Raw genomic sequence first — 288,358 nt, forward strand, 5'->3', positions numbered from 1 at the left:
TCACCCCTCCCCTTCTTGTTATATGCACTTGATAAACCACACTAAAATCCCTTCCATGCGAACAATTGTATCCTGTATCAAGGGTCTAACCCTTGGTTCGCACCTTGCAGGTTTCCTTTTTTAGCGGAATGCATGGAGAATCATGGAAATTTGGCTTGCAAAGACTCTCTTCGCAAGAGACGGGAGCATGTGGCATGCGCCCCTCCACCGGAGCGCTACGTGCCCACCATCAAGAAGTATGCCAAGAAGCGAGGCCCTAAGCGACATTGCCCAGGGCAAAGGCCGAAGAATCCTCGAGTCAAGAAAGTCGAGACTCGAAACCCGCAACAGGCCGCAGCACTAGTGGTACGCACTCCCAGCTCCCGCTCGAGCCCCAGATGCTCAAAGGCAAAAAGGGCAGCTCAGGAAAGAGAAGAATTTAATGAATTATTTAAAGATATTCTGGAGACGGTAGCGGGCCGGGATTGCACCATTCATGTCCCGGCCGACATGTTCCCTACTCACCCCCGTGGGAGCCCCACACCAGCAGAGCCCCAGTCACCCGGCCATCCAGAATCGCCCCGCCTCGTACAAATCGAGTAGCCCATAAGGCATAAAGGGTTTATCAAATGATAACTGGCCAGGACTTTTTGTTTTTAAATGGTTAAGTGTTCCCAACTTATTAAGTGTTGACATGTTCCTGTCTTGTATGAACTTATCATATCTGCATTTAATATATGCTACGCTTTTAGCAAAAAAAAAGAAAAGAAAAAAAGCTAATCAAGCGCAGGTGATAAATGTCTAGTCAACACCATAGAATTCAAAAAAGTGATGTCTCCTTGCATTGCACTGGTTTATTATAGTTGCGGCATACACAATGCATATGCTCTCATGAAGCGACAAGTGGATGCATGATAATACATGTCCTTGTGCGAAAATGTTCAATGCCCAATCACCGCAACACCCACAACCCCACAACGAGCCGCGGCAAAGCCACGCTGCTGAAAGCACCCTTGCCAATCGCCCACATTGCATGGCCCACAAAACATTCCTGGGCCACGCCCCTTTCTGGGTCAAGCGCTTAGTTGGCTCACGGCAGTCGTTACCTCAATTGTACCCACATCGCATGTGCCGCAAGGTGGGGTGCAATATCTCAAGTGTATCTCCCCCTTTCGCCAACTACTTCTCTAACAACAAGGCTAGGGCACCATCATCATTGTACTATTCATTTTCGGAGCCTTCGAAGCTTGACATTTTCCAACCCATTGAAAGGCTAATAGCCTCAACACATTGTAATGGTTGTACTCAGGCAAAAAAAAAAAAGGGAAAGAAAGAAAGAAAGAAAAAGAAAAAGAAACGAAAAAAAAGGAAAAGAAAAGGAAAAGAAATGAATGGAAAAATAAGAAGCACCCACGATCACAGCACATCACCTAGGGGTCCTCAAATTAGGTACGTCTGGTGGCCTTGGTCGACCGGCTTTGTCCCTAGTCCCCTAGCCCCTTACACTCACCCAGAATTGTTCAGGGCACATCAAGGGCAGGACATACTTGGGGAGCTTGTCTCGCCTAGGGTTAGACCTGTCACCTTGACTCACTTGCACAATTTTCTTTTGCACTCTGCCTTCGTACCATTGCAATTAATGGTGATAAGCACCGCACGATTGGCCATGAAAAGTACACCATACTCATCAAGCAAGTCCAATAGTTTCCAGCTAACTGAAAGTGCGGTGTCCTTGTATTCCATTATGCTACATTGTGCAGTCACAATGCAAAGGATGTCTCATATGCCTTCACGCGTACTCCTTCTCCACATGGACAACTTTGCTTCATCCACGAATTGTTATGAGAAACTAGCCCACGGTCTTCTAACTATGTACTATCTAAGTATGCACGAGCACTCACATAATATTTGCACCGAAGTATATCCACAGTTTGGGTCCTCAAGTGCAGGACAATACTCTAGGCTTACTTAGAGTTCGACCTGTCTCCCAAATTAATCAAAATATGTATTGTGCACGGTGAGAAGCCTAGCACTACCCCTTAAGGAGAGACCACATGTGAGGTTTTCCAATTGCAGGTATAAGGTGTTGTTTGCTCTTCATCAACACTCAACTTTGGATGCTTGTCCCTTACCATCCGACCAGCCTGCAAAGACTCGTCATGTGTAGAATCCCCAACAAACCAACACTTGTGCTGGCCATCAATGCAATCCCCAACACAGCATAGCCCTACCACCAACTCCAACAACCTTCCACCAGCCACCTTGGCCACCAACAGGCCCCCAGGACCTTCTGCCACACCACCACCAACACTCCACGAAGACCACATGCGTCCTTGTCACCCACGTCTTCGGTGCATGCTACAACCTGCTACCTACGACGGTGAGTGCCATGGGACTGGCACTCGTCTAGGAGGGGGGTAATGTTAACCCCAATACGAAGAAAGCAAAAGGAAGTGGAAAAGACATAGGGCAAAGGCGAAAAAAAGGTAGCCCGACTGAAGAAAGAAAAGGAGAAAAGGCCAAAAGCGCAAGGTCGACCTTAAAAGTCCGAGGCAAAGGCAAAAGGGGAAAGGCGCATTTTAAACTAAAAAGGCGCACCCTGAAATCTTGTAAAAGAGTGTTGGGCTCAGGCTACGGCCGGCCATGTAAAAAGAGGAAAAGGGGATGACTGCCCAAAAGGGATTTAGGGTTTTGTATATAAAGTTGAAAAGTGAATGAGAAGCTGATTCTTGTGTGTGGCCAAAAGTAGCTCTCCTCTTCTTCTTCTTCTTCTTGTTCTTGCTTGCTTGAGCTTGTGCTTGAGAGAGGGAGTGTGAGAGTGTGAGGGAGTGAGTGTGTGAGGGTGAGGGACCGAGGAGGAGAAGCTCTCCATCTTCTCCTCTCTTCTTCTCTTCTCTTCTCTTCTCTTCTCTTGCTCGCGGCAATGGAGCTTGGAGCGTGGAGCTTGAGGATGGAGCTTGCTTGAAGCTTGCACTTGGATCGTGGAGCTACCGGAGTGCGCGGGAGAGGAGGTAACTCGAACGGCATCAAGGTAAGCTCACTACACCCGTAGATATGGATGGCGCGTCGGCTATGTGAGAGGTAGCCATTAGTGCTCGGCTTGGAACTCTTGAATCAATAAGCGGTCCGTGGGTCTTGGCGGTTGAGTGAAAGCTCCCACAGCAGGGAACATGTCGGTCGGGATATGAATGGTGTAATCCTGGCCCGCTACCGTCTCCAGAATATCTTTAAATAGTTCATTAAATTCTTCTCTTTCCCGGGCTGCGCTTTCTGCCTTTGAGCGCCTGGGCCCGAGCGGGAGCTGGGAGTGCGTATCACTAGTGCTGCGGCTTGTTGCGGGTTTCGAGTCTCAACTTTCTTGACTCGAGGGTTCTTCGGCCTTCGCCCTGGGCAATGTCGCTTAGGGCCCCGCTTCTTGGTATACCTCTTGATGGTGGGTACATAGCGCTTCGGTGGAGGGGCGCGTGCCACATGCTCCCGCCTTCTGCGAAGAGCGTCTTTGCATGCTAGATTCCCATGATTTTCCATGCGTTCTGCTGCAAAAGGAAACCTGCAAGACGCAATCCAAGGGTTTAGGCCTTGATACAGGATACAATTGTTTGCACGGAAGGGATTTTAGTGTGGTTTATGAAGCGCATATGACAAGAAGGGGAGGGGTGAGGCATGCGGTGTTTGTTGTAGGGGAACGATCCCCATGCTGATGTTTGCGTTGCCTCCAGTCATTAGCGGATATTAGTTTATGCTAAGTCGTGTGGACTAGTTGTCGTGGAGTGGGACAGGGTACATCCTCGGGAGGATAGACCAACAAGGAAAGAAGGTGTATAGTAAGGGACTACACCCTGTCTACACCGTCAGAGTTGTTGGTCAAGGCCTCCTATGGCGGCAATATGGGTTGCATGCCCTTCACTTGGAGGTGGGGCTGGTCACACGACTTTTAAAAGTGTGATGTGAGGAGGACCTGAGGAGCTTAGCCTGTCAAACCCGACTCTTCTCCCTGCGCTTGACTATCATTGCTTGTGTGTGTTGATATTGTTTATACATGGTGACATAAAAATCAGTGTTTATTTATATACATATCTATGAATTTATGTCGCATCACGAGGATAAGAACCAAGTGTAGAACTCGGGGTTGTACCGGAGCATGGCACACGCATCTAGTATTCGTGGCAGCTGACTTAATACTGATAGATATTTTGCCACGTCAAGTAGCATGGAACCTTGACCGAGTCTACTGGCAATATGTAACTCCTCCTCGGTGAGAACCTTATCAATCAAAGGGCCCTGAAGCCTAGTCCAAGCTAAGTCCGTACCCCGAATGTCAGTGAGTACTCGAAGGGAAGTTGGTGCCACATAGGTTGGGTCCCTTTGGGATCGCCATTTGGCCAATCGCTCCTCGGAGACTGTCATGATCTGAGCCCCTAGTTCGGCCATTACAATGTGGCTTTCGCACCAACGCTGCTCAAATTGACTCTGGCCTGCTGACAGTCGCTTTAGTAGCTCTATGTCTACGAGATTCGGTCGGCAGAGCACTTCATTGAACGTGACGGTTAAGCGTAGTTCATCAGCCTCCTCGTCAGGGATGAGTCGCATCTGTTCATGCAGGAGCCTATCGTAGTGCCCGTTAAGATGTTCTTGTTCTTCCCATGATAGAGGAAAGGTCAAGTAATCTCCAAGCTGCTCCTTGGGGATCGTGCCCATGTCCGCTAGGACGTAGACATGCGCGACCACTTTGAGCTTAGCCTCCAACTCAGTTAAGCATTCTGCGACACTTCTATGTTCAACGAGGGCTTGCTCGGTTGCTATCTCATGCAAAGTTCTAAGAGTTTCCTTAGGCTTTAGCATGGCTGGGGGCTCAGGCCTAGATGAGCAAGATTGGTCCACGCTAGGTTTTCTTATGCTCTTGGGGTTCTCACGTTTCTCCTGAGGTTTTGCTGTTATTTCGTCATGGTTCTTCTCAGATGTGACTGGTATAGATTTGTCACCCTGTTGTGACAGCGTTGTATCCACTCTTGATTGATCAATGTGAGTTCTATTGTCAGTGGATAGAGTGTTGCAAGCAATTGTTGATAGCAACGGTTGCTTTGGTTTCTCAGAACACACGGATGTGTCTGGGGTTTCACCGCTATTAGAAGAGGCATTAGTGGGTTCATTGGTGGATGGACTCGATGCTTTATTCATCAACTCTCCAGCGCCCTTCGTCTCAATGTTCTTTGGGTCCACAACCACCTACATCTGTTGCTGTTTTCTCTGCTTTCTCCTCTTTTTCTTGGTCAATGAAGGTGCCTCTCTCAACAACTCAGGACCCTGGGCTATATTGACCGTTGATGTGCTTGGTCGGGCCTCAGCATTTCCCTTCTGTAGTGTGTCCTTATGGGACATAGCCGTGGTTTGCTGAATAGCCTTACCCGGTTGTGAGGGCACAACTGCCGCCCTTTTCAGAGAGTCTGGCTTTTCAACAAACTCCCCTGCGTTTAACTCCCCCGTCCTAGGATTTAGGGACTTTGAAAGTGCTGGAGTTGTTGAGGGATTTGGTTGCGACTCCTCCTCCACAGGTAAACTACTAAGGACACGTTCCATAAGGGGCATTGTCACGGCTAAGGGCTGTGACTACTGTGATCCCGGATTGGAAGTAGTAGCAACTAGTTCAGTGGGCTGGCTACCCTTGGTGGATTGTGGTGTCAAGTCCCTAGGGCGATCAGAAGTGGTTGTGTCTTTCGTTGGCCTTTGAGCACTCATTTATGTAGATCGAACGTGAGCTGATCTAGTCGCATTAGGTGGCTCAGGTGTATCCTTGGGTCGAGAGCTACAGATGGCATCATGTCCCACCTCTTTGACGATTGGAAGCTTAGATGGAGATAGAGATTGGAATTGAGCAGTCGCCCTTGACAACTGCTGTGGTGCTTCCTGTGTCTGTTTGGGAGAAGAGGTCGTAGGAGATCTAGGACTCTTGGGTGGACTTGGCACTCGCTGAATGATCTGCTCGAGGTTACTAGACGATTGTGCCATTTGCTTTGTTGAGCGATCAGCCTTGCCTTGAGCAATGTTGTGCCTATGATGCTTGTTTTCCCCTTGGGGAATCAAAGGCTCCTTGGGCGCTAATGATTTTTGTGCCTGCTCAATGGCTACGTATGACATCTGTCTATTTAGCATGCTAGGCTGGGGCTCTTTCCTTCGAACAGTCATGTCTGGTTTCTTGCCTTGAGACCTAGAGTTTCTCTTAGATTTCCTCTTGTGCCATGCTTTTGAGGCACTCTGGCCTTCAGCTGATAGAGGCGGTTTAGCAGGGGATTTTGGTACCCAAATCCATTGGTTACCTACGTAGTACCCTTGAGCACGTAGCAACGCTTTGGATATCCATCGCGGCGTTATGCTGTCTCTCCATCGATGCCTTTGTCTATAAGGCTTGGGCTTCTTTTGGGGTCTTTTATGATATTTGTAAGTCCAGGGCCCATCCTTGGCATTGTCTCTTGACCTTCTTGTTTCAGGCCTGGCCTCACTCACTGGTTCTCGTTGTTCGACCTGTGCTTGTATCAACTCTTCCAACAAGTCCTTGCCCTCGTTTGTAGGCTTGACTGTCATGTCATCACGTTCCTTGCCTTTCCCTTGAGGTTCGATGAGGTCACCCTTGCTAAAGGTGGTGACTATCCTCACACCCGGTAGTGTCAGGTGTATCCTTTGTGCTACATAGTCAGCCTCACACTTGGTCGCCCTTTTGAAGGGTCTTCCTAGGAGGGTTTCTTTCCTGCAGCTAGCACTTTTTGGAGGAACATGAAATAGGATAGGCAAGCTTTCCGTTTCAATTGTCGCAAGGATTTTGCACTTCCGCATGAGTGCTTGTGGGTGTCCCCTATAAGGGCTAAGAGTTGCACTAGTCGGTGTGAGCTCTAGTTGGCCTAGTAGGGTCCATGATTCATAGGTCAAGATGTTAAAATCTGCTCCTTCATCAATCAAAGCCTCGATAGTATGCTCTCTTTTCGCGGTGAGTTTGACCCTAAGATAAGCAGGTGGTACTATGTCTTCATATTCCGGGTCCTGGCTTATAAATTTAAGCCTTCTGAGACAGATGCCCCTGAGTTCTCGACTGCACGACCAGATGTGGATTCTCCACTGCTGTCTTGGATCGTCAGTGCAGTGCTATTCAAGGTACATCTGTCGTCAAGAGTATCATGTCTAGTCATCTTCGCATTTGTAGCTTGTTGAAGTTGCATTTTGCTTTGACTAGACATGGTTTGAACACAATGTACATGTGTTCTTGTGGTGTGGCCTCTTTGCCCTGGATGGCTAGATTGGCCCATTGAGGTTCTAGGGTCTCTGTTTCTCTCTGTCCGGGTATGGGCTTTTGTTTGCTCTTTTGCAAGTGAGAATCCATGCTCTTGTAGAGCCATTACCACACTAGGGCCCAATTTGGAGGACCTGTCATGGCGCGTGTTTTCTCTCCAACCTACTCGGGGGAGGTGCGGAGGGGGCGGAGCCCTCTCTGCGGGGGTCCGGGAGGGGTAGTCCCCTCCGGCCCGCAGGGCCATTACAGTCGACGCCATATGCAATTTGGAGGACTGTTTATAGCCAAATTTTGAACTACGTGCTCTAAGTTTCAGCCCAGTGATGGATCTGTGATATGCCTTTAGCTCTACATGGTCTTTGGGGTCGATTTCGGGGTTTAGATGCGTCATAATCTGTGTTCTGGGTATCTATCCGATTTTGACAGTTTTTGGTCCGATTCTAAGATGTCCGATTTTGAGGAGTCTGATTATCAGAATCGGACGTCCAATTTTGGGTGGGTCCGATCGGCCCAGTGGTCCGATTTTGGTCACGTCCGATTCTAGGACTCGGATCGAAAAAGTGGTCCGATTCTCAAAGTGGTCTAATCTAGAAATTGGATCGGACAGGGTGGTCCGATTCTAGTAGTCGGACAGTCCGATTCTGGACTGGTCCGATTTTGGCGAGTGGTCCGATTCTGGGTCTTGGATGGCCTGGTCCGATTGTGAGTGGTCCGATTATGGACTCGTCCGAGTATCCGAGTCGGACGGATTGGTCCGAGCGTCCGATTCTCAAAATCGGACGGGTTGGTCCGAGTGCCACATGGCACGTCCGATCGGGCTGGTCCGATTCTAGGAATCGGACCAGACTGGTCCGACTCACTCTCAGTCAGGCAGTCCGATTCTGGGACTCGAAGTTGGTCCGAGTGCGTCGATGGCGGGCGCGATTCCCGCGCGTTTGACCCCTCCTCACTGTCTAGTGCACACAATCACCACAGAATTTCTAGATCTGATCACGGCACTTATTGGAAAACACCAGACTCACCTGGAGCCGCACCAATCACCGATGCCTAGAAATCGGGGCAGCGCTTCCTCGTCCTGTGAACCAGAAGTTCTCTCTCTCTCTCTCACACACACACACAAGGCAAACCAAGGAACTGAGGTCTGTCCTGGCCTCCCAGGCCTCTTAAGGTCCTTTCCTAGCACTACAGAACCTCACAGCTAGTTCCATGTTCCTGTCTCACCCAGAACTTGAATTTGGTCCCCTGTTTTTCTGTTTTAGCCTGTTATACAGCAACAGAAAACCCTACTGTTTGCCTGTTTTTTTTCTTCTTTTTCTTTGTTTTTTCCTACCCTAAATGCATCCAAATCACAAAATAAATACCTATACTACTCCATTCCACAACATAAATCTCAGAAAGCAAAAAACCTACTTGCCAAGGAGATCAAATACCCTCTTCAACCCCCTCGCTTCCTACCTATCTACCTCAAGCATCGGTTCGGGGGAAACCCCTTACTTTGATGCTCAATTTGAAGTACGCAAGCGCTCAAGGCTTGAATCCGTTTGTCCTGGCAACAGAACCAAAATGTGGGAGCTTTCACTCAACCGCCAGGACCCACGGACTGCTTATTGTTTCAAGCATTCCAAGTTGAGCACTAATGGCTACCTCTCACATAGCCGATGCACCATCCATATCTACAGGTGTAGTGAGCTTACCTTGATACCGTTCGAGTTACCTCCTCTCCCGCGCACTCCGGTAGCTCCACGATCCAAGTGCAAGCTTCAAGCAAGCTCCATCCTCAAGCTCCACACTCCAAGCTCCATGTCCGCGAGCAAGAGAAGAGAAGAGAAGAGAAGAGAAGAGAAGAGAAGAGAAGAAGAGAGGAGAAGATGGAGAGCTTCTCCTCCTCGGTCCCTCACCCTCACACACTCACTCCCTCACACTCTCACACTCCCTCTCTCAAGCACAAGCTCAAGCAAGCAAGAACTAGAAGAAGAAGAAGAAGAGGAGAGCCACTTTTGGCCACACACAAGAATGAGCTTCTCATTCACTTTTTAACTTTATATACAAAATCCTAAATCCCTTTTGGGCGGTCATCCCCTTTTCCCCTTTTTATATGGCCGGCCATAGCCTAGGCCCTTTTTCCCATTGTCCTTCTATCTTCCTAGCTTCCTTTCTACCGCCCGTCTACATTTACAAATTGCACGGGTGAGAGCCCGGCGCTCTTTTACAAGATTTCAGGGTGCACCTTTTTATTTTAAAATGCGCCTTTCCCCTTTTGCCTTTGCCTTGGACTTTTAAGGTTGCCATTGTGCTTTTGGCCTTTTCTCATTTTCTTTCTTTAGTCGGGCTACCTTTTTTCTGCCTTTGCCCTGCGTCTTTTCCACTTCTTTTTGCTTTCTTCGTGTTGGGGTTAACACAAGTCGAGCACTAATGGCTACCTCTCACATAACCGACGCACCATCCATATCTAAGGGTGAAGTGAGCTTACCTCCGTGCCATTCGAGTTACCTCCTCTCTTGCGCACTTCGGTAGCTCCACGATCCAAGTGCAAACTTCAAGCAAGCTCCATCCTCAAGCTCCACGCTCCAAGCTCCATTGCCGCAAGCAAGACAAGAGAAGAGAAGAGAAGAGAAGAAGAGAGGAAAAGATGGAGAGCTTCTCCTCCTCGGTCCCTCACCCTCACACACTCACTCCCTCACACTCTCACACTCCCTCTCTCAAGCACAAGCTCAAGCAAGCAAGAAGAAGAAGAAGAAGAAGAAGAAGAGGAGAGCTACTTTTTGCCACACACAAGAATGAGCTTTTCATTCACTTTTCAACTTTATATACAAAACCCTAAATCCCTTTTGGGCGGTCATCCCCTTTTCCCTTTTTTTACATGGCCGGCCGTAGCCTAGGCCTTTTTTCCCATTGTCCTTCTATCTTCCTAGCTTCCTTTCCACCGCTCGTCTACATTTACAAATTGCACGGGTGAGAGCGCGACACTCCTTGAATTAAACCATGATGCGGTTGCGCTCTTTTACAAAAGTTTTGACTTGCGCTTTTCCTTGTGCGCCTTTCTCCCTTATTTAGGACTCTTCTCCTTGTGTGTCTTTGTCTTCTATTTCTCTTTGCCTTGGCCTTTGTCTTTGTCTTCTGCTTTAGCTTTTCCGGATTTTTCACCTTCGTTTGTTTGAGGGTTAACATTACCCCCTCCTAGATGAGTGCCAGTCCCATGGCACTCACCGTCATAGGTAGCAGGCTGTACCATGCACCGAAGACGTGGGTGACAAGGACGCCTGTGGTTTTCGTGGAGGAGTGTTGGTGATGGTGTGGTAGAAGGTCCTGGGGGCCTATTGGTGGCCAAGGTGGCTGGTGGAAGGTTGTTGGAGTTGGTGGTAGGGCTACTCTGTGTTGGGGATTGCATTGATGGCCAGCACAAGTGTTGGTTTGTTGGGGATTCTGCACATGACGATGCTTTGTGGGCTTGTCGGATGGTAAGGGATAAGCATTCAGAGTTGGGTGTTGATGAAGAGCGAGCGACACTTTCGTTGGAGTCTTCAACACCTGCAATTGAAAACCTCTCATGTGGTCTCTCCCTAAGGGTAGTGCTAGTCTTCTCTATTGTGCACAAGACATAGTGCAATTAGTTTGGGAGACAAGTTGAACTCTAAGCAAGCTGAGAGTATTGTCTTGCACTTGAGGACCCAAACTGGGTATATACTTCTGTGCATGTATTATGTGAGTGCTTGTGCATACTTAGATATTACTTAGTTAGAAGACTGTTGGCCTGGTTCCTTGTATAGCAATGGGTCAGTGAAGCAAGCGGCTAAGTTGATGGAAAATTTTGTTGATGAAGACAGGGAGTACACTTGAAGATTACTTGAGACATCATTATGGTCTTGTCAAGGCCATGTAGCATAATTGAGCTCCTTGATGTCTAGCTCTTGGTGGCTAGTGATTACTTGTAGTGCTTGAAAAGTATGGTGTACTTTTCCATTGTCTTTCATGCCTTGCTCACCACTATTGATTGTAATGGCATTGAGATGGAGTGCAAAAGAAATGGCAAGTGGTTCAGGGTGACAGGTCTAACCATAGGCGAGGCGAGCTCCCTAGGTATGTCCTGCCCTTGATGTGCCCTGAACAATTGTGGGGGATGTACAAAGGGCTAGGGAATTAGGGACGGAGCCAGCCGACCAAGGTCACTGGGCGTACCTAATTTGAGGACCCCTAGGTGTGGTACTGTGATTGTGTGCATTTTTCTTTTTCTTTCTTTCTTTCTTTTTTTTTAAATGGGTGAAAAAAGTGAATACAATCAATGCCATACATTGAGACTGTTAGCCTTTCATTTGGATTGAGAAATGTTGGGATTCAAAGACTGAAGAATTGATAGTACAGAGATGATTGTGTCACCAGCCTTGATGCCGCTAGAGGAACTATTGTTGAGATGAAGAGAAACACTTGAGATTTTGCAAACCTCTTTGTAACATGTGAGACATCGAACAATTGAGGTAGCACTTGGAGTGAGCTATGTATGGACAAGGACAGAGCATCTTGCGAATTGAATCCTGGATGATGAAGAGACGTTCGCCCTTGTTGAGAGCGTGGCTCCTACTCGAACATAGAGTTTGGCCAAGAAGGAGGAGCTAATCGATGATTATGCTTTGGCCATGCTCAGTTGCAATATGTGCTTTTTTTGTAGTGGTGTCCTTGGGTTCTCATCCAGTGGCGTTTCCATCATGGCTTTTGTTTCTTGGTATTCTTGTCACTTCCTCCATAATGGTTCTCTGTGGGGTTGGTGGTCTTGTGGTGACTTGGATATTAAACACTTCTAGACATTGACCTATGTCATTGTGCATCAACTTGTCACTTCGTGAGAGTACATGCTCGCTTGCGTTAAGTACGACCAATGCAATCATGTTAAGACATAATTTTTCAGAATGCTATGATGCCTATCCCATTACTTGTTAAGGTTGCATACATTAACGGTAGGTGAAGGAAGTGTGTACAAGTGGGGATCTTGCCCCTTTACTCATAAAAAAAAAACGTTATGGCATGGTGACTTGCCAAGCTACTTGTACAGCATAGGGGCTTAGTCGATAAGTACTAGGCGGGATGAGTCTGGTTGGCTAGGCGGTCGGGCCGATGCTAGTGTGGGGTTCCCATGAGGTTGGGCAGGAAACATGTCGGCCGGGACATGAATGGTGTAGTCCCGGGTCGCGACCGTTTCCAAAATATCTTTAAACAGTTCATTAAATTCTTCCTTGTCCGAAGCCGCCTTTTCTGCCCTTGAGCATTTGGTGCTCGAGCGTACATTGGGGGTTTGTGCCACTAGTATTGCCACATTGTGTGTGCCTCCTTGAGTGTCGGCTCCCCTGGCTCGCGGATTCTTTGGCCTTTGTCCGGGGCTATGTCGCTTAGGGCCGCGTTTCTTGGCGTACCTTTTAAGAGTGGGCACGTAGCGCACCGGCAGAGGGGCATGTGATGCATGTTCCCATCGGCTGTCTGCGGAGAGCATCCTTGCAAGCTAGCTGTCCTTGGTTCTCCATGTTTTCCTTGCGGGGGGCCTGTAAGATGCGAATCAAGGATTAGGATTTGTCACATGATAATACCATTCATATGTAAGGGATTATAATGCAGGTTATCAAGCGCATAGGACGAGAAGGGGAGGGGTGGCGCATGCAGTGCTTGTTGTAGAGGGATGGCCCCTGTGATGTATATTTGGCCTCCTGCCATTACCAGATCTTGGTTCACGCCGAGTTACGTTGGCTGGCGGTCATGGATTTAGGTAGGGCTCCTCCTCGGAAGGATAGACCGGAAAGGGAAGAAGGTGTATAGAAAGGGACTACACCCTGTCTACACCATCAGAGTTGTTGGTCAAGGCTTCATATGGCGGTAATGTGGGTTGCATGCCCTTCACTTGGAGGTGGGGATGGTCACACGGCTTTTAAATGTGTGGTGAGAGGAGGACTTGAGAAGCTTAGCTTGTCAGACCCAACTCTTCTCCCTGCGCTTAACTATCATTGCTTGTGTGTGTTGATATTGTTTATACACGGTGATACAAAAATCAGTGTTTATTTATATACATACTTATGAATCCATGTCACTTCACGAGGATAAGAACCAATTGTAGAACTCGGGGTTGTATTGAAGCATGGCACATGCATCCAGCACTCGTGGCAGCTTACTTAGTACCGATAGATATTTTGCGACATCGAGCAGCATGGACCCTTGTCCGAGTCTACTGGCAACATGTAACTCCTCCTCAGTGAGAACCTTATCAAACAGAGAGTTTTCTTGGCTAGGTTCAGCCAAGTCCGTACCTTGAATGACAGTCAGTAACACTCGAAGGGAAGTTGGTGCCACATAGGTTGGGTCTCTTTGAGATCGCCATTTGGCCAATCGCTCCTCAGAGACTGTCATGATCTGAGCCCCTACTTCGGCCATTACAACGCGGTTCTCACACCAACGCTATTCAAATTGACTTCGGCCCTTTGTTAATCGCTTTAATAGCTATATCTCTAAGAGATTCGGTTGGCAGAGCACATCATTGAACGTGACAGTTAAGTGCAGTTCGTCGGCTTCCTCGTCAGAGATGAGTCGCATGCGTTCATGTAGGAGCTTGTCGTAGTGCTCGTTAAGATGTTCTTGCTCTTCCTAAGATAGAGGAAAGGGCAAGTAATCTCCAAGCTGCTCCTTGGGGATTGTGCCCACATCCGCAAGGACGTAGACTTGTGTGAACACCTTGAGCTTAGCATCCAACTCAGCTAAGCATTCTGCGATACTTCTATGTTCAACGAGGGATTGCTTGGTTGCCATCTCATGCAAGGTTCTAGGAGTTTGTCTAGGCTTTAGCATAGCTGGGGATTCATGCCTAATTGAGCAAGATTGGTCAACACTAGGATTGCTCATGATCTTGGGGTTTCCATGTTTCTCTTGAGGCTTCGTTATTGTGTCATGGTTCTCCTTGGGTGTGATTGGTGTGAATTCATCATCCCGTTGTGACAGTGTTGTATCCACTCTTGATTGGTCGATGTGAGTTGTATTGTCGGTGGATTGAGTGTTGAAAGCAACTGTTGATGGCAACAACTGCTTTGATTTTTCAGAGCACACGAATGTGTCTGAGGTTTCACCGCTATTAGGAGAGACATCAATAGACTCGATGGTGGATGGACTTGATGCTTTATTCCACAGCTCTCCAGCGCTCTTGGTCTCAACGTACTTGGGGTCCACAACCACCTGCAACTGTTGTTGCTTTCGCTGTTTTCTCCTCTTTTTCTTGGTCAGCACAGGTGTATCTAATGGCTCAAGACCTTGGGCTAGGTCAACCACTGATGTGCTTGGTTGGGCCTCAACATTTCCCTTCTCTAGTGTGTCCTCATGGGACCTAGTCGTGGCGTGCGTAATAGCCTTGTCAGGTTGAGTGGTTTGATGCGCCACCTCCTTGACCACATCTTTGAGAGGTTTCTCCTCAAGCCTAGGCTTTAGGTGCTTAGGAAGGGTTGGAGTTGTTAATGAAGTTGGTTGTGACACCTCCTCCATAGGTAAACTACTAAGGACACATTCTGCAAGGGGTCTTGTCACGGCCAAGGGCTGTGACTGCTGTGATCCCTGATTTGAAGTAGTAGCAGCTAGTTCAATGGACTTGCTACTATTGGTGGATTGCGGTGTCAATTTCTTAGAGCAATTGGAAGTGGTCGTGTCTTTTGTTTCCCTTAGAGCATTCACTTGTGTAGATCGAGTATCCATTGATCTAGCCACGGTGGATTGCACATGCACATCCTTAGGTTGAGAGCTAAGGGTGATGTCGTGTCCTGCCTCTTGGACATTTGGAAGCTTTGATGTAGGTCGAGATTGGGATTGAGTAGCCGCACTTGACAAGTGTTGTGCTTCCTGTGTTCGTTTAGGGGAAGAGGGTGTAGGAGACTTGGGACTCCTAAGTGGCTTTGACATTGGCTTGGAGATTTGCTCATGGCTGTTAGATGATTTTGCTATTTGCTTTGTTGAGCATTTAACCTTGCCATGAGAAATGTTGTGCCTATGATGCCTGCTATCCTCTTGGGGAATCAAAGGTTCCTTGGGCACTACTGGCTTTTGTGTATCCTCAATGATTACATCTGATGTCTGCTTGTCAAGTACGCTAGGCTGAGGACCTACCCTCCAATTGGTCTCGTTGGGTTTCTTGATTTCGACCATAAGGGGCTCAGTCGCTCCACTGTTTTTGACTTGAGACTTGGTTCTTCGTTTAGATCTCCTCCTACGGTTCTTTGCTCTTGATATGATCTGGCCTTCAGTCGACAAAGGGGGTTTAACAGGGGGTTTTGGTACCCAAATCCATCGGTTACCTGCATAATACCCTTGAGCCAGTAGCAACGCTTTGGATATCCATCGCGGCGTTGTATTGACTCTTCGTCGATGCCTTCGTCTATAAGGCTTGGGCTTCTTTTGGGGTCTTCTACGATATTTGTAAGTCTAAAGCCCGTCCTTGGCATTGTCTCTTGACCTTCTTGTTTCAGGCATGGCCTCACTCACTGGTTCTTGGTGCTTGACCTGTGCTTGTATCAGTTTTTCCAACAAGTCCTTGCTCTCGTTAGTAGGCTTGACTATTACGTCAGCACCTTCCTTGCCTTTCCCTCAAGGTTTGATGAGGTCACCCTTGCTAAAGGTTGTGACTATCCTCACACCCGCGGTAGTGTCAGGTGTATCCTCTGTGCTACATAGTCGGCCTCACACTTGGTCACCCTTTTGAAGGGTCTTCCTAGGAGGGTTTCCTTCCCGTAACTAGCACTATTTGAAGAAACATGAAATAGGACATACAAGCTTTCAGTTTCAATTGTCGCAAGGATTTTGCACTTTTCTATGAGTGCTTGTGGGTGTCCCCCGTAAGGGCTAAGAGTTGCACTAGTTGATGTGAGCTCTGGTTGTCCTAGTAGGGTCCATGATTCATAGGTCAAGATGTTAAAATCTGCTCCTTCATCAATCAGAGCATCAATAGTATGCTCTCTTTTCGCGGTGAGTTTGACCCTAAGATAAGCACGTGGTACTATGTTTTCATCTTCTGGGTCCTGGCTTATAAATTTAAGCCTTCTGATAGATGCCCTTGATTCCCCACTTGCATGACCAGACGTGGATTCTCCACCAATGTCTTGGGTTGTCTGTGTAGTGTTGCTCAAGGTACATCTCTCATCAAGAGTGTCATGTCTAGTCATCTTGGCATTTGTAGCTTGCTGATGTTGCATTTCTCTCTGACTAGACATGGTATGAACACAATGTCTTTGTGTTCTCGTGGTGTGGCCTTTTTGCCCTTGATGGCTAGATTGGCCCATTGATGTTCTAGGGTCTCTGTTTCTCTCTGTTCGGGTATGGGCTTTTGGTTGCTCTTTTGCAAGTGAGAATCCATGCTCGTGTAGAGCCATTACTACACTAGGGTCCGATTTGGAGGACCTATCATGGCGCGCGTTTTCTCTCCAACCTACTTGGGGGAGGTGCGAAGGGGGCACCCCCTCTGCGGGGGTCCGAGGGGGGGGGGCAGTCCCCCCGGCCCGTAGGGCCGTTACGGTAAACACCATGCATAATTTGGAGAACCGTTTATAGCCAAATTTTGAACTACTTGCTCTAAGTTTGAGCCCAGTGATCGATCTATGATATGGTTTCGGCTCTATATGGTTTCTTGGTTAATTTCACTATCTTCAGGTCAAAATTTGAGAAAATCTAAATTCAGCCCAACTGGTCCGAATGCCCGATTCGGACCGTTCGAGGGCCGAGTAGGAAGGGCCGAATGTGACTGGTCCGAATGTCAAATTCGGTCAGTCCGAGCAAAGATGTCCGAGAGTCGAGTGGGTCGCTCGGACAGGCCAAATGAGTTTTTGGGCCGAGTCGACCGGGCCGAGGTGGGCCGAGGGCCGAATCAGGTGGGCCGAGTCAAGTGGTCTGAGTGGTAGTGGGCTGAGGGCCGATTTTGGGACTCGGCCTAGAATCGCCATCACTCGAACACGCCGAGTGCGGCGCGTTTTTTGACGGTGCGATGATAAATCGCCTGAATCACACGATTCAGATCACAGCCTGTCATACATATCCCCAGATCAAAGCTATGGATGGAGGGGAAGAGTTGTATATACCTGGAATAGCCAATAAACTCCAAAATGCAAATCGGCAAGCAAATCAAACCCTCTTTCCTTGTTTTGACAACAGAAACCCTAATGCTGATTTTCTTTGTTTTTCTTTGTTTTCTCCTACTCTAATGCATCCAAATCACAAAGTAAATACCTACACTACTCCATCTCACAATATAAACCTCAAACAAAACAACAAACCTACTTACCAAGGAGATCAAATACCATCTTCAACCCCCTCATTTCCTACCTATCTCAAGCATCGGTTCGGGGAAACCCTTACTTTGATCCTCGATTCGAAGCGCGCAAGCGCTCAAGGCTTGAATCCGTTGGTCCCGGCAACGGAACCAAAATATGGGAGCTTTCACTCAACTGCCAAGACCCACGGACCGCTTATTGTTTCAAGCGTTCCAAGCCGAGCACTAATGGCTACCTCTCACATAACCGACATGCCATCCATATCTAAGGGTGTAGTGAGATTACCTCCGTGCTGTTCGAGTTACCTCCTCTCCCGCGCACTTCGGTAGCTCTACGATCCAAGTGTAAGCTTCAAGCAAGCTCCATCCTCAAGCTCCACGCTCCAAGCTCCATTGCCGCGAGCAAGACAAGAGAAGAGAAGAGAAGAGAAGAAGAGAGGAGAAGATGGAGAGCTTCTCCTCCTCGGTCCCTCACCCTCACACACTCACTCCCTCACACTCTCACACTCCCTCTCTCAAGCACAAGGTCAAGCAAGCAAGAAGAAGAAGAAGAAGAGGAGAGCTACTTTTTGCCACACACAAGAATGAGCTTTTCATTCACTTTTCAACTTTATATACAAAACTCTAAATCCCTTTTGGGCGGTCATCCCCTTTTCCCTTTTTTTACATGGCCGGCCGTAGCCTAGGACCTTTTTCCCATTGTCATTCTATCTTCCTAGCTTCCTTTCCACCGCCCATCTACATTTACAAATTGCATAGGTGAGAGCCTGGCACTCCTTGAATTAAACCATGATGCGCTTGCGCTCTTTTACAAAAGTTTTGACTTGCACTTTTCCTTGTACGCCTTTAGGACTCTTCTCCTTGTGCGTCTTTGTCTTCCGTTTCTCTTTGCCTTGGCCTTTGTCTTTGTCTTCTGCTTTAGCTTTTCCGAATTTTCCACCTTCGTTTGTTTGAGGGTTAACAGTGAGTTTGACACTAAACTTGTGTGATGCATGACATTATCTATATAGATGAGTTTTCATCTAGGCAAGGTGGCCGATCTGGTAGCCAAGGAAGGGTGCAGGGCTTGGCATTGAAGGAGTACATTGGCTAGCTTGTGAGTGACATTATTGTATTTCATAAGACATGCTCTTCAGCTTTTGCTAAGAACTTCCTGAGCTTGAGCGTTGTAATGAAGGCTGGGCCCTTTAAGAACATCCTGACCAACTCTAGCTTGGAGAAAGTAGTGTTACTTTGACGTTTGAAGCTACTCTACTTATTCTCTAGTACTAGGTGTGGGCCACTTTTTTCCATGGTGGTGTGTAGAATGATTGCTAGTGTTCAAGACCCCAATGTGATTAGGCAGGAACTACTAGGGCAAAATGTATTGCTGCCTATGATCAATAATAGCTCTGACCATGGGGAGTGTAGCTCGAAGAAGCCTAGAAGAGAGTATATGTACATATTGCCAAATGATATCTCGTCACCAATGTAATGCAATTTGTAATCTTCTCTTGAAGTAATGAAAACCGATATTTGTTGGATTTACGTGCTATGTGGTTTGTCATACATGTCATTTATTATTGTTTTTCACTTGAATGTTACGTTTATTTGTCGGATTTATACGCAACACAATTCGTACCCTAAATTTAATAGATAGTGCTTTATCAAATTCGTGCGCAACATGTATTTGTTTGAATGCATGTAACAATAACTCAAAGACATCAATAAAACAAATAAAAATTGAATAAACAAAAATAAGACATACAAAAAAATTTGTATTCATATTCATAACATTTTACATGGGATCCATTACAACCAGGGTTTTACAAAATCTCTTTGGAAGCTACATTCCGTATATGTTTAAGTAGTATACCCCTATCATTGTTGATCTTTGCAATGACTATCCTTCCATCACCGGAAGAACCTCACTACTTGCAGATTCGTATTGATGACGATGATTCTCCTTGCATGCGTCGTTGCATAGACAGTCCCCAAACAAGTTGATGAGGTAAGCTTCGGTAACTTCTTGTAGTGCAAGGAGGGTCTAGGCAATCCAACTATTTGGTTGTTGCAAGCATGATCCATCTGGGAAGTGCCTCGTGGATGCTATTCTTAATCAGTATGCCATTCATAATCTCCCACACTAGCCTCTAAAATGGAGCCTTTGGTATCAAGAGGTGTGTGGTCTTCTGGTAATGGCGGATCTCGCGAAGAGCCAATGTGTCTAGTCTCCATCGACGCTTGCGATGTTGGCATGGTGGTGGAGTTGGGGAAGATGGCTTGTGCATGGGATTTCTAGGGGGGTGTCTTCAGGCTGCTTGCTTGGTGAGTGCCATGTCTTTTAGGAGAGAAAACTTAAAACTCAAAAGTGAAATGTGTAAAATGAGGTAAAACTTTAAACTTATAGCCAAACTTTTCAATAACCCTTAAACTTGAATTAATGTATCTAGGCTTTGGAAAAATATGACTAGTGATCTGATTGACATGAAATTTTACACGTGGTCTCCTCTAGGACACATCGACCACCAAAAAAAAAAAATTGACCCCATCAGAAGCCTCTGGGATATTTTTCCGGAGGCTTGTGTTTGGGGCCCTGAATAAAAGTTGACAATCACTCATTAGATCAATCAAGTAACTTTCAGCTGCTATTTGGAGAGCAAGCAAGGCTTGGCTTGACCATCACCCCACATTCCTTGTCTGGTTCCTTGAAAATAACTTGTGATGATGCCTTGACTGCAGATCGTGTAGTATTTCTTGCACCAACGTAGAGAATGGTACCTTAGGAATAATTAAGTTGGCACTTTTTTGGAATTTCCTTATATCACATGGTGTAGCTGGGCCTGGTCTCCATCTTCGCTTCTTATGTGTTGGAGGACGTGTATTACCACCTAGAGCAGTAGTGGGAGGTGGAGAAACTAGAGCATGTGGACCACCATTTCTAGACAATGGTGAACCATCATTATTGACCACACTAGGGCCACCATTGTTGGCCACACTAGCACCACCATTATTAGCTGTAGTAGGGCCACTATTATCGGCCCCACTAGGGGATCTTTATCACTCACAATATGCTCACTAGATTCAGAAGAGTGTTGAGCTCTTGCTCTTGCAGACGCCTTCTTGATAGGAAGCTTGGTACGTGCGACGGTTGTGATGGATAGAAAGGGTTGAGGGTAGAGTGAAAAGTACTAGGAAAAAAATGAAAGGAGAGACTTGACTTAAGTACAAAACTTTTAAACTTGTTGTTTTGTAACTGAACTTTAAATTTCATTTCATTTCTCCACCCCATCCCTGCCTCTCTCCGTTTCCTGCCACCCCCCTCATGCCCCTCTCTCTCTAGGCCAGTGAATGTTCCAATGTTTGGAATTTTCATATCTTTGTCTTAGAATTTTGAAATTGACTTTGAATTTGAAAAACATAGGGACAAACCTTCGAAATTTTAAACAAAAATTGTAAGATATCTCATGTTAAAGATAGGAGTATTGATGTGTCATATTTTTAGTACATGTGCTCTCTCATGGACTCTAAATGCATCAAAATTATTATCTTTATCTAGGTGTCTATTTCTTGCCATCTCTCTCTTGGGTTGCTAACCATTTTGTATAGCGTTGTCTAGCTATGCCGTTTTCATATCTTGCTTTTCTCACTTTGTATATTGCACTACTTATAAATTCTACTCGAGAGGTTTTGGACTATTTTTTTTTTTCGTATCGTATCTCTAATATCTTATATCACCATTGTAATAATTGCCTCATAGAATTGGAATCATTGATGCCATCTCCATGATTAGTTGCCTGTTAAATAGCATAGTGAGCTTGCCAGTGAGATCATTCCATGCCTTGAGTTGACCATACAACCAAACTTCCTTGATTTGCAAAGGACCATGTGCTTTAAGTATATGTTGCATAAAAAGAGAGACTAGAAACACAAACTAATTCGAAATGATGATATTTTTTTGTAGTAGATGACAATACTGACCATGTAGTGTTATGCTATTTGTAGTCCATGCCTCCACTATGGACTTATGAAATTTAGCAACTGTCTCTTTAAATGTATTGGCATCACCGTCCCTAAACCCCAACTTTTGTAAGAGAGCTACTAATCTATCTAGGTGTATCCACACTTCTACCTTCGCAATCCTTGTTCCATCCCCCATTGCTCCAATCTAGAACAGCAAGGTGCAACTTTTTTCATGCTTAATACTTCTCTAGTTACTTTATAAGTATATTGCCTTCCTCATCTCAAGGTGGAGATATAAACTTCCTAGCCTTGGGTCCGCCAAAGCATGGTTTACGAGGAATATTTCCACTCTTGCTTGATTTTTTCTTGTCCTTTTTTGTTTTTACTTGGCCCCTGTGTAATCCAACTTTAGAGAGGATTTGTTCTACCTTCTTGCATGTAGCATTAGCTATGCAATATGCAAAAGTGAGCCCTTGTTAGTGGTATTTCCAAAATATGGCATCAATTTGGATCCACCAGAACTAGCATTCCATTTCTCATGACTTTTTGATCACGTGTTGGAGCACCTTGTTGTTTTGCCTTGGCAAGCTATTCTTTCTTTCTATCTTTCCCTTTCTTCCTAGTTTGTATGTAGTATATGCACACAAATTTTGCATTCACTGCATTTGATAAACCAAACATACACTTCAATGTTTTTAAGTCACCTACAAGGTGCTATTCAACTTGATAGTCCCCAAACCCCTCGATGTGTAAAATTGCTCCATTATTTTACTGTTGAATAACTCTGGGTATATTAGTGAGGTTTAAAACAACTTTAAGTATTCCATGGTCCTCCTTTGGTACTTCAAATGTTGCAAGCCACCATATTTCATTCTCTGATTGCACACTGAAGTATAAAGGATGCTTTTCATCGATGTGATCCAATACTCGATTCATAAATGTTTTATTCATATGTTCAAGTTTTTGCCCCTTAATAATGTCACTCTCATCAAGTTTGAGGATAAACTTAAGCTTGTCTCTACATTCTTCCATAGATATATTGTAGAACTTGACCATAGCAATTTGAACCCTACATATATCCAATATAAAGTTATTGGATGCATTCAATACAAAGGCAACTTCGTTGGAACCATACTTCAATATGTGTGTGTGTCCTAGATGCGTCGACTCACCAATTAGTTTTAAAAATTTCTCATTTAGTTGTTTTTGAGTCTTCTTCACGTGCAATGGTTTTGGCAGAGGAATTACTCACTTAGTTTTGAAGACTTTCTTAAAACCTATATCCAATTGTTGATAGAGCATATTGTAAGACTCAGAACTCCTTCCCCCCTTGTCACATAATCCCTGAGCATTTGTAGCAGTAAACAAGTTGCTCACAACTCTAAGATGTTCACTTGTGACACCATCTACAATGTCCCTAAATTATGATTTTCCAATGCATTTTTGACCATATCCTTGCTTAGGACTTTGGAAATAGTATCATTCTCTGCATGAGGAAACATATTTCTCATTGTAGCAAATCCGTCTATGATATTGCCAACTTCCTTTAATTGGTAAATTGGTTTAACTAATCAGATACGTCGACGTGCTTCTTTGGTTTTTAAAGTGGGCCCAATTTCCAAAGTTTTTGTGAGCTTCCTCTTTATGTTTCGATTCTCCTTCTCCAAGTCCACAACTTTAGACTGTAACTCCATTTTTTTTTTTGTAATGCGTATAATATTAAGAAAGTAAAATAAGATGGCTTAAGGAAGCAAATCTGATTGACAATTTCAGCATGTCAGTGGCTTTCTTCGCTGACCAAGCTTTATTGGAAGCTAGTTGCACTCCTAACTTTAAGGTTTATCTGGGTTTGGATCAAGCCTGAGTTTGGCAGTGTTGGATGTCCTGAGGGATATGGCCTAGTGCCAAGTGGCATATAATTGATGATGTATGTAGTTACGTAACTCCATATTTTGCATGTATGTAGTATGCATAACATCTTCAATGATAGATATTGCCTGTTGTAGGCTCTGGTTCTTCCTATGCTTCTCAACCAATAATCTATCATTTTTCATCAAAGATTGCATATTCCCTTGTAATCTTGTCTATATATTTGTCAAGGCTTGATGAACCCTTACTAATCCTTGTGTGACAAGTCTACATGTGCATCCATACAATCCTTCATTGCCTTCACAAACAAACTTTACAAATGATGTAAGCTCTTAAAATTGCGGTGGCCTTTGAGCAACTGGATCAAGTGAATAAATGCACCCATCAACCCAAAGGTCCACATTTTTTCCCCTCTATTTCTTTCTTGTTGCATCTTATATCTTATTGCATTATCCCTTTCCACAATTCTTTTGAACATTAGTGCATATTCATCCTCTAATTGAAAGTGAATGTCTCTCTTTCTCTTGGTACGTCATGCACCTACATTCTGCAAAGAAAAATATATGCCAATTTTAACTTGGGATTAACATTCAAATCACATAATTACACCAATTTGATTCACTATATATGTGTTCTCTTTTGCCCAGTTGGATCTTTTTTGTTTCTCTTGATGTAAGTCATAATAGACCCTAATCAATCCCTAATTAGCTTGTAATCTTAGCTTTTAATCTACCTCTAATTAGCATTAAATCTCATCTTCTGCTCTATCCAAAATATTCTCTCTTTCTCTCTCTCTCTCTCTCTCTCTCTCTCTCTCTCTCTCTCTCTCTCTCTCTCAACAAGAATTGATCAAAGATATTTAAACACATTTTATATAGAAGCTTGGTTAGTAGAGAACAATAACATCATCTTATCTTCTACCCTTATTTACTCTCTATCACTCTATCACTTATTTTCTTAGTTCATCTCACACATTCCTCTCTCTTTCCCCCCCTTCTCCCTCTCTCCCTCCCCACCCCCCTCTCTCTCTCTCTTTGAATTAAACAATAAAAATGAAGAATAATAACATCACAGAGATTAAAAAAATAAAGATACCTCCATTATCACTTGATTGCTTGTAATATAGAGTGTAGAAAAGGAAGATATCTTATAGCATAGTACTGAAGAGGGAGATTGCTTGTATAGCAAGGTAGAGAGTGTTGTAGATAGAGATTATTTGATTTCAGCAAATGGTATCAAAACCACTCTTGAGATTGCTTGTAGCAAGGTAGAGAGTGTTGTAGATATTACTGAGTGCTGCTTTAGAAGAATTCGTATGCAAGAAACCATATTCTGGAGGGAAGGAGAAGAGTACACAAAATTTGGGACAAAACTAGAGCTTTGAGAGGGAATGAAAAAAGGCTCAGAAATAGGCATATACTTGTTCAAAAAGGATAAAAATTTATAAGAAACTCTTGAGTCAAAAAGGTGTCTCTAGGTAAAAAGCAATCTTAAAATATGATGTGTACGTTATTTTATATCATTTTTTAACTTCCTCCCTTTAAAGAAGCAAGAAGGAGAATGATTCTCATATATTTTAATGGAACAATGGATAAAGAGAAATACATCTATTTATTTGAGGTGATGGTAGTTAAAGGACACTCAAAATAGTGAAGATTGTGGTGCAATTATCCAAAAGAAACTTCAAGATATTCCTAAACAATTCTCAAGATTTAAGAAGAAGGGTCATAGTATCATCATGCTTGATGCAAAGAGAAAGGTTAAGTGTGGTGAATCAATTGAGAGCCTTGCAAAGATTAATAAAGTACACCTTGAGACAAAAGCAAAGGTGGGATGGGAGGTAGAAGCTAGCCATTGTTAAGAACTTTACAATTCTTCTTGACTTCCTTTGGCTTTGTTTCCCACATAATTCAAAGAGTTTTGGATCAACCAATTGCTTTATTGTTTAGGGTAGATTGCTATACGTTGTTTGTATTATTATGCTCGAATATGCTTGTGTTGAGCTCTAAGCTTTGGTTTTGAGCTATAATGGTTGCATATTCAGAGTGGCTACTTGCATTAAGTTCTACTAGTTACGCACTTGAAGGCTTATTGCAATTACATGCTCTTAGATATATTGCTTTATGTCATTGGGCACCTGAATGCTATGAGGCATATGTTTTGGGCTTTGCTTTACTCTTGGACATTCTAGTTGGCTTCTGTGGGAGCACTTTGGAATTTTCTTTGCAGAGCTTGACCTCGAGTCAGTGGTGGGAGACTCATACTTGCTTATGTATATATACTCAGGTGGTTATGGTCTATATTGATTATGTAGATATCAAGGATTGTGGGATGATTTAGCTTTGGTTTGTACACCATAATACTTCCTCTTGTTAGACATGTTTATCAACTTTTGGATGCATTCTTGGTTATGTACTTGAGCTTCACTATGATTTAGTTGCAGATTGGCAGATCTTTGTTGCATTTGGGAGATCTCGTATGCACAATTGGCTTATGTACATACTACACCTTTGTTTGGGATTGCATCACTATATCTGACATCTTTAGGTCTTTTACAACATTTGATACCCTGGTGGTTTATGCCCACCTTACACTTTTAGTTGCATTATATATCTTGGTTTCTATCATAATATTCTTGGCAGTGGGAGATTTATTTTTTGGTTCCCACATTTGTACATTCATTTACTGTAGTTTTGTGACCAGCCATGCCAAAAATTCAAATTTGAGCAATTCTTTGAGAGCAGACCCTTTTATTGTTTACTCTAATGCTTCCTATTTGTGGACAATAGTGTATTGGCTAGGTCTTCTCCTTGTTCTATGCTTTTTTGTTTGAGTTTTGAGATTGATTTGCAGATATTATAGTAGCTAGTATTCTCTTTGGTTAGCAAACATAATGGCAAGTGTTATAAATGCTTCTAATGGTGATGCCATCTTTAACATTGAGAAGTTAGATATCTAAAACTTCCACTATTGGGGGACTGAAATTTGGTAGGTATTGTGCAGAAGAAACAAGTTGTACTATTAAAAGCCAAGGTAAGAAATGAGAAAATTGGGATAGAGATGAGTGGGATGAGCTTGATGAGCTATGCAAGTCCACAATGATATTCTCTTTGTCTAAGCAGGTGTACCTCAATGTTATTTCAACTAATGATGATACTAATGACTTATGGAAAAAGATATGAGATGTGGTATTGGCTTTAACCCTTGGTATTGAGATTGGGTAGCTGGTATTGAGCTCATTGAGTGTGTATTTAGCATACAGTTGTAATAACAGGGCAGTCCCTTGCCATTGATTCCTCTGGATTAGTGGTGATATATAAATGATGCCCATTCATGCTTAATTGATGCCCGTACATTCGGGGAAGCTTATCCATTGATTGAAGATCATGTTGGAGCTGATTTGAGCACTATTCTTGCTCAGTTTAATAGTGATGTAGTTGTGGTTTATAACAGGGCTAAAGCTTATTTTATCAGTGAAAGCATATGCCTATTGCTCCTGGGTGCTTATCGACTACTTGGGTTGATATATTGATGCTTATGGATGATGTGACATGCTTTGTCATGGTTTCAGAATGCGTTTGGGCAGTGATTGAAGCCCATATTGATTGCCGTTGTCTGTCATTTGCTATAGCAGGCATTCACTTGAGACAATTTATGCATAATATCCTTTAATGATACTCAAGCTATCCACTTGGATGCTAGATGTCTAAGGTATGTATGATGAATATTTGGGCTTCATCTTGACTTGCATTGAGTTATTCTGGAGCTTTGGATAGTGACATTAGTTTGTTAGTCATTGCCTCAGATGCTATAGTGGATACTTTGCCGACCATCTTGACTTGGATGCTCCCAAATATATGCTACTTGGATGTATGGATGCCTTCTACATGATGTTTTGTTTTGAGCTTTGTTTGCTCATCTAGCATTCAACTTTTGTTCTAGTGGGAGCCACTACTTGACACTTTGATATTATATTGAGCATTTGGTTACATAGTTGAGCTTGAGGGCCTTTCAGTGAGATTGTGGGACTTGGTAACATGTACATGCTCTTGTCATGCTTTATATAAGCAATTGATGCTTAGTGGGATGATATGACATTCCTCTTGGGCCGACACCTATCTCTATTATGATATTGTCAGTGATGTATGCATCTTGGTTGGTTATGTATTGAGCTTCCATTACATTGCTCAGTCCGTTGTGCCTTTAGTTGGTCTCTTCTGTTACCTGTGAGATCCACTCTATATATGACGATTCTGCTTATGGGATGTATCTCAGTCTAACACACTGATTCTTTGATAGTTCTCGGTGCTAGTCGCATATTCACTCTCATTGCTAGCTATTCCCTGTTAGTTGCAGTTTGTTTTATATCAGTGATTGCCCATCTTTGGCATTCATTTCTTACTATTATACTTCATTTTCAACATGCTATAATTGTAGTTTACTGCATTGTTTTTGCGAGCCATCACCTCCATTTGATAGTTCTTTGCATTGAGTTTGTGGACATTTTATTCCTTGTTCAGTAGTAACCCTTGTTTTTAGCTTGATTTAGTAGTGGTTTTAGGGATGTTTTTGTAGTAATTGCAATAGCTTGCTTTGACAGTTTGTTCACTTGTTTACCTCATTATGGTTGGTGGCTCGAGTGATAGTGCTATCTTTAATATTGACAAGATGGATGTCACCAACTATAGCTATTGGAAGGCCCAAATCTGGAAAGTTTTCATGCAAAAAATGCAGGTTAGGCCTTTGAAACATAAGGGTGTCAAGCATGAACCTATTGATGCAGAGGATTGGGCTAAATAAGATGAGCTATGTAAATGTTGAGTATCTAGGAGTTAGAAGTACTTAGTTCAAACCCCAATGAGGAGGAAATGTTGGAGGAGTATTGCTATCCCAAATAGCATGCAAATAGATGCAAACTAGCATGGAGTTGTTGCTACCTTTGCTGCCTACAATAGGGCTTTTACTAGCTTGAGCTCATGGAGAAGAAAGCTCTAATACTATTCAAAGGGATAGAAGTGTGTACTAGATCATCAATAGAAATCCTTCGAGCTTCAAGTAATCAACAATTTTGGCTCTCTTAGTGGATGAGCCCTAAAGTGGAAGCACAGAGCAGAAGCAAGAGCAAGAGAGAGAGAGAGAGAGAGAGAGAGAGAGAGAGAGAGAGAGAGAGAGAGAGAGAGAGAGAGAGAGAGAGAGAGAGAGAGAGAGAGAGAGAGAGAGAAGATGTGGGAACTCCAACCATCACAATGTGTGACCAACCTTCCCTTTATTCAAATGTCATTGAAAGAATAAAGAATGAAATGACAGTGATGGGCACCCACCACCTACAATATACAAATGTGTGAGTATGCAGGTGATGTCAATGTAATTAATAAACAAGCTGCTAGACACATGCACCTTTACCCCAAAAACATCACATTATGGTTGCGAATAAGCTTTCAAGCCTATGGATCCCAAAGGTGATAACCCATCTCACCTACATTGCCACATCCAAGAAAAATGTATTTGACAAGATTCAAATCTAGCTTATTGTGTGTCTTTAGGAATATAGTAGAAAGCATCACATCCAAAGACTCATACGTGTGCATACGAGGGTATATATTTACACATACATGCATATATGCATATACTCATATACACGTAAACATATATGAGAGAAAAAATGGAGAGAGAGAGAGAGAGAGAGAGAGAGAGAGAGAGAGAGAGCGAGAGAGAGAGAGAGAGAGTGTGTGTGTGTGTGAAGGAGAGAGAATGGATATACACTTATAAAACACTCATATAAACATGCACTCATGAACTTATGCAGACACACACATCCACACATAAATATATATATGTACATATGAATGCAATTGCATACATATGTGTATATACACATGTACACATATGAGGTGAAGAAAGATGAGAGATGGGAGGAAAAAGAAAGGAGAGAAAGTAAAAATGATGAGAGAGAGAGAGAGAGAGAGAGAGAGAGAGAGAGAGAGAGAGAGAGAGAGAGAGAGAGAGAGAGAGAGAGAGAGAGAGAGAGAGAGAGAGGGTTAGAAGGATTAACACTCATAGGAATTTGAAATGTGTCCCAAGACTCAAGTAATGTGACAAGTGAGAACAAAGACTTGATATTATCCTCAAACTAAATACCCTACAAGATAATAAGCTAGCTGAAAATGGAGTGAAAGTCTTTCAAATGAGTGGATATGGATGCACCCTTCTTCGTGCAAAGATGCACATGCTTTTTCAATTAATACAACTATAAGGAAGAACTCTACTTGTCATCCTCTCTAAGTAAGTATTCTATAATGTTGTCTTTGATGAGTAGTCCTCATGGGACTTATGGAAAAAGATTTGCAATGTCTATGACTAACAAAGTCCCATTTCTCAGATGTATTGGCTAATGTAACTCATGAACCTTCCCATGAAGGAGGGCACTTCTATGTTTGCTCACTTAAATGAGTTTCATTTCATTATTAGTCATTTGTCTTTGTAGGGGATTGAATTCAAAGGTACTCCCCTTGTTCCTCTTATTTACATTGCCTAAATCATGGGATACATTTCATATTGCTATGCGTTCCAACATGCCTACTAATGGGGTATAGTTGCAGGATATAGAGAGTGCACTCTTGACTAATTGACTAACGAGGTTAACAAAAAGAACGTTGATGCTTTCCACACCTCTCATTCTTTGATAGTTAGAGACAATAATGGTAGGAGTGGTAATACCTATTGTGGGAGAGACTCTCAAGAGTCTCACTCTCAATCATGTGGAGAGTCCCGCAGTAAGTCTTGTGTTTGCCAGTCCTCGTTGACTTGCCATTATTGTGGAAAAGTAGAACATATTTGACAGCAGTGCCATAAAATGTGCTAAAACAAGTGCAAGGAAAGGGTCAAGGGTAAAGTACATGGCAAAAATGATAGTATTGTCCCTAGCAAGTCAAGCGTTAATATTAAAGACATTAATGTTGTGCAGACTAATTCTCATGATAATTTCATATTTGCAGCTTCTTCCATTGATACTTCACAGTTGATTGATGCTTTGCTAGGATATACTTAGTGTTAGATAATAGATTCAAGGGCTATCTTTCATATGACCCCTCACAGAGAGTGGTTTCACTCCTATCACAATATGATTGTATCAGTCCATTTGGGTAATGATCTGGCATTGGCAATAGTTGGTATTGGTGATGTGTCGTAGTAAGTTAGTTCAAGTTGCATGTTTACTCTTCATGATGTACGTCATGTTATCGACTCTCACGAAGAGCCTTATCTTTGTTGTGTTGACACTTTGGATGATGCAGGTATGTAGTTTCTTTTGGTGATTCCTCATGGAAGATTACATGTGGGAATCTTGTCATTACCCGTGGTGCTAAGTCCAATACTCTCTAGCCCTTGCTTGTATCTAGGTCAATTGGCCATATTTTGGTAGTGGATACAGTTTCACATGTATCTATGTGGCATTGTCACCTTGGTCATATATCCTTGAAAGGAATAAAAATGCTTATCTGTTTGCAGTATCTTCTGCCCCTTGACTATAAGTGCTTTGAGTCTTGTGATCATTGTTTATATGATATACATACGTAATACACAAAAAAAGTTTGGTATGACATGCATAGTGAACCATTGGCTCATGCTTATTTCAATGTATGTAGTCCCATGCCTTGCGAGTCATTAGGTGGCATGAAGTATTTCGTTACTTTCATTGATGACTATACGCATAAGGTTTGGGCATATCCTATTAAGCAGCAATTGGAAGTCTTGGCTACATTCAACATTGGCTTGCTTTAGTTGAGAACCAGTCTAGGTATAGACTAAAATACCTAAGGTCAGACAATGGGGATGAATATGTCTCTAAAGCTTTTGAGAAGTTTTATGATGAGAGGGGTATAGGGGTATTAAGCATCATTTGACCGCCCCATACACCCCACCCCAAAATGGTATGGTTGAGCGCATGAATATGACAATTCAAGAGCAAGTTTGTAGTATGCTCAGCCAAGTAGGCTTACCACATCATTTTTGGATTGAGGCAATTACTACTACTATACACTTGAAAAAACGATTCCCATACACCACTTTTAACTGTCAGGTTGTAGAGCAGGTGTGATCTAGAAAACCCCCCTCATATGCTCATTTGCGTGTCTTTGGTTGTGATCCTTTATGCCATGTACCCAAGGATAAGTGCAATAAGCTAGATCTTAAGTCTAGAAAATGCATTTTTCTTGGTTACCAAGATGTAGGTAAGATGGGCTATCACCTATGGGATCCACAGGCTCAGAAGGTTATTCGAAGCCATGATGTTGTTTTCCATCAGAAGAAAATGTATAAGCAACCTAAGCGTGTTGTTGAGGTACGCAAGGTGATAATTCAGGAGGAGCCTCATGCTATTGTATAGCTAGCTAGATAGCATGTCCCAGCAAACTGATGCCCTAATGGCCTAGGTCCCTAATGCTCCAAAGGATGTACATGCCCCACAGCCTGCACGATTTGATCCCTTTATGATTATGCGGTCTACTAGAGATATAGACAACATCTTGTACGGTTTGAGCCTCCTATGGATTATTTTATGGTGATAGATACTAGTGAGTCTCTTACTTATGATGAGGCCATGTGCAGAGATGATTGTCACTCTTGGGAGAGGGCCATGCAGTTAGAGTATGACTCACTGCATAAAAATCATATGTGGCATTTGGTTTCTTTGCCTAGTGTGGCAAGCATACTTTCCTATGCAAGTAAGTTGAAAAGTACCCCTAGACGCTCTAAGTCGGGATACAAGGCCAAATTGGTTGCTAAGGGCTTCAAGCAGGAACATGGTGTACACTTTGATGAAGCCTTTTCTCCTATTGTGAAGATGACTATCCTATGCTTGGTACCGGCTTTGGGTGCTCAGCTTGACTTGGGTCTTTATTAGATGGATGTCAAGACAGCTTTTCTTCATGGGTACTTGCATGATGAGATTTACATGGAGTAATCTAAGGGCTTTGCAGACCCTGGAAGGAAACACCTAGTGTGCAGACTGTGAAAGAGTTTTTATGGCCTTAAGCAGACACCTAGAGAATATCACAAGTTTGATGCTTTTATGCATTCCCATGGATATTCATGTAGTGATATGGATTCGTGTTTATACACAAAGAAGGCTCGTGATGGTAAGTCTTATGATTTTGATCCTCTATGTGGATGATATGTTGATTGCTAGGAGCGCTCATGATGAGTTGGATACCTTGAAAGGTTAGCTCAAGAAGAGCTTTGAGATAAAGGATATGGGACATGTCTCATATTCTTGGGATGTGCATTACGTGTGATTACTCTTAAGGGACTTCTCTACTTATCACAGAAGAAGTACATCCAGAAGGTCCTTGAGTGGTTTCATCTACAAGATGTTAAGCCTATTGGCTGTCCTTTACCTTCTCATATGAAGGTTAGTTAGGCTGATTGTTCACAATTTGATGAGTAGAAGGTTAATGCATCCGTAGTGAGTAATTTAATGTAGGCCATGATAGCCACTTGTCCGAACATAGCATTTGCAATGGGAGTTGTGGCATGCTATATGGCTAGCCTTAGTAGACAACATTGGGATGCCATCACAAGGGTATCATGAGGTACTTGAAGGGCATAGTAGCTATGTGCATTTGCTATGGTGGCCAAGATATAGAAGTCATGGGATACATTGACTCTGATTATCAAGGACATACAAACAATAGAAAGTCTATCTCTGGCTATATCTTTATCTTTGCTAGAGGTGCTTTTTGGATGCCCAAGGTGTAGAAATGCACAACTCTATCTACAACTATAAAGGTAGAGTATGTTGCAACCACTAAGGCTTGTAAGGAGGCTCTTTGGTTATGCCGTCTTGGTGGCAAACCTTAGCATTATTGATATGGTTCCTACACTGCATTCGAATTTTATGAGTGCTATTTAGTTGGTTAAGAATCTAGGCTTTCATGCAAAGATGAAGCACATTGAGGCGCAGTATCACTCTATACAAGAGATCATTGAGGACAAGTTCCTTGAGCTCATTAAGATCTCAACTAAGCAAAATCTTGTAGAGCTACCCACTAAAAGCTTCTCATTAGAGCGTTTTTCCTTCCTTAGGAAGTTAATGGACATTGGATGAGATGACATATTCTCATCCTATTGTACTTACATATATTTATACTTTCACATTTTTCTTGTTCTTTTACTAAGGACATATTTGCCTTTAAATGGGAGGCTATTGGGGGTAAAGGTATATGTGCCTAGCCATTCGTGTATTAGTTACACTGATAGTACTTGCATACTCGCACCCATGTACATTGTAAGTGAAGGATGTCCCTCATTGTCACTTCATTCTCTACTCTTTTAGTGATTTAAATAAAGAAAAGGCCAGTCACACATTCACTGTTAGAGTTTCCACATATTCTCTCTCTCTCTCTCTCCCCTTCCACTATAGCTCCTGCTTCCACTCCATGCTTTCACTTCAAGGCTCACTTTCTTCAATATGCATATGAGACCAGGGTAAGTGATTGAGCAAAGTAGTTTGATATTTCAAGAGGAGCCTCCTATTACACTACTCCCAACCCCAATTAGCATTCAACTACTAATGATGATGAAGTGGTTTTCACTCCCTAATGATATAAAAAGGCTATGTGCAAAGATGAGTTACTTATGAGAGGGGCATGTAATTTGTGTTTTCATTGTAGATTGTGTGACAGAGCACTTCAAACAAGATACTATACATGTAGATATACTATGTATGATGATTTACGAGAAAGATATCATTGTTGCTTTCATGAGGGATTTAAACCTCTTTGCCTTATCATAGAGTATGAGGATCAAAGATGTCTAAGGCTTTTTCTCTTAGAGTTCCAAGGGTGCTATATAACACTATTAACTAAAACAAAGAAATCCAAGTAAAGAGCAATGACCAATTCCTTCCGCAAATCAAATTCCATAGGTATAACTAGCTTAACAACCCCATAAAGTCATTCTATCGGATTGTATCTATGCCATACCATGAAGTCACAAACAAGGCCATTACACTTTGCCAAGCATGGAGACCATAATCACCAAGTTGACAAAAGGACCACACACTATAACAACTTTAGAGCCATCATTGTGAGGCATAGGTGACTCACCCTGTAATATATCAATGAAGTAGCCCTAAACCACATCATATCTAAGATCATGTATTGATCTTGAGATTTACAGAGGAGCTATTGTCGATCTATATCATGTACATGAGAGTTTCTAAACTTAGAGATCTTTAGATGTTTAGATGTTAGCCATACACAAGGATTCTCTCTTTCACTTCATGATGAGATGACATTGGACATACATGTACTTTGGTCTTGCCTCATATGCCACATTCGCCTTTTGCAACCTTTAATCTCTCTCTCTCTCTCTCTCTCTCTCTCTCTCTCTCTCTCTCATAAGTAAAAATATGTGGGAAGCCAAAACAAAATTGAAAACCATACTTTAAATACAAGGGTTTGGAACTACAAAGCCTTTATCAATTTAGAGACTCGCAAGTTATGTGGATGATAGGATTAAGAAATTCTCTCAAGGAATGACTATGTAGGTCTTGGTACTAAAATTTGTGAAGATATCATTGGCTACAATGACTACACCATTTAGATAATAAGCACATAATTGTCATCCCTATAGGATAAACAAAAGCTAATGAAACAAACACTACCCCATCCTCGATATATCAACCCACCTTTAAATTGTGCCATGATGTTCGTCCACTTTGTGGCGATGGGCAAGGTAGTGAGAAAATTTTCATGAATGATATCTCATAGTAATGGTGGATGGGGCACTGGCCTCCCTCTGATACTCTTGTATATCCATATCTTTTTAAACATTATAGTAGGGTGGCACTAGGAATCACAAAAACTAACATCAAAGAAACCAACAAACCATAATGAGATCAAACAAACACTTTAATATTATTAAAGTCTCTGGACATACATCATTCATTTAGTCTTTGGACATACATTAGTAGAAGTATTTAATGGAATTCACAAGTTACAATAAGTGATGTATGTACATTAATAGTAATATTTAATGACATTTGCATGTGGATTGCTCACCCGAATAAGTGAAATGCCAAATCTGTGTAGAATCGTGAAATCTTTGAAGACAATAGACTTCACACAAACAGAAGCATAAAATGTTAAAGGACTTCAATAGAAATGATACTTGTAGACTTTCTATCTGGTGCATTCATCTCAAAATTGGCAGCATACTTCAAGCTAGAAACTTGCACTATAAAATGGTATTCAGTACATTGACTAGTTGTCTGACGTAAGACTTGTGGTTGATAAATCATCACTTCGAGCTCTTAAGTAGGCCCTGAGTTTCAGAGACCTCATCAGTATCTATTTCTTCTTCCTCAAGTGTTGTAATGTTCCTTGTCCTTGTGTATGGATTGGCTGTCAGAACAAAATGCAAACTGATGAGAAATTCTATGAGCATTGGACTTCAGTTACTAATAACCCTATGCTACACCTAATTGCTCACATTGTGGTCTCGTAAGTGCCATAAGTGGACTGAGATTTAATTAGTCAGGATAATTCTTTGAAACTTCTACCCAAAAGAACAAAATCTCTGCCTCAGTTGAGCCCGTCCTAGCATGCATTGTCTCAAATTTAACTAGTATAATCACCTTTGGCCTGTCTGCCATTGGATTTCCTCTTTATACACATTGCTATAACTGAATTCTCTCAAAATATCACTTTCAAGGGTTCTTCACATTGGTTTGTAACCATACAAATACAAGGCAATCTTGACTTCTCCAAGAACACTTACACAGTGGTTAAAACTCTGAAGCAATATGACAGACTTATCATGCATTCAAAACAAAAGAAGATTGTTCACACTTACCTTTCCCTAATATCACCTGTATAGTGAAGCCTCAAAAGTCTTTTCCCAAAACATCAAAACATTGGTAAAACACATCCACATGAGAGAGATCTAAATCACCTGCTTGGCAGCTATCATCTAATGGTTGCTGCAGTGCGCAATGGAAGTAGTCGTAGGTCTCAACACACCTCTCTTCTTGTGGAAAAGTAATATATTAACCATCAAGGTACAAACTGAACACTGCACGTGGCTGCAGCCCTAAAGAGGGTAAGCACTCATGAAAAAGATCATATCGAGGTCTATCCAAGGACTCCAGTACCTTCTTTCATTTAGCGCCTCACATGATCTACCACAACAGCCCACCAGATCAGTTGTTCCCTCAACCCTGGTACTTATGATGTACCTAGCAGTCCACAAGATCTTTTGTACTTTGTTTCTATCTTAGGTTTTATTCTGAGGTTTTATCAGCAGAATATTCTTTTTAAAAAAAAGGTCTATCCAATCCTTTAGTGGTAATGCTGTCAGAAAGTGATCGATGCAGAGATATTCTAGAATTAAGTATAAAAATAAGGAACAGTACACTCAAAAGTAGCCAGGTTGTGGGAGTTTTCATATTGTCAAGAACATCCAAAAGTAAACTCAGAAGTAGCATAAGGCTTCAATCTAGATGGGAAAGTTCCAGAGGACTAGAAGACATTGCCTCATTCAAAAGAAGGAAAAGGGAGTCTGAGATTTTGGAAAGTCTCTAATGCCATTTAACAAGGGGATCATTATGATGCCAAAGGGAATTTGCACGTTCAGATATCCAAGACTCAGGTTGCAGAATAATATTTATTTTGCTCCAATCCTACAATATCCTCAAATTTCCAAAAAAAGAGGAAAAAAAGACACTGGCTGAAAAGGCTCAGACATATTCTGGAGTAAGAAAATCAATCACTCTAGAAATGCTTCTCATTTCCAAAAAATGAGGCTTTTCTCAGCTTGGAAACAACCAAAGGAGGATCAAAACTTTGCTCTGATGTAAACTCTCCATGTGAAGTGAAATATCTTCACCATGTGTCCTACCCATCCATTTAGTGTGAGAAACGGCTTCTTTCCAACTTACAACCAGTTTCATGAAAATGGGCACATAGGAATGGGACCTTAAAATTGCCTTAAAATCCAATCCTCAGATGGATTGATCTAGTTACAAAATGTATTTATGCAGGGATTCCTGCATTTTAAAAAAAACATTTTGGTCCAAGATTGCTTTCCATCAGCAAATTTTTGCAAGAAAGCCAAGTTGCATGTCAGTCCAACATATTGAATGTTAGAAACATTCACTCTACTATTGGAATAAGCTTTTTCAAAGCCAATAGTCTGAAAATTTTCTTATGTTTCTTGGTTTTCCATAAGAAGTCCATTCAAAATCAAAGGCAAGAAAAGGGGGCTGCTGGTGTATGGGGCAACTCTAGCCCGTGGGAGGTTGTTTGTAGAAGCTGCAGTGGTGCTGCTAAGGCAGAGTGTCTAAGACATCTAACCACTCTCTATTGTCCCTCAACCTGCCTCTGTTGCTCTATGTCGCTCTGCCCGTCTTTTTCCATCATGAGTCTGCTCTCTTTGTCATTGGCTCTGCCTAGCAATGCACTGTCCTTAATGCTGTGTCTTCTGTGAGGCTGAGGTCTACTGCCTCCCTCATCTTGAAAAGAAGTATGTCATTTGATGTGCACTACGGTAATTTTCTGCAAGACAGCCTTTCATCCTGCAAGCAAACCACTACCTAGGGAGGCCCAAGTATGATACCTGCTGAGCTAGCAATCCTCCATGAATGGATGGTATCCTAATGGTCCGAGGAAGGGCAATGAAGAAACGTTGCAGGAAGATTGACTTTGATCAACAGGTAGTTTGGCGAGGGAGCCCAGCTGATATAAGGCTCATGACTCTTAGCGTAGGGTGTGTGTGTTCGAATCCAGCCTTTGTAAATGGACAGTCCTCATCTAAAATCCTTTCTTGTTTGAAAAAATCATGGAGTGTATAGCAGGGAAGAACCACAAACTGCACTGTTACAAGATTTTCATAGAGTCAGCACCACATACAGACGCATGCACACACATACATGGCAGATATTAGTTGCAACCCAGGAATGAAGAGCAGCAAGTGAATTGGGTAAGGTTGAGGAAGATCACATTAAAGCTACAGCATTGGAAGAGCACACATAAAGAGGTACAGGTATTGAGCAGCGAGAGACAATGGAAAGGTTTAGCTGGACAAGGCAGGCTCCAGAATGGAGAGCATTGCAAGTGTGACCACCAAGGACTTTCTTCTGCAGATATACAGAACAGGCAGGGCAGGAAAAGGCAAACAGGAATGGAGCTTGACACCTTCTCTCACATACCACAGCCACATTCAAACGACAATTTTGGCTCTCATGAAGACCATTATGAATTCTAATAGTCTGACTTTATGTACTCACCTTTTGGACTTTCAGTAAAAGCATATAAATAAATATTTCTAAAATTCTTTCCTCATGCACTGACATATAAACTAATAAATTACATATAAGGGACACACTCACATGCACATAACATGTTCCCTATAGGACTATTACCTTGATTGCCAGTTTGGCCAGAGGAGTGGAGCATTCCACTCAATTCAGAACCTTTGGCAACAGGAGCAGCCTGAAGAAAAGGCTTTATATACTTTGTGTCCAATGATGCAAAAGAGGTACTGTATCAAAAATGATCTTCATTAGATTCTTTTCATTAAAGAGAGAAATTTCTACTAATAAATGCCCTTATGACAAAGTATCCCAACGCAAAATACAAAGTACAAAAATAATCTAATGATCTTCATTACAATTGAGCATGCTTTCATACTTTAGGGATAAATAAACAAAATGAGGGATGTGTTCAAGCTCACCCAGTTTTCAATTGTTGTAACTTCCTGCTAATTGTATCTTTTTGCTTGCCCAACACCATGAATCCAGCAGGTCCTTGGCTTTTACTGCTGCTCCGTGTGCTTGCAGCCTATATATTTATGAAAACACATAGTTCTCTCTCTTTTTCATAGCTCTCTCTCTCTCTCTCTCAAAACACACACACATTTTCATGAGAAATTAATTGCCGGAAGGCCAATTTAAACAGGGGTAGAACACCAAAGGGCAGTTCAGCCTACTAGTCTTAGAAACACTCGCAAAAAACATCAAACTGAGGTCAATTCAATCCCTTGGTAGCAAGACCATTAGAAAGAGATGAAAAGATCTCTTGACATGTTGTTTACAATCCATATGTAGGCTTTCGGCCATAATTAACTACTCAGAGGTGTACCACCCTGCACCTCAGTGCTTCGGTTTTGGGAATGCCACCCACATCCTATGCACTTGCACATATCTGCACCTGAGTCATAGTCTATCCTCCTGTTTAGTCATGTGGGGCATCCCCCTTCCACACATTGCACCACCCTCCCTGGTTACTCAAAGACCCCCCTCTTGTGCCAATTAGCCACCTCCCTCATGGCAAGGAACAGGGGAGTGGAAAGGAATCATCTGCTTAGACCCCATCGCACCCTCCCCTAATACTCCTAACTACAGACCACAATCCTGTACAGACAATCCATCTCCTTCATTGAAGGAAAAGGGAGTAGTAAAAACCCATCTAAATCAAGACCTCTCTGGCCTCACTTTTCTAAAACAAAATAGGTATTGTTTTTTGCTAAGAACCCACCCACACAGACAAAAATTGTTGCTCGAAGGCCAAGGGTCTTAGACCCACACTCAAAATCAAACAATCTTCCACAGGAACACAAAAGGGTACTTTCTGAACACCAATCAGCATGGAGAACTGATAAAGAACTTACGTTTATATCTGGAACAAAAACATGAGATCCACACAGGAGTAGGGTGAGGAAGAGCTATAGGCATCATTTCAGGCTAATCAATTGGAGAGCCAAGACTCCACTAAGGTTAGAAACCTTTCATACCCCGGTGATTGGAGATGACTATTTCAAGGTAATGTGTTTCATGTTGGAAAGAGGGAGAGATTTTACCCCAGTAATCAGAATATGCCAGAACGTCTAGAAAGGATCCCATAGCTAAGGGTATTCTACCCACACCAAAAGTTACCCCATTCAAAAACCAACCTTAAGTTCATTGGTCTGTAGTAGTGCCACTCCATCGAGGTTGAGAGGGGATCTTTGCCATGAAATTGGCAAGATTTCCCACACCTTAGTATCTGTCCTCATTAGTGATTGGTGTGGTGGATGTACTTTTTATTTGCCTTCCACAACACACTTATCCACTTATTTTTCAACTACTTTGCTGCACCTACACTCACTTAGATCCATTTTTAAATTTAGCATGGTACCAAAAGCATCTCAGTGTGAAATGCTAGTCCTAGTTTCTTTTCAAGTACTTATATGCTGGGTTTCGTATTTCAGCTTAGGATTAACTTTGAAGGTTTCTCCCTGTCCTGACTAGGCTGAAGGCATGGTCGTTCAGTCCTGGACTTGCTAAGTATTGCCTCCACATCCCTGATCAGCATGGAGACGGAGGTAGTGTCTTCTCTTCCTAGATTGGGTCTCGGGCATCATTCACTACTCATGGCAGCCATCTTTCTTCATTACTCTTTTTAAGCTAAGGTATTTTTATCAGTTGACATCAATCACCACTCCACTAACTTTTCATTTTCATGTTAGGCGGACCACTACCTTGGAAGTTGTGCCTTCACATTCTTGATTAGCATACAAGCCATCTACCAAGATTGAGTTTCAGGCATGCCTCTTGACACTTGGTCAGCATTGGAGCCATCCCACTAGCTCAAGTACAAGCACATGCTAACTACCCAGGTGGCTAATAATTCTCCCTCTTAGCTCTACCTTTTGGGGAGTTTCAAGTCTTCCTTCTTCATCTGCTAGGTTCCTTTTCATGGGGCACTGCTATCTTGGTGATGCTTGATTGAAGTTGGAACCATCTCCTGCAGTTGAGTTTCAGGCTTCTCTAGGACGCTTGATCAACACAAGAGCCATCTCCTAAGATTAAGTTCAGGACTATTCCAGGTGCCCAGATAGTTGATTCTCCTTCCAACTCTTCCAACTGAAGGGTGTTAGGTCTACCCTCTACATCATTGGGATACATTAGGCTTCATCATTTCCTTAGGTTCTCTGCACCTCCTCTACCTTTGGTATCAATATCCATGGTTTGTGAGGGGGCTGCTTTTCCCACATGGTACATACAGGTTTTGGCTTTATATTTTCACCTTCTACATCGACATCCCTTTCCTGTTGTACCTTCCATCGCATTTCATTATTGATTACATCATTCATTCTTGCAAAAGGGAGCTTGGGCAAGTAAACAATTTCCCCATGAGGGCATTATCAAAGTGGTACCTTACTGCATGAGCATGCCCCTATTGTATTACTCCTATGTATTAGCATTGTGTGTATATGTTAGGACCCTTTGGATGGGATGAAAACTAATGAAGCACGCATCCTTCCAAGATGAAAGGACATCCTTGATTGTGGTTGTGTATTATCGAGTCTTACTTTTGTATGGATTGATGAGTCAATTATAAATAAACAAAATCCAAAAAACAAAAGCTAAGTCCCATTCACTTGGGAAACTTAAAAGGAGTTATCTATCACCTCTGGATCCTAGTGCTCCTTGGGCAGCCGATCATGGCACCCTTGGCTTGATGCTTTGGTCTCTTTGGGGCAGGACCTTTTGGGTCAAGGTTGAGCCATCTCTTCACTCTCCTTATTCTCCCCTTTTGGGCCTAATAGGGGGTGTTGAACTATCAAAATTTTCCCTCCTTAATTATCATAATTTTTTGGAATTTTTTGGCTCATTAAAACAGCCCAAAAAGGCATTTCGGTAATTCTGTACAATGCCTCTAGTCAGTTGTATGACACACTAGACATTCTTTTGGCTCCAATATGTTCGATAAAGGGACTTGGTATGCATATCACTCTTTATCCCTTGTATTCCATCAACTGCCATCATCGTCACCTTCATCAACTACCTCTTCTGCCTTCATCAGAGGCTGCCACCTTGCCTTCTTAAGCATTCTCCAGTCATCACCAGCTGCCTGGAAGTGCTACCACCTGCTGCCAGCTGGTCATCATCCTAAGCAACTGCCATCAGCCTGTTTGAAGCATCCCCCAGTCATCACCAGCCCAGGACCTGCACACTGCTGCATTTGGCTCCCCACCAGCAATAACCTGTCCAGACTGCTACGTGGCATCAGATTGCTGGATTTTGTACAAGTCTGCTCCAGTTTTCCAGTTTTCTCCAGCTCTACATCAGATTCTGCTTCATCAACATCCTTCATGATCATTTTGCAGCAGTCAGGATCCATTCTCATAGGACAATATTCTCTGGCACTCTCCCTCAGTCCGGTCCCATGACAGACAATGACTATTGGACAATCTCCACTCCTTGAGCTGCATTTGTACTATACTTTCTCTGTTCATTCATTCATTCATTTATTTATATTCAGTCCTGTTCGTACACTAGAGTGTTTTCTCCATGCAAACCCTACCATATCTTCACAAAAGCAATTTTCCTTCATATACTTGCTATCATATTATATATGCATGCCTAACATTCACTGCCACTACTGCGATTTTATTTTCAAATGTACTTAATACACCTGTCCGCATAATTATTATTGACCTTCTCATGCATTCAAGATGTTTTCATCTTTGTTGTGCAAACAGAGGATCATTATGAAACAAAAAGCTCCGCATTGATGAACCTTACATTGTCTATAGCTTCCTCCAAAGATTCATCATCGACCTGATAGAGGAAACCAAGTAAGAATAAATTCCTGCATAAACTTATGAATATCTGTTAAGAAGCACAACCAAAACAAAAGAGTGCTAGAAAGCTTACATCTTCATCATCATGTGTTGGACCATGACACTCAATCTTTAAGAATTTCAGCACATATGATGTAAGGCCTCCAATAAACAAAACCTTCAGTGAAAGTAAAATAATTCAGCATATACATAAGCCTTGTTGTGTGGTGCCCCAATATTGTTTTCAAATGCAGCTTGAGGTGTTACTTTCAATGGAAAAATTTGTGTGTGATAGATAGTGTCACCGTGAAAAAGATCGTAAGAAGGGTTGCAGTCAATAAAATGTGGCCATGTCCAGAAGGCAGGTCTGTAACTGACTGCCTTGCCAGTGCAAAAGCCATAGCACCTCGGAGGCCTACAGTCAGGTTGAAAACATAAAGCTTTGAGTACTAACATACTTAAGGCTTTTTGCATATTTGAATCACTCTCATGCACAGACCACTAAACCAAAGGGCATGCTGTTGATTTTTGACAATGTGTTTTGATGGTTCTCGAAATCGGTTAACAAGAGCAGCAGATGGATAGACATTCCAAATCCTACACATATGCAACTGGAGGTCAGTTTCTGGCTGTGACAGACCGGTAAGTTCCAGAAAAGCTCTTCAGCTTGCACTACCTTGCAATCAATATGCTGACCTTTGGTTTCCAAAAGAATCAGACACGAATGTCAAGGGCATACTTTTTACTAGTTAAGTCTGGTCAAATATCTCTTGTCATTTCAAATGCACATGATCATTTGAATTAAAGTTCACTTTATCCAGCTGATAAATGTTGATCTCTCCATTTACATATTACTGAATTATCAGATGATAAGACTTGTGTTGAGGATACGATAGTGAAAAACGTAAAACCGATGTTGTTCCAGCTCTGCTGCTCCAGAAAGGTCCCTAAACCAATGTAAATGAATCTACAACACATATAATTATGAAGTTTTATGACAGCTTGAGTGAGAAGTTATTAAAAGGATATATTTACAGCTAATCATGGTAAAAGTAAAAAATGTCCACAATGTAGCCTAGAGCACTTTTGACATGCACACAATTCCACCAACTAATTTTATCAGTTTCTCATGTTCAACCAAACTTTGGGTCCTGTTTCAAGATTGCATTGAAAATTAGAAAGCATTCCTGCATTCTGTTGGCCAAATAATATTAAGGCCTAAATAATCTGACACTTTTGGCCTTTTAAGCTCCAAAACAGCCCAAAAATAATGTTTCAAAAGAAAGAGACAAATGTTTAGCAGGCCAAATGGCTCAAAAGATGCTATAAAAGGACAAGTCGTGGGCTGCAACTCTTCACCCCACATTATCAACACTATCATCATCCCTAGTGAGTCAACACCATCTCTCACCCTTGCTACGTTTTGCCATCCAGGCAGCACACATCCTACTTTACTCTTTGCCATCATCACCTTTGTCACCAGAGAGCTAATGTTGACTATCTATTTCAGTCAGGGACATTGCTAATTTGGGTCGTCTGCTGGTCTAGTCTGTCCACACCTGCATTTTTCTGTCCACTCTCCTGCTGCCCTCATTGCCACCATCTCCATCACCAAAAAGCTGATGTTGAACCTGCTGTTTAGGGCAGGGACATTGCTAGTTGGGTCAAGCCACCTGCCTTTTGTTGTCTAATCCCCATAGCTGCCCTTCCTGATGTGCTTCTTGTTGCTGCCCTTGGAGCCAACATTTTGAAACTTGGAGGACTGTTGCAATCATTTTAAGCCATCTCTAACTCCATCAGCTCACCACCAGCCCCAATCCTCGAGACACAACCTCCTCTCATTGGGCATTATTCAAATTGTGTTGTGGTGAGTGCCATATACTCTATGCCTTCTTTGTTTGCCCTAGCATTACCTTTCATGGTATTAGAGCAGGGTGCTCTTGTTTAACACCTAACTGGTGATTCAGGAAGCTCAGTATTCGAGAGCAACAAACCACATTCACAGATGTCTCATACTACATCACCAAAACAATCCCCCTCAAAGACTCCCCCCATTGATCTTGTTTCCTCATCCTTATTCACTCTGAGTGAGTGGTAACCTCAAGCACCCTCTAGGAACAACGGTGAAGATGACCATTTGAAGGGACTCTGCCTTATATCCCAAACGAATACATGCAAGCCATGAGATGAAGATATAAGAGGCACTCAAAAGAAGCAAGCCATACTTCCATAATCTACCCTTCCATCTTCAGCACAAACTATAGTATGGTTGGTGCTATGAGTTGGAGGACACACTCACATGGGCATGTTGAGCTCCTATGTCTTCATATCCATCATAGTGGGTGTCAAGTATGCACAATCCATATTTTGTTAGTCCACATTTGTTACTCCCAAAGTTACCAGAAAGACTTAGACTATACATGTTTGTGAATCTATGAAGAGGAGGCTCTAGGGATAGAAGAATAAGTAACTCCTCAAATCTTCACATTTCTTCTAATAATGTTGCTTATGGTGTATCATCTTACATTGAAAAACGCCCCATCCCACCTTCTCCTATCCTTCTATCTTCCACTACTCTACTCCAATCCACCATCCTTATTTCACTCATCATCTGACATATGTAATCGAGGGATCCTAGCCCTTTAGGCACACAACCCATAAGTACGGTCCCTATCTTTCAGTTCAGGCCTTGCCTGTTACAATGGTGGAAACTACACTCCCAAACAATGCATCCCAAAGACTCAAATGCAAGAGTATCGATCTCATGCATATCTATAACCAACCTTTCGTATACCAATTGTTACCAACATGTATTGGCTCAATGATTCAAATTAATATGATGCTCATTTATCTTGAAAGGTGATTTGTATTTTATTCGAGTATCTTAAAACTTTGCCTAATGTTTATCTTTTCATACAAGGGTGGCCAATGGCCAAAATGCCTTATAATTATATTTGGGTCATTTATTGACAAGATTCCCAAGAGGAATCAAAAAGCTTAGTCGTGCAGACAGATTGTGTTCTTTCCCATGCTTAAATTGGTATTAGAGCAGGGACTTCTTCGTTAGAAGAAATTTTCTGGATGACAAGATTTTTGGGCTCAATGTTCTCACCATGTTAAGAGGCGAAGAGGATAATTTTGGCCAACAACTAGAAGGCTCCTGACACTTTGTATCTGTATGCTTCTCTAATTATGAGAAGAAACAAAGATACAAGGAGCTAGAAGCGAATCCAAAAATTCAAGTTCTGATAGAGAGAAGGGCTAAAACACAGGCTGAAGCGAAGGTCCTTGAATATTTCCTTACCTAGGAGACCCTTGTGATAGATGGTATTACGATAGTTTTCAGGTACAAAAGGTACAATACGATAAAATACGGTACTAAATGGTACCTTATGATTGTATAAGGTACGGTACGATATTAGTACAAAAAAAAAATTTAAGATGATTTTTTAAATAACAAAAACCATAAATCATTAAATGATGATTATAGAATACATGTTTAAAGTGGAAATAGCCATTTCATTACAGAATAAGATGAATACATGAGGGTGACCATCGTGGTCACATGGGCTGTGCAAAACATGCAATACAACTACAGTTTAGTATATCTGATACAAAAACGAGAGAGACCTATGAATCTATGATGAGGCATCACTATCATCATCATCATAACCATCTATGTGCTCATCAAGAGAGTTTGAAGATGATTCTCGGCATTAGATGATGAGACACACTCATACTCATCCTCACTGATGAGATTACCATCATCATCAAATGATGGTTCCCTAGGTGGCGGCTGTGTAGGCAAGGGGAGAAAGTCATCATGAGGCACAGGATGTGAGCTACTAGAGCCCCGCCTTACATATGTTTGCAAGCCACTCCTTGAACCACCTCTCCATGATGGCAGGCGTCGAATGACCATGCCCCTGCTACCACCTACTCGAACTCCTCACCCACCACCATGTTGATTGCAACTAGCACGAGTATCTGATGCTATAAGTTCTCTATAGAGAGTTGCAAAAATCATCTCCTTGTCCACCTCTTGATGTATACTCAAAAGAGTGTCGCCCAACAACTTGAATGTATCAACATTCACCTACACAATGCAGTGATGCACGTAAGATTGTAATTATATATATATATATACATACATACATACATACATACATACATACATACATACATATATATATATATATATATATATATATATATATATATATATATATATCATATATATAAAGTCTAAATTGTAAAGTATAAACTTCAAAGTTAAAAACATAAAATTTAAATTTTATGGTTAAAGTATTTAAACTTTACTTGCTTCAGACTACCCATGCTCATCATAGCCCTTATCATGTGTAAGTTAGTGCGGTAATAGACTAGCTGCTCTAATTGTCACGTGCTAAGCCGATTGTGAATCTTTGTGTAAATGAGAGAATAGGCACTCCAATTTCTCTCACATGCACTCGAAGAGCAATCCTGGGCAAGGACCCTCATGGCTAAAGGTTGAAGGGTCTCCAATGCATATCCAAAGTTTTGCCACCAAAATAAAGGCTTCACAAGTGACTCTCCTTCAATAAGTGGAAGAAGCAAAAGCCACATGCCCTCTTTGATTTGCATAGCATCCTAGCTCCTCTAGCACTGCATTGTGGTCATGCACAGGGACCAGACAAGTCAAATAAGCAAGCTGGTCTAAACAGAACTCTCTATCATCCATGATCGCCAGCAACTTGTAGGTCAGATGTACCAATGTGGCAAAACCATGGATGGACTTATGCATCCATGCCCATCTCCTCTCTGCTATCTCTAAAGCATGTGCACGATGTGTCTCTGTACAAGCACGTGCCTCCACCAATGCAGCTCTAAAGAAGTGAATGAGAAGGCCCATAGTGGACCCCTAGCAATCACTCATCCGTAACACCCTATAAAATGCAGTCACAACAATAACAATGGCATAGACTTTTCGCCAAAACTACTCATTAAGGCACAAGTGCTGCATGGCTTTAGCGTCCTCTATCTCATGCTCATCCCACTCATTTCATAGAGTGGACACCACTGTCTGGCACACCTCATAAAGGCACTCCAGCAATAACCACATGTAAGCAAAGCGAGTTGAAAAAGGCTTCTTCAACTCCAGTGTACTATGCTCATGATACATCGCAAGCACCTTTACCTTTACCGTGAAGAAGGTGACAATTGATGTAGCTTTGCAGACCACCCTCTTCACCCACTTGAGCTTCCCAATATCCTCCATGAGCAAGTCCAAACAATGACTTGCACATGGAGTCCACACAATTGTGGGAAACTCGGCCTCAAGCAAATGGCCCATGCGCCTAGTATTCGATGCATTGTTGGTAACAACTTGCACCACATTCGAGGGGCCCATCTACAATCACAAATTACAAATTACAAGTATACTATATTAACAATACTTGGAGGTTAGAGAGAGAAAGAGATAGCTGAGTCTTTCAAGTTTCAACTTTTAAGATTCAAGAATGAAGAGAGATGGGCATTGGGGGCCTTGGGGCCTGGGAGGAAAGAGAGAATCAAGATAGATATTAGAGAGAAATTAGAATAGGAAGATAGATAGTTATGCATAAATTAATTATCATAATAAAAGAAAGTGAAACAAATTCAAAAGGCAATGTATACCTCAATGATAGCTTGTCGAATGTGGCGGTAGATGAATGTGGCCGTCGTTTTCCTCCCCCTCTTGCCAATATCTACGGCTTGCAAAAAGTAAGTGCTGAGTAGACATGAGACGAGTATGTTGATGATGCCCTGTTTCTTACGATCACTCCATCTGTCTGTGAGAATAAAGCAACCATAGTTTATCCATGTGGCCCAAATAGGATCAAGGGCTCTTTCAATCCTCTCCTTCTCTTCATCAATCTTTTTCGTCCTCATATCATTATACGTGACGCTGGTCCATTCTTCATATGGACCCACATTGGCAATGGCTTTTACCACCTTTCATTGCTCTTACTTTAGGACATTGAATGCAAGATTGCACTCAATCACCGTGCGTGCAATTTCAATGTCCACAAGTCATTGTCTTTCTCTAAGAAAGGCAACTGATCCACACGCATGACCAGGAGCTTGAGAGAGAGAGGATTGTCTCTCCGGCATTATATGAGCCTCTACTCTTTGTCTTTTACCGGAGTCGGATGCAGATGTGGAGTCCCCTGCCACCAATGGTAGAGGCCTCTCCCACATCGGTTGAAGATACGGCCACATCCGATGCTTCTTCGTTAGTAGGCGTAGGAGTTAGTGTTGATAAGCCACTTCCTCCTCCTCTTGTGGATCGCCTTCTCATCTTGGCGAGAATCTCCTCTGCAATGTTTTGAGGGATCTCCTTGCATGGAGCAACTTCCCTCCCCCCCCTCCCCCCATCTTGGAAAGATGTTGGAGAAGCCAAGTTGCACTGTATAGTGCTTCCCGCAATACTTTCAAGTCCAATGGTGGGAGTTGACATTCTTTGTGTCCCTCTCTACATGGATCAAGTGCAAATTGAAGGCCTTGTGCTTCTCATGAGTCATGGTGCCGATGACGAATAAAGAGGCCAGACAGAGAGAGAGAGAGAGAGAGAGAGAGAGAGAGAGAGAGATGCTTGAGTCTTGAAAGTTGAAAGGGAGAGATACTCGAGAGGCCTGAGGGTTGGGGTAAAGTTAAAAGAACAAGAGTGAGAGAGAGGGGATGGGAGATGAAAATGACAAATGCTTTGATAGGGTGCGAGATAAAGGGGATGGAAGATGAGATTTGAGAATGATAAATGCTTTGATAAGGTGCAGGAAAGAGGGGATGGGAGATGGCAATGACAAATCACAAGTCCATTGAGGAAGATGAGAATGGTAAATGCTTGCTGAATTGGTGTGGAAGCATGGAGGAGAGAAGCACCTTTTGTAGATGAGAGAAGGGTCATAGTTCAAACAGTCAAAGAGAGGGCTGCCAAGTTGATGGAACCCAAAGAGGGCTGGGGAGGGGGGGGGGGGAGAGGAGTGCATGGCTGGAAAAGGGGGTGGGATGAGGTATCTGAGGCTTCCCACCCCCCCCAAAAAGTGCCATGGAAGCACATAGAACGCATGAGAGTAAGGCAGGGCCGCAGGAAATGCGTGATTCCAGATGTAGGACTTGCAGGCGAGGTGGCCAGAAAGGGCCCAAAATAACATACGAATCCGTACGGATACGTACCATACGGTATGAACAGTAGCGTACATTGTATGGAGACAACTATGGATATTACGGATGCGTATGGCTACCTTAGCATGAAAGGTATCAATGTTATTGATGCAACAAAAGTCTATGAAAGGTAACACATCACTTATCTTCAAAGTCTCATCATACACAAGCTGCCTCCACTTGTCCTAAAAATGCCTACATGGAGAAGGGCAAGGAAAAAGTCAAAGAACTGGCTATTTCCATGGTAGCTGAATCTCCAAATATACTTTTAGAAAAGGAAAACAATGCTAAGGAAACTTCAAGATTGGAGAGAAGACCATCAAGTTTGATGTTTCCTATGGTAAGAGAGATTCTCTAAGATTAGGATGGTTAAAATGCATTTGAAGGATACTGCTTTAAATTGGTGGCTCAAAGTTGTTCAAGAGGGGAACGAATCTAAGTCTTGGAAAGAGTTTAAGAAGATGTTCAATAAGAAGTTTTTGCCTTCATCCTTTGAAAATGATGTGCAACAAGAATGTGATGAGTTGAAGCAAAGCCATGGACACAATATAGAAACATATATCAATAGGTTTAGAATTATTTCTCTTAAATTTACATCTCTTGATGAAGTTCCTTCCAATATGGAGGCGAGAAACTTTATTTGTGAGTTATATCCAACAATACAATGATTTGTCAAGATGACAAATCTGATACTTTAAAAGTAGCCCAAGATGTGGCCCTAGAAGGACTATATATGCCATGGATACTTGGTAGGTCATCCAAAGAAGAATCACAAAAGAAGAATACCAAATCAACAAGAGCCAAAGCATAATGATGGAGGTACACCACCTTTACTATCCAAAAAGACCATATAAGCAATTAGTAGAATGCATAAGAGAAGGACGATGTTTCTCTTGTGGAGAAAAAAGACATGTGGCTGGTCAATGCCCTAACAAGGCAAAGAAGAAAAACCAACTCCAAAAGACACCTCAAGCAAATATTGTATCTTAGGAATCATTACAACAAAATGAAACTCCAAAAAAAAGAAAGCTTTTTATGGCTTGGGAAAAGATTGCTAATCAACCTGTTCTCATTCATTTTAACACAAGGGCTACATATCGTTATATCCATCCTCAATTTATTGAAGCTCTACATCCATCAAAGGAGAGGTTTGAAACACCACAAATGTCAAGTGCTACTTTTCAAGCAATGGAATCTCAAGTTACTCCAGTCTTTGGGAAGCTACACATTGAGATAGGAGACTATGTAGATCATGAGAGTTTTTCCATGAAAAATCTTGGCCATTGTGATGTTGTACTATGAATACGTTTGCATATATGAGTAGATATAGCCATTGATTGGAATAAAATAAATATATATTTTCTTTAGGGTGAAAATATATTTGTTAATGTGGGAGTTGAAGGAAACTCTATTTTCATCTTATCCCATGTACAAATTTGTAAAGCAAAGAAAAAGTTTGTTTCTTTATACTTGATTTTTATCAAAGATTCTAACAAGGAGTCTAGAGCTGAAAAGTCCATCCCATATGAATGAGCAAATGAATTTCTTAAAGGAGTATGAAGATTGTTTTGCAAACACTTTACCTAACAAGCTACCACTAGAGAGGCCAGAAGATCATCACATTGACCTCATTCTTGGGAGCTCACCTCCAAATAGACCACCCTATTGCATGAGTCCAATGCAACAAAAGAAGATTATGAAGCAAGAGAATGTGCTCTTGGAGAAGGATCTAATAAGGCCTAGTTCCTCACCTTTTTGCTCTCCAATTCTCTTGGTGTAGAAGAAAGAAAGATATTGGCACATGTATGTGGACTTTACGGCCCTCAACAAAATTACAATTTGGAACAGGTTTCCCATTCCAAGAATTGATCATATCTTAGATAGGTTGGATGAATCCAAAATATTTAATCGGATTGACTTGACCAACATCTACCATCAAATAAGGATTGCTCCTTAAGAGATTCATGAAACAACAATCAACCAAGAGTGTTGTTGGGAGATTTTAATGTGTGTATTCATCATTCACAATCTACATTCAAGCATCAATGATGGATGCACCTGAGAGTCCTACATGGCATAATTTTGAAATGGTTCTTTTGAAATAGAACATTTGGTCTTGGCTCTTCCCATTGGATTCCGATTTTACTTTTCAATCAACACAATATTCTGCACATAGTCTTGCTTGGACCGCATTATGTTATGCACGATGATGCTTTCCTGCCAGAGATCCTAGATATCCAAGTGATGCAACAATATGTTTTATCGGACCATTTCCCTTTGCAGTTCAACATGCTTGCCTACCCTATTGCCCTTGTTGTGTACTTTTTGTGATGGCTTCCATTGTGTTTAAATTCATCTTATTTAAAGCACCCAATCTTTCGTGGTTATATGGAGCAACTTGCTAATAGGTTTTTGCTTGATTTTCCCTTTGGGGACAATGACTCTTGAGCAATTGCTCCATCACGTACAGAGGGTTGCCAAGCATTATTGCATTCATCATGCTTCTCTTTGCATGCAACGTCGGCATGCTACTGAAGCAATGATGGCATTGGTCCGCTCCTTGCTAATTGATTCTCCAAATGATCCATTCCTACTACTATTGGCTATAAGACTGACAAATCTCATTCAGCAAGTCCAGTTGAGATCATACCAACAAGCCAAGTTGCAAAGCTTGACTAAGAATTTACAAGATGCCTCTCGTGCTTAAGAGAATATGGTGCGTCTCCACCATGATCATAGCTCCATGGTTATAGATCCACTGTCCATTGTGGATATGTATAGAGAATATTTCTAAGACCTTGGTCTTACTTAATAGACCACTTAGGCCCACTCGGCTTTCCATGCCCATGTTAGGGATAGGTCATAGATGTATTAATGCATCTGCCCAAGGATGGAAGTCCAAGATGGGATAGCTTAACTAATGAGTTTTTGGAGGCCTATGTTGCTAGTCTTGCAAAAGATAGCCATGTGCCAACAGATTTGGAAGACTGAAATTATGCTTGCCTCATGGAAGGTGGGAGTCATTAAGCCAATTCCGAAAGTGCCGTTGCCCTTGATGCTGAAATATTAACAGCCAATTTCTTTGATGGGATCTATGTATAAAATTTTCTCTAAAGTCATGGCTAATCATCTCCACAAGCATCTTCCTAGCCTTGTGCACCCTTATCAATATGGAAATATCAAGGGGTGGAATATCTTCCACAATCTATTGAATGTTCAGCTGGCAAGTTGACTATACAAAGCACTCTAAGCACGAAGTTGTGTTAGTTCAATTGGATCTCAAAAATGTGTTTGATTATTTGGATTGGCCTTTTGTGGCAAAGCTCATGCATGGTATGGCTTTTGGTCCTTGCATGTCCAGTTAGCACCAATGCGCCTTCAGGGTCATGTTGGACGGTAGGGTACCCGAGCCATTGACTTTTGCATGCTCACTCAAATAGGGTTGCCCTTTGAGGCCCTTGTTCTTTGCCTTGGCGACCCATCCGGCCCTGTACATGCTCTCCCATTTGGTGAATAGGGAACAACTAGCTTGTCTCTCTCTTTCCTTATGCGAACATTTTGTGGGCCGATCATTAGCAAATGACCTGTTTATGATTAACCTCCACAAGGCGTTGGATGTATGGAAGCTTTTTGGGAAGGCCTCTAGTCTTCCTATCAATGTAGACACATCCTCCCTGATTAGTTGTATTGAACCATATTTGCAGTCTTTACAATGGCAAGGTATGGTGATTTATTGTGGGAATGCTACATGGCATCTAGGTTACCTCCTGGGCGTTGATGTTCAGCCTAAACAATTGTTGCAATGCATTTGTCTTAAATTGAAGGCGAAACTTCCTTACTGGAAATCGCAAGCTTGGCCTTTCCATGTCCACCTTAAAAGTGGCACAATCCATCATCCTTCCCACGCTCACTTATTTTTTGTTGCTCATGCCTTGGACTACCTCGAGAGGGCTCTTACCAGACACATTCACTGTATACTATGGAAAAATGATATTTTGCATGCAGGTATCTTGTGGATCTCTTGGAGCCATGCTTGTACTCCTAAAAGTATGGGTGGTGGGGCTATTTTGGATATGCACACTCACATGCTTGCTCTTCGATGGTCTATCTTTCGTGCTAGGTGCACTAAACAACATCCCTGGGTCGTTGTTGCCCACTTCTTTATGGAAGAGCGAGGTGTGGTTCATGGTAATATGACCATTCATGGCTCTTGGTGGCACATTCGTAATGCTGATGCTCCCTTTTCCTTATCCTATTCCTTCCTGGCCGCTCACCTTGTTTACTTGTGAAAGTTAGTTCTACCTAGTGACACCCTATAGAGGATCATTTGATCGCTAACTCTTTTCAAAAGGAACTCTGGTAGCATCCAAGCTGATTTTGTGGGATGGAAAGCAAGAGGCTCATCCTAAATTTAATTGAATGGTACGACTAAGCTTCTCTTCAATCTTTGATGCCACTTTGGTGAGTCGCCGGGGTTGATGTCTTTCCGCACTGCCAATAGGCTTTTTCGCATCCCTTGAGCTTATAGGGACTTGTGAGACCACTTTTTGACGACGCTACAGCCCAAAGAGCCCTTCCTAGTCCTCAATTCGAATCATCTCTAGTTGGCAGGATTGGAAACTTACAAGTTGACTCCATTTGGAAAAGGCTTTGGATAATCCAAGTGTACCACCTTGTGATTAATGGTAACCATTGGTGGTCGCTAAGGCTAATATTATGTGGGCCCTGCATAAAGAAAGGATTGGTGGAAAATGACTACCACAGAGGGTTGTTTCAATAAGATACTGCACAAAAGTCTAGTGTTCCTTAGGTGTGTCATTGCATTGGGGGTTGCCTCTCGCTGTGGTACTTGCAAAACATCGCATTTCCAATGGCACATGTTTTTTCTACCTCACTAGTGTGAACTCTTCTCACCATCGTTTTCTTTTGTGCCCTTCTAGTCCTCCTTGTCTGCTATTTGGAGGGCTATGGTCGGCACATCACTGTATCCCTTCAATTGGGTATTATCAAACAAAAGTGTAAAGTCAAGTTGAATCAAGGAAGAGCTAGCCTAGACAAAACAAGGGCAACAAAAGTGGGGATAAGAGTTGCATGATTATGACTAGACCAAACAACATAAGATACCTTAAGGACTCATGAAACAATCTAATTATGATACACCAAACCAAACACAAAGTATTGACAACTATTGAAAACGTCAAAGACCCTAGAACAACAAACTAAACTACACACAGGGGAACTAAGAATCCATTCAAATCTTGAACATCACAATGAAGTGTCTAAAAGATACATTGACAAAAAGAAAGAGTAAAAACTTTGAACAAGCTCTTAAAGAAGCTTTTACTCTACTTGCATGAGTAGAAGGAAGCCCTTACCTTGGACTCAACCTTGTAGGATAATGCTAGTGATCTATACTGGCTAACTAAGAGCCAAGAAATCCAGTCTATGCTTATGCAGCGAGCTTGAGATACCACCCCTATGAGAAGTAGTCCTCTTAGTCCCAAACTCACATCACATCATCCATCGTTTCAGCCATCCACAAGCATCACGTCAGCATTAAAGACTGTACTTCTGCGTTTGGGATCCATCTGAGGTATGGCATACTTTGGAGCTGTTTCCAGTGTCTCCAACTTCTTCATCAGCTCACCATCAGCCCTGGTCCTCAAGACACGGAGGCTAGTGGCCCCTTTGTATCTTCTTTTCACTTGAATAAGCCCTTCTCTCACTGAGAATTCATAAGATTGTGTTATTGTGTGTGCCATACACTCTACCCCTCTGTTTGCCCCAGCATTTCCTTACACAGTCCACAATAGCCTTCTAACATGCTCATTCCTTAAGCTTCTGTGAAGCAAGGCTGTAGATCACTGAAGGAGACAAGACATCTCTGATTTTTAACCAAGTTTTTGAGGATCACAGAGCACTCATCAGATAATTGTCTGTGTTGTACACTCTATGCCTTCTCTGTTTGGCCTAGCGTTTCCTTACACAGTCCACTACTGTAGCCTTCTAACATGCTCATTCCTAAATCTTTTGCAAAGCATCACTGCAAATCACTCCAGAAGGCAGGAGACCCCTTTGTTTTAGACAAGTTTCTGAGGTGAATTTCAGGATAAATATCAGGCCCAAAAAGGTGACCGTTTTCATCTACCAAATGGCTTAGAGGACTAGTTCTAGGCACTTTGCACATGCCATCTCTCCAAATTGTTTGACATCTCATGGTTTTATATACTAATATGTACTCTATATGGGACTGCAATCTTGTTCAGGGGATTTGGTAAGAGGTCCAACAATTGTAGTTCTAAGGGTAGATGGGAAGGTGGTTGGGAATAATCTCCCATTTGTGTGTTACACTTACATCTGGAAACACATCTTTTAATCTCTAACAAAGTCTTGTATCTTGCACCATTATTCTCTTGTGTAATCTATCAAGAACTACTCTTCTGAGGCTCTCTCTCCTCTTGCATCACACTCTTCTAGTGTTTCACTCTCTCTCTTCGTTTTTTATCCTTCTTTCCCAAGCATCTTGCTGTGTACAAGGTAGCTACATACCAGAACAGTCAGCCGAGAAGCACTCTATATATATGTCTTTATTGTATCCATTGAGGCATTTGTAGCTCATTCCACAATTTAACTAATAGAATGATCTTTTTTTCTGAGAAAGTTTGAAGACATGCTCAATGATGATAGTCAACAAGAAGGACAAGCTTAATTACCCTACAGAGAGACTCCAAAGAGGTCACTTGGCAAGTGCAAGAGCCACATGAAGAGGAGAGGATGGCAAACGGCCACAAGATACAAACAAAAAGCTATCAAATAGGTTAATAAACAAATAAAGAGGAAGAGAGGAGGAAGAAAGCTGAGGGAAAGCTGAAGAAAAGAGCAGCAGCAGGAAAGCAGTGGCACTGGTTTTTGAGGCACAACATAATTATTTGGCAATTCTGGACTCCAAAATGTGTTTACAAAAGCAAGAGTAAATTGAAATTTTACACATGCCAATCAAGAAGCTTACACAAATGTCTCTGAAAGTTTTGAGAGCATCTGAAAAAAACTGGTTGTAATCTGCTGAGCTTCTGAGGAAAGATTCGGCGCAGTGTAATATTTCATTGTCTGCAAAAGGTCTTGATCTTCACACTCAAATGATAAGATTTGATCTTTACAGTCAAATGATAAGATGAAGTGTTGGCTTCTGTTTACTCAGTAAAATGCTATACATGTTTGATAGAAGCTTACAATTCCAGCAAAGAGTATGGACACAATGCCTGATAGCTCCAGTGCATCAGCTACATTGTATGCAAGGTAGGGAAATAACACCACAAGACATGACTCTAAGATGGCCAACCTGTTCATAAAAAGTAAAAACATGTTTCACACATCTAGCTGAGAGATCCTCTACAACCAAGTCAAGCCAAATCAAGCAAATTTTTTGACAGAAATTCCTGAGGTACAAGCATAGGTGGATCACATTGGTGAGAGAAGAATAATATATTAGGGAAATGTTTATACAAGCAAAGCCTTTCTTTGTGTTTGAGAGCATCCCTTTTGTCACATATGTGTGCTGGCAAGATGCAGGAGTGAGAAGAAAAGAACACTGCAATAAAGCCTGACGCGTAAAACAAGATGGATAGTTTTGAAAGCATAATGTGTGAATGCATGAGTGCATACCCAGTGCAAAAATATGAATTACACCGCCAATGAGAGGACTAAAAGACATTACTAAGAAAATTGTGAAGAATGTAAGATGACGGCACCAAGAAGCATGTTGTTTCCGATGGATAGAGGTATGGGTGGTGGATAGAACTATGGGTGTCCAACCACCTTAACTCAATGATGGGGCTTGCAAGCAAGAGATGACCATACTATTGATACCCCCTCTCAGATCCTTGCATGTTCTTAGATGCTTCTTGGTGCAAACAAAGAATACTACATCCCTGGCAATAGCCAGGTACAGTGACTCTTGCATCTAAACACTGCCAGCCTCCCTGGGGTAGCTATGCTTTATTGCATAGTTGCAAGTGATGCAAACCAAGCTGCGGACAAGGAGGAATTGCCATCACTTGTGACTACATAGTCACATGGAATGGGATCTGGGACAGAAAGAAGCTACCATCTAAACAATCCTCAACTGACCATCGACTATGCTTTCTTGTCTCCTCAGTACATGACCTGTTGAGTTGCAGCATAGAGCCCTATACTGTGCAATATTACAAAACACAGAAGCCATAGGTTGCTACTGTTGCCGTTTTTTTGCCCTTTTTTGCTTCATGAGATGGCACGTGACTCAGCCAAACTCTAAGCAGAAACTTGTGTAATGATGGAGTCATATCGATATTGCCAGCCCAATCCGAATCTATCCAACTTGTCAAGGTGACCACCCTGATTTATGTCTTCCTGATACATAGACCACAAATAGCTTGCAGCCAAGGTAATGGCTGTCCCAATGGAAGTAATCCTCACAATGGGAGCAAAAACTCTCCTCATAGTCGAGGACTGGATTTTGAGCACATCCATTAAATAATAGCCTTGCTTAACACTTCAACAAGATCCCATCATCCCTTCAGACCACTAAATCACAAATACATACACAAAAGGTCCTAAAATATATACAGTTACACATAGCGATAGAGATCTCGAGGCTAGCCATCCCCAGGGGCATTGTCTAATATAAGGACTGGAAAAAGAAGCTAATCTAACTGTCTATAATCCCAAACCATCTTCAAAATCCCAAGATGAAGGGGACTTGGTATCTCCATAGTAAGAAATATCCCTTTCTCCCTCCTCATACTCTCACAGTTACGTAAATAATCTCTCCTCTAAGGTTGTGTAAATAATCTCTATCCAAAAATAAATAAAGGTCCATTTTGCAACCAGGGCAGGCCACTAATACTATATGCAAGTATGTACTCCCACACAACAGGCCCGGTGTGCAGCCTGAGTACTCTCTCAGGTCAACATCCTATCGAGGTAAGAATAGGTTCTCTCTCTACCAGTGATATCTCAAAAGAAGGGTGTGTCCTCAGACTGACTACATTATAACCTGTCCTCAATGCCTGCAATATCTAAGGAAAATATACTCCAACAAAGATGAGATCTCCCTCCAAATGTATGTCCACTATGAAATACGGTATGATTGTTGAAGAGTGAGACTGCCTCATAATCTCTTCAACAATTTTAGACAAGTGGCAATGACCTGCAACTTCCAAAATCGTATGAGTAATCCTACCCTCAAAGCTTCTCCCCAGATATCCAGCTCTCATTGAATAAAAGATTCATATATTCACTTGCAAGTCACCATGGACCTTCCAAGTCTAGTCTCACCTCCTCTAGCCTCCAGAGCACATGCCTTTTTCAAGAGAAGGCCTCTATTAATAAGCTTGGTTAGGGCTACTATGCCTTGGCAATCCGGACAACGACCTGATTTGGGCTGTATGATAGCATCCCATGCACTTTAGCCCTAGCCAGCAGGCTTTAACCCCCACTCACCAAACAAAGTTGCCAATAGGGATCTTGGCTTATCCAACACAAGGTCTGGCAAAAGCCTACCAAGAAGTGATCTACCACATAGTTGCTAGTCATACCTGGTTTACCACTGTCACCACTCTTCTTGCTAGAGATGATCTAGTTGTGCACCAAGAGAGAAGCTTTTGCCTAACATTGGATACGAGGAGGGCCAATTATTGCTCTGAAGCAATGTCAATCTCTACATGACAGCCTGAATATCTTGATGAAGTTCCACAAGGAATCTTGATGAAGCGATCAAGATAAATGTATTCTCCAAGTTACTACATTCTTGGTCAAGTCTGGTTTTAGTAGGATACATAATGCCTAGCATCAGTGAAGGGATAAAAAGTCTAACTGCACTGGCCAGGATCTTATAAGGACTTCCTAAAAAGTTGATTGGCCTCCAAGATGTCATCTCCACTACCCTTGGGAATGAGATGACAGCCTTTCTAGCATAGCGCTCAATTCCATGTTCTTAAAATGCTAGCAGTAGGTCCTCTCGATGATCACCTGTAGGCCTGAAAGGAGATCTTGTCTAAACCATCCTCATTGAGGAAATTCACTCTCACCAAACCTACAATCGGCCTCTTAACTCTCCTACTCGAGAAAGAGTGCCAGCGGTGCTTCTACCTCTTGCTACTTAAAAAACTCTCTTAAACTCTGGCACACTACCCCACTGCATCATCAACTATTGAGGGTCCAGCATACAAACATGCTTCTACCCCTGCTACAACTGAAGTCCAAGTGAGATTCATAAAGCATTCTAATATGACACAAAAAGTTTGAACTCGTATCTTTTACACAAGTCCTGAAATGCAATGGAAACTGATCTGAAATTGTACTAGCTCAACTGTCACTCTTCATCTGCATAACGGAACACTTGTTTTACTCTCCTAGAAATATCGATCCCCATTGGTACTAGCTCAAAAAAACAAGCTCCTCCAAGGGTGCGCAAAGCGCTAGAATCCTCTAAGAAAACCATATCAGGGGTAAACTTCATTAGGTCATCATTGGTAAACTTCATTAGGTCAAAATGATGTTCACACATGTTTGCATCCTAGAACTCTTGCTCATCTCTCTCCCATGAGACATTTTTGGTACTCGCTTAACTAAACAACTAAAACAAGCTCCTCCCAAGGAGGCAGGGATGATGGTTTCCACACCAGCTGCAGCTTATGAGCTCAACAATCTTCATTTTACATCTATTTAGAGACTCATTGATAGCTTTCAAAATATCAGCCACAGCAATTGCACGTTGCTACTACCCAAGTATGACTGAATGTCTAGCTTCTAAAGGGATTTCATGTCACATAGATGACTCAACACTGTTCTAAGTTTAGTAACTTTGAACACTTGTTCCCCTTACTAGATCAGCTAACTATCAGCTCTGGCTACCCAAGAAGGACAGTAAGCATTAGGAGCTTCAAGCTAGTGTAGATAACTCCTACAACTTTCTTTTCAAAGAAGAAAAGAATGAGGACAAGAAAGAGGAGGATGAAAACAAGCAGGCAACCAAGAGCAGGATGACAACAATGAAGATAATAGGGATAATCGTGACAAAGAAACAGGAGGAGGAGAAGGAAGAAGAAAGGCCAAAAAAAGGAGAAAGAAAAGGCATAGGAGAGGAGAAGATGAAGAGAAAAGGGTGAAGGAAAAGGGAAGGAGAAGGAGAAGAAAAAGAAGGAAATCCAAGAGAACAGAAGCAAGCACAAGGAGGATGATGATAAGGACAAGGGAAAAGGAGGAGAAGCAAAGGTGGAGGACAAGAAGGAATGTAGGTGGTGAGAAAACAAGAAAGTAAAGAAAATTATGAATATTGAGAACATCAGGGAGAAGAAAGGCCATCTTTTGACCAGCCCTATACTACAAGGATCGTTCAAAGTTAGTGTGCCTACAACAATCAGCTAGACCATTCTCTACAGAGGAATGCCTTAGTGGCATAAAGTCCCTTGCCCGCTCCAAACTTTGTACGAGGTGGCTGCCATTAGGTTTTTCTTGTCTCATTCCAATAAAGAATTTTGTAGTCCACTAAGCACATTCCACTAATTTAATAGAGGGATCTCTCATCTTAAGAACAAACCTAACAATGTTGTGAAGGTTTGGAGGAATCCCATGAGAACTTTCATACATCTTTACAAGATATACGACAAGAGTTGTATTAAGAAGAACTCCAACTGTCACAATGTGTGACCTGCCTTCCCTTATTGTATTGTCACGTAAAGAATCAAAAATAAAGTGATAGTAACTGGCGGATGCCACTTGCAGTGTACAGGCATGTGGGTAGTAAGTACAAGTAAATGTGGGCAGCTAGGCACAAATCTTTAACCCCAAACGTCGTCTTGCTTAAAGACGAATGTGTCTGAGAATGGAGAAAACAAGAAAAAAGTGGCAAAGTACAAAGTGCACATAGAAGTGAAATAAAATGAGGAATAGACGTCATCTCATTCTATGTCCATCATCTTCTTAAGAAAGGCATAACATTCCACACGAAGACATTTAATTAGCAAATCTGCAAGATTCTTGTTAGTCAAGATCCTAATAAGCTCTATTTGAAAGACTGAATTACATACCAACTGAATGGCACTCATAGAGTTCGAATGCAGTGTAGGAGTCATAGTCATGCCAAGGTCTACCACCAGACAGCCTAACCATAGGGCTTCCTTGCAAGCCTCAGTGGAGCTGCAATGTACTTAGACTCCGTAGTAGACAAGGCCGTGCATTTCTACACCTTGGACATCCAAGAAACATCTCCAACAAAAGTAAAGATATAGCCAAAGGTGGACTTCTTACTATCTGCATGTCTTGCATAAACAGAGTTTGTTAGCCCACGACTCTAGTATCCTGGCCACCATAGCAAATGCACATATCTACAATGCCCTTACAGTATCTAATAATACCCTTTCTAGTGTCCCAGTGTCGCCTGCTAAGTGTTGCCATATAATGAGCCACAACTCTCACTACAAATGCTATGTCAAGTCTAGTGGCTATCATGGCATACATCAACTACCCAATGTGGATATGTATGGGATCTTGACAATCTCGGCCCTCTCATCATCTGACTAGGGATGATCTACCTAAGTGACCTTCCCATGAGAAGGTAATAGGCAGCCAATAGGCTTATCACCTTGCATATGGAACCGCTCAAGGATTTTATGAATGTAGTCCTACAAGCAGAGGAGCACCCAAATAAAATGTGACTAGAATATTGTAGAGGAAGGTGGATAAGAAAGGATAATAGGGAAATAAAAGTGGATGAATAAGATGATTCTCACAATGAGCATAAATGAAGTAAATACCAAGAGATTAAGCATATTGTAAATCAGTAAACACTATTGGGGACCCAACAGAATAATATCTGAGGACATCAAGAAACAAGATGACTAGCTTCTCCAATTGCTTTAAAATCAAGGTGTTCATCTATACAACATTCAGAGCCAGAAATCGTTTTCTAGAAACTATCTTTGAATACTCCAATAATGTTTTATGGTGGCTGACAAAGAGATTACAACAAACCCTTTCTCTTGAAAGCCACCATATTTGAATAGAAGAGCACTAAGCATTCCTGCCAAAACACCTGTTCAGAGATGGAAGGAGCACATCAATTCATTCTTTTTGGAAGTACGGAAACTTTAAGAAGCTAAACTAAAACCTTGCTTGTGATGCCTTCAGTAACAGAAGTGCAAGGCCTCGTTTTTCAACTTCAGAAATTAATGGTTTTCAAATATAAAAAACTCCAGCAAGGAAACTCTCTTCTTTTGGTAACTCCTACATTAATAAAATGAAAAGGCAGACTCTGCACCACTTTAATGTATTGCAAAGAACCTCAAAGCAATGGCATACCAGTTGAAAATGAGCCCACAAAAATGACTATAAAGAAAGACATGGCTTCAAGAATTCCTTGGTCATTTATAGGGCCTGTGATGAATGAAAGAACAGTCCTGGAAAGAAAACAGAACAGAGCACTAAGTTAATGCTAATTTAACATTACATGAGCTCTCTGTTATAGTCAAACATTTAGAATCCACGACTAGCAGATAAGCTTCAGCATACATTCATAAAATGGAAGGAGAAGGACAGGGATATCTTCTTACTAGAGGAGCATAGATGTGTTCTTTATTTAAGCTACTATAGAATGCTTTTAAGAAAAAGTCGCAACAACAATGTAATCCTCAAACCTAATAGCTCTTTCAGTTATATGCTGAATGTTTCAGCCACAGTAAAATTCCAGGTTGGGGACATCTCAATGAACATTTTACATGGTTGTCATATCAGAGAATAATTTGAAGCCATCAGCCCTAACAATACAAGAATTGGCAAAAGCAAAATAACAGAAGTAGCAAAGTCATTGACAACATCATACAAAGGGATACAATTTGAGCAACTCCCCCCAAAAGTTCCCTCTACAGTCAACTGGTTTTATTGATTAGAATAAGAATTGTAGAGATTTCCCAAGTGTTCTCCAGCTCTCCCATCATTCCTCCTCCTCTTTAAATCATGTGCAAAAGAAGAAAAGTCTTGGCATGATATTATAGAGAGCATCAGCCTTCAGAATGTCTGAGGTTTGGGGAATCCAACAACAAAAATGGTGCCTTCTATTGCTACAACAGCGGTTGATGATTCTGATCTCAGGTCCCATCTTGCAGTGCTTGATGTAGATGGTCTTCATTTGAGACCTTGTATATAGACTGAGAAGTTATCCCCTTGTCATAAGAAGAAAATATCTCAGAAATGCACAAGCAAGGTGCTACTCACTCTCTCTCTCTTACGCAATTTTGGTGAGTATAGCCATGGTGCTACTTTTTACCTGTGGTTAAGTGCTGTGCTATTTAGGCAGATGCACATATTCCGTTTGGAAATAAATAAAATAGGATTGCAATTTCATTCTAATATAGAAGTCCAATCACTAGTAATTACCAATTGGCAATGCTCTTTCACACAGTGCTATGTATACAGCTCATACGCATGCCATGTTCACTTCTCTAGACATACCATGTGCCACTTGCCTATAGAGTCTATATTGGGACAATGTGGGATGGACATGAATCCTCACAATTCCCTAGAGGAACTCCCAAGAATCTTGCCTGATACCCCAGATGCATCTGCAATATACGCATTCTTGTACAGTCAGGCCTCTCTAGGTAGGCAACCTTGGAACACAGCCCCTTACAATAGTTGGAATGATGATGAGTGCCGTCAAACTAGAGCTAGATTAGAGAGTAATATCTTCCTTGGCACATGTACACAACCAGTCAAAGATATTATGGAGCTTCAAATGGAGGAGAAAACACAGCTATCTTGCTAAGTTCCAAAATAATATTTACCAGCTGTTTTTAGGGCAAGAGAATAAGAGGGCTTAAAGAACATTTCAAGGAAAGGGAACACCCACCTCAATCTCAACACTTGAAAGTGTGGTATGATTATGCAAAAGCTTTATATCATGTGCCAGGACAGCCAAATGTACAAGATCCAGTTAACTCATACCAATTTCTTTACACAAAAAATGGTCAAGGACTTCATTGAAAAATTGCAAACAGGGAGAACACAAGACCATGATGGCCTAATGGTTGAACACTTCTCACATTCCCAAGATACACATGTTTAATAGAGCTATAGACAAGGGGTTCCCAGCCAGTTTGGCAGATCATTTTTTTCGCAATTAAAATGTGGCTAATTATATTACTCAAAAGGCTGATTACAATGGAGTGCTCATGCTCAACAGACTAGTTGGAGCTGATGCAAAGTCACAAATACATCATGTATACAAGCCTCTCAAGGCGATTTGGGGGGGATGGGAGCAAGAAGCCATGGAGGGGGGATGTATCGCCATCTAGGGCTGCCTGCCTGCATCATGAAGAACAAGACCTGGCCACCCCAAGTGCACAGAAAGTGACGACGGAGCTTTTGACGAGCTCGAGACTCACCCTACACCTGGTCCCACAGGCCGTGGAGGGAGTGGATGATGGAAGTCCAAAGCTCAGCCAAAGTTGCATGTACTGAAAGGCACTCCTTGCCAAAAATGTGGTGGCCCTGCCTGACTGCTTGCTAGCAAAAAGCTCCCCACGAGGTACATCCAAGGCTAGGTGCCAGACGGCAGAAAATGTGGCAAGCTCCTCTCCACACAAGTTGTGCCACCTCGCAAGCCCAAAGGCAATGCTTTGGAGTTCCCAAAAGCTGATGTGGGCAGCACTTACACCCTCCATCCTGCTACATCTGGGCTAGCCAACTCCCAACCGCCAACCCTGCATCTGCCAAAAGCCATAGGAAATACAATACCCTTCTCGACCTCCAACTATCCCATAGTCGGCGCTAGAGAGTCCGACGGAAGGCATCCGTGATGCTCTGCTCCGCCCAGTATCTGCTACGTGAAGGCGCCCAGTCCATGTCCTCTTGCATCAGTACATGTCTGCCAATCCTGGCTGTGTACTCCAAGAACCTTAGTGGCTTCTTGGCGACCACAATGGCTGGCCATAGCTACTCTCCACGGTCCAACTTCAGCTCATCAAGTGGCTTGCTCTCCCATGTCCAGAGGTGCCACTCCTAGAACTCCTCCCAAAACACGTAAGGGTCCAAATGCCAAGTCTTCCCCTGGAGACCAACCACACGAATCCTCCTCCAAGGAAGGCCAACGATCTCCTCATCCTGCTGCCCTCTGACAAGGACTAAACGCCCCCCATCCTGCACAGTGAAGAAAATCCCATAGGGGGCGCCGCCCACTCTACCTGACACCTATACCAGGATACCTATTGCTGGTGAGAATCTAGCAGCCCACACCTTGCCAGGCTCCATTGGCTCTCGAATCAGGGGGTCAAGCCACTCTTGAGGGATCGCTGCGTCAATCTCCCTTCTCATCTTAGCTCATCTACTAACAACCTGATACCTACTGCAGTACCTCCTGATCCACCATCCTATATACCTCCCGCCACGTCCTGATAGTACAAATAGGGCCAACCCCATCCAGCCCACTGGATGTAGGGGTGCTCGCCAATCTATATCCCATCCCGATCTTTGACCTGGGGGTTCCACACCACCGCTCTATCTCCTCCTGGCATCTTGGGGGGCTCTAAATTAGGGCCTTGCGGAGGCCCTGCCATACACGAAGTAGGCTGCGGAGGAAAGAGGATCTGGACAGCATGATTTGCGCCGTTGTGCAGATCCATCTCAAAGATGGCTTCCCATAACCACAAGCCTCATTCTGCACTCCTAAAGACCCTCTTGCAAAAGGACCTTCCAAGTCTACCCTCCTGGTGTGAGCCCGTGGACTACTAGCTTGCCCGAAAGGGCCAAGCTTTGGAACTCTGGGTCTATGATCCCAAGCCCTCCCTTGGACCGATGTCGGGGATGATGGTCACCCATGCCACCTTGGCTCGAGAATCCCTGGAACCGTATGAGACCGCCCAGAGAAAATTCCACACTAGGAGACGAAGTTGAACTACACAAGACGAGGAGAAGCACCAACACGAGGCAATGTACCAAGCCGTTGCTAGGAGGACCCGGTTGACCACCTGGGCTCGGTCCGCTATGGAGAGGCGGGCAATACTCCAATAGGTTAGCTTCCGCTTGATAGAGTCAAGAATTGGAAGAAACCGTTGGGCAGGAGTGATATTGAGTTCCACCTAGAACCCTAGATATCGGACGGTTTGCCCTCTGCACACCCATCTGAATCCCAAGTGGACACCCCACTTCGTGCTAGAGTCCGGGTCCGTAAGAAAACCGACCGACTTTCGTCAGTTGATTTTCGCTCTAGCTGCAGTACAAAACACCTCTAGGGCTAGTCTCACTCTCTCTAGCATCAACTCATCATCCTCTATATAAAGGGTGGTATCATTTGCATACTCTAAATCTAATAGCTCGGTCTTCTCCCTCACCAGAGGTCGAAGGCCACGTAGCCTACTCACACATAACCAGAGAAAGTAGGACATCGCCTTTGCAAAGAGTAGGAACATATACGGGGCAAGAGGACAGCCTTGCTAGTCTGATCTCTCCAGCCGAAACTCCTCCCTCTTGCACCAATGAGAACCCTGCTGGTAGCCGATCTGTAAAGCGCAGAAACCCCGCGGATCCATGCATGTCCAACCTCACCATGATGCCCTCTAAGAAGTCCCAATCAACCCTGTCATAGGCTTTCTCGAAGTCCAGGAGAAGTAAAGCCAATCCCTAACCATTGTGCTGGGCCCATTCACTTGTCTCGAAGAAGGTGAAGACATTGTCTAGGATGCTCCTATCCTAGAGGAAACTTGTCTGTGTGTCATGAATGATGTCTAGAAGTACGAGTCGGAGTCGCCTACCGATCATCTTGGCCAGTGCCTTATAGGCCACTGACAACAAGGTGATCGGTCTCCACTGGGATAGCTCCAACAAGTCTCCCCCTTTGGGGAGAAGGCTGATCAGACCTGCTAATAGACTCCCTAGCATCCGTCCTGAGCTGAAGATCTCCTGAAAAGCCAGCAATAGGGGGTCCTTCACCACCTCCTAGTAGGTAGTCAAGAAGACCTTAAAAAGGCCATCCTCTCTCGGGCATTTCTGCCTGTCTTATGCATGGAAAGCCTCCTCTAGTTCCTTCTTTGTAAAGGGGTCTAGGAGGGAGCGTCCCATCTTCTCTGTGACGAGGGATGAAATGTGGTCCTAGATCTGCTGTCTATAGCACTGTTCACTGACAGAGACTACCTCCTGCTGAAAAAGGTGTCTGTAGTAGTCAGTGGCAACCTCCATCACCTCATCCGGGCTAGAGCGAATCCTCCCATACTAATCACGGAGGTTGCGAATCTGATCTCCTAAGGTGCAAGGCTGATGCACTTGGAAAAACTCCTTGCACATCATGCCACCCTTCCGTGCCCAAAAGACTGCTGAGGTACGGAACGAAAACTCTAAGCGCCTGTCCTTGAGACAGGCGAGGGCTGCCCATGTGCGCACCTCCTGTGCATGGAGAGTGGGATCCCCTAGTGCCCCCTTGAGTAGTCTCCGCGTGGTTGCTAGGTCTCGCCGGAGTGCTCTCTCCTCCTCCCAACTCAGCTGCCTAGCCTGTAGGGCTACCTCCTGGCAGATCCTACTTGACTTGGCTAGGACCTCTGCAACCTCCTTTGCGATCCGGTCCCTCCTGTCCCACTCCCTAGTCCAGAGCTACTCAATCTGCCTCCTCACCTCCTCCCTCCTGCAAATTGAGTCAAAGATCCGGCAAGATCGCATGTCCAGTGCTGCAGCTGGAGCATCAAGTGTAAGGAGGGCCGAGCAATGATCAGACAAAGTGGTGCCAACCAACTACCCTACCTGGCTATTGCAAGAGCACCCCCACTCTCCTAAATAGAACCTGTCCAACCGCTCCAGAAGAGCTCCACCTAGCCACCTGTATCCCCAAGAGAAGTCCAATGACCTCTCCCTCTTGTGGAAAGCTAGGCCCCACCAAGCATCATGTGCTTCTACTACGAGGAGAAAGACCTCCCATGCCTCTTGCTCCTCCCTTGCCATACCCTGGTAATCTCTGCCTCTGTCCTGCTAGTCCTCTAAGGCCTCCAGGTTGTTGAAGTCTCCTCCAACAATCTAGAAGTCCACCTCTGGGAGTCCTACTGCGATCTCCACCCAGAACCTGCTGCGTGCCCTAACCTTAGTAGGGGCATAAACGTTGAGGACTCCAAGGCACAAGTCCCCAATATCCAATCTGATCCATAGGACTCTCCTTGCCACAATCGTCCCGTGGTCACGTACATAGGCAGTGAGGCTCGGGTCAATAGAGGTGCATACACCTCCACTCCTCCCGTGGGCACCGATGGAATACTTCCAGTAGGTATGCGAACTTCCTAGGAGTACCTTCCTTACCCGATGGGCCTCAGCGGGGGTGAGCTTGTGCTCTTGTAGAAATAAGATGTCAATCCGTCCGGCAAGGGCAGGCTGCAACTCCTGCCGAACAATCAACTTCCTGGAACCATGTGCCCCACTGTAGTGGAGGCTCTTCACATTCCAAGATGCTAGATGTAGACTCATAGGGAGCCTTTGTTCGATGAGGAAGCTATTGATGAAGAAGAAGAGCTATGGGGCATGTGAATGTGCTTTGTTGTAGGTCTGGAAGGTGACCTCCATTCCCCATTGGTGGCCCTCGGGTGGACCATGGGGGTAATAGATGCTCCAGGCGATATCACCAGGGCATCTATCAACCATGCTGAGAGGTATGACTTTATACACTGGTAGAAACGGGTAGCTTGTGCCAGGGGCCACTCAATCATCATTGATACTCCCCACTGTGGAGGGGCTCGAAAAATAATGCTCAGATGTGGGACCTTAGCTCCAGCCCACCAGTTAATGTCCGCCATGCAACCTGCCTACTGCTAGGAAAAGAGTGCTAGTCCTCCTCCCATCCACTGGGAGATGTGGTCTGCCACTTGGCCCTTCACCTCCTTCTCTATCTGTGTCATCGTCCAGTCTCCTGAATGAGAAGTTTGAAGAAAGAAAGTATAGTTTGGTCCATCCAGTGGTGCTAGTAAATGGACCTTGCCGCTCCGTGACATGCAAACCATGAAGATCCCCACCTCCAAAGGTAGTGGAAACTCTCCACGCTCCGCAACTCTCAAGTAGAACCACGGACCATTACAAAAGAACTCCTATGGTAGCAACTGCGCCTGTCTCGAGAAAGTGTGATGGACAACAGGGACAAATGAGCTGGTCGCTGTGTGGGGAGGGGGGGGGGGCTAGGCTGTTGGTGAGGGGAGGATATGGGCGTATGAGGCTTGTCTCCTCCTGTGGAAAAGGGGAGGGGGGGAATGGGCGGGGAGAGAGTCACCAGTACTGGGTGAGGATCATGGGGATTGATCGGCGGGGGACATGGTGGGGAGGAGGAAGATGGAGGGATAGTAGGGTGATCGAAGGTATGAGGTGGGTGTGGGAGGGGGGTAGTGGCCCTGGCTGGGGGAGACTGTGGGCTAGGGTCGGCCGGGGGGGGATCCATGGGGAGGGGGGATGGGATATGGGGGCCGTGGGATCTTAGGTGAGGTAGCCTGTGATGCCTTCGTGGGTGGTGGATGTGGAGATCTGTCATCTTGCTAGGTGGGACGAGCTGGGGGGCCTCAACTAAAATTGATGATACTCTACCACTAGTCTAGAGAATAGTAATGTGACCGGATGTCTAAGAAACCTGTTGTGGAGCATGAATCCCTCCATTGTGAAGCCACTGTACCACGGAACCATATAGATGACTCCCTTCGTAAAGGCATGAGGTGAGTCAAACCATGAAGATTCCTTGACCCATGAGAACTGCCTCCACGATCTGCGTTGTGTGCCAATGCGCAGCATGGGGTGACAATCCCAAAGCTGGGCCCTAGATGGGGAGTACCCTATGACTTGACCAAAGATCATTGTTTCTTTCAGCTCCAGCTCTGTGGCACGGACCGCTAAGAGCTATTCTTTAGAGAGGACGATGCGCAAGGTGTTTGACTGCGAGACACTAGTAGAATGCACCGGCGTCCGACCAGAGGTTTCCATTGCGCATCCCTGCCGAGAACCTACCAATCACGCTGCTGTGCTACCAGAGGGGAGGAGTGTTGCTGCAGATGGAGGGAGAAATTGGGGGGGGGGGGGATGCTGTTTTCTGGTGATGGGAGAGGTGCTAGACTCCATGGATGGCCGGCTTTCGACGGGAACACACAGGTGGGGGGACCTGTCGGATGGGGCTGCAGGGCGAAGGAGGCGGAGGCAGTGCCAGGGGGGAGGGGGGGAAAGCTGGATCCGATGGTGGGGCAGTAGCGCGACAGGCAAGAACCTTCGATAGAAGCACTTGCTATTGCATTATCCTAGTTTGGCAGATAGTAAATATAGTACATATCCTTTAGAGTGGAGATCCTATGTCTTCTAACAATAAATGACTAATCATGATTAGACACTATTCGGGAAAAATCACGGCTTTGTCTTGGAACATGAATTGAGCTGTTGGACGAAGAACCTTAGTTAGAGAGCTCTTGGGCACGCTTGCTTTAGGAGAGGTTTCACCACATTAGACCATATACTCACCCTGAAAGCTCTCGTAGAGGAAAGGGCATACGGCAAGAGGAAATACTGTTGTATGGCAGACTTTTACAAGCAATTTGGCAATGTACCACTGGATTGATAGATGATATACAATAGTGTTGTTTTGTGGACTTTTGCAAAGTCTTTGATACAATACCACTATTCACATTATGAGAAGACCACAAAACATCGGTGTGCTAGAGGATATACCATGGAGTATATATCCATTAGTACAAGTCACTAATAGGGAGAGTCTGGGCACCAAAAGGTCTCTCAAGTAGAATAAAAAACACTTTTGAAGCAACACCATTTGGAGCAAAGCAAGGATGCCCCTTGTAACCTATGCTTTTTGGAAACTACATTGAGGAAGTGGCAAGTTATTCTAGTGGCTCTCAATGTGTCAAGGTTTGTGCCGAGCACTACGGTCTCTCCTCGTTGCTATAGCCTATAGCCTCCCTACAGCAAAGGTAGGAAAACACTACAGCAAGGTTAGATGATGCAGGTGAGGTGACCTCAGATTATGAGCAAAGTGTACAAATAGTATCACACTATAAGAGTGCCCGACTGTGCTAGTGCCCAATGCCAAAGTGGTCTCTCTCGTTGTCAAGTAGCCATCAGTGGCCCAATCAGCGCAATAAGGCAGCATGCCTCATAGGTAGTTAGTGCCCAGTCAGCAAGGCCTCATCAGGCCCAATACGACAAGACAAAGTTCATCCCCAAAATGGAGAAGGTCCAGATAGAGCAAATGATTACCAATGCCATCAACAAAGTCAAGGAGTATGACAACGGACTAAGCATAGTGAACAGGCAGTTGAATGATAAGAGATTAAAAATTTGGAATTGAAGATAGAAGCCCAAGATAGGGAGACTCAATCACTTAGGCAGCAACTTGCTGAAATTCAGCTCAGCCCCAAGCTAGAGGAACGAGAAATTCAACCTAGCATGACCGAGGAGCTCAATCACATCAAAGAGAAAGTACAACAGCTCCAAATAAAGGAGGAGGAGATGATGAAGGAGGTTGTTTCTTGGGTAGAGATGCTCAAGAAAACCCAACAACAGGTAGAGGAGGCGGAGCAATGGATTCAAATTGCAAAGAAGGGGAAGCACCTAGCACACACACCTACGACAACCATAATCAATGACACATTGGAGGAGGAACAAAAAAGGAAAGTGAGAGCACTCCATGTTCGGATGATGGGGCTGAAGATGCATGAAAAAGTGGATGAGGAGACCAAGGAGCTTTACACGTTAATGAATATTAAGAAAGACAAGCGGGCAAGAAAAGCACAAAAGGGGAGAGCTCAAAAGAGTGTGCACTCATTCTCCGCTTCCCCACTATGGAGACTAGGAGAGACTTCCTAGCTCAACGTTGTACATTGAAGGGAACCGGTGTGCTCTTGGGTCACGACCTCACACCAACCTAACTAGCCCACATGAGGGAGTACATGGAGAAAACTAAGCCAGGGAGGAGGGCAAGCATGCCTTCTATAGAAGAGGGAGAGTGGTAGTCATGGAAAGGCACCACAAGTGAAGGTGTGAGACCTATGGGACCAGCCTTGCAATGGCAATTTGGAACTGTAACGGAGCCCTCCGACTTGATGTAGGAGATTTTGAGGAGACATTCAAAGGGAGAGATAAAGTGTTCTACTCAGAGACACATCAAGGACCACATACTACACTTCCATGGGTGACAGCCTGGGAGTCAACTTGCAAGAAGGAGACATGCATAGACCATAGTAATCACGGGTCGAGAGGAGTGTGTTGAAATATCAGAGTGAGAGCATGAGTGTGCACAAGAGGGAGAGAGAGAGCTCAAATACAAGAAGAAGATCTTACTTAGTGAGTTGTCCACAAGTACAACTAGTACACTCTCCTCTACGTTGAGAGTGACCTTTAAGCTGTTTATATAGCCTCTGGATGGCTAGGGTTAGGGTTTTCCCCTACACTCCAGTTCATTCACACCTAGCTACCCTTATCCACCCTTGCATACATAGGATTCACATGCCTATCTCTCCACACCCCCCCTCAATGCCAGAGTGGCATTGGACTACAAAACATGTTAATGCTCCCCCTCAAACAAAATGGGATGCCTTTATAAATAAGGCTACAAGAGTGCTTGTAAGTAGTATTTGTTGCCAGTGATAATATATGATATTTCAATAACCTGAAAAAATCATAAAACACCTTAAAAAACACAAATGTTTTTGATAATAGTGCCGAAAAAAAATCAACGAAGTGTATGTACAAGGTACCTAAATAACTCGGTCACATTCGCATTGCTCCACCCGTATTTTGCTTGCACACTTAAGAGTGCAAGCAGTGTCTTCAAGCGAGATACTCGGTACCCATCATATAATGGTATGGATGCTTCCTCTCTAATGTACCTCTTGTTTTTATTTTTTGCCCTCGCATAAGATGTAGCATTGTTTCTAAAGGCAGAGGGATTTTGCTCTTATAGTTTTTAGAAAAGTTGATCATCATATGTTTTGGAGACAAAGTTGGCCTCCAATTCTTTTGGTACTTCAAGGGTGGTAGAACATTTACTTGTAATATGCCTTGTCTTCTTACATTTGGTGCACTTCATTTTGTTAGGATATTTTTTCCAACAGTTACTGACAAGATATCTCTTCTTTTTGCAAAAGGAGCATTTGGTGGAGACAATAGGAACCAACAGTTACTCACAGGTTGTTGAAGTAGATCCTTGACTTCTTTTCTCCTCATCTAAACAAAACTCGATGGTGCTTTCCAAAGTTGGATTAGGGATATTGGTAAGAGTAGTTACAAGGGTTGTAAATACCTTCTTTACAACCTTCAAGAGAATTGACATAGCATCTTCATCATGAATTGGAGCTTGAACTAAGGCTAGTTGTGCCATGAACCCCTTAATATGAGAAATGAACTTGCCTAGGTCTTCTCCTTGTAAAAATTTGATCTTTAGCAAAATTTTAGAGATTTTGTCTGTAGCATCATAAAGCTTTTCAAGCTCATCCCATTTCTCCTTGGCAGTGGAGAGTTGGTCAATATGATGAATTAGGGACTCATCTAGATGAAGCATGATGATGGCTTGGGTTCTTTCATAATCTTCTACATCAAATGGGTTTGATGGATCAATAATCTTGGTCCCTTTGATGAAGGGCCAGTAGCCCCATTCCATCATTTTATACTTTACTAGTACTTGCCATGGATTTGAGGTCCGATATCGGCATAAGCCATGGCCATGATAGGAAGGTCTTACCAATTGCCCTAGGCAATGGCAGTGTCTAGTCCTTTACACAATCGCCAATAAGTATAAACCAACTAAAGGAAATGATCTATGTGTTCATAGATGCCACAACTGTGTAGACTTAAAACTGCAAGGATGAGAAAGGTTGAAAGTCATACACGTGGAGTACTTCAACATAAGATTTTGGGGGTCCTTTACTTTGGACAACCCTTGGTTTAGGTTTGATTGTTTTCTTGGGCTTTAATGAAGTGAACTTTGATCGAACTTTTGGTGAGTATTTGGTTGAATAAGGTCAATTGAGAACTTTAACACTTGGAGAAGAGTCCGAGGAGATTTCAGTTACATCCATATTTCTGTTTCATCATAAAACAGTAGCAACTAATGACAACTAAATGCTTTTTAGTGCTAAGAAGCACTCATCTCAAAGTTAAGACCACTTGAGATATTAAGTATCCCTAGTGATGCCCACCAAATGAAAAACCATCATGAAATGAAGACTACACGTCATTAATCAACTCTGGAGACAATGACTCAGTGATTAAAATCACTGTTGATGACAGTAAAATATGAAAAAAGCAAGAAAGTCAAGCTTTCAAGCTTGTGGCTATGGCTGCCACTCTGACCCACAATTAGGGTTTTGATTGTAGCAACTAGTAGGAAGGGAATTAACCCAAACCCTTTTAGGGGAGTTGGCCCACTAGGGGGGCTTATAAAGCCCTTTAGTAGCTGCCCACATTGCGCCCTCGTCAGCACACATAGCAGCCCAACATTCGTTGCTTGCAAATCTGCATTTGTTTTAGGGGAATTAACCCAAATACTTTTAGGGGAGATGGCCCACTAGGGGGGCTAACAAAGCCCCATGGTAGCTGCCCACATTGTGGCCTCGTCAGCAAATGCAGCAGCCCGACATTCGTCACCTGTAGATCTCTACCTGTTTCAGGAAAACATGCAATGTTGCCCTCCTCGTTAACCAATGCCAGTGTTTGATGCGCTATGCTGAAGTGCCCTGAGCTGGGATGAAGTCTTCAAAAGAAATCAAGAGCCAATATTGCCTCCTTTGCACACACCAGTTCCTCCAAGGTCAAGGGGTTAAGCTGGCTATGGTGGAGAAGAGGTAAAGTGAGAAAGATGAGATCTTTTTGTGCACTTAGGTCAAGAAGTAGCTGCAGGAAGCTTGTTGGATCAAAGATGGCTCTGATACCATGTTGAAATATCAAAGTGAGAGCATGAGTGTGCACAAGAGGGAGTAAGAGAGAGAGAGCTCAAGTACTAGAAAAAGATCTTGCTTAGTGAGTTGTTCACAAGTACAACTAGTACACTCTCCTCTACGTTGAGAGTGACCTTTAGGCTGTTTATATAGCCTCTGGATGGCTAGGGTTAGGGTTTTCCCCTGCCCTCCAATTCATTCACACCCACCAACTACCCTTATCCATCCTTGCATACATAGGATTCACATGCTTATCTCTCAACAGAGTGGCAGTGTTATTCAAGGAGGAGCTACCATAGATGATCCAGCTAGTCCACAAAGATGAGCAGCCCAGATATACGTGGGTGAGAGTGCGTGGTGAGGAACGCACTTTGTATGTTGCCATATACTATTTCCCCCCTACGACATCCCAATACACCCCATCCAAAGGGGCAATCACCATATGTGGCTTTGGATGAGGATATTTGGGAGTTCTCAATGGAGAGAGATGTTATCTTGCTAGGAGACTTTAATGCCAAGATAGCCTACCATCAGGTGTCGTTCTTTGATGCATTTGAGGAGATGCTACAGGAGCAGGATGTGTCATTGCTACAGCTAGAGATGACATCTCAAGATATGGGGGAAGTCACCAAATATGGGAGATACCTTGTGGAGATGGGCACAACAAATAGGTTGGCCATTCTGAATGGCATGGCTAGATACCCCCTATCTAGTGCGTTCATATGTTATCCTCACCCACATGGTGCTAGCATAGTAGACTATAAACTTGCTCCACCGATGCTAATACCTCACATCCATGACCTCTCAGTATCACCACGCCTTCTTGAAGTTGCAATGGATCATACCTACCTATCATTCACCATTGACCTCTAATTCACTGACAAGCAGACCCATCATATAGCTCACTGACACCCGAGATACCTCTCTTCCAAAGAGACAGAAGATATCTATGGGGCAGAGATCCTTAGATTGTTACATAATGCAGACCTTGACATTCCATTACAAGGGTTGACTTAGTAGTTTAGTGAGGCCCTATACATTATTGTAGGTGTAGCCTTCCCACACTCATGACCCACACAGAGAGCCTCCACCGAGGTACCTCGGAATAGCTAGTATGATGATGAGTGCCGTGAGACCAAAGCACGGCTACAGAGAGAGATAGCACAGGGGTCCACTACCTACAGACAAGCACAGATACTCTTTACATGTCTCACACGGCGGAAGAAGAGAACATTCTTCGCCCAATTGGACTGAGACCTATATCAACTATTCTTGAGCCAAGATTCTAGAGAGGCTTCGAGGCTTTTCGGAGAGCAGTGCCCGACCACACCTATTACATCCACCGCTACATGGGAGGAGTATGCAAATAGTCTTTATATTGTGGAGGGTCAGCCACCACTTCCTGACCCACCTGAGCCTTGTCCAAAGACTACTACTTTCTTTACAGAAAGTAGGGTCCGAGAGGCCATTGATAGACTTAGCAAAAGAAAGACACAACATCATAATGGATTAGTAGCCGAGCACCTGATCCATGCTAGAGATTTGGTGGCAAGATTCCTAGCTTACATATTTAACATAGCCATGTAAAAAGGCCTTCTAGAGATCTTGGAGGGTGTGAGGGAGAGAGTGTGTGAGGGTGAGGGATCCTGGAGGAGAAGCCCTCCTCCTTCTCCTCTCTTCTTTTCTCTTCTTCTCTTCTCTTCTCTCATCTCGCGCGTGGCTATGGAGGATGGAGCTTGGATGAAGAGGCTTGAGGATGCTTGAGCTTGTATCGTGAATCGTGGAGCTATCAGAGTGCTTAATAGAGGAAGCAACTCAATTGGGCATCAAGGTAAGCTCACTGCACTCATAGAGACGGATAGCGTGTTAGCTATGTGAGAGGTAGCCATTAGTGCTCGCTTAAAACGCTTGAACAATAAGCGGTCCATGGGTCTTGGCGGTTGAGCTCGCCTCTACATTTTGGTTCCATTGCTGGGACCAACGGATTCAAGCTTAAGCACTTGCGTGCTTCAAATCAAGAAACAAAGTAAGGGTTTCATCCCTGAACCGGAGCTTGAGATAGATAGGAGATTTTGGGTTTTAATCCGTGCCACAATTAAGTATTTTTGGTTTTTGATGATTGGTTGAGTAAGAGAAATCAATCAGTACCTTGCTTTTGATTTTTTTTCGCATTTAAAGCAAGATAGGAAGGAGAAATCAGAGTGGGAAGCTTAAAGTTCACTGCTGTAAAACAATCCTACACAGGGCAATAACAGGGAAAAATGGGAAAAAGAGAGGGCTCAGATGTCTCGGAGTCGCAGGTGGAGTGATTGGGAAGGCTGAGGTGCTGGCCAGCAAGGGTTTAAGGTCCAGGGTCACCAAGACAAACCTCATTTGCAATCCTAGCTTTGTGTGTGTGTGTGTGTGTGTGTGTGTGTGTGAGAGAGAGAGAGAAGGAGCTTGCAAGACACAAGACTGCGTCGAATCGATTGGAGTGTGTCGAAGCTTTTGGTGAGATTCAGGTATAGAATGCCCTCGGCCTACAATCCTCCTTGAATCCTGAAAGTCCTAGTCGCTGTTAGCAACATTTAAGTGAAGATTTTTGGCAAAAACGTGATCAACACGTACATCGGCCAGCGGAATCGAATGCTTTCCACAGTGTCCGATTCCCAGAATCGGACCCAATGACCAGTCCAATTCCCAGAATCGGACTCGGACAAGCCGTTTCGTCTAATCGGATGTACCCATCCGATTTCAAAAATCGGACTAGCTCTAAATCGGACCAACTCTAAAATCGGGGACACAACCCCTTCGATCGGACGCTTGATCCGTCCGATCGTGACAATCGAACACACCACTTCCGTCCGATTCCAAGAATCGGACAAGGAGGAATCGGATACACTACCCCGTCCAATCAAACGTTTACCTGTCCAATCGTTGGAATCGAATTACACAATTGCACCTAGTGACCTGTCCGATTGAACATACATTCAATCAAACCAAGCATCCCCGTCCGATTCTGAGAATCGGACGTGCCCCGGTTGGACCAACTTGAGCTATTCAATCGGACATACCTTGTCCGATTGTGACAATCGGACCCGACCCTATCCGATTTTCAAAATCAAGCACAGCCTGAGGAAGAAAAAAATCAGAAACTTGACAAACCCCGGCTAACAAGAAGCGTGACCCACTCTAGAAGAACCCACTAACTGCCTCAATGGTAGTTACTAACCTAGAAATCATGGCCGAACAGTCCGGAATCATGTCTGGTGTTGCGAGTTGATTGCAAGACCTCAACTCGACCCTGAACGAGCCAAACGGGATAACACAACAAATAAACCCGAGAAACCAGCGAGAACAGCTAGGAACTGAACACACGACCCTATCAAGCCAACCCGTAGACAAGAGAGCCAGAGCTGCACACACTTTGTTTTCTCACTCACTCTGGTTTCCATCACTCGAAGCACACTTGAAAAGAGCTAAAAGCCTGATTTTGCACAGTGCACGGAAAGGAACACACACATGCACACACTCACAGAGTGAGGGTAAGTTGAGAACTAGTTGCACTTAACAAGGAACTCACTCAAACATAAAACTTTGAAGAAACCCACCAGTAAGAGAAGATCCAAAGGCAAAGAAGGGTAATCGAATCCCCAAAGGTAGACCCAAGCGAAGAACACAGCCAAAAAGCCCGACGCAACAAGGACAAACACTATCATGGAAGTGGATCTACCCGGCCTTATCAACTTAATCGACAACTTGGTAGAGCAAGAAGCTTTGGACATGGAAAAAGGCAGCTCAGTCCGTAGAAGCAACGAAGAGCTAGACCTAGGCGATTTTCTTGAGGCCATCCAACAGTTAGTGCACAAATATGATGTTCAAACCCGGCTAGAGCACTAGGGTAGACCTATAGAGAATGTCATAGCAAACCTCGAGGAAGAGAGGAAGTTGCCTCGCAGGGCTCTGCAAGGCCTAGATACGTACAACCAGGATCAACAAACTAGGAGCTTGCACCAAATTTTGGAAATGTGAGAGATCCAAAGAGTGCTAGCCCTAGCAAGCAGAAATCGATCGGATAGCGAGAGTACTAGAGGGAGACCTCACACTGAGTGAGCTTCTGACGAAGCGACTGCTAGATAACACGGCAGCAGAGCAAAGTGCTGCAGCATTAGCAACATCACTGCTAGCAGAGTTAGGGATTAACCAAGGCTCTAAGAGCTAATCGAAAATCCCTGTGGTAGCGAAGCAGTTGAACAAATACTAAGCAAGCGACAATCCGTATGACTTTGTGGAACAGTTCGAGCAAATCTGCGAGGACAACAGCCTTACCAACCCTGCTCAACGCTCACAAGCTTTTGGACTGTGCTTAGGTGACAAGGGCCGGACTTGGTACACGAGTTTGGATGCTGCAAAGAGTGCCGATTTCAATAGCTTGAAAAATCTCTTCATCAAGAAATTTTCTAAACCTGGGTACTCTGACAACCTGCTAGTGCAACTCATGAACGTCAAATAGGGAGAGAGAGGATATTCGAGATTACGTGACCCAAGTGAGGAGCCTCTTCAAGAGAATCCCAATGGGCGAGAGACCAACCAACAAAGCGGTATCTACGGTATTCATTAGATGAATACAAAGTAAAGAGCTCTACAAAGCCTTGGCCGGCAACTCGAGCTTTTGCAACGAGATGCACTAGCAAGGGTCTTTGAGGAAGCTATTAGAATGGACGACCAGCTCAAGGAAAGAAGCTCCAAGTGCTCGAATCGAGAAGAGTCCAGTACCAGGAGTTCCGAGAGGGCCTCAACGCTGAGTAAGAGAGCAGGCCCAAGCGCGTAGGACAAAGGAAAGGGCACTGACTCGGAACAAGAGCTAGCAAAGATTAGGATGAACATAACCAAACTACATGAGATGATGAGACGACCAATGTGCCTACATGTCCAATCCGTGCATTGTGACGGGAACCACTTGCCAGCCGAGTGCCAGGACGCTAGGTCATGACCTTGCGCTAATTGTGGTAGGTTCAGCCATGACACCATGCGTTGTAGACTACCTCAGAGACTCCCATAACCGCAGCCTTATGGTCAACCCTACCTTGAGAACAGGCCACCGAACTTCCTTGGAAGGGAAGCCCCACTGGCTCTCCCGGCACCTAATGATACTAAGCCACCCATCCCTAGGATGGAAACAAATCTTACAGGTATCCCTAGACCACCTGGACCCTATATGACCCACCCACCGAGTCCACTATGTGGATGAGTCTAGCAACAACGAGCCTTACGTAAATCCATACATGTCGTATGATGAGGAAGGCAACGCAATCCTTATGGACTACCAACCAGTACCTGTGATGGCATTAGGTAGGGGGAGACACAGAGACCTAGAGACACAGATCAAAGAGCCAATCGTGTGTTGGACTTGCGGTCACCCCGAGCACATTTATTCGCGCTACCCCGAGAGGGAGCAAACAAATAGAGATAAGGTTGACTTGAGATGCGCTGAGTGTGGAATCACTCACCTCTTTGTCGATTTCCCTAGGCGGAGGCCATCCTCTAGTTCGACAAACGAGCCATCGGTTCCATTGGGGTTGTTCAGTGTCGAGGGAGGCTACACCTGTCCCATTGCACGTCATGACCTATGCGCAGATGAAGCCTGTGACCACCCCTGTAACTCTAAGCCTAGGCGACCTGCTTAGGCAATATCCAACGCTATGGCTAGAGCTGAAACAGTGGGTAGAGCTGAAACAGTGGGTTGAAGACCCAAATGAGCCAATTACCCACAGACTTGCCTAAGCACGATGCAAAAACTCAAATATTGAGTCTGACGCTACACTCCATGCTTAAATCCTTGCATGTCAATGCTTTTTGGGAAGGCACGGAAATGCATGAAGTCCTGCCAGTCCTAGCTCTAGGGAATGTCACAAGAAAGGGAATTGTAGACACAGGGGCAGGAGTGAGTGTGCTAAGCCGAGCAATACTCCAAACTTGGGGTAGCCCACTATTCGAGACTGCTGGGTTCAACGTCACACTGGCCAACGGAATGAAGGTGAAACCGTGTGGAGTGTTGAAAAATTGGCCAGTGAAGATTGTAGAAATCCAATTATCGGTTGACTTTATAGTCATGAAGCGAGAGTACTACAACATCCTCCTAGACCCGACCTTGGATGCGCAATGAGAGAATTGTAGAATACTGGGGCAACGGTCTTATCTTCTTAGGCAATCGAACAGAGGCTGTAAGAGTAGAGATTGACACTTGGAAGACTGCAAGTCGACCTAGATGCAATCTCCACCATGCTGAAGGGTGACGGACAGACTAGGGGATCCTATGGGGCCCTTACCAAGTATATCCTGTGCCCTGAGGACGAGAGAGACTGGATGCATGTTCTTGCTACCATCGACCTACCATTCTCAGACACTAAGGAGTACAAACAAGCCATCAAGGCAACTGGCAAGCTCAAGGACACACCTTCAATGCCAGTTTGCATGATGACTGGGAGCCTACGTGGAAGACTTAACCCTATTGCAATCCAAGTCTCAAATAATAGACGAGAGCTCTTAGAGATTCTAGGATATTTGACCGACAAGTTGGCTAGCAATCCAACAATGAATCTTAAGCCACTCCAAGACCTCTTGGACGAGCCCAAATGGCGATGATGCAAAGTGTACGATTTAAACTTGAGATACAATTGGGCCTTAATCCTCGACCAGCAAAACGAGATATGTCAGAACCTGGAGAATGATGAGCAATCGGGCAAAGACAGCTCCAACGACGAATATGAGGATTGATGTTTCTCCTGTGATGAGAGCGATAGGAAAATCGATACCTTGGAATACAATATGGAGGATGTATGATCGAACATATACGAATAGACCCCAGATCACGCTAGCAGAGTGCCCTCAGAGCAGCGAAAAGAGTCCAACACAACGATTGTGTTCGAACTTGGTTGGAGCACACAGGTGCAATCGACTACAAGCAGGCAGGCCTAACCCAACCAAGTGACGCACCACTGCTGCAAACGAACTCACATTCTGAGCTACAACCGCCAAGAAAAAGCCCCTCTTCTAGCAAAGACAGCGAGTTCGATTCTGAATCGGAAGTCAGCTCAGATAGTGATCCTCAAATGCCTCGTCGACCTCCCAAGACTAGACGCACCAAGGGAACCTACTCGTCCACCTAAGACGCCGACGATTAAGGGAGAAAAAACGGAAGCTACCTAAAGAAATACAAACTAAAAAACAACGAAAACCGCAAGACCTACCAAAACGATTCACGAAGTTCAGAAAGAAAGATAGGGAGCTGATTTTAATATCTTAACCCATGACCATTGGACCCAAATTGAAAAACTGCAATTGCAGCCCACTAAGGCTAATCCCACACCTTATGACGGCCAACCCTATACATTTTTTGGAAAGTGCGAGGTTGTAGTTTCTAACGAGTCTGAAAGTGTCCTAATAACCTTCTATGTGTTTCCCAACACTAAGAATACAGGCACGGAATCCTTGTTAGGACAAACTTTCAAGAAGCAAGCTCGCTACAATGTCAACTGTGAGTAGCAGCATATCCACCTAGCCGTAAGCAACGTTCGTGTTGTTACAACTTTCAACAAGGGCGGCGCAACTCTTTCCAAGTTCGCAAAGCCACCAGCAGAGAAACCCATCGTCAAGTCTAAGGAGGGGGGTCGTGACTCGTCACCACCTATTAAGCCTTGATGCCACCAAACCACTAGAACCAATGCTAAAGCCCATCAACCCCAGTTCAAATGGGTACCTAAACAAAGAGCGCTACACAGCAATAGAAACACAGGGCCTCTCAAGGCTAACGATCCGCACTCGAAACCTAGGAAGTCTAGACGAAACTATAAACATCGACGTACGGTCAAGCTGCAATGGGTCCCCAAGGCCTTAGTGCAAGCACAAGGCTACTATGCGGGCAACACCTGGATTTGGTTGCCTAAAGCCAAAACAACCAAAGACCCTACTCAAACGCCACCCTCAAGATGGACCACACAAAACATCATGCCAGAGACACTCAAACCACAAGAAAATCATGTTGTAAGTCCATGGAACCTCCAAAGCCTAGCTCAGCAAGGACTGAACCAATCTATCACCCAAAACACCAGCCTGCTCCCAACAAACCGCCCAAATCTAGCCCTAGTAGTCCCCCTCAAATCTCTGATGCATCTACTAGCACGACACCCGCAACTACAACCAAACCTATCGAGCTTGAGGCCCAGCTACAACCTAAGGAGCAAACGAGGCTACAACCAATAGCTACTGAACTCTCTAGTTCTGTCAAACCTCAACCACTTACTGAGCTTAGACCCTCTTATGAGCGGTGATCAATCCTAACCTTGGCCACCGATTTAGCTGAAAATACTAGGGATGACTTGGTTGCTTGCTTCCAACGCTTGCACGCCACTTTCATGACATTTGCTAAAAGCTACGATCAACTACACTTAGGCCTCTTAGAAGAACCTATAGCGACGAAAGTACGAACACTCCTCTGCTCTTGGGAGGAGTCGGAATTCGTATTCATTAAAGCTTTTGAAGCAACTAAAGAGCTAATTACAACTAAGATATCCATGGAACAAGAAATCAAACAGCGTCTCATTACGTCGTATAGCAAGAACACCATCATGGCCACAAACCAAGAAATCGAGAAGTTGCAACAGCTTGCTGACAACAACTCCTCCTTGTGGAAATGGTACGTTCTACGATTGCAATGTGAGCTAGAGGGATGCCAAATAATGACCAACTCTGAACAACGACGCGCAATCAAGGCATCTGAATATGACCCAACCTATGTTGCTCCAACTTCCTATAGGGTGTTGAGTACCCTCCGTAATCGACCCCTCGAAGAACACATTAAGGGACATCCTTATTTAGATCGCATCCTCACTAAGGAGGAGTTGCATGTTGCTAGCCGAGTGGACTCCGGTGACTTCTTCCTTGATGTCCTCACTTACATTATGCATGTAGGCATCCGTCCTTTCGATATGGATAGCTATGTTAAGTTAGAATATAATCTGAATTTCTACGACTAGCTCACGCGAAAGTAAAACACTACTATTGTGCTCTAAAGGCCCTTCATCCTCTAACCCTTTAATCCTGGGAAGGATTCTTCTTATTTCAGAAGGGAAAGGGGTAAGGTGAATCAAACCAAACACATAAGAAAAACAATAAAGGAAAAGCACACATTGCAAGGGTAGAATGCAACAACTTGTGATTGAGAAAAATGTCAATAAAATTTAAAATCAATAGACTACTGGGAGGAAAAAGTCTGCACTCAAGCATTTTAGTTCAACAAGTATGTACTTGTTTCCTGCTGCTTATAATTATTCTGAAAAACACTAATGGTGAATATGGCTTCATGACAAGCACGCATCATGGCAGGCCAAGAAAAAGCTGGCAAATTGCCTTTTTCAGAGGAAGAACAAGCAAAATATGGACTTTCAGTGAAAACACGAGCCTTCAACCAGCCAGCATATCTTCAACTTAGAAGATGTGGTCATTGAAGAGCGGGCTGTGAGGCAGATCATCAAGCAATGCAATCTATAGAAATACGTGAAAGCAATAAGCCAGGGGGTGGACTACTTCCATTGTGCAAAGTTCCTGAGGACTTTCCACAGGAATGGTGGCACCGTAACTGTACATGAGGGAAAGGGGACTCATCAGGTGCCAATTGAACTCACCCCAGAACTGGTGGAAAGGGCATTGGGCTTGGTAAACAAAGTAGAGAGGAAGCCAAAAAGAGATAAATATGCATTGCTAGAAATGGACAAGGTAAAGGTCCACACCGACGACGACATCAGCTTGGCGGATATTCCTAACCTCGAAATCCAACTCCAAGCCAAGATCGTGCACGCATTGTTTTCTAGCCAAAGATACAACAACATCATGAGCCACATCAACATCCCCCTGCTAGAGAGCATCACAGCAAGGTCGCTGGATGAGGTGAATCTCAACGGTTTTGTCAGGAAGATTGTTGAAACCTCAGCAAAGGCTTTGGCAACGAGAGAACAGGTTGCGAGAGGAGAATCTCCTGCCACCAAGGCTGAAAGGAAAGCTTCGTCTTCAAAGGTTGCAACCATCGGATTCAATGGGATCCTCACCGCGATCATCAGGGAAGCCTTGGAACAAGGGCAAGAAGAAGCAGGAGAAGGGGTAGATGAAACACTAAGCAAGTCGCCGCCTCACCAGGAACAGGAGGCGCAGTCCAATGAAAGGACATTGAGTGAGAAAGAAGACAGGGAATAACAAGAGCAACCTAGCCGAGGAAAGACTAAGAAGACGAAGACGAAAATTGCACAAGAATAGCAAGAAGAGGAGAGGAGAAAACAAGAAAAGACAGACTTGCAAAAGTTCGCAAAGAGTCCAAAAAGGCCGAGATAGAAAGACGAAGAAAGCGGGAAGAGAAGGAGGATGAGTTGAGAAAAAAAGAGGAGAAAGACATGACCCTTGCCACGTGGAGGCCCATTGAGTAGCAGTCCAGGCACGACGAGCGAGAACCCGCAAGCCCAATCAAAAACGAAGGGCCGAGCTTAAGGGCCTACGTGCTAGAATCCGTGCCACACTTGCAGTACAAGAAGGCAAGGCCAAGGCCCCACTCACCCCCATTCCCGCTCTCTGAACACCCGCTACCACCACCGCCATCTCCACTCCTAGTTCTACGACCCAGGTGGACAACAGCAACCTAATGGCTCGGGTCCAATACTTGGTGAATAAAGAAATGGGTGAAGGAGCAGGAGAAAAAATCCTGCTGATAGGAACCAAAAGGCCGGCTACAACAGATGCCAAGTTGAGGCAAGACCCAAAGAGGCAGAAGGTGGCAAGCTCCATAACCTCTGTTCCCGCAATAGAGAGGCCGCCTGAAGATTACGACGAGTATGTTAAGGAGGTCCTCTCTCAATTAGAGAAAGCCAAGGAGGAGAAGAGAATCATGACGATAGAGCTAGAAGCCAAAAAAAAGGCCATGGTTGCATCCCAATTGGACAAAACACGGCAAATAGCCATGGCCCAAAGATAAGTTCATGAGCTAAAGGAGCAACTACAAGCTAAGGAAAAGATAGAGGCGGAACGGCAAGGCGAGTGAATGCAAAAACCGAAGCCATACACCTACAACGACACAATGGAGAAATTGTGGCACGATACGAATATCTACAAACTGAAATGGAGAAAATCACTAAAGCCACGAAAGAGCTCAGGGAGGAGAGAGCTCGCAGGTACGAAAGAGAAGTGGAGAAACTAACCCAAGAGGCTACCTGAGCGCACAGAAGGAGCAACAAAAGCTAAGGGCAGAAATAGAAGACCAAGAACGAAGGAGGCTGACACTGCTAGCCTAGAGGTAGGGGGAAAGCCTCGAAGATATGAAGAAGAGGGCAGAAGAATGGGCCGATCAGAATGAAAAAAGGAACAAAGCCTTAGCACGTTGTCTCGCTCAAGTCGAAAAGGAAAAGATACTTGTTGAAAGCAGAGTGGAAGCCGCCCAAGTGAGCTTCCACACCCAATGACGCGCCTTCCTGGATACCCTATTGGACGTCACTCAGGCAGAGGAGGAAGAGTCCATAGAGGCAATGAAAAAGAAACTGGAATGGCTCATAGGGAACCGAAGGAAGGATTGCAAATGCCACCACAACCTAGTGGAGTTGGCCCAAGCCTGGAAGAGCAACACCATTATCTCCTATTGGCACCTCGGTCATGGAAGCCGCCACCGCCTCTTGCTTATGATTGGATCAAGAAAAGGAAGCCCTACCCGAGATAGAGAGGTAGCCGTCATGGGAACACTGGGTGTCAGGATGTCCTACCCAATCAGAATCAGTCTATCATTGCAAACATAAACCAAAACCATAAGTGAGGCCATAAGAATAAGTATGTCGTAAATAACGCAACACACGAAAACATGCAATCCAATGTGACATTCTGTTGTGAAATACTGACTTAGTAAGCTTTTTTTTTTTCAAGTAAAATGTGGCTGATTATATTACTAAAAAAAAACTGATTACAACAGAATGCTCATGCTCAACAAACTAGCTGGAGCTGATGCAAAGTCACCAATACATCGTGTATACAAGCCTTTGAAGGCGGTCTAGGGGGGATGGGGACAAGAAGCCGTTTGGGGGGGGGGGGGAGGAGAGGGAAAGGGGGGTGTGGGAAGGGGGGGTATATCGCCAACTGGGGCTGCTTGCCTGCATCACGAAGAACAGACCCTGGCCGCCCCAAGTACGCATGAAGTGACCACGGAGCTCCTGACTCGCCCTGCACCTAATCCCATCGGCCACGAAGGAAGTGGATGATGGAGGTCCAGAGCTCTGCTAAGGTCGCATGTGCTGAAAGTCTCTCTCCGCCGAAAGCCTCCTAACACCGTGCCTTCCATATATGCCATCCAGTAAGACTCCCTATGATCTCCCATACCTCCGACCGGTCTGCTGTGGACTCCAGTACCTGGCGGATGGGTAGAGCCTCCAGACAGACCACTGCACACGACCCTGCCTTGATCATAAATACCGTGTCCTACATCCTGGTCTCATACAAAAGGTGACGGCCCTAGCTAACTGCCTGCCAACAGAAAGCTCCCCATGAGATACACCAAAGGTTGGGTGCTATACGGCGATGGATGCGGCATGCTCCTCTCCACATGAGCTGCGTCTCCTCACATAACCAAAGGTAGTGCTCTGGAGTTTCCAAAGGCTGCTGTGTGCAGCGCTTACAACCTCCCTCCTTCTGCATCTGGGCCAACCAAGTTCCCACCACCAAGCCTCCATGTGTCACCAGCCATAAAAAGTACGACACCCTCCCTGGCCTCCAACTATTCCATAAGCGGCACCAGAAGGTCCGTCGGAAGGGCTCCGTGATGTTGTGCTCCGCCCAGTGCTTGCTGCGTGACGGTCCCCCAGTCCATATCCTCCTGCATCAGTACATGTCTGCGAATCTTGGCAGTGTACTCTAGGAACCTAGGTGGCTTCTTGGTGACTACAGAGGCCGGCCATAGCCACTCTCTTGGATCCCACTCCAACTCATCAAGTGGTCTGCCCTCCCAAATCCAAAGGCACCACTCCCTGAGCTCCTTCCAGAAAACATAGGGGTCCAGTCACCATGTCTTCCCCTAAAGGCCCACCACCTAAATCCTCCTTCACAAAAGGGTGGCGATCCCCTCATCTTGCTGCCCTCTGTCAAGGGCCAGACATCCCCCTTCCTGAAAGGCGAAGAAAGTCCCTTGCGGGGTGCCATCCACTCTACCTGCCACCTGAAGAGAGATGCCTGCTGGTGAAAACCTAGCTACCCATACCTCCCCGAGCTCTATCGGCTCTCGTATCGGGGGAGCAAACCACTCCGAAGGTATTGCTGCGTCTATCTCTTTTCTCCTCAACTCCACTCCTCTCTGGCAGCCTGATACTCGCTACAATACCTCCTCGTCCACCATCCTGTATTCCTCCCGTCATGTCCTGATGGTACGAGCCGGGCCGGCCTCCCACCCAGCCCACTGGATGTGGGGGTGCTCACCTATCTGTGCCCCTTCCCAATCTTTGACCTGGGAGTTCCAAATCACCGGCTGACGATCTATTTCCTCCTAGCAACCTGGGGGCTCTGGATTAGGGCCTTACGAAGGCCCTGCCACACACAGAGTAAGCTGCGAAGGAAAGGTGATCGGGGGGGGATTTGGGCTGACGCGAAGATCCATATCAAGGATGGCCTCCACTCACCGCCAAGTCTCGATCTACAATCTTGAAGGCCCTTCTGAATTAGACCTTCCAGGTCTGCCTGCCTGGTGTGAAACCACAGACAACTAGCTTGCCCAAGAGGAATATACTCTGATACTCTGGATCTATGATCCCAAGCCCTCCCTCTAACCTATATCGTATGATGGTCGCCCACACCACCTTGGCCCTGGAATCCCTGGAACCATTAGACCCTGACCAAAGGAAATTCCGCACTAGGCGACGAAGTTGCACTACGCATGATGAGTAGAAGCACCAACACGAGGCGATGTACCAGGCCGTTGCTAGGAGGACTTGGTTAACCACCAGGGCTCATCCGGCTTGTGAGAGGCGAACCGTACTCCAGTAGGTCAGTTTCCTCCAAATAGAATCAAGGACAGGAAGAAACTGTTGGGCAGGAGTGATGTCAAGTCATCTAAATCCCAAGTGGACGCCCCACTCCATGCTGGAGTCCGAGTGATCTGTGAGAAAACCAACCAACTTTCGCCATTTGATTTTCACTCTCGTTGCAAAGCAAAACAAGTCAAGAGCCAGTCTCACTCTCTCCAACATCAACTCATCGTCCTCTATGTAGAGGGCTATATCATCTGCATACTCTGAGTCTAACAACTCAGTCTCCTCTCTCACTGGAAGTCGAAGGCCGCGTAGTCCGCTCACACATGACCTGAGGAAGTGAGACATCACCTCTGCGAAGAGTAGGAACGGGTATGGGGTCAAGGGGCAGCCCTATCGAGCTGATCTCTCCAGCCGAAACTCCCCCCCTCGCCTTCCGCCTATGAGAACCCTCCTAGTGGCCGATCTGTATGTGTTGGAGACCCCACGAATCCAAGCCTGGGGGAATCCCAACCTCACCATGGTTCCCTCTAGGAAATCCCAGTCCACCCTGTCATAAGCTTTCTCGAAATCCAAAAGTAGTACTGCTAGTCTTTGCCCACTATGCTGAGCCCACTCTGTCGCCTCAAAGAAGGTAAATACATTGTCTAGGATGTTCCTATCCTGGACAAAGCCTGCCTGTGTGTCATGGATGATATCTGGAAGCACAAGGCATAGTCGCCTACCAATCATCTTTGCCAGTGCCTTATAGGCCACTGACAATAAGGTGATCAGTCTCCACTAGGAGAGCTCCAAACGGTCTCCCTCTTTGGGGAGAAGACTGATAAGGCCTGCCGAGAGACTCCCTAGAATCTATCCTGAAGTGAAAATCTCCTAGAAAGCCCTCATTAGGGAGTCCTTCACCACTTCCCAATAGGTAGTGAAGAAAGCCTTAGAGAGGCCATCCTCCCCCGGGCATTTCTGCCCATCCTGTGTATGTAAAGCCTCCTCTAGTTCCTTCTCTGTGAAGGCGGCTAGGAGGGAGCAGCGTCCCATCTCCTCTATGACGAGGGACGGGATGTGATCACATATCTGCAGTCTACATCTCTGTCCTCTAGCTAAAGCTGTCTCCTGCTGGAAGAGGCGTGTGTAATAGTCGGTGGCAATCTCCATCACCTCATCTGGACTAGAATGGGTCCTCCCATACTGATCCCGAAGAGTGCATATCTGCTCTCCTGCGGCGCAGGGCTGGTGCACCTGGAAGAACTCCCTACACATCGTGTCGCCCTTCCGCGCCCAGAAGGCTGCTGAGGTGCGGAAAGAGAACTCCGAGCGTTTGTCCTCTAGGCCAGCAATGGCTGCTCGCGCGCGCACCTCCTGTGTGTGGAGGGTGGGATCCCCTGGTGTCTCCTGTAATAATCTCTGCGTGGCTGCAAGGTCCCGCCGGAGTGCTCTCTCCTCCTCCCAACACTGCTGCATGGCCTGTATGGCTGCCTCTTGGCAGATTCTGCTCGACTCAGCCAAGACCTCTGCAACCTCTCTGCTATCCGGTCCCTCCTGTCCCACTCTCTGGTCCAAATCTGCTCTATTGTCTCCTCACCTCCTCCCTCCTATAGATCGAGTCAGGGATCCAACAAGATCGTGTGTCTAGGGCGGATGCTGGGGGGTCAAGTGTCAAGAGAACCGGGCAATGATCGGACAACGTGGTGCCTGCCAACTCCTCAATCTGGCCTCCACGAGAGCCTCCCCATTCTCCCACATAAAACCTGTCCAACCGCTCCAGCAAGACTCCACCTAGCCACCTATATCCCCAAGAGAAATCCAACGACCTCTCCCTCTTGTGGAAGACAGGGTCTTTCCAGGCATCACGTGCTCCGACTGCAAGCAAAAAGACCTCCCATGCCTCCTACTCCTCCCCAGCCATGCCCTGGTAGCTTCTGCCTCTGCCCTGCTAGTCCTCCAAGGCCTCCAGGTTGTTGAAATCTCCTCCAACAATCCAAGAGTCTACCTCTAGGAGTCCATCTGCGATCTCCACCCAGAACCTGTTGCGTGCCCTAACCTTCGTAGGGGCATAGTCATTGAGGACTCCAATACACGAGCCCCCAATATCCAATCTGATCCATAGAACCCTTCTTGCCACTATCGGTCTCATACACAGGCGGTGAGACTCGGGCCAAGAGAGGTGCATACACCTCCACTCCTGCCGTGGGCACCTATGGCGTGCTCCTAGTAAGTGTGCGAGCTGCCCGGAAGTACCTTCCCAACCCGTTGGGCCTAGGTGGGGTTGAGCTTCTGCTCCTGCAAAACCAAGATGTTGATCCGTCTGGCAAGGGTAGACTGCAATTCCTGCAAAACAATCAACTTCCTGGAACCACGTGCCCCACTATAGTGGAGACTATTCATATTCCAGGATGCAAGGTGTAAGCTCATGGGGAAACCTGTGATTGACCGAACAGGCATCTGTTTGGTGTGGATGCTGCTGATGAGGAGGAGAAACTATGAGGCATACAAGTGTGCTTTGCCGCCGGTTTGGATGGTGAAATCCAGTCCCCCATGATGGCCCTCTGCCGAACCATAGGGGTGATAGATGCTCCAGGTGGTACTATCAATGCATCTATCAACCATGCTGAGAATCGCGCCTCTATACACTGGTAGAAACGGGCCGCCTGTGCCAGGGGCCACTCGATCACGTCCCTCGAAGCTCTCCACTGTGGAGGGGCTCGAAAGATAATGCTCACGTATGGGACGTCAGCACCAGCCCACCTGTTAATGTCCATCATGCAACCTGGCCACTGTTGTGCAAACAGTGCTAATAATTCATCTCCCATCCACTGGGAGATGTGATCCACCACCTGACTCTTCAACTCCTCCTCAATCTGTGTAGTCGTCCACTCCCTTGAGTAAGAGGACTGAAGAAAAAAGGCGTAGTTTGGTCCATCCGGTGGTGCTAGTAGATGGACCTTGCCCCTCCTTTACTTATGAACCACGAAGATCCCCACCTCTAGAGGTAGTGGAAACTCTCTGTGCTCCGCAACTCGCAAGTAGGACCATGGGCCACTACAGAAGAACTCCTGTGGCAACAACTGTGCCTGTCTCGAGAAGGTGTGGCGGGTGCCAGGGGCGAATGCGCTGGTGGCTGTGTGGGAGAGGGAAGACTGCCGGTGCGTAGAGGTAGGTGTGTGTGGCTCATCATCTCTTGTGGGAGGAGGGGGGGTGGGTTTGGGGGGGCTCACCTGACCCAGGTGCGGATCAGAGGGGGTACTCAGTAAGAGAGAGGGCGGGGGGGGGGGGAAGAGGATCGAGGGATGGTGGGATGGATGGAGATGCATCACAGGTGTTGGGGCGGGGCGGCCGAGCGCGGGGGGGGGGGGATCGAGGGATGGTGGGATGGATGGAGATGCATCACAGGTGTTGGGGCGGGGCGGCCGAGCGCGGGGGGGGGGGGGGGGGGGGGGAGGAGGGCGAAACTCCAGCGAGGAAGTCTATGGCGCAGGTGGAGAATGTGGAGGGGTGCAGTCCTGTCGGATGGGACGGACAGGGGGGGCTATGGAGTGCTTTGCCGGGGGGGGGGGGGGGGGGTCGCTCGCTCGCCTGCACCCTGCTAACGAGACTGGGTCTGAGCAGCTGGCTGCACACCCCCTTGCTATCTCCCCCTCTATCATCTCTGGACCCGTGTGAAGCCGTCAGCGTCCACATGCGGACATGTGGGCTGAGTCACCTTGGCTTCGAAATGCATACAACCTGCTGCCTGATGCCTAAAGTCGTGCCAACGCAAGCACTGCCCTGGTTGCCCAATCACAATGACATGCTGCCTAAAGGAGTGCCCACCTGCCTCAATCTCTAAGAACTGTGGGATATTCTTAACCTCTTTCACTGCCACCCGTACCTTTGGGGGGACGGGGGGGAGGGGGCGGAAGGGGGGGAGAGGGATGGTGGAATGGATGGAGATGCATCGCAGGTGTTGGGGCGGGGCGGCCGGGCGCGGGGGGGGAGGAGGGCGGAACTCGAGCGAGGAAGTCTATGGCGCAAGTGGAGAATGTGGAGGGGTGCAGTCCTGTCGGATGGGACGGACAGGGGGGGCTATGGAGTGCTTTGCCGAGGGGGGGTCGCTCGCTCGCCTACACCCTGCTAACGAGACTGGGTCTGAGGAGCTGGCTGCACACCCCCTTGCTATCTCCCCCTCTGTCATCTCTGGACCCGTGTGAAGCCGTCAGCGTCCACATGCGGACATGTGGGCTGAGTCACCTTGGCTTCGAAACGCATACAATCTGCTACCTGATGCCTAAAGTCGTGCCAACGCAAGCACTGTCCTGGTTGCCCAATCACAATGACATGCTGCCTAAAGGAGTGCCCACCTGCCTCAATCTCTAGGAACTGTGGGATATTCTTAACCTCTTTCACTGCCAACCGTACCTTTGGGACTCCTGCTGCTGTCATAGCATCCGTGAAAGACGCGGGAAGGACTGTGTCGAAAAGCGGTCCAAAATCTTTCATCAACTGGTGATACTCAACCGCCAGGCCGGGGAAAAGAAGGGTGATCGGGTGCCGAAGAAACCTGTTGTGGAGTGCAAATGCCTCCACAGTAAAGCCACTGTACCAAGGGACCATCTATATGACCTCCTTCGTGGACGCATATGGTGAACTGGCGAGTAACTCACAAGCTGTGTTTGCCGAGCTGAGCCGGACTATGAAGATCCCTTAACACAATAGGACCACCTCCACGATTTGCGCTATGCCGATGCGCAACATGGAGTGAAGCCAGTTCCGAAGCTGGGCCCTGGCTGGGAAATGTCCTACTACCTGACCATAAATCGTTGTTTCCATTAGCTCCAGCTCCTTAGCTCGGACGGCTAAGAGCTGCTCCTCAAAGAGGACTACGCGCAAGGTGTTTGACTGGGAAGCAGTCGCTAAGTGTGCTGGCATCTAACCATAGGTTTCTATTGCGCATCTCTGCTAGAAACCTACCTATCACGTTGCTATACTACCGGAGGGGGGAGTTGCTGCACAGGAAGGTAGCAATTGGAGAAGGGGAAGGGGGGGATATGTGTTTTCCAAGTAAGGGCGGCAGGTGGCGTAACCAAGCACGTGGGGCGGAGGCATCGAGCAAGGGCGAGGCGGCGCTGTGCAGGGCATCGAGCAAGGGCAGGGCGGTGCTGTGCAAGGCATCGAGCAAGGGCGGAGTGGCGCTGTGGGGCATCGAGTAGAGGCGGCAATGAGTAGGGAAGAGCTGTCGATCAGAGGCAGAGGCAGACGGGGGAGTAACGGGACAGAGGCAGGGGAGTTGGCGCGATAGCAAGGGGTTGAAGCGCAGCAAATGTGACAGGGGAAAGCTTACACAATTTTTTGCTAAGCAAGCAAGCTAAGTCCGCCCGAGTATGAATTAACCAAAGAAGTTTCCCTACACAGACCTATAGTTTCCTATTTTATCATCAGGCCTATGTGTGTATGCACGACACCCGAAGACTCTGAAGTGGGATATGACAGGCCGAAAGCCAAAGAATGCCTCATACGACGTCTTCTGAGAAACAACTGCAATGGGGCACCGTTTGAAGATGTCCGCAATAGTGTTAGGAGTCTCAACCCAAAGGTCCCTAGGGAACTCTCCTACAAACAGCATAGAACATGTCATTTTCACGACTGTTGGGTTCCTGCACTCTACAACTCCATTCTGAGAGGGGGAGTTGGTAGAGGTAAGTTGGCCACAGATACCATGCTACTGTAGAAACTCGAAAAACTCACGGGAGATAAACTCACCGTCTCTATCACTGTAAACGCCCCGAACAACGTAGTATGCTTAACAATTATGATATTCGCTTGTTTTCGAGATTTAATATAAAAGAGAATGAACACTTAAAGCTAAAAATGAAAATTACTCACAAAATTACAGCCATGAAAATGTAAAAGTAATGGAGACAAGATTGAGACAAGATTGAGGGCTGAAGATGGGCAAACCCCCCCCCCCAAAGGAATGTATTTCTGCTCAACCCAAGTCCCTTAGAGAAGAGCTCAGTTACAATCAACCTGAGAGTGAGGAGAAGTAATTCTCACTCTCACAAGATCATGCAAAGATGTACAAACACACATGCATTATCTATTATGCAATGATAAGAACTGATTTCTTTACAGTATGAGAGAAGAAAGAGGGGAAATCAGCCTTCCTCCATCGTTGATCAGCAGTACATGGATAGGGCTTGCTTCTTGTTGCTAAAATGGAAGAAAGAGCTCGAGAAGGAGGTGCTGTAATGAATTTACCCTGTAAAACAGCAGTGATAGAAGAGGGAATATGGAGGAATTTGATAATGGAGAAGTGGGGGATGATGATGGGGATGGATGGGGCCAGTTTCTGGCTATCTGTGGGTGCTGTACATGAGTTTACAGCAAAGAAAAATGATGCTGAATGAAGAAAAACGAGCTCTTATTTATAAGAGAGGGAAGAGCTAGTACAAAAGGGGAAAGTGGAGTAGCACAAGACAAGTGTCTAGCCACATGTCATGAGATGTAACAAGTGGTGGGACTCTTGGAAACTTGTGTGACAAGTGTCTTGACACTTGTCTTTTCTCTATGGCCTTCTTTTTTAGGCTGAATACTGTCAAGAATAGAAACAAGCAAATTTAGTAAGCACAGTCAAAGTACAGAATTTACTATTTTTAGAATGACATCCCTATTTTTTAGGACTAACATTTTTAGGCTAATTCGAGACTCCTATAATTTAGGGACCTCCTAAAATTTAAAGACCCTCCCAATATGGGTGTCACATGAAAGCTTTTTTCGTGTACATCGCAAAAACGGTATCATAATCTTCATGTGACTTTCCTATGCAAAGAAGTGTGCATTTCAAGCTTTCAGCCCACACATGCACATTGTACAAGCATTTCATGATCATGCCATCTTGTTGATTGTAACTGTCTGTTCTGGCGGATCTAGCCCACACTTCAAGGCATCAATCCTTTCTGTGTGCAAGTCTAACCTTGGTATGCGTGAGTTCTGGTCACAGACGCCCAAACGGCCATATAGGTGGAAGTGTGAACTATCTTTTCTCTAACCCACCGGTCCACCATAACCTGTGACCACTCATCACTGGCCAGCTCCAATGCACTTTTCTTTATATCTAATTAGTGCAAAGGAAACAAATTTAATAAATCATTATATAGACAAATTAATGAAAAAGGATACAAATTTTGTTTTTATAGAGTTGTGACAATCACTCCTCATGCGACCAACACAACCACCTCTCTGGTTCTGAACCAACAACACCTAAGCAAAGAAATATTTAGCATCGAACTTATGCTTAAGGAAGTACACCCACATGTATCTTGAATGATCATCAATTATAAAAAAGAAATACAACGTACCGTTCAAGGTAGTAGTGGATATTGGCTCATAAAGATCAACGTGAATCAATCTAAGAGACGCCTCAACTCTGTGTGTAGAATACTGAGGGAACAGGATATGATATTCCTTCCCGAGCTCACATGCTTTATAGACATCTCGAGCTAGCTTGAGGCGAGGAAGACCCTCAACCATCTCACGGCAAGACAACTCATAAAGAGAGTCATAGCCAACATGCCCTAGGTGAAAATGCCAAAGACACTTATTGTTGGTAAGCTCCCAACATCTGGCTAATGCCTGGAAGCTATGAAACACAAACCGCTCCGTTGTTAGCTCGAAAAGAAAATGGTCATGTGGTATAGGCCATTACGCTATGCCTCACCATGAGCAATCACTATACCAGTCTGAGAGTCAAGGACCTCAACTGTGGTTCTTGTAAAGAAAACTGCTCACCCCAATCGGCAAAGCTGCAGAACGCATAACAAGCTCACCCCACGATGAGAGACATACTATACATTGTCCAACATAGCCAAATCCGGACCCTCATCAATGGCAAAACTACTGCAACCTTGAGCCCGGATCTTGAACGAGGAGTTGTTTCCTATGCACACCTGTCTGGGTGCAAGGGTGGATACGAAAGATCTCCTCTGTAGGAGTCATGTGATGGGTAGCTCCACTCTCCACAATCCAAACACGTGCTGATGTGCTCGGTTGTGATGAGTGGGCCTTTGCGGTAACCTTGTCAGGAGACAACTCACAAATGTGGACAAGACTTATATCAGATGTCTCTATGGAGATGATGTGGGGCCTCGATAGACAAGTTAGACAAGCCCTCTAGAGTCAAGAACGTTGTCAACTCAAACGACTAACTCGTAGTAGTGTGAGTTTGACCTTTCAATTACCCCTTACCATCACCCTGCCTCCCTTGATAGGGATTGCCCGACTAAGGAGCGGTGGAAAGAGTGTAATTTGAAAGTACAAAGTACAACCCTTAAACCTTAGGGTTGTAAGCAGTGTTCACACCCGAACACGATAAGTGCTAGTAAGTGTGTGAAATAAGCACATATAAAATAAGACTAAGTCTGGGGAAAAAAACCTCTCATACCGAGAGTAAAAAATACCCCAGTGTCTTACTGATCACTGACACTCCTATGTGAGCATAGGCGTAAGTGAGGCATAAGTGAGAAACCCCAACAAATATTGGTTTAGACCAAAATGTGGGTCCTTCTAGGCCTATAGAGGTTGACGACCAATAAGAGCAAGACGAACTTGATGATCAATTTTAAAGATGAACTAAGGATAACAGCTGAAATGTTTGTGCAATTGGCAAATGATCCTCAATTCATGCAATTTTTTAACTCCTTAAAGCAAGGCAGAAAAGGCAAAAAGAGAAAATCGTCTTCAAGAGCTTCGAGATAGCAAGATGTACCGAAGTAAGAGCCTATACAATAGCATCATGTTCCAAAATGTGGATACTAAGCATAAGCACATGATGCTACTCAAGCAATTGATGCATATCTTGAAAGTGCCAACCCAATGTTTTTTTGGGCAGCAAGGCATGTATACAATGATGGGGCAGTCAAGGTACTTCGGTGGTCACACTAGTCTCCATACTATGGTGGGTTAGGAGCCGCATATGGGGACGTATGACACAACTTCTTATAAACAATTTCAAATAAAACTCTTTTCCCATTGCTAAAGTTAAATTGCAATTTCAGAGGTTCCAAGGGAAAATAAGGTTCCATTATTTCTCTGATTGATAAAGTATCAATCAATCTTATTATAAGGGATCTACAAGGTAATCAAATGGGAAAAAAATACATTATTCAAATAGCTCACAAGTTCATCTTATTTTTTGCCAAAAAAGGATTCCCTACTATAATCTAAGCATGACACTTTGATACATCCTTTATGAAGTAGCTTGGATTCTGAGAGTAGATATCCAAGAATCTATATTTTTTAGGGAATTCAAAAAATCCATCCTTTTTGTAGTTGCGGCGGCTAGAGTGACCTACGACTTTTATTTTGTCCGCTGGAAGGATCTTTGTAACTTTCTCATACATATACAGGTTTAATTTGATCTTATTGCCCCTAGTATACACAGTTGAGTTTACACTAGCTTCACAAAATAGATAGATCTTGATAACTTTAAGATCTTCCATCCGTTTTACCCTTTTCAGATTATTTTGAAGATAAGCTAGACGGCTTGCATCAATATAGCAGTATCCTCCGCCAATCATCCACCGTCTTTCACGATATAGAGGCGAGGGATTGTACAATTCTAGTATCCGCATCATCTGATTCCTCCAGGCAAGACTGGATGAATGCATAGTTGATATAAACATTACTCGAAATATCAAGAATCATTTCCAAGATTCGTTATTCTACCATAATTCAAAAACATACATTAAAGAGAAAAATATATATCCTAGGCTATATTTACCATCCAAGAAATTTTTTTTTTAAGCTTACGTCATATTCTATTCTAATGAGTGCTCTGATACCAACTCTGAGGTATCCCCGCCAATCTCAATCCAAGGCATACCTTTTACTAGTCCATTAGTAAGTTTTTCAAAATGACACCGCCCAACGCTCCCTTGGAATATCACTAGATTTACCACTCAGGCTCTACTGAGTCTACATCACAACGGGGAGTTCTGACCGAACCCACTAGGATCGACCTATACGTCAACCAATGCATGGTGTACAAGGCCCAATGTATCCATGTATGGCTAGTAATATGTATAGCCCCATATATAGTAATGTTGACATGATGTTGAGACACAAAGTGGCAAGTTTGGCAAAGCATTTATACAACCCACTGTGTCTAGGACTCATGCTATTGATGCTGGCCATGCAAATGCTCCAATCGTGTTATTTATGAGGAAAAATGTAACTAGTAATGTTTGCATGAGAAAAAATAAAGCTAGCGATGCATACAATATATAGAAAAATGTATCTTGGTATGGCTAATAGTATGCTAATTCCCATGCACAATTACATTGCAATAATCCAAAGTGTGCAACAAAAATATTTCCTAATGCATCCGGTGCTCCTAGCATGTAAGGTACACATGAGGGGATAGTTAATTAGATGCAATATTACATATTAGTTAAGTTGGAATTGCAGCAATGTGAAACTATAACACATTGTGATACTTAAGAGGAAAGAAGACATAGAATCTAGTGGAGATTTTGAGGCAAGTAAAGTTAGAGGTAAAGTTTCCATGGGCTTCTTGGTGAAGTTTCAACATATTTCACCTATGAAAGGATGCAATGGATAGAGGAGGGTGATCTACTAGATTTTGAGGCAAGTAAAGTTAGAGGTAAAGTTTCCATGGGCTTCTTGGTGAAGTTTCAACATATTTCACCTATGAAAGGATGCAATGGATAGAGGAGGGTGATCTACATATTCAACCCCAAACTTGAGATTAGCTAGTTGGCCTTTTGAATCTCCTTGAAATTCCTCAATTTCAACTACTTGATTTCAAGTCCTAGGCTCTCAACTCTCATCACGCGTCTAGAGGTGGCTGTAAAACCCTAATTTTTGCTGTAAATTAGGGTTTACAACAGAGATTTTTCAATATCTCCACCTCTAATGACTCAAATTACTGGATTTTGTTGAGATAACTTAAGAGATGGCTAAGGGATAAGAGAGAAAGTTGTAGAGGGAGAAATTTTAGAGCTTCATCACGAGAAAGGCTGAAAAACTACTACTGTCTTGCTCAAACAACCATTGGAGCTACCACCTACAACATAGGACTACCAAAAAGACTATTGCTCCCTCCTTTATGTTGTCATCTGCACCAGAAGGACCTTGAGCTGCTATCACAGCTACAAGACGGCTCCAAACAACTATCATCTTCTGTAGGAATGGTCCTTGGTGGCTACAAATCACATCAACAACATCTCCTTGCTCTCTAACAACCTTGCCCTCTCTCACAATGGCTAGAATAGACTTCCACCAGCCCCCAAAAACGTTTTTTCCACTTGCATAAGCAAGTTTTGCCAAGTGGAAGCCTTCTAATCCCACTTTTCAACATTATCTAGCTTATTAAACTGAAAATTAATTTAATAATTATTCTAGTGTCCAAAAAATTAATTCCACTAGCTACTAATTAAATCACCTAGGCCAATTTGTCTTTCAAGTATCCCTAAGAAGTTATTGACCCCTAGACTAGCATTAATTAAGGAATCAATGCCTAGTCTCTAATGTCACCACTGACATTGGCCAATAAATTGCTCTAGACCCAAATCTAACAAAAGGTACCACATCTGAGGTCCCTGGTCATACACTGTGAAATAATTAACTTGCATCTCACATATGCAAGTGACATTAGCATATTTGATTAACTTTTTATCAAATGCTAAGCAAAGCAATAAAATTTCACATCCTCGTGACAAGGTCCACAGTATTGCTTGATATTCAATGGGGAGATTGCACCTCCTTTCCCCTAGTGATTGATAACTCAATTATGTAGTGGATCTCAGATGTTCTTGGTTTGCATCCAAGGTACTATATACTAACAATATTTCTGCCATTGGGATTACTATTTAGTGTACTTGTCAATGTGAGTTGGTATGAATATGGTATCGTTTTCACCTGGGCTCTGAAAAGTTCCTGCTGTGGGAACACAGGACTGACCTAGGCACAGATAGCTGAACAAAAAATGCTTGTGCAGCCTCTAAGATGGTTGGATCAATGCCTAGATATCGTAGAATGGTAGCTCATTGTTCCTAATAATGGGCCCTTTCTGCAGTGAGTTCAGATTCAAATCTCCTCATCTTGTACCTTAGTTTAGGTTCATTGGCTGCTAAAAAATATCTCAAGTATCTGAGATGCAAGAGTACTGATCAGAAGTTCTACTAATTGTCAATTTTGCTCATAGAGGGACAGGGCTCACACCTACACCCTTTGTAGTTCCTGAGCCAGACATGAATAAGGCTGCCATCTCTGATGCCAAACATGATTGTCACGTGTCACTTTGATGGAGATCAAGAATCAACCTGTCAATAGCCTCAGCAAAAGGGTTGAGTGTTATCGATGTCCTTGACTAAAGGAAAATGGTGGAGTAGTGTAAGGGTTGAAGTGTGGTGTACTAGCTGTGGCTGGAGTGGAGCTAGATGGGGCATAGATGGAGAGGGGGGTTGCCAAAGAAGAGGAAGAGAAAATGAGGCAACCCCTCCTCTTCAACTAGCTATTTAGGATAGAGAGAGGCCACACAATTGGAGAGAACGAAAGCTTATCTCAGGCTTCTCCAGTGGGAAAGTGGTTGCCTTTCTTGAGCCACTAGCTCAGTCACAAGCATATAGGCCACAGCATTAGAGAGAAGGAAAGCTTATATCAGGCTTCTCCAGTAGGAAAATGGTTGCCCTTCTTGAGTCCAGCTCAGTCACAAAGATATAGGCCTCGTGACATTAAAGGATCCAAATATATGGTAGAGCACATTAGGGAGATTTATCCCATGATGGTTAGGCCTCTAACTAAGGTTGCTTTCACATGCATAGTCTTTTGTCGTGTGTTAGTTAATAGTTGTCTATATGCTAGCTAATAGTCAATTGTATGCTAGTTAAATGTCACCTGTGCTAATAATCACTTATATGCTAATTAGCAATCTCACTACAATCACATGTACACTATTTATTACTGGCCAAAGTCAATCATATGCTAGTTAGTAGACACTACAGTCATCTGTGTGTTAGTTAACAATCACTTGAATGCTAATTTACATGCATAATCTTATCATTAGTAATAGCTTATGTAACAAGATTTTTTTTTTTTAATCTTTTATATGTTTCACAACAGGATTTAAAATGAAGTCCCTTTACATGTTCCACAGTGTGGTAGCATAAACTATTTAGATAATAAAAGCAAAGATCTTGAAGAAAGTAAGAAAGTATAATCTCAATGACCCTCATACAATATAATAAGCTTGCAATTATCTTATTTAGATGGATGTAGACAACACAAATATTCTACATAAAGTTCCAAGAAGGTCACAAAAAGGAACTTAGAATTTAAAAACAGCTCTATTCACAAGAAATGTTATCATGTAGGAGTTCAGTTGAGAGAGGTCTTAACCGGAGACAAGCTTCAGGTTGAAATGGACAACCTCCTCAAGGGAATTTATTAAGACCATAGGGTGGAGCTCAATTACCATCATCCTAAGTGCGAGAAAATATACTTTTATAACCACAACCATGTAAAACTTTGCTCTAATGCACATATCAAATATCATAGATCAAGTCCACATTATAATGTGTATCAACAAGACTCTGTATAAAAGTCTGCATCCAGTTTCGTCAAGCTGCCATTGCCAGTTTGTAGCAGCTACCATGAAGAGGTAGGAGTTGGCAAGGAAGAAAGAGAGTGTGATGTTTTAGTAGATGTTGTGACCAAGAATAAAAAAATAACAGCTAAAAATGAGGAGAGACTTGATTGCTGAAGAAAGAATAAGCTACGTGCATGAAAGGTCAAGTATTGTCTGTGCAGATGTGGATTTTTTGGGCTGTTACAGAGCAGGTTGTTTGGGCTAGCAGCCATGAGCAGAAAGAGGGCTACAGGAAGAAGAGTTCTGGGCTACAGCAGCCACCAGTTATGCATTGCTACTGATTATGAAGGCCCTATGAAATTCACCTTCCAACATTGCTGTTTTATGTCACATCTTGTCAAGTTTTAACTCTAAGAAGACCACAATTCCAACACAATAATGACTCAAAAACCATTCATCCCTAATCCTCAGATTTAGTGCAGTAGTACATACTTGTACATCACTATAGCCACCTGCAAGAATAAGGCAGAAATGAGTACAAAGTTAGACGTCCCATTTTGGTAGAAGGTGCAAGCATGCTTTCTTATGCAAAGGAACTTTGACAGCTTACAGCATCATTAAGCACCGATTCTCCAAAGACATAAGCATATAAGTTTGCATCTGTACCTAGTTCCTGCCAAATAGAAAAAATATGTCTTTTACTTCTTCTCCATTTTTACTACAGATTCTAGAACTTTAGCAGTACATCTTACTGAAACTTGAAAGAAAGTTTCCACATGCAAAAAACATAGCTTTCATGGGGCAAAATTTCAAAATCAAGCCACTAATCCTCAACATGTGGGAAGTGTATCTGGCTACGAAAAAGAGACAAGGGCAAGATGTCAGTCCAGATGCTACACCACAATCCACCTACCACCTTCCAAACAAAGAGACAATACAGATTACATATACAACCTACCTCTCACTGCATGAAACATTCTCACCAACCCCTTGGCCTCACCACATAATCCAATGTTGAACACATTATAGACAGCAGGGAAATTCCCATTTCCAAATAAGGGCTCCCACTATAGAGAGAGAAAGCTTGAACCACAACAATTACCCCTCACTGACCAATTCATTGCGTATGGACTGGAAACATTGTGTATCATACATTGACCAAATGCTTGCCATACTGTAGATAAGAAATCAAGACCTTAGCACTGTAGTGGCACAAAGTATGATGTCAAAATGCCACTCTGATGTGATGTATTGATGTATCATTTTGTGTGCGGAGCCCATCATGATGATTCGTATGTATCTCCATGTGAATATAAGAGTGCCATTAATGTTGGTGAGACAAAGTGATATAGTGCAACATGTGCCGCACCCGACCACCTACTAGTTAAATCATTTTCTTCCAGAATGCTAGTACCTCTTTATCAAAAAGCAAAGACAATACCTATCTAGCATTTTTTGTCCCAATCATTACCATCTATATTTCACGTGCCATCACGGAACATCGTTTAGATCCATAGATTAGTTCTGTTTTCATTGCAGTCAAGAAACCTTTTCTACATTCAACATCTTGAAAACGGTTTTAAAAGGAAAAATGCTCAACATCATGAACATGAAACTTCAGAAAACATCACTTTGCTGTGTGGAAGATATATTAACACCAATTCCTTACATGAAAGATAGACAAAACTGTCACGGGATCAGTTGCAGATATGAGAGCCCCAAAAGCAAGGCAAACAAGAAAAGGCATAGAATGTGTCCAATTGAAGATTCCAAACAGATAGCTGGGCAGACAAAAAAAGAGGTTAGTATTTGTTCTATTGCATCTATGCAATTTGTAAGTATAATACATTTAGAATGGTCCTATTGAAGATCTCACATTAATATACCAACTCCAAAGGTTGAGATGAGAGTTCCTCCAAAAGCAAAGACACAGATGGCACCAAAATTACTAAAGAAAGGCTTCTGTTGCATAAACAGGCACCAGAATAAAGTGTAAATAGATTTCAAAATAGGGCTGTAACTGTACAGGGAAATTAGAGTTGTATGTCTTGAGTGTATTCATGAAAAGAATCATTTGGAAAAAATCAACTTATGATTCAAGCATGAAAGTTCTAAAGACCGTACTGATCTCAAGCTCCATCCAGATTCAGTATCAAAGAAGAAGTCAAGGATAAGTTTCAGAAATCCAACTTAAGTTGCAAATAAATACTCCATTCGTGAGTTTTCTCCAATCACCAAAATATTCCTTTGTTTACTTTCAATGCATGATTATTGTGAAGTTATAGCTCAATCTGTTTAGGATATAAGATAATGGGTGGTAGCAAGAAGTAAAAGAAGAAGCGATTGTTGAAGTTTATCCAAGTTCTGCAGGCACAACATTCCAATGTCCATATCAAACAACAGAGACAGTGCTGATGAAATTCGCTTTTAAAAAAGGTGGTAAGAATTCATCTTGATAGACACCAGAAAGGGTCTGCATACTTGAAGCCTCTTTCTTCACCAGAAATTCGGACCATCAATCCAACTAGGACACCTACACAAGTTGACTCCAACCACCAAACTTAATTAGAACTGCAACAAGAGGTTGCAAGTACAGCAATTCAACAGGTACTCAAAAGGGAGATCATTGAAAAGGTTTCTTAGTTTTATTACACTCAAACTAACCACTTGATAAAGAATTTGATGAAAGAATTTGACAAGCCCAAAGCTTCTCTAAAGGCTGTGAAAGGGGTTGGATATATACTTTCCAAGCATCATGAGTAGATTCTTGGTCATGGATTCTTTGTTTGCACGAGGGAACACTACTACTATAAAATGCTGGAAGTAGTAATGAAACTGAATCCTATCTGCACACAGCTTTGTCCGAAGGCAAACATGGTTCCAGCTCAAAAACTGTTATATCTATCCACAACAGTTAGCAAACAATGGTAACATGTGATGTCAGACCCTGTATTACACAGTGAGAAATACTTCCTCTAAGATGATTGATATCCTCACAGAGAACTCAAAAGAAATAGTCCTGAGAGTTGGTGTCCCTCTCAGATTATCCCATAGTCATCATACAGCAACCACTTGAGAGAATACCAAGGGATTGCAAAGAAAACACAGAGTGTACAAACATGACTAATAACTGAACTCAACAAAATGCAAATGGAGAATGCTGAGATGAACTCAATGAACAAACTGAGTGTGCCAGGTGTCCAACAGATGCTCCAGGAGCAGACGGCTACAGCAACTCTCTCCTAGGAGTCGGCTGAGAGAAGTTGGAGAAGCGTGAAGTACTCCCACAGATCATCCATATAGCAAACAACCGAAGATTGATGCCAAATAAAGAGGAAAGAATGGCGACGCAGAAAATACAGCTCCAAACTGTCAAAACACACGAGGCTAAAGACTCGCCAGCAGATCTGGATGCAAATACTGATGATGACAGACCTCCCGCTGCTGGAAACGCAGGTATGGGACATCCAGAACAAGTGCAGCAGGTAGCAGTCTGGTTGCAGCCTGAAAACACAGCTGAATGTCAGTGATCCCCTAGATCCATCCTGCACACATGACATACACAAGCATACAAGCATAAGGAACAAACATAAGGACTGACACTGAGCTCAGACCCAGCCAAAGAGCCAATGTCAGCCTCTCTCCCAAGCCTAGGAGGTTGTAGATTTGCTGACCTAGCTTCCGACCTCAAGGAATGATGTCCCATAGCACCAGCCCACACCCCAGATGGGTGTACGGGCAAGAGCTCCAAAGAGTCCATAGTCTGAGTGTGGTGATCACACAAGTCATGGCACCACGGAAACCCTGGTTCCTTTCTCAACCCTTTACACAAGACTCCTTAATCATCCAAGCCTTTAGGGCATTCACACTGCAAGAATGCTTAACCACCCTAGCCTTAGGGTGCTTTTGCACCGAAGACCAGATATGAAGAAATCACAAGGAAACCCTAAGACCCCTCGGGAGAGGACATGAAGAACAGGTGGGGTTTGTGGTGGAGACAATAGAATGTCTGACAAGACAACATTGAATGAACTCGCAGATCAGAGAATGAATGTGACAAATAATGTATGATGAATGTGAAGAAATCATGAGAAAACCCTAGGACCCCTATAAAGAAGAGGTGGGGTTTGCAGTGGAGACGACAGATTATGTGACAAGACAAACATTGAATGAACTCAGAGATCAGAGAACGAATGAAATGATGATACAATGGGGGCTTCAAACCTGTGTCTCTAGGTCCAGGACTAACACATGAACCATGGTGTAAGACTCAGTCCTAATGCACAAATCAATAGAAGACAACAGAACCCAAGAATAGCGGAAGAGATCCCCAAATCTTAATTACAGATTTAAATAGGGATTTGTACAAGTAAAGGCTTTAAGATCCCAAGTATGATCTAGCACTTCGAATCCACGAAGTTACGTAACTCTCCGATCTCGGACATGTCTTCACTCCCTATCAATCTACCTTGAACAATCTTCACCTCAATCAAACCAAGAGCACTCCAACTTGCCTCACTCTCATGTGCACGCCAGCACGAGTAGACTCTGCTCTCTGCTGCTCCTCATAGCTTGGCACGAACAAAAGAATAAGAAGAAGACGCATGTATGTTGATCACACCAAATTGATCACCGCGATCATGATCATAGGTCACCATCAGCCCGTTCTTTGTCTGCCTTGAGAGATTGTGCAGCCAACTCATCATTCCGCTTGACACCTTGTTCATCAATTTTTTTCTTCCACTAATTGACTTAATTAAGTGCCCTGTCAGCAACATTGTAATGCTATGCATTTGGGAAACATCGATTTCAGCACACGACCTTTAGGACACAATCTACCGCCCACAATGTGCTGCACACCATGACCTGTCTCACTTTTGGCTTTCAAACACACACACACACACACACACATCTCACCTCTTACACAATCCTTCTCTTGCATGTTCCCTTGCCCAATTCATCTGCCTCCACTTGCTTGGCTATGAGCACATGTATTTAGGCAGTGCTTAGGTGCATTATGCACGAAGTTTGGAGCTGATGAAGTGGCTCAAGAGTAGAGTCTTGGCTGATCAGGCAGCAGCACCTGTAGAAGGAGGCTTTGTGGAGGGAACGGAAATGCAATCCTCTAGGCAAGGGGTATGTCGAAGAAGACACCAGATAAGGACAGCAGTGAAGGGAGCGAAACACATTTCTCCATAGCCATGGTGATGACAAAGATGACTTCCAATGGTTATAGCAGCAATAACAAAAATATATGCTGATGGAAGGACCTGTAGGAGCAAAAATGCAATTGTCTACTAACAGATGGGGGATCCAAAAAGTAGGCAGCTACCATAGCTAATTTGTCTCTGACTAGAGCAATGTAAAATGTAATTCCAGCACTGTAGAGAAGATGGCAACTGCCTAGAATGATGAAAATCCTGCCAATGTTGCCAGGCAACAGCTGCAACACCATGTGTAAATGGTCACCAACATGTAGGAGCCCATAACCAGCAAGATGCAGATGTATTCTTCCCAAGAACTTTGTGGTTAGGAGTTGGGAGCCTGGCTAGAGCAAATGTGGTTTGAGATGCCATCACAGTCCAGATATCAAAATCATAGATCCAGATGCCCAAAGCAAAGCTTGATTGGCTAACCTCTTCATCAAGGATCTCCTTCTAGGCAAGGATCCTTGTAAAAAACTTTTGATAGTGAGGCATAATTCTATCAAACTCACACATGGTGGACCATGGCAGCCCAGCATTCATTGGATCTTTCAGGAGATCAAAACCAAAAGACTTAGCGAGGAGTTTTGAGGTCAGATCTGCAGTTGCTATCATTACAACCTGGATATCTGTTTCATCTGTCCTCCACCAGCTACCACTGACTACTGCTAAAGAGAAGAGGAGGCAACCTCCTCTCTTCAGAATCAGGTGATACTCTTAGACAGGGAACTTACTTATCCTACAGGATGTTATCTATACAGGTTGCTGCTAAGATCTGTTTGCATTTCAGGAGCTACCACAGGAGATTTAGAGGTAAAGACAGCAAGGTCTCAATGGCACCAGAGTTATGATTGAGGCTGTGATAAAGGGAGTACCTCCTCACTGGAAAACAATACTTGTTGGGTTTGACTAACACATACGCTCACAGAGGAGTGTCGGTGATCCGTAGTAGGAGACAAGAGCACTTTTTGCTCTCCTTATGAGAGGTATTTTCCCCCAGTTGCATTATCTTCTATTTTATGTGCTCATGTTAAACAGTTCGGTCAAGTATTGTGTTTTACACCTTTCAGGTGTGAACACACATTAACAACCCTAAGGTTTAAGGGTTGTACTTTGTACTTTCATTACACTCTTTCAATAATTGTATTGGGAGTCATGTTGTGTCTTCACTCTTTCACTCTTTACTATCAACTGTGTACTCCCAACTGAGAGCTCCAATCTTCACCCCCTCTCATATTTGGTATCAGAGCTGTGGGTCAGTTCCAGCTTCACTCATCACCACCAGGCCGGCACACCCCCCCAGTCAGCTGCTCGCCATTCAGACCTGCAGCACCACCTTCCATTGCTACTCCTGCCCCACCAGTGCCACCACCAATCCAGCGCCACCTTCCAGCAATCGCCAACACCACCTCAGCCTGCAGCAGCTCTGCCACCTGGTCCGCCAATTGTCAACGCCAACCCTCTGCCACCTGGTCTGCCAGTCGTCAACGCCAACCCTCTGCCACACCACCTGTAGCAGCCGCCCTGGTCCAGTCTTGCTCCACCTACCGGCACACCACCTGCAGCGCCTGCTCTGCCAGTGCCTGTCAGCTTTGCCAGCCGCCAGCTGCAGCTCCCCCGCCTGCGCCTCCTCTAGCTTCTCCAGCTGTCTCACAGCTCCTCCAAGCCTAAGCCAGCCAATATTAGAGGTAAAGAAAGCATTTATTCAGTTTTTATTTTAAAAATATGAATTACAACAAAGGGCTTTTGCCCGAGTAGTCCACTTCTGCTCCTTGACGTGTCTTGGACACACTTGCTGCAAAATTTTCTTGGGAAGCGGGCCAGAAAATTTGGGCCTTCTGGGTATTGAGCAGACATTGGCACATGTACTACAAGTTCAGTCTGAAATAGACTGAACTTGTGCATTTTGGACAGCAAAATTTTGGGGCTTTTGCATTGGTTGTGTTCTTGAGCACTATTTATGCATTGGACAGAGTAGACATTGGACAATTTTGATCAAGTGTGACACAAATTTGATATGCGTGGTGCATGCTATAATTTCTGGAAATTTCTAGATTTCCAGGTTGTTCCAACTTTGGCTCTTGCTTTTGTGTTCTTTGAAACAGTGACATTTACCATGGCCAACGAGGGACAGAATGATGTATTCACATATGTATCCGAGGAGGATAGATTGGACAGCAATAATTATTTTCTATGGTCTTTTATGATGATGAATGTGCTGATTGCAAAAAATCTTTGGGACTATATTAGTGGTAAGTTAGTCCGTCCTGGAGTTGTGCTCTTGCAATACCTCCCAAAAAAGGACGTGGTCAAAGGCCCACTTAAGCTCACCCAATTCCCCAAAGATCAGCAGCGCAAAAGGCTTAGGACACATGGGATGCTCAAGTATTGTTACTAATTGCATTGGCAATTCAAAGATCTATAATCCCACATATATTGTCTGCAACTTCTTCACAAGAAGCATGGATCACACTCGAGCAAATGTTTGCTTGAAAAAATGAGACACATCTCTTTCTTGAAAAAAGAGTTTGAGAATGTGAAGATGGATGAAAATGATGCCATGCAAGATCATCTTAACAAAATTCAGGACTCATGTGAGCAGTTAATGAATGTAGATGAGTATTATTCCAATCCACAATTGAACATATACTCTAGCAATTGGCTGTCTCATTTATTTATGCAACAAGGCCAAATATTTAGTTTGCACTTTCAGCCCTGAGCAAATATATGCAAAGCCCGTGCATGTAACATTGGCAAGCTGTGAAGCATGTTTTTGGTTACTTGCAGGGTACTAGGACTCTTGGACTGCTCTATGCCAAGGGGGGACCACTGCAATTATAGGCTTATAGTGATTCAAATTGGACCAGTGATTTTGATTCACGTCACTCTATGAATGGAAACTATTTCTTTCTATGAATGGAAACTATTTCTTTCTTGGCTCATCTTGCATCTCTTCGCTTAGCAAGAAACAATCCACTGTTGCCACATCATCTTGTAAAGCTGAATACAAGGCACTACCACAATTGAATGTGTATGGCTGAGACATTTGTTGGCTGATCTTGATGTGTCCATCACGGATGACAATTAGAGTGCCATTGTAGTATCACAGAACTTAGTATTTCATGCACACACAAAACATATAGAGATCCACTATCACTTTGTCAGAGAGAGGCTACATGTAGGAGATATCAACCTTATCTACTATCCTACCGCCAACAATGTGGCAAATATTTTCACCAAAGCTCTTCCTCGTGACAAATTTGAAGCATTTCGCAATGCTTTAAATTTTATCTCCTTTGGTGGATGATCCTTGTATGTTGATCACTTTTCACTCCAAGGGGGTTTGTTGGGTTTGACTCGCGCCTACGCTCACAGAGTGTCGATGATCTGCACTAGGACACTGGGGCACTTTTTACTCTCCTTATGAGAGGTTTTTTCCCCCAGTTACATTGTCTTCTATTTTATGTGCTCATGTTACACAATTCAGTCACTTATCGTGTTTTACACCTTTCAGGTGTGAATGCACATTAACAACCCTAAGGTTTAAGGGTTGCACTTTATACTTTCATTACACTATTTTGGTAACTGTATTGGAAGTCTTGTTGTGTCTTCACTTGAAACCAGCCTTCCTTCTACAGATGGGTGGTAAATCCTTGATTACAACGTATTTACAGTAGCAAACAACAAATGCAATTCTGAAAATACAAATTTACCTACTAAACTTGGACAATGCATACCTGATTGGCCCCAAAATTGACGCCCTCCGGTATTTCTTTAGTTTTATTGAAGAAGAAGTTGATTTACAATGGGATTCTCCCGATCCCCTTCACAATCCAAACTCCCCTTGCTGTCCAAAGTGACCAGCAAGTCTTCAATCTATTTTGCCTCTTGATTCGAGCACTTAGTTGGCCTTCACCACTTCATAGACGATGGAAATGCCCCAAATTCAATGGCTGGCTAGTCCTTCACTTGAATTTACCTGAAATTCATCTTCAGCCTTGAAAAATCCAAGTCTTGGAGCTTCCAATTTTCGGCATGCTTCCCAAGGCTGTTGCTAAACCCTAATTTTTGCTGTAAATTAGGGTTTACAACAAAGAAATTTGCAATTTCTCAGCCTCCAAGGGTCCAAATGCTGAGATCTTCGAAGCAAAGCTATAAAATGGCTGGGAGATGAGAGAGAAAGCTGTAGAGAGAAAATTCAGAGTTTTGTCTAGAAGAATGACTGAAAATCAATCAAATGTAGCTGCTGCCCTGCCACAATAGCATTAAATGCTGTCGCCTACAGCTGAGACATCCAAATCAGCTGTCACCTTATACCTGGATGCAAGAGCCCAGCTGTGGAGGGTCCAAATCTGCAATCACCTCCTCAAAACTCACTCGTGGCTAGCTGCAATGGCTGAAAATAGGCTGGCCATGGCTACTCACAGCTCTCCCACATTTGCTACAGCAAGAATGATCTCGTTTTTCCTCTTCTTCAGCCTTTTACCAGCCTGTATGGGCAAGTTTGCCAAGTGCGACCCTTCCCAAATGGTTTTTCCAACATTATCCATCATTAAATATTAATTTTCAGTCTTTAGTTACTAAAAATTAATCTGATAATTATTTTGGTGCCCAGAAAAATAATCTCACTTGCCAATAATTAAATTGGTTAGGCATCTTCCACTCCGGAGTCTCTTTGTGCCATCTTTGACTATTAGATTGGCGTTAGGTACCATTAAACGCCACATCTCTAGTATCACCAATTAACACTTATAGCCAAATGAATGACCTAGGCCAACAATTGACACCAGATACCACCAAGTACCTATGCAACATAACTTATAGCAACTTATTGCATTTGACATCCCATTATTTTCTCAAGTCTCGGGCAAGTATATTTACGCTAACCCCAATTGTACCTCATATGTGCAACATTTACTTAATCATGTACATGTCCTCATGACATCACTCTCTTACTCTCTACTGTCAACTGTGTACTCTCAGTTGAGAGCTTCGATCTTCACCCCCTCTCACAATACTGATACTTCTTAGACCTCAATTGGTTTACTCTCCAAGTGGACATCCTCCTTATTGTCAGTGTGGCTAGCAAAAAATTTATATTTACTTTCATGATTAAAGAGGGTACCACTTTTTCTTGTAGTCTGCCACTACTTTGACCCTTTGTCTAAAGCATCCTATGACTAGGCTTAGCATAGGAAGTCCATTCATTGTGGAATCTAAGGGAGTGGAGTTGGAAAGATCCATTCCTTGATAGGCCATGCATTGTGGCCTTCTTTGTCACTACAAAGCTAAGAAGGAGGATTCAGATGAGTAAGATCAACGCACAACTAATAGTCACCTATCATTGGCATAGATAGAACATCTCAAGTCATTTCCTATTGAATTTTGGAGAAGGCTAGATGACACTTCCAAGTGTAGAAAGATATCATTTTTCCTATGGCTGTTAGCTCATAGGAGCTTAGCCAAGGATACTTAGCTTGGATATGGACCGAACCCCATGGCATGTGCGAGATGTGGTGACCCAAGGGAGACACAAAGACACTATCTATGGGACTATCCCACAACCCAGGAGGTATGGAGGAGAGCCCTCACAACACTTGGGTCACTTACAAAGGCCTAACATATGGATACAAGGATGTTTAGGCAATTCTTTCTTTTATCTTCATTGGATAGCTTCTAAGTAAGATCATGTTGCGTGTGAAGGCCCTTCGTTACGCTTCTCGTGTATATATTTACTTATACATGTGAACGCACCCTTACGGATATAAGTATACCATACCCTAAATATAAATACATTCTTTTATTATTTGTGTACCACACTCATACACATCCTACTCACGCTTTTGCTCTCTCTACACTCTCTACTGTTGCACACATAGCATTCCTATGCACACCCCCTTCAAACTAGTATCAGAGCTTTGATCAAAGCATGCGTGCTTCCCAAAGTCCATGCAACTCAGATCTAGCTAATTTGGCACAAGAAAATCAAGTTATCGCTTTTTGTGTCACGTGTGGGCTACACTATCAATCAACACGCCAGAAACCCTAAATCTGGTATAGGCGCAGGTCGTTTTTGCTCAAACAAACGATCAAACCCTAAAATTAAACAAACACTCTAAAACCCTAAAATCAAACTGACGACAACTGGAAGTACCTTCTGGAACAGTGCGACAACTGTCGAGCCCTCCTATGGTGACATGGCAATCCTACTGTCAATTCCGAATTGACATTCATTAAATCTAAGCAATCTCTAGACACTACAACAGTCAGTCCTTTTGGGATTTTCTCTAATTTTGCATAGTGAATGCTTGTGCAGTGACATTTAACCCAAAACTTGTAGACATTGTACATATTGGCTTTGAAACATTTTGGGCTTTTTATATATCAGTGAAATTTTTCTCAATTGAGTCGAATTTGTTAGCTTGCCTTATTTAGCATGTCAGTCTGTCATCTCCTAGTTGTGAGCTCCTATCAAAGTCTGGCAGGAGACAGAGGAGCTCTATCTGCTTATTTAGGATATGTGTTTGGCTGCATTTCCTTCTCGGGTGGCCAATAGCCTTTTTAGAGCATTTTTGTGCAGGTCGGTCTATTTTCGGGGCCCAGTCGGCCAGTTTTGTTGGCCGCCCCAGCAGGTCGACCAGTTTTGGGGAGATAGGGCTATATATCGTTGTCCTCCCGTTCATTCTTCTTTTCACTCTCTTTTGCACGTTATAGCACACCTTACTCTCATTCCTCTCGCACATTGGTGCTGCCACTCATTTCAGCCTAATCTGCTACTCTCACTAACGCTCTGGGCTGTGTGCAGAGACTGATCAATCCACATCTTTGTAACATTTCAATCAGTGCAGTATTTCTTCCTTCATTATCTACTCTCTCTCTCTCTCTCTCTCTCTCTCTCTCTCTCTCTCTCTCTCTCTTCCATTGCACACTCTCACAAAATTCACTAACATTGGTGCACGTCGAGACCTGAGAAATTTGGGGCTTTGCAAAATTTGTTAAATTTCTGCAGCATTTGCCCTTGTGTGGCACTTGGGAACTTGTATCAATAAAATTGGGACACATTTGTCAAAGAAATTTGGGGACTATTCACATAGGTGATGTACTTTGTGCTAATTCATGCTTTGGCAATGAAATAACAGCAGATTCATTGTTGAGTACCTCGACACTCTAATATATACCTTCAGCTTTCACATAAAGTTAAGAAATCAAATAAAGGGATTCATTAGCAAAGTCAACCATGCAAGCCAAATTTGATCAGCTAATTGCTACATGAGCATATTGGGTGAGAAATTGCCTCCTACTCTAGCCTAATGGCCATACTAGGGCAAAGCAATCGAATCAACATATTGCGTCTACTTGTGAAATTGGAGAGGGATCTAGGGCAAGGGATTTGAATCAATAAGGGTATTCTCATTCAAGGAATAGCATGAGAGGAAGGCCACAATTCACTCCAAAAATTTCTACTGCATTGTTGAACGCTCATTGTGCAATGAAACAGTGGTATATACAACACTTGGGTTGTTGCATATGGGCATCACGGCGATGTATAATTGAAGTCAGAGTTGTCTTTTATGCATACTTATCACATTTTGAGCATGTATATGCTGTAATCAGCCTATTTGGACTGAAATTGCAGCAAATTATCTACTTCTTCAGCACCTTTGGAAGCACATTTTGTGTATTTGCTGTTATATCCAGCAACCTTGCTATTGCCTGATAGTATTCAGCACTTTATTGCAGAAATTTATTGCTGAAAAAGGCTAGCAATGCATCCACTTCTAACATACAGAATATTTTCGAGATTCGAAAATTTGATGGCAATGGCTTTGATCTTTGGAAATATCATATGCACGGTATCCTATTTCTAAAGGATTGTGATAATGCTTTCGAATAAGAAAAGCCTATTGCTTTGTCAAATGAGGAATGGGCTAAGATGAATAAGAAGGTTATTGCTTACATCAAAATGGCAATCAAGCTCAAAGCTTCATATGAGAATACAACTCCTATCAATCAAGTCCATCTCATGCAGAAGTTGGTTATCTTTGGAGCTAGATGAGTCCAAGCCCGCCTCAAAGCATTTGAATGCATTTGTTGGGATTTTGAGTCACTTATTGGATGCAAGCTTGCTGCCTTTTAATCTCTTGCAATCGTTTTGGGCGGAGGCACTTAAAACCGTAGTGCATATTTCCAACTAATCTCCACATCATGCACCTGATTGTGACATCCCTGAAGAGGCTTGGTCTCGCAAACTCTACATATGATTCCCTATACCTAGTGGTGAACCCTCTTATGTGCGGTATCACGAGGGTGTAGTCCTGGGATGTGCCTATGTTGTATTGTTTCTTTGATTCAATAATACAAGAGTATACCTTGCTCTCACATATCGCGTTACCTCTCTGTACCGTGTTAAGTGAGTGAGCGAGTGCAGGTGCATCACACTAGATAACTACATTGTCCTCTCTGAATCAGGTGGCAACACCTATGGAAAATCTACACTACGAAGGGAGAGAAACGCAATCCTCCGAGCAGTGGGCTATCGAAGTAATCACTGGAAGGTGAAGGACAATTGTCGAGGGAGCAGACCACAATTCTCTAATAACATTAGAGATATGGAAGATGATCACCAGCTATCGAAGGAGTGAACCACATTCATCTGATGCCGACGAGTGACCTAGGCAGCAAACCGCAAATCCCAAAGTATCAAAGCTGCCAAACGCAGGGAGAGCAGCCCAGATGCTGCTGCCACATGGATAATGATGGCATCGAATGATGGAGGATGAGCTGGGTTGCAAAAACACAGGTTCCAACAACCTCTATGATAGATAAGTAACACCATGTGATGAAGGAGAAGCCTGGTTGCAAAAACGCAGGTCCTAACAGCCCCTATGATAAATGAGTGACACCGGGTGATGGAGGAGGAGCCAAGCTACAAAAACACAAGTCCCAACAGCCCCTGTGATGAACAAGTGATGAAATCAATGACACTCAATAATGTAGACTATCCCCAGAGGCTAGGATGCTGACATCAAGCTAGAGATAATGATGCTAAGCAAGGAGAAGATCTCCACACTAAAATGCACAGGTGAAGTTAGAGCTTGATGAAAAAGGGTGTCGATGCCAAGCAGATGATAGTGACACCAAGTGGAAGATGCTCCAAAAGCAAAGCTTAATGCTGGAACAGGGTGCCTAAAGCAGAAGAGGAAGGGTGAAGGCAGCCACCAACCGTGAACCGCAATGTCCTAAAGGGGTGTGAGGTCAGTGGAAGGGGTGGTGAGAGAAGGGAAGGGTAACTAATGACAAAGGAAGAGGGATGAAGAATGACTAAAGAGGTCTATAAAATCAAGTGTGTAATGGCAAACCCAAATACAAAGTCAAGATTGTGCCTAAGGTTTATACACAAAAAGAGGGGATTGACTTTCAGAAAGTGTTTTCACTTGTTGTCAATCTGTGTTTTGTTTGCCATTGTAGCATCTATGGATCTATAGCTTGATCAAATGGATGTTAGAACTGCATTCCTCCATGGTGATTTAGAAGAAGAGTTGTACATGAAGTAGCCAAAAGGCTTTGTTATGTCAGGAAAGGAGCATTTGGTATGCAAGCTTAAGAGAAGCTTATATGGTCTAAAGCAAGCTCCTAGACAATGGTATAAAAAACTTGATGCCTTCATGCTCTCACATAGGTTCAAGAGAAGCAATGTAGATCATTGCTTACATATAAAGAAGGCTGGTGATGGAAGCCTTATTGTTCTTGTGCTTTATGTGGATCATATGCTTATTGCTAGTAAGCATAAGAGCCAAGTTAATGCATTAAAAAGACAGCTGAATTCAGCCTTCTCCATGAAGAATTTTAGTGCAGTTGAACGCATTTTGGGCATGCGTGTAGCGAGAGATAGAGAGCAACAGCTCTTATTTCTCTCACTACAGCACTCCAGCACTGATGTATGGAGCAGCTATATGGGGGCCAGGCCTTGCCGATTATGTATGGACATTGATGGAGAGACCTCAGGTGATCATGATATCTAGATTGATTCGCAGCAAGGCCTCAGTCCCACATGACATTGTGCGAGCAGAGCCCCCTTGCAGATCAGAGGTGGAGAGTGAGGAGCATTTTGTTCTCAGATGCCCGGCATACTCAGAGTTGAGATCTAGATACACATTGAGCAGCTCACTTCAGGGATGTATGACTGATATGGATCAGAGATCATTTGGCCGTTTTCTAGGAGAGGCATGGCACATGAGAGAGCAGAGCACACAGCAGGTCCCAGTCAGAGAGGGGCCCACCCAGACGACTATTACACAATTCTTTCAGACAGACAGAGTGAGAGCTACTGTACCAGCCTCTAGCCAGACCTCCGGGCTCACACTACAGCAGGCTGAGGACCAGCGTACCCGACGCCCGACGAGGATCCGTGGGTTTCGGACCCCACAACCACACCGACAGGAGATCCGGAGGATTTTTTATCTACATCGACAACAGACTGAGATCCGACGACACTCGACACATTGGATCTCAGATCTCCAGTTTACTCTTTCTCCACCGCTGATGTACCACATCCTACATCCAGGAGGGATCACCTGCTATTAGCGACTTCGACGACTGCTACTACATCCCAGGATAGTATATCTCCCTGCATCTGTTACATATACACATCGCACCACTTTATCACAGCCGACAGTTGTTCCCCTATCACAGCCGACATTTGTTCCCCCTTTGTAGCCATTATTTGGAGTACCAGAGCTACATACGCACATACACATACACGACACTTATCACACTCACAGCACCGTATTTTCAGTTTCCAGTTTTTAGCTTTTCATTCAGCACTTTTATTTTGGATAGCTGGACCTCATCAGTTGTATCACAGTTTGTCTCATAGGTCAGTTTTGGTCTTTAGAAGACGTTAATATAACTTTCTTTCTTTCTTTCTTTCTTTCTCACAAGAAAAGTACAGGTTTTCTATGGCTGATGCTAAGCCTCTTGGTGTACCGTTACCACCATACACTAAGCTTAGCAAAGCAAATTGCCCAAAAGATAATAAGGCAATCAGTACTATGAAGGGTGTTCCTTATGCTTCAACTTGTGGGTCACTCGTGTATGCTATGGTTCCCACTAGACCTGATATTGCTCATGCAATAGGAGTTGGGAGCAAGTTTATGTTAAACCTTGGCAAAGTGCATTGGGAGGTAGTGAAATGCATCTTTCGATACCTTAAGGGCACATAAAGAAGATGTATATGCTATGGAAAGGATACACTACATTTGCAAGGATATTGTGATGCAAACATGGCAAGTAACTTGGATACTCGCAAGTCTACTAGCGGGTACATTTTCGCCTTGAAATGGTGGGGCAGTTTCCTCATGCTCTAGATTGCAAAAGATAGCTGTATTCTCTACCACTAAGGCTTAATATATTTCAACCACTGACACTTCGAAAGAAGTTATTTGGCTTGGCCATTTGGTGAAGGATTTAGGGCTGCCCACCAAAACACCTATATTTAGATGTAATAGCTAGAGTTCTATATGCCTAGCTAAGAATGCCAGTTGGTTAGAGGTTCACCCCGAACCTTTAAGTGGGAGGTTGTTGGGTGTAAAGGACCTTTGTTAACCTTCCCGTGTATATATTTACTTATAGTGTACCATACCCTTAGTATAAATACATTCTTTTATTGTTTATGTGTACCACACTGGTTATGTGTACCACACTGGTACACACCCTCCTCACATTTTTGCTCTCTTTGCACTCTCTAATGTTGCACATACAACACTCCTACACACACCACCTTGTTCAGATCCTCACTCCGAATTACTCACAAGCACAATGGACCCCAAGGACATTGTCCTAGATGAAAGTTGATTGCTAGTATCATTGTGAGCTTCATTTGGGCATGAGGTACAACCATGCTATAGACCTTCATCATGTATCAATAGCAAAGACTCTTTCAAGTATTTGGACAAAGATCATGTGAGAGTATGATACAGAAAGAGAAAAGTGTACGCAGAGAGAAAAAGGAGACAAAGAGAACGCAGGAGAGAGAAGTAACAATGTGATTGTAATGGCTGAAGATACAAGGCTATAACAGTCAACCCCAACACACAGCTCTATGCGTTAGTGTAGGCACCAAACGATAGCCAAGGAATGAGAGAATGAGAAGGATTGGCTGATCACGAAGAATAAGTGATGGATAATGAAAGTGGAAGGGCATGCCACCTATATATAGGCGAAAAAAAGGAAAAACCCTAAATGTGGCACAAAGAGAAATGCACTAATATGACCTCCTTAAGTGTCTAAAACACATAAAATAACAAACAAATACAATGTCAGAGCTCCTAATTTCTTTGTTTGACTCATAGGTAAAAGATGACCACACAAGACACACATGACTGCTAGCACCCCCTCTCAGATCCTGGATGTGGTAGAAGTGCAAAGGAGATATGGAGGTTTGAGGGTGGCAAGAAGAGTGCCAAGGCCAATGAAGTCTGTTGATGAAAAAATCCAGCCAAGGAGCGAGACCACCTCTCCATATAAATAGCCAACCAAATGGAAGGCCACCAAAGGGCAATGGAAATGGAGATGCCTCAAATGGATCACTCCACAAAACTTCAGTTGCGGTTGGGTGAGCGAAGCCTCTAACCCAATAATGAGACGATAGTGAGGACTATCAAAGACGCCATAAGCTACATAGAAACAACTTTGCTAATGTGCCCTCCATCTAAAGTGTCTAAAACACATACAATGATAAACAAATACAATGTCAAAGCTCCTAATGTGCTTGTTTGACTCAAACTAAGACTCACATGCAGGACATGACCACACAAGACACACGACTACTAACAAATCATCCACTCTCTCTGCAAGAGACGGGAGAGGATGGAGGGTGGCTTTGAGAGGATGAGGAGAGAGGCCTTCTTGCGAACCTGACACTGACACCTTTTTATATCACCCCTCAAACGATCTCAAATGGTCTAGCATTATGGCCAGCTGTACCAAACAATAATGCTGTCAATGATATCTCGTCTGTGACAATTTATTTCTAATCTTATATTGGGCAAGTTGAATGATGACACCAAAAAATTTTGTGAAAGTGCCTAACAAGAGCTGTCTAATAGCTGACACCCAAATATTTTATTGTGAAAGCACCTAAAATAAACTCCCACAAGATTGACCATGGCTGATCATCAAAAATTCAGCCAATGTGTTCAGACTCGCAAACATCCTCTGTGAACAAATTATTGCACCCTAATGAGTTGACATGCTTATTATTGGGATGTGATTTTTGGCAAAGCTCATTGTCTATGAAATGAAAGTATTGATGTCTTTTTTGCTCCACATTAAAAGTGGGAAATGGAATTAAGCATATGCCACAATGAGGAATTATACCATCCCAAGTTGTACATATGTAGACCAAGAGCCTCAAGGGTTTTCAATGTTTCAAATCGCCCCAATTTCTGAGATACCCAATTAGTTATTTGTTTAAATACACTTTTTAGCCTCAAGATATCCAATGTGTTATAATATTAAACTATAGAATATAACCTTATGAAAAAGAGATTTTATCATATCTATTTCAGAATAGAGATCCTATCTTATCCTTATTCTCAGTCCATTCAGCAACTGTTACACAATATGCAGATCGGTTAAACAAGGATGTCTTTTCAACACTTTGTTATATGCCAAATCTGTTAGACAAGAATGTCTGCTCAAGGCTTTTTCATAAGTTGTTATCGCTCAACAAATGTTATTGTATACAGATAAGCTTACCTCTTAAGGATATTGGATGGGCTGCAATTGCTAAATGTATCACATTTTTTGGCTCAAGCATTTGTGCCTCAAAATGATGCAAAAGAAAACAAAGCACATACGGATATGCTATCTTTGGCAGCATGTTTAACATATCAAAAGTCAAAATTGCTTTCTTTAACTCTATGCGATTCAAATAGACTAGGTTGGTTGGGACACATCAAGAGATTTCAGTATCATCACTCCACACAATAAGGCAGCTCTTCCAAAACTACATAGAAGGTAATATCAAACAATATGCAAACTTATATCAACATAAAAAACAAGTAAAATCCCTCCCAATTATAAAGACAATCTTTGGCATATGCTTGCAAAGCCTAATAACATACCATCTACCATGGCCATCATCTAGACTTTGTCAGACAAATAATTCTGTTAATCCACTGGAAATTGGACAAGTAAAAGAAAGATGTCGACTTATATAAATTGCATACCAAGTAGCAATGCTGCACCAGCTTCATGCAGAACCATAATCTTCTTCCGTCTCAACAGATGGCCCACAATGAAAGTGAACACCAACATCACAATTTGTACACTGATGGATACACTTGCAACATTTGCTGCTTCTACCTCCATGACCTCTCTTCGCTTTTCCAAAAAGCTCATGCCAATTGATGATCCACAACTGATTTAACTAAAACCCTGTACTCCCAATATACATGAGGACCACCGTTCAGAACACAAGCATTTCATCAAGAGATTTTTTGCAGCTAATCCTCTTTTAGAAATTTGTGAATGCAGATATTAGAAAGTGCTGTAGTTGAAAGCTACAATTATTTCTAGACCTTACTATTTGTTTGTTCTTAGATCCCTATTAAGAGACTTATAAGGCCCATATCGGTGAACCATTCAGTTAAAAATTAGTAAACTTGTACTGCTCACTGAAAGGTTAAATGAGAAATTTTGTGCGCATAGCACACCAATGTCAAAACTCTTTATTTTCTGAAGGGATAATATTGAACTATCCAATTACTGTGCTCCTTTCCTCTCTTTTGTTTGCTACCCTCATCAATCTTCATGGCCTACTAATTGGTTCAAGTTGGTACTCGAATTTGCAGAGTCTTATCAATTTAACTAGTAAGACTGGGTGTGCGCCTGAGCATTGCCCTTTTCTTAATAATGAGAGTATATATGTTAAAGAAAGGTATCTATATCATCCAAAAAAAAGATGAGCCATAACTGAGAGACTCAGTCAGCATTCTTAAGAAACTTACGGTAGACTCAAAACATATTTTGCCTAATTCTTGTAAGTACAATCAAGACCTCTTTGCATATCTACTTATTACCCTTAGATGCATAGCTGTTCTATTGGTTTCTATGTTGCTATTGATTTTCCCTATTGCTAGAGGGGCAAATGTGACTTAGGATGAAATCCTTTCTCTTTAAAAAAACTAGATTCAATGTCAGATATGGCGATATTCCTTCCACCCCTAAAGTCAGTCTTCATTTGGAAGTTGTTGAGCTAAGAAATGCATTCCGTGCTGATTAGCCACTTAAACAGCCCAAAACAAGCTTAATTTAATGAAAACCTAAAACAAGGAGCGGTTCGAGAGAGTTCAGTGAAACTCTAGAGGGTCCATCCTCATCTATAAATAGGCAGGCTGCCCCCATTCAGTCTCAACTCTTCCATGCAGGTTTCTCACCCTTGAGTGCAGATTTCAGCCATTAGTCCACGCACACGTGGCTGTCCAGCCTTCGCGACTGCTGCCATCACCTCATTTTACTGCCATATTTTAGTGTGGCATTCTATTGCTACATTTTGTTGCTTCACCCACATCATCAAGCATCATCCACTGCAATCACCTCAGTCTCCTCACACTCTGGTGATTAGCATTTGGTGTTTCTCTCTTTCTCTCACTCCAACTGGTGGTCACAACACTTAGGATCCATCTGCGGTGGACCCCACTCTCCGACACGCTACTTTGCCCTTGGGCACACTATATACTCTTGCATTCATTTACAGCATTCATTCACTTCAAAGTTATGTTCTCTCCATCCCTTCTTCTATTTGTGTTTGAGTTTTGAATTTTGCATTTAGGGTTTGAGTTTTGAGTTTTGCGTTTAGGATTTGGGTTTTGCTTTTTGTGTTTGTCTCGTTGTGCTTCTATTTGTCTCATTTAGAGTTTGAGTTTTGCTTTCCGTATCTGTGTTTGCCTCATTGTGCTTTTGGGGTCGTACACTCTGTGTTTCCGTGCAAACCCTAGCAATCAATACGGACCTGAAGACATCCCTTCTTTCAGTTTTGCTACTCCTTCCGGACCAATTGGTGAGGCTGGCCATCTTTCTAATCATGGAGGCAATACGACATTTGGGACGACCGGTGATCCATCTTCATCATCTTGGCCAAGCCCTGTGTCAAGTTTGTACAACCCTTTTGAGTCATTCGAATCAAAACCCTCTTCTATTTTGCCTTTTGGTGTGCAGGATCCGAATGGTTATATGTATGTAAATCTTCATAGAGGGGGCTCAAGAAGCAGACATTCATCATCAAGTATACCTACATCTTTTGTCTCATTTAAGCAAGTCAATTACTCTTCTTCTCTCCTTCCCATCCCACCCTATTCTCTTGAAGCCATATCACACTCATTTCAAAACCTCGGCTTACATTCCACACCCGCCTCTACCACACTGGGAGTTGGATCTTCTATCTTCGCTCCTAGCATATTCTCATTCTCTATTCCATATTCACATCACGGTGCCTCATTAGGGGGCATTCGACCTCTTATCACTATCACCTACCCTTTTCCACAAGCCATTCCATACTATGGAACTTCGTTACAGGGACTGCCACCCTCTACCTTTCCTCATGTAGACCCATCTTTTCCACTTTGGATGGCTGTGATGGGCATTCCCCTCACTACTATTAGCAGATTAGTCAGTTCATGGTTGAGTCTATACATGTGGTATAGTAGGCTGGGCACAGAGATATTTTAGGCATTTTATTTGTCAACATTTATTGTGTTTTGGCATTATTTACAGCCAGTTGACCAGCATTTAATGCTGGCCGACCAGTCATATTTTTGGCATTTATTTGGCCTATATATTCTCAGGCTCCTTCCTCCACGTTCATTCATCACTTGACAGTTCTTGGAGAGAGGAAGCATGCACCAATGCCTCCATAGCCGGAGACTCACATTGCTTCTGTACTATCTCATGTCTTGGTATATAGATTCCATTTCTCGAGCATACATCTAAGTTCTTATCTATGTTGTGTTCTTTCTTTCCCTTTCTCTTTTGTCTTGTATTTTAGCAGTTTATAACACCTTATGTTTACGCTCCATTCTTGCACCACTTCTAATAACTACCCCCAACTACACACACATAATGACCTATCAGATGCAAGGATTTCCATCCTCTACTTATGGTCCATCGTCACACTTTCCATGGGTTACTCCTACACAGCGATTTCCATCCTCTACTCCACATGTTCCTATCCCTTCACCATGGGGTCCTTATGCGACGACAATGCCCGTGCCTAGTAATTCCATGTACACATTTGGATCCACCATGCGCACTTCTTGAATGCCTGGTGGGCACTATGGGACCCATTTCCACGTGCATTCCTTTCCCCCACAATACCCACCCTATCCACCTTATTCGAGCACTACCACTCCTGTTGCCTCAGCAAAGAATGCCTTCACAGATAAAACTCGTTTCAACGGGTCGAATTTCACTACTTGATCGAACTATATGCAGCAAGTGCTTGAGTTTCAAGGTCTTTGGGGCCTTGTTGTTGGTCTTGAGCCTATGTCTAGCCCTCACTTAGGCCACCTTGATTACATCTGTCTATGGAGAGCTCGCAATGCCACAGCCAATGTCGAGTTGATGCAACGTTTGCTTTCTGAGTTTCACTCTCAGTTACAGTACTTACCTCTTGCATCAGAATGTTGGAGTCATCTAATTGACCACTATCTGGCTTGAGATCGTCCTCGGTGTATGGTATTTCTTTCTCCAATCTCATAAGCTTTCAAAATATGTTGTCCATCTCTAATCTGAAAATCACCTCTTTTAGAGACACCTATTAATACTTTACCTTTTCCAATCTTAAAACATTTGAGTGGGTTTAAGTATTTCAATTCTGACGAATCTGGGCCAATCCTTGCATCTATGTGAGATTGTAACAAATCTTTTGTATATCAATTATTGCCAAGACATATTGACTCAATAAATTCTTGTAAAGGGGGAGGAGCTGGTTCCCCTCTCAACGTGGTGTCGACTCTCTCTCTCTCTCTCTCTCTCTCTCTCTCTCTCTCTCTCTCTCTCTCTCTCACAATTTTCATGGTGATAATTGATTCAGTTGGTTAAGTTCAAAGTATTATCATTCTCATGTTCTTCCCCGCACTTACATTGGTATGAGAGCAAGGACTTCTTTCCAAGAACTTTTCTAGGTAACAAGATCTTTGGACCCAACTTTCTCACCATGTCAATAGGTGAAGAGAAGAATTTTGTGAACCAGAAGGCTCCCGACACTCTGTATGTATATGCTTCTCTGATTATGAGAAGATACAAAGATACAAGGAGCTGAAAACCGATCTAGAAATTCAAGCTTTTATGGAGAAAGGGCTAAAGCACAAGCTAAAGCGAAGGTCTTTGAAGATTTCCTTAGTGAGAAGGCTCTTGAGATAGAGGGTATTACAATTGCAAAGGCATATCTTAGAATAAAAGGTATCAATGTTATTGATGCAACTAAGTCTACGAAAGGTAACATATCACCTATCATTTGAGGTTCCACCCAAGCAGTGACTTCAAAGTCTCATCATACACAAGCTGCCTCCTCTTGTCCCAAGAATCCCTTCATGGAGAAGGGCATGGAGAAAGTCAAAGAACCAGCTATTTCCATGGTAGCTAAATCTCCAAAGGTGCTTTTAGCAAAGGAAAACAATGCTAAAAGAGACTTCAAGCTTAAAGAGAAGAGCATCAAGTTTGACGTTTTCTATGATAAGAGAGACTCTTACAAAGCTGTGTCTTTTTCTAGACAATTTAATGTTGCTTTTGGTGGTGAAGATTATACAAATAAATCAAAAAATAGGATGGTTAAAATGTATATGAAGGATGCCGCTTTGAATTGGTGGCTCAAAGTTGTTCAAGAGGAAAAGAAACCCAACTCTTGGAAAGAGTTTAAGGAGATGTGCAACAATAAGTTTTTGTCTTTATTCTTTGAAGCTGATATGCAACAAGAATGGGATGAGCTGAAGCAAAGCCATGGAAACAATGTTGAAACATATATTAACAAGTTTTCAATTGTTTCTCTTAAATTTACATCTCTTAATGAAGTTACTTCCAATATGGAGATGAGAAAGTTTATCCATAGATTACATTTGACAGTATGACGATCTGTCAAGATGATAAAGCCTGATATTTTGGAAGCAGCCCAAGATACTGCCTTAGAAACTGAATAATTGCATATACCATGGATACTTCGTAAAACCTCCCAAAAAAAAAAAAAAAAGACACATGGTATGTCAATGCTCAATAAGGCAAAGAAGGAAAACCAGCCCCAAAAGACACCTCAAGCAAATGTTGTACCTAAGGAATCCTTGCAACAAGATGAAACTCCATCAGAGAAAAGGAAGCTTTTTATGGCTTGGGGTAAGATTGCTAATCAACCTATTCTCATTTATTTTGATACAAGGGCTACATACCATTACATCCATTCTCGGATTGTTAAAGCTCTACATCTACCAAAGGAGAGGTTTGGAACACCAAAAATATCAGGTGCTGCTTTTCAAGGAATGGAGTCTAAAGTTACTCCCCTTATTGGGAAACTACGAATTGAGATAGGAGATTATGTAAATCATGAGAGTTTTGTCATGGGAGATCTTGGTCATTGTGATCTTGTATTAGAAATACCTTGGCATAGAAACACATAAAGTTGGTATTTGCAGAATTCTTGAAACACTATTTTCAAGTGTGGCTTACGCTCTAATGCATCTTTTGAATGAACCAATATATCATCAAAGAAAGTACCTATAAACTTCTGATGTGCACTAAAGATTCTTTCCAACATTCTATTAAAGGTTGTAGGAGCATTGGTGAGACCAAATGGTAACTCATACAAACCAAAAGTTGTCATGATATGAATATCTTGAGGAGCAATCCTTATCTGATGGTAGCCACTCTTCAAGTCAATCCGACTGAATAATTTGGATCCATCCGATCTATCCAAGATATCATCAATTCTTAAATAGGAAGCCTATTCAAATTGTAATTTTGTTGAGGGCCATGTAATCCACACACATATGCCAAGATCAATCTTTTTTTTGCACTAAGAGGACTAGAGAGCAAAAAGATAAGAGAAACTAGGTGTTATTAGACCCTTCTCCAAGAGCTCCTCATTCACTTGCTTCATAATCTCCTCTTATTGTATGGCAAAAAGAGAGAATTTTTACTATAAGAGATTCACTACTTGGGTCATATTATATCCAAAGATGAGATTGCGATAGATCCAAAAAAAATCAAGGTTATTGTAGAATGGCAAAATTGTCTATTGTTCATGAAGTTCGAAGTTTCTTGGGATTATGCTCTTATTATAGGAGATTCATTAAATGATTTGTAGTGGTTATTGGACCATTGCATGATTTAACCAAGAAATCAGTGGCATTCCAATGGACCAGTTCATGAAGTTCAAAGTTTCTTAGGATTATGCTTTTATTTTAGGAGATTCATTAAATGGTTTGCAGTGGTTCTTAAACCATTGCATGATTTAACCAAGAAAGCAGTGGCATTCCAATGGACCAAACTAGAGAATAAAGCTTTTGAAGCTCTGAAGCTCTATATCAGCAAAGGACCTGTTTTTATTATACCTAATTTGTCAAAATCTTTCTTTATGGAATGTGATGCTTCACAAAACTGCATTGGTGTAGTCTTAAACCAAAAAAGGGTGTGTAGTTGCTTATGCAAGCAGAAGGTTGCAAAATGCATAAAGAAATGCTACTACGAATAAAAAGGAGTTAATAGCCATCATTCAAGCTTTAAAAGATTGGAGATACTATTAGATTGAGAATTTCTCATCAAGACCAAACCATGAAAATTTGAGACATTTTCTCAACCAACCAAAGATTTCTAAAAAGCATATTCGATGGGCCGATTATTTAGCTCAATTTAACTTTCAAATACTGCATATTACTGGAAAGCAAAACAAAGTAGTTGTCCCCTATCAAGAAAACCTCAAATTCATGCAGCGTACATGATTCATCATACAGATTTCACTAGTATGAGGGATCTGTATGCTTCTAATGAAGATTTTAAAATCAGCTGGGAGAGTTTACAACTTGATAAAAGGATAAACTCTTATATTATTATCAAATGAATTTCTTATGATGAAAAATAAGTTATGTGTTACTAAAGATTTCAAGCCTAAAGTAATGGAAGAATGTTATCCGGCACCTTACATAGCTCGTCGTGGTATTTTGGCCACAGCCAAGGCACTTGAATTTTGATTGGCCAAGTCTTCAACGAGACATTGAGCAATTTATCAAAGAATGTTTTGTGTGCCAAAAGATCAACCAAAAGCCTACAAGACTTTTGCCATCATTACCAATTCCGAGCCAACCTTAGGAAAGCATTACTATGGATTTTATTTTTTGCTTATCAAAATCAGCAAACGACAATGATGGTATATAAAATATTATTGACGGGTTTACATTTCATTCCAATCAAGAAGACTATAAAGTCTTAATATATGGCTAGAATATTTATTCAACAAATCTTTAAGTATCATGGATTACCACAATCAATTATAGGTGATAGAGATCCACAAGCCACTAGTCTCCTTTAACGAGCTCTTTTTAAAAATTTGGGTGCAAAGCTTAGCTTTTCTTCTTCTTATTATCCTCAAACAGATGGTCAAAGTGACAAAGTCAATCTCACAATATTGGATATATTAAAGTGCTATTGCCATGAAGCCGACCAACAATGGCAAAAGTAATTGTCTTTGGTAAAATATACCTATAACAACGCAATTCATACTTCTACAAGTAAAGCACTATTTGAGTTTATATATGGAAAAACACTCTTATTACCCATTCTCAAAACTAAGAAAAAGATATTTCATGCCAGAGTTCATGTGTGATATGGAAAAAGCTTTCGCCCAAGTTAGACAAGCTATTCAAATATCTCAAGAAAAACACAAGAAAGCAAAAGATAAGCATCAAAGGCAATTGATTTTACAAAAAGAAGATTGGATGTGGTTGAAATTTCACAAAGCTCGTCTAAGAAGCTCTAACAAGTTTCCATTCCAAGTCACTAAGCTCGCAGCAAGAAATTATGGGTCATTTCAAGTCACTAAAAAGATTAATGATGTTTGTTACAGGTTACAACTTCTAGAGCATTGGAGAATTCACAATGCTTTTTATATCCATCTTTTGAAGCCTTGTAAAGGGCCTCCACCATTGAAACCTGTAATAGAGAATCCACCTGAAGTAGATGAACGGAAGAGAAAGAAGATACTTCAACTAGAGCAAATAATTTTTCATATGATTAAGAAACGAGAAAGAAACATTCCTAGAAAATTCCTTTTAAAATTTAAAAATTACTCTCATTTAGATTCTAAATGGATGTCAAAAGACTATCCAAAAATACTTGCAGCTTATGAAGAAGCTCTAGTATCAGAAATACTTCAAGAAATGTCTTGAGAACAAGACGAGAAAGGGATGTAACAAACATTTTGTATAACAATTGTTAGCAAGACATATTGACTCAATAAATTCCTGAAAAGCGGGAGGAATCGGTTCCCCGTCTCAATGCACTGTCAACTCCTCTCTCTCTCTCTTTTTTCTAATTTTCATGGTGATAATTAATTGAGTTGATTAAGTTCAAAGTATTGTCATTAATACGTTCTTCCCTACGCTTACAAAGATAACCTCACCCAAATATCTTGCTATTTCTGAAAAGTTTCACTTAAGATTACACTCCTCTAGGGATAGCCAATGAAGCTTATTGGGCTCTCATATGTCTAGTCATCTTCTTACCCCTTTGTCATGCATGACTTCAACTTGCTTGGGATTGTCTCTAATGGATATGAAATTATCCTTGTAGGCTAGGGTCCTCCCTTCCCTCAGTCTCACCACACCATTTGATTTCTTTGAATATCTACTTCCAACATCTAATCATTCTCTACAATGCCTGAGAGCCTCCCATTTTGAGCTTAGGTCTTTCGAGAAGAGCATATCACTCCAGATTAGCTCTTTCTATCTTCCACCCGGCATCTTGTCACTAACAATTCAAGGCTTCAATAAAATTGCCCATGCTAGTGACAGCAACCCTCCCACGGCAGAAAATAAACATGAAACCAAGGTAGAAGCATGCAAAATCTATGCACATGGCTGAGCCATTAATCTCAAAACTGAAAAAAAACCATAAATCTTCCACTTAATAATGAACAAATTCGTTTTCTTCATCATCTTCATCCATAGCTTCAACCATTATACAAGAACAAAAGGGAAAAGAGAAATTTCTGCGCAAAAGACAGAGGAGAGAGGAGAGAGAACAAATTTTTGTACCACCAAAAAGGAAATATGCCATTGGACAAAAGAGGAAAGGGAAAGAGGCACATAACCACTCGTGCACTCCACCCCACCTCTTCCCCAAAAAGCACACCCCTTCGTATTTTTATTATTTCTTTGAAACTTTGATGCATTTGATATTATAAGACCTTTGGCCTTTAATTTTGAGTATTCCTACCCTTTACAAATGCATGCACGTAACACTTTTGTGTATACCATTTATTTATGATGGATGTGGATGTGGATATGGCCCTCTCATATAGGTGTGTATTTTAGTGATTTTGTAACAATGTATTTGTTATCTTTTTTACAAAAGATGAAATTATGATATATGCATGGACATTTTTGTGTCTTGTTTTTATGCTTCTTTGGGTGTCATCATTTCTCCCACACTGAAATGTGAAGCGTCCTCGCGAACCTTGTCAAAGAAGAACCACTGTCTAACACAAAACACTTCCAAAATTGTTAGTAAAACAACTTTAATCATAAGGCCTAGCCATAGTAGGGTATGGGACTCCAAATCCACGACCACCAGAGTAAGGAACTCCTGCCTCCACTATACTCCCACACTGAAAAACTTGTATAGTCTCCAAAAGATAGGGTTTGATTTTCACCAAGGGATCACAAGAACAACTTTCTCCATCCCAATAGGGAAAAGAAATAATGATTTCCTTCATCATGTTGCTCCAAAGGGCACCTTATCAAAATAAAGCTCTCACTTGTGTACAAAAAAATAGAGGAGCATAGGAATATGCTCTTGTGAATAGGTCTTGTTGTAACAGATATGAATCTATGGCTAGGGAAGAGAGGAAATTATGGAAACGTACCTTAAATTTTTATGCAGGATATGTTGCTATGGTAATTGTTTTAAGCCTTATTTCAAAAGTCAATGTGGATGCATTATGTGTCCACAAAGATTAAGAATGAGGGGAAAAGCAAGAGGGGGAATAGACAATCATTAATGTGGGTAAGGAGGTGGATAGAAAACTTTGCTGAGTAGGTGAGGCCAATGAGGGAATCATGTAGCAAAGAGGTTGGACTCTAGAGCCTAGAAAAAACCATTTTTATTGTATGTTCTTAATGTTTTTGTGTTTTTTAGATGTTAATATCATAATTAAAAAAATGTTTTCTTAAATTTGTTCAAAGGAAAACTTATCTGTTGTTTGTAATATCAGTTGCCACATGAGATAAAGTAAGGGGAATAAAAAATGGAGGGAAATTGGTAGAGGAGGATAAGAGTAGGGGGAGGAAAGTAGGTGAATGAAAGGGGCAAATGAGGGATGGGCAAACCCATCTTTTACTTCGGTAGTTTTCCACTTGGACATTGAAGTGAAAGGGTGTAGGTGGGCCTTGTTAGCGTTCAAATTCTGGTCTGGTCAGTCGGACTGCCACGTGGCAGTCCGACCTGGTACTGCACCAGTTTCTGGCTATTTATAGCCGGTCTTCTGCAGTCTCTCCTATCACTGTTCGCAGGTTTCTGGCTGGAGACTCGTGCAGATTTCATCTCTGTCTGCAGATTTCAGGTTGGAGATCGTGCAGACTGCAACGGACTTCAAGGTGAACAGCAGGTTGCACCGTCGAGGTGGAGACACGCAGTCCCACGCACTGCGCCCGTGTACATATCTGCATATCTTTGTATACAGCACACTTTATACAGCAGATCTTCATCTTCCACTGTCTCTTTCTCTCTCTTCTCTCTGCGTTCTCTCTCTCTCAGTCTTGGTCCCACGCTTCCGCATCACTGCACTCTGACATGGTATCAGAGCAATGTAGAAGGGCTGGCTGAGTGAAGAACCAACCTGAATAAGAGTTTCCATCGCGACACAAGGCTCCGTTTCCAGCGTTTGAGGGCGAGCGGGAGGGCTGTGCCTCGGAACAAGGCTGAAGCGAGCGTGGGCGCGCGGGAAAGGAGTCCAATTGGTGGATTTGCTGCTGTTTTGCAGATTTCATCTCTGTCTGCAGATTTCAGGTTGGAGATCGTGCAGACTGCAACGGACTTCGAGGTGAACAGCAGGTTGCACCGTCGAGGTGGAGACACGCAGTCCCGCGCACTGCGCCCGTGTACATATCTGCATATCTTTGTATACAGCACACTTTATACAACAGATCTTCATCTTCCACTGTCTCTTTCTCTCTCTTCTCTCTGCGTTCTCTCTCTCTCAGTCTTGGTCCCACGCTTCCGCATCACTGCACTCTGACATGGTATCAGAGCAATGTAGAAGGGCTGGCTGAGTGAAGAACCAACCTGAAGAAGAGTTTCCATCGCGACACAAGGCTCCGTTTCCAGCGTTTGAGGGCGAGCGGGAGGGCTGCGCCTCGGAACAAGGCTGAAGCGAGCGTGGGCGCGCGGGAAAGGAGTCCAATTGGTGGATTTGCTGCTGTTTGCTGCTGTTTGAAGAGAAGGAAGGCTGAGTTTTCAGTCTTCAAGTGCAGGTTTTGCTTTTTCATCGCCTCCAGCAGGTGAAGAAGGTTCGAGACGCGGAAAAGGAGCACTAGCAGGCTGCGTTTTCACAGTAAGAGGGGGCTGCTTTTGCGTTTGTGAAGGCATTACAGGTGAAGATGTCTACAGAGATTGACTTGGAGTTCCAGACGATCATGGACCGGAAGGTGCCTGTCTTACCGGCTCTTCCCGCAGATCAAAAGCTCGATGGCGACAATTACCGCATCTGGCACGTGATGATGTCGGCCATCCTTGAGTCCTCTGCGACAAACTGAATGCCCGGATTCGTTCTTTTCTTTTTCTGTCTTGTACTACAGCTGTGATATCCCACATCGAGCACTTGACGGTGGCTCAGGAGATATGGCTGGAGCTTAATTAGATGTATAACCGGATGACCCTGTCCGTGAACAAGTCTTCTTCGTTGCGGGAGCACATCAACAAGCTTAGATAGCTTCAGATGTAGGTTCCAAATGCGGGGAAGCCGATTTCCTCCGAAGACATGGCAATCACACTTTTGTCCCAGTTGCCGCTACGATTCGGTGCTTTCTACTCTGCCCTTATTGCTTTGGGCATGAGTCTACTCTTCGGTGGGAAGAGCCGGTTCCTATGGTCTTGGACCAAGAGGAACAACTGAAGGGACAGCATGCTTCCAAGTCGGAAGCCTTGACAAGTCAAGCCTCTCAGAAGAAGGGAAAGGACCAAAAGAAGAAGGAGGAGGACAACAAGTCAAAGAATGACAAGGACAAAGAATCCACATGCCATATTTGTGGAGAGACTGGCCATTGGAAGAAGGATTGCCCTGACAAAGACAAGAAGGACACCAACAAGAAGGACACCAAGGATTCTGGAACGGTAGTTGCACCCTCATCAGCTGCGTTTCTTCATCTAGCTGTCATTGAGGACTCTACACCGAATGCTTCTGATGCTGCGATGACAGCTCCCCAGGCTCGAGAGTGGATCATTGACAGTGGTGCTTCCCGGCATATGACTCCTTCATCAGTTGGTGTTGCCCAATTGCGACCTTCGCGTGGGCAGATTCTCATTGGAGATAGCTCTTCGGTGTCTATTGCAGGACGGGGTGAGATGCAGCTTATTCCAGATGGATGTGGTGGTACCCATACCTCAGAGGTCTTGCATATGCCAGGTTTAGGATATCATCTACTTTTGGTTCATAAGATTTGTTCCATTGGACTTTTGGTGGAGTTTGACAGTGATTCGGTACAAGTCCTTGATCATGCGTCAAGGAAGGTTCTCTCATCAGGATATGAGGAGGACTGCATCTACAAATTGACGTCTTCTACTGCTCTCCCTACTCTTCTTCTTACCTCTTAGACACAGTCAGAGCTATGGCATGCTCGGTTTGGTCACCTCAACTATGATTATCTTCGAAGGGCGTCACGTGGACAGCTCGTTCGAGGGTTGCCAAACATAGTGGTGAGCCAACAGCCATGTGTCTCCTGCATTCGTGGGAAACAGCATAGGGATGCGATTCCCAACAAAGCTTCGCGGCGGTCTACTTCACCGATGGAGCTTGTATCTACGGATCTTTGTGGCCCTATGAGGAACGAGTCCTTGAGAGGAAGCTCGTACTTCATGTTGATCGTAGATGACTACAGCAAGATGACTTGGGCCTATTTCTTGGCATTGAAGTCAGAGGCCTTCTTCCACTTCAAGGATTGGCTTCTCTTTGAGGAGAACCGATCAGGCCGGCGATTGAAGACCTTGCGATCCGACAAGGGTGGTGAATTTGTTTCTAATGAGTTTGCTCGTTTTTGTGCAGATAAAGGTATTCACCAAGAGTTTGCTGATACTAACACTCCTCAAGAAAATGGCATTCTTGAACGGAAGAACCGAAGTGTGATCGAGATGGCGCACACCGTGATGGAGCACTGATAGACACCTCAGTTTCTGTGGGCCGAGGCTGTGGCTACTGCAGTCCACATCCTTAACCGATCCCCCACTTCGGCCGTTCATGGGATGACACCTTTTGAGCCATACTTTGGGACTAAGCCCGATGTTTCTTATTTTAGGGTTTTTGGGTGTGATGCCTATGTTCACATTTCCAAGGCTCATCGTGATAAATTTGAAGCAACTTCTCGAAGACAGGTGTTTGTTGGCTACAGCTCTCAGTCCCAAGGCTATCGTTTGTATGATCCCGTCAAGCGGGATGTGTACACCAGTCGAGATGTGCGGTTCGTGGAGGTTTCGGCCATAGCAGTGGGTGACGAGCATCCCGTTCTTGGAGATCCAGGGGAGAGTTGGGCTCCCGAGACAATTCTTTTGGAGCCCGCGCCTTTTGATTCCGATTTTGTTTCTGATACAGAGTCTACTGTTCTACCGGTCACCCCCGAGGAGTTACCACCGGTGGATATCCCAGAGTCTTCAGCTGATGGAGAGAGACGAGGAGAGGTCCGACCTCCTCCTCGTTGGGCCCGTGACACACTCCATGATTCAGGGATCGAGGGGGTCCCTAAGGAGTGAGGACCGCATGATGGTCCGCGGCGGTCACAGAGGCACCAGGCACATTCTACGGAGCTTGTTTGCTCTAACTATTGTTTGATGACCCGCGTTATGCAGGATCGAGAGCCCACCTCCATGAAGGAAGCTTTACAGTCCGCACCATGGAAGAAAGCTATGGAAGCCGAGTTGGAGGCTATTGAGAGGAATGGCACTTGGTATCTCGTGCCTCGCCCCCCGAATAAGAAGGTGATTGGCGTCAAATGGGTCTTCAAGACCAAGTACCTTAGCGATGATTCTTTGGACAAGCACAAGGCTCGCCTTGTTGCTAAAGGTTTTGCACAGCGCCCAGGGATTGATTGTCATGACACTTTTGCCCCACTGCTCGTATGGCAACTATTCGAGCTGTTCTTGCCTTGGCTGGTCATAGGAGATGGCCTGTCTACCAGTTGGATGTGAAGTCGGCCTTCCTCAATGGTGATTTGAAGAAGGAGATCTATGTCGAGCAGCCTCCTGGCTTTGGATCTTCATATGGGAAAGTCTACAAGTTGAAGAAGGCCTTGTATGGCCTCAAGCAGGCTCCGTGTGCATGGAACGAGAAGATTGATTCGTTCCTTCAGTCACAGTTGGGATATCGGCGTTCCAAGGCCGATCCGCAACTTTATATACACACTTCCGAGGCTGGTTGTGTGCTTTTTGTGTTGTATGTTGATGATTTGATTGTCACAAGTGATCATGCACAGAAGGTCAAAGAGACGAAGGCAGCTTTACATCAGACGTTTGAGATGACGAATTTGGGTCTACTCCATTTCTTCTTGGGCCATGAGATTTATCAGTCTCAGAGGGGGATTTTCATCTCTCAGCAAAGATATGTACAGGAGCTCTTGGTTTCTTTTGCAATGGAGGATTGTCGGACCATTTCTACTCCTATGGATCCGAACTGGAAGGCCACTTCACATTCAGCTTCTCCCATGGCGGATGCTTCCCGCTACCATCAGTTGATTGGATCATTGATGTGGCTTCTCAACACTCGTGTTGATCTTTGTTTTGCTGTTGGGCTCTTGGCATGGTTCATGAGTGAACCTCAGATGGTACATTGGCATGCTGCCCAACGGATACTTCGGTATTTGAGGGGGACATCTAATTTAGGGATTCATTATCCAGCAGGCACAGGTGGTTCAGATCTTGTACTTGCAGGTTGGAGCGACTCGGATTGGGCTGGTGATGTGGACTACAGGCGCTCTATAACAGGTTACTGTTTTACCTTGGGTGCTGGTGTTATCTCATGGAGTAGCAAGAAGCAGCCCACAGTAGCCCTTTCGTCTACTAAGGCGGAATATCGGGCCGCGTCTTCCACCACATGTGAAGCTGTGTGGCTTCGGAGATTGTTGGAGGAGCTTGGTTGCCCCCAGACTCGTCCTACTTTGCTGCAATGCGACAATGAGAGTTGCATTGCCTTGGCACGAAATCCTGTTTTCCATGCCCGGACGAAGCACATAGAGATCCAGTACCACTTCATCAGAGAGAAGCTTCTGGATGAGACCATTGCGGTGGAGTACTGGAAGACGGAGGACAATCTTGCAGATTTGTTTACGAAGGCTCTTCCCCGGGCTCTACTTCGGAGACATGCCAAATCCCTCAAGCATCTGCCCCGCCCAAGCTCTGAGAGGGGGTGTTAGCGATCAAATTTTGGTCTGGTCAGTCGGACTGCCACATGGCAATCCGACCTGGTACTGCACCAGTCGGCTGCATTTAATGCAGTCGACCTGCCTATTTTTGGCGCCCAGTTTCTAGCTATATATAGCCGGTCTTCTGTAGTCTCTCCTATCACTGTTCGCAGGTTTCTGGCTGGAGACTCATGCAGATGTCATCTCTGTCTCTGCAGATTTCAGGTTGGAGATCGTACAGACTGCAGCGGACTTTGAGGTGAACAGCAGGTTGCACCGTCCACGTGGAGACACGCAGTCCCGCGCACTGCGCCTGTGTACATATCTACATATCTTTGTATACAGCACACTTTATACAACAGATCTTCATCTTCCACTATCTCTTTCTCTCTCTTCTCTCTGCGTTCTCTCTCTCTCAGTCTTGGTCCCACACTTCCGCATCGCTACACTCTGACAGGCCTTAGGGTCTTGAAAGAAAGGGGTATAGAGGTAGATAGAGGGAGGAGAGAGAAATGCCCTGTTGCATGGTGCCTCGATCTTGTGGTCCAAAGGGGTTCTTTGGATCATCTTCTCCTCTTGCAAGTATATGTTCACCTGCTCGCTTACTCTTTCTTCCCTTTTTAGGGGCCCTTCCCTTCGCTTACTACACCTTGTACCCTCGCTCTCTCATCCTCTTTGTGCTATCCCTTGAAAGTAATAGAGGAGGGTATGACTTCAATCGGCCTTTCTTCTACTACTCCCAACCAAACTGTCAAGAAGGGAGACCTCTATGTAACAACATTGTTGTGGATGCATAGCATAATACACTTCTCTTCATCTTTTTTCTTTTCGCCTTATTCTCTTGTTCACAATTAGACTCGTCAATATGTCTTTCCTAATTGGCATTGATTCGTCCACTGCTTCTATCATTCGATGATTATCTTCTTCTTCTATTTTTATTCCTACGCAGAGGATAGGCCATGCGTGACCCACTCTTGATGTCATCATCATGAGGTTGTTACTACTCTTATATCTTCTCTTGATCTTCTTCTTTGTTCTCTTATTTCTTCTTCCCTGTGCTTCTGCTTCTTCTTCTTCTTCTACTGCTGCTGTTGGTAATTTGATGGAAAGCACTGATGTAGGCAATGATGGTGAATGCAAGGACGGGTATATATTCCTATATGACCTCTCTCGTGTCTTCAATCACGGCATTGTGTCCAACTGCTCCGCTCTGAATCCATGGGTAAACGCGTGCCCTTGTGTGGCCAACGGTGGCTTAGGGGAGTCTTTGGGGGGAAGTGTCCCCCTTGGAGCAAGCTTGTTCCTAGTACATCTCGGACCAATTCATGTCAGAGATGGTGTTCTGCAACCTAATGCTACAGCACCCTTGCCTCACGGACAAGGTAGAGCACACGACTCTCACTTTTGTTCTTCCGATCCTGGCCTTTATCCTACCACGTTGCTGTGCATCCTGTGAGGGAATGGCGTCCTGGTAGGCTTGGAAGATGGTGCTAGAGGCCGCATCACTTTGTCTTTGTTTCTCTCTCAGTCTCTCTCGAGGAGAAACACCACGCCAATGACACGATTGCAATGACTGACGGAAGAGTCTCATCAGAGAGTCTGAGAGAGAGAGAGAGAGAGAGAGAGAGAGGGAGAGGGAGAGGTAGAGGTAGAGGGAGAGAGCAGCAGCCTACTGCCCAGATTCTTGGCTTTTCATTTGCAAGGCACGAACATAAGGACGCAGACGCCGACAATGGCGATGGTGGTGCCAATCCAATCCCAAAGTCGGGCCGGTCGCTGTTGAGGGCTCGGCCCCAAAAGAGGGAGAGTAGGATGAAGAAGCTGCCGTAGGTGACGTAGGTGTGCCCGAAGTTCTGCTTCTGGAAGGTGGGGATGATGCCATAGGCGACCAACACCAGTGCCCCCAGCACGAAGAACACCAAGATGTCGTTCTTCCTCCGCCATTTCCGGATCATCCAACCCCCCGTGATCTCGTAGACGCCCGTGGCCACGAACAGGAACAGCGACAACGGGGCATCCGAAGATGTGTACTCCATCTCTGTCTGTCTCTCCCTCCCACATGTAGATGCCATGGTGTTTGGCCTTTTATTCCTCTTCTACTTCCTATCTTCTTGATATGAAAGGCCTTCTTGCCGATGAAGAATTCGATGACCTCGATGAAGCCTTAAAAGTGGCGCTCACCTTCCAGGAGGACATGCAAGTGAATGGGCAGCTTCAGGTTATAGGCGTACTCGCTGACGAGTTTTCATTCCTGGAAAGGCTTGATCTACATCAGAGCGTGAATGGCGAGATGATGGGGGTCAACGCCTGGGGGGCTCTGCATGTCCATGGAAGTAGGAGCAGGGATATCTGCCAGGGTGGCTGCTGCTACTATGGGAGGAAGCTCGCCTGCAGGCAGATGATGTCTTGCTAGCTCCACCTCCATTGGTTGGAGCAGACAAGCTTCCCTTCTCTCCATCTCTCTTACTCTCAGACCTTCATAGTTCTTATTGGACATAGGCCCCTACAAGGAATCCTATATCCACCATATGCCCTCGTGCTGCTGCTGCTTCAATGGTCCCTTCCATTCTCATCATCGTGCTGCCATTTAAACGGCTACCCGATTATGACCTATAGCCCATCATTGCCTTCCTTGTCCCTTGGCTCTCTCTCTGCCTTGGCATGCTAGTTTTTAGAAATCTCTCTCTCTCTTTCTGACTAAGAAGTTGGGGCCAATTGGTGAAAGATGACCCAGGGATTCTTGGGGCAGCGATGGAAGGTCATCCTTTCTCTCTGCCCTAATTCTTCTTCTTCTTGTTCTTTTTACGGTTGCTTCTGGTTGTGCCCAGCATTGCTCCATTTTCAAGATACTAAGCTCTTCTTCTCCGGTGATTGCACCTATGTCGATTGGGGCCCCCCTCTTCACCATCGCCCAAGGTCTCCAATTTGTTTGCTTCAAATTGCGTGGAACTGGTCATCGATTCATATCTTGGATTGTGTTGACTTACTGTTCAACTTCTTCGTCTGTTACACCACATATATTTGCAAATCATCTTTTCTTCTTCTACGATTTCACATGATGGAAAGGAAACTACATCTGCCATAAACAGTGTGCCTTTAAGAAACGTATCTTTGCTGATGATGGATGAAGGTATCAAAACAGGATTAAAGGCACTAATCTATTTCCTGATCTCTCTCGTGCTGCCTTCTCGAAAATTGAATTGGAACCACTACTAGCGTTTATTGCCAAAACTTTACGAATCTTTTGCACCACCAGTGCTCCACCATTACATGTCTTGGGATTAGCTTTTTCCCCGGCTGCGCACCAAAATGAGAGCAACCCTCCCACGGCAGAAAATGAATAGGAAACCAAGGTAGAAGCATACAAAATCTATGCACATGGCTGAGCCATTAATCTCAAAACTGAAAAGAAACCATAAATCTTCCACTTAATAATGAACAAATTCGTTATCCTCATCATCTTCATCCATAGCTTCAACCATTATACAAGAACAAAAGGGAAAAGAGAAATTTCTGCGCAAAAGACAGAGGAGAGAGGAGAGAGAATAAATTTTTGCACCACCAAAAAGGGAATATGTCATTGGACAAGAGAGGGAAGGGAAAGAGGCACATAACCACTCGTGCACTCCACCCCACCTCTTCCCCAAAAAGCACACCCCTTCGTATTTTTATTATTTCTTTGAAACTTTGATACATTTGATATTATAAGACCTTTGGCCTTTAATTTTGAGTATTCCTACCCTTTACAAATGCATGCACGTAACACTTTTGTGTATACCATTTATTTATGATGGATGTGGATGTGGATGTGGCCCCCTCATATAGGTGTGTATTTTAGTGATTTTGTAAAAATGTACTTGTTATCTTTTTTACAAAAGATGAAATTATGATATATGCATGGACATTTTTGTGCCTTGTTTTTATGCTTCTTTGGGTGTCATCAGCTAGTTGCGGGCCTTCAATCCTCTTCACCACTTGAAATAAAAGCCTAGCAGCTTTATCCTCCAGTGAATTGATGCACAAACCACCTTCATCCCTCTTGACTATCATAACATCCCAAGAGATTTTAGTGTCATTCATCGTTGATCCCACTTGACCAGAGAGAATTGCTAAAGGATTTTCTTAAGCTCATTCCAACAAGGCACTAAGAATGTCAAAATAGCTACCACAAAAACAATTGTTGCCAGGAAAAAGAAAAAAAGAAAATTTCTTAAAGCCTTCCACCAAAGGAGAAGCTCTGTAATGTCCACTTGTGCATCATGGCCTTCACTTTCAAAGCAAACCACTGAAACCTTTGGATTTGAGTCAAACCTCTTTGCCCCTTGTATGATTGATGTCAAAATCATAGTCTTGTAAGGCAACTACCCACCTACACTTCTTAAGGTTAAGTTTTGACTGAGTAAGAAAATGTTTTCGGACCATGTGATCACTTTGAACTCTAAATCAACTACCATACAAATGATGGTGCCTTTTTTTATCTCATGTAAAATAGCCAGCATCTCTTGGTCATAGATATTCATAGCCATCTCTTTATTTGTAAGCTTATTGATTTCAAAGGCAATAACTCGAAGTGGAGCAGCAATGGAAGGGTAAACGTATCCTGTAATAAATTGTTGAAACACAAGACAAAAGAGAAAGGAACACTGAAGAACACAATACAGATGAGAACTCAGATGTATACTCGAGAAATGGAATCCATATATCCAACACGAGATAGTCGCATACAACAGTGAGTCACTGGTTGTGTGGACACTGACACTGGCTCCTCTCCCCAACAAAAGATCCACAAGTAATGATGACTAACTAACTGATTGAGGAGGAAGAGCCTGAATAAATAAGACAAAAATTATGTCCTCAATATGATCAGGTTGCCCAGCATTTAATGCTGGTTGGCCAACAATAACACCCAATATGACCATAAAATGACACATAAAAATCCCTAAATATCCTAAATAATGTGCCCAACCTCTATATGCACAGACTCACACACGAGCTAACATATCTGCTAACACCCTCTCTCAAATCATGGGTGATCTTATACAATACAAGGGGACAATGAGAATGAATCATAAACCATACAACATAGAACCACCTAGTAGAACCATGGATACCCAAGCAATGGGTGATCAAGCCACCACCAAGGTGTCTCGAAGAGAACCTGATGTCCATGTCGATCATAGCAACTCTTGAAAATAGAGAAGGTCATAGCATATCTGGTGTCTGTCCCAATGTCTCTTAGTAGTATACATGACCATCCTGTCAAAAATGTTCTCTGGAACATGCATGACCATGGATTCTCTGCCTTTGGCCACAGACCACCAAAGTGTCCCCTCATGTGGGCTCATGACTAGAAACCAAACCCACTCTCTGTCAAGGAAACAACCCATCATGAACCTCAATGTCAATCTCAACTCCAAGATTTGAACCTGCCAAACTTTGATCGATGAATCAAGAATGTCCCTCTCTCGATTCTGTGCATCTATATAGAAATATAGATGAGGCACGGTTGTCCCATCCACCACCCTCTCACACTTCCTCTCTAGCACTAGAAAGTTGTGAGGGATGACCTCATCACCACCACTAGAAAGTAGCTAAGGAAAGGGACACCAACCCCTTTCCACGATCCGAAGAAGAGGATCCCTTCCGCACCTTGGACTGCACCTTGGTCGAAGGATTTGAGTCGGAATTTGAGGCAAATGATGACTCTCGGAGGAGTCCGCATCCCGCTTCATCTTCGCTTCCTCCTCCTTTCTAAAAGCCGCTAATTCTTTGCAATCCTTTCGCAAATGACCTTTCTTCCCACAGTGCTAACACTGGGTCTTCGACTTCTTCTTCTTCTTTGAACCCCTATCTGAAGCTACAAAACCCTCATGAGAACCTCCATGTAACTTATCATCAATGGATGTGCACGAGGAAGCTATCTATAAAAAAGAATGTAGAATAGAAGTAGAGAAAAAAAGTTATTTGGAGATGAAATATAGCCAAACCACATGCACAAACTGCAGAAAATGAGAGTTCATATGCAATATTCACCAAAATCTGACCAAAATAAGAAGAAATCGGCTGCAAAAAGGCCAAAGCCTGAAACAGCAAAAACAACCTGATAATGCAATCACCCAGCCAAGAGGAGATGCAGAAACACCAAAACGCTGGCTGGAACTAACATGCAGGCAATAGAGGGGCTGCCGCAGGCTGTACAAATGCTAGCATCAGTAAAAACGCAGGTAAAACAGGTCGCTTGGTTGGAGCAGCAGTCGCCTTGATTAGCAATGGTCAAAACAGTCCTGAAATCAGCAAAGAAAATATACTAGAAGCATAGAACCTAAAATCTGATGCCATGTCAAAAGTGGAGTAGCAATGGAAGCGTAAACATATGCTGTAATAAACTGCTGAAACACAAGACAAAAGAGAAAGGAACACTAAAGAACACAATACAGATGAGAACTCAGATGTGTGCTCGGGAAATGGAATCCATATAACCAACACGAGACAGTTGCATACAACAATGAGTCACTGGCTGAGTGGGCACCAATACTAGCTCCTCTCCCTGGCAGAAGATCCACAAGTGATAATGAGTGATTGATTGACTAACTAAGGAGGAAGAGCCTGAATAAATAGGACAAAAATATGTCCTCGATACATAGTTACCTGGAACAGGAAACAAGGAATGGGAAAGGGAACGGGAACCCCTCGAACTGGGGAAACGTCCAAGGTCACGGAACCGGAATGGGGGGAACGGCACATGTCTTAAGTGCCCCAAATATGTCCTACATGACCCAAATTGCCCCAAAGAATGTCCCTCTAATTGCCCCAATACCCCTCAATGCTTGAAATTGACCCAAATGTCCCAAAATTGACTCGATTACCCCCATAGCTCCAAATTGCCTTGAATTGCCCCAATTATTCCAATTTCCCTTGAAATTAGACAATATAAATGGATGAATACCTTGGAATTGCGGATAGGCTAAAATTTGATTGTGATTTGCAAGAGTTGATAATGCATCAAATTTGAACTTTGCATGGACTCCTAATTAGCTTGTGGGTTCAACCCGAGAGAGAGAGAGAGAGAGAGAGAGAGAGAGAGAGAGAGAGAGATTAGTGTGTGCACATTAGGCAATGGAGATGGGTGAATATGTGGTAGAAGGAGTGTGACCCACGCAAAAAGAAAAAACCGGAAAAAACGTCAATTTTCGGTCAACAGGCCTGGAATGGCTGTTTCAAACAAGGAATGGCAGGGGGAACGGCCTTGGGAACGGCAAGGAACATTCCCTGGCCGTTTCACCTCCTTGAAGGGTTTGGAACGAGTTAGGCCGTTCCTACACGCTGGAACGACTGTTCCCTGTTTCTATGCCTTGATATGATCAGGTCGGGCAGCATTTAATGCTAGTCGGCCAGCAATAAATGCCCAATATGACCATAAAATGACACAAATAAAAATGCCTAAATATCCTAAATAATGTGCCCAACCTCTAAATACATAGACTCACATATGAGCTGACATATCTGCTAAACAAACCAAGCCCAAGGGACATACAAGATATCTAAATCCTTTGACTTTCTTTAGCAATTTGAAGCCATAGCCAAAAACCCAATCTGGGGGATGTCTAGACTAGTATATAGCATCTCTATTTCACTGCCGATGATTAGCGACCCGGATATGTCGGAGAAGTCTTGGAAGACTTTGAGCAACCAATCAACCTACTATTCCATTGTGATCACATTGGAATTATCATCGGCAAATTTATAATGGAGCACAAAGTAGTCATCTCCTAGAAATTTTAGTAGCTTAAGAGTACCTTTCTAGACCATCCACTCCAACTTTCTCAAGAGAAGATCAATCACCACAACAAATAAAAGGGGTGCCAAGGGGCGACCTTGTGGATTGACCTCACAAATCAAAGGGTTTAGAACGAGCACCATTGACACTCACATGTGCAAAGGCCTTGGAGAATTAGGCTATTATCACTTTGCTAAAACCTTTGTCAAAGCCGATAGCCTCCAACACATGCACAATGATTTCCCAACTAATGCCTTTATAGGCCATGTCAAATTCCATACTGCCAAGGATTGTCTTTTGCCCACTGGGGAGAGCCTAGTCAATAGTCATTACTAAATTCATTATAGAGTCTTAGATCCTTCTCTAAAAGAAAAAGCCATATTGCTTGGAATATATAAGCCTTGAGAGCAAGCATTTAATCCTTAAGGCTACATCCTAGGCCATAATATTACAGGACAGATCTAGTATCATTAAAGGCCTCCATTGGTCCATCTTCAGCCTTTTAACCCCTTTCAGGATCAACCTAATCAAGCCCCTATTGATCTCATGCAGAAGTTCCCTTGCTTTGGAGTACTAATTCCTAAATGCACTATAATCCCACCCACATTCTTTGCACAAACACTTATAAAACTCAACTAGCATACCATCTCTCCCTGACGATTTGTTGTTTTTCATCTTCTTGAGAATATATTCCACCTCATCTGTAGTCAAGGGAATTTCATGCCTCTGCTTCAGCCCTAGCTAGCTTGACTACAAAGGCTTCAAAGAAGCCCTTGCCCTTATCTTCATAGCCCCGTGGGTTAACAAAGTCTTGACCCTGCCAAGTGGCCCCTAAAAACTTTGAGAATGTCTACATTGTTGATAAGCTTGGTGCTGTCACAAGGAGATGAAATTTTGTTTGCTCTATTTAACATTTGGATTAATTTTTAATCAAATGTTTAAGCATATGTTGCACATGTCAAGTGCAACTGAGATTATTTCATATTTACAAGCCAAGGACCCAAGGAAATCAGTGGATATCAAAGGCAAAAGTTGTCTTAAGTAAAGTTGCACAGATACTAGGTGGTATCTAGTGCCAGAAATTGGCATGAAACATTTAATTAGCCATAAATGTCAATTGGTGACACTAGGGATCTGGCATTTAGTGGTACTTAGTACCAATCCGAGGGCTGAAGAAAACTCAAGAACACTTGGAGATAATTGGCCAAGCCAATTTAATTGTTGGCCGATCAAACTAATTTTTTTATTAAAATACTTCTCAAAATTTCAAAACTGAAAATTAATTTAATAATGGAGATAATGCTGAAAAAATGGGTTTGGAAGGTTGTCATTTGGCAAAACTTGCCCACGCAAGTCCAAAAGACGTTTTTGAGGCAAGTTGAGCGAGAGAAAAGGATCATTTCAGCCTTGTGCAAGTTGAGAGAGACAGAAAGAAGGCTATCATAGCTACCACACAATTAATAGGCCATTTCCAACCACGAAGAGACCCTCTAGAGCTGGTGACATGCCCTAAAGAGGCTACAGCAATAGGTGATACCAGTTTGGATGTTGTTTCAGTCAAACAGACATTATGTTCAGTGTGTTTCATCAATGGAGGCAGCTTTCATGGCTGTCTAGTCAAGGTAGCAGTTGATTTCTTCGATTTTCGCACGATGGAAGTCTGAATTTTCTCTCTATTCAACATTCACTTATTCTCTAGCCATTTTCTAGCCTTGCTTTGAAGATCTCAACATTCTAATCCTTGGAGGTTGAGAAATTGTATTTTTTCTCTACGGTAAAGCCTAATTTAGGGTAAAAATTAGGGCTTGACAACAACCTCAAAACACATGCCAAGAAATTGAATTTTCAGGTCTGAGAATTAATTCTCAGCAAGATTCAAGTGAGGGACCAGCATACATTCAAATTTGGGGCAAATCTCATTTCCCAAGGAGCCAATGAAGGCCAATTGCCCGAGCAAATCAAGGGGCAAGTCGATTTGAAAACTTTGATGGTCATTATTGACAACAAGGGGCTTTTGGATTGTAAAGGGGATTGAAAGAATCCTATTGTATTCAAATTCATTGCAATTAAAGATAAAGGAATACCAAAAGAGGCACATTTTTGGGGTGAACAGGGTGTCCAATGTCCAAGATTGATTGTTCGATGTTTGTGTTTCAGCATTTCATTAATTATTGCTTGCTATAATTAGGTTATAATCAGGTTGTTACCATCCGTCCACGGAAGGAAGGCTCGTTGCAGGTGCCATGAGGGTTTTCGATACAATTAATAAATTCCCACTTCCCTTTCTTCTTAAGGGCATCAAAGTAGAAGGTGGATGGTACGTCACCCTTAGCTTCCCATCTAGCGTTCAATCCATATCAAAAGATCGGTAAGAGTGATCCACACAACACTCATATTGTAGGACTATATCCAATTTGAAGGAGGGTGACCAAGGCATCGCAAGAAGCAGATTATGTTTGTAGCCCACTGCACCCCCTAAGCCCCAAATCCATTTCTATAGGGGGGCTAGGCGATGAAATGAAAAAAAACCTCGATCAATGAGTCCAAACTAGTACACAAAACCTTTTCCTTGTCAGGTATCGATAAACCCATGGGTAAATTCATCCTCAAATGGTGGGCAAGTTGCAACCCATTAAATAAAAGAAAGTGCCTACAGACGCATACTAAACATAGTGTTGTCTAATACTTTAAAAGGATAGAGCCACAAGTGCCTTGTGGGATTTCTTACCAGCAACTGCAGCTCCTACACACTTCTTGTCATTGATAGGACCTTGTTCCTTCTTGACACAACACTCCCATCTCCGCCAGGGCCACCAGAACAAGCAGCAGCAGCAGCATACTCCATTTCCATGGCTCATCCATTAGCCATTACTAGCTTCTTGCCAGCTTGAGTATGCTCACCATCTTCAATCCCAGGTCGTTTACCCACCCCAGCCCATGCATGCATGCTACAAGGGGAAGGATGAGGCCACATGTCAAAAATCCTTAATGGCCTTAATAACAAGACAGCTAGCCTTTAAGTCCACTTCCTCCACCTTAACATCACACGACATGCTTCTCAACTCACCATGTGCAGCTCCTCCCTATACGTTTTATTGTTCCAATTCTTCCCTTCCTAAATTGCCAACTTGCACACATCCAGAAAGTCGGCATTGCCCTTGGTTTCCCATAAGACCTCCTGACACTACTTTGACTCCCAAAAGCAAGGCCTATTTTTTTCTCTCTATTCACAAAGCAACGGCTAATCTCTCTATCTAGGGGTAATTTCTCACTCACAATTCACCATGCCACTGTACCATTATAAGCATATGTGCTAGCGCGGGCAATGCTAAGAAAGATAGTATTGTAGAAACTTCTCAAAAAATGATCATCTCCAAGTATCCATATTTTCATGTTCATGCAAGGATCCTAAAAAGCAACTTCCATGCAAAGACAGAACTCTAGAAGCTTCTTCGAAATTGACCATCTCATAAAGAGAATTTTGTTACTTCAAACATGTCTTTCATGTACACATTTTTAAGACAAGAAAGGGTTGAGGAACTCATAAAACTGCTCTATGCTGTGCATTTTCCCAAGAAATCCAGGCATTAAAATTTGCCTTTTTTTTGCCTCCATTCAATCAGACCCCAGGTCCAATACTTTGCCCCTCATCTCCCTACACTACTATGGTTTTTGCACCATGGGTGCTAGTATTAATTACAGCATGTATTCCCATACTCAGTGTGTTAATTAGCATCTTTTTCCCAGAATTTTGAAGTTAGGATGGATTTAATCAGTCTGGGGGGCTCCATAAAAGAGCAGACAGAAGGACAATGAACTCTTAGCACCTGTCCTTGGCTACTTAGTTGATTGGAGAGTGACCAGCACCTCCATATGAAAGAGCAGATAAAAGGAAGATGAGCCCTCCTGCTGCAGAATTTACTAGAGAGTGAAGAGCAACAGCATACACACAACATAAGTTGATTGAGACATCAAAAGGCAGCATTGCAGAGCAGCCCAAGGCAAACCTTCAGTAGAAGTGCACACCAAGAGAATGGTCAATCCCCATTTGAACAGTTACACTCAGGCAGCAGTTACCGAAAAGGAGCTACTAAGAGCTTAGTTGCTCCTCTTTGCCAAGTAGCCTAAAGAGGGTGGCCCTTCCACAACCTTCTATGAGAGATTTGGGAGACCTTGTGTTGAGCTAAAATTGCATTAGCCTGACTTAAACAGCCCCAAAACATGCTTAATTAATGAAGAAACCTTCTTGTTTTAAAAGAAACACAATCCTAGAGAGCTACTGTGTCCCACATGCCAAACCCTAAGTTGGGTGCCCCAAACATTCTATAAATTGGTATGCAGCCCACCACTCTCCCTCAATCTCGTTTTTGCAAGTATCAAGAGCTATATCTTTGTTGCCCACATCCCATTCGTGGAGGACATCTCAGTCAGAGCTTCCTTTGCTGTTTGCTACAATCTAGCACATGATTCTAGCCTCCATCACCCACGTCCAATTGTCGCCTGCTGATCTATCACAGCCAAATTTGTGTTTGCTGCCAGGTGACCATCTCCAACTGCTAACGTCATCATTCAGGCTACGTTTACTATCACCAAGGCCTTCTAGACCTATTGTCATCATCCAGGTCGCCTTGACCAAATTGACATGTGAACTTATCACTCCTCCTCGAGGTCATCCTCACTATCGCCTACACTCTACACCATGTCGCTTGCATCAGACTATTTGCATTTGCTTCCTACAACTCGCTAGGTTTTCTCTCTCCTTTGCTATTCGCGTTTGCTGCATATTCTCTCTCCTACTACCTATCTGCATCAGATCTATTCTTTTCTAGCTGTGTTTGCTAGTGTCCAACACACGGAGGCTACGTTGCTACATTTCAGGATCCATTCGGAGTACAACACACTCTCAAACTCAAAACCTTTGCCTTGATCTTAGATATATGAGAGTCCAAGGTTCAAGATTCACTACAAAGTGTGTTTCTTGCATGAGCATTGTATATTCAATAGTCATTCACTTCACTATTCATTGTATTCACTGTCTATGAGTTACCCTAACCCTAACCATGTTCTATATTTATCAATCTATGCATTATCATGCGAGTGGTTTTGTGTTTGCTATATTTAGAGCATTTCTTCACATGATATCAAAGCTAGGTACTCTCTAAGAAACCTTGGTCTTTGATCGGAAAGCTTATCCATAAAAGCAGAAACAATAGAAGGGTCTAATGACTTCGAATGCCTTCACACCACAGCTCCAGTCTCCACAACCAAACATAGACAAAAACAATCAAGAGTGGGCCTCCTAGCTTGCTACTGCCCAATCTAACATGGGTGAAGAACCATTGGACTACCACATGAAGTCCACATACCATATCAAATTTCTGCCGCTGAGTATAGATTCAACAGGAGGTTGAAGGTAAGCTTGAGTTATCTCCTTCAAATTCGGTATACAAAACTAATGATCTTGCACGACCTTCGGAATCTCCACTACGAACTAGCCATCTACAAGTGGATCCCAGCTCGGACTACACTCCACTTCCACATTACTTTTCTCCAATGACAAATGCAAGCCCTATTTTTTAGATTCTATACTAACTGATTCTGTATTTTTTATTGGATCCATCCAAAAGGAACTCTTTAAAATAACGTTTAGTTTCTGAGTAATGAGGAAGACAAGTATTTCTTTATGAACTCAAAACTAGGTAGAAAGTTGAAAGAAAAACTTCTAAGTATACTTCCCCTTCCTTTTCCTTCAAACGATTTTATTTCTCATGATCAATTTGGAGTAGGTGTATCTTCATCTAATACATTTAATAGGACAAAAGGAACCAATCATGTTTCCCACAACATCAATCACTAACAATTGGGCTTCCACCCATCCCTTGTTTAGCTTTTGTTGCACCTTCGTTTCCACTTCCATTAACTGCACCACATTTACCACCACTCACCACATCGAGGGGTTCTGCACATTTAGGCACATCCTTTAGGACCTTTACATATCCATTTCCAAGTAGTGTACCTGTGACGGAGACTTGACCTCTCACACACACACTTTCGGGTTATCCCTTTGGGAGTACATTCCAAACATACTGCAGTGTGCATCATTTGGTACCATAGTTTGCCTCTATGGCATTACCTAATGGACTATCTAGCCATTTTATTGTATCCCAGCTGACATTTAGACAGGGCTATCATGTCCAAATGCCTCCAACTCCATCTTCGGTATCATATGGATCTATGTCTGTTTCAGTATCTCCATATCAATCGGCACTCATTGGACATCAACAACATATTTCTGCCTATCCACCATTACCCCCTCCTCCTTCTTGTCCTCCACCACCATCTTATCCTCCACATTACCCCACCACATGGTTCTAGCTCCTCATCCACCAAGCATGCTTTTAATGGTAAGACTCGTTTCAACGAGTCAAACTACACCCCTTGGTCAAATTTGATGAGGTATGTCTTAAGACTCAAAAAACCTATGGGATTTAGTACAAGGGTTAGAACCCCAACCTGATCTTGCCCTTGTTCCATATACGAGATTATCTACTCATGGAAGGCTCGCTCTGCTATTATCGAGCTTATGCAAGGCTTATTGCCTGAGTTTCACTCTTAGCTTCAGCATTTCAACAGCATCCAAGCGTTGGGCACACTTGACTGACCACTATGCAACTTGGGATAGGACCTATCGCATCAATATGGATCATGAGTTTTAAAATTTTAAAATCACCAACAAGGATGACTTGAAAGTCACGTTGGCTGAGTATCGGCATCTCCTCGCTAAGTTCTCAACCATTGGGGCTCCTAAGTCCTCTAACAATCAAGTTACCCTCATAAGAGTGAGAATGGAAAAGAAACACCAACACAAAGAGAAGTAAATAGAGAGACAGAGAGAGACAAAGCAAAACATGAGGGAAGAATATTGCATTGGCTGAAGAAAAATGTTGATTGAATGATAATGGACTGATCGATTCCTACACACAGCCCACAGCATCACTTAAGGGCACCAAAATCAGGTTGATGATGACAACAGCATCAAAGACAAAGGAAGATGACGGAGTCGAAGTGTGTACCTACCAAGAAAAGAAGGAAGATGATGACATGAATGACTGCTAAGTGGGGAATGGCTATAAATAGTCACAAAACCCCTAAATTGACCTATTGAAATCTGGAAATGTCATAAATGCTGGTCGTGCCATAATAAATGCCTAGAAAATGCCAGATGGCCAACAAAAAATCAGACTAGCAAGGACAATGTCCGACGCATTGGAAATGCAAAAACCACTCATGGAGGACGCACTAGACCTCAACAAACAAAAGGAATGCACTCAGATGGCCACTCTAGAATGAGTAGTCTCCCCCATCAAAACACATGACAGACTTATCAAAGTTCCAAAAGTCCTCATTTGACTTAGACTGAGGCTCACAAGTAGGAGATGACAAGACATGGCAAACATGACTACTGACAACCTTGTTTCTTAACAAGCTACCAATAAAATATTTTCATTTTATACAATAGGTGATTTCATTGCCTCAAATGCCCACATTTTATAACTTAGAGTATCAATTGTTCTATTTACACACAGTTGTTCAATCAATTTCATAACACGTCCTTGATAGAGGAGGCTCTTGTTGCATCTTATTAGAAGGGACAACAAGGCAAGGGCAAACAAATTTCAAATCAAAATCAAAATTAAAACAAGGCTCGTGAATCCCAAGGAACCACACAATCTACTCTCAAACCTGGATGGCAGAATATACCTAAGAAGAATAGATATTGTCAACATTGTCAAAAGGCTAACCATTATGATAACAAGTGTCATTCTAAGTCTTGCAAGAGGCACACAACCAAAATCCAAGAATCAAACCCCAACACCCTAGTCAGGTAACCCCCAGAGAGGAAGCACGGCGATGGCAACCCCCAACAAGGGCAATGGCGAGGCCAAACTCACACTCACAGCTGGCAAACAACTCAACTCTAGAGGATTTGTCTAACTAGTCTGCACATGCCCACATCATCTCCCTAGAGACATCCGATGGAAGTCTCGTTCACATGTGCGAATTGCCTCTTGACGAGGTGATTGCAAAGGTCCATTCGTCGCAACCGAGCACATCAACATCTATTTCACTTACAGACAGTGGAGCTACCCATCGCTGACTTCTATAGAAGAAATTTTCATTTCCTGAGCCCCTGCAACTGACACAATCCATGTAGAAAATAACTCCTAATTTACATTGAATTCAATCTCTCTATCTTGATTTAGGTTAGAAAGCCATGCAATAGGCAACTATTTTTGCCAAGTGTCCATCTCCAACTCCTAGTGTTATCATTCAGGCTGCATTTACTGTCACCACGGCCTTCTAGAGCTGTCGCCATCATCCAAGTGTCGCCGCCTTAACTAGACTGCCTGCGTTTGATCTTCTCTCTCCTATGCAGGATCATCCTCACTATCGCCTACACTCTACACCCTATCACCCACATTAAATTATTTCCATTTGCCTCCCACAACTTGCGCTAGGTTTTCTCTCTCTTTTCCTATTTGCATTTGCTATATATTCTCTCTCCAACTACATGTTTGCATTAGATCAAGTCTTTTGTAGTTGCGTGAAAGGCGACTGAGAAGATGAAGAAGAATTCTAGAGGAATACAGTCCGACACTCAGAGGGCACGAGATCCGTTTCTCCTCCCAGCCTTGCCTAGTTAATTGCTAGCAACTCCCATCGTGATCCGATTGCCAGCCGTCAATTCTTGGTGAGTCCTACTATTCTTGGACTCTCTTTAATTCTAGACTCCCCTAAACCCCGTTCGGGCGCCCAAGGCCCCGGACGGTCATGCCTCGTCCTGTTTTCCGTAATTTACCTTATAAATATAACATTTCCTTCCCCTTAAGAATCGGTTTCGTCCTCGAAAACGATACTTGGAAGGTCTAACTGTAAATTGGGAAACCTTTTCTTTAAGGTACTTACTCGCTCCCATGTTGAGCTTTCTTCTGAACAATCTTTCCACTTAACCAAACATTCTTGATAAATAGTATTCCTTGTTCGTCTATTACGAACATTTAATATTCTTTCTGGTTCATGTGGATTAGATTGGTCATTTAATAGCTCCTCAATATTATCATTTAAAATTAAATTATCCAAATCACCCAGCTTCTTCCTTAACTTACTTACATGAAAAACTGGATGTATTTTACTACCAGCAAGTAGTTGGAGCTTGTAAGCCAATTCTCCCACCTTTTTAAGTATTGTGAAAGGACCACAATACCTAGGTGAAAGCTTTGGACATTGTCCTGTTTTCATGGTTTTAGTTTGTTCAGGCACCTTAAGATAGACCAATTCTCCTTCTTTAAAGGAGATGTCTCTTCGGTGAGGATTTGCATATGCTCTAGCTCGATTTTGAGCTTTTTTAATATTTTCTTGAGCAAATTTTAACATACTATTCATATCCTCCAAAAAATCCTTAGCTGCCTGAACCTTTTCCTGCATGGAGCTCTGGGCTGAAACCCATACATTAACATAAATGGACTATATCCAGTGGAAGAGTGCTTGGCACTATTATATGCAAACTCTGCTATCGGTAGATACTCTTCCCAATTAGTTTGCCTTTTACTTACATATGCCCTAAGCATATCTTCAAGGATTTGGTTAACCCTTTTAGTTTGCCCATCAGTTTGAGGGTGATCCACCGTACTCATGCTAAGTTTAGTATCCAACTTCCTAAATACCGCACGCCAAAATTGACTATCAAATTTTCTATCCCGATCAGAAACTATATTTGCCGGAAGGCCATACAATCGGTATATGTTCTCTACGAACAATCTAGCCAATTCTGGTGTTTTAACATCAGTTGAAGTTGGAATGAACCTAGCCATTTTGGATAGCCTATCCACAATCACCCACACAGAGTCGTGCCCCCTCTGTGTTCTGGGTAAAGAAACAATAAAATCCATGGAGATACTCTCCCACTTTCCCGAAGGAATCTCTAGTGGATGGAGAAGTCCTCCCATTTTCAATCTTCCAGCTTTATTAACCTGGCATTTATTACATTTGACCACATAGTCAAGGACGTCCTTATTCATTCCAGGCCAATAGAACTGCCTTTTAATAAGACTATAAGTCTTATTAACTCCTAGATGTCCCATGCTAGGGGTATCATGATACTCAAAGAGTATCTGGCGCCTTATTTCTGTATCTTTCGAGACACATACCCTACCCTTGTAGAGTAAATAACCATTATCAATGGTAAAATTCTTCCACTTGAATCCAGTTTGAGCAACCCCTAATGCTCCATTTCCTTGTTGAACATCCTCAGATATTCCTTCCTCAGTAGAAGCACTTTCATTTGGATCCCCATTTTTTATTGCTTCCCATATGTTGGAATATGCCGGATCAACCTGGCATTTCCCTTTTAAAGATTCAAGCAAGTTGGAAGTGAACTGAGTAAAACTCAATTCATTTATGATGGGCATTCTGCTGAGTGCATCAGCTACTATATTATACTTTCCTTTTCTATATCTTATCTCATAGTCAAACTCTTGGAGGAGTTCGGCCCATCTAGCTTTACGCCCGTGTAAATCCAGTTGATCATTAAGCCACTTAATGCTTTCATGATCCGATAAAATCAAAAGTTTGGCACCGTACAGATAGTGCCTCCATTTCTTCATTGCATGTACTATTGCATACAGCTCCCTCTCATAAACAGAATAATTATGTTTTGCACGGTCTAATTTCTTGCTTTCAAAAGCAACTGGTCGACCTTCTTGTAATAAGACCACGCCTATCGCCTTATCACTGGCATCGGCTTCAACCACAAATGGTTTATTGGGATCCACTATTAATAATACTGGAGCTGTATGTTCCCCAATTAAAGCTCTTTCCTTTCCCTTTAAGTTGGTCTATCATTGGAACAGCTATTTTGGCATAATCTCGAATGAATCTACAATAAAATCCACATAAACCTAGGATCTGCAGCTCTTCCAGGTTCCTTGGAGATGGCCATTCAATAATTGCCCTAACTTTTTCTGGATCCATTTTGATTCCCTCTTTCGAGATAATATGCCCCAAATATTTGACCTCTTGTGCAAAGAATTCACATTTAGTTTTCTTCGCATAAAGGGAATGTGTTCTTAACAATTGGAATACGAATTGTAAGTGTTCCAAATGTTCTTTTGATTTACTAAATATCAAGATATCATCCAAGAAGACTACTATAAAATGTCCTAGATAGGACCGTAAGACACTATTCATCAGCTTCATAAAGGTAGCTGGTGCATTAGTGAGGCCAAAAGACATCACCAAAAAATCATAATGCTCGTATCTAGTACGAAATGCTGTCTTAGGAACATCCTGTGCCTTAATTCTTACTTGGTGATAGCCTGATCTTAAATCTATCTTTGTGAAGAATTTTGCCCCTTGTAATTGATCAAAAAGATCTTCCATTCTGGGCATAGGAAATTTATTCTTCACCGTTATTTTATTAAGTGCTCTATAATCAACACAAAGTCGCATAGAACCATCTTTTTTCTTTACTAATAAAATTGGCGAAGCCCAAGGTGAATTACTGGGTTGAATAAACCCTTTATCAAGGTATTCCTTAATTTGTCTTTCAACTTCTTGGTGCTGCGTTTCACTTAACTTGTAAGGTGGTTTAGAAATAGGTTGAGTATCCTTATTTGTGTCAATTGGGTGATTTATATCACCCCTATCTGGTGGAAGGCCACTTGGTAAATCAGAAAGAAACACATCTTTAAAGTCATCTAACAAACTACTTAATTCATTATTTACATTCAACTCACAAACATAAGAAAATTGTTGTTTAATATTACAGAAAGTAAAAGTATTTTGTACAGGAAGAGACCATAACATATATACCTCACAAGCTTCCTTCTTTATCAGCTTCTGAACCTCAGTGGAACACAACAAAGGATTATCAGATACTTCATGTTCACCTTGAATGACAAAAGCCTTACCATCCCTTTCAAATTCCAGTGTATTATGATGATAACTACGTTTTAAGGATGGTTCCAATCCCCATAGCCACTCCCTCCCAAGAGCAATATCGGCTCTTTCCATGTTCATAATTTGGAAATCAAGTTTATCTTTATATCCTTGAATCTCAATTTCCAAATTGGATAGCATTGTATCCCATATTTTATTATCTTGACCTTGCATCATACGAACAACATATTGATGCCCACTCTTTTGTTGGGGAAGTTGCAATTTTTTGACAAGTGCATAATTTATAAAATTATGTGTAGCAGAGTCATCAATCATGACTCTAACCCTCTTTCCAGCTATCAATCCATACACTCTAACTAAATCATGTGGCCCAAAGATAGGCTGCCACATAGAAGTTGACATACAACACTTGTGTTGTACATCCATGTGCAAGACCTCTAAAGATTTATACCTTTCATGCCCCTTTAATTCTAAGGTCTGCACTACATGGATTTGTTTTTCTTTTCCCTTGCCCTTGTCCTTATCCTTTCCTTTGTCTTCCCCCTTTTTCCTTTGAGGGCAATTCCAAGCAGCATGGTTAGAGGATAGGCAATTGAAACACAGCTTTTCTTTTTTGGCCTTATCAAAGTCGTCTAGACTTAACTTTGGCCTTACATATTGTTTCTTTTCAAAAGGTTGTTTTTTACCCTTTAAAAATTGCATTTTCCTTTTAAATTTGCCCACAAATTTTGAGGTTTTCAATTCCTTAGACTTGGGCTCCGTATCAGTGAGACTAGTAAGTGTACCTGGACGCATACTATCTTCATTGATTAATGCAAATTTAATTGCCTCTTCCAGCGTCTTAGGTGAACTCCTTTTTACTTCCTTTTTACAGGCTTTATCTAGTCCCCTAATGAATCCTCGTCTTTTGAAATTCATCTATTCCTTCCAATTTGAGGATTATCTCACGATATTCTTCCAAATATGTCAGTAGGGGTCTTCCCTTTTGTCTGACATAATTCCAATCTTCCCAATTTCTTTCCATTTCATTTTCAGGAAGAAATTCTTTCAAAAAGACGGATTCAAATTGAGCCCAAGTTTCAGGTATTTTATTTGCCTCCAATAAGTTTGCCACCATTTATACGCTTTGGGCCCCAAAGTTGAACTAGCCTCCACTGCTTGGAGATGTGGTGGAATATTTTTAAGTTTGTGTAAATCTTCCCATTTTTGGAGAAAATTAAAGATTGTATCTTTATTTCTATCTTTTTCCTCCCCGTGAAACTGAGGGGGTTTCATATCTTTTAGAACTGGATTATCCCTCAACTTGTGGTGGGGTTCCTTAGGATCTCGCATAGTCACATCTAAATCTTTCGATGAAGATGGGATATCCGAGGTTTCTATCTTATTTTTACCCCTTTCTAACAATAAAGTTAATTGAGATTTTATTTCAGTGAGTGTTTGAGTTAAAATTTCTATTTGAACCCCCTGAGCTTGCACACGAGCAGTAAGATCATCAAATTGTTCTCGTGTAGCAAAGAATTCTTCCCACTGTTCTTCTTGCATCTCCGTTTCATGGGGATCTACCATAGGGTGGTCCCCAGAACTAGAACTTTCCATTACTCCCTCTTTCTTTTTTTCTACCATTAATACACTGGAATTGGAAAGCAAAGATAAAAAATTTGTATACAAGGTAAAGTACTTCCCTGGTTATAATGGCAGGGCAACTGTTACTGGTTTTGTTAATAAGCCCGAAGAGTAAGGAACAATTTTTGTCTTCCCGGACTAAACCAGTAAACCAGTCACGCTGGAAATGAAGTTCTTTGGTAGAAACGGAACAATCACGTGAACCACCGATATATCTTCTATGTATAAAGCGGGTCTGACTAACTTCAATCAATCGGTAGCGATTTAACTCTTGGCTTCAGTCGGGTGGAGACGATCCTGCTGCAAAACTGCTCCTCGAAGACAACCGTGTGACGTGTAGGACCTGAAGTACCATCTGACGCTTTTCGTCACGGCTTACAGCAGTCGCCTCACGCTTCGCTTCACGCCTTTCGTCTCCCTGTTGCGTGTCACAATGAAAGGCGATTGAGAAGATGAAGAAGAATTCTAGAGGAACGCAGTCCAACACTCAGAGGGCACGAGATCCGTTTCTCCTCCCAGCCTTGCCTAGTTAATTGCTGGCAACTCCCATCGTGATCCGATTGCCAGCCGTCAATTCTTGGTGAGTCCTACTATTCTTGGACTCTCTTTAATTCTAGGCTCCCCTAAAACCCATTCGGGCGCCCAAGGCCCCGGACGGTCATGCCTCGTGCCTGTTTCCCGTAATTTACCTTATAAATATAACATTGCGTTTGCTAATGTTCGACACACAAAGGCTGCTGTGCTGCATTTCGAGATCCGTTCAAAGTATGACACTCTCTCTAGCTCATAACCTCTACCTTGATCCTAGGGATACTAGAGTTCAAGGTTCAATATTCACCACATAGTGTGTTTGTTGTATGAGCATTGTATATTCAATAGTCATTCACTTCATTATTTTTTATGTCCGCTCCCTCTGAGTTATCCTAATCCTAACTATGTTCTGTGTTTATCAATTTGTGCTTTGTCATACAATTGATTTTGTGTTTTCTATATTGAGAACATTTCTTCACGAGGCATTCTCTACACTCTTACATACTTTTACAACATGTATTCACTTCAAAGATTCTTCTCTCTATGTTTATCTCTATGTTTGAGTTTTTAATTTTGCATTTGCGTTTTGCATTTTGCATTTAGAACTAGAGTGTTTCTTGTCACTGTCTGAGTCTGTGTGTTTCAGTCTTGGACGTACATGTGTGTTTCCTCAATGAAAACCCTAGCATATCTTCACATGGTATCAGAGCCAGTGCTCTTCTAAAGAGTATCCTACGGTGATTGTTCTTTGTGCAAGACTCACACACTACTCGATTCTAATTATCTCAAGCACTTTCTTCTAGGAATCCTATGACGTCCTATCAAAATTCTCCATCATTGGAGGCTCTAAGAAGGCATTATCGTCTCAAGAAGGAGGTAGATACACCTTGGTCCTTCACCTTTATCATCTTCTTCTTCATGTTTTGGTCATCTTACAAATGAAGTATTTGAGGAGTACTTGCGCATCATGCACACTCGGGTTTACACCCCTCAAACGAGTGCTAATACTCCGTCCGAATCAATTGGTGAGACTGGCTCTCTCTCTGATCTTAAAGGAACCACAACATTTGACATATCTGGCAATCAATCTCCTTCATCAGAGCCAGGCCTTATGTCAAATTCGTACAACCCTTTTGAGTCGTATGAGCCAAAACCCTCTTCTATTTCTCCTTTTGGTGTGCAGGATTTGGATGGTTTTCAGTACGTTAACTTTAATAGAATAGGCTCCCGAAGCAGACACCCTTCATCAAGTATACCTTTACCATCTGTTTCATTTGAGCAAGTAAACCACACTTCTCAACTCCCTCCCATCCCACCACTATCTTCTCCACATTCTAATCTACTCACATCTTCATTCCAAAACATACGATTACACTCCACTTGCACTCACAGCACACTAGGGTTTGGATCTTCCATCTCAACACCTAGCACTTTCTCATTCCCCATCCCACCATCTATCTACCCTCCATTCACTCCACCTCTTGGTGCATCATTAGGAAAAATGCCATCCTTTAACACTATACCTTCCACATATCCCCACTTCATCACATCCTTACCTTCTAGGAAGGCTGTGATGGGCATTCCCCTCATCACCCCCAGACGCTCACAACCCCTCCCACACAACCTTTCAAATGCAAGGATTTTCACCCTCTGCTTATGGATTGTCATCACATATCCCTTCAGTCACTCCTACGCATAGATTTCCATCCTTTGCTCCACATGTCCCTATCCCTCCACCATGGGCTCCTCATGCAGTTATCATGCACATACCTAGCACACCCATGCCCACGTTTGGAACCATTGTACACACTTCTCGTATGCATGGTGGGCACTATGGGATTACTTTCCCGCTATAGTCCATTCCCCCACCCTATCCACCCTACCCCCATTACACATCTTCTCTATCTCCTAGCACCTACCACTCCTGTTGCAACGGCCAAGAATGCCTTCATGGGTAAGACTCGTTTTAATAGGTTCAATTTCACCACTTGGCCGAACTTCATGCAACAAGTGCTTGAATCTCACGGTCTTTGGGACCTCGTCATTGATACCGAACCAAATCCTCGATTAGTTCAACCTACCACATCCATCAATGAAGATCCCACAATGCTACGGCCAATGTTAGGTAATGCAGGAATTGCTTCCTGTGTTCCACTCCCTATTATAGCATTTTTCCCTCACATTTGAGCATTGGAGTCATCTCATTGACCACTATGTAGTACGAGATCGCATTCCACGTATCAATCTCAATTTTGAGCTTCAAGGGTTTTCCATTAAGAAAGGGGACGATTTGAAAGTCAAGTTGGCCGAATATCGACAATTATTCCAAGACTGATGATGATTAGGTCACGTTCTTCTTTAACAAGTTGCCCAACAAATACTTCCACTTTATCTAGCACATTATCTCACTATCTAGATTGCCAACCTTCTACAAGTTTTTGAGTGTTAGTTCTTGACTTACATGAGGCTGCACGAACAAGTCTACAAGAGAGCCTCCACATAGTCTTACTCAAAGGGGCAAGGGTTGGTTGCCTCTTCTTCGAGGGGAAGAAACCAACAATGCCAAGAACTCACAAGATGCGAAGGCAAACCAAAACAAGGGTGACACCCCTTCCTCCAACAGAACCAAAGAAACACAACCCCTTTGATAGCAAATTCCTAATAAGAAACATAGATTTTGCATACACTACCAAAGGTCAGGCCATGTGGACTAGGAGTGTCATACCAAGGCCCAAGGTCTTCCACCTAGAAAACCACAAGAAGCTATTGTGATTGCCTCCACTCTGCCTGGCCAACCTAGTGGGGCTATGCTTCCCATTAATGCACCATCTACTCCATCTATCCCAATGGCTATTGGACATGTGACCCGCAAACAGCCTCAACAGCCTATCTCCTTCACTACTCCTAAAGGATTGGCTGATTGGTCTGCTAGTGGCCCACCTATTGCACTTTACGCATCCATTCTTGGGGCATCCACTAAACCTTCTAGGACTACTTTCCTACCTCGTTCTACGCAATGGTAGCCATACACTTAGCCATTCCCTTTTTTAGACTTCCGCTGCATACTTACATACTACTTATATTGCACTTAGCTTTACTTTCCTTTACTTTTAGTTTTGTTTTTTGGAGCATTTTAGTACTCAGCTCTATGCTTGCAGATTTTAATCTCTTTTGCAAGGTTTTCAATTTCAATGTAGGGCTAACATGGAAGTTTGCATCAATCCTTCCTAAGTTGGGGACAGGAGCTGTGTATCATTTCTTTCATGGTTTCATCTACTTGGAGTTTTACTCTTCTACCAACATGGAGACTTCCCCTCTCGAGTCAGATCCTATAGCGTCAGCCGTCTCTCTTGATGCTATCATGGCAGTGTCTTCTATCCTTGTTCTTCCAAAAGGGATGCTTTATCATCTTCATCCACATGGTTCTCAAGCACCATACAAAGACCGATATCCTCACGCTTCTCTTCCTTATTCAACATTGCCCTTATCTTTGACATCAACCTTCCCTCCCTCCCTCTTGTACCTTCCCCTATGCATTGCATAATTTTATCATCTTTACACTAGGGCACTTGGAAAAGTAAGCAATTTTCACACGAGGACATTGTTCAAGTGGCACTTGCTGCATGAGCATTCTTTAACATGTAGCATACTATGCATCCCATTGTGCACAACACCACTGGACAAATCCTAAGTTGTCTCCACCAATAGATTACGCCACCATCCTTTTTCACATGACACTTCATCACCTTTCCCTCATCACATCCACATCCTCAAGTGGATAGGTAAGCTTATACTATTTTGTGATGTGTTGGGTGTACCATCCCTACCCTTGTCTTCTAGATCATCATTACTTAATCAATCACCACCACTCAAATTAACTTTCCACCCACCCAAAAAAAAAAGGTTTAATATGCTTCCATCCACCTTAATAAGCCTTGGTAGGCCATTGGTCAGCCGACAAGCACCCTTTGTCCAATGCCCTGTCATCTCTAGGGTGACTACTTGGACTCCCTTAGTAAGATAACCATCACCTCTATAGCCTTGGTAAGCCACCGGGCAACCAACGTACACCCTTTGCCCAATGCCCTTGATACTTTGAGGTGGGACAGATTGAGGTAAACATGGCAAGCATTTCCTTTTAGGCTCGGTTTTGGACATGAGAGGGGGTGTTGAGCTAAAATACACTTTATAGCTGATTAGCATCTTTAAGTACCCCCAAAACATGCTTGATTAATAAAAATGCAAAATTGATATGCAGTTCGAGAGAGTTTTAGTGGTTCCTCAAAATTCTAATTTATACAATACCCTTCAACATCTATAAATAGACACGCTGCCCACCATTCAGCCTAATCCTTTGTGCAAGTCTCTCACTCTACCATACAGATTTGAGCCATAAACCACCTACCATCTATTGTCCAATCATCACCAACTACAGCCCATCACTATATTTTCAACCATCGCCTTGCTATTTGAAGGTCTTCATCTACTTTATCATCATAGCATCTAATCAACCTGCGTTTTTAGAATCTCAAACCAGGCGACAGGCTCTACTGCCATCTCTCCCACCAGGCGACTGCTGCAATACTTGTGCTTTTGCTATCCAACAGGCCGCCTACATCAGCACACACCTCTCTTATTTTTGCTTGATAGTTCTTTGCCTCCGGTGACCAATTTTCAACCTTCCATGGTGGTACACTACTGCATTTACCAAATTGCAATCTCTGAAGCTACTGTGCTTTGGTAACTAGCCTGTTTCCCTTTATTATTCAGCAATCTCTCATCTCGGATTGGTGGTTACAACACTTGGGATCCATCTTCTCCTCTCTGTGTTTGAGTTTTGATTGTCACTCTCTAAGTCTTTGTGTTTCCGCCTTGGTCGTACATGCTATGTTTCCTCACATTCAAGATAATATATTGTTTGTTGTACAGATACGGGAGGAAGAAAGAGAGCGAGAGAGAGACAATAGAGATGAATCTTTAATGTTTTACATATCGTATTGGGAACATGCATTACGTTGTTGTGAGAATGAGAGAGTGTGGTGTGATGGTTTATATAATGCAATAAGTAGTAAGCTCAATGTTTAGGGTATAGTTCATGAGGAAGGTATTGAGAGAGAGAGAGAGAGAGAGAGAGAGAGAGAGAGAGAGAGAGAGAACACAAAGGGAGGAAAGAGGGGGTAAAACAACATTGCTTTACAAGCGGCCTAATGGCTTGTATTTCTGCTGGTCCTAAGCACACAAGCATATTATATACGTTTATACACACACACACACACACACACATAATATATTAATAATATATTACGTATATATATTAATAGTATATTATCCATATAAAGCGGAAGGCGAGGGGAGTAAACACCATTGCTTTATATGCACTCCGATGACCCATGCTTGCATAGGTCTTAGCATGGAGCACTAGTATACTTAATAGAGATATCATTATGCATGTAATAGCTTTGAGTTCTATGTACTAAATTTTTGTATACTTAATAGAGATATTATTGTGCATATAATAGCTTTGAGTTCTATGTACTAAATTTTTGTATACTTAATAGAGATATTATTGTGCATATAATAGCTTTGAGGTCTATGTGCTAAATTTTTTAGTTATATAATTTCTGTACGTAAAAAGTTGCATATGTGTGGTGTGTAGATATTATTTATCGTAAGTGTTCATTCTTATGTCATGACTCTGAGTTTTTCACGAGCTCACAATACCAAATTATAAGAATATGCTCCAAGAGATCATACTTATTTTCAACTTGCAAAGCTAGCAGAGTAAATCATAATGAGACGCCAATCACTCTCGTCGAGGATTCCAAAAGATAGAGGAAACATTAGAAAGCGATGATGAGAGCAAATGTCTTGATTTCTCAACTATGGTAATGGAATCCATTCATCAATGTCGATACCCCTACAATTTTTACTTAGTATATTTTTCTTGAAGGTTGGATAAGGCTCTAAATGCACAGCCTATCTTCAAGATATTTCTATCTATAATACAAACAAGTAGATTGGCAAGAATATGCAACAGTTCGAGTTAACATGTATGCATTGTAATTCTATTTTGAAAAAATCTTTTGACAAATTCACCACATGATGTCAACAAAGTAACAACATATGTTGCTTGATTCTAGCCATGTTATCAGCTTAAAAAGTTAATGTCATGATGTTTTTTTTACATGCATCGTCAAAAAAAATAGATCAAAGTAAAAGTGGCACTATGAGTCTTTAAACAAGATATGAGCAAAAGATCTGGCAGCCAAACTTGGGCAAACCGAAGAACCAAGCAGCTGCTTATTAGTTTTTCCACATTTGTTTAACAGACATAGCTCTAGTCGATCTTTATCTTTAGCACACAAAACAATAGACGAGCACCTTTGAAAGTTTTGAGTGCTTATGAGCTTTGCTAATTTTCCAAAATAAGTGATCACATTAACTTTGAATAGGAAGTATGTATCATTCAATCTTCCTGATGATAATTAGGATTTGTACATCAGAATAGAGTTTTACTTATAGCTAGAAATTTCTTCTATCTTTCGGCTTATCCATGGATCTTGGATAGCTAAGTGATTTTATCAAATGGAGTTGCAGCGCGTACATCCACATTTTGGTATTTAGTGGAACTGTCTATATATCCTTCTTTGTAGTAGTTATGACGAGGGTAACTCCCTAGAATAGCAATCCTATTGACTGAGATGGACTTCATTAGTTCTTCATATACATAATGATTTTGGCTGAACTCTGGCATGCTTCTTGGATAGTGGCTCAAGAGACTATGGATAGGGAGGAGGCCACATTGTTATGAATCATCAGAGACATATCTGCACAAAAGAAAAGCTCGACTAATCCTGCTAGTCATGGCTTGAAAGCAAGCAAGCAGTTGGATCCATTTCATCAAGTCTAGCATAGAGTCAGCGTCTCGCTCCTGTTGTTGCTTCCACCTCATCAATCAGGCACGATAGTCTGCAACTGCAGAAGATGCCTGTGTCTTCCTAAGGTTTAGTAAGTAGTGATTAGCATCATCCTAATCGTGATCATCATCACTAACATATCATGAAGCACATATCATGGCTTCATTATTATCATTAATATGCACGTGCCGATTGATTTTGTAGACTTATCCCTACAATAAGTTCCAATGTTCCAACTGGTTTGGCAGCACTACCGTTACAAACGAAAGCAGGGGACAACAACTCCACAAAAAACAACCATCCTACCTAGACAGGAGGAAAACAGAGACAGAGAGAGAGAGAGAGAGTGTGTGTGTGTGTGTGTGTGCGTGTGTGTGAAGGACTTACAAAGATGATAATGATGTTGATGGAAGAGCCGAGAGGAAGATCTGCATACCCGGGCTGAAACTTGCTGAGACTCCCGGACTCGCGACGAGAGAGAGAGAGAGAGAGAGAGAGAGAGAGAGAGAGAGAGAACTCTGATGAGTCGAGGCTCGACCAGACCTTCTTCTAATCTGCGTCTGGAATCAGATGCTGGCATCCTTCGACCGCCTTCTCTGTGCCACATCAATTATCATCGCTCCGGCGGGCTCTGCATCAAGTCGAGAGAGAAGCGGTGAATAGATTTAATGCAAACACGATGGATCAAAGAAGGCCGGGAGGGAGGGAGGGAGAGAGAGAGAGAGATCTAATCGGGTTTTTGTGAAAAAAATTTCCTAGAAAAGCTGGCTTCGGAGATCGTTCTTCGCTTGCCACGTAGGCTAGGTAGTTAACGTGTCAAGTTTGGTTTTTGCCTCAGTAGGCTAAGCGGACTGCACCCAACTTGCCCATTTTGTCAGAAATGCTGTCTTCGTGATTTTCGGGAAAAACCTTTTAGCGCAAGGGTGGCGAAGAGAGCAGGCAAGGTCAGAAATTAATTTTTACACCCTCCACTGCCCCACATGATCAACTCAAACGTCTGGAAAAAAAATTAGTGTTGTGAAAAAGGCCTAGAGAACTCTTGCAAGCCTTCCCTAATAAGAGAAGGGGATTTGTGACAAAAAACTCTGCCAAATTATCTTTTTATTGTCCTCTCTCTTCCAATTAGATCGTCCAATTTTTATTTATTTTATTATTATATTATTTGCACTATAGGTTCGAAAATTCTCGAACCTCCCTCTCCCTTCCTCTCTTTTTTATGTGTAATCTCTCATTTTCTCTTCGCCCTCCCTTTTTTCATTAAAGTCTCCTTCCGCCTTCCCTTTTTTAAATTACAACCCCCTCCCCTCTCTCACTTATAAGTTATAGTCTCTCTCTTTTTTTCCCCCCTTCCCCCTCTCACTCTCATATGTAGGGTCCACGTTCTCTCTCTCTCTCTCTCTCTCTCTCTCTCTCTCTCTCTCTCTCTCATAAAACTTTGTAGTTTAAACTTTTCTTTTAATTAAATATTTTTAAACATTTTTTTATTTAAAGTTTTTTTAACATAGTTTTCATTCACTTTGAGAGGGAGATAGAAAAAGAGAGAGAGAGAGAGAGAGAGAGAAAAGAATAAGAATAAGAAGAAGAAGAAGACGAAGAGAGGAGGGGAAAAAGAGAAAAGATAATAGTCTTTTTCAAATTAATATTTTTCTTATGTCCCTCCCCCCCTCTCTCATGTAGGGCCTAGGCTCTCTCTCTCTCTCTCTCTCAGATTAAACTTTTTAATTTAATTTTTTTAATTAAATAAAGAGAGAGAGAGAGAGAGAAAGAGAAATATACAAAGAGGGAAAAAGAAAGAAGAGGAGAGGAGGGAAAGAGAGATAGAGAGAGAGAGAGAGAGAGAGAGAGAAAGAAAAAATGAAAAGAGAGGGGAGAGGGGAGAGAGAGAGAGAAAATAAGAAGAAGAAGAGAGAATTTGAACACAAAGAGAGAATTATAAAGAGAGGAAATATAAAATTAAAAAGAAAGAGGAAATTAAAAAAATAAAGAGAATTTAAAAAAAGAAAAAAGAGGAAAGAGAGAAAAGAGAGGAGAGGGGGAGAGAGAGAAAGAAAGAAAGAGGAAAAAAGAAAAAGAGGAAGAGAGATGGGAAAAACGAGAAAAGAGAAAAGTCTTTTTTAAATTTAAATATTTTTTGAGAGAGAGAAAGGGAGAGAGGAGAGAGGGGGAGAGAGAGAGAGAGAGAGAAAATATAAATTTTAAAGAGAGAGAGGGAAGAAGAAAAAAATGAAAATTAGAAGAAAGGATAGGAGAAGAAAAGGGGGCGGAGAGAGAGAAAGAGAGAGGAGAATAAGAGAGAGAATATCAATATAAAGAGAGAATTATATATAGAAAAAGATTAAATTTACATACTTTAAGAGGGAGGGGAAAAGTGAAAGAATAATAAATAAGAAGAGAAAGAGAGAGAGAAGAAAAGCGTAGAGAAGAAAAGGAGAGACAAAGAGAGAGAAAAGAAAATGAAGATAGAAAAAGAAGAAGAAAAAAAAAGGAAAAAAGAGGAGAGGGAGAGAGAAGGAAAAGACAAGAGAGAGGGGGGAGAATAAAAGGAGAGACATAGAGAGAGAGAGAGAAGAAAAGTGAGGAGAGAAAAAAAGGAGAGAGAGAGAGAGAGAACCAAGAGAGGAAAAAAAATATAAAATAGAAGGCAGAGAAAGAGAGAGAGAATTAGACATAGGGAATTTTGGGGGGGGAGGGGAGGGGAAAGAGAGAGAGAGAGAGTGTGTGTGTGTGTGTGTGTGTGTAAATTAAAAAATTAGAAACAGAGAGGAAAAAGAGGAGAGAGAAAGATGAGTAATGGATTGTTGAGTGGCGCTGCCCTGCGATAGCACGGCAACTTCGCTCACTTCTTCACCAACCGCGAAGCGGCCTAGCATTCCATGCGTGCTTCTGTTAAAGTGAAATTACAACTAACTATGCCATACAAATGTCTTGGTTGAAATTTTTCATGGCTTAACTTACTATTATATTATTTTCACTATGGGTTCAAAAAACCCCGAATCTTCAGAGGGCTTCCCAAACCTGCCCCCTATTCCAAACTTCCTTTTTTTAATCAGAACCCCCTCCCCTCCCCTCTTTCTCATGTGTAATCTCTCGTTTTTTCTTCCCCCTCCCTTTTTTCATTAAATTCTCCCTTCCCCCCTCTCTCTCACTTATAAGTTATAATCTCTCTCTTTCTTTTCCCCCTCCCCCCTCTCTCTCTCATGTGTAGGGCCCACTATATTATTTTCATTGTAGGTTCGAAAATCCTCGAACATCCAGATGGCTTCCCGAATCTGCTCCCTTTTCCAAATCTCCTTTTTTCAATCCAAATCCCCTCCCCTCCCCTCTTTCTCACTTGTAATCTCTCATTTTCTCTTTCCCCTCCCTTTTTCATGAAAGTCTCCCTCCCCCCTCCCTTTTTTAAATTAAAACCCTCTTCCCTCTCTCTCACTTTATAAACTCTCTCTTTCTTTTCCCCCTCCCCCCTCTCTCTCTCTCATGTGTAGGGCCCACATTCTCTCTCTCTCTCTCTCTCTCTCTCTCAAAGTGTGTGAAAACTATGTTCGAAAAAATTTAAATTAAAAAAGTTTTTAAAAACGTTTAATTAAAAGAAAAGTTTAATCTATAAGAGAGAGAGAGAGAGAAAGAAGAAGAATGATAGAAAGAAAAAGAGAGAGAAGAGGGGGGAAAGAGGAAAGAGAATAGTCTTTTTTAAATTAACATTTTTCTTCTGCCCCTCCCCCCTCTCTCATGTAGGGCCTAGTTCTCTCTCTCTCTCTGTGTATTTTAGATTAAATATTTTAATTAAATAAGAAGAGAGAGACAGAGAGAGAAAGGGAGGGAGAGAGAGAAATATATAAAGAGTGAAAAAGAAAGAAGAGAAGACGGAGGGAGGGAGAGAGAGAGAGAGAGAGAGAGAGAGAACAGAGAGAGGAATTTGAGAGAGAGAGAGAGAGAGAGTGTGTGTGTGTGTGTGTGAAAAGGAAAAGAGAGGAGAGAGGGGGAGGGGGGAGAAGAAAAGGGGGAAGAGAGAAAGGGAGAAGAAAATGAGAGAGAAAATAAGAAGTGAGAGAATTTGAACACAAAGAGAGAATTATAGAGAGAGAAAAGATAAAATTTAAAAGAAAGAGAAAAGGAAAAAGGAAAAAAGAGGAGAGAGAATGAAAAAAGAGGAGAGGGGCGAGAGAGAGAGAAAGAAAGAAAGAGAGAAGAAGAAAGAGGAAAAAAATGAAAAGAGGAAGAAAGATGGAAAAAAAAGTGAAAAGAGAAAAGTATTTTTTTAATTTAAATATTTTTTGAGAGAGAGAGAAGGGAGAGAGAAGGAGAGAGAAAAAAATATAAAATTTAAAAGAGAGAGGGGGAGAGAAGAAAAATTTAAAATTTAAAAGAGAGAGGGAGAGAAGAAAAAAAAATTAAGAGAAAGGGAAGGAGAAGAAAAGGGGGGGAAGAGAGTGAGAGAGAGGAGAAGAAGAGAGAATATCAATATAAAGAGAGAATTATATATAGGAAAAAGATAGAATTTACATACTTTAAGAGAGACTTGGGGGGGAAGAAAGTGAAAGAAGAAGAAGAAGAGGAGAGAGAGTGAGAGAAGAAAGAGAGAGAGAGAGAGAGAGAGAGAGAGAGAGAGAAAATAAACAAATTAAAAAGAAAATGAAGAGAGAGAATAAGAAAAAAAGAGGAGAGAGAGAGAGAAGGAAAAGAGATGAGAGAGGGGGAGAATAAAATGAGAGAAATAGAGAGAGAGAATAAAAGCGAGGAGAAAAAAAACTAAAATAGAAGGCAAAGAAAGAGAGAGAGAGAGAGAGAGAATTATTTTGGCTACAGGTTCAAAAATCCTCGAACCTCCACAGGGCTTCCCAAACCTATTTCCTTTTCCAAACCTCCTTTTTTCAATCAAAACCCCCTCCCTTCCTCTCTTTCTCATGTGCAATCTCTCATTTTCTATTCCCTCAACCTTTTTTCATTGAAGTCTCTCTCCCCCCTCCCTTTTTTAAACTAAAACCCCCTCCCCTCTCTCTCACTTATAAGTTATAATCTCTCTATTTCTTTTTCCCCTCCCCCTTTTTTGAACATAAAAAAACGTTTAAAAATATTTAATTAAAAGAAAAGTTTAAGCTAAAAAGTTTAATCTATGAGAGAGAGAGAGAGAGAGAGAGTAAGAATAAGAAAAAGAAGAAGATGGAGAGAGGAGGGGAGAAAGAGAAAAGAGAATAGTCTTTTTTAAATTAACATTTTTCTTCTGCCTCTCCCTCCCTCCCTCTCTCTCTCTCTCTCTCTCTCTCTCTCTCTCTCTATACAAAGAACTATACAGAGAGAGAGAGAGAGAGAGAACTATACAGAGAGGAAAAAAGAAAGAAGAGGAGACGGAGGTGAAGAGAGAGAAAATATACCATTTAAGAGAGAGAATGAGAAAAAGAAAAAAAGAAAAGAGAGGAAAGAGTGGGGAGAGAGACAAAGAAGAAAAGGAGAGAGAATTTGAACACGGAGAGAGATTTATAGAGAGGAAATATAAAATTTAAAAGAAATAGAAAAAAATTAAAGAGAGAAAAAAAGGAGAGAGAAAAGAGAAAAGTTTTTTTTAATTTAAATATTTGTTGAGAGAGAGAGGAAGGGGGAGAGAGAGAGAAAAGATAAAATTTAAAAGAGAGAGAGGGAGAGAAGAAAAAAATGAAAATTAGGAGAAAGGGGAGGGGAGAGAGAGAGAGAGGGGAGAAGAAGAGAGAGAATATCAATATAAAGAGAATTATATATAGGAAAAAGATAAAATTTACATACTTTAAGAGAGAGAGAAAGTGAAAGAATAATAAATAAGAAGAGAAAGAGAGAGAGAGAGAAAAAGAGAGAAGAAAAGGAGAGAGAGATAGAGAGAAAAGAAAAATTAAAAAGAAACTGAAGAGAGAAAGAGAAGAAAAAAAAAAGGAAAAAGGAGGAGAGGGAGAGAGAAGAAAAAGATAAGAGAGAGGGGGAGAATTAAAAGAGAGAGAGAGAGAGAGAGAGAGAACCAGGAGAGGAAAAAAACTAAAATAGAAGGTAGAGAAAGATAGAGAGAGAGAACCAGGAGAGGGAAAAAAACTAAAATAGAAGGCACACACAGAGAGAGAGAGAGAGAGAATTAGACATAGGGAATTAGGGGGGAGGGGGGAGAAAAGAGAGAGAGAGAGAGAGAGAGAGAGAGAGAGAGAGAGAGAAAGTGTGTGTGTGTGTGTGTGTGTGTAAATTCAAAAATTAGAAACAGAGAGGAAAAAGAGGAGAGAAAGATGAGTAATGGATTGTTGAGTGAAGTTGCCCTGCAATAACACGATAACTTTGCTCGCTTCTTCAAGGCAGCGAAGCGGCCTAGCGTTCCATGTGTGCTTTTGTTAAAGTGAAACTACAACTAACTATACCATACAAATGTCGGTTGAAATTTTCCATGGCTTAACTTACTACTATATTATTTTCGCTAAAGGTTTGAAAAGCCTCGAATCTCCAGAGGGCTTCCCAGACCTGCTCCCTTTTCCAAACTTCCTGTTTTCAATCAAAACCCCCCTCCCCTCCCCTCTTTCTCATGTGTAATCTCTCATTTTCTCTTCCCCCTCCCTTTTTATAATCTCTCTCTTTATTTTCCCCTCCCTATCTCTCTCTCATGTGTAGGGCCCACTATATTATTTTCACTATAGGTTGAAAAATCCTCAAACATCCAGATGGTTTCCCAAACCTGCTCCATTTTCCAAACCTCCTTTTTTCAATCCAAACCCCCTCCCCTCCCCTCTTTCTCACTTTTAATCTCTCATTTTCTCTTCCCCCTTCCCTTTTACATTAAAGTCTCCCTCCCCCCTCCCTTTTTAAATTAAAAACCCTCTCCCCTCTCTCTCACTTATAAGTTATAATCTCTCTTTCATTTCCCCCTTCCCCCTCTCTCTCTCATGTGTAGGGCCCACGTTCTCTCTCTCTCTCTCTTATAGATTAAACTTTTTAATTTAACTTTTTTTAAATTAAACATTTTTAAAAGCTTTTTTCAATTTAAAATTTTTCCAACATAGTTTTCACACACTTTGAGAGAAACATAGAAGGAGAGAGAGAGAGAGAGAGAGAGAGAGAGAAAGAAGAAGATAAAGAGAGGAGGGAAAAAAAGAGGAAAGAGAATAGTTTATTTTAAATTAACATTTTTCTTCTGCCCCTCCCCCCTCTCTCGTGTAGGGCCTAGGTTCTCTCTCTCTCTCTCTCTCTTAATCTGAGAGAGAGAGAGAAATATACAAAGTGCGAAAAAGATTAAAATTTAAAAATTTTAATTAGAGAGAGAGAGAGAGAGAGAGAGAGAGAGAGAGAGGAGAGAGGGGGAGGGGGGAGAGAGATAGAGAAGAGAAAATAAGAAGAGAGAGAATTTGAACACAGAGAGAGAAAAGATAAAATTTAAAAGAAAGAGAAAATTAAAAAAATTAAAGAGAAGAAAAAAAGGAAAAAAGAGGAGAGAGAAGAAAAAGAGATGAGAGGGGCGAGAGAGAGAGAGAGAGAGAAAGAGAGAAGAAGAAATAGGAAAAAAGGAAGAGAGAAAGAGAGATGGGGAAAAATAAAAAAGAGAAAAGTCTTTTTTAAATTTATTTATTTTTTTGAGAGAGAGGAAGGGAGAGAGAAGGAGAGAGGGCCAAAGAGACAAAGAGAGAGAAAATATAATTTTTAAAAGAGAGGGGAAGAGAAGAAAAATATAAAATTTAAAAGAGAGGGAGGGAGAGAAGAAAAGGGGGCGAAGAGAGTGAGAGAGAGGAGAATAAGAGAGAGAATATCAATATAAATAGAGAATTATATATAGGAAAAAGATAAAAGTACATACTTTAAGAGAGACTTGGGGGGGAGAAAGTGAAAAAAGAAGAAGAAGAGGAGAGAGAAGAAAGCGAGAGAGAGAAAAGATAAAAGTTAAAAAGAAAACGAAGAGAGAGAGAGAATAAAAGAGGAGAGAGAGATAGAGAATAAAAGCGAGAAGAGGAACAAAGGAGAGAGAGAGAACCAGGAGAGAAAAAAAACTAAAATAGAAGGTAGAGAGAGAGAGAGAGAGAGAGAGAGAGAGAGAGAGAAAGAGAGAGAGAGAGAGAGAGAGAGAGAGAGAATTAGACATGGGGAATTTTGGGGGGGAGGGGAGAAGAGAGAGAGAGAGAGTAAATTAAAAATTTAAAAAAAGAGAGGAAAAAGAGGAGAGAGAAAGATGAGTAATGGATTGTTGAGAAAAGTTACCATGCAATAGCACGGCAACTTCTCTCACTTTGCTGCTTGAAGGCAGCAAAGCTGCCGCGAAGCAGCCTAGCGTTCAGTGCACGCTTTTGTTAAAGTGAAACTACAACTAACTATGCCATACAGATGTCTTGGTTGAAATTTTTCATGGCTTAACTTATTACTATATTATTTTCTCTATAGGTTCAGAAAGCCCCGAAACTCCAAAGGGATTCCCGAAACTGCTCAATTTTCCAAACCTCATTTTTCAATCAAAACCCCTTCTTTCTCATGTGTAATATCTCATTTTCTCTTCCCGCTCTCTTTTATCAATAAACTCTTTCCCCCCCCCCCCCCCCCCGTCTCTCACTTATAAGTTATAATCTCTCTCTTTCTTTTCCCCCTCCCTCTCTCTCTCTCTCTCTCTCATGTGTAGGGTCCATGTTTTCTCTCTCTCTCTCTCTCTCTCTCTCTCTCTCTCTCTCAGATTAAACTTTTTAATTTAAACTTTTAAAAATATTTTTTTAATTTAAAATTTTTCGAACATAGTTTTTCACACACTTTGAGAGGGAGATAGAAGAAGAGAGAGAGAGAGAGAGAAGAAGAAGAAGAAGAAGAAGAAGAAGAAGACGGAGAGAGGAGGGGGAAAAAGAGGAAAGAGAATAGTCTTTTTTAAATTAACATTTTTCTTCTCCCCCTTCCCCCTCTCTCATGTAGGGCCTAGGTTCTCTCTCTCTCTCTCTCTCTCTCTCATACACAGAGAAGAAAAGGAGAGAGAAAATAATGAGGAGAAGAGAGAGAATTTATAGAGAGAGAAAATATAAAATTAAAAAAGAAGAGAAAATGAAAAAAGAAAATAAGAGGAGAGAGAAGGAAAAGAGAGGAGAGGGGAGAGAGAGAGAGAGAAAGAGAAAAAGACGAAGAATAAGAAGAAGAAAGAAAAAGAGAAAGGGAGATGAGGAAAAAGAGGAAACAAAAAAGTCTTTTTTAAATTTAAATATTTTTTGAGAGAGAGAGAAGGAGAGAGAGAGAAGAAAAATATAAAATTTAAAAGAGAGAGAGGGAGAGAAGAAAAAAAAGAAAATTAGTAGAAAGGGGAGGAGAAGAAAAGGGGCCGGAGAGAGAGAGAGGAGAATAAGAGAGAGAATATCAATATAAAGAGAGAATTATATAGAGAAAAAATATAAAATTTACATACTTTAAGAGAGACTTGGAGGGGGAGAGGGGGAGAAATAGAAAGAAGAAGGAGAGAGAGAGAGAGAGAGAGAGAGAGAGAGAGAGAGAGAGAGAGAGAGAGAGAGAGAGAGAGAGATTTAAAAAGAGAATGAAGAGAGAAAAGGAAGAAGAAAAAAAAAGGAAAAAAGAGGAGAGCGAGAGAGAAAGAAAAGAGAGGAGAGAGTTTTCACTATAGGTTCGCAAAGCCCTGAATCTCCAAAGGGCTTCCCGAACCTGCTCTCTTTTCCAAACCTCCTTTTTTCAATCAAAACCCCATCCCCTCCCCTCTTTCTCACTTGTAAACTCTCATTTTCTCTTCCCCCTCCCTTTTTTCATTAAAGTCTCCCCCCTTGTGACTGTGCATACCTCGTCCCACGGGTTCGCACACGAAACCCGCACAAGCAACATGACCCATGGGCACGCAGCACTGGGTCATGTCCTGAACACGCAGTAGAAGCCAACTCACAAGACATGTCAAGGTGACATGCCATTACGTCATAGCTTGACCCCGTCACGTCGCATCACATCACGGGCCGTTACGCCCTTGATGTCCCTCCCATGTCGCAGTTCGCTCATAGCACGCGTAATGCGTTTGTTTCGCACAACGGTAACATGGCTCTTGGAGTTGCCGGATTGCGCCGCGAAAGAGTTCCGAGTTCACAAGGATCCACAATCAACCATCTTGGAACACGGCGCCATGGGGGGGACACGATTCATAACCCACCTCTCCTTATAATAAGTCATGGCAACTCAAACTCGGAGCAAGGGGCCTGGCTGCCTTGCTCAAAATGAGAACCTTGCACATCGGGAGGCAAAAAAGATGGTTGCTCCATGAGGCACGGCCTACATGGAGGAGGTGGGGAGACATGGGTTGCCCAAGCCTCACACTCCCTTCCCTCATACCTAACCCCCCCTTGATCGAATTCAAGTCCACTAGAATTGAGTTGGTTCCCTACAAAGAGGATCAAGGTTAATAACCAAGAAAAGGAGTAGCATGAGGATCAATCAACCATTCAAGTTACCTATGGCACAAAGTACTCCAGAGCCAAGGCAACGATTTCTTTGGGTCGTTTGTAATACGTCCTAGCACCCTCGTAAGATTCCCCATCCACCTAGGACGTGGAAGAGCTCGCCTTAGTTGGCCAGATCTCAACCCACTGGCCGCAAGTCCGACCTTGATCCCGAAGACCAAAGAAGGGTCCCTTGCCTTGATTTGCTTCTCTCCTCATTCAGATAGCTGAGACGCTGCCAACTGCTCCGGATTCTGCGTCAAAGATACAACTGCCACTTGCATCCTTGAGTTTTTTTCTGAACTTGAATTGAAGTTGTCTTCCCCCTTCATTCCTTAGGCAAGTAGACTTAGAGTTGCTTCAACCAAGGCCTAAGCCACATCCCATCATACGCCTCATGTTGTACCCAAGAAGGGTTGCTTTTCCCCCAATAACCTGGGGCAAACTACCTATGCATCGAACGCGTAGACGGCTCCGAGCCTCTTATGGCGAGACTAGCCATCCTAGTGTAGACGCTCTACTGCAGGAAATGCATCCACTCATATGGGGTTCGATTCTCCTGCACGCGTCTTCACCCCTGTTCTTTAAAGAGACAAGTCTGAAACATGCTTCCCGGAGACCGGTAACATATTCCATCCTCATCCCCTGCATGATATAAGTCCTTCAGCTTCACACTAGGTCCTAGACCTCATTGCGTCGCTTCCAGACCTGCACATGTTGTGCCCTTCTAGCTTTCACCTCGGATCCCAGACACCTTGGCTTCCACGTAGTCGGCGGGCGAAGTCTTGGGCTTGCCTAATTTAAGCTCGCCCTAGGTACACAAGCATCCAATATTCTAGCCTTCTCATAGGCCTTCATCAGTCCACATCTCTTCTCTTCAATCCACATCCTTGGTCGTTCCTTTATCCTCGTGCCTCCTCGAGTCTTCCTACACGTCTCCCTACGCCCTGCCATTAGTCCATCTCATCAAACCCTAGGAACCAGAATTTCCACTTCTTTACCCTACTCGCCGGATCACGAGCCCCTAGCTTCTTTATACTCACCGGCGCCTACGAGTCCTAGCCCTCTCTCCCTATCACTTCATACGGTCTGTTCTTTATACTCCTAGCTCTAGGAGTGTCCACCCTTCATTCCCTCTTCTAGTTCAGTTTCATTATGCTCGCCCCAGGTCCACAAGCCCTCTTCCACCATCCGCCCAATCCCTCCCCTTTCTTGGTTTCACCAAGGTCGGCAAGGGGCCTTCACTTCTCTCCCACTCCCCACGTCACCCTCTCCATCCCATCCGACCCAGTTTCTTTATACTCGCCCCAAGTTCACGAGTCTTCCACACTATTCTTTATACTCCTGGTGTTAAGAGTCTTCACCCTTCCTTCTCCCTCCTAGCCCGGTTTCTTTATACTCGCCCCAAGTTCACGAGTCTTCCACACTGTTCTTTATAATCTCCGCGTTAGGAGTCTTCCCTCTTCCTTCGGACCTCATGGCCTTCGCTCAAACTAGCTGTTCTTTTAGGCTTGCGGCTCACGAGCGTTGTGCACCACACATCTACCCACTTTCCTCACCATCTCCCATGCACTCGACCATTCTTTTATACTCCCGGCTCAAGGAGTCTCGCATCTTCTAACTCAACATGGCCGTTCTTTTATACTTGTGGCGTCATGAGTCTTCTCCACCTCATCTCTTGCCTCCTCATCTCCATCTTCATCATCTTCATCTTCATCTTCATAAAAACTTTGGGGCCGTCACCCGCATCCACATTCCACGCTCTATCCTCTCCATCTCGCCACCGCTTTCTTCCACTCCATCATCTTCCTCTTCTCCCCAACACAAAGGGCCTTCTTGCCTGAATTCATCTCTTCAACACACTCCCGATTCCTTTATACTCCTAGGGTTAGGAGTTGCAAGATCATAGCCCCTCAACTATCCTTCACGTGACTTCAACACCACAGGTTCATTCAAGCAGTCTATAATAGTCCCGTAACAAGTAGACATTCTCCTTCAGCTCCAACTAATCTAACCCACGGCCATCCATACATCGCTCCGTTTCGCCTCTTGGCTCATCCTTCAACTCGTAAATATATCTCCATTCCGCATCCTCCAACAAGTGGTCTCACCATAAGCCCACGTTCTTTATCCTGCTGCCAGGTTCGGGAGCCTTCGGTATAGACACAAGGGTTTACATTCAATAGACTAGAAAATCACCCACATGCACTCATTTGACCCATTAGATATATCCCATCATCTCTACAATGCCTGTGTTTTTTATACTCCTTGCAAGTTCGAGAGTCTTCAAAGATTTCTTCTGTACTCATCCTCCTGTACTCGCTTTCTTTATACTCACACCAAGTCCACGAGTCTTCTCTCGAGACACTAAGCCAACAGGCTCCATCTTCAGCTCGTACAGATTTCAGGTCAACAAGCCGCCCTCGAATCGGAAAGAAGAGCAAAACAACTTTCTCTAATCTGTTTAGACATGTTAACCCCGTTTTTGGTCCGCCAACAAGATTTGGTCTCATAACATGGCCCTCATAGCCCCAAGAGATCCATTTTTAGCACAAATGAGCATTCCACTTCACTACCCGTGGTTAGGTATTGATTCAGGTTTAAACCATTCATCTACAGCAATCTCTTCACATTTCTATACAAGTTGTGGGTGGCAGCATGTAGCCCCGACCCTGCTTCATTTTACATGACAGCTCATTTTTCAACACATGCAACTTGAACAAGCTTGACATGACATCTCAACTTGCTAGAAACTTGTGGCCTGAAATCCTGGTCGACTTGCCTCCACCCATGTTGACCACCCCAGCAGTCGGGTGAGAGGTAGCTCTGATACCAAGTGTGACGGTGCATACCTGGTCCCACGAGTTCACATGCAAAACCCGCACAAGCAACATGGCCCATGAGTTCGCAGCACCGCGTCGCGTCTTGAACACGCAGCAGATACTAACTCGTAAGACATGTCAAGGCGACACGCCGTCGCGTCACAGCATGACCTGGTCGCATCGTGGCACGGGCCATTACGCCCTTGATGTCCCTCCTGTGTTGGAGCTCACTCACAACACGCGTAACATGTTTGTCTAACTCGCACAAGGGTTACATGCCGCTTGGAGTCACCGGATCACGCCACGGAAGAGTTCCGGGCTCACAAGGTTCCACAATCAACCATGTTGGAACACGGGGCCACAGGGGCAACACAGTTCATAACCCACCTCTCCTCATAATAAGTCATGGCGACTCAAACTCGGAGTAGGGGACCTGGCTGCCTCACTCAAAATGAGAACCCTGCACGCCGGGAGGCAAAAACGATGGATGCTCCACGAGGCGGCCTACATGGAGGAGGTGGGGAGACATGGGTTGCCCAAGCCTCACAGTCCCTTCCCTCATACACCCCCCTCCCCTCTCTCTCACTTATAAGTTATAATCCCTCTCTTTCTTTTCCCCCTCCTCTATCTCTCTCTCTCTCATGTGTAGGGCCTAGGTTCTCTCCCTCTCTCTCTCTCTCTCTCTCTCTCTCTCTCTCTCTCTCTCTCTCTCTCTCTCTCTCAAAGTGTGAAAAACAATGTCTGAAATTTTTAAAATTAAAAAGCTTTTAAAAATATTTAATTTAAAGAAACGTTTAAATTAAAAAATTATGAAAAATCAACAAGTGTCGCTCGGGCGCCTTTAAAGCACTTTGGCGCTTAAAATCGTCCTAGATCGAATTTAAACGTTTCTTTTAATTAAATATTTTTAAAAGCTTTTTAATTTTAAAAATTTCAGACATTGTTTTTCACACTTTGAGAGAGAGAGAGAGAGAGAGAGAGAGAGAGAGAGAGAGAGAGAGAGAGAGAGAGAGAGAGAGAGAAGAATATGAATAAGAATAAGAAGAATGATTTAAAAAAAGACGAAGAGAGGAGGGGGGAAAGAGGAAAGAGAATAGTGTTTTTTAAATTAACATTTTTCTTCTGCCCCTCCCCCCTCTCTCATGTAGGGCCTAGGTCCCCCCTCTCTCTCTGTGTTAGATTAAAAATTTTAATTAAATAAGAAGAGAGAGAGAGAGAGAGAGAGAGAGAGAGAGAGAGAGAGAGAGATATATATATATATATATATACACACAAAGAGCGAAAAAGAAAGAAGAGGAGATGGAGGGAGAGAGAGAGGGAACATAGACAGAAAATTATAGAGGAAATATACAATTTAAGAGAGAGAGAGAGAGAGAGAGAGAGAGAGAGAGAGAGAGAAGGAAAAGAGAGGAGAGAGGAGAGAGGAGAGAGGAGGGAGGGGGTGAAGAAAAGGACGGAGAGAGATAGAGAGAAAATAATAAGAAGAAGAGTGAGAATTGTAGAGAGAGGAAATATAAAAATTAAAAGAAAGAGAAAAGAAAAAAAATTAAAGAGAAGAAAAAAAGGAAAAAAGAGGAGAGAGAAGGAAAAGAGAGGAGGGGGAGAGAGAGAAAAAAGAGAGAGAAAAAGAATAAGAAAAAGAAATAGGAAAAAATGAAAAGAGGAAGAGAGATGGGAAAAAAGAGAAAAGAGAAAAGTCTTTTTTAAATTGAAATATTTTTTGAGAGAGAGAGGAAGAAGAGAGAAGAAAGAGAGAGGGGAAGAGAGAGAGAGAGAGAGATAGGATAAAATTTAAAAGAGAGAGAGAAAGAGAAGAAAAATATAACATTTAAAAGAAAGAGAAAAAAATAAGAAAAAAAATTAGGAGAAAGGGAATGAGAAGAAAAGGGGGCGGAGAGAGAGAGAGAGGAGAAGAAGAAGAAGAGAGAGAATATCAATATAAAGAGAGGATTATATGTAGGAAAAAGATAAAATTTACATACTTTAAGAGAGACTGGGGGGAGAAAATGAAAGAAGAATGAGAGAGAGAGAGAGAGAGAGAGAGAGAGAGATTTTAAAAAGAGAATGAAGAGAGAAAGGGAAGAATTAAAAAAAAGGAAAAAAGAGGAGAGGGAGAGAGAAGGAAAAGAGAGGGGAGAGAATAAAAGGAGAGAGAGAGAGAGAGAGAGAAGAAAAGTGAGGAGAGGAAAAAAGGAGAGAGTGAGTGAACCAGGAGAGGAAAAAAAATAGAAGGCATAGAAAGAGAGAGAGAGAGAGAATTAGACAGGGAATTTGGGGGGGAGAGAGAGAGAGTAAATTAAAAAATTAGAAACAGAGAGGAAAAAGAGGAGAGAGAAAGATGAGAAATGGATTGTTGAGCGAAGTTGTCATGCGATAGCATAGAACCTTCGCTTGCTGCTTGAAGGCAGCGAAGCGGCCTAGCATTCCATGCGCGCTTTTGTTAAAGTGAAACTACAACTAACTATGCCATACAAATGTCTTGATTGAAATTTTCCATGGCTTAACTTACTATTATATTATTTTCGCTATAGGTTCGGAAAGCCCTAAACCTTCAAAGGGCTTCCCAAACCTGCTCCCTTTTTCAAGCCTCCTTTTTTCAATCAAAATCCCCTCCCCTCCCCTCTTTCTCACTTGTAATCTCTCATTTTCTCTTCCCCCACCCTTTTTTCATTAAAGTCTTTCCTCCCCCTCCCTTTTTTGAATTAAAACCCCCTCCGCTTTCCCTCACTTATAAGTTATAATCTCTCTCTTTCTTTTCCCCCTCCCCCTCTTTCTCTCATGTGTAGGACTCAGGTTCTCTCTCTCTCTCTCTCTCTCTCTCTCTCTCTCTCTCTCTCTCTCAAAAAGAAGAAGAAGAAGAATGATAAAAAAAAGAAGACGGAGAAAGGACGGGGGAAAGAGGAAAGAGAATAGTCTTTTTCAAATTAACATTTTTATTCTCTTCCTTCCCCCTCTCTCATGTAGGGCCTAGGTTTTTTTCTCTCTCTCAATTAGATTAAACTTTTTAATTTAATTTTTTAATTAAAAAAAGGAGAGAGAGAGAGAGAGAGAGAGAGAGAGAGATCTTAGTTAGATTAAACTTTTTAAATTCAAATTTTTAATTAACATAAGGAGGGAGAGAGAGAGAGAGAGAGAGAGAGAGAGAGAGAGAGAGAGAGAGAGAAGAGGAGACAGGGAGAGAGAGGGGGAACAGAGAGAAATAGAATTATAGAGAGAGAAAACATATAATTTAAGAAAGAGAAAAAAGGAAAAGAGAGGAGAGAGGGGGAGAGAGAGAGAAGAAAATGAGAGAAAATAAGAAGAAGAGAGAGAATTTGAACACAAAGAGAGAATTATAGAGAGAGGAAAGATAAAATATAAAAGAAAGAGAAAATTAAAAAAATTTAAGAGAGAATAAAAAAAGATGAGAGATAAGGAAAAGAGAGGGTGTTGAGTGTTGAAATGACTTGTTTTTTGGTTGATTTTTGTTGTTTTTGAGAGCTGAATGGTTGATTTTATGAGATGATTGATTGGTTTGGAAGTGATTTGAGAGTGTTTTGGATTATATTAATTGTGTTTTGGAAGTTCATGATGTTTATTAGTGGTTCTGTGATGTTCTGATAGGTTCTGATTGGTTCTATATACCTTCTGTATAGCGTATGTTTTGTTCTGATTGTCTTCTGTAAGGAGGGATGGAGTATTGATTGATGAAGATTGAGATCTTGTGAAAGTTTATTGAATGGTTTTTGAGAGTTTGGAATGGTTTGAGTATGAGTTATGAGGTTTTGATGACTTCTGTAACCTTCTGTAAGTCTTCTGTAGAGCCTCTGTCTCTGTTTTGTTATGTTCTGTACTAGAGCTATTCTGGTACTGTTCTGTATGCTTCTGTATGCTTCTGTATGTGTTCTGTTGGATGAGAGTGTAGCTTGGGAAAGTTTTCTAGCCTTGGAAAGAGGTGAATACAAGTGTAAAAGAGCTGAAAGAAGTGAAAGAAGTAGCTGCTGAAGACTCAAGTAAAGACTGGAGTGAAGTGACAGTAGTGAGCTATGAAAAGACATTGTAGTGGCTCTGGTGACTCTTCATATCAGACATACCTCTTGGGAGGGGTATCCACGACCTAAGAAGGATTATTGAGAGTGATTTTGAGAGATTGTAGTGAGGAGATGAAGTATTATTGATGGAGAGAGAGAGAGAGAGAGAGAGAGTCAGAGATAGCCAATTCTACAAAAACAGAGTGATTGTATGTGAGAGATTGAGAGAGAAGACTATGAAGACATTGAAGATGAATACTATGTGATATATTTCCATTCAAAGATGGTGTATTCCTTTGCTTTCTTTGTTATATTGATGGATTTTGTGAAGATATTGAAGAATATGGTTGATTCTATCAAATCCGTGGGAGATCTACATGATGCTGCATGAAGATTTGTTGTGTATGGTGTTCTTTTCTTCATTGTGATCATATGAAACATAATAAACAAGCTTGTTGATGTTACAAAATAGATTTTCTTGCAAGAGAATTCCCTTTTCCTTGGTGTTCCTCTTGGGGCTCCAGAGGATGGGGGGAGAGAGAGAGAGAAATAAAGAAAGAGAGAAGAAGAATAAGAAGAAGAAAGAGGAAAAAAGGAAAAGAGAAAGAGAGATGGGGAAAAAGAGAAAAGAGAAAAGTCTTTTTTAAATTTGAATATATTTTGAGAGAGAGAGGAAGGGAGAGAGGAGAGAGGGGGAGAGAGAGAGAGAAATTAAAAATTAAAAGAGAGAGAGGGAGAGAAGAAAAAAAGGAAAATTAGGAGAAAGGGGAGGAGAAGAAAAGGGGACGGAGAGAGAGAGAGGAGAATAAGAGAGAGAATATAAATATAAAAAGAAAACTATATATAGGGAAAATATAAATTTACATACTTTAAGAGAGACTGGGGGGAAGAATGTGAAAGAAGAAGAAGAAAAAGGAGAGAGAGAGAGAGAGAGAGAGAGAGAGAGAGAGAGAGTGTGTGTGTGTGTGTGTGCGTGTGTATGTGTGAGTGAGAAAATAAAAAATTTAAAAAGGGAATGAAGAGAGAAAGAGAATAAGAAAAAAGAAGAAAAAAATAGGAGAGGGAGAGAGAAGGAAAAGAGAGGAGAGGGGGGAGAATAAAAGGAGAGAGAGAGAGAGAGAACTAGGAGAGGGAAAAAAATAAACTAAAATAGAAGGCAAAGAGAGAGAGAGAGAGAGAGAGAGAGAGAGAGAGAGAGAGAGAGAGAGAGAATTAGACATAGGGAAATCAAGGGGGAGAGAGAGTGAGAGAGAGAGAGAGAGTAAATTAAAAAATTAGAAATTGAGAGGAAAAAGAGGAGAGAGAAATATGAGAAATGGATTGTTGAGCGAAGTTGCCATACGATAGCATGGCAACTTTGCTCGTTGCTTCAAGGTAGCAAAGTGGCCTAGCATTCTGTGCGTGTGAGTGTCCCTTCAAAAGGGTTGAAGTGCTACTGTACAGGAGGTCATTCTTTTACTAGCCCCCTCCCCTTACCCTAGCATGGGCATTCATTATCCTAGTAGTGCAAACATTGGGACCTATGCAAGTGTGCATGTAAGGATGCCTATCAAGCGTGAATGTGGTACTTTATCCTACAAATTAAAATGATTCTACAAAGTGGTGTTTGATTACTTAATATGATATACAATGTATATCATCAACTCATAATGTATGTTCTTCCACTTATTAACTCAATGCCACAAAAGTGACCATCCAAGACATTGAACACAATTACAATCTAGATTTCTCTCTCCCATGTATTTCTAAGAAATACATCAAGACACATGCCAAATAAAATACATTTGTGAAAATTTTTATTAACTTGCTTCTTATGTATAGCCAACTACCCTAAAATTTATGTAAGTCGACAGCACTATTCTCTCTCACACACACATATGTATGTATTTATTTGTGTATGTGAGTAAAGATGCTCAAGTTTGCAAATCATATCCCTTACTAATCGGTAGGTTCTTGTATTAATGTTCTTTGTGTAATGTCACACCCAATGCAAAATCTATTCAAAGTTGGTCAAGTAATTGTGTGACAAACTTGTATTTGTATTTGTAACATTGTGCTATAATTGTGTGGAAGGTGATTAGCTTCATCTCATAACTTCGGCACTTGCTCTTTAGGTCTTTAGGAGCTACTTTCGTGACTATGTTACTTGCTTGGCATTTGCTCTTTAGCTCTTTAAGAGCTACTTTCATGACCACATTCTGTGAAAGATAAGACTTGTTCCCTTAACAATTTGAATTTTGTAAAAATTTCACATATGCTTGAAAAGTGAAGGAGAACGAGAGCTTCTCTCATGTGCTACCATTACCATAGATAATGAAGTCTAATACAACATTAGCTTCCAATATGGTAGCATAGGTTATCAAAGTTTGAGGAGTTGCCTATCAACAAATGAATTTAGACCCAATAGATTATTTTTAGGAGAATGTGATGTATTTTCCTAATTGCAAGAGCAGTAAGTTTTAAGACAATAACGCATATTTGCTACTTATGGTTCATACTTTTGTTATTATCCTTTGTTCACCTAAGAGAAGCACATGGGCTTATATGCTCTCTCTCTCTCTCTCTCTCTCTCTCTCTCTCTCTCTAGTTTCATAAATACACACTAGACCCACATAGGTGCATGAGTGCCAAGGTTTCTACCTTCCGATTCTCTCTCTCTCCCTTTGTGGATGCACAATGTTTTTTCATGTCTCCTAAAGTCCATCTATACTATGGCCAAACTTATGACCAATAACATGAACCACTACTTTTCCCTTAATGCAAATTATTAGCTAACTTCTCCTTCTTATAGTCATAAAATAAACATTATGGAACTTAAAATATTGGGAGGCATTAAATATTAGGAAGAGTTAAATGAGATACAATTCCATTTTGCTAATCATATACACACCCCCTATATTCACACACACATCCCTCATGTATTAGGTCTAAAAGACTATGTAGATGGCCAAAATCTAAGCACATCCCTTTGTCCATTTTGCCATCCCTTCTATAATCTCTCTCTCTCTCTCTCTCTCTCTCTCTCTCTCTCTCTCTCTCTCTCTCTCTCTCTCTCTCTCTCTCTCTCTCTCTCTCTCTCTCTCTCTCTCTCTCTCTCTCTCTCTCTCTCTCTCTCTCTCTCTCTCTCTCCATCCAAGATTAATAGATTTATGTGTAATCTACCTTTCAAGAATTATCTAGCATATGCCATGAAATCTTTATTGTTGTATTTACAATAATATGGGTTTGCAAGGGTAACAAAACATAGAGAGCTGCAAGAGTTGAAAATTAAGTGATAACTCTATGTTTTCACACACAGGCACACATGCATGCATACACGCATAACTATACACTTGATTGTATCTTAAAAGGCTTGCTCATCTAGCATTATTTGACTATCACAAAGAAATAGTGACTAACTCGTGCTTGATGGGACTAATTGTTTCATTACAATGTTATGTAGTTGTCATTGTTAACATGTGTATCAACCAAGATTTGCTTGTCATTGTTAACATGTGTGTCAACGAAGATTTGCTTACAAATGTGAAGTTTATAAGGTTAATCTCTCTCTCTCTCTCTCTCTCTCTCTCTCTCTCTCTCTCTCTACATTAGTAAAGCTTTGTTCAATCTTATACAATGGTTGATTGGAGGCGAAGTGTTTTGGAAGTGAGCTGCACAATATGAATGATCATAACTCTCTCTCTTATGCAATGACAAGGTGGAGTGTCTTGCATGTAAGTTACGCACAATATGAACACTTTTAAATTTGTCTTCAACATGAAAGCAAATATACAATTAAAAGACCAAATTCCAAACAAAGAACACAACATCATGTTTTTCTAAGTGCTAAAGTCATGAAGTAATAACTTTACACATATCTTCACACTTTCTAACTGTCACACTTAAATTAAAAGAGGAGAGATTTGTTGGAGAGGAAATAATAAATGTCTAATTAAATATTATGCATGGCAAATAGGCTCTAGGAAAGTCTATATATGGAGCTAACAATAAACAATAGGTTGAGATACACAACCTCGTTGTTGTGGGCAAGCACCATAATCATTTTAAAATGCCACATCTAAACATCATGCCAGAAACATAAAACTATGACTACATGCTTTTTCAAAGAGGAGCATGTTAAGCACTTCCCTATGCTTTTTCAAAGAGGAGCATGTTAAATTTGAGCACTTCCCTATGCTCCCACTTGCGTATAGTTAGTTGTTTGCTAGCATGTGACCAATCTCATAACGTGTGCTCTCACTCACACAAATACAACTTATGTTAATATATCAAAGAAATAAAAAATAAAAATAGAGTTTCTTATTGGGAGGATGCACATTCATAGTGATAGTTAACCGAAATGAAATCACAAAATGTTCTAGAAAATCATGAAAAGTGACACAAAAACCAAAATATTATCCAAAACTGTATCCAAGCGCCCTTTTGTACTAAATTATATGTAGGACTAAAAAGCTTATCAAGATAATGTTCCACCGCTTTTAAAGAGAAATAAGAAGAAAAGAGAGGCTGGTCATTGGAGTGAGAATACATGGACTTGCCTTTCTAGCAAGCATCATGGCCAACATGGCAACCAATGTAGTGAGGTTTGAGGACACTTGGAGAAATATTTTGAAGGCTTCCAAACAAATTATCTTGAGAGTATGATGCATGCCAGTTTGTGGGTGTTCATGTTAAGAGGGATCAATGCCATGGCCATCATGGACAAAGTGCACTTGGCCGCCCTTTGTTCCTGGGCATGCATGGAGTATTCTTGCATGCTCTAGGGCCAAAAATCTCCAACACACAATCTTTTGACCAGTAGGGGTCATGCTGCTTAGAATTTGCAGCATCCAAGTATCAATGTCCCCACCATTGATGACCATTGAGACTGATTTTCCTTTCCCACGAATTCAAAATGCCTCTTCTATATGTTGGGGGTAAAGGCGCCTTCGCTTAGCCGCCCATGTATTACTACACTGACAGTCAGCACCACTGCACACTGCAGGTGGCGGGCGCCCATCACCGTCACTTGATTCTTTATTCTTTTAGTGATAGTTTGAAGAAAGGAAGGCCCGATCACACATTGTGACTGTTGGAGTTCCCATTTATTGTCTCTCTCTTTCTTGCTGTTGCTCTCCGGCCATAGCTCTCGAGTGCAAGCTTCGATCCTTCTCACCTTTCAACTGGTATCAGAGCTTTGCTTCCTGACTCTTGAGCTTGGTTCGTGGCATTCTTAGCTTCCCATCGACTTCCTACTCGTATTGGATCTCCATCCCGGTAGCCATATCCGACTCCTTCGAGCTCCCGTCACTCCCTAGCTTCCCGAGCACCTTCCTGGCCCCTTTGGGCACCCTCAGGGCATTCACACAGAGGTATGCACTCTTTCCTTGCAGGGTTCTATGCTGGTCATAGGGTAAACAAGGAAGGGGCAGCCATTAGTGAGCTTCCATGTGGAGTTTGAAGCTCCCCCTTTAGCTTGGCTTGATCAGGCTTTGTTGAGGCTTTGTCCAAGGCTTCATTAGCCCCTTTGTGGCCCTCCCCACTAGCCCTTGCTTGACATGTGGTGCAGCACCTCAGTCTGCACGTTTGTGCTGACTGCGCTAGCTGGGCAGACCATTTCCAATCAACATTTGAATGCTCCATTGAAGCCTGGCACACTCTTGGTAGTTCATACCCTCATTTGGGCACTCCCTATTGCCGGTTGGTATGTCTTGAGCTTTGACAAGGCTTGGCGCACTGATAGTGAGCTTCTTCTTGGCTGGAATACACAGCAGACCTACTATTCACAGGTCTGGGCAGACTTCTGCAGTACATTGGAGCTCACCTATACTTCATATGATGCCTGTACGCCATGGGAACAATGCCCATTGTTGGTGGATGTAATGCTTATGGTTTGCCATCATTTTGGCACTGATTTGGGACTAAAATTTCTCAGTTTTGATAGTCATTTCATGCTATAATAAAAGCGGGCTGAAGGTATTCTACATGCTTTGGGTTATGCCTATTGGTTCCGGATTATGTCTTGGATATATGCCAATCAGTATTGATCTTTGAGGTACAACTTCGAGCTTGGATTTCATTCCTGATGCTTTTGGAAGAGTTTTGACATTACGCACTCATTGACATGGTTTATGATTTACAGTGGTATATGCTTTGATAGTGATGCTCCTTGGGTTTATGCATACCTATTGCCTACGGCTTGATGCTCATGTCCTGGTTGATTACCCTATGGATACGTTGAGCTTGAGTGCTCATTGAAGCTCTACCTTGGATGCATTTTGGATTATCTGGAGTTGTCTTGGATGTTACTTGGCTTGTCAGAGTTTGGATTGGGATGTACTTGATGTCTTACATGCTTATGGATGCTATATATGGATGCTCTACCACCTACATGTTCAGGATGTACTATTGATGTATTGTCTTAGACTTATGTCATTGGCACTGTGACTTGCCTTGGTTTGAGATCTTGAGCTCGTACATATGGCTTTTGTGCCAGTGGGAGCATTCTTGAATGCTTATCAGACATTAAGCAGTCGGTGCTTTTATGCATTGAGCAGTTACATGCTATTGAGCAGTTACAGACACTTGAGACTTTGGGATTTCTTACCCTTTGGGATGATGCATGGTTTATATGTCTTAGTTCACTATATGCTTATGAGCCAAGTCTCAAATTTGGATCCGTATCTTTGTGAATTGACACCTACTTGTGTCAAGTTTTGGTAGTGGCAGGAACACTTTGCCCCGTTGATTAGGGGGTGTGGCTACTCATTGGTAGATGTTTGTGTGACATGTTTGGGTGTTGGATTCATGCTTATCGACTGTCATATGCCTATGTTATGCCCACATGATGCCGGCTTTGGTCTTGCCAGTATCTGATTAACTTGGGATCCGATTTTGGCACTGTTAGCTCTCATTTACTGAAATCTGTAATTTATTACAGCAAGCATATATGTATGGATTGACATGGATTTTTCATACTGAAATATTTTGAATTTTTGTATTTTCACTAGTACTTGCTGGGCAGCAGCTTTGGTGACAATTTTCTCGCCATTTTCTCTCGATTTTGGTGATTTTTTGGTCATTTTCTGTAGTAAACAGCAAGCAGTTTTGAACTGTCTACAGTCTTCCAGTCTGCATTGTGGCGAGTTCGTCCACTGAATATGCTATTTTCAACATCACTAAGCTTGATGGTACGAATTACTCTTATTGGAAGAGCCAGATTTGGCAGGTGTTGGTGTAGAAATTGCAGATCAAACCTTTGAGGTTGAGCGGACATCCGCCTGCAACTATACTAAATGAGGAATGGCTTGAGCTTGATGAGTTATGCAAATCCACTATTGTATTATCTCTCACAGAACAGGTTCACTACAATGTATTTGAGGAAGAACAGAGTGCATGGCAGTTGTGGGATCAAATCAAGAATCTCTATGATAAGAAAAGTCTAGCAAGATAGATGTACTGGCTAAAGCAGCTTATGGATCTGTGCATGAAGGAGAATGTGACCATGTTTGCTCACTTGAGCCAGTTCCATGCTATACTCAAGAACTTGACTTCGCAGGACATCACTTTTGCAAAGGATGTCACTTCTCTTTTCTTTCTTGGTACTCTTAATGAGTCATGGGACGTATTCTGCACTGCATTATGTGCCTCTACTGTTACCTTGAAATTATCTGATGTCAAGAGTGCTCTTCTGTAGGAAGAGGTTAACCATAAGAATTTGGATGCCTCTCGTGTGTTGCATGCTATGACAGTTAGAGGCAGGAATGATGGATATGGAAAGCATTGCAGTGGCAGTGGCAGTGGTAGTGGCCGTGGACGGGATTCTCAGAAATCTCGGTCCAAGTCTCGTGGGAAGTCACGTAGCAAATCCCATGGCAAGAATGCAGATGTTACTTGTCATCATTGTGGGGAAAAGGGCTATATTAGCCACAATGCCATGAACTGCGCAATGAAAGGCGCAAAGATAAGGGGAAAGACAAAGTGTAGGATAAGTCTTCTAATCATAGTATAGTGCTTGCAAAGTCGAGTGTTAAAATTGAAGAGATCAATGTTATGCAGCCTGAGGATGTTGATGATGATGATTATATCCTTGCTGCTTCTTTTAGTGATTCACAAATGACAAAGATACACTCTATGTATGCACAGTGTTGGCTCTTGGACTCAGGTGCATCCTTTCATGTGACACCTTGTCGAGAGTGGTTTCATTCATACCATATTGTTTTGGGTTCTGTGCGCTTGGGTGATGATACTCTCTTCATATTGTGGGCATTGGTGATGTTAGGCTGCAGTTTCCTTCTGGCAGTAGTTAACACACAGTCTCATGTCAGCTGGACAGCTTGATGACGCAGGATATCATGTATGTTTTGGAGACTCTGCATGGAAGATCACTCGTGGCAGACTTGTGATTGCGAGAGGTGCCAAGGCTGGCAGCCTCTATCCCGTGATTATATCAGCTTCTTCCCTTGATCATGTTTTGTCTATGGGTTCTATCCCACATATATCTCTTTGGCATGCCCGTTTGGGCCATATGTCTTTGAAGGGAATGGAAATGCTTTCTGGTTTGCAGTACTTACCGCCCCTTGATTATGCATGTTTTGATTTATGTGAGCATTGTCTTTATGGCTGGCAGATTAGGTCTACGCATAAAAAGTCTGGTAGGCCATGCATGAGTGAGCCCTTGGCATTGGTACATTCGGATGTCTGTGGGCCCATGCCTTGTCAGTCTATGGGTGGTGCCAAGTATTTTGTTACTTTCATAGATGATTTTTCACGAAAAGTTTGGGCTTGTACCCTTAAGATGAAATCTGATGTCTTGGCTGTGTTTCAGAGATGACTTGCATTGTTTGAGAACCAGTCTAGGTATATGCTAAAATGCCTAAGGACAGATAATGGGGGTGAGTATGTCTCACGTACTTTTGAGCAGTTATGTGATGAGAGAGGTATTAAGCGTCAGTTGATCACCCCCTACACCCCCCAGAATGGTTTGACTGAGCGGATGAATAGAACCATCCAGGAGCGTGTACATAGTATGCTTAGTCATGCAGGCCTACCACATAGCTTTTGCACTGAGGCAATTAGTACAGCTGTGCATATCATAAACATATGACCTTCTAGTGGTTTGGATTTCTAGGTTGCCGAGGAGGTGTGAACTCGAAAATCTCCCTCTTATGCGCATCTTCGTATCTTTGGATGTGAGGCATTTTGCCATGTGCCCAAGGACAAGAGAAGTAAGATGGATCCTAGGAGTGTCAAATGCATTTTCCTTGGTTATGGGGATGCAGGCAAGATGGGTTACCGTCTTTGGGATCCGTAGGCGCGGAAAGTCATCCGCAGTCATGATGTAGTCTTCCATGAAGACAAGATGCATAGGCAGCTTGAGAGAGTTGTTGAGATCTGCAGGGTCATATTTCAGGAGGAGCCAAGAGCTCCCACATAGCCAGTTGGACAGCCTACAGCTACAGCATATGCTCATGTTGAGGGTGTTGGACAAGTATCATGAGGTACCTGAAGGGCACTTCAGATATGTGCATATGCTATGGCAGCCAGGATATAGGAGTTGTGGGGTACACTGACTCCGATTATGCAGGACATGCAGATAGTAGAAAGTCCACTTCCGGCTATGTATTCTCATATGCTAGAGGTGCTATTTCTTGGATGTCCAAGGTGCAGAAATGCACGGCCCTTTCTGCTACAGAGGCCGACTATGTTGCAGCCACTGAGGCTTGTAAGGAGGCCATTTGGTTGGGTCGTTTGGTTGCTGACCTTGGTATTGATGCTATCCCTGCACTGCATTCGGATTCTATGAGTGCTATTTAGTTAGCCAAGAATCCAGTCTTCCATGTGAAGATGAAACACACTGAGGTGAGGTATCACTTCATACGTGGATTGTTGAGGACAAGTCTCTTGATCTTGTCAAGATCTCGACTGATCAGAATCCTACAGATCTGCTCACGAAAAGCCTCTCCACAGAGCGCTTTGCCTTCCTTAGGAGGTTGATGGGCGTGGGATGAGATGATGTCTTTCCTCATCTTATTGTATATGTGTATATGTTGTACAGTCTTTTCCTTTTTTCTTTTCACTCCTCACTAGGGCAGATTCAACTTTAAGTGGGACGTTGTTGGGGGTAAAGGCGCCTCCGCCTAGCTGCCCGTGTATTACTACACTGACAGTCACCGCCACTGCACACTGCAGATGGCGGGCGCCCGTCACCGTCACTTTATTCTTTATTCTTTTAGTGACAGTTTGAAATAAAGAAAGGCCCGGTCACACATTGTGACTGTTGGAGTTTCCATTTCTTGTCTCTCTCTTTCTTGCTCTTGCTCTCTCACCATAGCTCTCGAGTGCAAGCTTCGATCCTTCTCACCTTTCACTATAGTTCTCTCCCTTCTATAATCCTCCCTCCCCTTCTCTCTCTCTCTCTCTCTCTCTCTCTCTCTCTCTCTCTCTCTCTCTCTCTCCCATATGAATGTCAGTTTGGACATCCCTTGTAAAAATATCATCATTATTATTATTACTATTCTCTCTCCCTCTCTCTCTCTAATGGAATATTAGCTTCCACATCACCAACTCTATATATATATATATTGAAGAAGACAACCTCTTGCGCACGCGTACACACACACACACACACACACACACACACACACACACACACACACACACACACACACACATATTTAATATTCAAACAACCAAACCAATTAAAAAAAGAGCTAAGCGATTGCAAAAGAGGAGGAGGAGCCAAGGTTGTTACAAAATCATGACCCATGAAAGACATATCTACATACCTATCAAGTCCCTTCCTTGGCTAGGGGAGATCCCTTCCTATCGTCATGAATTTGTTGTAGAGGGAGGTCCATGCACTATTGCCTTGCTTGACGACCATCCCCTTAGATTCCTTAGTGCTAATCATGTAGTTGGTAATAAAGAGCATGCTAGGTATAGGTTGGTTTTGACGTTGGTCATGTTGGGCAAGCCTGCAACACCAGCACCACATACATAGAGCTAGGGAGGGGAGGCGGGGGGGAGGTTGGCAACAATGGCAATTCATGAACCCTACCCTGTACACCATTTAGTGACGGTGCAAAAAGGTGGGATATAGTGGTGCTTCAATGCAGGTCCCCATGTGGAGCTTGAAGTTCCAAGGCCATGCTTACTCTTTCATGTGCTTTATCAAGTCATTGAGGTCTATTCACCTAGTGTGTCTCATTTCTTAGGAAGTAACAAGGAGTATTGGATTTCGTAACTTGAAGAAGTCATTTAAACCTATCAAATTCCTATTACCTAAAGTGAATGTGAAAATCAATATATATTCATATAACTTTAACTCATTTTCCATTTGAAAACAATTATATCAACATCAAAAAGTTGTGTATAGTTGATTTTTGAATTCACGTTACCCCAAGTACTAAATGAGATCACCACAACCAATTGTTATAATGTAGGTTTATCACCTTCTAGAGCCACTTCATCACTAAATGAAAAGAGAAGCTCCTTTGAGACCTTTCAAAAATGAAAAGTTAGGCAACCCTTCAAAATTGAGACATAAGATGAATGCATTGGGTTAAGGGAAACATATCAATGAAGTGATACATTACCCTTCAAATTTGAGATACAAGATGAATGCTCTTTCTTTTTTTGTTGTGGGGGGGGTGGGGGGGGGAGGGAGAGGATGTATTATTGTGTAAGCTTCTCACTTGACCACCAAGACCCATGGATCGCTTATTGTTTCAAGCATTTCTAGCCAAGTGCAATGGCTACCCCTCACATAATCGCACGCACTCTCACACCTATGAGTGTAGTGAGCTTACCTCCATGCTCGATCGAGTTGTCTCCTCCCTCAAGTACTTTGATAGCTCCATGATCCAAGGCGCAAGCTCGATCCTCAAGCTCCGAACTCCATGCCCCATTGCCGTGCACGAGACAAGAGAAGAGAAGAGAAAAGGAAAGGGAGAGAAGAATATAGAGAGCTTCTCTACCATGGTCCTTCATCCTCACACAATCACTTCCTCACTCCCTCACAGTCCCTCTCTCAAGCACAACCTCAAGCAAGCAAGAAAAAGAAGAAGAAGAAAAGAGCTAGTTTTGGCCACACATAAGAATGATCTTCTCCATTTTCTTTTTGCCTTTTTATATATGCCCTCCTCCTCTTTGGGTGCCCATCTTTCTTACATGATTGGTCATTTTAGCGAAGGTCTCCTTTCCTTATTTCTTCCCTCTTTTCATAGTTCCTTCATTCGTGCACCCATCTATCTTTACAATTTGCACAAGAGGGAGCCTAGAACTCTTTTACAAAATGAATTACAATACACCCATCATTTTCTTTGATAGAATATTCTATGCCTTTTGCATTAAAGATTTTTCCTATATTTTTCTGATCTTACATTTCTTTTTTGCTTTTCTTGCCTTGGGCTATCTTCCATTTTCAACTTTTTGGGACCTTTCTATCTTGGACTTCCTTTTGGGCTATAACATTACCCCCTCCTAGCCAAATGCTACTCCCATGGCACTTTTTGATAAGGGCTTAGGTGGTTGAAGGTTTGCCAAGTGGGTTGATGATGGGGTTCTTGGAGATTTGCTATGGAGAAGAGACACATCAAAATGAATGGAGAGTTGTGGATGTTGAGGAAGTGTTGAGTGGATGATGGGGGCCTCTGATGCCAATGGTTGATCACAGGTTACCAAATGTGCCTAAAACAAAAAGGAAGTGCATGTTGGGAGCTTATGCTCAACCGCCAAGACCCATGGCCATTCAAACATTTCAAGTCGAGCACTAATGGCTACCTCTCACACAGCTGATGCGCTATCCCTCTCTACAAGTGTAGTGAGCTTACCTTGATGCCCGATTGAGTACCCTCCTCCTTCAAGCATACTGGTAGCTCCATGATCCGTGATGTGAGCTCAAGCAACCTCAAGACTCCACTTTCAAGCTCCATCCTCCATAGCCGCGTGCGAGACAAGATAATAGAAGAGAAAAAAAGAGGGGAAGAGAGGAGATGATGGAGAGCTTCTTCTCCTTGATCTCTCACCCTCCCACACTCACTCCCTCATACTCTCGCACTCCCTCTGTCAAGCACACACAAGCAAGCAAGAAGGAGAGAAGAACACAAGAAGAGGAGTCCACTTTACCACACACCAAAGAATGAGCTTCTCATTCACTTTTTTAGTTTATATACAAAGCCCTTATCCCTTTGGGAACCCATCTCTCTTTTTTACATGACCGACCATTAGGGCAAGGTCCTATTTTAAATTCCCTTCTAGTTGCCCTTTCTCTTTACCTATGCATGTCTACCCTTTATAATTTGCACAGAAGGGAGTCTAGCACTTTTTTACAATAGTTTTATGGAAACCTTCCATTTAACAATGCACGTTTGCCTTTGACTTAGCTTTTGAGGCCTCCCTTGCGCTTTTGGCCATTTCCCTTCTTGCTTCTGTCGCATTTGGAGTTTTCTTGGACTTCGTTTTCTCCATCTCGATCTGGGGTTAATATTACCCCCTCCTAGACAAGTGTTAGTCCCATGGCACTTGGGCGTCTGTGTTGTTGAGGATTCACTGATTTGAAGGGTAGTTGGTGAGTTGATGATGATGGGGCCTCGGGGGGATTAGATGTTGGAGAGAAGCTTATAAAAATATTGAGATGGTGGAGGCCGACAATGGTTGGAGTGGATGATGGGGCCTTCGAAGTTGGCGGTTTACCGCCTTTGTTAGCACTTGAAAAGAAGAGAAGTGCGCTACCTAGGGGTAGTACCTAGGGGCAGTGTCTACCTTGTCGTGTGGTGCATTATGCTCGTGCTAGTGGAACTGGGAGTTGGGTCACCTGCAGTGTTGTCCCATACTTAAGGACCTAGTTCATGCATCGTTGTAGGTGTGATGTGTGGCTTAGGGAGATAGGTCTAGAAGTCCTACCCTTGAGCTGCCCCAAGCATGAAGTGGGGGATGGGGCTAGGTAAAAAATCCTAGGTGCAGTTATTGTGCACTCGAATAATGTCAGGGACTTGGTCTTTTCCTTTTCTTTATTTTCTTATTTTCTTTTATTTTTCTTTGTATCTCTTTTAAAAAAAAGATAAACACAATCGATATTATAGATAGGGGGATTCTTTTAGGTTGTACCCAAGTCCTCTTTTGATGATGCATTACGGGGTTGCCTAAGGGATTTGCTTAGAAAGGCACGGCTTTGCATATAGCTCTTGAGATTAGCCATGATGTTCAGAGGTGTATTTGACAAAAAGGGGTGTCCACACCTCGTAAACCAACTATCATTCATGTCTTCGAGTACCTTCATACAAAAAGAGGGTAACAGTGTAGCCCTCATCATTGGCTCGGGGCCATGGCACAACTATCTATTCCTAGGTTGATATAAAAAAAGAGTGGAGGCAGGTGGGCATTCTCAGCGGGCTGGTTTTTGCTTTAGTAGAAACCTAATGGTCCTAAGATAATTACAAGTTGTGATGAAAGCAGGGTTTGGATAGGATGAGAAACCCTCGAGAAAGTGCATGATTGAAGGATGGATGTCTCCTGCCTTGAAGGTTAGATACTCCTCGGGATTCTCCACATTGGCATTGTAGATCATGGGAAATTCATACCTACCATGCTCCTCCCTATTGTAATCCACTCTGTGCGTGCGAGGGTAGGGCATGTAGATAGGATCATTCCTTTCTGTAGGTAGTGTGTTGCAGAATGCCATCCATGCATCAAGGTTCGATCCCAGATCCTGATAATCAAGAGTAGTGAATGGGGATTGATCAATCAAATGTGTGGCAATAGTAGCCGCCTTAGTCCAAAAGTGTTGTGCTAAGTCTGCCTAGCCAAGTATACTACGAAATTGCTCATAAATCATCCTATTCATGCACTTAGCCATACCATTCTAGGGTGGGGTGTATAGGGCGGTCAACTAACACTTAATACCCCTCTCATCATAAAATTGCTCAAAGACTTTAGATATATACTTACCCTCATTGTCACATTGTAGGCATTTTTGCCTATACCCAAATTGGTTCTCAACAAAAGCAAGCCATTACTTCCAATTTCTACTTTATGGGGTATGCCTAGACCTTATACAAGTAATCATCAATGAAAGTGACAAAATACTTTGCACTACGTAATGATTTGCAGGGCATAAGTCTACAAACATTAGAATGAACAAGAGCCAAAGATGCACCCATGCATGTAATGCCAAACTTCTAATGCAAATTACGATTCTACCTACCATAAAGACAATGATCACAAGAATCAAAACACTTATAGTCAAGGGACAGAAGATACTACAAAAAAGCAAGCCTTTTCATTCCCTTTAATGGCATGTATCCAAGGTGGCAATGCCATAATGATACATATGGTACTACAACCACTGCCAAAATATGGTCGATAGACCTATATTAACCTCAGCACAAGAAGAAAGTGAAAAATGTGAAAAAGCGCAAATCGAAATCTAAAAGAGGTGGCCTAGAAGGGAGTGAATTGGACACAATGGAAGAAGCAAGAAGGGAAACGGTTGAAAGCATAAGGGCAGTCTCAAAAGCTAAGTCAAAGGCAAAAGCATATTTTTAAATGCAAGGCAGCCCTAAAACTATTTGTAAAAGAGCACCACGCTCCCTCCTGCATAAATTGTAAAGGTAGATGGGTGGTAGGAAGATAGGAGAACAATGTGAAAAAGGGTCGTTGGCCATGTAACAAAGGGGATAAGGGGATAATTGCCCAAAAGGGATGTAGGGTTTTTTATGTAGAGTTGAAAAGTGAATGAAGAGCCTTTGCATTCAGCCCACTTGACTTGGCCCTTGGCCGTCGGCCCGAACCCATTCGAATGAACCACTCAGCTCTCAGCCCAATTGATTCGGCCCACTACCATTCGGCCATTCACCCTCGGACAATGCCCTTGGACAACCACATTCGAACTGGTCGAATTTGACACTCAGACTAGTTGCATTCAATCCTTTCTCATTTGACCCTTGACCATTTGGATGGGCCGAATTGAACATTTAGCCCATGCAATTTGGACCTGTTGGGACAAATTTGGATTTTTTAAATAACTTTTAACATGTAGACCCTAACTGACCCACACCACTGTCATGCAAACCCCTGAAGGCCATGCACATGCTTAAAACACCTTTATGATGCAAGAAAGAGAAAAATCAGTGAAACATAGACTTAGAAGCGACTTAGCCAACCATCTAGTAGTCAAGTTGCTAGTAGCACTAGAGTGAGTCATAGATCCCGAAACAGATCTCGATTGAGCTGAACAATGCAGCATAGACCCTAGGATTGGTGAGAATAGCCAAAGAGCAAACTTACAGCATATCAGACCAAATCCATAAACGAGAGTACGAGAGCCGCACAGTCACTTTATCTTCACACTCGTACTATTTTCTAGCACTTGAAGTACACCTAAGAAAAGCTAAAATCTTGATTGTGCATAGTGCACGGAAGAGAAAACACATATACACACACATAGTGACTGTAAATTGAGGATTGTTTGTAATTAACAAGGAATGCACTCAGACGTAACCATAGAACGAACCCACTAGTAGGAGAAGACCCTAAGACATAATTGGGTGATTAAAACCCCAAGCATAAGATCAAGCAGAAGACACAACAATAGAGAAGCCATATGCAACAAGGACAAACACCATTGGAGGAGTGGATCTACCTGATCTAATCAATCTCATTGACAACCCAGTGGAGAAAGAGACCTTTCACATGGCAAAGATAAGCATTAACAATGGACGTGGGACGAAGAGCTCGACCTAAGCAATTTCCCAATAGAAATCCAGCGGCTAATTACCAATTACGATCTACAGACCCGAACAAACGACCATGATAGGACGTCCGAGGATATCATAGTGGACCTCAAAGAGGGGAGGAGACTAACATGGGAAGCTTTGCAAGGCATAGTGACCTACAATCAAGAACAACAAGCTAGAAGCTTGCAGTAGAGCATAGAAATGCACAAGATTCAGCGAGAGTGCTAGCCCTAGCAAGCAGAAATAGGATAGGCCCAGATGTAGATAGGGAAAGAGCTCTAGAAGGCGATCTGACATTAAGCGAGCTTCTTACGAAGTGATTGCTAGACAACTCATCAGCAAAGCAGACACCGTTGCAATGGCAACCTCATTACTTGCAAGATTAGGAGTTAACCAGGGCTTTAAGAGCTAATTAAGAATCCTTGTTGTGGCTAAGTAGCTAGATAAGTACCAACCGAATGATGACCCATATAGCTTTGTAGAGCAGTTCGAGCAGGTTTGTGAGGCCAACGGCCTCACTAAGATCCTACTCTGTACTCGTAAGCTTTCAGTCTATGCTTAGGAGATAAGGGTAGGACCTAGTACACAAGTCTGGATGTGGCTGATTGAATTGACTTTAACAACCTCAAGGGTCTCTTCATCAAGAGATTCTCAGAGCTTGGGTACTTCGATAACCTTCTAGTGCGGCTAATGAATGTCAAGAATAAAGACAAGGAGGACATAAGAGACTATGTCATCCACGTGTGAAGTCTCTTCATGAGGATCTCAACTGGTGAGCAACCCACTGAAAGAGCAGTGTCCATAGTCTTCATCAATGGGATACGTAGTGAGGAACTCTACAAGGCCTTGGCAAGCAATTCAAGCTTGCAGTGACATGCGCTAGCTAGGGTCTTTGATGAGGCAATTAGAGTGGATGACCAGCTCAAAGAGAGAAGCTCTAAGTGCTCCGACCTAAGAGGAGATAAATGCTAGAAACCCTGAGAGGGTTTCAAGGTCAAGTAAAAGATCAGGCCCAAGTGCTTAGGATAAAGGAAAGGGCACAAGGCAAGTCAAGAGCTAGCAAAGATGAAGATAGAGCTAATCAAATTACAAGAAATGATGAGACGACCAACATTCCCTCATGTCCAATGTGTGTATTGTGGCGACAACCACTTGCCAATTGAGTGTCAAGACTCGAGGTCTTGGACGTTGCGCAAATTGTGGTAGATTCGGCCACGATGCCATGCATTGCAAACTGCCAAGGAGACTTCCGTACTCACAACCTTACAATCAGCCTTACCTAGCGAATAGGTGGCTAAACTTCTTCAGAAGGGGAGCGCCATTGGCTCTCCTGACACACACCCAATGATGCTAAAACAGTCATTCCTAGGATGGAGATAAATCCCACAGGCATACCTAGACCACATGGACCCTACATGACCCATTCATCGAGCCACGCTCCATTCCACTATGTGGAGGAGCCGAATGATGAAGAGCCTTATGTGCACCCTTACGTGTCATATGACAAAGAGGGTGATGCAATCCTTATGGATTACCGACCTGTACCAGTGATGGCATTAGGTAGAGATAGAGGCAGAGGCTTTGGAGGGCAAACCCAAGAACCAATCTCATGTTGGACTTGTGGACACCCAGGACATATCTCCTCATGTTGCCCCAAACGGGAGCATGCTAATCGAAAAAATACCAATCTTAGATGCAAAGTGTGGAATCACTCATTTATTTGCTGAATCCTCTAGATGAAGACCACCCTCTAGTGCGGCAAATGAGCCATCTGTACCATTGGGGCTATTTGGAGTTGAGACATTTAACGGAGAGGACACACCCATCCCGCTACATGTCATGATCGGCACGTAGACAAAGTAGGCTGGCATATCATTGCTTGGACCTAGCAACTTAGATAAATCCTCAATCAAAAAGAAAAGTCATAGGTGAAGAAGAAAGAAAGCTAACGCAAAGGTCATGCTAAAAACCGAGAGTGCCATGATGCTACCTATTGAAAGAAGGTGACAAACGCAGAGTCAAAAATGTCAACTCTAAAGATGTCCAAGAAGGGGAGTGCGAAGGTTGGAGAGTACTCCAATCCAAAGCGCCAACTCGAGGCCATCAAAAGACCAAGGAGTGGGTGAAAGAAGCCCACAAGCATCGAAAGGACGTTGAGCCAATATTGGAAGATGAGATAGATGATCTCTCAAGCGTAAGTACACCAACCTCGCCTCCATGACCAAAGTTGAGAGACACAACTATGCCACAAGTCATGCCTCTTAAACAAAGCCTACACACTATGGGCCAACAAACTAGTAAGGGCCATCCCACCCTCCATTCTCCAAGAGGGATCCGTCCAACACAATCTTCAATTTCAAGGGACAAATCCACCCACTGTCAGCGTCAAAGAGGGGCTGCCCCAACTTCATCTTCGATTTCAAGGGCAAATCCATCCAACACCATCCTCAACAAGGGCTTGTATACAAACTCAAAATGCCATATGGCTATAACCATCCCACCTTCCAATTACTACCCATCAGTATCATGGGACTGGCACTTGACTAGGTGGGGGGTAATGTTAACCTCAACACAAGAAAAAGCAAAAAAAGTGAAAAAGCGCAAATCGAGAGCTGAAAGAGGCGGTCCAGAAGGTAATTGGACACAATGGAAGAAGCGAGAAGGGAAACCCATGAAAGCGCAATGAAGGCCTCGAAAGCTAAGTCAAAGGCAAAAGCGCATTTGTAAATGCAAGGCGCCCCTGAAACATTTGTAAAAGAGTGCAAGGCTCCCTCTTGTGCAAAATGTAAGGGTAGATGGGTGGTAGAAAGGAAGCTAAGAGGATAAGAGGACAATGGGAAAGAGGACCTAGTAGGCCACAGTCCACCATGAAAAAAAGGGGATGGCTGCCCAAAAGAGATTAGGGTTTTGTATGTAAACTCGAAAAGTGAATGAGAAGCTCATTCTTTGGTGTGTGGCAAAGTGGACTCATCTTCTTTTCTTTCTCCCTTCTTCTTATTCCTTGCTTGTGTGTGTGCTTGAGAGAGGGAGTGTGAGAGTGTGAGGGATTGAGTGTCTAAGGGTGAGGGATCTTAAAGGTGAAGTTCTCCATCATCTCCTCTCTTCTTCTCTTCTCTTATCGTCTCTTATCTCACATGTGGCTATGGAAGATGGAGCTTGGAGGTGGAGGCTTGAGAATGCTTGAGCTCACATCTCGAATCGTGGAGCTAGCGGTGTGCTTGAGGGAGGAGGCAACTCATTTGGGCATCGAGGTAAGCTCACTACACCTCGGTAGGATCGAAGGTGTGTCAACTAGATGAGAGATAGCCATAGGTGTTCACTTTAAACACTTGAACAATAAGCGGTCTGTGGGTCTTGGTAATTGAGCATGAGCTTGCCTCTACACTTGGAATCAAACATTACAAAAGGCCTAAAAATCCTTACTTGGATGCTCCTCGTGGGGAGTTTCTCTAGATTGGCACCATGCCACCTATCACTAAAGATGGGATGTCAATAGTGCTATAGAGACTACTACATAGGTAGGGCTTGATGTGTGAGGAGATCAACGAGGATATGAAGAGCTTCATGGAGCTCTATGATGAGGTACTAGAGGCTACCATTGAGAGGTTATTTGTCTTGATGTTGCCACACTGTCTAGGAGAGGGCACCTCAAGAGAACCCCTCCCCCCCCTCCGTCCGACTACAAGAGGTTATTTGCCTTGATGTTGCCACACTGTCTAGGAGAGGGCACCTCAAGAGAACCCCTCCCCCCCCCCCCCCCCCCCTTCCGTCCGACTACAAGAGGTAAGATTCTTCTTTTTTTTAGGGGGGGGGAGGTGTTTGGCAAAGTAAATTTGATATGGGCTTAATAGTACACTATATTCACTTTGATTGATCCTTATCTATGGTGGTAGGACCTCACCTCCATCTACTCAGGCCACTCAGGATTTAGGTCATGCTGCTCTAGCTAAGAGACCACGATATGGATTCTTAAAAATAGGTTAGACTTTGTTTTGTACAAATTGAATCGTGCATTATATTGAAATGTGATCTTTACCTTAAATTTTCTATTCTCTATATGTAGTGGTAAGCATTTGCTACATAGGCAAAGGAGTGATACTCTTTAGTATTCAGTAGTTTAAGTTAGTATGGTGGCTACATGACCCACTTCCAGCACCCATAGTACACCTTCTCAATCTATTCTACTAGTGCTTATTATGCCACCACAAATGCAAGATCTTCTATCCTCCCAAGCATATTGTTCTAGCTTATTGAGTATATTTTACTTCAATTATACATGTATTTGGAATTGTCTCTTACATTTCCTTTCGTGTTTGATTTCCTTTTGTTCTTAAGGTTACTACACCTGCATCATGAGGACATATGGCATTACTTGAGATATCGATTCTAATGGTTGTATCATCTCACTTAAATGGATTTTTTTGTTTTAAAAAACAACACCATTTCCTTCTCTAGATGTTTCTCAACCATGATCAAACAATGGAGCTTCTTGGTTTTTGGGCTTATCTTGTATGAGAGTAGAAGTTGCATTTTCATGGCTTGGGGATGCATCCCAACTTGAATCATGTGTCTTGCTAAGAGTATATTTATATTCACTTGCCTAATTAGAGGGATACTTACCTAAATTATGATTATTAAAGGATGTGGTATCCTAGCTTGAATGCATTTTAGCCACAAGAGTAGCTTCGCTTGCATAATTAGAGTCATAATACATCCATTGGGATGGTTGGACAACATGCTCTTTCCTAAAGGCTAAAGGAAGTAAGCCCAAAGTGGAAGCATGTGAGCAGAAGTAAGAGCTATGGTGGAAGGAGCAAGAGCAAGAGAGAGAGAGACACACACAAGATATGGGAACTCCAACAGTCATAATGTATGATTGGCCTTCCCTTTATTCAAATGTCACTAAAAGAATAAAGAATGAAGTGATAATGATGGGCACCCACCACCTAGAGAGTACTGGTGTGCGAGTATTGTCTGTGTAGTAATAATACATAAGTGGCTAGGCACAGGTGCCTTTATCCCCAACAACATCCCACTTAAAGGTGAATGTGCCCCTAGCGAGGAGAGAACAATAAAAAAGTGACAAAGTACAAATGTATATGAGTACAATAGGATAAGGAAAGATGTCATCTCATCCAATGCCCATCAACTTCCAAAGGAAGGCAAAACGTTCCACTAAGAGACCTTTCGTTAGCAGATCTATAGGGATTTTAGTGAGTTGAGATCTTGGCAAGGTCAACAAATCTATCCTCAACGGCCTCTCTAATGAAGTGGTAACACACCTTAATGTGTTTAATCTTCACAGGGAAGATCGGATACTTGGCTAGATAGCATCGATAGAATCCGAATGCAATGTAGGAACGACATCAGTAATACTAAGGTCTTATGCCACCAAATGGCCTAACCAAAGAGCCTCGTTGTAAGCCTTGATGGTTGCAACATACTCGGCCTCAATAGTGGAGAGAGCTATGCATTTTTGCACCATGGACATCTAAGAAACAACACCTCCAGCTAAGATGAAAACATAGCAAGAGGTGGACTTTCTACTGTCTACATGTCTGACATAATCAGAGTTAGTGTACCCCATGACTCATGTATTCTAACCACCATAACATATGCACATAGTGGTTGTGCTCATCATGTACTCATGATACCCTTGACAACCTCTCAATGTCAGTTGCAAGGTGTAGCCATATAGCATACCACAACTCCCATTGCAAACGCTATGTTAGGATGAGTGGCTATCATGGCATACATCTAACTACCCACCACGATAGATGCATAAGGAATCTTAGCCATCTCAGCCTTCTGCTCATCAGATTGCGCACACTAGCCTGACTAACCTTCACATGGGAAGGTAGAGGATAGCCAATAAGCTTACCATCTTGCATATGAAATTGCTCGATAATTTTTTGGATATACTTCTTTTGTGATAGATAAAGGAGCCCCTTAGAGTGAATGCACATGATGTCCATCCCAAGAATATGTGAGGCGTGTCCCATGTCTTTCATGTCAAAGCTCTTCTTTAGCTGAGTTTTCAAGGCACCCACCTCATCCATGAGCTCTTCCAGCAATAAGCATATTGTCCACATAGAGTACCAAAATCATAAGGCTACCATCATGAGCCTTCTTCGTATATAAATATGGATCCATAGCACTATGGCTATATCCTTGTAAATGCATCAAGGCATCAAACTTATGGTACCATTCCCTAGGTGCTTGCTTAAGGCCACATAGGCTCTTTCTCAACTTACACACTAGGTGTTCCCTACCTTTTTCCTCAAAGCTTTTAAGTTGTTGCATATAGATCTCATCATGTAAGTCCCCATGTAGAAAAGCCATCTTTACATCTATCTAGTAAATATCTAGATCTAGCTAAGTAACTAATGCTAGTACCAAGCGTAGGGTTGCCATTTTGACCATAGGAGAAAAGACTTCATCAAAGTCAATACCATATTTCTATTTAGCTACCAATCTGGCCTTATAAGCAGGCTTGGGGCATCCAGGGATACTTTTTAGCTTGTATATCCACTATCCACTTGCATGGCAATTCCTTCTTGCCACTAGGCAAGGGAACCAAATCCCATGCATGGCAATTCCTTTTTGCCACTAGGCAAGGGAACCAAATCCCATGCATGGTTAGTATGTAAGGAGTCAAACTTCAACTACATAGCCATGTCCCATTAGTGATTATTATCTCTATGTATGACCTCATCATAAGAGAGCGGCTCGCTTGCATCTATCACCATAATATTATCCATGGAGGTCATAAAGCATTTTGGCTAACATCTACCTCTAGCAGAGTGTCTCAAAATAACCTAATCTTGCACAACATGTGGGACCTGGGCCATCGGAGTATCAGTTGTTGCAAGTTGTCTAGCTAGCTATATGGGAGCAGGAGGCTCCTCCTAAAATATCACCCTACGTACCTCAACCACGGACTTAGGTTTACTTATGTATCTTTTTCTCATTGAAAATGACATTATAGCTTTGGATAATCTTACGAGCCTGTGGATTCCATAGGCGATAGCCCATCTCAATTACATCCCCATAACCAAGAAAGATGCATTTCACAAACTTAGGTTCTAGATTATTGCACTTGTCCTTGGGAACATGGTAGAAAGCCTCACAAATTTAGATATGCAAATGAGCATATAATGGAGGTTTTCTACTCCATACCTCCTCTACAACCTAGCAATCAATAGCAGTGCAAGGGAGACTTGTTAATCAAGTGTACAACACTAGTAACTGCCTCAATCCAAAAGTGCTAGGGTAAGCCTTCTTGGCTAAGCATCCTTTCAAAGACATGTGCCCAAGGCGATGATGCCAAAGAGATACATGTGAAATTGCAACCATAGCTTAAACATAGTCAACTGGCCCAAATACAAGTAAAGGATAGAGGGAACTAGAATTGGCACCACATGCAATAACAAGATCCCACATGTAATCTTCGATGAGAAATCACCAAAAGAGACAACACAACCTACATCATCCAAGGTGCTAGCAGAGATAATGCTCTTCACGAGAACCGATACAAAATGCACATCATGAAGAGTAAGCATGCTGAGTGAACCAAAATGTAGCTGGATATCACCAATACCAACTATCTCTAATGCTAGGTCATTACCCAAAAAAACAAATGCAGTCATATTGCAATAGGAGTGAAACCACTCTCTATGAGGGGTTGCATGAAAGAAAGTCCTTGAATCTATCAACTAACACTAAGTATATCCTGACAAAGCATCAATTAGTTGTGAAGCATCCAAAGAAAAATAGACAAGATAAGATCTTCAGATATATCAGGTTGCACTGTATGAATCTCCTCAATCTTAGTGTTACACTTGCTAGGCACAATGTTGTGATTATCATTCTTATCGTGCACTTTACCCTTTCAGTGTTTCTTATGCTTGTCTTCGCACATTTTATGGCATTGTGGCTGAATATGACCTACTATTCCATAATAATGATAAGTAAGACCAAACTTATAGCCATGGGACTTACTGCAAGATTATCCACTTGCCCTAGACTAAGACCCATTAGAGTCTCTACCATGGCCATTTCCATCCTACTGGCCACTCACAGTCAATGTATATGATGTACGGGAAGAATCCGCATTTTTTCTAGTTGCATCTTCTATCAAGAGGACACTCTCGACATCTTGCAATTTCAGCCCAACCTTAGTATAGAGAGCCATTTGAAAAGTGTTCCATGACTTGGGTAGAGTACAAATAAAAAATAAAGGATGCAAAGTATCCTTGAACTCAATCTCTTGCAAAGCTAAATGGTTGATGATGGAGTGAAACTCATTCAAGTGTACAAACATAAAAGTCCCATTCTTCATGTGAAGGTCCATCAAATGTTTCGGCGAATACATTTGAGATGCATGACTCTGCCTGTCATAAAGATTCTTAAATTTGTCTTCAAAGCTCATATGCAGTCTGATTTCCAATTACAACATTGTAATGAACTTGCTTAAAGAGTGATAAAATGATTGTGGACTTGCATAGCTTCTCTAGTTCATCCCAATCCTCAGCCATAATGTTTTCGGTTTGGCACCTCCATTTTTGAGTGGTCTAATCTACAATTTTTGCACTAAAACCTACAATATTTGGGCCTTTCAATAGCTATAATTGGTCCCATCCAATTTCTCAATATTGAAGATAGCACTGTCATGATAACCACTAGGCATAATGAGACCAAGAAAGTACAAAGAAGGGCAAGATGGGCTATTGTAATACCTTGCAAATCAGCCCCAAAACCACTGTGAAATCAGGTGGGATACCAGAAATAATGCCAAAGTAATGAGCTATCCACAACCTTTAAGCAAAAGACCGTCAAGTCTAGGTGACTGCCCTAAAATAGAATGCATTAAACTGAAATGACATGCTGTTGTAATAAACTACAGTAATATGCCAACAACCAACTATGAGTAACCAACAAGGAAGAAGCTAAGAACAACTGGCACTGAAGATGTCACAACTACACTATATCAAAAACCATGCATGCAATATGCATAGACGTCATGCATAGGATAGGTCTCAAGGGTAAATGAATAGAATTTCTAGATGTATAATCCACTTAGTAAAAGCTCAATATATAACCCAGAAGTATATAAATACCACAGACAACGCCCTAATAAATATAAGTACCATGCCCAAGCTAAGAGATCAAATCAGGCCATGATAGGGTAACTCCATCCAATAAATATCAAGAGAGCATGTGCATGTCACAATGAGTCCCACTGTCTCATAGTGATAAGTTCAAGCTCAACTACATAAATCAAATGCTCTATAGCACATCTAAGTGTCAATGTCACTCAATATATAAAGTCAAGTAGCTCCCATTGAAGTAAAAGTCGAATACCAAACAAGCAAGCAAAGCTCAAAAATCATGTGAATGACATCTAGACATCCAAGATCCATCGAGCATAGATTTAGAAGCATAAAACCCAATATATTCTTCAAGCTCATAACTGCATAAGCCATTGAAGCAACCAAGGTAGGTAACCAGAGCCGATATCAATGTAACATAGCTCAAATCTCAACTCATAAGCATGCCATAGCATATCAGAAAGTATACATAAGAATCAAAGTAGCAATATATCCACTGAGTATCCCATAAAGCATTAATGAGCATTATACATAAGCTCTTCAATGATACATGCTTGTTGCCCTATTATTATCGAAGCATCAAACATGCATTATGGAATTTATTATTTGTTATCCAAACCAGAATAGTTCTATTCTATCTGAAACAGAAAACAAAAAATTGCACAAAATCAACTTAGTGGATCTAGATCTTTGCACTCTTTATTTTTAGCTATAGAACTCCTAAATCTAGTACCATATGCAAAAGTTATAGCTAAAATATGATAGTATTGTCAAGCTACCATAGCTATCCACGACTTCTATAACATACTTTTGTATCCACTCAAAATTGACAAAACGGTTGCTCCTTAGCTCAATAAGCACTCACCAAGGCTTAGCTAAGCCTTGGGAAGCTCGTTAACAAGCATGGAGCAAGTTGGAACAAGCTAAAAGAAGGAAATACTCAATGTATATCTCGAGAGAAAGAAACAATGGTTGCCATGAAACCTTCAATCGAAGCTTTGAATTCAAGGTGATGCAAATGATGATGAAGCTTCTCGAATGGTTGGCTCTGATACCACTTGAAGGGAGTGAGCCTGGAGTGGAAGCATGCGAGCAAAAGCAAGAGTTACGATGGAAGGAGAGAGAGTAAGAGAGAGAGAGACACAAGATGTGAAAACTCCAATAGCACACAATCTATGATCGGCCTTCCCTTTATTCAAATGTCACCAAAAGAATGAAGAATGAAGTGATAGTGATGGGTGCCTATCACTTGCAATGTACAAAGTATGCGGGTACTATCAATGTAGTAATACACAATTGGCCAAGCACATGTCCCTTTATCCCCAACAAAGGCATCTTTCTAGCAACAATACCTATATGATAGTTAAAGGGATAGCCTCCATTATTGTGACCAGACAATGGATCCCAACTTCAGGGCATAAGAAGAAGGGCCTTTCTTGACATTACTACACTTTTTAGCTGATGGATGGTGAGTATGTAGAGAAATTAGCAACTACCAGATGAGTACAATATTATCTATTGCTTTGGATAAAGATATGATCTTTTAGGTAAGGTTTGTACTTCTTTTTTAAAGGTTTTATTTATTAGCAAGTTACTAAGAATGGGCTAACTTTACAAGCTTGGAAACAATAAGAATGTGACTACAATGTCAATTGTTGAAGTGATAATACTATTGTGCCATGGATGCTCAACATGTCAAGTTCAGCATTGATTTGTTGGCATTGCAAAAATGGGCCATACATCATGGTGCATTGGGTTGTGTTTGGATCATACAGTAATGATATAGACCTATGAACATGTGCATCATCCTTTGAGCCACAAATACATAACTTCTTGAGGTCTACACATTGCCCTATGAGTTGAAGCCAACCTAAGGCAAAGATTGTATAGCCCATTTTTGTTATACTAGCAAATTAGTGCTAAAGCTAAGATGCTGACAATGGTTGGATAAGTCAACAAAACTACCTTCTTGGGCTATAAAAGGAAGACCCTTCTAAAGCCATTGTGAATCTATCCTTCACCCAATTAGAGTTCTTCATGTTTGATGCGAGTGTACTAGTACTTGTAAATCACTTGCAAAGTCCTAGAAAATTAGCCATCTAAATGTATGAGTAGCCCTAAAGTTCTTCCAATGTTTCATATATAAGAACCCACATGTAATAACCTTATATGATAAATATGCAGATCATATTTTGTAGTATGCATCTAATATTTATACAAGTTTTTTGTTTGTGTATAATAAGATCCCTCTTTCACATAATTAATATAGTGCTCACATTTTGGAAATGCAACCACCACAAGGTCAAAGGGTCATTACACGTGCTAATCCTAATGCAAGGTAGTTCTTTTAATATTTTAATCACAATAATTTAAGCTATTAATTTTTTCACAACGTTTCATGCTTTTCTTGTATGTAATAGTGAGCCTTTATGTCAACAATGGAGGATCTTGCAAACTCCCTCTTGAAAGGTTAGAAGGATCAAAGCTTGCTTGGAAGTGAGCTATGGCAGAGAGCAAGAGCAAGAAGAGAGAGAGAGACACAAATGGGAACTCCAATCGTCACAATGTGTGACCGGGCCTTCCTTTATTCAAACTGTCACTAAAAGAATAATGAATAAAGTGAGGGTGATGGGTGCTCGCCACCTGCAGTGTGCAATGGCGGGTACTGACAGTGTAGTAATACACGGGTAGCTAGGTAGAGACACCTTTACCCCCAACAACCTCCCACTTAAAGATGAATCTTCGTGAGTGAGGAGTGAAAAGAAAAAGAAAAGACAATACAATGTACACATATATAACAAGATGAGGAAAAACATCATCTCATCCAACACCCATTAACCTCCCGAGGAAGGCAAACCGCTCAGTAGTGAGGCTTTTCGTGAGTAGATCTGCAGGATTTTCGTCAATGGAGATCTTGACAAGGTCAACAAACTTGTCCTCCACGACCTCACGTATGAAGTGATACCTCACCTCAATGTGTTTCATCTTCGCATGGAAGACCGGATTCTTGGCTAGCTGAATAGCACTGATAGAATCCAAATATAGCGTAGGTATAGTATCAATCCCAAGGTCATGAACCAAACAGCCCAACCATATGGCCTCCTTGCAAGCCTCAGTGGCCACAACATACTCAGCCTCAATGGTAGAGAGAGCCATACACTTCTGAACCCTGGACATCCAATAAACAGCACCTCTAGCATAGGTAAAGACATAGCCGAAAGTGGACTTCCTACTATCTGCATGTCCTGCATAATCAGAGTCTATGTAGCCAACAACTCCTGTATCCTGGCTGCCATAGCAAATACACATATCTGATGTGCCCTTCAGGTATCTCACGATACCTTTTATGGCATCCCAATGCTTTTTGCCAGGTGAAGCTATACAGTGTGCCACAACACCAACTGCAAAGGCAATATCTGGACGAGTGGCTATCATGGCATACATCAAACTGCCCACCACTAATGCATAAGGGATCTTGACCATCTCGGCCCTCTGCTCATCCATCTGCAGACAATCGGCCTGTAAAACCTTCACATAAGAAGGTAATGGACAGCCAATAGGCTTTACGTCTTGCATGTGGAAATGCTCAAGGACTTTATGAATATACTCCCTTTGTGAGAGGTAGAGTAGTCCCTGATGCCTGTCGCACTTAATGTGCATACCAAGAATGTGAGAGGCCTGTTGCACTTAATGCGCATACCAAGAATGTGAGAGGCCTGTCGCACTTAATGCGCATACCAAGAATATGAGAGGCCTGTCCAAAATCCTTCATCTTAAAGCTCTTCTTCAGTTGAGATTTAAGAGCATCCAGCTTATCATGAGCTTTTCCTGCTATCAACATATCATCCACATAAAGTACCAAAATAAGCACTGAGCCATTACAGGCTTTCTTGATGTATTGACACGAATCCATAGCACTTATGCTGTAGCCATGTGACTGCATAAAGGCATCAAACTTATGATACTACTTCCTAGGTGCCTGCTTCAAGCCATAAAGACTTTTCTTCAACTTGCACGCTAGGTGCTCCCTGCTAGGTTCTACAAAAGCCCTTAGGCTGCTCCATGTATATCTCATCATGCAAATCCCCATTCAAGAATGCAATCTTGGCATCTATCTAGTACAAGTCCAAGTTAATATGTGCAACTAAGGCCAAAACCAAGCATAGGGTGGTCATCTTGACCACAGGAGAAAAGACTTCATCAAAGTTAACTCCATGGTCATGTTTAAAACCCTTAGCAACAAGTCTTGCCTTATAAGCTGACTTGGGGTTTCCAGGGGTGCTTTTCAGCTTGTACACCCATTTGCATGGCAAAGCCTTCTTGCCCTGAGGCAGTGCAACCAAATCCCAAGTCATATTCTTGTGCAGGGAGTCTATCTCAGACTGCACAGTCCTCTCCCAGGAGTGACTATCACCCCTACGCATAGCCTCATCACAGGTGAGAAGCTCTCTTGCATCTGTAACCAAGACATAATGCATTGAGGGCTCAAATCTATCAAATGTATGTCTATCTCTAGTAGAATATCTCAGGGCAGGCTTTGCGTCCGGTCCAACACCCTGGCCATGTATACCAACTACTATTGCAGGCTGTCCAACTAGCTGTGTAGGAGCACGTGGCTCCTCCTGGAATATAACGCTGCGTATCTCTACCACCTTCTTAGGCTGCCTATGTATCTTGTGTTCATGGAATACTACATCATGGTTGCGAATGACTTTCCATGCTTGCGGAGCCTAGAGGCGGTAACCCATCTCACCTACATCCCCATAGTCAAGGAAAATGCATTTAACACTCTTAGGATCCAAATTAGTACTCTTGTCTTTGGGCACATGGCATAATGCCTCACATCCAAAGACACATAGATGCACATAAGATGGAGGTCTCCCAGTCCATACCTCCTCTGCAACCTGGAAATCCAGACCACTAGAATGTGATCTATTTATGACATGCACAACTGTACTGACTGCCTCAGCCCAGAAGCTCTGTGGTAAGCTTGCATGGCTAAGCATACTGCGTACACACTCCTGGATGGTTCTATTTATCCGCTCAGCCAAACCATTCTAGGGTGGGGTATAGGGAACAATCAATTGACACTTAATACCCCTCTTGTCACATAGTTGCTCAAAAGCACATGACACATATTCTCCCCCATTGTCAGTCCTAAGGCATTTCAGTCTATGCCCAGTCTGGTTTTCAACAAATGCAAGCCATCTCTCAAATACATCCAAGACATAGAACTTAAGCTTATGGGGTAAGCCCAAACTTTACGCAAAAAATCATCAATGAACGTCACAAAATACTTTGCCACCCATAGACTGATAGGGCATGGGCCCACAAACATCCGAATGTACCAATGCCAGGGGCTCGCTCATGTGTGTCCTACCAGACTTCTTATGTGTATTCCTAGTATGTTTGCCATTAAGACAATGCTCACATGAATAAAAACATGAGTAGTCAAAGGGCGGTAAGTACTGCAAACTAGAAAGCATTTTCATTCCCTTCAAAGACATATGGCCCAAACGGGCATGCCAAAGAGATACATGTGGGATGGAGCCCACTGACAAAACATAGTCAAGAGAGGACCCATCAACTACAAGAGGATAGAGGCTGCCAACTTTGACACCTCTAGCAAGCACAAGTTTGCCACGGGTGATCTTCCAAGCAGAATCCCCAAATGAAACATGAAAACCTAGCATCATCAAACTGCCTTGCAGACATAAGACTGCGTGTAAGCGCAAGTACATGACATACATCCTATAACAAAAAAGTACTACAAGTAGAGAACTGCAACCGTACATCGCTAATGCCAACGATAGCAAGTGATCTGTCATCACCCAAGTGAACTGAACTAGAGACAGTGCAATAGGAGTGGAACCACTCACGGCATGGTGTAACATGAAATGATGCACCAGAATCCAAAAGTCAGCACTGCACATACATAGAGTGAACATCGATCAACGATATAGCATCACAAGAACTAGCTATAAGTATGTACTGCTCATCGAAGTCATCAGTCTGCATGACATTTATCTCCTCGATTTTCACATTGGATTTCGCAGGCATAATGCTGCGATCAGAGGACTTTTCCTGTACTTTGTCTTTCCCCTTCTCTTTGCACTTCTCATTGCACAACGTGGGTGTATATGACCCTTTTTTCTGCAATGATGACATGTCACATTAGCATTTCTCCCACGAGACTTGCGGCGTGACTTACCACACAACTTAGACCTAGACTTCTGCGAGTCTCTACCATGGCCATTCCCACGGTCATTCTTGCCATTACCATCTCTACCTCCATTAGCGAAAGCATGCGACACGCGAGAGGCATCCAAGTTCTTACGGTTGATCTCTTCTTGTAGAAGAGGACTCTGTACATCAAGCAAGTTCAAAATAGCAGCAGGAGCACATAAGGCAATGTGGAATATATCCCATGACTCACTTAGAGTCCCAATAAAAAACAATGGAGTAACCTCATCATTAAAGGTAATACCTTGCGAAGTCAAGTTCTTGAGAATAGTATGGAACTGGCTCAAATGAGCAGACATTGTCATATTTTCCTTCATACGCAGGTCCATAAGTTACTTCAGCCAATACATCTGACTTGCTAGACTTTTCTTTCATAGAGGTTCTTAATTTTATCCCAAAGCTACCAAGCACTCTGTGCTTCCTCAACCACATTGTAATGCACCTGTTCAGTGAGAGACAAGATGAGGGTGGACTTGCATAACTCATCAAGCTTATCCCATTCATCATCAGTCATAATTTCAAGCCACTCGCCATGCATCCTTAGTGGCTTTATCTGTGATTTCTATACCAATACCTACCAAACTTGGCTCTTCCAATAGGCATAATTCGTACCATCAAGCTTAGTGATGTTGAAGATAACTGTTAGTGGAAGAACAACCCGTAATGGAGTCCAAAACAATGCAAATTTTTCAAAACCGCTTGATGTTTTTTGCTGTAAATAGCCAAAAATACCACCAAAACCAAGGCAAAATGACCACAAACTGATAGCTAATGATGCTGCCCACCAAGTACCATCAAAAGTACATAAAATCAGGATGATTTAGTATGAAAATTCCACATCAGTCCATACATAACTGCTTGCTATAATAAATTACAACCAGGTACAATAAGAGCAAACTATAGGCAAAATCAATGCACCAAGACCACTAATTGTCAAAGCATAACCAGCATCAAGCAGGCATAAATCAACACATGACAATCATACGGACATCGAGTAAACACCCAAGCATGTCAAACGAATTCGTTAGTGAGCCGGCACACCCCCTGTGTAATAGAGCAAAGTGTATACAACACTGGAAAGACATTACACAAAGAGGTGTATGCTCAAGGAGTGTGAAGCCAAAATCAGCCCAAGTACATGTATGCGGACCACAACATATCAACCATGCAACATCCAAGTGAAGAAGATCCCAGTCTCAGAAGACTCAAAGCTCAATAGTATAAACCACTTGCTCAATGTCTGTCAAGCATCCAACGATGCTCCCACTAGCACAAAAGCCATATGAATCAAGCCAAGAAGCTCAAGAAGGGCATATGAGAGCACTAGTGACGAAAGATCCAAGTCCAGACATCATGAGCATATAGGCTCTGTAGTCTCCAATTAGAGCATCCATAGACATCAACTGTATCCCAAATACAACTCTAGCAAGACAAGAAATATCCCAAGTGAGTTCCGGGAAACTAGATGCAAGCCAAGACAAGGCACTAGTAGCAATCGGCTCCAAACAATGTAACTAGCATAATGTAACTGGCATGTAATAGTGACATAGGCAAAGAATGTCAAGACTAGTCAGGCACAAGTAACATACATGCCATATGTACATTCAAGACGGAGCATCAAATGCATCCCAAAGCCGAGCTCAAGCTCAAATGAAGATCTAGAACCAAAGACAAGCTCGATGTCATACTCCGAAGGTTAATACTTCATTACATATCCCAAAGACATAGCCCGAAACCAATAGGCATAATCAAAATGGAGGTAAAATAATCTGTCAACCAAGGAAGCATAAATCCCAACCAACAATGAAGTGTCCACATCCAAATCAAGGCTCAATAGCTCTCAAATAGCATATCCGGTCATAAACCATGATGATCAAGCATCAATACATCCAATAGAATACCTGAATGTCAACAAAGAGCATTATGCATAAGTCGTCCCTAATAAAACCTTGTTGCCCAAACAATGTACAACAGTAAATCCATGCATAAATTGACCTATGGAACCTCAAACCAAGTCCCAAAGCATCTCAAAACATTGGACAAACATCCCCAAAGGATCTAAGCATCAAATACCAAGCCTCGGGAGCATCACATAAGCTAAGAGCATGACATTTTTTTGATGTAAATCAACTCATATCTGTTGCAGAAATGTTGTGATCAAAATTTGGCAGATCTAAGCATGCCAAAACCCCAAGTTAGACTCTTACATTGTCTAAATCGAGTTCCGGATGCCCGAGATATGAGAAAAAATGGGATTTTTGAGCCATATTTTGAAACAGACGCAAAAATAACATGACCTGATTGTGGGGCCTGCTGGTTATGCTGAGGATAAGGGGGAAAATGGGGGCATACAAGGTGCCCAATGAAACCAAGGAATACTTGCAAAGAGCCTATGAGGGCCAGGGAGAGGCGAGAGATGAAATCTTATCTCGAGAGGAAGAAGCCATGGCTGGCATTGAAGCTCCAAGCTCTAGGTCTTCAATCCGGGCTGAAGAGCTAAGCTCCATGATCAAGCTCTAATCCAAAGCTCTAATACCAATTGAAAGGTGAGAAGGATTGAAGCTTGCTTGGAAGTGAGCTACGGGGGAGAGCAAGAGAAAGAAGAGAGAGACACAAATGGGAACTCCAACAGTCACAATGTATGACCGGGGGCCTTCCTTTATTCAAAGTGTCACTGAAAGAATAACGAATAAAATGACGGTGACAGGCACCCACCACTTGCAATGTGCAGTGGCGGGTATTATCATTGTAGTAATACACGGGCGGCTAGATAGAGGCGCCTTTACCCCCAACACCTCTCCCTCTATAGTACCTCCTCCCGTGTCATTGATAGGTACAACGGTTCCCCCCTCGCCGCCATGGCTAAGAGGTACCACTCCCATCCCATACCATGTGCATGATAAATCTCCTCAGATATGGATGAGAAAAATGCACAATAAGATTCTAATGCTTATCCTAAGACCATATATGGAGAGAGAGAGAGAGAGAGGAACCGACCCCTTTTCCTTTATAAGCATTTATTGAAACAAAACATGGGCATCGACTGCCTGAATCATATACAAAGGCCTGATTTATTGCAAATATAAAAATTAGGGGTTTGAAACCCTAATTTCTATAGCAAGCTGGTTTTCTCCTTTAGTGCTTGGATAAGATTAAGCTAAGTAGAAAGTGCTTCTTGGATGAGAGAGAGAAGAGAATACAAAGTATATAGCTGAAATTTCATAATGAGAGCTCAAAAGTGTTTGCTCAAAAGAACGCGAGGCTTGGGAGCTCAAAAGTGAAAAGTAGAGGCTAGAAATGACAATTGTTTGTTGAAAATAACAAGTATAGGGACACTTGTCTCTTCAAAGTGACACATGTCCTATTATAGATGCCACATGCCACTTTTCTATAGAAAGAAACTTTCAAACTTTCTACTCAAAATCACAAATGGTTAAGAATTTGAGATAATTGCTGATGACAAAATTACTTGTTGCAAAATTCTAGAGCCTTTGACACAAACATAATTTTCATTTGAGGAACTTCCAAAAATAGTAATATCCTAAATTTTAGGAGTCGCCAAATTTAGGTTTTGGAGAGCTTCATATAGGTTTACTGGTTTATGGTTTGTTTCGTTGATCATAAGCATTTTGGTTTCAATTTCTAAAACCACTCATTACATGGGCTTCTAGTCAATACGACTATATGAGTATAAAAGACTTAAGTCATCTGAGCTTTTTGGTCAATTTGGCTACTCGATTAAACTTTTCATTTCTCTTGGCATCTCATCAATGATGACCCAAGTATAATGAGAGAGAGAGAGAGAGAGAGAGAGAGAGAGAGAGAGAGAGAGAGAGAGAGAGAGAGAGAGAGAGAGAGAGAGAGAGAGAGAGAGAGAGAGAGAGAGAGAGAGAGAGAGAGCTTTGAATACTAGCATTTCTCAATGTGGGGCCATATTCAGGATGGCAGGGGAGCCATTTTGGATGTGGAAACTCACATGATGGCTCTCCTTTGATCATTATTTCAAGCTGTCTATGCTAGTCATTAGTCTTGGTTTACATTTTGCTTTACATTACCCACTTTTTTGTTCAAGATAAGGGTATTGTCCATAGAAATACTAAAATGCATGGTTTAGGTGGCATGTGCTCAATGTTGATCAAACCATTACTATCAAATCTTTGGTTTTATTGAATTATTTGTTCTATCAATGGAAAGTTGTGCTTCAAAATTTGTGTTGGCTTCCATTGGAGGATAGATTACATGCCAATTCTATGTGTTGAGTTGCTTGTGGTTTGTAAGTTAGTTTTGTGGGAAGGAAAACGAGATGCTTGTTGACCCAAGTTTAATCAAATTGCACAACTTTGCTTATTTTTTATTACTAATGCAATACTGCCAATACAGAGTGTATTGATGACATTACACATAATTCCATGGATTTTTTGTGTCCCTCAAGGATATTGTGGCTTGTGGGAGATGCTTTCCTTAGCATTGCGGGATTGTCAACTCATTCTAGATAATCCCTTGTAGGATTGGAGACTTATGTGGTGGTTGCATTTGGAGTGTGCTTCATTTGATTAGATTTATCACACGCTTATTTAGGGGTCATTGCTTGTTGGCAACTAAGGGTAATTTAGTTTGGGGCCTTCGTAAAAGTACCAGACGGTGGAAATTGACTATTGTGGAGGTATAAATTAATAAAACTCCATTCAAATGCATAGTGTTTCTTTGAAGAATGCTAATTGGTGGCTTGCCCTTTACTTTGGCCCTCTCTAGATGACATGTCTCCAATGGCTTTTGCTTCTTTTGCACCATAAGTATGGAGTCTTCTTGTCATATGTTTCTTTCATGTCCAATGGCAAAAAAGATTTGGTCTCTTTTGTCAAAGATTTGGCAATGAATGGTGGCATTTGTATAGCATCCATATGATTGGATGTTTGGCAAGCCAAAATTCTCAAATGCCATCCAGCTACACACTAAGATACTATTCCACTCTTTGTGTTTTGGGGATGTTGGCACAATTGGGTTCCTCAAAACGCCTTTATTTTTTACTCCAATTCAGGTGTTCAGAGTCACATTGCTTGATTGAATGACCTCCTACATTGGCAACTGGATATTGTTCAGCATGTAGGGCTTTTATCCTAGGAACATTTGGTCTCATGGCATATACTAATTTCCTATTTTTCTTTACAATCCATTTAGCTTGTATGTGGCTCTAGTACATTTTGGGAAATAATATGATTAACCTTCCACACACACACACACACACACACACACACACACACATGTGCATGTGTGTGTACATATACACACACACACGCACTCACGCACGCACACAAAGAGAGAGAGAGAGAGAGAGAGAGAGAGAGAGAGAGAGAGAGAGAGAGAGAGAGAGAGAGGGTAAAAAGGGGCAAATGAAGTGATGCTCCCCAAATGCAAAACTTACCCCACTTAATGCATAATTTTAAAGAAAGGCATAAAGGCCATTCATGGTGACTTGGAGCACAAGCTCATTGCCACATTTTCCATACATCAATATTCATACAAGGTAGCAACAAACATATTAACACTAGCTTTGGCTCTTAGAGCTGGAAGGTTGTGATGCTAATAAAGTTCCTTGTGGGCCTAATGAAGGGTAGCACTTGAGATTAATTTTACAAAATAGGATTCCAAAAGTTTTGAAGCATTTAAATTAGTTGACAAGGTCTCATTTTGTTCATGTCTTTGGCTATTTGATCACTCCTTTCTAGGGATGATCCTTGGAGTCATGCTTTATTTGATGCTTCTAGTTCCATTGCTTTGTAAAAGTTAGACATGCAAATGTTTGCTTGAAATTCTAGGGGGTTCTAGATGGTTCCATACAATAAACACCTACTTCAAGACAAATCCCTACTTGTCACATCGGTCTTGGAGGTCCCTTAGCCTCTTTCTTCATCTATGTGCTATAGTAGGAAAATTGTGCTTAAAAATGTAGACAATAAGCTACACCAAGGAAGCAATCATAAAAAACCAAAGGCTTGCATCCCACAACCACATAAAACAACAAATATGATAGTCACAACCCTTGGTCAATAGCACATTGCACATGAAGTGCTTACATAACCTTCAATTTGATAGGTTGTCTTTGAATGATTGCATAATAACAAGTAGCTTCATTATCAAAGTTCAAAACAACAAAGTTATTACTCACATGGAATGTACAAGAATCAACAATGTGATATAAGAACAACAAATAGTGCATCCTTTGCTAAAAAGTTGGATGAATGTAAGCTAAGCCTTTTCTAAAGTACTAAAAAGAGGGCAATGAAAGAGTTGGCAAAGGACCAAAAGCAAGAACGTCCAAAGAGCATAAATCTTACTACTATATTATTTTAACTATAGGTTCGGAAAGCTTCGAACCTCTAGAGGGCTTTCCAAATCTACCCCCTTTTTCAAACCTCTTTTTTTAAATCAAAACCCCTTCCCCTCCTCTCATTCTCACATGTAATATCTCATTTTCTCTTCCTCTTCCCTTTTTTCATTAAAACCTCCTTTCCTCACCTCCCTTTTTTAAATTAAAACCCCTTTCCCTTTTTAATTAAATTCCTCCCCCCTCCCTCCCTCTCTCTCTCATGTGTAGGACCTAGGTTTCATCTCTCTCTCTCTCTCTCTCTCTCTCTCTCTCTCTCTCTCTCTCTCTCTCTCTCCTTTAATTAAATCAAACTTCTTTTTAAATCAAAAGTTTCTCCTCTCTCTCTCTCTTAGATTAAACTTTTTTAATTAAAAATTTTAAAAAAATTAATTAAAATTTTTTCGAACATAATTTTTCACACACTTTGAGAAGGAGATAGAATAAAAGAGAGAGAGAGAGAAGAAGAAGAAGAAGAAGAAGAAGAAGAAGGATAAAAAGAAGAAGTCGGAGAGAGAAGGGGGAGAAAGAGGAAAGAGAGCAAGGGACGCAATAAATCACGTGGCAAAGATGTTGAATGCCATCATTGTGGCAAGAAGGGTCACTTTGAACGTGACTACTACAAATGGAAGAAAGAGAAAGAAAAGGGCAAGAAGATAGATGATAGCAAGGAAGAGAAGAAGGACAATCAACCTAAGAAGAGTAGTCTAAAAATTGAAGAGGTGGATGTAGTCACTCATGACAGTGATAGTGGGAGTGGCGTACTCTTTGTCTCTTCATACTTTGGTGCACATGCTTTACTTGCAAATACAGATGATGACATGCATACCTAGATTCTCGATTCAAGTGCTTCCTTTCATGTCACCCCTCATTGTGAGAGAGAGGGGGAACAGAGACAGAGAGAAGAAAACGAGAGAGAAAATAAAAAGAAGAAGAGAGAGAATTTGAACACAGAGAGAATTATAAAGAGAGGAAATTTAAAATTTAAAAGAAAAAGAAAAGAAAAAAAATTTAAAGAGAAGAAAAAAAAGAAAAAAGAGGAGAGAGAAGGAACGGAGAGGGGGGGAGAGAGAGAAGGAGAATAAGAAGAAGAGAGAGGAAAAGAGGAAGAGAGATGCGAAAAAATAAAAAAGAGAAAATTCTTTTTAAATTTTAATTATTTTTTTTGAGAGAGAGAGAGAGAATATAAAATTTAAAAGAGAGAAGAAGAGAAGAAAAAGAAAAAATTTAAAAGAGAGAGAGGGAGAGAAGAAAAAAAGGAAAATTAGGAGAAAGGGGAGAAGAAGAAAAGGGGACGAAGAGAAAGAGAGAGAGAGAGGAGAAGAGAGAGAATATAAACATACAGAGAGAATTATATATAAGAAAAAGATAAAATTTACATACTTTAAGAGAGATTGAGGGAGGGGAAGAAAGTGAAAGAAGAAGAGAGAGAGAACATGTAGAGAGAATTATAGAGAGATAAAAGATAAAATTTAAAAAGAGAGAGAATAAAAAATAGAGGAGAAAGAGAGAAGAAAAAGAGAGAGAGAGAGAGAGAGAGAGAGAGAGAAGAAGAAAAGTGCAAAGAGAAGAAAAGGAGAGAGAGAGAGAGAGAGAGAGAGAGAGAGAGAGAAGAAAGAATTTAAAAAGAGAATGAAGAGAGAGAGAGAAGAAGAAAGAAAAGGAAAAAAGAGGAGAGGGAGAGAGAAGGAAAATAGAGGAGAGAGGGGGGAGAATAAAAGGAGAGAGAGAGAGAGAGAGAGAGAGAGAGAGAGAGAGAAGAAAAGCGATGATAGAAAAAAAGGACAGAGAGCCAGGAGAGGAAAAAAATAAACTAAAATAGAAGGCAAAGAGAGAGAAAGAGAGAGAGAGAGAGAGAGAGAGAGAGAGAGAGAGAGAGAGAGAGAGAGAGAGAGAAGAAAGAATTTAAAAAGAGAGAGAAGAAGAAAGAAAAGGAAAAAAGAGGAGAGGGAGAGAGAAGGAAAAGAGAGGAGAGAGAGGGAAGAATAAAAGGAGAGAGAGAGAGAGAGAAGCGAGGATAGAAAAAAAGGAGAGAGAGCGAGGAGAGGAAAAAAATAAACTAAAATAGAAGGCAAAGAGAGAGAGAGAGAGAGAGAGAGAGAGAGAGAAGAAAAGCGAGGATAGAAAAAAAGGAGAGAGAGCCAGGAGAGGAAAAAAATAAACTAAAATAGAAGGCAAAGAGAGAGAGAGAGAGAGAGAGAGAGAGAGAGAGAGAGAGAGAGAGAATTAGATATGGGGAATTTTGGGGGAGAGAGAGAGAGAGAGAGAGAAAGAGAGAAAAAAGAGGAGAGAGAAAGATGAGAAATGGATTGTTGAGCGAAGTTGTTATGCGATAGCATGGCAACTTTGCTTGCCGCTTCGAGGCAGCGAAGCGGCCTAGCGTTTTGTGCGCGCAGAACGCTAGTGGAGATTAAACTTGAGAGGCTATCCCACCAACTCAATTTTAGATTTCTCATATGCAAATGTAAATGCACTCTCAAACGCAATTTACCTTGTGCAAAAGGAAAAGAAGATGAACGTAGGGAGTGCTGTGATGCACTAACCTATACTTCAATTTAATTTAATGTTTTTCCTAGTTAAAACAAAAAAGAGTATGAGGCACATGCTCTTTATCAAACAAAGTTCACTAAGGTCGACCATATTCTCATCTCTATCATGATGTGCAATGAGACCACAAAGAAGCCCATGATTTTGGGATGTGTACATGTTGGGCTACAAATAATTAGCAATGTAAACCCAATCAAAGGTATATTACTCAATAAATACATTGAATACAATAATTAGAAATCATGATGTTGAACAAAAGTAAAGCTTTTAAGGAGCTCTAAGCCACTAATGTAATAAATTCATTCAATACAATAATTAGAAATCATGAGGCTGAAGCTTTTTAGGAGCTCTAAATCATTAACTTGTGTAATGTTGTTTCACAAGAAAGTAATGAATAATACATATTCATCTTATCGTGGGTGTAATTCTCAATGCCTTCTTGTGTAATAATGCTTTTCATGGCTTGTACATTACAAAGACATTGATGGACTTGTTCCCACCACAAAAATGGCTATCGACCAAATTGGGCATTGGTTGGGAGCCCAAGAGGCTTGGCACATGCAAGATCAAGTGTCATGTACACAAAAACATGTTTTGAAGGCATTGAGATTTACGTTCATGAATGTGAAAATGACACACAATTTCCAAAGGTTTGCATGTGCCAAGTTTTGCTACGACTAGTGCGAATATATTTTGACCTCTCTCTCTCTCTCATGGCCCTCCGGTTGGAAATCATGTTGTTTTGAGTTAGCAAAACATGGAAACTTGCAAATCCAAGAACCAATTCCCATCCTAGTTGGGAAGTTGGCCTTGGTGGGAGCAGCTTCGATGTTGGTTGACTTAGTTGCTCTAGGAATAGAGACACCTATTATTATACATACTATGCCTATGTGTTACAATTACACAACATTGTTTTATGTAGATGCCAATGCCATTACATGCTTCTCTTTGGAGCTTCGTGAAGGACTCGTGGATAATTGGTGATCCAAAACAAGCCCAAATTAAGATCCAAAAAATGATAATGTAAGAGTGAGTGGGAGGTGAGAGGTTTGTTGTTAGGCATGGATGGAGTTTGATGGAGCAAACTATTTGGATCTTTGGGCTTTTGAAGTTGCCACAATCAAACTTTTTTTTTCTCAAAGTTGCCACAATCAAACTTGAAAGTGCTCATATAATTATTAATAATTGAGTGATGGGAGGAGCTTTCTTTCGTTTGAAGGGATGACAAGGCAAGACACCCTAACTTGTAGTGGTTTGGAAAGGAAAAGGGTAATAACTCCCAACTTGTCTCATGAAGTGCAAGTGGTGTTAACAGGGTTTCTTCATGCCATAGCCCCTAGAAAAAACACTAGGGAAGTTGAAGGGATCATGTCAAGTACATGGAGACTTCACAAAGAGGCACTCTAGAGAGTTTTGTGCAAGCAATCAAATTCTTCAACAGGACAACCAGTTGGTTTTATCTTCGATCGGAGCTGCTTTGTGAAATAAGGGATAATAATTTTTTGTCTTTTTTTGGGGGCGGGGGGGGGAGGGAGTATGGCCAAAACTTTGATTGGAAAAGGTGTGCATTTTTGCAGGCCATACACCTAACAATCTATCTTCAGTACACGTGAAATGTTTATAAGATGCAAAATCAAATCGACGATCGTGCTTTTCCTTTTGGGAAGCTTCATACCCTCCTTCAACATGCTAACCTTCAACAAAAGACGAAGGAGAAGGGAAGCTTCCGAGCCATAACCGCGATGGCGTTTTCAAAGGATCCGGATATTCAATACCTCAAAGGTGGACCCTTATTGCATCCAAACAAGTTTTTGCCACAGATTATGATATATATATATATTTAAAACAAAAATTCTTTAGTAGGCAGAAAATGCACAGTATAAATGAATTATCAACAACAACAAAAGTATCGATTAGGCCGGAAATGCGCATTATGAATTTACATTTGGAAGGGGAAAAAAAAAAGGGGCAGGGACCGGCAGGCACGACTGACGCATTCTCTCTCTCTCTCTCTCTCTGTGCTACTGATGCTGCCGCTGCTACGTCTGCTTCTCCTTCGTCTTCCGCCTCCTCCTTGTATCAGCAGTCCGTGCTGGCCATTTTTATACACGTTGTCGTGTGGTTTTTGTCCTGTGAGGGCTTTCTCCGATCGGTCCTCCAGCCGACCCGTGCCGGCTCTCTCCAGAAGCTACAGCACCCGGGACCTTACCGTCCTGGTCAATTGAATGATGGTGGATCGCAATAGCGCCATTCGCTGTCGGACCTGACCCGCAGAGGCCAGAACTCCTCCTTTCAGCTCTCTCGTGGAAGCTGTCGCCAGAGATCCAGCTTCAACTCCAGCTCCAGCTCCAGCTCCTCTTGGCATCTCATCCATGTTGTTCCAAGGCTTTTCTTGATGTTCCCTGTCGATCAATTGACAAGTTCTCTGAGCTCCGGTCGCTCCTCTCCGATACAAGTCGCGGTTCTCGCACACAACCTTGCCAAGGATAGAGATTGAATGCACCTAGAAGAAAGTATTCTAAGCCAGCTTCTGTAGGAATTTCTGTGTGTAATCGTAGTGCATGGCAGCAAATCCTGCCTTGTTTTATCCCACCTTGGACGAACCTCAGAAGAAGTCAAATAACGTGCAAGTAAGTGCTGGATTTTCCCCTGCTGAATACATGTTGGTTAGCATATTTGAGTTACGCACTACAGAACAGCGATCCCCTTGTTTCAATGGATGTCTGGGGCATCGAAACCAGAGGATGAAGTCATGGAGTTGCTAGGTTGTTTTCGACATGGAACAAGTGTACACTTTCTTAATGTTGCAATCTCTGTAGAGCCAGAAGGAATCTGAACGTTGCATTTATGGCTTTTTTTCCATGTGGCAGCCAACCTGTTAGATGGATGAATGTGAACCCAATGACGAGGTGCCTCTTACCAATGGCAATGTTTCAAGCTCTCAGAAATCTGCAAGACAACTACATCCATTTAATTCTGAAGCTCCGTTGTCTCGGCAGCATTTACAAGGTCATAAGCCAATGGCATCTGTATACTGCATTTTAAAGCATTCTTGGAATGTGTTGAGAGGAAGCAAGATATGGTGGCTGCTCCCAGCAGTCATTATATCCTTATTTGTCAAAGCTCTTGGTTGGCCCCAGGTGATATTTTTCACTCTTCTCGAGGAATAGAGCTATGCTGTAGTGGGTTCACTTTTTTGGTCAATGTTTGGTAGCTATTGCTTACATGTGACTCTGAGAGAGAGAGAGAGAGAGAGAGAGAGAGAGAGAGAGAGAGAGAGAGAGAGAGGCTTGCTATTACATGAAAAAAAAAGAGAGGCTTGCTAATGGCCAAAGTGGTCTATTAGACCAAGTGAGTGCAACTAATCAATGGTCTATCTTGTCATGGATAAATAGAGAAAGACAAACTAGGGAATGTGAAAGCTAACTGTGTGTTCAAAGAGCATGTAGCTCTACTACCATCCTAAATTGTTGAGCATTGGAACAATAAAGGAAAGATCACACACATATTTGATAGTACTAACTAAAGCAAGTTTCCTTGGGAATGTGTGGCCGTGGTGGGATGGTGTCGTGGATCTTCATGCAGGTAATTGTGGTTCTCCACTATGGATCAGGGACACCTAGTCATTTAGGTAGATGTGGTTTGCCACCATGCATCAAGGCCACCTAGCCTTACATATTGATATTGCGCAAGTAGACTTGAAGGCCTCAAGCAAGAGAAAATTATCATGCATTTCGGCTAATTTAAGAACCAAAAGTAAAACGTTTTTTCATAAATAATTCTTTTTGGGTTCTTGGATCTTCATGTAGGTAATTGTGGGTTTCCACCATGGATCAAGGCCACCTAGTCATTTAGTTAGATGTGGTTTGCCACCATGCATCAAGGCCACCTAGCCTTGCATATTGATGTTGCACAACTAAACTTGAAGGCCTCAAGCAAGAGAAAATTATCATGCATTTCGGCTAATTTAACTTGACAAAAACAAACCCAAAAAGAATTATTCATGAAAAAACGTTTTACTTTTGGTCGTTTTGATACCGCGTAAAGTTCTCATCATTATCATCTCCTGCACCAACCATCAGCCATCAACACTCCCCATTGGTGTACACAACCACATCAAGAGTTGACACTGTCTACAAGAGCTGCCCCCCTTCATCTAGGAGGCTGCCACCCTGACCTGCAGTCAGCAGCTCCAGACAGCCATTGCTTGCTGCTGCATTATCATCCTCCCATTGCTGCCTGCTTTTTGCAGCTTGCTGCCTGCATTATCTGCTACCAGGTGGACGAGAGCTATCACCATCATCACTGGTAACGAGTGCTCCAGATTGGGCTCCATTTCAGTCAGCATCACTTGCGTTTTGCTACCCAGACTCTCCTACAACATTTTGTTGCTTGGAGGACTATGTTTTGCTTTCTCTACTATTGCCAACATCATCATCATTCACAGTGGACTGCTGCTGCCATGTTTGGGATTTGTCTTGAGCACGACGCACCCTTGGAGCTATTCTTGGTGTCTCTGGCATTGCTTGCAGCTCAGTTCTGCCCCAGTCATTCGTCTATATACAACGTCATCTTCATGGAGTCTTTATCAAGTTGTGTTTCTTTTGTGCATTTGCGTTTCTCTATGGTTGCACTAGCATTTTCTTACTTGGTATCAAAGCCAAGTGCTCTTGATGGATACCCAGGCCTTGATTTTGAAAGCATTCAAGAGTGTTGGAGTTTAGCTGGAGGGGCGAGCAGCAATTCGAGGAGTGAGAGTGACGGGGAGAGAGAGAGAGTGAAAGTACAATTAGATTTGAGTGTACCAACAATGTCTTGGTACACAAAGAATAAAATGTATTTATACTTAGGGCACGTAAAGGTGCGTTCACATGTATAGTTAAGTAATACACGTGTACTATACACGAGGGCACGTAAAGGTGCGTTCACATGCACAGTTAAGTAATACGCGTGTACTATACACAAAGGGGCCTTTACCCCAACAACCTCCTACTTAAAGGTCCGAAGTGAACCTCTAACCAACTCCCACTAGTCGTATGCAATGCTCATGCTGAGCCTTGCTTAGACTTTTAGTGAGAACATCATCAAGGTTGTCCTGCGTTTTAATCTTGGTCAATATGATTAGACCATCTTCTAGAATTTGTCTGATAAAGTGATATTGCACATCTATATGCTTTGTGCATGAATGATACATGGCATTCTTAGCCAGATGCTTCCTTAGAAGCTTTAGTAGCTGATATGTATTCAGCTTCAGTAGTACTCAGTGCTACGATGTTCTGCAATCTGGAACACCAAGAAACAGCCCCACCAACAATTGTAAAGACATATCTGCTGGTGGACCTACGAGTATCCAAGTCACCTGCCATGTCTGCATCACAATAACCCTACAAACTAAGTGTACCTTGCCCATAACAAATACACTTTCTTTGTGTACCCTTTAGGTATCGAAGAATACACTTGAGAGCCTTCCAATGTGTTTTGCAAGGATTTGACATAAACCTGCTAACAACTCCCACTGCATGAGCAATGTCTAGACGAGTAGCAACCATAGCATACATGAAGGAGCCACAAGCAGATGCATAAGGGACTCCCTTTATAAGCATTGGCTTCCACATCATCTTTTGGGCTGTTGGCTTTACTAAGCTTAAGGTATGGAGGTAAGGGCACCCCAAAAGGCTTAGCTTCAGCCATGTTAAATTTGTCCAGTATCTTTTCAATATACTTTTCTTGAGATAAAAACAGCAATTTTTGCATTCTATCTTTGTGAATCCTCATGCCCAAAATGTGCTTTGCATTCCCCAAATCTTTCATGGAGAAGGCTGATTTCAGTTGATTTTTGAGAGCATCCAAGCTAGTCTTTCTTTTCCCAACTAGCAATATATCGTCCACATACAAAACAAGTATGGTGGGGTTGCCATTTGTATCTTTTTCATGTACAAACAATGATCTGCATGGCTGTGTGTAAACCCATGAGATAGCATAAAAATGTTAAACTTTTTGTACCACTATCGTGGTGCTTGCTTCAGCCCATACATGCTGCGTTTTAGTTTACACACCATTTGCTCTTTTCCAGGAACTACAAAATTCTTGGGCTGTTTCATGTAGATTTTCTCATCAATGTCACCATGCAAAAAAGCCATTTTCACATCCATTTGGTATAGCTCTAAGTCCAATACAGTAGTGAGAGCCAAAAGCACACGTAGAGTGGTCATCTGGGTTTCCCATCAACTGCCTTTACTTTATAAACCCATTTGTTTGGAAGAGGCTTCCTTCCTTTGGGCAACGATACAAGATCCCAAGTATCATTAGCATATAGAGATTTAATCCCTTCTTGCATAGCTAGCTCCCACTTACTGCTGACTTGGCATGACTTGGCCTCTTTGTATGTAAGAGCCTCACCCTCATTTGTAAGCATCACATAATGCAAGGAGGGGTCAAACCTATGTGGTTGCCTTCTTATGCATGTAGACCTGCGTACCCAATGATCTACATTTTTAGGAATTGGGTCTACATCTGGAGGTATGTCATTTTCAGTATTTATTGGCTGCTGTAAGCCATTTTCAGCATGCTGTTCATACTGTGCAGCACCTTCAATTTCATAATCAGCAAGTCTTGTCTTGTTGTCCATGACCTCCTTGTGCTTCTATTTGCTGTCCATCATCATCTGGCTCAAAAATAACTGGCTGATCATCAGTTTCAGCTTGTGGTACAGCACCATGAGGCTCATTGTTTGAAGTAATAGGTGGCTGCAAATTCTGAAATTTGATCTTTTTAATATCTTCATTGGAGGGTAAAGTACCTTTCAGCAAATTTGCCTCATTAAACACAACATTATGACTATGAATAATTTTCTTGGAGTGAGGTAACCACACTCTGTAGCCAAATTCACCCTCATCTCACCATAGCCCATGAAAATGCCTTTGGTGGATTTCGGGTCAAGTTTGTTCCTTAGCTCATCTCGAATATGTGCAAAAGCATCATAGCTAAATATGCGTAAATGGTCATATGAGGCCAATTTGCCAGACCAAACCTCCTTAGGGATGCCATTATTTAAGGACCTGTTTGGAGAGCGGTTGCAAATGTGAACTGCGGTTTTGAGTGCATTTTCCCAAAATTCACGAGGGAGATTAGCAATGGACAGCATGCACCACACTCTTTCACATAAAGTCCTATTATATCTTTCAGCCATCCCATCTGAAGAAGGGCTGTAAGGAGCTGTAAGCTCCCTCTTAATTCCATGCAAGTCACAAAAGGACTTGAATTCAGTCGATGTGAACTCACCTCCATTATCAGTTTTCAAGCATTTCAGCTTTCTACTTGTTTGAGTGGTCACAAATGCATGAAAAGTTCTAAAAACAGCAAACACTTCACTTTTCTTTTTCAATAGGTAAACCTAAATATTTTTGGAACAATCATCAATAAAGGAGATAAAATATGTAGCACCACCCAACGATTTCATAGGCATACTACATATATCAGAATGCACTAAGTCCAAGACATTGGACTTACGAGAGACACCAGAGTAAAAGGAAATTTTGATTTGCTTTCCAAACGGACACTCATTACAAAAGTCAAGTTTAGAGCCTTTTTCATCAACCCTCTTCAAAGAGGTAGGAACATCAAGTCCTTTCTGGCTCATATGGCCTAATCTCTTAGGCCATAACTCCAAATGATAGAAAATTTCAACAATTGCAAGAAACTTGCCATTCAAAGCTTTACAGTGCAAACAATACAAAGTGTCCTTCTCTTGGTTCCTTTTGCAATCATCATGGAACCCTTTTTCACTTTCCACAAACCACCACCAAACAATGCAGTGTAACTATGCAAGTCAAGCTGACCAACAGATAGTAAATTCCTTTTGATGCTAGGTACATATCTGATATCTTTCAATACAAGCTCTTGCCCATTATCTAAGGACAAGTGTACAATGCCAATCCCATCAATGCTGCAAGCATGGTTATTTCCAAGATACACCTTTCCATAACTGCTTGCATTGAACATAGCAAAACACTCCAAGCAAGGAGTTATACGGAAAGAGGCACCAGAGTCTACAATCCAAGACTGAGTGACACCATTATCAACTAACAAAAGTGCATCAATCACATCAGCCTTGGTAATCTACATATCGTGCATGTGACACATAAGGGCATCATAATCAACTACACATAATACATCAGCCTCTGCATCTGAAAGCTCCTCTATGAATACACTGGAGGCCACATTGGCCTTTTCCTTGCCTTTGGCTGTCTCAGATACATCTGTCTTATCCTCCTCCTCCTTTTTGTTTCCTACATTTTTCTTTTTCTCTTGTTCCTTCTTGTAATACTTGCAATTAGGTTTCTTGTGGCCCTTCTGACCACAGTGATAGCAAGTAATGTTGCTCTTTTCCTTTCCTTTGCTCTTGCTTTTGTTTCTTTATCTTGCATTTGCATTTTTCTTTTTAGCCCTGCCTCTTACATTATAAGTTGAGTCGCTGCTTTCTCCACTAGACATACGTCTAATTTCTTCATTCAAGATTGAACCCCTTACCCCATCATATGAGAGATTGGGGTTATTGTTGAGAGAAACCACTAGGGTCTCCCAAGAATCAAGCAGTGTCATGATAAAAAAGATCGCCCTCAACTTATCATCAAAATCCAAATTTGCATCTTAAAATGCTAGTAAATGCACTCAAGTGCTCAGCTGCAGGCTTTGACTCATCCAATCGCATATTCACCAACTTGCGCATTAAATGAACCTAATTAACACGTGTGGTGATCTCATAGGTAGTTTTCAGCTTCTTCCATATTGCATAATTTGTATCTAAACCCTTAATGTCTGCCAAAATGTCATCAGTGACATCCATCTTTATGTAAGCCACAGCCTTTTTGTTAACTCTGGCCCAATCTGCATCAGACATTTGTGCGGGTTTAACTTCTTGCAAAGCATCGTGACAATCCTTTAAGAACAATATGCCCTGCATACGGTCTTTTCCAAAGGTCAAAGCCCTGACCATCAAATCGTTTGATTTCCATCAAACTCTTAATGTCAGAACTGGAAGAAGTTGCAGCCATTTTTTATCACGAACACAAGAGTAATTGCACTGAACTGCAAGAGCACAAGCTGAACCAGCAAATACATTGCTGTTCTTACCCAAACAGAAATAAATCTCTGCTGGTTTTACATAAACCAGCCACCACACGGGCAAATACTTTAGAAATTTACCAAATTCTGCACAAAACCCCAAATTTCCAGGTCCAATAGTGTATTCATGTCAGCCAATCTGACCCAGCTGATCAAAATTTTACCAATGCATGAAAAGCCCCAATTTTCCGGGGTCCAATGTCAGGAAATTTTACTCTAAAGAGCGAAATTCCGACAAATTTGGCCAAATCCCCAATTGAATTGAGGTCAACACGCACAATGTCTGCAATTTGTGACCTGAATGTTGTTGTCAAGCATAAATAACATCAAATTCGGGAAAAACCCCAAATTTCCCGAGGCAGATTTGCACAGATTTAAGATCTGTGCTTATGCGTGTGAACGCTTGGAAAGGAGAAGTAAAAGTGAGGTGAAATTTTTGATTTGAAAGGAAATTTTTGGGGGGGCGGGCGTTGGTCCGTTGCGTGCGCTTGCAGCCCGTTGGAGTCGTGACCTGTCTAACCGTCCTGCCCCGTCATGTCGTCGCAAGTAGTTTTAATATGCTTGGTCACCACTGCTGGTCTTCAGCACAACCTGTGTTGAGCAGGCCTTCTGGCTCGAGCTACCTGCCCCTTGGTCTCGGAAGCTTTTAGAGCCAACCACTCTGATACTAGTTGTTGGAGTTTAGCTGGAGGGGTGAGCAGCAGTTTGAGGAGTGAGAGTGACTGGGAGAGAAAGAAAGAAATAAAGAAAGTTATATTAACGTGTACGAAAGGCCAAGTTGGCCTATGAGACCAAAACGTTACATACAAAATGTCTTGGAAACTTTCCAGGTCCCAGTAAAGCTACCATCTAATGCTATGATAAACTAATTGAGTACCAACAATGTTTTGGTACATGCCTTTACCCCAACAAAGAGCATATGAAAGCACTCTTGGAGATGTCTCAACCCACCTCACCAAAGCACTCTCCCTTGGAGCCTCTTTCCATAGAAGGGGTTTTCCCCCTCGTTCCAAGATCTATGGGATTGGTACCATGATTCTCTTGGTGGGGTGGACGGGGAAGATCTTCCTTAGATTATCTATCTTGCATGTCTCTCTATCTCTTATTTGAGGTGAATACATGAAAGTCTTGAGGTAGAGATATGTGGAACAATCAAGAGTAGGCTATCCCTTTACACAAAATTTGCCTTGTAATACTCCTTGACTACCTTCAACATATCAACCTATTGTTGCAGTCTTAAGCTCGAAGGGAGGTGCACAATGATTGGAGCTAAATGTTGGCAAGATTTGGAGCTTTCAAATGAACAAGGACATGTGGATATGGGCATAATGGGCTATCCAATCTATGTGTTTCTAAGGTATGTACTATTCACATTTTTCTATGCTTTCTTTTGTTGCTTCCACTCAAGTTCTGGCTATAGGCATAAGTTACCATGGAGACCCAAACCCATATAAACATGTGAGCATGAAAAGATGTGGTTTTAGGGGTAGCGCAATAAATACTTCTTAAGCATATGGTTTTTTGAGGAATTTTCTTTTCATGTAATATCTTTTCAAATTTAAAAGCAATATCCTCACATTCAAATTGCCAATCCAATTTCTTGCCCACTGTCATGAGGGCATGTATTTTTGAAACCTTACTTAACATGTGGATTAATTTTTAATCACATGGTTTAAGCAAATGTTGCACGTGTAAGGTGTAGTTGGGGTTAGAGTAAATTTATGAGCTTGGGACCCGAGGAAATGACGGGATGTCAAAGGCAAAAGTTTCTATAAGTTATGCCGCACAGGTACTTGGTGGTATTTGGTGCCAGTTGTTAGCCTAGTCATATTCATTTGGCCATCCAATTGACACTAGAGAAGTGGTGTTTAATGGTACCTAATGCCAATCTGATGGTCAAAGATGGCGTAGAGACACTCAGAAATGGAAGTTTCCTAGCCAATTTAATTACTGGCCAAACAGATTATTTTTCTGGGCACCGAAATAATTATTAGATTAATTTCGATGTCCATTGTCCAACATTGTAAGTTAATTTGCATTTCTCATTTTTGTAATAAATGTTGCTGCTGTAACTAGGTTGTAATCAGAGAATTACCACCCATTCACAGAAGGAAAGACTGGTTTCACCCACCTATTCCTTCTCATGCCACACTAGGGGGTCCCATTCCTTTAGGCACAAACCCCATAAGTTCCATTCCTATGCCTTAGTAGGATGGTGGTGGTGCAAGGTGGTGAGAGTTCAAGAACAGAGAGGAGCTGGTATAGGAGATCATGTGGGGGACTCATTACCACTTCCCTTGAGAGTAGGTGGAAGGGCAACATTCACCTTGTTTTTGTGCCTTCGTTGGGGAGCCTTGTTAACCTGCTTGTGAAGTCAGACCAATCATTAAGCATCTTGTCTGGTGGTTTAGTTTTAGTCCCATCCTCCCCTCCGGCATCCTCATGATAGGGAGAGGGAGGCCCAGACGTTTCCCTTCACCTTTTGGCTGTGTAAGGGGGTGACTTTCTTCTCTTAGTACTTACAGGGATTTGATCATTGTATCTATTTCATCATGTATTTGCATCATCTTCCATTGGTATCAAGATGATCATTCTTGTAGAGGGGTGCTTGAGTATGTGAACAATTCCCCTACCAGGGCATTTTTCAAGGGGCACCATCGCATCCAAGCATTCCATTCTGCATCACACCTTCTATTTTCTCTTGCATCGACTATGCTTTTGTTAGGAGACAAAAATACCCTTGGTATGCTGCACTACCTCCATACCAAGAAAATATGGAAGAAGACTTGCAGCTCTACTTGGACTCTGAATGAAAAAATTAATTCACTTGTGCCTAAGCTCTTTTTTATTGTAATGACTTTCCAGTCCGCTTCTAATTTTGTAGGTGCTACTGTTATTTGCTGGTTCCATGTCATGCTTTTGTTCAGCCTTTGGAAGGCCTGTGCTGTGTCTTGTGTACTGCATAAATAGTAGTGTAATGCCTATCTGTTTTGAGCTGGCTCAGGAAGTGCGTTCAAGTCTCAATAATCCATGAATATCAAAACTAGTTTTGTGCTGTTTGCAGGCTTCTCTCTTCACATTTAGCTTGCTTGGAATTGCTCCCCTTGCAGAAAGGCTTGGTTTTGTCACTGAGTAAGTAATCCGTCGGTGTGATGCTTTGAGAGGTTTTACTTATGCATATGTGTTTCTTTAGTCTTACCACTATCCTAATGGCAACCTTAACTGTTATGCAGGCAACTGGCAAATTATACAGGATCTACAGGTAAATGGAAGAGACATCTTTTTTTCTGTCATATTGATACTTCGGAAAAGGAAATAGGAAGTTGATTTTGAACTTTGTTCTTGCTGATGGTTTGGAAATTTCATTACAAGAACATGAACATTTTTTGACCATCCTTTTATATCCTCCAGAAATATCCAAGTCATTAATCTCTTGTTTGTGTTTGTTTTAACTTTTGGTCAGAACTGTAGTTATAAGGAAGGATTGTGTTCAGAATGTCTTGATGTATACATGCTATTTATAAGAAGAGGCTATGTTGTTCTTTAGACAAGCTGTTTGAAGTTTGTCTGTGGGGAGAGTGTTTTGATGATAGTTTATGAGGAGCCCTTGATGCTAGATTACTTGATACTTGCAGAGTTTATTGCATTGTGTGTGGCTCACACATTGGCCTGGGCTGTCATCAGTCCCTCAAGGTTAAGCAGCACGGTTGTGTTCAGAATGTCTTGATGTATACATGCTATTTACAAGAAGAGGCGCCCTCCCCACCCCCCGCCCCCCGCCCCCCCGCAAAAAGAAAAAAAAGAAAAAAAGAAGAAGTTGATATAACCACATTTTAGACTTTCATTCTTGAATCCAATAGTAGATACTATCAGGTATGAATAGGGAACATGACAGAAGACTAAGAAGTTGTATCCAGCTAGTTATGAGAAGATTCAGGACTGTTAGCTTGTCAAAGATGCTTTATCATTCTTAGTGATTTACTAAGTATACACACAAATTCAGAAGACAGAGATGCTATTGTTGATCTTTACTCTTGTTTTGCTGGATTATTGCTCAATTGATGACGAAAGGAACTGTATGGCTTATTGTAAAATCAGGAGACAAACTGAGATCATCTCCCTTACTAGGCTCAGTTGTGGTGGTGGTTATATCTGACTTTAATTTTTGTTTCCATAGTGCTTACCCGTGTTAGTGTTTGTTGCTATCAATGCTGTTGGCTTTGATGGAGGCAAGGTTTTGATGCTGATACCTATTTATATTTTTTCCAAACATTTTACAGGTACTTTATTGTGTAGGTGTGCATAAAACCTGTGTCTGATCATGCAGTCTTGTCCAGCCCACATAGAGTCTGCCCACTTGACCTTGGTGACATGGTGTAGACCATCTTGTTGTCACAGTTGGTGAAACTGGGAATGATGAATCTGTTCTCTCTCTATGCCTGCTCCTTATTTATTGTTTGAATGTTCAGCCTTACTGCTGAAGTGTTGGCTGGTTGTGTGACAATATGATGAGTTGGTCTGGACTGTAATAGGGAACAAAATCACTGGATCCAAGTGGCTCCCCAATTGGTGCATTTCATGCGCTTGATCATAGCTACCACTGAAACTCAAAGCTGAGGAGGAAGGGTGCCCATGCTTGAGTGGATACTTTGCAAAAGCTTCCCTAAGGTTGAAGGTTAGGGATTGGCGGCTGGCCATAGGTCAGGTTCAATACTAAATGTTGAACCTTGATTGCAGGCTGAACAGGAAGAAAAAGGCTGTGAAGAAGTCGATAGAGTGAAGGAAAAGCAAGATGTCTAGATCTGCAGAATGGCTGGAAGGAACCCTTAACATAAGGAAAAACATAGCTGGGGCAGATACTATATAGTCTGACCTGCAGGTCATTGTTGTTTGGACACCCACAAGGCAACTGGTTAGACTTCCTCACCATCCATGAGTCACTGTTCTTGCATTGTCCATCACAGGATGCTCATCTGCTATTCGTGCTGTCTTCATGCAGCTAGCTGTGAGGAGCAAGCTAGAAAGAACTGCAGAGCTCCTGTAGTTGATTGGCTCCACAACACTCATAACAAAGAAAGCAAAGGATCTCCACAAACATTTCAGAGATTATTTGCTTACAGTGGAATCCTAATAACTCATACAACAATATGACAGTAGTTGAACACCCTGAAAGCAACAAGAAGGAATACATAGAAAACTTCGTATTCATTTAGAAAACTTGCCTTCCAATACAAGGAGGGTTATAATCCAAGCTTCATGTGCTAATCATGTATCGGTGTGAAGTGATGCTAGGGTTTGCACTAAGAAAACATAGAATGCATGAACATGACTAAAACACAAGAACTCAGACAAGAATGCAATAAACACAAAAACCCAAAACAGAAACAGAGAAGAAAGAGAAGTGAATGAATGGAAGCTTTAATGAATGAGAGAATGTACGTACACTCAAAGGTAGAGAAATGGGAGTAGTTGGAGTGACATCCATTGGAGACAGATCTTGAGGTTTGTAATCACTAGTGGGAATTGAGAAAAGGGTGTAGCCAGAAAAATGCAGCCTATAGGAGTGTGTCATAGATGAAGGTAGTCACCACGAACAGTACGGCAGCTGGAATGATTGATCAGGCTGCAAATGCAGTTCCATGCCAAGGCTGAATGGGTAGGGCGGCAATTGGGACAGCCAGCCAGACTAGGAAGTTATTGCCAGGCTTTAGGTTCTGTAAATGCAAGTTGGTCTGATGAAGGAAGTGAGGCAGCAGCTGGTGATGGCAGGGAGGTGGCAAACACAGCTGTGTGTGGGCTCTAGACAACAGGGGGGCAGTTGATAACAGGTGCCAAGGGTTGGAGTGAGTGTGGCAGTAGTCAGCAAGGGCTGGGCAGAAGATGGAAGAGGGCTGATGGCTGAAAATGTGCAAAAAGGGGGTGATGACCTGCAAAAAAGGGATGAATTGAGTGGCTGGGCAGCCTCCTATTTATAGATGGGGATCCTCCCAAAATTAGGTTTTTCTCTTATGGGGCACCCTCTTTTAGGCCCAAAAATGGAACCAAAAAGAGACTGCAAGCATAGCTCAACCCATAATATCCTTAATTGTCCCACCCCAAAGTAGCTAGGGTATTGGGCCAAGGGTGCACGTTGGCTATCCAAGGACCTACCAACACTATAGAGTTGATTGTTATTTACCTTAGGAGCCCAAATGGTCACCTTGGAGAGGCCAAGGCACTAGGCAAGGGTGCTCTTTAGTTGCTTAGTGGCCTACCAAAATTTGCAAAGGCCATGGAACCACTTTGAAACAAACCGCCCCGCCCTGCCCCCCCAGCGCCTGCCCAAAAAGAAAAGAAAAAAAAGAAGAAAACCCCACCCCTTTCTTATTTTTTGGAGTGACTACGCCCATGAGGAAAAAGAATAAAGGGATGGTTAGATCCAACATTGCAAAACAAAAGACTATTCCAACTATTGTCAAGGGTGTTAGTGATGAAGTAAAGGGGTGAAGAAGTATGAAAGTGAGGTGGTAATAGAGCCGTTGGTGGAGATAGCTTAGGATTCACTCTGTAGAATATCAAGAAAGAGTAGGAACCCCCTCTCAACCATGGATGTTGGTGCGGAAGGAGGGCGAAAAACTTGATGTCGATCTTTGTGTGGTGTTGAGAGCTATGGAGGATGAAGATGAAGGGTTCAAGTTGGAGGAGCTAGGGAGAAGCTACCTCTATGATAGCATTAAGAAATGTCCCAAGATTGCCTAAGGAGGGGAAGTCTCCATGGTGGTAGAAGAGGAAGTCTCCAAGGAAGATGGTGTTAGAGTGTAGCGATGCGGAAGCGTAGGACAAAGACTGAGAGAGAGTGAACACAGAGAGGAGAGAGAGAGAGAGAGAGAAAAGGAGACAGTGTAAACGCAGAAAATTCGCGGTGTAATATGCTGTATAAGAGTGCAGAAATACACAAGGGGGCAAAGGAAATATCTCCGTATGTCTTCGACTTGATGACCTTGATCTCCGTCAGCCCGAGCACAGTCTGTCTCAGCCAACAGATCTCAAGATCAGAATCTGAATGATGGGTACTAAAGTGTGCCACAAAACTGGCTATAAATAGCCGAAAAATAGGAAATAATTGCAGCAAGTCGGCTGCATTAAATGTAGCCGACTGCAGTAAATACTGTCCGACCGTAGGTGCTGACGTGGCATTGATGTCCACTCTGTACAGGAAATGACCGGCTAATAGATGGAACCACAAAGGAACGGTGACTAACCCATATCTATAGCCCAAGATGAACTAGTGCAAACATGCATGCTATTTCTAGATTGAAATACAAAACCTTGCAAAAGAGATTAGAATTTATAAAAATAGAGCTCTAGGGTAAGATGCTTTAAAGCAAGACGAAAAAAAAGTAAAGCTAAAATGAAAGAGTAATAGAGTAATGAATGTGTGAATGTATGGATGTCACAGAAGACAAATGAAGGAAATCCTAAAGCCTAAGTTGCCTAAGGACAAAGTAGCCCAAGTAGCCTAAGGACAAAGTAGCGTATGGGCTAGACTCATTAGCCTAAGAAAATGTGAGGCTAGCTTAGAGTACCTTAAGGGTGCTAGCCTAAGTGTGTGCCCACCATCGCACATGGCCATTGGTAGGTTTGTGCCAATGAAACTCATTTTGAGATGTGGAAATGGTCCTAGGTGGGGGTGTAGGAGGAGACCTCAGAATGGATGCAACAAGGGTCCATGGTGAGAAATCTAATGGAATGGGTTTAGTAGACCACTCAGTTGAGCCTTTAGGAGACCTATAATGAGGGGGTTGTTCATGTGCTACATGTTGAGCGGCACGTGCGTAGGGTGGCACCATCTACATGGCTTGAATGTTGGCTGTGTGCGCAAAACCTATTCTTTTCAGAGAGGTGTTGCCAGATGGGTTTAGTTGCTTTAGTGTCTTTGGTTTCGTTTGAGGAAGGGCTATTACCCTTGTTTTGAGTTGCCTTTCCAGTTTTTGAGTTCTTGCCACCTATAGTGTTCCCCTTTGTAGAAGTGGTTACTAGAGTCCCCTTATATGAAAATGGAGAAGAGGACTTCTGTCAGAGTGCAGCGGTGCGGAAGCGTAGGACTGAGAGAGAGAGAACGCAGAGAGAGAAGGGAGAGAAAGAGACAGTGGACAATGAAGATCTGCTGTATAAAGAATGCTGAATACAAAGATATACACGGGCGCAGTGCGCTGGACTGCGTGTCTCCACCTCGACGATGCGACCTGCTGTCCACCTCGAAGTCTGCTGCAGTCTGCACTGTCTGCTGTCTGAAATCTGTGAACAGAGACAGAAATCTGCACGGCACCGGTCTGTAATCTGCGACAGAGAAGAATAGGCAGACTGTTGGAAACGTCGGCAATATATAGCCGAAAAACTGCCTGAAATGGGGCGCCAGAAATAGGGCGCAGCCTGGAGTAAGTTGGCTGCAGGCAGTCGGACTGCCAGGCAGTCGGACTGCCACGTGGCAGTCCGACTGCACAGTCCGACTCTGCAGCAGCCTGCTGGTCCGACTATGCAGCTGCCTGCCCACCAAACAGGCGCCTCAGTAGACGAAAGGGCTACCGTGGGCTGCTTCTTGCTACTCCATGAAATAACACCTGCACCCAAAGTAAAGCAATAACCTGTTGTAGACCGCCTGTGGTCCACGTCACCGGCCCAATCCGAGTCGCTCCAACCTGCAAGTACAAGATCTGACCCATCTGTCCCTGCGGGGTAATGAATCCCCAAATCAGACGTCCCGCTCAGATACCGAAGTATCCTCTGAGCAGCCTGCCAATGCACCGTCTTAGGTTCACTCATGAACCCTGCCAAGAGCCCAACAGCAAAACATAGATCAACCCTGGTGTTGAGAAGCCAAATCAAAGACCCTATCAACTGTTGATAGCGGGAAGCATCCGCCAAAGGAGAAGCTGAGTGGGAAGTGGCCTTCCAGTTCGGATCCATAGGAGTAGAGAGGGCCCGACAATCTTCCATCTCAAAAGACACCAAGAGCTCCTGTACATATCTCTGTTGGGAGAGAAAGATCCCCCTCTGAGACTGATAAATCTCATGGCCTAAAAAGAAATGGAGTAGCCCCAAATCCGTCATCTCGAACGTCCGATGTAAAGCTGACTTTGTCTCCTGGACCTGCTGTGCATCATCACCTGTGACAATCAAATCATCAACATATAATACAAAGAGCACACAACCATCCTCGGAAGTGTGAACATACAGTTGCGGATCGGCCTTGGACCGCCGATATCCCAACTGAGACTGGAGGAACGAATCAATCTTCTCGTTCCAAGCTCGTGGGGCCTGCTTGAGACCATACAGGGCCTTCTTCAACCTGTAGACTTTCCCATCTGAAGAACCAAAGCCAGGAGGCTGCTCAACGTAGATCTCCTCCTTCAAATCACCATTCAGAAAGGCCGACTTCACATCCAACTGATAAACAGGCCATCTCCTATGGCCAGCCAAAGCAAGAACAGCTCTAATGGTTGCCATACGAGCTGTGGGGGCAAAGGTGTCATGACAGTCAATCCCTGGGCGCTGGGCAAAACCCTTAGCAACAAGGCGAGCCTTGTGCTTATCCAAAGTACCATCACTGAGATATTTGGTCTTGAAGACCCACTTGACTCCAATCACCTTCTCCTTGGGGGGGCGTGGCACAAGTGACCAAGTGCCATTCCTCTCAATAGCCTCCAACTCAGCTTCCATAGCTTTCTTCCATGGGGCGGACTGTAAAGCCTCCTTCACGGAGGTGGGCTCTCGATCCTGCATAACATGGGACATCAAACAATAATTGGAGCAAACAAGCTCCGAAGAATGCGCCTGGTGCCTCCGTGATCGCCGCGGACCATCCTGTGGTCCCCACTCCTCAGGAACCCCCTCGATCCCTGAATCACGGAGTGTGTCACGGGCCCAGCGAGGAGGAGGCCGAACCTCCCCTCATCGTTCTCCATCAGTAGAAGACTCTGGAATGTCCACCGGTGGTAACTCCTCAGAAGGATCCGGTGGAACAGTAGACTTTGTGTCAGAAACAGAATCATAATCAAAAGGCACAGGCTCCAGTGGAACTGTAGAAGGAGCCAAACTCTCCCCTGGATCTCCAAGAACGGGATGCTCCTCACCCGGTGAAGTAACCGGAACCTCCACAAACCGCACATCACGGCTAGTATATACATCCCGCTTGACGGGATCATACAGTCGGTAGCCTTGGGACTGGGAGCTGTAGCCAACAAATACTTGTTTTCGGGAAGCCGCTTCAAATTTGTCACGGTGAGTCTTGGGAATGTGAACATAGGCATCACACCCAAAGACTCGAAAGTAAGAAACATCTGGCTTCGTTCCAAAATAAGCCTCAAATGGAGTCATCCCTTCCATGGCCGAAGTAGGAGATCGATTAAGGATATGGACTGCAGTAGCCACAGCCTCGGCCCACAGAACCTGAGGGGTCTGTCGGTGCTCCATCATGGTGCGCGCCATCTCGATCACACTGCGGTTCTTCCGTTCTAGAATACCATTTTCTTGAGGAGTATTGGTATTGGCAAACTCCTGGTGAATTCCTCTATCCGCACAAAACCGAGCAAATTCATTAGACACAAATTCACCTCCCTTGTCGGATCGCAAGGTCTTCAACTTCCGGCCTGATCGGTTCTCCTCAAAGAGAAGCCAATCCTTGAAGTGCGAGAAAGCTTCTGACTTTAGTGCCAAAAAGTAGGCCCATGTCATCCTGCTGTAGTCATCCACGATCAGCATGAAGTACAAGCTCCCACGCAGGGACTCATTCCTCATTGGGCCACATAGATCCGTAGATACTAACTCCATCGGTGAAGTAGACCGCCGCGAAGCGGTGTGGGGAATGGCATCTCTATGCTGCTTCCCCCGTATGCAGGAGACACATGGCTGCTGGCTCACCACTATATCCGGCAATCCTCGAACAAGCTGTCCACGTAACGCCCTCCGAAGATAGTCATAGTTCAGGTGACCAAACCGAGCATGCCATAACTCAGATTGTGACTGTGAGGTAAGAAGAAGAGAAGAGAGGGCAGTGGAAGACTTCAGTTTGTAAATGCCGTTCTCCTCATATCCAGATGATAGAACCTTCCTCGATTCACGATCAAGGACTCGCACAGTAGAACTGTCAAATTCCACCAAAAGACCAAGGGAGCAAATCTTATGAACTGAAAGGAGATGGTACCCTAATCCTGGTACATGCAAAACCTCTGAGGTATGGGTGCCACCTCGTCCATCCGGAATAAGTTGCATCTTACCCCGACCTGCAATAGAAACTGAAGAGCTGTCTCCAATGAGAACCTGCCGACGCGAAGGTCGCAGCTGGGCAACACCATCTGATGAAGGAGTCATGTGCCGTGAGGCACCACTATCAATAATCCACTCTCGAGATTGGGGAGCCGCCATCGCAGCATCAGAAGCATTCGGTGAAGCGTCCTCAATGACAACTAGATGTAGAAATGCAGCTGATGAGGGTGCAGCCACCGCTCCAGAATCCTTGGTTTCCTTCTTCTTGGTGTCCTTCGAGTCTTTGTTAGGGCAATCCTTCTTCCAATGGCCAGTCTTTCCACAAATATGGCATGTGGAGTCTTTGTCCTTGTCCTTGTCCTTGTCCTTCTTGGACTTATTATCCCCCTTCTTCTTCTTTCGGTCCTTCCCCTTCTTCTGAGAGGCTTGACCTGTCAACGCCTCCGTCTTGGAAGCATTCTGTCCTTTTAACTATTCCTCTCGGTCCAAGACCATAGGAACCAACTCTTCCCACCGAAGAGTAGACTCTCGCCCCGAAGCAATAAGGGCAGAGTAAAATGTACCGAATCGTGGCGGCAACTGGGACAAGAGTGTGATCGCCATGTCTTCGGAGGAAATCGGCTTCCCCGCATTCTGAACCTGCATCTGTAGCTGCCTTAGCTTGTTAATGTGTTCCCTTAGCGAAGAAGACTTATTGACGGACAAGGTCCGCATCTGTACCTCCAAAGAAACCCTCTTCATCAAGGTCATCCGATTGTACATTTGATCAAGCTCCAGCCATATCTCACGAGCCACCGTCAAGTGCTCGATGTGAGCGATCACGGCTGTAGTGCATGATAGAAAGAGAAAGGATCGAATCCTGGCATTCAGTTTGTCCCAATGAGACTGGGCCCTGGCCAACTCCGCACGAGCATCGGAAGAGAGTTTGGACTCATCTCTTACCGAAGGCCGGTCAATATCTTCCTGTACCAACTCCGCCAAATCATAGGACTCAAGAATGGCCAACATCATAACGCGCCAAATGCGGTAGTTGTCGCCGTCGAGCTTCTGATCTGTAGGAAGAGCCGGTAGGACAGGCACCTTCCGGTCCATAATCGCCTGGAACTCCAAGTCCATCTCTGTAGACATCTTCACCTGCAATGCCTTCTCAAACGCAAAAGCAGCCCCCTCTGACTGAGTAAACTCAGCCTGCTAAGGCTCTTCCGCGTCCCGAAGCTTCTTCACCCGCCGGAGGCGATGAAAAAGCAAAACCTGTACTTTTAGGTTGAAAACTCAAACTTCCTCCGCGTCAAACAGCAGTAAACAGCAGCAAATCCACCACCTGTACTCCTTTCCTGTGCGCCCACACTCGTTTCAGCCTTGTTCCAAGGCGCAGCCCTCCTGTCTGCCCTTAAACGCAAAAAAACGCAAATTTGTGTCGCGATGGATACTCCTCTTCAGGTTGATTCTGCGCTCAGTCAGCCCTTAAACACTGCTCTGATACCATGTCAGAGTGCAGCGGTGCGGAAGCGTAGGACTGAGAGAGAGAGAATGCAGAGAGAGAAGGGAGAGAAAGAGACAGTGGACAATGAAGATCTGCTGTATAAAGAATGCTGAATACAAAGATATACACGGGCGCAGTGCGCTGGACTGCGTGTCTCCACCTCGACGATGCGACCTGCTGTCCACCTCGAAGTCTGCTGCAGTCTGCACTGTCTGCTGTCTGAAATCTGTGAACAGAGACAGAAATCTGCATGGCACCGGTCTGTAATCTGCGACAGAGAAGAATAGGCAGACTGCTGGAAACGTCGGCAATATATAGCCGAAAAACTGCCTGAAATGGGGCGCCAGAAATAGGGCGCAGCCTGGAGTAAGTTGGCTGCAGGCAGTCGGACTGCCACGTGGCAGTCCGACTGCACAGTCCAACTCTGCAGAGGCCTGCTGGTCCGACTGTGCAGCTGCCTGCCCACCAAACAGGCTATGATCTCTAACAACTTCTTGTGGACTTGGTCACGCAGCCTCGTGTAACGCAAGGACTAGCATTCAAACTGATAGGTTGGCAATCAAGATAATGAAATAACATGCTACATAAAGTGGAAGTATTTAGAAGATAACTTGTTTAGGAAGAATGTAATTTGATAATCATTTGACTTCGGTGAGCCACTACTTTCTTGTGCTTGTGTAGCCACCACACAGTATTCGGTAAAGTGACCAATCTGCTTACATTTGTAGCATTGCATGGACAAAGAGCACTTTTGCCAAGAAGCCTTGCCAATGACTGAAATAAGGATTGAAGTAAAGGTTAAACCTTTGAGATTGAAGCAGACAAGAGTCAACACTCTCTAGTGAGTCAAAATGAGGATATGAAGGCATGATATGAACAAATAATCCATAATGCTCAACACTTGTTTGGCTTATGAGCTTGGAAACCACATTTGTCGAGGAACAATGAGCAAATAGAAGCCTTTGCAAAGAAAAACAAAAATCACATTATATCTATCCAAACATGTGTTAGAAGTGGATGCAGGAATGGAAGCATGAAAGAATGGTGAAATAAAATAGTTGAACACAAGACAAAAGAGAGAGAAAAGAGAAAAACACAAGAGCACTGCAAATGGGAACTCAAGATCCGCTTGGGAAATGGAATCCATATACTAAACACAAGATAGTTGTGTACAACAATGAGCCAGTAGTTGCGTGGGCATTGGCATTAGCTCCCTCTCTCCAAGAGGGCATGCACTAGATTTGCAAGTGATGAATGACTGAATGTGGAGGAGCCCAAATATATAGAATAAAATAATGCCAAGAAAGTGATTAGGTAAGCTACCTTTAATGCTGGTTGGCCAACATAAAATGCTAAAATAATCATCAAAATGACAAATAGAAAATACCTAAATAATATTTAAATGCTTGGCACATCCCAGACTCACTCATGAGTTGACTATATTGCTAACACCCTCTATTAGATCATGGGCGGTTTGATACAATACATGATACAATGATAATGACTCACCATAGGGCATACAAGAAAAACCACCAGAATATGACCATGGATATCGAAGTAGTGGGTGATCAAGCCATAACCAAAGTGCATCGAAGAGAATTTGATTGTCAGTGTTGATCGTACCAAGCACTTCTTTGTGTCTATCATCGATGCCTTGCAGTAGTATATATGATCTGTGAGAAATCAGAATCAGCTATGGAGAGAGATGAGAGTGACAATCAGGGAGCTGAAGCAAGAGTGTAGAGTGTACTTGCTGAACTAAAAAGAAAGAGTGAAGGTACAACCTAAGTTAGGTCAAGGGTTGATCTAAACAGCCCTCCACTAATAATTGACTAGAGTTAAGGTAACTAACTCTAGTCCCTAGTGTCACTACTTTTAAATATGAAGATAGTAGGTACACACACACACACAAAAGAATCCACACCACACGAATTACATGGACCCTGCCTAGAATTGGCAAATTCTAACATCCCCCTGTAGTGCCAATGTGATGAAGTACAAGGATGATCAATCACTAAAGGGCGATAAGTTTAAGTATTCTCGAAAAGTGTCAAACTTCTTGTGTGGTAGTGGCTTGGTGAAAATGTTTGTAACATTTTCTTGTGTGGGTACATACATCAAGTTGATCTCTCGTGCATTGCATCTCTCTCTGACATAATGGTAATATACCTTAATGTGTTTTGTGTGAGCATGAAACACAGGATTTCGTGCCATTGCAATAGCACTTTGATTGTCGGAAAGAATGGGTATAGGACCCTCCAATGGTAAATGTAGATCAGCCACCAATAATTTATGTAACCATACACATTCCATTGTTGTCGTGAAGGCTGCCTTGTACTTAGCCTCGCAAGACGAAGTAGCCACTGCAGGTTGTTTGCTTAGCCATGACATGCATGAATGGTCCAAAAAGAAACAATGTCCACTAGTAGATTGCCTAGTGTCTGCATCACTAGCCTAATTTGAATCACTGCAAGCTTGTAAGTGCGAGTCTTCCCCCTTGGGAAATAATAATACATGTGATTGAGTACCTTGCAAATATTTGAAGATGTGCTCAACAACTTGCCAATGCACGGTTTGTGGGCTGTGCATATACCTGTTCACCTGAGATACTACATATTGAATGTCAGGGTGTGTGTTGCAAAGGTAAATAAGGCAACCAACAACCTGGTTGGAAATTGCAACATCAGGCATCTCTTCATCATGCATAGATAACTTTAAACTTGGCTTCATAGGATTGCACATAGATTTGCAATCTTGCATATTAAACCCTAAAACAACTTATCCGCATACCATGATTGTGACATGATGATACCATGCTGATTTTGGGTTAATTGAATCCCCAACTAATAGTGTAGGAAGCCCATATCTAATATAGCAAATGTATGTTTTCAATTCAGCCTTAAAATCTGCAAATTTTCCCTCTATAGATCTAGTGAGCAGCATGTCATCTACATAAAGAATGATAATCAGCAAATCTCTCCTTTCATTCTTAATGTATAGAGTGGGAGCTGTTGGACTATTTTTGAACCCTTTGCTGGGGAAATAAGCATCAATTTTAGAGTACCATGCACGAGGAGCTTGTTTGAGACCATAAGGAGCTTTATGCAGCTTGCATATCATGTGCTCTTTTCCTTTAACCACAAATCCTGGAGGTTGTGACACATAAACATCCTCATACAAAATCCCCATTCAATAATGATGTCTTAGTGCCCAATTGATGTACTTTCGAGCCATAATTAGCAGCATTAAACAATCACACATCTCACCGTGCTCATACAGGATGCAGGAGCAAAAGTTTCCTCATAATCTTTGCCCTTCTTCTACGCATAGCCTTTTGCTGCCAATCGTACTTTGTACCTGTTAGTAGTACCATCAGCCTTGCGTTTGAGTTTAAAACCCATTTTGAAAAGGAGAATTGAGAGATATGCTTGGGAAATGGAATCCATATACCAAACACGAGTTGCGTACAATAGCGAGTCATTGGCTGTGTGGGCATTGGCACTGGCTCCCTCTCTCCAATAGGGCATGCATTGGATTGGCAAGGAATGAATGATTGAATGTGGAGGAGTAGCCGAAATATATAAGATAAAATAGTGCTAAGAAAGTGATCAGATTGGCCAACATAAAATGCTAAAATAATCATCAAAATAACAAATAAAAAAATCACCTAAATAATACTAAAATGGTTGGCATATTTGAGACTCACTCATGAGCTGACTATATCGCTAACAACATGCACACATGAACATACTCGTGCAGGCATTTATGTATGCAAGCACATGTTTACACAGATCACTAGTAATGTCGGATTTAGAAAGAAAGAAAGATCTATTAACGTCTTTGAAAGGTCGGAATGGCCTATGAGACCATAACTAATACAACCGGCATCATCATCTCTTATCAGAGAAGAAAACAGAAATTTGTCTTGGTCTACATGATAAATTGAAATGGAAAATGAAGAATATGGAAAATTGAGAAACTAAAAAGAGTATAAAATATTTCCCTCTCAGTGTATGGAATCCACCAAGACTTTGCAAGCTATCCCGAGTGACTCAACGTGGTAATCTTCGTTTGTAACGAGCAATCGTAATGCGAATGTGTTGCATATGAGCATGCCCAAGTTGCCGAGGAGGTACCCTAGGGCGTTGTGCTCTACATAACATTGTAGCTCTGTCTACCGTGTTGCCTCTTGATGATGTCCCTCGATGGCGCTTGTCAGAGGAGATGTAGTGTCTAAGGTAGCAGTCGCTGGGGGGGTTAGCTATACTGAAAAAGTCTGTAATTGCTCTCTGGAGGGGTGGATGTGAGTGGGGTTGCCTCCGATCTTGTAACAATGTTGCTCTGCGCCATTGGAGCTCCAATAAGAAAAGGCCTAGACACCTCTGGTCCTCATAGTCCATCACCCTTCTCAATGGTTCAAAGCTGTTCTTAAAGAGGCAATGGTAGTGGCCTTGGATATTGTAGTAGATAGTGCATCTACAAATGTAGTGTTCCTCCATCTCTGCCTCCCATCCACAGAGTTGGCACATCCTCTCATTTGCTGCAACATGGCTCCATTGACATGTTTCAATCATCACTTGATGTTATGAGGCGCGGATGTGTCCAATAGCAACTCGAAGCTTGTGAGAAAGTTGAGCATCCATATATCTCAGCCTCACTAAGAAACCATCATGGGAAAGTTGCAAGAAGGGACATTGGTATTGTGCCATCTTCGTGCTTAACGGGAAAGGAGGCTTGGAGCAAGCTAGGGTGAATTTTAGGATTGCATGGTTGGTTGCTAGATCAGTCGGCTTGTCAGATATCTTAAAATGCTTAATTTTTGGAAGTAATGCTAGTGAGTGCCCATTACATAGTCCACAATGCTGGCTGCCTTTTTGCTGTTCCAACAAGTGAAAGCATCCGCTCTCAGCCATCTCGATAAGCCATTGAATATAGCTAATCCATGAGCACTTCCTAATGCTAGCAAATGGGATCCATATGTTGTGATCTCCTTATCTTGAGATGCCCTGTCAGCCCTAGTTTGTTCAATGCCAACTCCTTAAATATCTCATGTTTAGTATCATAAAAGGCTGATTGCTCCCTTCTTGTTCATTAGTAGTATGTCCTTGATGCTTGCATACCTCATTATATCCTCATGTAGTACTTCAAATGGTGATCCCTCCCCAGGGGTAAATGTTGAATCGGTAGGTGGGAAGTAACATACTGCAACATATAGATCCCTCGAGCGCTCTATCCTTAGCCTTACCAACATAAATCTAGCTTGCACTTCTCGTGACATCACATGAATTGTGTCTTGGAGGCTCTCATGATAAGAAATAGACACCCCACTCGACCCTTTGGTTCTCCCTAGCCTACAAGGCTGAGGCTTGTAAACACTCTCCTTTTTTGTATCCCACATCATCTAGTAATCTAGAACTTATACATTGATGTCTCTTTGTATACATAGCTATGCCTATCCCATGGAAAGTATCTTCAAAATACCTTGCATCAAGTCTCGTTGAACCATTACAATTCCAAACGTACATCCTTAATGTCTCATAGGCCGTTTACCGGCATCGTGACCTTCACTCTACTATGATTACTATGGCATCTCTATATACAGCATACTTGCCTTCTTTACGTGCCGCCAATAGCGTTGGCATGCTGGCCCTTCTATGCTCTAATTGTGTGGGTGTAAGATCCTCGTCGAGATAAACCTTTTCACCTTTCAAAGCCTTTCGTTTTGAGAGGAAGGCCCTCTTATTTTCCATGTCCGCAAATTTCAGCATGAGGATCCGACCTGTTTGTCACTTTGATCATCCACTCTCGAGGTATCCATAATGCGTGTCTCATTCGCACCCATCTTAGTGCGCAAAGTGTTTTAGCATCCTCTAGGGGGGTTCTTTCAACCCACCCCACCACACATAAGTAATGCATGGAGTTTCCTTTTTGCTTTCTCTTGGAGTGTTGCATTCATCATTTCTACTTTGTTTTGAGGCATTCCTTTGTTTCTTTTGACTACCTCAATCCATTGTGCATTTTCTTTCATTGTATGCTTGACATTTTCTACTTTCTTTTGAGCTCCCTCTACCACATTGACCCATGTGTGCATGTCCTTTTTTAAACTTTCCACCTCTTTCTTTAATTCCAGTGCAATTGGCATTGCTGTTTGTGCATCCATCATTGACTTGTGTGTCGCTAATTTTTTCTTACATGCCTGATGCCTCTAACTGCCTTTTCAGCTCAGCAATCTCCATATCCTCAGCTGCTATGCGTGCATTTGTATCAGATTTCAATGCATCCATATCTACTTTCCAGGCATCACTTACTTGTTCAAGTTATCTATCATATCAACCTGCAGGTCAATCTTGATTTCTTTGTATTTTGCATCACCCCAGCCATTAATGCATGATTTCCTGTTTGCATCTATAGCAGCCCTTAGTTCCCTTTTGAATGTCTCTTGCAATTTGTCATATATGTCTTTTTGCTTTGTATCCATGTCGTTCATGACTTTTTGTTGCATGCTTCCCCACACCTTCATACATGTTTTCAGGTTTGCATCCATTTTAGCATTTAATTCCTTTCCCCATGTTTCTTGCATTGTATTCATGTCGCTTGTCACCTTGTCAATCATTGGCATACATATTGCTGCAATCTCATCTCTTATGAGGGCTTTCATGTCATCCAAACCGTTTGTTGCAATCCGCCTTTGCATCTTTGTCCATCACTTAGCACTTGTGGGAGTGGCATTTTCACGAGCTCTCCTTCTGTTTTGTCTATAGTGAAACTTTTCGTCTTTAGTTGGAGTCTTGTACTGCCCCTCTGATGCAGTGCCTCCTATGGTCAGCCGAATTGGTTGTGTGTCAAGTTCGTCTCATGTCCACTGGTTTCTGTTTCAGTAGTCTCTGCCATCTAGCAATATTACCCTGTCCTTTCCCTAGTTAAATGTTTGTCCAATGGGTCTGTTCTTTCCTAGTCACTTGTCCATGAGTGGTATCCAGTGGGTTAAAGTTCCGAGTCCTTGATTGGTTTTTGAGGGTGTTAAGCTGGATGATTTAGATTTTTCTTCAGTCTTTACTTCTCACTGTTTCATATAGCCTCTCTTTTCTTTGATTGTTGGTCTTTTGAGGTGGAGATGGCATTTTAAGTGTGATTTCCCTTACCTCAGTTTTTCTGGTGCAGTGGGTGGCCTTTTGAATGCTACATTTGGGAATGCAACCGAGCTGATCATTTCTTTATTTGCTCTTGAGAATGGATTGACAAGGGTTGTGCAACTCTCCCTTTTGGGTTCCATTTTATCAAACATGCTACTTGTATTGGGTTGTGCCTTTTTCTCAGGTGGTATTGCTCACCTGGATGGAGATCAAAAGTTTAATCAGGTAGAAGCTTTTTGGAGTTGCTGATATGGATTTAGTTTTTCTTGTTTCTTTTTCTGTTGGCAATGCTGTGATTATTGAAAATTCAGTCTTCAAAGTAAATGATTTTTGAACCTGTGTTTCAGGAAGCAGCTGTTGTGAACTCTGGTTTACTATTGATGGCAGTGATGGGGCTTCTTTTTCCAGCAGTTTTGCATTCTACACACACTGAAGTTCATGATGGTGTATCTGAATTATCTCTATCCAGGTTTAGCAGCTGTGTAATGCTAATAGCATATGCTGCTTACCTGTATTTTCAATTGAAAAGCCACAGGCAGCTGTATGATGCTCCAAATGAAGTGAGTGTGTTTTATCTAGTGTAACAGTTACAAGTTAGTCAAGGTGTGTTTTCTAGTTCATGCAATTCTGACAGGAATTATTTACTGTCCTCTGATATTTTGTTAGGATTTGAATCCTTTTTTTGAACTCTAGAGATCTCAGTCATAAATGACTCTATCTTTTTGATCGTCAGCCTTTTGTTGGGCATGGGCATGTTCTGTTTAGTGGCCCTTTTGTATTGGCACTCTGCTAGTGTTATGGAACTCCCATAAATCCTACCTGCAATTGATGTACTGATGATGGTTTTGAGGTAGTAGATGCTTCTGGGTACCAGCTGCTTGTTGGCTTGTTGCTTTACTTAACCAACCCTGTCTTGATATCTTGTTTTTGTCCAGTGAGTGTGCTCAGTCAGTTCTCTCTGTATGTCATCTTCTCATTGGCAAGCTAGGATGAGAGTGCTAAAGTGTCTATGAGATACCCATACATTTGCAGATTCGCTATCAGTAGGGTGCTGCTCTTCAGGGACGTATTGATACTGATTGGCCAGGTGATGTGGATGCCAGGAGTGTCAGAAGTGGAGCAGCGGTGGAAGCATAAACATGTGCTGAAATAAATTGCTGAAACACAAGACAAAAAGAGAAAAGAAAAGAACACGATACAGATGAGAACTCAGATGTATGCACGGGAAATGGAATCCATATATCTGAACACGAGACAGTCGCATACAACAATGAGTCACTGGCTGCATGGGCACTGGCACTGGCTCCTCTCTCCACAGAGTCTATAGATGGTGAAGATGAAGTGATTGACTGAGGAGGAGCCACTGAGTATAAATAGGCTGAAAAAGTGGGGAGCAATAATGCTGGTCGGACAGCATTTAATGCTGGCCGACTGGTGCATAAAATGCTCCACTGGCATAAAATGCCACACCAGAAAAATACCTAATAAAAATGCTCAGCCCAGATCAAGCTCAGACTCACACATGAGCTGACAAATACTCTACTAACACCCTCTCTCAGATCATGGGTGATCTGATGCAATACAATAGTACAATGAAAAGGGATCAGAAACTATACAACATAGAACCACCAAGTAGAACCATGGATACCCAAGCAGTGGGTGATCAAGCCACCACCAAGGTGCCTCGGAGAGAACCTGATGTCAATGTCGATCGTACCAAACACGTGAAAATAGAGAAGATCATAGCATGTCTCTGTGTCCATCACCAATGTCTCTCAGTAGCATACAAGACCATCCTGTCAAAAATGCCTCTGAACATAGGTGACCATGGATTCCCCGCCTTTGGCCAAACCGCCAAAGTGTCCCCTCATGTGAGCTCCAGACGAAAGCCTCCCGCTCTCTGTCAGATAACCAGCTCAGCATGAACCTGGATGTCAATCCCAGCTCTAGGATTTGATTCCGCCAGACTGAAGTCGATGCATCAGGGACGTCCCTCTCTGGAACCTGTGCACCTGTATAAAAATATAGATGAGGCGCGGCTGCCCCATCTAAACACCCGCTCACACTCCCTCTCTGGCACAAGAGAGTCGTGAGGGATGACCTCATCACCACCACTAGAAAGCAGCCGAGGAAGGGGCCACCAAGCCCTTCCCGCGATCCGAAGAAGACGATCCCTTCCGCGCCTTGGACTTCACCTTGGTCGGAGGATCGAAGTCAGAGTCTGATGAAGGAGAGGACTCATCGGTAGAGTCAGCATCCCGCTTCATCTTCTGCTCCTTCTTCTTGGAAGCCGCTAACTTCTTGCAGTCCTTCTGCAAATGTCCCTTCTTGCCACAGTGGTAACACTGGGCCTTCGACTTCTTCTTCCCGTCACCCCTCTCTGAAGCTACATAAGCCTCACCTCCATAATGTGCCGGAAGCCGCCCCTGTAATCTCAAGGATATCGCATGGTTGTCCTCATCAAAATCTTCAGGAAGAGGAAAAGGACGAAGAGGTCGAGCAATAGCTCCACAGATGATGTACCATAGCTGCTTCTGCACAAACCAAGCTTTCATGACAGCACTCCATGTGAGATAATCAGGTCCATGTAACTTATCATCAGTGGAAGTGCACAAAGGAGCCATATGGAGAGGATAAGAAGAGAAGTAGAGAAGAGATGGAATTTAGAGAGGAAACACAGCCAAAACACAAGCACAGACTACAAAAAATGAGAGTTCACATGCAAGATAACCCAAAATCTGATCAATAGAAGACAAAATCTGCTGCAGGAAGTCAAAAAATCAGTCAAAAACTGCCAAAAACAGCAAAAACGGCCTGAATTAACAGTCACCCAGCCACGAGAGACGCTGAATCAGCAAAACGCAGGCTGTAAACTGGAGAAAAACAGGTAGAAAACTGTCGCCAGCAGCTGCAGATGAAAAACGCAGGCAGCAGAGGGTACGTAGGCAGCAGAGGGTGCGGGGGCAGCAGGCGATGGCAAAACTGCAAAAAACGCAGGCTGAAAACAGCCCCAAAACAGGTCGCTTGGCTGCGACAGCAGTCGTCTGATCAGCAGGGGTACAAAACAGTATTGAAATCAGCAAGAAAACACAGCAGAAACACAAATCCTGAAAACTGATACCATGTCAGAAGTGGAGCAGCGGTGGAAGCATAAACATGTGCTGAAATAAATTGCTGAAACACAAGACAAAAAGAGAAAAGAAAAGAACACGATACAGATGAGAACTCAGATGTATGCACGGGAAATGGAATCCATATATCTGAACACGAGATAGTCGCATACAACAATGAGTCACTGGCTGCGTGGGCACTGGCACTGGCTCCTCTCTCCACAGAGTCTACAGATGGTGAAGATGAAGTGACTGACTGAGGAGGAGCCACTGAGTATAAATAGGCTGAAAAAGTGGGGAGCAATAATGCTGGTCGAATAGCATTTAATGCTGGCCGACTGGTGCATAAAATGCTCCACTGGCATAAAATGCCACACCAAAAAAATACCTAATAAAAATGCCCAGCCCAGATCAAGCTCAGACTCACACATGAGCTGACAAATACTCTACTAACAAGGAGATCTTATGAAGATTTTTCTCTCTCTTCATAGTGGTTTGATATGTAGACTTGGTCTAGCCAAAAGCAGCCCACAATGACAGGTCTTCTTTAAAGTCAAGAGTATTGGGCCTTCAATGATGTTACACTTGAGATCCTTTATTTGGGACAATCTTTGGAGGAGTTGGGCTATCTTTGACAACCACCTACTATGCTGTAGACCAAGAGTCAGAGTGCCACAATATTGGCTTGGAACCCATTATACTACATGAACAGTTGTAGTGCCATGGCATTGACATGGGATGCAGCCTTTGCATTGAAGGACGAAGTGTCAAAAATAACAAGTGTGCTTTGTTACCATGTCAAAATAAGTGACGGTGCAAAGAGGCAATAGGGTTCGCGGGGAGTAACACAGAGTGTGTATGGCAAACATTGAGAGAGAAGAGAAACTCAGAAACACAAGAAGAACATGGTGATGATGCACTGAATGATGCTATGAGAAGAAAAGCTGATATAACGGAGCTGAAGCTTAGAAGATGACTGCATTGTCCTATCTGAATCAGGTGGCAACACTTGTGGGAAATCTACACAATGAAGGGAGTAAAATGCAGTCCTCCGAGTAGTGGGCTATTGAAGTAATCACTGGAAGGTGAAGGATAGCTGTTGAGGAAGTGAACGGCAGTCCTCTGATGCTGTTGGAGATGTGGAAGACGATCATCAGGTGTCGAGGGAGCGAATTGCAATCCGCTGATGTTGGGGAGTGACTTGGGCAGCAAAATGCAAATCCTAGAGTGTCGAAGCTGTCAAACACAGGGAGAGAAGCCGATATGTTGATGCCAGGTGGATTATGATGACGGAAGATGATGGAGAATGAGTTGGTCTGCAAAAACGCAGGGCCCAATAGCCTTTGTGACGGACGAGTGACGCTAGGTGATGGAGGAGGAGCCAGGCTACAAAAACCCAAGTCCCAACAGCCCTTGTGATAGACGAGTGACGCTAGGTGATAGAGGAGGAGCCAAGCTGTAAAAACGCAGGTCCCAATAGCCCCTGTGATAGACAAGTGATGAAATCATTGACGCTCGGTGATGTAAAAACGCAGGTTCCAATAGCCTCTTGAACCTAAGTAGTCGAGGGTGGAGAAAAGGGAGCATAAGGCTGAGCCAAGGATGGGCAACAATCTCTCTCTCTCTCTCTCTCTCTCTCAGTGGAGTGGATGTCAGAGCTGAAGTAATAGAAGGGGTCGAACAACCGTGGTCTCTTAAAGGAGCGGATTGCAGAAGTAATAGAAGGGGTCCAACAATCACTCTCTCTTGGGGGAGCAGATTGCAAAATCATGGTTGTCGGGGCATTCCTAAAACCCTAGAAGTAGAATCAACCTCTGTAGCGCATTGCGGTGGCCGTGAGGAGATCGTGGTACTATTCGATCCTCTTGTGGCTTGAAAGGGCTTAGTGTACATCTGATGCATCTTATTGCCTTGAGCATAAAAAGTTGAAAGCGGATGCAGAATAAACTCTATGGCCCAAAAGGGAGAGGTGGCACAACGAGTGTTTGGGGGTAGATACATATACTCCGACGGGGTAGGGAGCAAAGGTTCATGGTGGCAAGCATTGGTGGGGGTTCCGATGATGTTGGCAGAGCACCTAGTGGTTTGTCCATCTGTGTGGGGAGAAGTCACAACACCGGAGTGTCAACCTATAAAAGGGTGGGTGGGTGGAAGGGGAACAGAAGGGTATTTCTGTCTCTTGGTGATGTAGTGGAAATGAAGGGGAAAATCAGTAGATGATGTCAAATCCGCAACCTATCTTTGCCTTCTTTGATGAAGAGGGTCTTTAGCTCTCTAAGGTCTTGCGCTGTGATATCATGTCAAAAATAATAGGTATGCTTTGATACCATGTCAAAATAAGCGACATTGCAGAGAAATAGTAGGGTTTGCAGGGAGCAACAAAAAGTGTGTATGGCAAGCATTGAGAGAGAATAGAAACTCATAAACACAAGAAGAACATGGTGATGATGCACTGAATCATGCTATGAGAAGAAAAGTTGATACAGTGGAGTCGAAGCGCTCAAAAGATAACTGCATTGTTGTGTCTGAATTAGGGAACAATACCTATGGAAAATCTGCACAATGAAGGGAGCGAAACACTATTCTTTGGGCAGTGGGCTATTGAAGTAATCATTGAAAGGTGACAGACAGTTGTCAAGGGAGCGAACCATAGTCCTTTGGTGTTGCGGACATGTGGAAGATGATCATAGCTATCGAGGGAGCGTACTGTAGTCCTCTGATGTCGGGGAATGACTTGGGCAGCAAAATGAAAATCCAAGTATTGGAGTTGTCAAACATAGGGAGAGCAGCCTAGATGTTGACGCCATACGATGGAGAATGAGTTGGGTTTGCAAAAACACAAGTTCCAATAGCCTCTGTGACAGAGGGGTGAAGCTAGGTGATGGAGGAGAAGCCAAGCTGCGAAAACACAGGTCTCAATAGCCTCTATGACAGATGATTGACACTAGGTGATAGAGGAGTAGCCAGGGTGCAAAAACGCAGGTCCCAACAGCCCTTCTGATAGATGAGTGATGCCAGGTGATGGAGGAGAAGGTAGGCTACATAACCGCAAGTCCCAATAGCCTCTGTGGTAGACGAGTTATGAAATCATTGATGCTCAATGATGTAGATTGTCGACAGAGGCTAAGATACTGATGCCAAGCTAGAGATGATGACACCAGGCAAGGAAGAGATCTCGACAATGAAAAACGCAGGTGAAGGTGGAGTCTGAAAAGGAGAAGGGTGCTAATGCCAAGTAGATGATGGTGACGCCAGGTGGAAGATGCCCCAAACGCAAGGCTTGATGCTGGAATAGAGTGCTTGAAGTAGTAGAGGAAGGGTGAAGGCAGACACGAGCCATGAACCGCAATGTCCTGTTGAAGGGGTGTGAGGGCAGTGGAAGGGGCTGGTGAGGGAAGGGAAGTGGTGGTGGTGATTGAAGAAGGTGGTGAAGAATGAATGAAGGGAGAGATTTGAGAATGAATGAAGTGATTGCCTCTTTATAGGCATAAGTTGTCTAGGGTGGTGCACCATTGTGTGGGTGCCCTATGAAAAAGTGGCCAAAATGTAGACACCAGTCCTTTTTGGGATTGTCAGTGCGAAACCCTAAATGAAGTGTGTGAACTGAAGAAGTGGATTCTCAAAACCAAGCACATCAAGATGATCAGTGTCCATTAACATCTTGTTTGGGGGTTAATTGAACAGGTGGCAAACATTGTTTAGCATGTCCCTACCTTGGACAATGTGGCTAATCTCTTCACCTAGGCTTTACCATGGAGCAGCCTGTATCAACTACTTCCCCTGCCAGTTTAGCCTTTGAGAGGGTTTGGTTCTTGCCCCCCTTTCATAGCTCCCTTTTGTGCTTTATTTGGGCTTTCTTTTCTCATTTTGCTAAGATCTGGTTTTCTTGATGTTGCCCCACTGTTTGGCACTATGACTCACCTTGAGTGGTGTCTCATCAGGCATGTTTTCATATCATTGTACCCAAAAGCTAATCTAACTCCATTTTCTCCAGACCCATTTTTTTCCAAGGTGCCCCAGTATTTTGCACCACCTTGAGTGGTGTGCTGTCAGTCATCTATTTGTGTAATTGCAATCTCATTTTCGTTTTAGCATAATTGATTAACATTCTCCTCTCGAGTTAGTTCTTTCTCGCTTGTATCATTGTGTAAACAAGTGCAAAAAAGCTGTGTGCCTTTATGTATATCACTTCATCACTACTTGTGAAGGTCTTACTAGCAATGTGAAACTCCCACTACCAATGCATCACCACTTGGCCGTGCAAAAGCAAAGGACCTAAAGAGATAGGATGTGCCTATGTTTGAATATCCCCTCTGTGTGGTATGATGTTGGATAGGTGGAATAGTGAATGGTGATGTGGAAAATGGTGTAAATGTAGATGTGGTGGAGTGGAAGAGAAGGGTGGGACTGGAAATTGTGGTGTACAAGGAATAAAAGTGAATGGGGATGAATGGATTTATTGAAATTGTTTGTAAGTACCATAGTAGCTAGATGTTTCTCCACCAATGTCGAAACCTTGTAGGCAAGTTGTGAAGCTTATTCTTGCTTGGTTCTCAACATAGGTTGCCTTGGAGATTGAAGTGATGAAGTAGTGTTCAAAGTCATATTCCCTTTGAGATTCTATTTTTGATGACGAGCTTTCTTGATCAAGGGCCTAGGCTTCTTCAAAGAGTACCTAGCTCTGCTACCATGTAAAGAAATACTTGGACACAGAATACCAACACAATTATATGACAAAGCATATACTGATAAAAGAACATAGTAGTTTTAGGGTAATTGAGAGACGGTAAACATAGAAGATGAATGAATAAATGCAATGCTTGATACAATAAACACACCATGCAATGGGAATATAAAACCTTGAACTTTGGTGTCTCAAAAGGATCAGGGCTAAGTGCATGAGCTATAGAGTGTGTTGTACTTTGTACAGACCCCAAAACCTAGTAACTAGTTTCTATATGTGATCAGCAGTAGGAAATACAGATTTGGAGAGTTTGGATCAGTGCATCTTGTTACAAAGCTTGAGGTTGAAATTGACTTGAAAGTGCAGACACGTAGCATGGATAGAAGGGGGGAGTGCATGTCTGGTGCTTTTGAGACATGTTTGCTTGATCATGGCATTACGCATCAAGCCATTGTTAGAATAGCTCCTAAGTAGAATGGTGTTGGTGAAAGGAAGAATCGCACTCTTATGTGGATGACTCGTTATATGCTCAAAAGCAAGGGGTTGCTTAGTAAATTTTGGTTAGAAGGCCTTCAGTGTGCAAATCATGTGTTGAATCGTACACCCACTAAGGCACTAAAGACGATCACCTTGTTTAAAGCTTGGCATGGTTAAAAACGCAAGATTGACTACCTTTGGGTGTTTGGTTGCATAGCCTATGCACATGTTCCGAAAGACCTTTGTGGGGAGCTTGATAGCAAGGTTGTAAAATGTATATTTATTGGCTACAATTTGGAAAGCAAGGGCTATGGCTTGTATGACCCATGCAGAAAGAAACTTTTTGTCAATAGGGATATCATATTTGTTGAAAATGCTGCATTTTCACACGATCAGTTTCAAATGCCAGTCACCCATGGCATTGGTGATGTCTTTGAGGGTCTCTTGCGACTTTCTTTGGAGTCCATGCCTGTTGTAAATGGCCGGATAGACATAATACAGTAAGCTATCATTTCACTGTATGTGCTTGAACAATAGGGTATTGATGATGGGTTGCCACATGCAGTGGAAGATGCAGTACAATATGAAAGGGCTGCTGTAAATGCAGCCAAAACAGTCCGGAGATGGCTGTTACAAACTCTTTAGGAGAGTGATATGGATTCTCCTTTAGCTCAACACACTAGAAGGGTTGCTAGACATGCAACACATGATTCAAGGGGAGCAAATTTGACTGATTTTACGGAAGTAGATGATTGGGATGGGCATGTATTTATGAGCTCATTGTTGGATGATGATGAGCTTGCTTCCTTGGACGAAGCTCATCAAGATGTACATTGGATGCAGGCCATGCAGCATGAGTTAAGACTCTACTGCCACTAACTCTACATGGGATCTTGTGAATTTACAACTTGGGAAGAAGGCCATTGGCACAAAATGGGTTCTTAAACTCAAACGCGAGGTTGATGGTATCATTGACAAGTACTAAGCACGGTTGGTAGCAAAAGGCTATGCACAGAAGAAGGGCATAGATTATGAAGAGACTTTTGCTCCTATATCTCATATGAGTACGGTGAGATGTGTAATTGCTATGGTTGTAAATTATGGTTGAAAGGTACGTCAGTTGGACATTATGACAACATTCTTGAATGGGGATTTGCATGAGAATGTGTGTCACAAATTCTAGGGTTTGTGGTGAAGGGGAAAGAGCACATGGTATGCAAGCTAAACAAAGCTCTTTATGGTCTCAAATAGGTTTCTCGTGCATGGTACTCTAAAATTGATGCATATTTGGCTAGCAAAGGATTAAAAAACAATTCAATTGCTTCCACTCTATGCATTAAGAATGAAGGGGGGGACTTGTTGATTATCATTCTTTATGTAGAATGACATGTTGCTCATTGGACCTTCAAAAGTAAAAATTACAGATTTCAAGGCTAAATTAAAACATGTATTTGTTATGTTAGATATGGGTTGTTTATACTATTATTTGGGGATTTAGTTCAACCAAAATCTTCATGGTATCATCATGTCACAGTCACAGTATGTGGATAAGCTGTTACGTAGGTTTAACATGCAAGATTGCAAACCTATGTGTACTCCTATAGAGCCAGGCTTAAAGTTGTCTATGGATGATGGTGAAGAGATGTCTGATGTTACAATTTGTAGCCAGATTGTTGGTTGTCTTATTTATCTTTGCAACAAACGCCTTGACATTCAATATGCAGTATCTCAAGTGAGCAGGTATATGCATAGCCCACAGACTATACATTGACAAGTTGTTAAGCGAATCTTTAGATACTTGCAAGGTACTCAGTCACATGTACTATTATTTTTCAGGGGGGAGACTTGCAATTATAGGCTTATAGTGATTCAGATTAGATCGATGGTGCAGACACTAGGTAGTCTACTAGTGGACATTGTTTCTTTCTGGGCCATTCATGCATTTCATGGCTAAACAAGAAATAACCTATAGTGGCTACCTCATTTTGTGAGGTCGAGTACAGGGCAACCTTCATGGCAATAGTGGAATGTGTATGGCTGTGGAGATTATTGGCTGATGTACATTTACCATTGGAGGGTCCTACACCCATTCTTTTTGACAGTCAGAGTGCTATTGCAATGGCACGAAATCTTGTGTTTCATGCTTGCATGAAACATAGTGAGGTGCATTATCATTATGTTGCAGAGAGATGCTATGCAGGAGAGATCAGCTTGATGTATATTTCTATACAGGAAAATGTTGAAGACATTTTCACTAAGGCACTACCTAGTGAGAAGTTTGAGGCTTGTTGCAAGCCCTTAAACTTGGTACCCTTTAGTGATTGATCATTCATGTACTTTCCACATTGGCACTGCAGGGGGGTGTTAGAATTTGCCAATTCTATGGGCAGTGCCCAATGTTTTAGTCTTATAGTTCTTTTTCAGTTCTTAGTGTGAACACAACTAAAGTTATAAGTTGTGTCACCACTCTTAGAGTCAGTTATCTCTAGTTGAGTTAGAGCTAGGTCTATCTTAGACCTATCTTGTACCTTTCATTCTCAATTCTTTTAGTTTAGCAAGTACACTCTACTTTTTTGCTTCGACACACTCTTATTCTCTCTCTTCTCTCTCCTCCATAGCTGGTTGTCATTTTCCAACTAAAGTCCTATAAAGAAATGGTAGGGTTTGATGTGGAAAGAACAAACCGTAGGATAAAGATTTATAGTGAATGAACTCAAAAAAACTTAGAGAATGTATGAAATGATGAACCAAATCTAATGATACGTTGGGGTTCTTGGCCTTTGTCTCTCTAAGACGAGGGTGGAGGTATGAGTCACGAAGTTTGGTGGTGATGGAGTGACCCACGATCGCTGCATTGTCCTTGGCCCCATAGTTGCTCGAAACACCGTTTCCCTTGCTTGAAGCGGAAATCGGAAATAGGCCGAAACATTTCAGTTGGGACAGGCATTTCAGGATTGGCAAGGGAAGACTCCAGTTTTGAGCTGCTTTTTCCATTCTGAGCTTGTGTGTTCGATTTTCACACATTATCCTCTGCTCTTCATCCTCTTTTACTGGTGGTCACTTTCTTTAGCTGCTGTTTGCCTTGCCTATTGCAGATCTATTGCTCTCTACAGCCACTAAACCCTAAATCCCTCATCCTTTAAGTGCCTAATCTTTTCCCTTGTGTGTCCACACTATTTGCAGCTGTTTTTCATTGTTTCCAGCAAGCAAACTTTCTCGTCTCTTAGTCCTTCGTGGTCCACAAACATAGAGCTGGTAGTTTGTTCTAATGTTACAAGTATGCTCTATATTGTTGAGGAATTGAAATGTTTTGATGTAGAGGCTTAAGATACAAATGTTATCACCCCTTCATATATGTCTAATATTAAAATATGCTTAGAAATATACATAAAAACAATTTCTCCATTTCACCATTTCAGCCTTGAGCTGAAACTTTGTTTTGTGATTGTAACGGGTTTTCATTTCTGCCTTTCTGAAACTCCAAGAAACTATGGTCTTGGCTGACCAACTAGTAGCGCTTGTAAGGGAATCTGCACTGTGGAGGAAGTGAAATGTACTCTTCTGAGCAAGGCATGTTGAAGAAGGCACTAAATAAAGGTGCAAGTAGTGAAGGGGTGAAACACAGTCCTTCATAGTTGTGGGTGATTACAAGGATGATCTTTAGGGTAATAGCAACAAAAACGAAATTGTTTGTGAGGGAAGGAGCTGTAGAAATTAAATATTAATTTACATCCAAGAATGCCTAATTTTTACTCCTTAATTCAGCTTTTATTTATGTTAAAAGGTTTTTATTTGGCATAGTAGGACAAATGCCCAAAAATCCCTTATAAAAGGGTGTGTTGCATGCATCCCTCTCTCTTACTCTCTTAGATCATTCCCCTAGGCACTCTCCCTCTTTACGGAGTGTTCCTCTTCTTCCCTTTGCCACTTGGTGGATGCTATCACAATGGAGCTGCCACCATCTCAGATTGGCTGTTGCCGTATTTGCGGAGGGTTTTCGAAACGGGAGGTATGAAATGGGTTTCATAAGTTTCATACAAGTTTTGTAAAATGTTAGAAACAGGTTTCATTCAAGATATAAAAAAGTATGAAGTTTTATATACATTTATTTTATGACTCATGTGACACAGAAAATACAGATTGACATTATTCATTATTCTATACAATGCAAAAGAACATTCAACATAGCATCAACATTTGCATGCATCATGGTTCACTATCCATGCTCAACATCAACTTTAGCTGTAAAGGGAGCCATCAATATGCGCAATCATCATGGATAACAAGTCAAATCAAAACTCTCACAATTAATGTGAATATCCATGTCAACGTGTTAAGTAAATCCATGATAAACGATGATTACAAAAGTCCTAAGGTATTCAGCGTATGGCATTTGTGAAAGTTTAAAATAGGTGTTTCATATGTTTATGAATGCCTAGGTATGAAATGAGTTTCCTATGAAATGGGTTTCTTGGCAACTACGGCTGTTGCCCAGCTGCCATCTTTGGTGACCTGCTGCATTGCTGTGTTCACCATCTCGAGGTCCCAATCTTCATCGACTGCAGTGCTTTTTGTTGCTACTCCTGTTGCAGCTTGCCAATTACCTTCTAGAGCAGTTGTCTACCTTCCCAGAGGTTCTTCCTTAAGTAGACAATTTCACTTTTGCTGCTGCTGCATTCTAGCCTTGATTTTGGTTGCTCAATAAATCCTCACATTGTGAGGATTTCTGCTGTATGAATGTGAATAACGCCTTTATGCACATTTGTGCCGAATAATATTTGTTATAGACATCGATGATGTGCTAGTCTTGATCCAGAGTTACTTTTGCCCTAGGATTGAGGGTGTATTATTTGCATGGTAGGTCTCAAGCATTGGAAAGAAAAAGTCAATTGGTTTCCTGATTTAGTCTTTGTAAAATGGCTGCTTGTATGCACTGCTTAGTTCCAAGTTATGGTCAAAGTATTGTTAGTGGTTTGGCAGGGATTATATTCGATAAGAAATTCTTCTTTTTAAGAATGATATATTGGTTGTCCAACTATATAGTAAACATGAAGATGTTTATCTGTTGCTTACTCTTTTCACTTTTTTCTTGTTGCCTTATTTTAAGGTTCAATCAATAGCTTAGTGGATGTCTAGCCATGACTTTCATATCCAATATGCAATGTTTGCATCTTTTATAGATTATGTTTTGTGCTGGAAGATGCACATGTTATTTGAGTAGTAGCTATCTTATGCTTGATTGCTGGATAAAGGTTAATGGCTAGCTGGAAGTTTGATATTTTGTGGTGGAGCATTACAAACTCATTTTTCTTAATGTGTAAAATGGCATGCAATGATTCAAACTTGGATCTAAACTCATTACATGTTGGTTATACACCTGGATCATGAAATAGCTGGTGTAATCTTTTATTCATGCTCTGTACTCCTGCACTGAAATGATTCTTGTTCTTCAGGAGGGTCATGAAGATTTGGGTGAGGATTTGGGGGAAGAAAAGTTGAGTCTATGGGGAGCATTGATTTGGCTCAGCATTCTTACAGTTTTTATATCTCTACTGTCAAACAACCTTGTTGATGCTATTGAGGTATGCTCAAGAAGTTGGGCTTACTTAGAATAGAGCATATTTACATGAATGATAATACAGCGAGTGTGATTAGAAAAGGTGTGGCAGTTGATGAAGGCTATTCTTATCTTCATGCATGCTCTATTAGTAATTTGTGAAAAGGTTTTAAGGAACATTTGATTTTCAAGCTTTCTTTGAATATCATAATGAAATGTCACTCGTCTTTTCTCAATGTTTGCTGTTCTGTTTGATCATGCAAATAAGTTGCTATATTCCTTTATTCTAGTGATGCACATGGTTTGCTTGTCAAAGGCCTAATCTGAGATTTTTAAGTGTACCAGTCTTTGCTCTTGTTTCATCTTAGCTTTTGTTTACAGGGTGCATCAAAGAGCTTGGGTATTCCTCTTGCTTTTATCAGCGTTATTGTCCTACCCATTGTAGGGAATGCCGCTGAACATGCAAGTGCCATCATGTTTGCTTTGAAGGATAATCTCGTGAGTTCGGAACCCAGAGACCCCTTTTATAAGACTTGACCAAAACCAAATCTTATGTTGTGCGTGTCTTTATAGGATCTCTCTTTGGGTGTTGCCATTGGATCATCAACACAGATATCCATGTTTCTGGTAAGCATAAGAAGTCTATGGATTGCTTAGGAGTAAAGTTCAGAAGAATTTTGCTTAGAGGTTCTGTATTACATAATTATATTCAGATGGTAAGAATAGGGTCTTGTGTTGTGTGGTTTTGATATGTGAGCAAGTTCGTGTAAGATGAAGTAGAACTTACCCACAACTCTCCTGGGATATCTCCAGATTCCCTTTTGTGTGGTCATTGGATGGATTATGGGAAGACCCATGGACTTGAATTTCCAGCTGTTTGAAACTGCCACCCTTTTTACTACAGTTATTGTAGTAGCTTTTATGCTTCAGGTAATGGCTCTCCGCACAAAATGCTAATGAGTCCCCTGCAAACTAGTTATTTGGTTCGTTTAATCTAAATCTCCCCTCTTTTCTTACAGGAGGGAAAAGCGAATTATTTCAAAGGCCTCATGCTTGTTTTGTGCTACCTAATTGTGGGGGCCAGTTTTTTTGTCCATAATGATACTACAGCTCAAGGTATGATTGTTTGAGGTATGGCTGTAGTTTATCCTGCCAACTTTACATATGAAGAAAAATTGCTAGTCTGGGATGAAAAACTAATTAAACTCTAGCGTTCTAAATTACAAACATCTTCAAGTTCATGCTGGGAGCAGGCCCTGCAACAGTAAACAATTAGATGCAGTAAAACACAATTTTCAGGCACTACCCCTGTGTAGCATAATCTGCAGGTTGGAGCCTAGCTTTAACAATGTGGACCTTTGAGGAGAAACAGAGACTGTTCAGAAGATTTAATAATTGGTCACTTGGATTGTAAAGCTAACACAGGATAGATGTCGTAACACGAAAAATATTATGATCTTGGGTTGCATTTATCATGCCCCCCAAAATAGTCTACTAGGAATTCTCTCCCTGGCGATATGGAATCTGAATCTGGACCTAACTAATGGGGAAGGAGGAACTGACACATTGTGGATGTCCTGTCTTGACACAGAGAAAACGACAAAGGTGACATAATCGTGTTTGCAACCAGCAAGAGGAAGTCTAAATGCACAGAGAACCTTACCTGCTGGCTTGTGGCAAAGTCATGGAGAGAGTGGGATACCAAGGCAGATTTTTTTCTGCAGCTAGCTCCCTTGGCATGAAGTTGAAGGTCATTCAATACAAAGGAGCTTTAACTGCAGGGACATAGTGAATGCTGCTTAGCTTCTATCATGTGTTTTGGTTGTGGCTTCAAGTAAGGCAAAGAAATGTGCACTTTCTTGAAGTGGTGGATGCCATGAGTAAGCTTGTGGTGTTGTGTCAGATGGGTGCAGTATATATAGGTGCTTACATATTTGTATACTGATGATGCAATATTCTGATGGCACGATTTTTCCCAACTTGACTTCGTACTTGGCCACTTGTTCTACAGGCTGTGTGCCTAGTTGGTGATTTCCGGTTATGTGAAAGGCTTCTAGATAAAGCTCCAAATGGCTCCTCATTTTGGTAAGTTTAATGGTCAACTCAGTTACAGAAAGAAACAACATTCATTCGATAACGCAGGTTTACAGGATGCCTCGAAACAATCTAACATAGTTGAATCACACTACTGCCTGGGTTTTTAGACAGCGGTATACGTATGATGTTAAGGATAATAACTTGTAAAAAGTTAAGGCGAAAGTCTCAGTAGCACTTTCCTTTCGTTATTATATTAGATGACCAGTCATGTCTGTAATCCAATGAACTTATGCATCACACTTGTACTAAATTTTTAGACATTGTGATACTAGAGGTGATAAGTGCAATCCAATGAACTTAATACCTGTATTGAAGCTAAAATAGCTACTCCCAAATTGCTTGTGTGCATTGAATTGGCTTCTCTGAGTGTTTCTGAAATTATAAATGTTTGGATACTAAAACATTCCATACATCCGAGGTGCTAAACATTCCATAGGTTTTGTGGATACATCCAAGGTGCAGGGTATCGGTAGCAGGTTGGCCCTTGCTTATGTTTGCACTAGAAGAAAGATGTCCTGAAGCATATTTAAGAATCTCCAACATGAATTGGCAATGATTAAATAAGGCTAAACATGAACATGACTGGTGTTGAAAAAAGAGGCATGATGCGATTGACATATGACTGTTACATGCTGTTAGCCCATAGAGGCAATACAATATGAATCCTTGTTGGATGCATGTGCTTGTGTGCATGCACACGTGCACGTGGCGAGAGAGAGAGAGAGAGAGAGAGAGAGAGAGAGAGAGAGAGAGAGAGAGAGAGAGAGGAAATAAAATGATATACGAACGTCTCCAAAAAGGCCATTTTGAGTTAACAATAATTTGTACTGCGGTATAGTTGATTGTTGCATAATACCTCTTAAAACTCTAACCAAGAATACCACCCACTGTGAATATGAGATTCAAGCATTTGATGATTATGTTGATTAGGCCTTGTAGAAGAAGAGGTAATGGTTTCACGGGAAGCATGTTTATTTGTTGGACTTTCTTTACCAATCACTTGATTCATTCAATGTATCACGATGCATACTAAAGTAATTGATTAGAGAGATTGTAATGGATACTATGCATTGCATCAAATGAAAGTAGAGAGGTTCTGATTATATTGTTGGATGGAAAAGAGAGTGGTTGTGATTATGCTATTGGATGGAAAAGAGGTTACAATTGTGGTGGATGAAGGAAGGATGGCTATAATTGTGTGTGCATGCATGAGTCAGCATGCACATGCATTTGCATGCGTAGAGAGAGAGAGAGAGAGAGAGAGAGAGAGAGAGAGAGAGAGAGAAGCAAAACAAATGTGGCTTTGTTGGTTAAGTTGAATGTGTGGTAACTGGGTTTTTGGTTTTGCTCCTACATTTCGTGCGGTCAAATAGTATATGCATAGAAAAAATGGAGATTTGAACTCAAGTTGGTGGGTGAATATAATAAGTAGTTTATCACAAGGGTAGGCTTTAGATTACACCAAAAAACAAAGATGAGAGCAATTGTGAAATAATCATGCTAAAGGCTTTGTATGGAGTGTACTCTTAGAATGTATGAAGAAATCGTCTCCCTTAGAGATGGCCTCCTAGCCCTTTATTGTTTTGATGCCCTCTTTATTGGATAGCCTTGTAGTAGGTTGTAAGCTCATTGGTTTGACTAAGCTACATGATTAGTCTTTGATAGATGATTTGTTCATTTTCTTCAATGACGAAGTCATTCAAAATGCATGCAAGATAATGATAATATGTGTATTGTTTGCATTGGGGCATTTCTTTATGTGAATGTTGAAAAGTCTATTATCCTTATATGGACTTGAATGCTTTGGATTTGGCATGACATTGTGATTTCTTGTCATGAGGTCATTAGATGGGATGTCCTCGTGCATTTGCAATAGATTCATCTATTTGAAATCTTAGGTTTGGCCTTTGCATGTTTGCCCCACATGAGCTTATTTCTTTTTCCCTTTGATGACTTGGGCACAAAAGTCTTTGAATGAGTTGGTGCAACCTTTTTGATTCATGCTATGGTATAAATAACAAAACTATTCAAGTCACATCTAGGTCTCTTAATAGCATGTAACTATGCTTAGTCACAGAAATGAGGTAGCTTTATTGAACGTTTTCTATTTGACAACTTTACTCAATGGTGAGCCTTTTGTGTAGAGCAACTTCTTGTGGTTAATATTCTTAGGTCTTTTCGTGAGAAGGTTGGTTTGCTACATGTCAATACTTGAATTCAAGCATTATGATGGCATGAATTCAGGCATTATGGTGGCATGCCTTGAATTTGGAAAATGTAAGCAAAAGTGCACTCTATTTTGGTCTCTGAGCTAATGAAGAGCTTACTTTACATGTGTAGTGTATCACAAAATGGTGGATGGTAATAGTTGGGTATTGAGAAAGTGAAGAAGATATGGCCATGTAGGGATACTAAAGCTAAGTAGTGGACAAATTGCTTCAATTATTTCAAAAGCTCGGGAGATGCTTTATTTGAGGGGCTTTGATAGATGGGGTTGTGATGCCACATGATAGATCTTATCTAAAAAACTTGTATTGAGCTTGAAGGTGGTTTGGTTTTTGGATAGGCATTGTGTAATCTGTTTTATGATAATGCTTAGCCAAATTATTAACCATGGATATTTGGGCACACTTAAAGATTTTGGGTTGCTTGTGTGATTTCCCTATTGAGTCGAAAGGTGCACCTTATACCTAAGAGAGAATTTGTGTATGGATCATTAGGTTGGTTGGTAATGTGTGACCCTTGCTTTTGGCATGTTTGATGAATCGTTAAGAGGGGTTTTGCACGGAGTGTTTTGAAACAAAGAAAACATGATTGTTACATTACTAAGCCTCTCACACAGAGATTTTAGGGTTAGTTTCTTGAATTTGTGGGTCGATATGTGCATTTTAAAGCTTTTGCTTTTAAAAAAGTTTGAAACTTCTCATTGTTCATTTTGATAACAAGTTAAATGAAGCCTCTTTTTTAGATTTTCTAAGTTATTAAGTATTGATAGTGGGTAATATTTGCTTTTTCAATGGTTTGAGTTGTGAATTATTGGCTCCTCAAGTAAATATGTGAGGTAGAGTAAGACCGAAGAAGATTAATGGCAAACAAGTAAGACTGAAGAAGATTAATGGCAAACCATTGTAAGCTAACCATTTACTTAAGACTTCTTTTAGTTGGGATACATGCAACAATTTATGGTTATTGCTTTATATGATGGGCCTATGTTGAAACATTGCATTGAGGTATCCTCTATTTGTATGAGATTTGGGGTTGTTATTTTGTGTAGATCAATGGTTTCTTCCCCCCTTTCGAATGATTTGTGTTCCGTCTCCACGATGGCTCCTCTATCTCAAAATCCTAAAGATATGCTTGATGGCATTGCCTATTCTCTTTGGAAGCTAATAATAAAGTTATGGCTTGTGTACATACAAGAAGGTTTCACGTGTAGAACCTAAGTGAGAATGCTTAAAACAAATGATAAAGAACTGATGCTAGGAAATTTTTGAGTCACTTGAAGAGTTAGAGGAGAGGGATAACAAGGCTTTTGCTACCTTGCTCATGAGCCTTACTTTCGAAGCAACTCCCATTGTTTAATATTTGCAAACATTTTATTAGACCTTATATGCATGAATAATTGGTCCAAACCTTCTTATGATGGTAAAGGTTCTCTTGGATCAATGCTTGACTATTGGCGTATGTATGAGAAAGAGTTAGCTTATTCCTTGCTTTTAGAGTAAGGTTGCAGACGAGTCTAATGCATTGACAAAAGTAGTTCATTGTAGTAAGGATTCAATATCTTTCAAAAAGTTGGCACTTTATTAATTGCTGAAAAGTTATCAATGCAAGTCCGAGGGAAGTCGAAGGGGATCTCCACCACTAATGCCATCATAGTAAAAGAAGGAAAGAAGAAGAAGAAGAACCACTATTGGGTTTATAGTAAGAAGGCGCTTCTCAATTGAGATTGTTAGGATAAGAAGATCCAACTTGTGGAAGATTCAATCACACTAGCCAACATGGAGCCTTTAAACCAAGGTAAGGTGACCAATGTGGCCTCCCCCACCTTGGAGCTTTTTTTCTAGCGTCATAGTGACAACTTTCTAGTTTCCCTGGTTAAAGAGAGGAGTTTGGGAAGTGGTTTCTACTGAAGGCTGAAATGATGAACGGGTTGCCTCTTACCCATCCAACCTCCAATCCTTACTAAGAGAACTAAAGAGAGGACACCACTAGCCAAAGGGAGGATGGGCTAGGACATCCCTTTTCTCAAAGAGAATCAAAAGAACCAAGACACAAATTTACAAAAGAGACTATATGTACTAGACACCCTATTAGAATATGAGAGAGAGAGATGAGAGGGAAGGGAGACAAGAGGAGAAGAAGTAAAGAAAGCTTTTCATGATGTATTTATGGAATGAGAAGATGAGAAGAGAGGGAGACAAGAGGAGAAGAGGTAGAGGAAGCTTGCCATTATGCTACATAATAAAAGAAATTACTCATAGCTTACCTCAAAGAGATGAGGGTATTCTAGAGTGCTCTTATGTGCTTATCATTGTCCTCTCCCACTCCATTTTTCATGGGCTCTTTATATAGCCTCCATGAGGAATTAGATTAAGCTAATCTTCTTGATTAACATAATCCTAGATGATGTATGGCATCTTTGAAAATATGGAGAATAGTGGATGGAACAAGTCTCCACCTTGGTTATCATGCAAGAAGCCAAGGGTGGTGGTAGACAAAATAAAGAAATGGAGCTAGATTACAAGAGGTGGGTGCCCAAAGCACATTATTATAATGTATTTACAAGAAGGATACAATGGAAAGTTGGTGTGGTGAAAGAGAGAAGCAAATTGCATGTAGCCAGCAGTCTGTGCCTTCATAACTTCAAATCTGTGAAGAATTTGAAAAAAGTTTCTTCTGCAACTTTGTAGACCAGGTCGAAACCGATCGGGTTACGCGAGAGTTTTCTTGAAATTCGCTTTTCCTTTGGAGTTATTGAGATTATAAAAAATAGCTTCAAAAAGCTGCTTTGACTTTAGTCCCCCATATATATATAAATACATATAAGCATGTGACAGAAGGGGTCTATGCTTGTAAGCTTTTGTGTAAGATCCAAATGACACTATGATGTGGATATTGACTTGTGTGCTAGGATGAGGTGTCCTCTAATGATGGTAATAGATTCCAAATCTTAGTGATGCAGGCAGAATCCATGTGTAGTTGGAGGCTAGTCCTTTGAAAAATCTATGCACTCACTCAACTCCTAGGTGTAATCCATTTCCATCTTCACTAAGATAACCATCCCTTTTACCCTTTACATTGACATGCCTCCTAAGAACTTGTTCCCCCCATTTGCTAGAGTTATCATAATCGAGAAGCAATGTAGCATACCTAGTGCTTGAAGAGTAAACCCAAAGTGATATGGTAAGGTCTTGATAGGGATTTTGGCCAAATTTTGTGGTAGTAATCCGGGTTGTAAAAAACCCGGATCACTACCTTCTTTAATTTAGGTACATTAGGTGGAGATTAGATTGCATTTGCATTGGTCTACTTGATTTTGTTCACATTGCCCACTCATAATTAGTGGGTGCATTTTTTCACTTATGCGATGTGATAATAAAATCACTCTATTTTTGGCTTTTGGTAGCCACATGTGTTAGCAATCATGTTTCATGCCTCGTCATCTCCTGCCTATGAGCCTTAGTTTGAGTCAAATGAGGACCGCTTATTGTTTCAAGCGTTTCAAGCCAAGTGCAATGGCTACCTCTCACATAGTTGTGTACGCTCTCATATCCATGCGAGTGTAGTGAGCTTATCTTTATGCTTGGTCGAGTTGCCTCCTCCCATAACCTCTCTGGTAGCTCCACATCAAGGTGCAAGCTCAAGCAAGCCTGATCCTCAAGCTCCAAGCTCCAAATTCCATTGTCGTGCACAAGAGAAGAGAAGAAGAAGAGAGGAGAAGATGGAGAGCTTCTCCACCATAGTCCCTCACTCTCACTCCCTCATACTCCCTCTCTCAAGCACAAGCACAAGTAAGACCAAGAAGAGGAGGAAGAAGAGGAGAGCTAGTTTGAGCCACCTACAAGAAGGAGCTTCTTCATTTACTTTTTGCCTTTTATACAAGTCCTAATCTCCTTTGGGTACCCATCTCTTTTTTTACATGATGGGCCATTTTAGCATAGGTCCTCTTTTTCTATTCTCTTACTATTTACATTGTGCCTTCACCCATGCCTATCTATATTTACAAATTGCATAGAGGAGGGAGCCTGACGCTCTCTTACAAAAAATTAGGGTGTGCCTTTGCATTTAAAATATGTATTCTCTCTTTTGCACGTGCCCTAAAATTTTAAGGTTGTCCTTGTGCTTTTGGCATTTTTCCTCCTATTTCTTCAGTCAAGCCGGCTTTTTCTGCTTTGCCCTATATCTTTTTAATTTTCTTTTTGCTTTCTTTCCGCTAGGGTTAATATTACCCCCCTCCTAGCCGAGTGCTAGTCCTGTGGCACTTGCTAGCACTTATTGATGAGGGTTCGAGTGGTTGAAGGGTTGACATGTGGGTCGATGATGGGGCTTCGTGGAGATTGGAAGTGAGGAAAAAGCGTTACAAGATGGATGTGAGGTTGTGGAGGCCAAGAGTAGATTGAGTGGGTGGCAGGGGCCTTCGAAGTCGATGGTTGGTCATGGATTGTCAAACGTACCTAAAAAAGAAAAGGAAGTGCACTACCTAGGGGGTGTTCCTACCTCGCCGTACAGTGTGGGGTGTCCGTGCTAGTGAAATTGGGAGTTGGGTTGAACCTCATGGGAGCCTGTGGTATTGTCCCACACTTGAGGACCCTGTTTGTGTACAAGGGGAGGTGCTGTGGGTGTGAGTTAGGGGGATAGGTCTGCCCAAACTCCCTAGGTCCATCTTGCCCTTGATGTGCCCTAATTGTGAAGTGGGGGGACAAGGAGGGTTAGGGGCTTAGGCATGAAGTCGGTCGATCAAGGCCGCCGGATGTACCTAACTTGAGAACCCCTAGGTGTAGTATTTGTGGCACTTTGATGTTACATGAGAAGCTCTTTGTTCCTTTCCTTTTGCTTCATGTGGGTCTTTTCTTTATTTGTTTGTTTGTTAGTTTTTTCTTTTTGAGATACATAGGGAGGGATCGCACTAGACATCATCTTGATGCTCTTTAGTAGCTACATTTTGAGGGGGTCTAAGAGATAGCATTGCTAAGGAATGCATGGCTTTGCATGTAGCCCTTTTGGTTAATTCTTACATTGAGAGGGTTAGTAGAGAGGAAATGATGATTACACTTTGAGAACCTATTGTCACTTATATCTTTGAAAAGGCTCATGCAGAAAGATGGCAAGAGGGTGGCCCTTAACATCAGGTAGGTCATCGCACAGCTGTCTATCCCTGCATTGATATCAAAATAGAGGGGTGGCGGGCGTTCTTCTTGGGCTACATGTTTTTTTTAGTAGGATTCTCAAGAGGCGGAGGTAATTACAAGTGGTAAGAAAAGCGAGGTCGGCACATGCCATGAACTCATCCAATAAGTGAGTGATGGAGGGTTAGAGGTCTTGTGCCCTAAAGGCTAGGTGTTCTTCAGGGTTGGCGGCATTGTGGATCAAAGGGAAGTCATACCTGCCATGCTCTTCCTAGTCAAAATTCACACCGTGGTGCGTTGGGTATACCATGTAGGTGGGGTCGTCTCTTTTGTATGCTAGTGTGTTACACAAAAAGCCATCCATGCCTCAAAATTATTATCCCAAATCTTTTGGCACCATTTAGGTTGGGATTTGTAGCCTTTGACTTTTCTTGGCTCTTCCATGACCTTATCATCCTAGTATTTTTCATGCTCTCTTCTATATATGTGGGCTTTTTAATCCTCTTATTTAGCCACCACTTCCCTAGCCTCTTTGAGAGCTGGATGGCTCCTTCAACAACTTGTGGAGGCAGCACTCGATTCAACGCATAAGGGTAGAAGAATTCAAATTCAAATGGCCTACACCCATTCTCCCACTGCTCCCAATGGTTAAGTTCCCATGCCCAATTGATAGGTAGTTGTTTCTTAGTTTGTAGAATTGGGACATTGGGCACTTCTTGTGGTCTGGCATTAAAATTCTTCCTTGTGAATTCAGCCAACTCCTTGCACTTCCTTTTGGCCTCGATCATTCTTTCTGCGGTGGTAGGATCATCTTCATCTTGGTGTTTTGCTTCTATTGATGGAGGTGGGGGCTGGCTTTGTTCATCAGGCTATGCCTCAGTGTCACCAAGTTTCTCAAAATTGGGCCCTTCTTCCCTTGGTGGTTCTGCTTGGACTACTATAGTTGGCTACTCTCGAATGCTCTTGCTCTCCAATTCCAAGCTGCTCTAACTCTTTCGGTGAGAGCCCTATTTGTATCAGAAGTTGCCTTTGTTGCGTCAAGCTTGGGCTAGTGCTGATTTTAGAAGTGTGCTCTTGAAGCCCATACCTTATGGATCTCCTTGAGATCTCCAGCTTCCTCTTTAGCCCTTCCATGGATTCTTGATCTCCAATTTGAGTTACATGAAGCACTGTGTTCAGGAAGGCGTGTTGTTGGACTTCTAGCCTTGCCTCCACTGCTTCGATCCTTGCTTCCACCATGATTCTCCCAATCTTTGCTAGGGCAAGGTGTTTGGCTAGGTCTCTGACCCTGCCAAGATTCCTCTCTTCCTAGGCCTTGGCCTTCTCCTCCATATTTCTTGTAGTTGGTTCGTGCTGGTGTGGCTAATGGCATGGACATTGTCGATGCTTTGACCTTGGACTTCTTTGGGTCTTTTTTAGGTGTTGCATACACAAGAATTGGCCTTTTTGTTCCTATCACTGGGGCTCCACCACTTGGCGCTAGGCCAAGTTGCTTCACCAAGTTTAGTAGGTACTACATCCATGTCACCACGTTGCTTTGGTCCACTCCCACTTTTGAGGTTTCTTGGGTGGTGGTAGGCATGGCAATCAGGGTTGGCGATGGTGGATATATGGGGGCCTTTCCTTTGTTGTTGCAGCGTTGAGCCTAGTTCATCACATGGGCTTCTCTTTGTCAACTCTTTGGGGCAGGAGGCTTGCTCTATTGACAACCGCAAGGCTAGGGCATTGCTCATCATCTTCCCTTTTCAGCCTTTCCTCTTCTCTATTTACTTCGTTTTTCGTTCCTCTCCCGCTCTTCTAGACTCCTCTTTCACCTTTCTTAGTCGCTTCTCTTCTTCTTCTTGCTTCTTTTTCTATTCGTCTTCTAGCTCTTTCAACTACTTCTGTTGTGCGGCTTCTAATTCTTTGTCTCCTTTTGCTGTGGTTTTCTTCTTCTTTCTTGGAATGGTCAACTTGATTTTTCCTTTTTCTCCTTGGCTTGATGGGACTGAGCTCTCCTTCCCTTCCCCTTTTGCTTAAGACTAAATAGTCTTATGCACATAGACATTCCAATTGATTTCATCTAGAGACTTAGCCGCGAGGCTCCCAATCTTGCTCATCAAGGCATTGTACCTTTGATTAGATAATAGAGTATGGAATGCCTTTGCCTGTAGCCTGCTGTTGGGGTTGGGGATGTCGACTAAGATGACTCCATCATTCATGTATACTTGAGCATTGACCATCCCTAGCATGCCATAAACATCTCTCTTGGGCCACCTCTTGGGCTTATTGTAGCTCTAGAGCTCTTTCCACCATTTTGGGACTCAACTCAACTTCTACTCTGCGAGTCTCTTCTCCTTTCCTCACTATCACGGTGCCATGGTTCCTTTTAGCATCAAAAGTTTGTAGGAACTATATGCACTTGCTGTAGTCAATGGCTTGGTAGACCTTCTCCATGTATTTACTAAGATTATACTGATCAACAATGTGCTTTACTACTTGCTCTTCCATTGCCATGCCTTTTAAGTTCTGGATGCTTTTAAACTTTTGATTAAAGGCACTTGTTTCTGTTGTTAGGTTGTATCTAGCATGCTCTTCTTCCGTGAATGAAAGCTTGCTTTCTTTGTTGTGCCTTGCCATCTTGGGTTCCTGTCATTATGCAACATCTCACTATTAGTTCACTTGAAATGACTCCTTGCAAAAAGATAAGGGAATCATGAATATATGCTATGGAAAGGTGAAATGCTCAAGTACAAAATGAAGATTTTTGCTTCAAGTAGTCCACATAGTCCAAACAAAAATTTCATGAAAATTTTCCTCAAGTACAAATTGACTTCTATCCATCCTTTTTGCTTTAGAATTCGGTTTAAGGTTCAAGTTGTGTCTTCTTTTCAGCCTTACCCCCTCCCCCTCAAGAGAGTGATGAAAATTCTTCCTAGGATTGGAGGACGAAGGTTAAGGGCATTAAGCGCATACTTGCTATGCTCTACTTTGTCATGAGCCAATTGTAGAAGTTTGGGTTATATTCCAAGTGGGTGTGATGGTCCATGTCATGAGGTCTAATGCGGTGTGTGTAATGTAGGTCAAGACATCAATTAGAAAGTCACTAGAGTTCATCCTAATAGCGATGTGTAGTTTGTTGAGAATCTGCCAATCACACCCTATGTATGCCCCTTTGTATGGAATAGCTAGGCTAGGGAGATGCAGTTCATTCTAGGAAGAGAGACAGATCCCATAGGCACAGTGGATGTAGTGTGCTACCAAGCAATCCTATATAATGATGTACTTGAACTATCACTTTCATACGATGATAATGCAATAGTAATTGTCTCTTTCTATCAAGTGTCTGTGTCATTGTCATTACTACACAAGAATGTCTTTATGAGTCCAAGTCTCAATCTTGGAACCTCATTCACTTGTGTAATAACAGTTGTCTTCTTTGTCAATGTCATCATGAGTTCTCTCTTCATCTTCCATCCTCCATAGCTTCCACAGTTTGCCATGCTCTAGATCTCGCATCTTTAACATGGTATCAAAGCCTAGACGGGCATGGCACTGCTCCTCCAGCTCCAGTTCACTCTCATCTAGCTCAGTTTTTGAGCTCAGTCCAGCTCAGGCCAAGTCTAGGACCTCATCTCCTACTCTTTCTTCTCACTGCTCTACTTGGCAGCCATAGCTACACAGCACATACCCTGCTTTGAGCACTCATACCTCCTCATAGAGACCATATCTCTTCACGATTCCTTCTAGGGGAATCTTCCCCAACTCAAGGCGTTCCTCCTTGGCACCTCACACCTAAGCATTGCACACCTTGGAGCTCAGCATTGTCAAGCTTCTCAACTTTTGCTTTGGGTGTCCTCCATAGCCAACAGGACCCAGCTCACTTGGAGCTTCTTAATCTCCTCATCCAGGCGGAGATAGCCGATGTTTACTTCTGGGGGTTTCTTCCTTTGCTCAGGGCGCATCATTGCATCACAATACAGATCGACATTACACGCTCCCTGCCCTGGCATTGCCTATTTTCCTGTTCGCTGTTCAGAACTGTGCAAATTACTGGTCGTACACTCTGTGTGATCAGCACCAGCCGCGAACAGTCCTGCGACCATAGGGCTTTTGAAGAGCCATATCTAAACCTTCTTCCACTTAGAGGGATTGTCAAATGCCTGCTTTTGCGCGCTGCTACGTTGAAAAAACCAGTCAGGTTCAGAACCCTACTGTGGAAGCCATAGTTTTTCTACTTTAAGCTTTCATTTCACTTGAATTTCTCACTTCTTTGGAGTCATCAAAGCCCTTGCCACTTTGATCTGATCAAATTTTCCATCAAATCATCAAGGAGGGGAGATCTTGAACATTTGGAAGAATTGAAGACCAAGCCACCATAGCCACAACATCAAAACTTCATCTCTACTTCATTTTTTGGCTCAAGGATCCTTTGCCACTTAGATATGGCTGAACACTGAAGATTCTAACAAGGATTGCTCATCAAATTACATCAAGGAGGGGATATTTGTGCTTAGAAGATTTGAAAGAGTTGAAGAAATCAAGCATCTCAAGCATCAACATCAAGCTCATCAAGAACAATATCTATTGATATTTATCAAGTGTTATTTGACACTATTCTTCTTGTATCCTTTGATACACTTAAGTACAACACTCTTATTGATTTATCTTAGATTTGAAGCTGATTCTTGGTCATATCAATGACAATCAAGAAAATTTCTATGTGGATACACTTCATGAAGAGTAACATGACTTGTGTTGCTTATTTACATGACATAGAAGATGTTCTTACTCTACCTGCAGAAGGAAATGGAGCTGTCTACACCAAAGAGAAATCAATAAATCCATTTGAATATTTTGAAGACATGTATACCACTTTGCTTGAGGGGGACAACTGGAAGAGCAAACTCAAAAATGCTGGAAGCAAAGTCAATAAAGGAGCAGACCAAGAAGATCATGAAGAAGAGAAGAAAGACAAGAAGATTTTCCATGCTGACAAAGAAATAGCAGATGCTGAAAAAGACCACAAGGGCCTATCCTTGTCTCTCATTTTCTGTTTTAAAAGCATTGTACCTGCCTTAATGTTCCTCTCATAAGCTTGTAAAAACTCCTCATGTAGCCTTGTACTACAGCCTCTGTACACTTTGTGAGGCCCCTGTTACAGCCTTTGCATGTCCACCATGTTTATGGTACCCACACTTAGCCTTTTCTGCGACAGCCTTTGGTGTTTTGCCATGTTTGTGGTATGCCCACACTTTGCAGGTCTTGCTCTCACTAAAGCCTCTATACATTTTATACTTTCAGGTCTGATTGAGGAGGGGTGTTGAGAATCTGCCAATCACACCCTATGTATGCCCCTTTGTATGGAACAACTAGGCTAGGGAGATGCAGTTCATTCTAGAAAGAGAGAAAGATCCCATAGGCACAGTGGATGTAGTGTGCTACCAAGCAATCCTATATAATGATGTACTTGAACTATCACTTTCATATGATGATAATGCAATAGTGCTTGTCTCTTTCTATCAAGTGTCTGTGTTATTGTCAGTACTACACAAGAATGTCTTTATGAGTCCAAGTCTCAATCTTGGAACCTAATTCACTTGTGTAATAACAGTTGTCTTCTTTGTCAATGTCATCATGAGTTCTCTCTTCATCTTCCATCCTCCATAACTTCCGCAGTTTGCCATGCTCTAGATCTCACATCTTTAACACAGTTCTTCCTCGATCAGGGATTTGATCGACGAACCAGGGGTGGGCCATAACATGTTGCTTTAATGGTGGTCGATTGCGATTGATGGCTAATACTCTGAAACGAGGTAGGAGCCATATAGGTTGGATCGTACTTAGAGGATTTGATTGCACATCTATGCTTGGCATTGGTCATAATTTGACAGCCCTCATGTTTCCATTGGAGATGAAGAGTGTACCATTTACTCATAAAAGAAGAGTTAGAGTCAGCTAGCTTTTTCAGCTCTTTTAGCTCCTGGCATGTTGTAGAGACTTTTCCATGCTATAAGATGTGATCAACTGTTGTTTGCGAGCTTGCTCTCAAGAGATCTCGTTGGCGATCAATTCCATGGCTACCATGGGAATCGTGACAAACACGAAGTCCAATTCCTCCTAGGCACACAGTAAGGAGTGTACATCTACTGCTAACGGCTTACTTAGGAGGCCTAAGTCTAGATGTTCACAGCTCCTACCTAGCATGGTGAAGGTGGCATCCAATCATCGAATGCAGGTGACTAATTCATCCCCCATATTCGTGCTAAGTCCAAGGCCAAGGATAGATCTATGCTCGTAGGAGGGTTTGAGACCTACGGAAGGTTGGGATTTGGTTGGTGGGCTGGATAACTTAGGAACTGATGCCTGCTTCATGGATTGGTCAGTAGAGTGTTTAGCGGCCACTTATGTGATGGGTTGGTCTTGGGGCTCAGGTGATGTGCTACTTTTTGCTTGTCGAGTTGGGACATAGGGAGTGTCAAATTGAGTTGTCTAGGGGCATCTGGTTGTGGTTTTGGTCAATAGAGTTGTTGAGGTTCGATGGGTTTAGTGCTTTTTGAGTCAATTGGTTTCTTGTTCTTGGCCAGCTTACAGTTTTGTGAAGATGGGCTGGAGGGCCTAGATTGAGGGGCATGCATGCCGCTCGTAGTCTTGGGCAAAACAAATCCAATTGTTGCCTTTGTAGTAGGCTTGAGTGTGCAATAGGTCTTTGGGCACCCATCATAGCTTGACCATTCGTTTGCTTCTATAGCGCCACCTTCATCTCTAGCCCTAGGGGGCGAGGCTATGTGGTAATGGGTTTGCGCGGCTTGGATTCTAGGTAGTTGTGGTTGTTTTTTGAGCACCCAATGTGAGCTGTTGCTCAGTGGTCTTGGGTGTGTCTCCTTTGGGTTGTAGCCAGTTTGACTTGGTAGGGTGGGACAAGTCACAACCCCCCTCCTTAGACCTTGTACTAGGTTTGTCTACTATTGGTAGCATTGTAGGATTTGATGGAGTTGCACTACCCTTGTTGAAAGCAGTCATTATCCGAACATTGCCAATGTCGAGGTGAATACGTTGCGAGTCATAGTAGTCAAAATTGCAGTGTGCTTGTTTCTTGAATGCACGTCCTAGAAGTGATTCCTTGCCGGTGGCCTTAGTGTTAGGCAACACATAGAAGATCACAAGTAGGCTTGCAATCTTGATAGAGATCGCTATTTTGCACTTTTCCAACAGTGAGTAGGACTGTCCTCCAAACAGGTTGAGTTTAGCATTAGTAGGTTGCAGTTGGGACTGATCAATGAGGGTCCAATGATAGTGTGTAAGGATATTAAAGTCATCTCCCTCGTCAATAAGTATGTCAAAGGTGTATGTCTTCTGGGTAGTCACTGATATGCATAGATAGGTAGGTGCTATTGCTTCCTCATCCTCATCCTTTATGTTGGTGATGGTGGCTACTCTAATAAGTGGTTTCGGCATTGGAGGCTTGTGTAGTGGGGTTTTGGTAGTTCTTTTTGAGGCGACTACCATTGAAGAAGCCTATGCTCTCTCCCTTTAGGGTCTTGAGGTCTACATTGCTAGTTCGGCTAATGTTACAAACTTTGAAAGGCCCAAATCCTCTGAACTTCATCTTTTGCTTATGGACATTTACAAAGTACAACCGCACTAGGTCACCTTGCTCAAAGTCACGTTGTTTGACATGTTTGTCAAACCAACTCTTGCATCTTGCCTTTTCGCAGATTAGAACATGGGTAGCTAGGAGTCAAGTATCACAAAGGCATTCTAGCTCTACCAAGCATTCCGTTCATGCCTCCTTTCCATCCCATCTCTCTTGTATTTCCACTCTCAAACTTGGAATGAAAAACTCCATTGGTAGGATCGCTTCGGTCCCATAGGTAAGCTTGAATGGTGTTTGCCTTATGGCCGTCTTTTAGGCTATATTGTAGGTCCATAGTGTTGCCATGAGTTTATTGTCCCAGCCATTGTGCGAGGCAGAGACTACCTTAGTGAGGATGTTCACTAGGATCTTATGCATGGATTCCACTTGACCGTTAGCTTGAGGGTAGTATAGTGATGATTTTCTATGGATGATCAAGAATGTGGATAGTAAATGGGCAATCAATTAATTAACAGAGTGCGTGCCTTGATCACTAACTATCTTGATGGGGTAGCCAAATCGTGAGATCACTTGCTTCCAAAGGAACTTAGCCGTGGTTCTAGCATCATTCTTCCTAGTGGCTTGAGCTTTGGCCCATTTCGTGAGATAATCTGTTGCTACAATGATGTACTTTGCCAGTGTGAGTATTGCGCTGTGGGATTGATTGGCCTAATAAAGTTGATCCCCCACATTTCAAAGGCTGTCGTGCTATTATTGGGGTGAATTCCATCTTGTCTTTACGGATGGGTGCTTTGGTTCTTTGACATTTGTCACAATGCTTCACGAACTTAGCAGCATCGCAGAATAAGGTAGGCCACCACAACTCAAATTGCAACACCTTGCAATTGTAGTGTCTTTGCTGAGTGTCGTGCATAAATTCCACCATGTGCTTCAACAACAAGAACATCATGCATTTTGTGCTCACACATGCATCTTCGCAACAACCCATCTTGTCTTGGTCTATAGAGTTGGCCGGCAATTAACTGATAGGGCTGAATCTTAAGGATAAGGTACTTTAGCTTAGCCTTCTCTATAGGCCTCTCATGCAATCCATGCTCTAGCACTTGGACTATGTCATTTGCCCAATACGGTGTTAGATCAGCATGAATAGGTTTGCATCAAGCAAGTCATCTACGATGCCTTGTTCAATAGTCTCTCATGTGGGTATGCGAGACATATGGTTTGCCATGTAATGTTGCTTACCCTTGTGTACGACCATAGAAAAGTCAAATTGTAGAAGTAAAAGTAACCATCTAGCTATGCGTCCTAAGCGCAAGGTTTGTTTATTAGATAAATCAAATCTCGTGGTTAACAAAGAAGGTAAAGGGTGTAGCCAAAAGATAATGACGAAACTTCTTTATAGCAAATACCATGGCTAGGCCTTCCCTCTCCATTGTGGAGTAATTCATCTCCGTATCCTTGAGTTGTTTGCTAGCAAATCTCACAAGATAATCAAGATTATGTTCACAAGGTTGGCACAAAACACCTCCCACAGTGAACTTCGAGGCATCAATGTGCACATGGAATGTTATGTTCCAATCTGGGGCTCGTAGGATTGGTGTGGTTGTGAGAGCCTTCTTTAGTTCCTCGTATACGCGTTGGCATTCCTTGGTCCACTTGAATACGATGAGCAATTTTTACAGGGGTCTAGTGATTAATGGGAGTGGGGGATTAGTTCTAGGCTACTAAACTAAGCTCAAACCCCTAGTTAAAAGGATCTCAAAAGACCTTGAGCACAGTTGGATAGCATTCCATTTGATAGCAGATGAAGAAATTGCCATAGTTTTTGTGTATGCCATGGGGCCTTACTCCTTGCAAGAGCAAGAATTTGGGACTTGCTTAAGACCATCACTTGCCTCGTAATCATCACAGGGGATTTTGACATGGTAGAATCCCTAATAAATAGATATGAGGGCTTAGGCACCATTATAGGAGGGAAAGAAAAAGGGGCCTAGGAAAGTACCAAAGACTTCCATGGTCTCATGGATGTAAACCCACAGTTGCGGCTCACTTGGTCAAACAACCAAAAAGCACCCTATTTGTGGAAAGTAAGACCTGATCTCAGCTGGACTCCTCAACGTCTTTGGAAATTGTGCCAAAAAATATGTTCCACTCAGTAGTCCTCTCTGACCATAAACTAGTCCTCACCACTCTCAATAATCTAATACCCCAAGAGCAAGTTGGGTGGCTTCACGCAAACCCAAATCTCTTTAAGTTTATGCCTAGGGATTAAGAAAATCTAGGAAACCCACTTCCTTGCTATGGGGTCTTAGGCCATTAGGGAAACCCAAATCTTCTTCTGCCAAGCAAAAGCCACAGCTAGTGTGTTTTTAGTTAGGTGTGTCTAGACTTAAGTAAGCATTATGGAATAATGAGAAGAAGAGAACAATGGGAGTTCATGACTCTCTGTTACAACTCCATGTCTTTGTCTCTCTCTCTCTCCTTCTGAATCTTGATGATGGTATCAGAGTGAACATGAATGGGCTCTCTGGAGCATGGCATTGAAGGAGTGTGGATCTGGAGCTTGAAGATAAGAGTCTCTATTCAAGAAGAAAGGCTACCATTGTTCCTATCAAGGTATGCATCAGGGTTTATGCTTTGTGCTGGTGCAAGACCTTGCTGTGGCTTGTTTGGGAGCTTCATAAGGCTTATTGAGCACCTGTGAGTGGCCATTTGACATCAAAGACATTAGATTTAAAAAAATGTCATCAAAGGAGACTGTGCCTATAACCCATTTTTGTACAAAGGACATAACTTGCTACAGAAATGGATTTTGG

General features: G+C 42.6%; 2 protein-coding genes across 17 annotated transcripts; one reads left to right on the forward strand and one right to left on the reverse strand.

Moving 5' to 3' along the window:
- Positions 1-35,239: 35,239 nt before the first annotated feature.
- On the reverse strand, positions 35,240-168,314 carry LOC148028601 (sodium/hydrogen exchanger 5-like). 11 transcript variants are annotated; one of them, XM_087688865.1, is made up of 22 exons: positions 167,947-168,314; positions 123,072-123,279; positions 106,118-106,169; positions 105,941-106,000; positions 105,761-105,785; positions 105,513-105,598; positions 105,306-105,417; positions 104,247-104,309; positions 104,129-104,148; positions 63,462-63,559; positions 63,135-63,195; positions 57,354-57,462; positions 57,133-57,230; positions 43,833-43,908; positions 43,618-43,637; positions 43,441-43,538; positions 43,247-43,356; positions 43,036-43,119; positions 42,904-42,939; positions 39,069-39,175; positions 38,758-38,876; positions 35,242-35,740 (listed from the first exon to the last, which is right to left on the reverse strand). In XM_087688865.1, exons 2-22 carry the CDS (start codon positions 123,241-123,243, stop codon positions 35,637-35,639), a joined length of 1,710 nt encoding a protein of 569 aa, XP_087544991.1. In that variant the 5' UTR covers positions 123,244-123,279; positions 167,947-168,314; the 3' UTR covers positions 35,242-35,636. The 11 variants fall into 11 exon arrangements, 9 of the variants coding, with proteins under 9 accessions (XP_087544991.1, XP_087544990.1, XP_087544994.1 ...); XM_087688864.1 differs by having other exon boundaries at positions 167,898-168,314; XR_015692512.1 differs by lacking the exons at positions 123,072-123,279; positions 167,947-168,314 and adding an exon at positions 36,291-36,516 and having other exon boundaries at positions 35,240-35,740.
- A 59,323-nt stretch (positions 168,315-227,637) lies between these two features.
- LOC148028602 (vacuolar cation/proton exchanger 3-like) lies at positions 227,638-270,974 on the forward strand. Of its 6 annotated transcripts, XR_015692515.1 has the most exons (14): positions 227,639-228,339; positions 228,580-228,849; positions 237,897-237,964; positions 238,066-238,094; positions 254,721-254,917; positions 255,040-255,252; positions 266,847-266,972; positions 268,417-268,545; positions 268,902-269,018; positions 269,094-269,147; positions 269,334-269,450; positions 269,540-269,636; positions 270,112-270,442; positions 270,532-270,971. XR_015692515.1 is itself a non-coding variant. In XM_087688876.1 (13 exons), the coding sequence occupies exons 2-12, from the start codon at positions 228,592-228,594 to the stop codon at positions 269,648-269,650; spliced, it is 1,419 nt and encodes a 472-aa protein (XP_087545002.1). In that variant the 5' UTR covers positions 227,638-228,339; positions 228,580-228,591; the 3' UTR covers position 269,651; positions 270,112-270,974. The 6 variants fall into 6 exon arrangements, 5 of the variants coding, with proteins under 5 accessions (XP_087545002.1, XP_087544999.1, XP_087545001.1 ...); XM_087688876.1 differs by having other exon boundaries at positions 227,638-228,339; positions 269,540-269,651; positions 270,112-270,974; XM_087688873.1 differs by lacking the exons at positions 270,112-270,442; positions 270,532-270,971 and adding an exon at positions 269,849-270,105 and having other exon boundaries at positions 227,638-228,339.
- Positions 270,975-288,358: the final 17,384 nt, after the last annotated feature.

Source organism: Lygodium microphyllum, chromosome 11, assembly GCF_053477565.2.
Source record: "Lygodium microphyllum isolate KBCC chromosome 11, Lygodium_microphyllum_v1.1.10, whole genome shotgun sequence".
Lineage (NCBI taxonomy): Eukaryota > Viridiplantae > Streptophyta > Polypodiopsida > Schizaeales > Lygodiaceae > Lygodium > Lygodium microphyllum.

Coding starts and splice junctions, on each gene's coding strand:
- LOC148028601 (XM_087688865.1), bottom strand. CDS start 123,243: ATGAGCTTTTTGGAAAAGCGAAGAGAGGTCATGGAGGTAGAAGCAGCA. Junction 105,418..105,512: donor TTTGGAGTTGGTATATTAAT/GTGAGATCTTCA, acceptor TTGTCTGCCCAG/CTATCTGTTTGGAATCTTCA. Junction 39,176..42,903: donor TGGAGGAAGCTATAGACAAT/GTAAGGTTCATC, acceptor ATAAATATATAG/GCTGCAAGCACACGGAGCAG.
- LOC148028602 (XM_087688873.1), top strand. CDS start 228,592: ATGGATGAATGTGAACCCAATGACGAGGTGCCTCTTACCAATGGCAAT. Junction 255,253..266,846: donor TGTATGATGCTCCAAATGAA/GTGAGTGTGTTT, acceptor TCATTCCCCTAG/GCACTCTCCCTCTTTACGGA. Junction 269,637..269,848: donor TAATGATACTACAGCTCAAG/GTATGATTGTTT, acceptor CATAATCTGCAG/GTTGGAGCCTAGCTTTAACA.